The following is a 212305-nucleotide window of genomic DNA, read 5'->3' on the forward strand; positions in this document are numbered from 1 at the left end:
ATGCTTAAGAAATCTATTTAGATTAATGAGATTTCAAAGTAAAATATCAGACTACTGTCAATCAAACCACTATGGATCAAAATACAATTATTGGTTTATTTTTGGCAGATAATGTTCTGATGTTTGAGAAGTGTGATTTTAGAGATGTTTGATTTATTTTTATTGCCTATTATTTTGAGCCTTCATTGGGGGGTCTACATATTTTTAAAAACATTTTAAAAGATGAAATGTTTAAATGTTCTGGGTGGCCAACAAAGAGTTAAAAACCAAATCATTCTAATCCCTTTCAATCACAATGTCAGCCATGTGAAAGTTCATACCCATATTGGGATTGTAGACTCGTATGCTTGGACTAAATCCAGTTTTCAGCACTTGCCAAAATTAGTTTTGCTGGCTTACATTCCCAGTATTACTTTGGACACCTCCCAGAAACCAGCTGGCTATAGTTTCTGCTCAGTGCGAACTGCCAGAACCATGTCAAAGCATTCTTAATTGTTTTGTAAATATACAAGCAGATGGTATCCAGATGCAAGTAAGATATAACCATTTGATATACTGTTTGCAAAAATAAGCTATTATACACACACCATGTACAGTACATGCAAAGTTATTTTTTGCATGAACTCTCTGCATTACACGTAGAAGGAATGTGTGATGTGGTTGCGTGTCCCTACAGTGCTGTGAGATAGCCAACTGTCTTGAAAAATTAGGTTGATTAATGCTGCATGCTCCAGAGAAAGGGGTAAGTGTGATAATTTTGCAATGCTTTCTGCTGAGCTATATAGGATAGGATAACTTCCTATTGGTGTGAACTTCCGCCTACCTCCAGAAACTAAGATGCCCAGTGTCCTAGCTTCTTCCTTCTTGCCTGTTTTTCTGCCAAATGTAGGGAAGGTTTTGCTGCTTTTGTTATGAAAAATGAAGATTAGGGCTGTGAATAAGGACTGACTGATTTCTTTTCTTGGAATTGCTCTTCCGTTGGCTCGCTAGAGGAATTGTGGGCCACCGGAGGGAGTGCTGGAGTGTGCGGAGGCAAAGGGGAGGATAATTGCTGGACACAAAAGATGATGTGTGTGTGGGGGGGGGGGGAGAGAGAGAGAAAGAGAGAGTGAGTAGATAAGTGGAAGTGCGTAAGTATTAACTCAGATTAATGCAAGTTTATTCCACTCTCTCTTTTAAAACCAAGCAGGATAGATAGGATCAGGAACAAGGGTGGGTCCCTGCCACCATTACTACTGGTTCGCCTCTCTAAAAATTTTGTGTGCGTGCTCATTACGCTCGTCCACAAACACACCCTCCGTGCGCATGGACATTTGCGCACATTAAAAAGAATAAAAATTACATTTTTTTTCAGTGAAGATTGTTCTGTGCATGTGCAGAACAGAAAATCAAGATCCCGCCGCCGAGAATAGAACCAGTACAGTCATGTATCCGCCAGTTACTACTTATTCAGCCGAACCATACCATACCGGTAGGAACCCACCTCTGGTCAGGAATGATTGTTCTTTAACACTTACCAAGAATTGTTGACGCTCAAATTTAAAAACTGAAGCAAGCACTGTAATTGCCTGTATTCATACTTTCTGCACGCTATACGGTGTAGGCAGAAGGCTGAGCCACAAAAGGGTTTGGAGCAGCCCTGAACATTATGCTTTGAAAGCTCTCACTGTGTACAGTGACAACTTTTGTTTGCGGATGTGTCATAGCTGATGCTGTGAGTGACAAGGCTACAGGGAGTGGGTGCTACTTCAAAATGGGCAGAGTGATCCTGAGTCTAGTCCAGCCCAGAGTTTTCAGGATTTTTCCACTGTTGTTTTTGGAGGAATATTGGGGAAATGGTATTTTCTCAAAACTATATTAAGCCCATTTAAGATTAGTGTGACTTTTGCTTCAAAATGTCCCAAAATGGTCATAAACTGGATTTTGGAATTTCAATTCATGACTGGCATATAAGAGACACCCCAGAAATATAATACAATAGACCTCAACTTAGAACCTTTTGTTTAGTGACTATTCAAACTTACAACAGCTCATGACTTATGACCGGTTGCAGCATCCCCATTGTCATGTGATCAAACTTTGAACATTTGGAAACTGGCATGTATTTATTACAATTGCACTGTCCTGGAGACATGTGACCATCGTTTGTGACCTTCCTAGCTAGCTTCTGAGAAACAAAGTCAGTGGGGAAAGCCGGATTCACTTAATTCACTTACTAATTTAATAACTTCAGTGACTCGCTTAACTGTGGCACAAAGGTTGTAAAATCTCACTTAACAACAGTTTTGCTTAGCAACTCACTGAACAATAGCTTTGCTTAGCAACAGAAATGTTGGGCTCCATTTTGGTCGTAAGTCAAGGACTATCTATATGGGCCAAAGAACATCAGTTCACAGGGCCAACTCAGTTTGCAGTATTGAGGGGAACGGAGTTGTGATAGATTCAGGGTTTGCAGTTATTGAAACCTCATAAACATTTTTCTTAAATTATTTGAAAACCTTTGACAATAAGGGACATGAATGAATTCTCTTTATGAGGGTGAATAAGCAATATGGATACACTGCTTATAACTTTGCCTGTGGTGTTGTTCAGAAGTGGGTCCTACCGGTTTGGCCCGGTTTGGCTGAGTAGGTAGTAAGGTAGGTAGTAGGGAGTAGACTACACATCCGAACAGGTTCTATAGTTGGTGGCGCCATCTTTATTTTTGGTTCTGCGCATGCGCAGAACAATCTCCATTGCAGAAATGTTATTTTTACCCTTTTCTAATGTTCTGTGCATGCAGAACATTAGAAAAGTGTTTCTAAGTGTTTCTTACACTTACACTTAAGTGTAAAAGTGAATGCGCGCGCACAAAAATTGCCGAACCAGCAATAATACTGGCAGCAACCCACCCCTAGTGCTGTTTATGTTTTTTTGTGAAGGTTTCAGAGCTTTCATGGTCAACCTTACAATTTAAGGCCTCGTTTCAAATATTTTCAGGGTTTGCCAAGGGATTTGTTGGGTTTTTTAAAACTCATTCTATCATTTGCGAAGCCCTTTGTCCAATATGTACATAATTATGATGGCATGAGAAATGGGGCTGAATAAATACAAAGAAAACAATGGTTTCCTGCTGTAGTGAATGCCATTCAATATTTGTTGTAAACATTACTGTAACATATCATTTGTCAAGACATCCTTTTGTTCCAGAAGGAGGTTCTTATTGTTTTTTTGCAGCCTTTAAATTTGTAACAAGAATTGGCAGCATATTTGCAATGGTGTAATATTTATTATTATATTATAATACTATATTATAATGTTATGGGACACGGTGGCTCAGTGGCTAAGATGGTGAGTTTGTCGATCAGAAAGGTTGGCAGTTTGGCAGTTTGAAACCCTAGCAGCACGTACCCGTGTGAGCTCCCGTTACTTGTCCCAGCTTCTGTCAATCTAGGAGTTTGAAAGCATGCAAAAATGTAAGTAGAATAATAGGAACCACCTTTGGTGAGAAGATAACAGTGCTCCATGCACCTTCAGCATTTATTCATGCCGGCCACATGACCATGGAGACGTCTTCAGACAATGCTAGCTCTTTGGCTTTGAAACAGAGATGAGCACCGTCCCCTAGAGTCGGGAACGACTAGCACATATGTGCAAGGGGAACCTTTACCTTTACCTAATATTTATATTCCGTACGAATATTTTGTAAACAATAGGTGTTCAAAGCCGGTAAAATTATTAGAGTGATATTACAGTATTTCTATTATTATTCAGCTATTCTATGGGTTAATTCTTTGGTAAAAGATTGATTGCAGAGTAACATCATGTTGAGGTAGTTGGACCTTAATGTAATAAATAATCTTATCTCTCCATTCATGCCTCTTTTGTTTTGCTCTGACAATACTAATTTATTTTCATTAGAATCTGATTTAACCACTGAAGTGTATCATTCCGTTCTGTGCTGTGTACTATTACTGATAAGCTGCTCATTCTCATCTTATTATCTATTCAGATTTGTCCCCCCCCCTTCTTGTTCATTATGGTTGTTGATTAAGTTTTGTTTGCGACCATGGAGTCAGAACTATTATGAGGGATATAATGATCGTCTTAAACAAATTTTGCTAGTACAAAGATAGGCAAATATTTGGGACCATGGGCTGTTGTTGAAAGATTATTGTGGGTAGTGACGAAATAGGTCATTCGTGATGGAGGCTTATAATTACTCACAAAGTATCTGCCATGGTGAGCCCAGATAGTCTTATAGAGCAAGAAAATAGATCATATGGCCTCCCATCATTCCTTACCAGCATAGATTACTTTTACATGTTTTTCCGACATGACTGAGCAGGTTTCCAAATGAAGAATAGGGAGCAGTACAGAGTCTGTAGATTATTCTCTACTGCAGGGATGTCAAACTCAAGGCCCACAGGATGGATCCAGTCAGAAGGGTGCTTAGATCTAGCTCATGGGGCCAGCCTGGAAACAGTAAAGGACAGCAAAGTGCCTCCGCTAGTAAAATTGGAGCTGGAGGGCTACCTTACACCACGACAGCCTCCTACAGCCCTCTGCCAGCGAAAATAGAGCTCCATTTTCATTGGCAGATGGCTACAGGAGGCCATCCAAGCCGAAAATTGGGCACGGAGGTTCACATGCCCCCCCCCCCCGGCTCCATTTTCGCTGGTAGAGGGCTATCAAAATAAACTAAAAATAAAACAAAAGGAGAAATGTTTCCCCTTTTGCATTTGAGCATGCAAGAAGGGACAGGAAAGGAGAAAGGGAAATAGGAAAGGCAAAGAAAAAGAAGGGAAGATGGGAAGAGAGCAAGGAAGGCAAAATAAGGAAAGAGGGGAAGGAAGAAGAAAGGAGAATGAAGAGGGAAGGAAAAAGAAGAAAGGGAAGGAAGGAGATTATAATGAGAGTGTGGGAGGGTCTCATGGAAGTCCAGCCTTAGCATTTGGCCACCACATGTGCCCCCAACATGAGTCCCATGTCACATCCATCATGGCCACGCCCCAGTCATGCTCACCATGGCCATGACCACCCTTTGCCCCCCCTCCCTCCAAGGTCAAACACAACCCTGTTGTGGCCCTCAATGAAATAGAATTTGACACCACTGTTCTACTATGTATCTGTTATTGTTTAATTAGCAGAATGTATGGTATTAAAACCATGTGGGGGCAGGAAGGCGGACAGAAGGCAATAGAAATGTATAAGGCCAGCACTGTGTCTTCTGGCACCATGTTACCTATCCCTATTACAGGATGTTGCATTGATTTCTTATTCCATATTTGTAGATTGCCTGCAAGAGGACGGTTGGTCAAAAATAGCAAATGCACAATTGCTTTGGAGACTGATGATGGTTAGTCTCATTTAGTTCTTTGGTTTTGTGCCCATCTTCTCTATATTTATTATCAACTGTAAAACATGAACCAGTAATTGTGTTTCCATGTTACTACACAGTTTTTTCCCCGCAGTGAATGAACATTTCATTTTAAGAGGATTTTTAGTCCATCAACAAGTTCCAGGAAACTGAAAGCAGGGTTAGTGACAGAAACATGCTTTTGGTCATTTACGAAGAATCTTAAATGGGTTCTTCATAATTTCTCCCAGGCATTTATCCTCTTAATTACAGTATATAAATAATTTAATTAGCCCTTTGAGAGAAGAATGTGTATTCATGGCAAACATATATAGCAATTAGAAGGATTATAAAGGTAGCACTGTCCTAGTAGCAAATACGTTGCGTATCTTGCTAACTGCTTTGCGTGTTGCCAGGTATCAACCAGTGTTTGTGACAATCTCACAATAGATCTTTTTACTCTTTACAATCAAAATTTAGTCTTCAATTAAAGACTTTTCTCTTCATGCAAGATGGGATATTGTAAACCTAAGAAACTAACAAATTCAATCAATAGAGAAAAGAAGGACTAGGGGGTGACATGATGGCAGTATTCCACTATTTGAGGGGCTGCCATAATGAAGAGGAGGTCAAATTATTTTCCAGAGCACCAGAGGGCAGGACATGAAACAATGGATGGAAACTAACCAAGGAGAAAAGCAACCTGTAATTAAGGATAAACTTCCTAAAAGTGAGGACAATTAACCAAAGGAATAGCTTGCCTTCATCAGGTTTTTAAGAAAAGGCTGGACAGTCTGAAATGGTATAGGGTCTCCTGCTTGAACAGGGGATTGGACTAGAAGACCTCCAAAGACTCTTCCAGCTCTATTCTGATCGAAATTTTGATTAGCTGTCCATTATAATGGAGAAGTTTATAGATAGCATGAACTGTCGGCAGGAAGAAGTTTCAAAGAGGGATAAAAACATTTTTTTTTGTCTGCATTTGGCAAATGGCTCTACAAGAAAGTGATTTATATATTCTGAATTAGATTTCAGTGACCAAATTCATATTACACTAGGCCATAAGGCAATTTGTTTATTTTGAACATAGGATACTGTGTAAATCCAAGTGTTGCGGTTTCTAAGTTGTGGTTTATGTTTTAATACTTATATGAACTTAGCCACTTTTGATTTTAAAAAAATGACTTAATGCAATGTATAAGCCAGCTGAAAACTCAGTTTCAATTTGTCAATGCTGATATGGATCTTTCAGCACGCCTTATAATATGGGATAGACTTTATTTCAATAGTATTTACAATATAGTGTGTAGCTTAACAGATCAGTTGTTATGGAACCTTCTATTACTCATTGCATTCTTTTAAAATGTCACATCAATTGTTTAACTTTGTTTTGTTAATAGTTTCAAAGAATAAAAGGGCTTTAAAATGCAAGATCATATGTAACATATTTTTCCTCTTTGATGGAAACAACACTCTATCAAGATATTTCACTAAATATTTAGACTATGAGTTCCTTGTTGGCTGAGCCAAACATTTTACATTAGAAACTTTGTATAAAGTTTCATAATTCAATTAACAAGAGGTTGTGGTTGTAAAAAGACTGTCCTGCCATAAGAAGCAGCTAAATAAGCTCGTGAGAGCCAAATTAAAATAAGCTACAAATGGTAGGTTTTGTATGAAATGTTTTAAGCAGTGGTGAAATTAATCTGGTTCCAACCAGTCAGTGGTGGGATTCAGCCAGTTCGCACCTATTCGGGAGAACCGGTTGGTAACTTTCTAAGCAGTTCGGAGAACTGGTTGTTGGAAGAAATCTCATTTTGTTTTTTTCCACTTTACAGGGCTAATCCTGTAAGGAAGGCAGGAAGGAAACATTCTGGTGTTGTTTCTAGCCTCATCTTTATTGCCCTGCTTAGAGAAACTGCCTCTGGTTAACCCTTATTACATTGTAACAGCTAAGGTGAAGCGCCCATCAACGTGAGTGATGTTGAGTTGGCTACACCCACATGGTCACATGACCACCAAGCCCCACCTACCCTGCTGGTCATTAGGGCAGAGAACCGGTTGTTAAATTATTTGAATCCCACCACTACAACCGGTTCAGGCGAACTAGTAGCGGTGGCGGTGGGAGGCTCCGTCCACCTGCCTGGACGTCATCATGTCCTGTTTTTGACACACTGCACATGCGCTCACATTTGTGAACCAGTAGTGAAGGTAAGTTTATTTCACCCCTGGTTTTAATGCAAATATCCATTTATGATAATGTATCACACTAAATACAGAATATACCTGTTTTCAATGCCTGGAATTAAAACCTAAAAGTTTCTTGACAACTGTCTGAACAAGTCTCTGCAGTTTTTGTAGCAAGGTTTATCAGAAGTAGTTTGCCATTGCGTCCTTCCGAGGGTTGAGAGAAAGTGACTGGCCAAAGCTCAGTCTAGAACTCACAGTCTCCTGGCTTCCAGCCTGAAGCCTTAACCACTATATCAAATGGACTCTCAATTATTGTATCATCATCATTTTAGCCATTGTCTATCCACTGCAGGATGAAGGCCTCTTCTGCCATCTTGTTTCTCTTTCTTGGATGCTTTTTATCAAGTTGGATTCATTCTATGACTCCCTTGGTCCACCTGCCATCAGTTCTTCTTGCTATGTGAGACCAGCTTTGGTCTCAATTCTTTTACTCTCTTGATGATATTGTGTACTTTTGTTTGTTCTCTAATCCATGTGCAGGCTTTTCTATCTTGTCTTGTAATGCCGAGCATGTATCTTTGCGCCACTCGTAGCTTTTGTATCTATTGTGAGGTTAGCATCCATGTTTCACCGGCATATGTTAGAGCAGGTAGCACACACTGATCGAAAACTTTTCAGGCATAGAGGGAGATTGTTCTTCAAAATTATGCTTAGCTTGCCGAATGCCTGCCAATCACATTTAGTTTAGAGCCGTGGTGGTGCAGTGGTTACAATGCGGTACTGCAGGCTACTTCTGCTGACTGCCGGCTGCCAGATGTTTGGCAGTTCAAATCTCACTGACTCAAGGTTGAGTCAGCTTTCCATCCTTCCAAGGTTGGTAAAATGAGGACCCAGATTGTTGGGGGCATTATGCTGACTCTGTAAACCACTTAGAGAAGGATGTAAAGCACTGTGAAGCGGTATATAAGTCTAAGTACTATTGTTATTTAACACACTATTCAATTTCCTTTATTATGTCACCTTCCATTGAGATCCATTGGCCAAGGTATATGAAGTAGTCTGCCATGTTTAGTACTTCTCCAGATATATACCTACTAGTAAATGAATACCACTAAGAAGAGATCATGGCATATGGTCATGTAAGATAAGAAGTGGCAATTTAAAATCCCCATGCATGGCGTGTTTTTGTTTGTGTCTGTTTATGCATCTGAATTTTATACAGTTTTGAGTTCTAAGAAAAATGTGTGTATGTGTGTGTGTGTGTGTGTGTGTGGGTGGGTGGGTGTAGATGAGTATTTTTTGGTAGATATAATTTAGAATAGAAGTCTTTATTGGTCAAGTGTATTTGGATACACAAGGAATTTGTCTTTGGTAGAGAAGCTCTCATTGTACATAAAAGCTACATAAAAGATAAATCATGACCATAATCATCATAAAAATACATTCATCATAAATAATAAGATACAATACTTAGTGATAGAAGCAATGTAAATCATACTAGGAAACTAAATAAAACAATATAAATCATAAAGATACAGGTAACAAAGTTACAGTCATGAGTAGACAAGGAGATAGGTAATAGGAAAGGAGAAGAATAATATTAATACAGTCTTACTAAATAGTTTGACAGTGTTGGGGGAATTAATTGTTTAGCAACTAGTTGTTGGGGGTGGGGGTGGAGTTGTCCTTGTGTCTAGTTGTTCTGGTGTGTAGTGCCCTATCATTTTGAGGCTAGAAATTGAAACTATTTATATCCAGGATATGAGGGGTCTGTAGACATTTTCACAGCCCTCTTTTTGACTCGTGCAGTATACGGGCCCTCAATGGCAGCTTAATATGGCAGTTTAAACTCAGATCCTCCCTTACAGGGTTATATACTAGGCAAGTCGTTTCATTTTATGCATCCTGCAACTGGTAATAACCTGAATCAGGCCCATTCCATGTGAAATGGAGGAAGTCCAAGCTCCCAAGACAGCGAAAACGCCAACTGTCTCATGCATGAGAGCTTTGTTTGTCTCTATTGAAGGAGAACGAATTGTTTTCAGACAATGGAGGGGAGAGTGGGGGGAAAAAGAGCTCCCTCATATACCCAGTTCCATATACTTGCAAAGAGTAAATAAATTCCAGATCTGGAACAGAATCAAATACATTAAGTCCTATTGGTGGATGAATTACTTATTTCCAAGCCCTGCCAGTTGTGTCCTGCTAACTGAAAGCTGAAACCCAAAGCTGGGTCGAAATGAATATGTAGTGCTTTGCAGTTAGGAATCTACCTCTATCGCCTTAGATTGTTGAGCAAATTCCTTTCAGGTAATCTCTCCTCTCGCCCCAGGTATATTCATTTAAAAAAAAATCACTCTGGCATCAACTTGTTTGGCAACAACTTGTTAATATGTGTGATTTGAGATCTTTCCTCCAGTTGGGTGTAGCTATTAGCATTAAAAAAAAGTCAAATTAGAAAATATAAAGATTTAAAGGCCGCCTTAGAAACTCCCTGCAGGAGAAGGTTGAAAAAGAGGAAAAATGTGAAAAGAAACTGTGGACCAAAGAGCTTTCTACTTGGTGTTCTGCAAAAAATATATTTAGGAGGTTTTGTAGGCGTAGAAAGTTAGTACGCACCTCTCTTAGAAGAATGAAATATTTTAGGAACTATTAAAAAGGCAGAATATTATATTTTTTCCTAAAGGACAAACATGTTTCTAAATACAGAAATTCAGCCCCAGCTCCCTGCCCTGGGCAGATATTTGGTGCCCATTGAGAAGGACTGGACCAGCCTATCTACAAAACAAAAGACCTTCAGCTCCAGGGTGATGGGATTAAGATCCCTCAAGACATAATAGGATTACCCCATCTAGCAGCAGGGCTCACTCCATTGCAAAACCTCCTAAGGACATTACATCAGCCCAGGCTCCAACCAAACTTGATTCAGACAAACATGACCCCACATGGCCCTATGGGAGTCTGACAGTCACCAATAGAATAGATGCCCTTGCCACAGGAACAGGAAGCTCGAGGGAAAGGCCCAAGAGAAGGTATAAATAACCCTCCACTCCATGTGGTCAGCTGCACCAAGACCATTTGCTAAATGGTTCTGCTCTATTAGACCAGCTTTCCAGTCAGCCTCCATGTTTCCAGTGTCTTCCAATATCCAGATGGATATTTCTTCCGACAGCAGGAATAGAAAAGGAGTGCCAGATCTCGATACAAGTAGAGAGAAAAGCAGCAGAAAGCCAAGTGGCAAGTGGAGAATTTTGGAGAGCTGTGAGGGGAAGCGAAGTAAGTGGCTGGCATGCAGAGGAGAAAAGGGAAGAGAAGGTGAGAGAAGAAGAGAAAGGCAGAGCAGTTCCAAAGAGAGAAAGAAGAGGAAGAAAGCAGAAAGGATGGGTAGAAAGGTGGTGTAGGACAATAGCTGGTTTTAGCCACAGAAATCCAATTTTGTTGAAAAACCTTCATGTTGCTTTTAGGCATCTCATTCTTGGCTCAGATCCTTGCCCTAAAACTCCTAGAAGGTCACACGATAGCCTTATCAAAGAACACGTATCACTCTGGACGAGGACAACATGGAAAAAGGGCTGTCTCCCTCTTCCTGTTCTAAACAGATTACTTAGAATGTGCTACCTCCTCTCTTCCTATTGCAGATACATTAGCTAGAAAGTTTTGCATACTTGATTATCAGCCTTATCTATTAGGGACAGAAGGGCGAGGGCTGTAATATTTTAGCAAAGAACTGATCTTCTGGCAGGGCCTCCTTTACCAGGGGTGAGAATATTTTATTGCTTATTGCCGATTGCTTGCTAATGATCATGCAGGTTGGTTTTTCCAAAAGAGAATAGAAAGTGTACTACTCCATGTATTGGGGGTTCTAGATTTATGATTTAATCCAGAGACAGAAAAAAAAAACCCAACTATGCTAGACCACAAAAGAAATAAATGGCAAAATCTATAATCTATCAATGCCTTTATTATGACCAACGAAAGCGACCAGTGGTGAAATTCAATTTTTTTAGTACCGGTACTGTGGGCGTGGCTTGGTGGACATGGTGTGGCTTGGTGGGTGTGGCTTGATGGATGTGGCAGGGGAAGGATACCGCAAAATCTCCATTCTCACCTCATTCCAGGGAAATGATACTGCAAAATCTCCATTCCCCCCCCCCACTCTGGGGCCAGCCAGAGGTGGCATTTGCCGGTTCTCCGAACTACTCCAAATTTCCACTACCGGTTCTCCAGAACCTGTCAGGATCTGCTGGAATTCACCCCCGGAAGCGACACAGAAATGGTGCAAACATATTGCTTTTATTGTTTCATTCCTACATTCATTCAATTTATAAGATGCCTAATCATAAAACAATTCAAGGTGGCATACAGGTTTTCTTTTAAATTCAAACCATTTATCATCCTAAAAGAGAAGAACCAGTTATAAAAATGGAAGGATAGTGCAGCACCTCAAGGAAATTATCTAAACTTCAAATATCTGATTTGGGGACAAAGTCAAAGTAGGGTTGACCTAACAAGAGTATTGTCCCAAGAATGGATTTGACAAAGAAAGTTCAGACAAGTTTGAGATATGTCATCAAATCTGTTCCAGGCAATTTTGGTGGCATGTTAGCTACAAACATAGCAAAAAGCAATCTCATTTGTTTAATAATGGTTAGCTAAAATGCAATAGGTACAAGTCTACTATTCAAAAAGGATTATAATTGATTCCATTTATTATTGCAACATAACACAATTAACATTTCCATTTGTTTGACACAATAGGACATTTCCATCTAAGATTCAAGATTTCATGTTTGCTTTTTCATTGAATTTGGCCAAATGGCAATCTTGCATACTGTGGAAAGATGGATGGGTCTCTGCAATGGTGATGGGGAGGATCAACTGCCCTTAATAGCTTATCAAAAGCATTTTTCCACAGCAACTTATAAATTAAATAGCTTTCCATATGTGTTTACCAATGTAATTTATTATAAATGTTTTCAGCACAGACTAAATGGTTGTATAGTATTAATTGAGATGCTATTAAAACTGCACAAGACTGCAAAAGAGACTGTGAGATAGGTTAAATTTGTAGTTTTAAAACAGCAAAACGGAGCGAATGCTGAAAGAAAAAAAAGAGGAGGATTAACACATTTGCACAGTCTCTGTAGCAATAGCTAATGTACACTAATCAATCAATCAAATATATATAGCTGCCCATCTCACAAAAAGCAACACTAGATTATTATGTAACAATAGTTTATACAATCATAAAAACAACAGATATAAAAATATAAAAATCCATACTAAAAGATAAATATAAAAAAGAATATTTATCAAATTTGTATAGCCACCCAGCTTCCCAAAAGTGACTCTGAGCAGCAAGCAACAATCAAATGTAACAACAGTTATAAAAACAACAGTTGTAAAAATCCACATTAAAATATAAATATTATAAAAATGAATATTTATTTATTTAATCAAATTTGTATAAAAACACAAAAAGTTACTCTAGGCAGTGTACAACAATTTGTACAATAATAAGAACAATTTCCATTGATTCTATTTTTTATTTGTATAATTTGACCAAAGCCAATCTTGACATTTCCAAAGTATGTGGAAATTCATGTTCTTTGGGCTGGAAAGTGACGTTGATCTCTTGATCAAAAACATGTGTGTTCTAGAGGTGGTATTCAGCCGGTTTGGACCGATTCTCGCGAACTGGTAGCAGAAATCTTGAGTAGTTCAGAGAACCAGCAAATATCACCCTTGGTTGTCCCTACCCTCCCGCCCCCACCGTTACCTACCACTACTTTTTTTGCTCAGCTGATTTGCGCGGCAGAGCGGATTGCTGCACCTCAGCTGAGCTAAACAACAGTTCAGCTCACCAGCGCTGACACCAAGGGCGGTCTTTGAGTGCTGCGCGCCTGCGAAGCACGCTCTCATAGAACCGGTAGGAAAAGATTTGGAATCCCAATGCTGGTGTGTTCAAATTCCTACAGAACTTCCTTCTGAGGTTCACAGGGTATCATGGGATCCCTGGTGTTTTCTGAGCTTGGTGGGTTTTTTTTGCAGATGTTACATTACCAAGCTAGATAATATAATCAGAGCTAGTACTGATGATGGCACCTAGTTTGGTAATAAAACGTCTGCAAGAAAATTTTCAAACTCAGAGAGCACCAAGGACTGTACTGTTCAACCTGTTCTATAAATATTCTCTTCCATAGGTATGACAGGTTATCCTTGTGACATCACTACTTCTTAGCCTCATGTACTTTAGAGATCAGTTATAATGATGAAACTGTATCAGCATGAAATCTTTAGAAGATAGATCTGACAAAATAAGAGAAATAAAATGTGACAGCCTATAAAGGGCCAACACAATCATACCTTTTTCCAGAAAGTAAAAGCTCAAATCCTTCACTGATCTTCTCAAAAGGCAATACATGAGTTATCAATGGATCTGTATTAAATTTATGTTTCATATAATCCAAAACAAGTTGAGGGAGAGCATCTTTTAATTTCCAACCTGGGTTTTAAAAGAAAACAAACAGGGATACTCATTGAGCTATTCATTTCTTGGCATAAAAGAACTGAAAAAAAGTTCTGATTTGCAGGATCACCAACTTTGGTGTACTTATAATAAATTTGTCCTTCAAAATATTGAAATGATGCAATTGAATAACATTAGGCTGGTGAAAGGTGAACTGTAAGCATATTCTCCAATTATATCACAATACTTACAATGATAAATGCTGTTATACTAGAAAGGAGTTTAGCGTTTATTATTCATTTTTCATTATAATGTCATTTCTTAAGAAAAATGTAGCTAATCTCAAGGTTTGTCACAAAGAAGAGCGTGTCAAGCTATTCTGCAAAGCACTCTAGGGCAGTATAAGGAGCAATGAATGGAAACTAATCAAGGAGAGAAGCAACCCAGAACTAAGAAGGAATTTCTTGAAACTTAGAACAATTAATCAGTGGAACAACTTACTTCCAGAAGTTGTGAATGCTCCAACACTGGAAGTTTTTAAGAAGAGATTGGACAACCATTTGTCTGAAATGGTACAGGGTTTTCTTCCTGAGCAGGGGGTTGGACTAGAAGACCTCCAAGGTCCCTTCCAACATTCTATTCTATTCTATTCTATTCCATTCCATTCCATTCCATTCCATTCTCCTTCTATTCTATTCTATTCTATTCCATTCCATTCTATTTTATTCCATTCCATTCCATTCTCCTTCATTCTATTCCATTCCATTCCATTCCTAAGATATTGAGAATCTTGACCAAAACAGCATTCCTAACCAAAGCCTCCTACTCTCTGCTTAAATTCAGCAATGGAAAATGGAGACAATTCAGAGGCTGAAACGAAGCAGATAGTAGACTTTTTACAAGAGTCAAGACAACTTTATATAATTTTATAACAAGCTGCACCAATCTGAAATTATATACAGCAGAGGTGGGTTCCTACCGGTTCGGCCAGGTTCGGCCGAGTAGATAGTAACTCGGCCTGCCTTGCTTGCGAACTGGTTCTATCATCGCCACTGCCATCTTTATTTTCTGTTCTGTGCATGCGCAGAACAATCTTCATTGCAAAAATTTACACCCCCCCCCACTTTTTAACATTGTGCGCACGTGCAGAGCTTTTTAGGTGCAAATGTGCACCTAACCAACAGTGCTACTAGTAGTAACCCACCCGATATACAGTATCTTCATTTGAAAAATGAATCACTTATACATACTGGTTAGAAGTATCTTATGACCCACATTAGCCAATGCGTACCTCCAATCAGGCAGCCTACTAGTTTCCTTCCGGTGAGCAGGAGAGCAGGGTCAAAAGAGAGCTGTGATTTTGAAGGAGGTGCCCCCACCAGCACACACATCCCATGGCCCAGGTGGGAAGATGCAAGGGCGCTGACCTGTTTCAGACGAAAAGAAAAACAAGCTAAAGATTTCAAGTGAACAGACTGTTGTCTAAGTTTTCCATGTACATAATCCTAGAGGTGTTGCTTATATAAAAAAGAGAATACAGCTATATCCAAGAGTGAGCAGGAGATCCTTAGTGCATCTGACTCAGCATTTGGAAACAAGAATTAAAGATGGACAGTAGATTCATTCAGATAATGGGGTTTGGTTGTTTGGGTGGGTTAGCTGTCTTCCTTGCTAGAACAGGGTACCTCTTTCTCCTCACTTCTGATCTAGGCTTCCCCAAAGAGCACAAGGCAAAGTCCTGGTCCCAACCAAACCCTTTTTATTAAACAAATGTAAATTCCTCTCATTCAGCATTCAGCAAGGCCTGGCAAACAGTCTTTCAAAGGGGTTCCACCACAAAACCGCGTTCGACTAAACCGCGCTCGACTAAACCGCGTAGCACGGAGACAGAAGCACGCTGTAAACGCTAAACCTAAAATTAATCCCTAAACCTAAACCTAACCCCCCTAAACCTAATCCTAAACCTAACCCTTAACCTAACCCTAAACCTAACCCTAAACCTAACCCTAAACCTAACCTTAAACCTAATCCTTAACCTAACCCTAAACCTAATCCTAACCCTTAACCTAACCCTAAACCTAACCCTAACCCTTAATCTAACCCTAAACCTAACCCTAACCCTAAACCTAACCCTTACCTTAAGTTGAATCGGCTTGCTTTCAAAGCGCTATTTAAAGTGCCCTTCTTTCTCCGCGCTCGCTGTTGTCGCCCTGTTGATGACGTCAGCGACACGGTTTAATCGGGCGCGGCTTAGTCGAGCGCGGTTTTGTCATGCCACGTTTCAAAGGAGTAATTATGACTACAGATCTTATCTATCTTGGAAAGCTGCCATGTAAATGAAAGACTGGGCCCAGAGTCTCTGAGATTCATGGACAGATCTTCACAGTCGAAACGAATCTGAACGACTGAACGGTTTCCTACAAAAGCCCACTCCCCTTTCGCTCCTCTTTTATAGTCTATGGAGGGGCCAATCATTTCCACCTGTGACTTTAATCCCACGTCAACCCTAATTTCTGAGTTGTTCTTTTCTTCTGGCATGCACATACTGGGAACAGGCTCCAGCTGTTCCTCTGCCTCACTGCTGTCTAGCTCAGTAAGCACCTGATCACTGCCAGACGGCCTCGGCCCCATCTCTGCCTCCAATGCAGAGCCCTTGTCCGAGCCTTCCCCAGCCTCCAAGACTGGCCCATGGTCCTCCCCAACCTCCTCATTGTCTGACTCTGGCAGGCCACAGCAACTTCTTTCTTTTACCTAGTGTCAAAATATGGGCAGTACAGGTAGTCCTTGACTTACAACAGTTCAACAGCACTGAAAAAAGTGACTCATGACCATTTTTTTACACTTATGACTGTTGCAGCATCCCCTTGGTCACATGATCAAAAGTCAGATGCTTGGCAACTGACTCACTTTCATGACAGTTGCAATGTCCCGGACTCATGTAATCCACTTTTGCGACCTTCTGACAAGCAAAGTCAATGTGGAATCCAGATTCACTTAGCAACCATGTTACTAACTTAACAAATGCAATGATTCACTTAACAACTGCGGCAAGAAAAGTTGTAAAATGGGGCAAACTCATTTAACAAATGTTTCACTTAGCACCATGAATTTTGGGCTCACTTGTGGTCGTAACTTGAGGAACACTTGTATATACTTGTAATTGGAAAGACCAACCAATACATAAGTTTGCTCATTTGTCCTCTGGGTAACAGAAGAAGAGGAGGAGGAGAATGTGATTATTTATAATCATAATCTCAGATGTGACTCACAGACACTACTACAAAGATACCAAAGTATGCATGTGTTGGACATATATTTAATGTTCACATTTTTTCCTAGAAAATGGAAAAACATTCCCCCCAAAAATAGAATATGTGACCCCAAGACACTAGAATATTTTCTGCTTGAATGTTAATCCTAATATCTGAAGGTGTTTTCTGCTACAGAATGGAAATTTGAACCTAAGAGATTATTGCTAACACAAATTACATACTTCTGTGTCAATGCGTCCAATCACTTCAAATGTATAATCCACACCAAGACCAGTCTTCTGCACAAGCACCTCGTGAATCGGCTTCTCAAAATCTCGGGGGCAGAAGCATTCAGTGGCTCCTAATTCTTTGGCCTTCATAAATTTATCCTTGTTGATGTCAATCCCAAAAATCCGGGATGCTCCAGCTGCTTTACAACCTATGATCACAGACAAGCCAACACCTCCCAAGCCAAAGACGGCACAGGAAGAACCAGGCTCAACCTGAAAATTAATCACACAAAGAAGAATCTTGTGTTGGAAGACACTCAAACAAAACCAGGAGCTGGATGGATGAAGATGGCATGAGAACTAAGAAAACTTAGATTCTAGTCTTTAGAACAAAAAGGCAAACATGGACACAAAACTCAGAGTCACCTCAAACCACAAGATGCATCTAAATTTAATAAATAAAATAACTAAAACTGAGCAGAATGCAATAAAAGTCATTTTAGTTAAATAAAAAAAGAGCAATGGCATAAAATCAACCAAACTATAACAAGAAGGTTGGAATACATATGTAAGAAAAGGTATAAACTAGGACTGGAAAGAGTACAGAAAATATAATTTATTGCATGATGTGCAATAAATTGACAAGGATGTTTGACATTACTTCTCTGTGTCCAAACTAGCAGCATGATATCCTTGCAACACTTGTGTGTTTAGACCCATGATTGAGTTTCCATGTTACAATAAGCCATTGTTTGCCACTCTGTTGTACTAAGCCACGAACCATGATTTACAAATGTTAATAATTGGATTCACAAGATATATCAAGCCAAAATCAAACAAGCCAGAGACTGACATCCAGTTAACCCATGGTTTACAGGTTAACACCATATTTACAACGTGAATCAATCACAATAGATCAGGATTACTCAAATCATAGTAGTTGTATTTATACCACAAGTTACAACAAAAGCCAAACAAATCAAGGTTCATTTCTAGAAGATATGGAACAAACTCGTCTCCCAATCTATGCAGGAAGTATGAAGTTCTTCTTACCTTGGCACAATTGATGGCAGCCCCATAGCCAGTTGAGAAGCCACAGCCAAAGAGACAAACTTTATCCAGAGGCGCATCGTCGTCAATTCTTACAATAGATACCTCAGGCATCACCGTGTACTCGGAGAAGGTGCTTATCCACAGGAAGTGATGAATCTGTTTACCCCGGCAGGTAAACCTGCTGGTTCCATCTGGCATCACACTTTGAAAAGCCTTATAAATGCTGTTTGAGGAGATTCAAGTCAGTGTTTTGTCAATAAACTGGATTGGTCAGAAATGGTCTCTGTAACTCAGGGGTGTCAAACTCGATTTCATTGAGGGCTGCATCAGGGTTATGTTTGACCTCAGGGGCAGGGGTGGGCGTGGCCAGCTTGACGTCACTTGTGTCGGGGGCGACTGTGGCGGCCTGAGCATCCTGCCAGCGAAAAAGGGATTCCTAAGCTCCATTTTCAGCCATGACGGCTTCCTGCAACTCTCTGCCAGCAAAAACAGAGCTTGGGTGGGCCACGCATGCCCCCCCCCCAGCCATGTTTTTGCTGTCAGAGATGCTGCGGGCTGGTCCTTCGCTGTTTCCAGGGTGGCCCCATGGGCCTTGAGTTTGACACCCCTGCTCTAACTGGAAAACCCAAATAAGTAATATGTACAACAATAACCAATTTTGTTGTATTTAAGTACAATGACAATAAAGATTATACTATAATCTCAAACTTACTGGGATTTGAGACAGCAGTTTGCTTTTGGGCTCAAGCAGCAGTCGCATTGTCCGCACTGAGGAACACAGAGAGGAATGACTTTGTCACCTTGCAGGGAATAAAAATCAAGTCTTAATGTGAACTTTTGGGGATTAAAAATCTCACAGCATATTAATAATAGTTCAGGGAACCAATATTTAATCTATACACACAGATAATAATTCCTAAGGTGTATTTCAGATCTTAGGTCATCACCGCTTTGCTACTCTTTAAAACAGCTTATATATTTTTTTCCAAGTCAACAGAGGGGGATTCCTACCAGTTCGGACTGGTTCGGCCGAGTAGATAGCAACTTGGCCTACCACGCCCCCGAACCAGTTCTATCGGCAGCACCTTAGGCAGCACCAGCTTGTTTTTTGTTTCTGCGCATGCACAGAAGCTTTTCTTTACTACTGCACATGCGCACAAAGCGCCCCTCCTGAAGCGCATCCCTGAGCAATAGCAGAAGCCGGAACCCACCCGTGGAAGTCAACTGTTAACAAAGTTTTTAAGGAGCTGCATCTCCCCCCTCCCCCCCAGCCCCTGAAAAGGCTCAGAAAAAAATGGGATGACTTCTTATTCATTTACAGTTTTCACAGCCTACCCATTAGAAGAGTTTGGATGAAATCAGAGGTGGTATTCAGCCAGTTCTGACAGGCTCTGGAGAACTGGTAGCAGAAATTTTGAGTAGTTCGGAGAACCGGCAAATTGGCTGGCCCTGCCCCCACTGCCTCCCTTACTCCCAGCTGATCTTTTTTTGCCCTGAACAGGAGAATGGAGCTGGAAAGCAGGTTAATGGGGTGAAGAGGGAATGGGGATTTTGCAGTATCCTTCCCCTGCCACGCCCACCAAGCCATGCCAACCAAGGCATACCAGGCCACACCCACCAAACCATGCCCACAGAATTGGTAGTAAACCTGTTTGAATCCCACCACTGGATGAGATACAACAAATTAAAAATATAAAATAGCAATAGCAGTAGACTTATATACCGCTTCATAGGGCTTTCAGCCCTCTCTAAGCAGTTTACAGAGAGTCAGCATATTGCCCCAAACAATCTGGGTCCTCATTTTACCCACCTCGGAAGGATGGAAGGCTGAGTCAACCCTGAGCCAGTGAGATTTGAACCGCTGAACTGCTGATCTAGCAGTAGCCTGCAGTGCTGCATTTAACCACTGCGCCACCTTGGTTCAGAACAATATTGGAACTCTTAAAAAAAGCTTGGTAATGCATGGGCATTTTGGAGTAGAGAATTCTATTGTGTATGAGCTGCAGCAGATAAGGCATCCGTGGTTCATGACTCTAACCACTAAGGCAGGGGTCTCCATCAATACACATCAAGTTCTTCCGAATAACCAACAATGTTGGAATACATACAGTGCAGTATATGTGTGCATTCAGGGCGTGTGGCCTTTTGTAATTATTATCAAAAGAGAGTAAGGAACCTGATCCTTTTTGTATATTTCAAAATACAGATGCATCTTCAAAATTGCCTGAAATTCCTAGTACTGTACTATTCCAATGTGAATAATGTATCTATCTTATTCTTACCTGGTTTTACACAAGTGACTTCTGGCCCAATACTTTCAACGATGCCTGCGCCTTCATGGCCCCCAATAACAGGGTAGTCTATATTTGGAAAAAACCCTTTCCATACATGATCATCAGTCCGGCAGATCCCCGTGGCTACCATCTGTATGAATAAGAGTATGTCATCTCAACGCTTAGGTCCAACTCATATTTTTACCTAAAAAGCTTCACCAGACCCAAAGCCTATCTAATCCAGCATTCTCTTTGTACAGTGAATCCAGCAGATGTTTTGTGGAAGCCTTCAAAGAGGACATTCCCCCCCAATCATAACACACAACAGTTATGCAGTTAAAGGAAAGAAGACTAAGGATTTTTAGTTTGCCTGGAGATCCCAAGAAAGAACACCAAATGTCTCTATGTTGCACTTTTCAAAATGATTTGCTTTGGGTGTTATCAAAATTTGAACTGTGGTCTCTAGATCTATCAAGTAGATACTAGTTGTCGTCTTCATTCTGGATGCAGAATATTCATTGATGCATAATCTGTCGTTGACAGGTAAGATGTTGTAGCAGACAAATTTGTGTACTGGGCTTAGATCATACTGCAGTTCCAGATTGTCCAAGCTAAAAATTTCAAATCTGGTGGCATAGGGAATTTTATTGTGGGTAGAGGAGTGGAGTACTCTTCTCGTGAAGTACCTCTGGACCCACTCAATCGTATTAATGCATAATGCACAGTGTGGATTCCAGGCAGATGAGCTGTATTCGAGAATTGGCCTGGCAAAGGTTTTGTATGGCCTAGTTAGCAATACAATGTTACCGGCGAAGAAGCTTTGCAAAATTAGGTTAACAACTCTTAATGCCTTTTTGGCAATGCTGTTACAGGGGGCTCTGGGGCTTAGATCGTTTGAGATGAGTACTCCAAGGTCCTTGACAAAATGGGGGTCGTCTATGAGGTCGTTTCAGTCCAACTTGCATTTGGTGTTCTGATTTTTTTTTTTTTTTTTGCCAGTGTGTAGGACAGAGCATTTATTAGTCGAGATTTGGAGTTGCCAATTGCGCGACCATTCAGATACATGGTTAAGGTTGCTTTGTAGAGTAGTGGTATTGTCAGTGGCTGGTCTTGTGGTATTTGGGTCTTTTCCCATGTGAGATTGAGATTGAGATCTTACACGGGAAAAGACCTGAATACAAGACCAGCATACCTACACCCGTGAAAATCTACAAATACATACACACACACACACACACACACACACACACACACACACACACACTGTTGCCTTTGTTACATTTGTGTTGCATTACACAATACACAAATGTAACAAAGGCAACAGTAAAAATAATGGCTTTCTGTTGTGATGGTCTCTTGTGATCAGCCGATAGAGAGAGAAAGGAAGCAGTATGCTTCCTCCCATATTTGGGCATACCAGGGGTTGTGACACAATACATACCTATTTCCCTGGCCTAGCTGATAAAGGAAGAGAGCCTGTGGCTTAGTAGCTAATATAACTACCTGATATGTAATACAGCCCAAGTTCGATTCCCAGTAAGTGTATGGCTAGCTGATGAGAGCTAAATAGCTTGAAATAGATCTATACTAGTCTCTCTTTATTTATTTATCAGCACAAATGCAACACAAATGTAACAAAGGCAACAGTAAAAATAATGGCTTTCTGTCGTGATGGTCTCTTGTGATGAGCCGATAGACAGAGAAAGGAAGCAGTATGCTTCCTCCCATATTTGGGCATACCAGGGGTTGTGACACACAGACAGACAGACAGACAGGGTGGGTGTCTGTCTGTCTGTCTATGGACCACCAATAATGTGATATAGTCAAGAACCTATTTCACAAACAGGTACCCAAGCACAAAAGGGAGGTCAAGAAACTGTGCAGCAATACAAAACATTTATTCCAAAATGATTCTGAAGGGAAACCCCTTTGGAAAAAAAAAAGCTAACAAGAAGTGGATGATTGATAGAGCAACCATCAACAGGAACATTCCGGATAGCAGCATGTTAGTTCACATCTTGTTTGTTATTTATGTTTTCCTAAGCATTAGCCTTTCCAGCAAGTCTCAATAGTTTTAGGTATTAAGATAACGGCCAATTTTTATTACAACAATAACTGATTCACTGCATTACCTTCACTCGAATTTCATGACTCTTTGGTGGTGCTACTTCTATCTCTTCAATCGAAAATGCTTTGCCTGGTTCCCAGATGATTGCAGCTTTACATTTAATCACCTGTGTATACACGGACCATCAAAAGAAGTCAGAGGAATGAGCAAATACATCCTCAGAATACACCTTGTAAGCCAAAGGAGGGACAAGAACTGTTAACCCAGGAAATGAAGGAAGTTAAACCTGGCAGAGGGTTGGAGGAGGCTGTTGCAGCTGAAAATGGAGCTCAGAAGTCTGTTTTCTCTGGCAGAGCGCTCAGGCATAGGCGCCCCGACACAAGTGACATCAAGATAACCATGCCCACCCTGGCCATGGCCACTCCAGACCCCCAAGGTCAAACACAACCCTGATGTGGCCCTCAATGAAATCGAGTTCGACACCCCTGAATTACACTAATATTGGAGCAGATGGTTTGCTGGTGACCCTGAGAAGTCAGAAAATTGAAGACAGCTTTTCTGGCATGGGGCATGAGGACACTATTGCTGATCTGCAAGCCAAAAGGAAGACAACTCAAATGGCAATCAAGACTGCAAAATCTATGCTAGTTTAGTTTTCTGCAGGGCTATAGATGGGTGAACACTTTAAGCAGTGGGAGGAGGGATGTCTCCTACTCATATTTATGCAGAATATTAACTGGGCTTTACTTTCAGCTAACTGTGTATACAATTGCAGCTTAATATTTGTAATCTGTAATGGGTTCACCAAAGGAAAAAAAGTGTTTATCAGAGAAGGTCTTGCCTTATGTTAGGAGATATGCTTGCAAATACAATATGCAGAACTGCAACTAAACTTCCATGGAAAGATGTTCATAGAAACATGTTCACATACCAAGTAACTGAACTTGCAAAAATCAGAAATCAAGAAAATGTTTTTTAGAAAAAGAAAACTGTACCCATTCCTATCTGGAAATACTACAGAACTTCCACCTGTTGCCCAAAATTAGTTTGTAAATTTTAACTATGTAATTAATTATAGAGCAGATCAGAGGTGGGTTGCTGCCGGTTTGGCTGAACCGGTAGCAGCCTGGAGCAGCTGAGAGTGAACCAGTATGGTAGCTTGTTTGGCCCACCCTGTTTTTTTGGCAAAAGGCAAATTGTACACGTGCGCACAGCGTGCGGCACCTGTGTGAGCCTAAACAGTCAGCTGGTTGTCGCAAGGGTGGTGGATTGCACATGCACGCACAGCGGGAGTCAGGCATGTGCACGAACAATGTGCTTGTGCATGATCAGCGAACCGGTTGTGAAAGTAAGTGTAACCCACCACTGGACCAGATAGATAGACAGACGGAAGTAGGTTGGTCAGTACGTAAGTAAGTAGGTAAGTAATAACAGAGGTTCATTTACTTATAAACCAGTTTGTGTAGTGGTTAAGGTTCCAGGCTAGTTACCAGGAGTCAAAAACAAATTTGAAGGCAACTGACACCAAATAATCCATAGCATAAAGAGTAAAGGAATGTGTAACATGTACAGATATGTATGCATAGCAACTATTCCCAGCTTTCATTTCTGGTCTGGTTTTAATTGTACAATCTCTGTTCACATGTAAGAAATGGGTTTCCCTCACTCTGAGCACACATACATTGAGTTTGTCTCAAAATAGTTCTCTTTTAAGTTTTACCAGAGTTTGCAAGTCATAATATTTTACATTTTTATAATTTATTACTAAGTAAAAAAAAGCTACTGGAGAGTCTCGTACCATAAATGCAAAACAAACGAAAGTGGAAAAGTTTTCCCCATATTTAGATGAGCTTGTAAAGCCACAAAAAGAGATTCTAAGAGGGAGAAGTATTAGCTAAATACTGAATCCAAAGACTTTTGGCTGAAAACCCTGCTCTGAACATTACTCTGGAAATAACACACACATGCACATATACAGACACTATTTTTGTTTACTCTTGGCACATTTCTCTTAAACGGCAGTGAGATTCAATTAGTTTTCTGCATGGAAGAAAAAAAAATAAGATTTTATTATTTTTATAAATAACTCAAAGCTCAAGGTGGCAAACATACTTAGATTTCTTCTCCTGCCTATTTTCCATACAACAACAGCCCTGTGAAGTGAGGTGAGAGTGACTGGTCCAAAGCAGAGGTGGGTTCCTACCGGTTCGAATTGGTTCGGCTGAACAGGTAGTAACTTGGCGGCCTGAATTGCTGGAAGTGGCAGCACCCCAGGCCTGCCACGCCCCTGAACTAGTTCTTTCAGTTCATCTTGTTTTTGGCTTCTGCGCATGCACAGAAGCATTTTTTTAGTACTGCATGCATAGCATTCATCAAGCACGTCCGTGCATGAAGGGTCCCTGAGCGAACCGGCAGTAGCAGCCACCACAACCCACCCCTGGCCCAAAGACACTCAGTTAGCTTTCAAGCCTAAAGTGGGATTAAAGCTCAGAGTCTCCTGGTTTTTAGACCCGTGTCTTTCCCATTAGACCAAACTGGCTCTCAATAATGTTGGTCTTCTGCATGGTGAAGAACAAAGGCTTGTCCACATTCACATCACCAAACTCTTTGAATGAAAATACTATCCACTTAAATGCAAACATGGTACAATATTTAAAGCCCTCCAAGGCGAAACTGCCCAATAACATATTTGGGAACTAATACTTGTCCACAGGGCTTATTAGATGCTGCTGCTCCTGCTGTCATCCTGGAAATTCCTCAACAGAGCAAAATAGCAGGAAACACAAGAATATAGTTTTCTACCCCGTTCCAATACTATAAATTAGATTGTGATTCCATGGTCACTAACCAACATCTCCAATGCAATCTTAAAATGACTCGAGAAAATCCAATATGTAGGAAGAAGATATCGTGAGTGTATTAAATACTCCATAGACAGTACTAAGTCTTAGTACCGTAAGCACAAGACCGATTGGGTCAGCATTTTCCTGCCTAGAGTTCAGGTGAAAGCTAAGAATACTATACTCTAATAAAGCAACCAAATGACTATACGTTTTCTTACCCACGGCAGAATTTTAGCAGTCATTTTAACAATGCTCCAGAATGCTTAATTTTGTACTTGTCAGGCAGCTTTGCTTTTTGAATTCACAAGTGTTGAATGGTTCTTCAAGGCTGACCTTTGCAGAGTATATAGAACAAATCAGCACTAGTGAAATTCACACAAGGCTCCATACGTTTTTATGGAGCACTTAATGCTTCCATTTTAGAAGTGGTCTAATAATCCTGTACATTAAGCTGCCCGGGCAGGTTTTGATTAAGAGTCTTCCTTACCTTCCCAGCAGTCGCCATGTATGCCAAGATCCCTGCTTAGAAACTGTCCAAGCTCTTCTATAAATGACTTCTCTCCTTGATTGCTTTGGCTGTGAGAGATACATGAGCAACTTTTCTCCACCCTGTGCAACACAAAATGTTTAATCTATGATAGGTCGGCTCAGGAAGGGGAGGGTTCGTTTGCAACTGTACTAAAAAGTTCAATGTTTTTCCAAGAGTTTTGCTTAAAACAATCCCAGAAGAAGCCATCCAAAGATAACTGCCATCTAGACCCGGAAGATAGATTCTAAAAGCGTACAGACCTCAGGGCTTAGTTCCAAAGAAGTTTCTGATTAAGAACTACTCTGTACCAGCAAAATAAAAATAAAAATAAACCAGAACAAAACACAAACATCTTTGATTGATGTTCTCTTGCTTAAATTACTTACATAAAGGATAAATGCAGAGTACATGATGCATTTGGGCAACCGTATTAATCCCACAGGTTTGGTGTCCGCTAGGATCATAACTGAGAAATATTAGTCCTTGTGGAATAGCTATTAGACTTGCATTGTACATATAACACGTTTGCCAAGGCGAAGATTTGTTAAAACAAGTGACAGTTCATATGACAAAATAATATAAATGGAAAAGCAGCGCTTCTTTTTGATGGACCTTTAGCAAAATTCACAGCCTGTGCAATGCTAATTAGCCCCAAAAGTATAGCTGTAAATTTCTCACATTGCCTTGGGAATGTGAAACATTAAACATTAAATGACTCTTCCCAGAAGATAGCCACACAAAAGCTGAAACTGCATGCCGTGTTTAACCATAATTGACTTATTTTATTCATTCATCCATGGCTTTTTAAGATTGATTCAATTATTCCATTTTTATTATAGCTTATTATAGCTTAAAATAATTGTCAAATTCTACTCCTGTGTTTCTGGAATGCAAGGCTACAATGTATTCTCTATTGACCCAATACACTGAACTATAAACTAACTCTTCCGGTTACGTTTGCACAATATTCTAGACTAGATGTATCAAACTCAATTTCATTGAGGGCGGCATCAGGGCTGTGTTTGACCTTGAAGGGAGGGGTCTGGGAGCATGGCCAGGGTGGGTGTGGCCAGTTTGACATCATTCGTGTCGGGGGCGCCTGTGGTGACCCAAGCGCTTTGCCAGCGAAAACGGGCTCCTGAGCTCCATTTTCAGCTGTGACAGCCTTCTGCAACCCTCTGCCAGCAAAAACGGAGCTCGGGAGGACTGTGTAGAGGCCGGTCCTTCACTGTTTCCAGGCTGGCCATGTGGGCCAGATCTAAGCACCCCGCGAGCCAGATCCGGCCCCTGGGCCTTAAGTTTGACACCCCTGTTCTACACTGAAATATATTTGACTATTTTGTGTGTCAGTATACCACACACAAGCACAGCTAGTGCAGGATGTTCTAGGCAAAATTGAGCCAAATAAAACAGCCTAAAAGTAAATGCCGCTGCAATCAGTGAATAGAATTGATGCATAAACAACAACTGTAGCAATCACACTTGAATATGAAATTACTTCAGCAGTTTGCTCTTAGAAACGTACTTGGCTGGCACAATACAGAAGAGAAATTTTCAAAAACAAAACAGAGAAAGGGGCGGGGGGGATCATTAAAAAAACTAAAATGGTTTAAATAAAGAAAAGCCTTAAATCATGGATCATGTTATAATAAAATATATATTTTTAACCAGGAGGAAGGGAGATAGATACCGTAGATAGATGGATGGATGGATGGATGGATGGATGGATGGATGAGATGATAGGCAGGCAGGCAGGCAGGCAGGCAGGCAGGCAGGCAGGCAGGCAGGCAGGCAGGCAGGCAGGCAGGCAGGCAGATTTAAAGATAGCACAATGTCTAGGACATTCGGCTCCTGTTGGAAAACCAGTTGGAACTTATGCTCAGCTTCAGTTGGTGCACCAGTTGTATGCCCATTTCTGGAACAGGGGATGTTGTAATCATCATCATGCCCTCATCACTTTACATTTGGACCATTAATTCACTGTCCACAAGTCTGCCTTTCAACACCATCGAGAAACTGCAGCTAGCCAAAATGTCCACAACCCGGTATTGCTTTGTAACACCAATGATACAGGAGTTGAACATAATTTTATATTCTTTAAAGCCTTATGTGGCTTAAGAACTGATTATTTGTCATTGAGGGGCACTGTGACGGAAGCATTTTCTCTTGTAGGTTCCTCCTGTGAAATGTTTTGCCAACAAGAACTGTATTATCACTCCTGATATTTAGAAAGTATATTTTTCAAATATATTTAGGTTGTAAATACTAGGAATTATTATTTTGAATTTGTTATATGATTTAACGGTATATGGTTATGAGGGTTTTTTGGTGACTACTATATATTGATGTTACTGTATTTTTGCTCGGGATTAGTTTAGAGGCAAAATGATTTAAGTTGCAAAAAATCATTTGTGATAAATAAGACAAATGGTTTATTGCTAAGCATGGCATCTACTGTAAATTACCTAATTGTGACTTGTTCAACAGCCCAATAAACATGATGTAATATCATGCATAAATTGAATCTTTGTCTGATCTGAATAAATCACTGGGTCATGAATCAAAGATTGTACAATGTGAACACTGGCCATGTCATTTTTTTTTCAATTCTGTTATGTCTTTCAATGGTTACTAAACATGGATGTAAGTTGAGGACTACCTGAATATTTTAAAAAATAGTTCTCTAAGGCTGCTTTTCATGAGAATTTCTAAAACAACTTCTCTCATATCAGCATTTTTTTACTAGCTGTGCATAATTTTTTAAAAATAGCATCCAACTCTACTTAAATGAAAGAGTTTTTAAAACTGCCTTTGATATTCAATCTTCTTCGAGTCCCGAGATTTACTCTAACTGATGGATAACCTTTTTGCCACAACCCCGTGCTTCCCCCACCTGCGCATGCGACCCCCCATGCATGTGCACATGTCTCGTGCATGCGCCCTTCCTCCCGTGCATGCGTGGCAGAGACCCAAAAATCAGCTGGCCATTGGGAGGGCACATGCACGATGGACTTGAGCTGGTGATGGCTTGCATGCCTTCAGAGAGGATGATAGGTTCACCATCATGGCTCTAACTTGTTCAAGGCTTCTAATATCTGACTGGGTAACACAAACGGTAACATAAAACATTCCTATTTTTGTCCATCAGCACAAAAGCCCGCACAACACAAATGGTTTTACTTCATATAAAGCCAAACAAAATGGCTGGTATCATTTTAAAAGGATTTCCCTCCCCCCCCCCAATCTTTTCTCTTTTCAAAATAAGATCAAATCTTTTCATCTCTTTTCTACTCCAAAGCATAACCCAAATTAAGCTTTCAGTAATTTTCAATTCAATAGTCTCTGAACTCTTAGCCAGCAATTTATTATAAATGTCATATCCTGTCTTAATGTTGAAGCCAAGAAAGGTATTTTATTCATTCATTTATGATAGAAATCACCCTTTTCCTTCTCAGAGGGACCCTGGATGGTGTACAAATAAAATATTAACATGTAAAATGTTGAAACAGGATAAACAAATGTAAAAATTTAGAACAGGCCAAGAATAGTTAAACTATAACTTTAAAAGTTAATTATTGGCAAACAGTTCTTAATGTCCAGTTTCATCAAGCTTTTCCAAGATGGGTGCTCTGTAATTGTTGGAGTTCAATTTGTATAATCCCCAACTGGGTAATCTGGAATTTGAAGACCACACATTTGACAGGCACTCAATACAGGAAGTATATCAAAGAGGCTGACAGTTGATTTATGCTACGGACCCTGTAACAGCATGGTTTAATCCAGCGGTGGGATTCACTTACCTTCCCCACGGATTTGCAAATAGGAGCACATGTGCTGCATCTGTGCACATGCATTGCCTTCTGCACATGAGCAGTGCTCATGCATTATGTTGGGGCAGATGGGCGGAGCCTCCCACAGCCGCCACTACTGGTCTGCCCGAACCGGAGAGAACTGTCTGAATTCCACCTCTGGTTTAGTCTTGTCCTCATGATTGCTGGTTCTAGGTATCAGTATGGCTTTGAGATCAATGGCTTTACGTTATAGAGGCAGATCTTCAGTATTTAAAATCTATTTGGTAAATTTGGGAAGGGTGGGGAAATAGCAACAGTACTTAGACATATATAGTCTAAGTAGTACTTTACAGCACTCTCTGAGCGGTGTACAGTGCCAGAATATTGACCCCAATAATCCAGGTCCCCATTTTATTGACCTTGGAAGAATGGAAGGCTGAGTCACCCTCGAGCCATGTCAGGATCAAACTCCTGACTGTGGGTAGAGTAAGCCTACAATACTGCATTCTAATCATTCTACCACCAGGGAAATGGATGTTGGCTAAAAGAACTGTAAAATACTGCAATGGAAAACGTGAACATGATTTATGAGTAAAGATTTTTTTTACGGCTATGTGTTGCCAAATTTAAATTAATCCCTTTCAACCAAAAGACAAGGAAGAAAACTTTAAAGCAATGTAATCAAAAAGTTGTATTTATTTACTTTATATCCCAACTTTACTATTTTTATTAACAAAAGTGTCAAACATAATTAATACTTGTTTGCCTGCAGGAACGCTCCTTCTGTCACGCTAATGGCCACGGCAAAAGGAGTGGCAGGTTCAGCAATGCGCAACATAGCAACAGCCATGAGGTGACCATGCTCGTCGCTTCCTGCACCTCAAAGCTGATAAGACCTTCCCGAAAATAAGGCCCAACACTTATTTTGGGGCTCAAAAGAAAATAAGACCCTGTCTTATTGTCAGGGAAACATGGTACATTTTATATACCATATTTTTCAGAGTATAAGACGCACAGGAGTATAAGACACACCAAGATTTCAAAGAGGCAAATAAAAAAAAGTGTGTGCACTCTGCAGACCTCCCAAAAATAGTCTATTTTGTGTGAATACGGGTCTGTTTTTTTTTAAAAAGGGCATGAATAGCCTTTAGGAGGTTTATAGAGTGCTCCTGGGAGATGGGGGGGGGGCAAAATTGAGCAAAAATCAGTCCGTTTTTCGCTAATTTCTGCCCTCCCTAGGAGCACCCTGAAAGCTTCCTAGAGGCTATGCATGGCCATTTTGGTGAAGGGGGCGGGGTTTCAGGCCAAAAATGTTGTATTCAGTGTGGAAGATGCACCCAGATTTTCAGCCTCTTTTTTGAGGGAAAAAGGTGCATCTTATACTCCAAAAAATACAGTAGATACAATTGATCTCCCCCCCCCTCACTTTGGAGCCTTAAAATTGGATTATGCTAATTATCTGTGATAATTAAAACTAAGATCATGATTTGGATTGATTTTTTTTCCCCATCTGGGGCCAAGTAAAATCAACTTTCCATCGTGTAAATCATGTCGTTTATGCTATGGTCTAAACATAAACACGCCGAGAAACAAAATAGGAATGTCTTTTTCCAGTATTTTCAGAACAAACATAGGGCCAAGGAAATGGGTAATCTTCGTGGTTCCCATGCTAAAGACTTCCAGACCGATTCAGCAAGCTGAGCCACTTAAAACATCAAGACGGTACGAATGCTGAAAAATAAAACACAGGCTTCACTTTCCACATCCTCTCGTAAAGGAACATGATCAAAACACAAGTATTTTTAAATTCGGGGCCTGTGACTGATTTCCTATTTTCAAAGCTTGCTGACAGATATTGTTGTTAATCTTGGAATATGGGAAAGGCAGGCTGTGCAGTTGGGAAATGGGACAGTTGCACTTGTTTGTGGCAATGTCAGGACAACAGCATTTGCCATTCGTAAGAAATCAGTGCTGTGGAAAACCCATCTAGTCAAGTAGCTATGGGCCACAGAGAATGGCACGTAATGTGTGTATTGTGTAGATCAGCGGCCACTAACTGGTGATCTGTGAACCACTGGTGGTCCGCAGAAAAATTATTTGCCTTTTTTTATATTAGACTAAATCAGGGGTCCTCAAACTTCTCCCCCTGGGATGGATACATGCAATGAACATCCATGTTGCTGCAGAGAGTCTCCCCTTTCAGGGTCTTTTTGTGTTGGTCAGAGGGAGGCAGAGATTCCAACTTGGGGTCTGCTTCAGCCTCCTGGTGTGGGGCTCTGGGTGAAGGCTGGAGGGAAGTGCCGCAGGTGGCAAAAAGCTGGAGAACCTTGTTCCAGTGGGACTGCATCATGGCCTGGAACTGGCTAGCCATCTCAGCCCGCTGAGCCTCCAAGTGCCAGTACCTGGCCTTGCACTCTCACAGGTCTTCCCTCTGCTTGGAAAGCCTATGCTTGTAGTCCTCAGAGAGGTGCTTCTACTGAGCCTCCTTCTCTGGTGAGATCCAATTTGAACTGAGCTGTTTTGCCAACTCTTTCTCGTGGTGGCTGCTTAGCTCCAACAACTGCTTCCTGTTGGGGCCCTAAGTAGCCCAGGCGAGGAGGCTAGGAGCGGCTGGGAGGCAAGGGGCGAGTAGGGCTGGCGAGGTGCCTCTCGATGTGAGTGACATTGAGTTGGCCACGCCCAGCCAGTAACATGATCCCCTAGCCACATCCACCCAGCCAATCATTAGGCAGATCATATTAGTGGTCCGCGGGATTTAAAAGTATGAATTTAGTGGTCCCTGAGGTCCGAAAGGTTGGTGACCCCTGGTGTAGATTCACTCCTGAGGTAACTCACCACACAATGGAGGAATCTGGGAAATCAGCCCCAAAAGCTGAATGCAGATCTGAGCAGATCTCCTGAACTTTATTGCCTCATAGAACTGTGCTCCAACCACTTATCAATTGCTTCAACAGCCTTGCTTCAATATTAGAAGAAAGCCAGAAACAGAGCCCCACACAAGGCAAAAAAAAAATGCAAAGAAATTTTACAGTGTTATCTCACTTGGTAGCCCCTTGTTAAAAACACTGTCTGTATGTATAGAAGTGAAACTGCCTTGGTCAGCTTCATGGATGATGAACAGAAACAAAGGGAATATGAATTCTGACTTTCTTAGTTTTCCTAACAGTCCTCATCTCAATGGCCATGGTATCTTTCTTGATAACTTTGCAGCCTTGGAAATTTATTTTTATTTTATTATTAAATTTACTTGCCACCCATCTTGTGTCAAATGACTGTGGGCAGCTTACAGCATAAAAGCATTAAAACCATCAGATATAAAATGACCCAGCAGTTAAAATAAAACCACTTAACATAAGATGGAGAAGGAGGGAGGTACATACATGGGGGGGATGGATGAGGTGGGATTACCCCAAACAAGTGCAGCGGCCACATTTCCCAGCTGCACAGGCTGCCTCTCCCATATTCCAACCTTAACAATAATATATGTCAGTAGATATTAGTCAAGCATCTCCAGTGGGAAGTCCCTCTCCCCCCAGTTGGGTCCCCAAGTCATCTAGCAGAACCAGATCTTGAAACTCTTATGAAAAGTCAAGAGGTTGGGAAGCAAACACACCTCGGGTGGCAAGATATTCCAAAGGGCAGAAGCGGGGCCTTGCTTTGAGTGGTTCCCTTCCTATCTGGCAAGATAGTCCCAGATGGTATTGCTTGAGGCCTACTGTTCCATAAATGATGAAGTCCTTCAAGGCTGCTTTGAATCTACAGTGCTTTTCAAATGAACCCATCAACTGTTGGGACGGGACCAGTGGTGAGTTGTGGATCCCAATGCAACCAGTACATTGCAATGGGGCGTGGCGTCTCCGACATGCACGTGCGCACATGTGTGCGCATGCATCATTACCTCTGGGACGCCTCCGGGACGTTCCGGCTGCTTGGTGGAGCGTCGTGGCCATATGCTCTGTGCGCAGAAGTGCCAAAGAGCTCAAATACAGGTAAGGAGCTCGGGCAGGCGGGTAGTCCCTCCGGAGCACCGTATGAGAACGGTACCTTGTGCTCCCAACAAGCACCGGTACGCCTGTATTGGGGCGTACCGCCTGACACCCACCACTGGATGGGACCTTGAAATGCAATTATCTAGATAACACTATCAGGCAATGGTGTAGCTCCCTTGAAGGTTTGCCTAAGGATAGTGATGGGCTGAATGAAGGAAAACAAATTAAAACCAAATCCACATAAGACAAAAATATTCATTGTGAAAGGTCATCACTCTAGATTTTGCATGGAGCTATTCTTGATGAAATCACTCTCTCCCAAAAAGAGTGGGCATGCAATTTAGGAGTGACTCTGGATTAGGTCAGGATCTAATTATAACTTCCAGGCTTGTCTTATGCATTATATAAGGTTGTTCATGTGTGCAACTTCAGAGCTTTAATTGGGACAAACTGCTACAGCCAGGTCGATGTTTGGCTTATCCCCTAGAGCCCACATCATGCTAAGGTTAAGTCAGGTGCCAAATTGCATTCAGGTGCAATAGAAGTTATAGCTTATTGTTTAAAGTGGCTTAGACCTGGGATACCTAAAACTATGTCATCTCTTCCTCCGAGACTCTTAGTTAGATCTGCTGAGTATAGCTGGTTGATCTGGCTGCCAGCTGGGACTACTTTTTTCAGGGGAGGGAGAGAGGAGGACTTTGTGTATACAGAGTCCATGAGAACAATGACTTAGTAGAATTAAACCTTTACAAGGCTTTAATATGCACTCTTTCAATTAACATTTAACTTTATCTAGAGAACTCTTAGACTCAGCCTAGCTGCTCTGTGAAATAAACATCTAAGAAAAGTGCAGTAAATACTTCGGTTTCCTGGCAAGCCCTTTTGGTCTTTACAGAGCTTCAAAATTAATATTTGCTCTATGTGTAGATGAAACAGAATTTATTTGTTATTTAAATCCTGTATTTATTATGTTGATAAATAACTCAAGGCAGAAAATATACCTAATACTCTTTCTTCCTCCTATTTACCCCACGTCAACTTCCTTGTGTGGTAGGGTTGGACTGAGAGAGAGCGATTGGCTCAAAGTCACCCAACTGGTTTTCATGTATAAGGTGGGAGTAGAACTCATGGGTCCCCTGGTTTCTAGCCTTGTGCCTTAACCACTAAACCAGGGGTCAGCAATCTGCGGCTCTGGAGCCGCATGCGGCTCTTTTATCCCTCTACTACATCTCCCTGTTGCCAGTCGGCTCCACAATTGATAGGGCTTTCGGTTAGGACAGGTAGAGGAAAAAGGATGCCACATTAGGAGGAGACTCTATGGTGGTGGAACCGGATTTCTGGTCGGCTCCAGAAATGAACGGGGGGCTTCTGGTTAGGACTTTTGTGACTCTTTCGAGTGTTTAAGGTTGCTGACCCCTGCACTACACCAATCTGGCTTTTGGAATTCAAACTGAAGTCTGAGCTGAAACTATTTCTGTTAGAAGTAGGTAACGATGGCGAAGAAATCTCACCTCTTTCCAGCACGAAGCAAGTCAAATCCTTTCCCAATATCACTGAACGGTAAAATGTGGGTGATCAGAACATCTGGTTTAAATTTTCCTTCCATGTAACTGGAGACCAGTTGAGGAATTGAATCTTTCATCTTCCAGCCTAGAAGAAACGAAAACAAATGTAACTTACTAGATGTTGGCTCTGCTTCCCATGAACATTTTTGCAATTTGTCAAACTTTTTTTTTTTTTTGGCAAATTGCAAAAGCGCTCATAACAAAACTTGTAACATTACTTTTTTGTCGTTGTAAAATCAAATGTAGAATAATAAAGTAAAACTGGGAGCACATGAATTGCTAAATGCTTACTCTTAACTGCTGCCTCGTTCTCTGGAGGAAAGATGGCAGCTTTTTCGTCATTCCATACGAAAAAAAAGACAAAGAAAATATCTGCTTATGGGTGCGTTCCCTTATCTTTCATCTGTCAACATACCTCCAATGAAACTCCCTTTTATGGTGCGCCCTGTAAGAAGCAGCATAGGATCCAATGGGAATTTAGCACCTAGGGGGGGCATCCCAATCACCACACAGATCCCACAGCCCATGTGACAAGAGGCCAAAGCAGCTGCCTGGTTGGAAATAAGGGAAGAAAGTAAGAAAGTTTTTGCTGTGCAAAGAAAAAAGGGACAATGGATGAACATTAAAAATACTGGTATTTGACCCTGGAAATAGTAAAGATAAATAACAGCTGGTTTAGTATAAAGCAGGGGTGTCAAACTGGATTTCTCAGCATTGTAGTTCTTCGCTGCGGGCTGACTGTAGGGGAGTGGGTAGCGGGGGGGGGGGGGGGGGGGAGAGACAGGACACCTCTTGCAGCAACTTGCCAGGCAAAACGGGTGCAGGGGCCTTGTCCCATTTTCAGCCTGGACGGCCTCCTGCAGCACATTGCCGGCCAAAATGGGGCACAGGAGACAACAACGTGTGCAATCCTTCCGTGCTCCATTTTGGCTGCCAGAGGCACCGCGGGCTGCTCCTTTGCTATTTCCAGGCCAGCCCCATGGGCCAAATTTAAGCACCCCTTGGGCTGGATGCAGCCCATGGGCCTTGAGTTTGACACCCCTGGTATAAAGCAAATGTATACTGAATGTTCTGCAACCGTTATACAGCCACTACCGATGCTCATGCCTCACAATAATTATTGAGCTCCCTACTTCCCAAAATGATTTTTTTTTTACCAACAATTCTCTGAAGTTACACCTGAAACTGCTGATAGCATTCCAAAGGTTCTCTGATCTTTCTGGAAAGTTGATCAGTGACTTTTTTCAGGACTGACAGTTGAGTATCCTTAAATAGCACCTGTCCATTTCCTCCTTAAGAAGCTCAATACAATTACAATTCTTGTTTTTTATATTTGCTGTGTTTTATCTGGTTGTTGAACACTGTCCAGGGTGCCTGTTGTGAGATAAGCAGCTGCATGAATTTTTTTTAAGATAGGTAAATAAGTAAAAACAGATTTGATCTTCCAACTATCTTAACTGAACAATATACAGGCTCTAGCTACTAACACTCAAGAGTTTAATCTCAAACAAGAGGACTTCCTTGGCAGTCTGCCTGAAGGGCAGGATATTTGAAATAAAAAGAGATCAATTTTTAGACCGTGTACCAAGGGTGGGTTGCTGTCAGTTTTACTACCGGTTTGCAACCACAATGCGCACCAAACACGCATTGCATGTGTGTGTGCTGTTCAATGTAAATTGTTCTGCGCACATGCACAGAACAATTTACAGTGAACTGCGCACATGTAGTCACTAAAATCCAGCATGGCAGCGATATCAGCGGTGGCAAGGGAATCGGTTCAGGGGCGTGTCGGGCCCAGGTCGCTGCCAGTTCCTGAATTCCACTACTAGTTCAGTCGAACTAGACCGAATGGCAGCAATCCACCTTTGCAGTGTACTATAAACTCATTGTCTTGAAAAATAGTGATGGCTACTAAATTAGGTTGTTCAAAAGAGAAAACTAGTGAGTTTTTGTGGTTAACAATGGACTCTCTTCCCAACCCTGATTGAAGATCTTTAACCACTATACCCCAACAACTGATCCATAGAGGGATGAACTATCGATTGTTGTCTTGATGACCATTTACTTTCTCTTTGAACCTCAGCTGTCAAGAAGCAGGAAGGGAAGAGGACTCATATCCCTACTCTATTTCAGACACTGTAGAATAGGGGTGTCAAACTCAAGGCTCAAACTCAAGGTGCTTAGATCTGGACCGCAGGGTGCCCTGAAAACAGTAGCGGACCAGCCCGCAGTGCTCCGTTTTCGCTGGCAGAGGGTTTGCAGGAGGCCATTGCAGCCAAAAATGGACCTCACGAGGGCCTCGTATGGCCCTCCTGAGCTCTGCTTTTGATGGCAGAGGGTTGCAGGAAGCCGTCACAGCCAAAAACAGAGCTCGGGAGCCCGTTTTCACTGGCAGAGCACTCGGGCCACCATAGGCGTCCCCGACATGATTGACATTGAGCTGGCCACGCCCATCCTGGTCCCCCAAGGCCAAATACCACCCTGATGCGGCCCTCAATATAATCAAGTTTGACACTCCTGCTATAGAAAGACAGCCATGTTAGTCGAAGGAAGCCAAAAATCAGAAAGATTTTAAGATGAACCAATATTTATTTTGAGCTTTCATAAGTTGCAGATTGCTTTCTAAAATGCAGAAGGGCTTGATTGATGTGAGATTATAAATATAAGGATTGATGTGAGGTTAGATAAACCTTGATAAATGATTAAGTGCTTAAAATGCTTTTCTGGACAACTTTCTTCTATATTACTATTCTGCCATCTCCTCTTTTCCTCCCTTGTGCCTTCTAGCTGTATATTTCAAACTCACTCAAGTCACTGATCAAGTGACTTGCAGCTCATAAAAGTTTAAAATAAACACTGGTTAAACTTACAAGATGCTACCAGGCTCATCCCATTTGACAGTTTTCCAAATCAACCTATTAGGTTACTGGGAAATAGAGAACACTGAATCAGAGGATCCTTTGGGCTGATTTTTATGAAATAACCATTTTACTGCAGCGACAAATATTTCACAAAAATATCAATACAGCAAACCTGGAGAAAACATACATATAGTAGCATCCAGACTTAATGGATTTTCAAACTTTGGATACAGTGGACAAAATCTGTGTTCCAGTATCTCTCCAAAATATCAGACTAAGTCCATTATATCCAAAGTAATTCAAACAATTCATTTAAATTTAGATTAATGATTTAAATTGTATTATCACTTGCATATTGATGCTATTTATATCACTTGCATAAGAATGGATTTATGCAAATAAAGTAAAACGTAGATTGTTTACACAAATGAGGTATATTCAGATGGCTGGTAGTAGCAGATGTTGTCTTAGCCTGAACGTTCTTTTAAATCAAAATTTCACCATAGTGCTTTCACTGAATCTAGCATCAAATGGCAAAAGAGCCAGTACATTTTGATTAAATACATACCAGTGTTTCCAAACTTCCAGCAACCTCAAAGGCATAATCTACACCATGCCCAGTCATTTCCAGCACTACTTCTTGAATGGGTTTCTTGTAATCTTGAGGGTTGATACATTCTGTGGCTCCCAGTTCTTTTGCCTTTCCAAATTTGTCGCTGTTAATGTCAATCCCAATGATACGGGACGCTCCAGCTGTTTTGCATCCCATGATCACAGAGAGACCAACTCCTCCCAAACCAAAAACGGCACAGGTGGATCCAGGTGTAACCTATGGAGTCAGGGAGAAAGATAGCTGAGATACATTCAAGCTACCCCCAGCAGTGTAACGAATTGATGGAGAAGGCCTTAAATAAAATTTGAGAGCCAATCAGAACTTATAAATAGTCCCAAGGGTGCTTTGTTTTAGAAGCAACTGGACTTTCTGGTTTTTTCTTTGAAGATGTTTCGTTTCTCATCCAAGAAGCTTCTTCAGCTCTGACTGGATGGTGGGAAATGGAAGGATTTATACTCCTTGCAGACAGCTGGACATTTGCATTCTTTTAGTGGGCCGTTAAGGTCACCTGGGATGGGGTGGCTCAGTGGCTAAGATGCTGAGCTTGTTGATCAGAAAGGTCGGCAATTCAGTGGTTCAAATCCCTAGCGGCACATAATGGAGTGAGCTCCCATTACTTGCCCCAGCTTCTACCAACCTAGCAGTTCAAAACCACGTAAAAATGCAAGTAGAAAAATAGGGACCACTTTGGTGGGTGGGAAGATAACAACACTCCGTGCGCCTACAGTTTTTAGTCATGCCGGCCACATGACCACAGAGATGGCGGACAGACAGCACTGGCTCTTCAACTTAGAAATGGAGGAGAGCACTGCCCCCTAGAGCCAGAAACAGCTAGCACGCATGTGCCAGGGAACCTTTACCTTTAGGTCACCTGGAGGCTTATCTGTGTCCTCAGGGTCACCTGAGTGGTGCAAATGGGTGTGGAGCCTTCTTGGAACTGTTGAAAGGACTGTGTTGTAGACTGGAGATAGAGAATGTCGTATCCCTCCCTTTCTGTTGAGAGAGGGCTGCTCAGTTTTGACACAGATGGCCTCTTTGACCCCTCTTTCAAACCAGCCATCCTCTCTGTCCAAAATATGGACTTTGTTGTCTTCAAAAGCATGACCTGTGTCTTTTAAATGCAGATGGACTGCTGAATCTAGTCCTGAAGCTTCTTGGATGAGAAGCAAGACATCTTCAAGTAAAAACCAGAAAGTCCAGTTGCCTCTTGGGGGAAAAAAGCACCTTTGGGACCACCATGACCTGGATGATTGAGACTCTCCATAGACAACTTATAAATAGGTTTTCTCACCTGGGCTGTATTGAGGGCGGCTCCATAACCAGTAGAGAACCCACAGCCAAAAAGACAGACTTTATCCAGAGGTGCAGCAGCATCAATTTTAACAACGGTAGAATCAGGCATGACTGTATATTCAGAGAAAGTGCTAATCCAAAGGAAGTGATGGATTTGCTTCCCTTTGCAGCTGAATCTACTGGTTTTGTCAGGCATCAGATTTTGTGGTTCGGAGATGCTGTTTCAGAGATAAACAGACTTGTCAGGAAGAAAAGAAACTTTATGTGCAATGCCCTGAATCCAAAAATATGCAAAAAAAAAAAAGTTTTTAAAGGAACTCACTGGGTTTTCAGGCAACAGTTGGTGTTTGATTTTAAACATGAGTTGCATTCTCCACACTGGGGCACACAGAGAGGAATAACTTTGTCTCCTTCAAATACAAAGGAAAAAACATGAAACCTCCGGATCAAAAGATCATGTTTATTACCCACATTGTTATAAATCAAGATTTATAAAGCAGACTTTTCCTGATATATTTGCCATAGTTTGAAACAGCCTTCTGAATGCACTCATTAAAATTCAGATTGTAATTCATTTGTGAATTGGGGAGGGGAAGCAATACTAAATCACATGTCTTAGAAGCAGTTCATTTCATTTAACCATAAACATTCTTCATTCACACTACACCACAGCTTAGCATATTGGATGAACCTAGCCTCTGTGGTTTTAAAGTAGAAACTTAAAGTCTACAGCTTTGCAATCTATGGTTCGTGGCAAGTCCATGTACCATCATTGCATAAGTTTGCATAGATCAAAGGTTACTTCATCAGGTGTGCAAAGTACAGGTCTGAGCGAGAAAAAATTACTTTATAAAACATACAGCTTTGTTGGAAAGAGGAAGATTGAAGGGGTGAAGGGACACTAAGAGTCACAATTGCTCTAGATGTGTCTAAATCGAGTTAAAAAGAGGGCCGTGAAAATATTTACAAACCCCTCACATCCTGGACTTAAATTGTTTCAACTCCTACCCCCAAAACGACGCTATAGAGCATTGCACACCAAGACAACTAGACACAAGAACAGTTTTTCCCCGAACGCCATCACTCTGCTAAACAAATAATTCCCTCACCACTGTCAAACCATTCACTAAGGCTGCATTACTATTAGTCTTCTCATCGTTCCTATCACCCATCTCCTCCCACTTATGACTACAGCACTGCAACTTTGTTGCTTGTATCCTTACGATTGATATTAATATTTTTTTCTGATTGCTTATTTGTATCCTACGGCTATCATTAAGTGTTGTACCTTATGATTCTTGACGGATGTATCTTGTGTTTTTATGTACATTGAGCGCATATATACCAAAGATTTGTGTGTCCAATCACTCTTGGCCAATAAAAAATTCTATTCTATTCTAAATATGAAGTCATATGACAGAGAAATTTGTGCAATGAATAGCAAATTCAGTTATGTAGTGTGACAAGATCTACCGGACCTCTGGTGTAGTCTAGGAAAAATAGTGTTATTATAAACACAGTCTATATAGGTAGTTCTCAACTTATGATCACAATTAGGACCAGGATTTCTCTTGCTAAACAAGGCTGTTAAGTGAGTCACACCCAATCCTTTGAGCTTTTCCTCCCACAGTTAAGCGGATCACTGCGATTGTTATGTGAATCATGGGATCATTAAGGGAATCCAGATTTTCCCATTAACTTCGCTTGTCAGAAGGCGTCTGGGAAAATTGCCAAGAGTGGTCACATGACCCCAAGAAGTTGCAACCAATGTAAATACACACCAGTTGTCAAGCACCCAGATTTTGGTCAAGTCATTATGGGGATGCTGAGAAGGTCATAAGTGTGATGGTAAGTCTTTTTTTCAGGGCCCGGAGAAGGGTGGTCTCTAAACAAGTGGTTTTAAGTCGAGGACAGCGGTGGGTTCCTACCAGTTTGCACCTATTAGGTAGAACCGGTTCGTCAAATCTACCAAACTGGTTAGAAGAGGTTCCACCAGTGGACCCGGAAAGCAGGCCACACCTACAGAAGAGGTTCCAAAAATTTTTGAAACCCACCACTGGCAACGATCTTGTAACTTGACAGCTTTAAGACTTGATGCTTCAATGCCAGAGTTTCTGAATAGTTACTTGGACCAACCTAAGTACTAATTCATAATTTCATATCCAATCACATGGGCAGCAAGCCACTCCCATCCAGCCACTCCCACAAAGGAGGCCACACCCACAGAGTAGGTTCCAACAATTTTTGAAACCCACCACTGGTCGAGGATTACCTCCAGTTAAAGAAATCATGGACTGTAATATCTGAACTCAGTTCTGTACAATGCAGACTCTATGCAACAGCGTATGGCAAATACAGTACGCTGGATACCCATTGTATTTTGACTATATTAAAATGTACATGAAAAAGCCAGAGGAGTTTCTTCTCTGTACCTGGTTTTACACATGTCACCCCTGGCCCAACACTCTCTACTATTCCGGCTCCTTCATGGCCAGGAATGACCGGAAACTCTACTTTGGGGAAAGAACCTTCCAGAACATGGTCATCTGTCCCACATATTCCAGTGGCTATTATCTATAGTAGAGAACAAAGAGAAATAGAGAACAAAGAGTTATATCCAACCATCATGGGCATTTACTAGGGGCTTCCAATTGCCTATGCATAATAATCTCGTATGAATATGGACAAGCCAATGGATTCTCAACAGTGGAGGAAAACGCAATGTAAAAATGCTAATTACTCTGATGCCACAGACCATGGGGCAGAATGCTGTTTATTTTTACCAGTTGAATGCATGCTATTCACTCCACTCATCCATCTTCACCATTCTCCTAAAGGCAGAAAAAAGATTAATAACATTTTGGCAGTGGTTTGCTCTCCAAGCTTGTTTTAATTTAGTTTCTGGATGTTTTGTTACCAGACTGGGTAACATCAGCAGCAGGATTGTCTAGTCCTATTCTCCCTAGTTTAGAAATGTCTTGTATGCCAGCGTGGTCATTTGATTGGTTGTTCATTTGGAGCCATATATAAATTCTGAGCTCCAAATGAACAACCAACCAAATGACCACACTGGCACACAAGACACTTATAAGCTAAGGAGAATAGGACAAGATAATTCTACTGATGATGTTACCTAGTCTGGTAACAAAACATTCAGAAACTAAACTGAAACAAGCTTGGAGAGCAAACCACTGCCAAAATCTAAAACCAGAGCTACAAGTATTTTCTATTACTTCAAAATGAATAATATTTATTGTATGTCTTGGCTTCTAAGTATAATTCTTCATAAGTGTGCAGTTATTTTGTAAACAGGGCAAAATATTTTTCAGCAGTGTCTTAAGTAAGCCATGCTGCATGTAAGCCGTGAAAACCTTGTTTGCCTATTGCAATTTCTGTGCAAGATAGAAATTGTCAATTCCAATTTGTCTTTCCCTGATATCAAAGCAGTGCTCATCAATGTCATCAGCGACTTGATAACTCTTCTCGTGCCATTTTGGATTTCTGATTCAAACTGTCACATTGCAAGAGGTACACGTGCAAAATTTTCTTATGTTTGTTAAAATCCTCCTCCTTAATTGGATCAAAGTGTTCCAATTCACATTTCTTCACACTATCCTGCACAATTTATCTTTTGTGTGTGCCTTAATTTATCTTTCCTTCTAACTGCACTGGAAAAGGCTGCTCTAATTTATCAGCAGTCTTCTTTATACAGCAGTTATGTAAACTATAACATTTAGTACCGAATTTCATATGGAGTATGAAAGATAAATATTCCATAATTTTTATGGCAAATGAATCACTGAAGTAAGATAATTGCAAAATGATGCCACGTAGTTTCTTGGACTAGGAAGCACTCATGCCTCAATTGCATGATCATTTGGGAAAATGGGATGGGAAGTTATGCCAAAACTAATAGCAGCGAACTCGAACTCAGAAGGAGTCTTCGCATCCCTGTCCACCCCACTAATTTTATTCAGATCTATGGAGCAGACCTGAGCACTGTGTTGGATTGGAAGGTGAAAGGTGCTTTGAAAACACGGGAGCCCACACATAGAATCTATTTACAACTCTTTAAAATAGCTGTGTCATTTCTTGGGATCAGAAAAGACCCACAATTTTCAAAACCTCTGGGATCCATTTTGCACCTTTAAGCCTGTTCTTATCCAGTATGATATAGTGGTTGATTTGGTGGTCTAGGAATTGGGAAATCATAGCTTTATTTTATCCTCAGACCAGTGGTGAAAATCAAATTTCTTTACTACCGGTTCTGTGGCCGTGCTTGGTGGGCGTGGAAGGATACTGCAAAATCTCCATTCCTCCCCACTCTGGGGCCAGCCAGAGGTGGTAATTGCCGATTCTCTGAACTACTCAAAATTTCCGCTACCGATTCTCCAGAACCTGTCAGCACCTGCTGAATTTCACCCCCCGCCTCAGACCCAGAAGCTCATTGAGTAAATAAGCCAGTCACAGTTTCTCTCTCTCTCTTTGCTCACACTACTTCATAGGGTTGTTGTTTTGTGACTCCCAAATAAAAGTTGGAATATAAATCTAATACTGAAAAATGAGTGTAAGAGGTCACAAATGGGGTGCCAGAAAAATTGCACGTAAACTAGAGATTACAAATGACAATTCAATGAAAGCAAGGCTGCATTCACAGGACACATTTAGTAAACCCAAGCAGACCACACTGTGGTCTGCGAATGAAACATAATTCCCACTTACTTTTCTCTTAGCCTTTCAAGAGTTGCCAATGTACAAGTATTTATTTAGCAAACTGCTTTGCAAATGTTTGAAAAACAGATTAATGAAAGTGACAAGTTGAAGCTTTCCTTCAAGAACAAAACAGTGCTTTCCAAAATAGAGGACCGTGGAACATTACTCATAAAAATGGAACTACCTTAACACGAACTTCATGAGACCTTGGTGGAGCCACTTCTACCTCTTCAATAGAAAGTGGTTTGCCGACTTCCCAAGCCACAGCTGCTCTACATTTGATAACCTAGGAAAGTCAAACCAAAAACAAATATGTTTAGCATCGTCGTATGCAAAGCACGAAGCAGATGAAATCAAGAGAAGCCTAAAACCCTTCTCAATGTAGCATCTCATAGTGAGGGTCATAGAGAAAACCTGTTATGCTGTTCCAGTAGGAGTAATCAGCTCCTTTGAGATATAGCACCAGAGGCCTCCACAGGAGGCTCAAATGAGAAACCTAATGTCCCATAGTTGCACCACAAGCTCTACTCCCTTTGGACATGCATCAAGAGGATGTACATGTGTATAAAAGGAGCAGAACTTGCATTGAAAGGATGTAATGCTGCTCTAGTCGTTTCAATGAAAGCCTCCATCCTGTGGACACTTCCATATAACACATTTTTTTGCAATAAAGGAGCACAATAGGCCACATGTGAAGAGGGGGATTTTTTTGCCATTTGGGAAAAATGGAAATTAATCCACCATGTTATCTACTGTACATCTGAGAGTGATAATCTTTCTCATCCCTTTCTCATCCTCATCTCAGCCCCTCTGACTAGAGGGGCTGAAAACTGTTGGTGCTTTTCTACTTTTTGAGACAACTGTAAGAGCAAGCTGGAAACAAACTGGGCATACATGTTAAGTGTGTGTGTGTGTGTGTGTGTGTGTGTGTGTGTGTGTGTGTCCGTCCCCGCCCCCTCTTGACAGACTCCCTCTCCCATCAGAAATTCTATCGTGTCTGCAGCATAACATGAATTCACTTTCCCAAAATGCTAATTCTGGCTTCAAGCCACCTAAAAAAATGTCAATTTTTAATTTACTTTGAAACTTGGACAAAGTAGTAAATGAAATCTACAACAGCTCTACAACTGAGCTATGACCCTAAGTCTAGTGGTGCAACAGGGTGCCCTTTCCTCTTTGGGCAATTATATATTAACAGTGTTATCTTAACAAATCACTTGGTTTTTAACCTGAGGTTTTTAATCCCCCCCCCCAGTGCAATCAGTGACTTATAATATAGTCTAATACATTTTCCAGAAATCATATACACACTAGATAATGTACTATAGAGTGCTGTATTGAACTATTATATGTTCTAAGTAAGGGATGAATGCAGCCATGTATGCACTTAGAACTTCCTGCAACTTAAATCCCTAGTTATATATGCTTCAGATGTCAATGTAGCTGCAATAGCATGAAAATTAGATTGCAATTGTAACCATTTTGGGTGGTAGAACACCTTCAAGGCAATCTTGATTCTTGGTGACTGCCTAGACAGCTCCCTGAGGTTTTCTTGGCAAGATTTCCAAAATGGTTTGCCACTGCCTGCTTTCGAGGGCTAGGAGAGAGTGACTGGCTCAAAGTCACCCAGTTGGCTTTTGTGTTGTAGGAAGTTAGGATCCACCCCTCTCCTAAAAAAATGAAATATCCTAGGAAACTCACAATTTCCCAGTTTCTTGCCTGACTCCTTAACTCCTACCTCAATCTGGTCTCTCTATTTAAACATATTTAAATAGAAATTGATCGCACTGAACATACTGTTTGGATTTATAGTGAACAACAAAGAAGCCAACCGCATTATAGTCTAGCATATTTCAAGAACGCCGCCCATCTGAGTTGCGTTAGGCTTACTAAATGAAGCATAGTGCAATAACTACAGCTACAGTCTTGCAAGCAAAGCCATTAAGATATATTTACTTAGGATGTCTCAGTTTAAGGGCAAACCGTGATCCAACAAGCAAGACAAATTAATTGCTCATTGTCTATGCATTGGGCCAACTGGGGGAGGTTGTAGGCCAGTGTAGTTCATTATATATTTGAATACAATTAAATAAAAATTGGATTTCTAGCTATATAATTCTTGCACATTGTTCCATTCAATCTTACTGTTGCCATTTAGTCACAGAAAAGCATGCAAGAAGGTACGCCGTCTTAAACTATGCATTAAGCCCTGGTTTTGCTTAACTGGTTTACTGTATGTAAACTATACGTTCTTCTATTAGTTTTTCGCAGAAGAGGGAAGCCCCAGCAATCATTTACATATCCTAACAGGGGGACTCGCACCAAACATTAACCACAAATTAGCAGACGCATTTCCCGTTTAAATAAGTTTACAGCTTAGATTAGTTTACTTCTTCCCTAAGAAGAATAAGCCGTTTCTTACTTTCCCAGAAGTGTCCATGTCTGCAAACTACCTACTGCAACGAAGATCTTTTCACTCCGCTTTCGGAGAACCCTGGTCTACCGCTATGGAAAATTGGGTGGGGCAGAAAATAGAAGCGACTTCAGTAAATCAATATCGCCAACAATATTGGCTCCCAGCATCGACATCCCTTTTAGGGTCAAAGAGCGGTCCAAAGGCAACCTTTCTTTCAGTTGAACTCTTCGCTTGCCGTAGGCGCGCCGCGGAGGACTCTGGGGAATGCAGTCAAATCTGCCTACAATATTGCCTATGGAAGCGCTAGCTAGCCTATTCTCTCAAGGAGGCATCCGCATGTGATAATATGCTGTAACCGTCACAAGAATACTCCTCACCTGGCAGTTTGAATAAAGGGATTGTGTAAATTCGTTTCCCATATATACACTGACTTTTTCGTATGCAAAGGACATTATTAGATTTACCAGATGAAGGGGAAGAAGATTACACCTCTGCAATATTGTGCATAGGACAATGATCCTTTCCCCCCTTTTTTTGTTATAGGTGATTTGGAGAGAAGCAGAAGCACTTTCGTCCTTAAAAGACTTTGAAAATAGCTTTTGATGTTGGACTGGGACCAGAGAAACCAGCAACCAAAGTTCTCTGGGAGATTTGGGTCTCTTTCTCAACCCAATTTGTACTTGCTGTGGGGGGAAATGGAAGGAGGAACTTTTGTGTGTGCCACTGTTCTTGGTGCTGCTGGAGAAAAAGCAGTTAAACTAGGAGGTAATAACAGGATGATAGTTTCCCTTGAAAAATGGGGGACTATCTTCAATTCTTCAGTAATTTCTAATCCATCTGGCAGCTGGTTACTACTATTGTAGGAAGTTATCACCCAGCCCTCTCCCAGAAAAATGAAATATCCTAGGAAATATTGAAAGGGCAGAATATTTCTCTGGATGTGAAAAGAAAGAAACATGTTTTAAAAGACAGAATAGCTGCCTGCAGCTTCCTGCCCATCCCCCTTTGTCAATGAGCCATTAAAGCCTGAACTAGTCCACTTTACATAATAAAGAGTTCTCCCCTTCAGCTTCATAGTGATGGGATTAAGGCATGATAATATTGGCCCTTTATCCAACTCACCACATGGCATCTGAGAACTCAACCAAACCTGGATTCAAAACGCAGCCTAGAGAGTTGCCCCTGCATGGCTCCATGGGAGTCTGACAACCAATCAGAATATAAGATCAAGATCAAAGGCCAGAGAGGGCATAAAACCAGGGACTCAGTTTCTCTTCTCTTCTTCACCAACATTGAAGCATGTGATCACCTTTTCTGTTCAAGACTCAAGCCATGTGGTTCTGTCCACCATTAATACCATCTTTCCAAGCAGCCTCTATGTCTCCAGTGTCTTTTTCCCCACTTGGAGCCGAACCCAGAAGGACATTTCTTCCAACACTACCATTTATATTATTGCATTTACATCCTGCATTCCTATTTAAAGAAACACTTGAGTTGGGTTAAAGGTATAACCAACTAGGCTAATTTCTGCATGGTTTTTTTTTGCAAAGAAAGGATTTGCCTTTGTCTCCTTCCTACGGGTGAGAGAGAATGACTATCCCTCACTGAATGTAAATGCAATGTAAAATCAGTGTAAATGCTGATTTTAAGACTACAGTGAGACTAAAATTCATGTGTCCTTAATCGCTATACCAAACTGCCTTTCTTGATATAACAGTTACAAAGCCAAAATAAAACAATGACATTGGGTGTTATGTGAGCTAAGACTTGTACAAATGAGGCTCAGTATAATGGCACATTGCCCAATTACCCTGAATTCACATTGCATTTTGAAGATATTAAAATGCTTGTCATAAAAGCCAGGGAGGGATCTTCCCTGACCTGGTTTTACACATGTGTCTCCTGCTCTCTATCATTCTGGCTTGGAATTAATGGATATTTTATTTTGGAAAAGAATTTCCAGAATGTAGTGATCCATCCAACATATTCCTGTGGCTATGAGCTATGCTAGAGAATGACCTCACTCATAGAGGAATTTATGCGGGTACTTATTAGGAGCTTCCAGTGACTTCTTTTTTGTATCATAAACTAGCTGATGATGGGGTGTAGCCCAGGTATGTATTTATCCCAATGCTGTATTAGAGGGAGCCCCCTTGTGGAGTACTGTGAATCTGTTACCATGGCAACATCACTGTGCCGTACAGTAGAATCCATTTTAAGGCACAACAGGCTGTATCTTAACAGAACTTGAATCCAAAATGCACACTATCACTTTCAAAAGTACTGTGACTTGACACTATAGATATAATTCACTCCTTTTCATTTCAGTGGCCCAGGCATTCTGGAGATATGCTGGAACACACACAGACACATACGTACACGCACACATATATGTATATACAGTAGTTAGTGTTAAGTAATTGAGAAATTTTGCCTGAAAGAAACATCTGTTTTTCAAATTTCTGTATGGTCTGATTTGATTACTCAAAAGAAAACTGTTTATATTCTGAAAATAAATCTTTGAATTATAACATCTGTACTATGAGTCAGTATTATAATTTTCTAGTTAACATAGGTGGCTGCAGCTAAATACTCAAACAAGTATGACAGTTCATAAGAAACATCATTTTTTTTATAAAAAGCAAATCTATTCCAAATAATTCCAAATTCAGCTTAGTCATTGATTAAAAATGCAACAGTATAAATATTCCTGGTAAATCAAACTAGGTTTTTAAAAATATTTTCTGCCAGAAGCTGGGTTATGTTTTTTTTAAAGGGACATAATTCATATATATATACACAGAATGTGATAGCTAGAATTGTATTTGCACAATATTGGAAATGTGAAGAGATTCCAACTGAAGAGAAGGTGATTAGGAAAACATTAGAATGTGCAGAAATGCATAGACTAACATTGGCAATTAAGAAGAAAGAACAAACTGATTATTATATGATAATAGAAGTGTTTTATCAATGGTTAGAGAATAAAAAGGAAATTGGAAATAAAAGAAGGCAAAAAGAAGAATACAAAATATATCAAGATAGAGATAAGAATAAAATGACAATTGTTAGTATTAGTGTGATGAGAATAACTATGTTTAATATTATTATATTTTTACTAGAAGATACAGAAATATTTGTACCCAGGCGACACATTGCTTAAGGAAAGATGAAATATTTATATATTTTTTAATTGAGAAATAAATAAAAAAACTGTGTGTATGTGTATATATGTATGTGTATACGTCTATGTGTGTATACATATATATGTACATATACATACGTACACACACACATGAACATATATGTATATATATGTTTACATGTATGTGTAAAAAAAGAAGAAAAGACAGAATATGGTAAAGGAAAAAAAAACACTCCGAAATGATTTTAGTTGCTACTATTTCATCCACGAATCTCTTTTCTCCAACATACAGAAGCCACACAATTGAGATCATGATCCATGAGGTAAAATTCTAATCTGCAACTGACGTTCTCTACTTTCTGTATTGCTCATAATTCCTAGATCCTAGATCATTATGGATCCTAGATCATTATGGATTAGTTAGGGTGTCTTTTCTGACATGGGTTTCAGCCAAGTTGCAGAGAAAGACATGTGATATGAACAAAGACCAGAAATGAAAATGGAGCCAGACCCTTTGACTTCTGCTCTTGTACTTGTTTGGTTCCTTGGAATTTGATTTTCAGAGTTTTCTGAGGTCTTTGCCAATATACCTTGATAGATAGATCAACATTTCTCTTTGATTCTTTCAGTGCCTGAACTTCCTGAGATGGAATTTCTCTTTGAACAGCTATGGTAGTGAAAATAAATGTTTTGAAGCGTGATATTATGTCAGTAGATAATCTCTTCATTCCTTGCTTGTGGGTTTTCTGAAGGCACCCATATAAGCATTGAGGAAGAAAATAAACAAGTCATCTAATCCAAGAAGTTTATTATTTTACAATAAAATTGGTAGATATTCTCCTGAAGTAACGCCAGGAGACTAATGTAACAATAACTGTTTATTAATGAACGAACAACAAACTTAACTGACAGCCTTTTATATGCTGGCTGTCAAACTGTTAACCAATAGGAAGCCTGCCCGGCTTCCACAAGCCTGCACCCGCGCCGGAGTCAACCTCTCTGTTTCTTGTTCCTGTGTAAGAAATGTATTCTGATTGGTTGTCAGACTCCCATGGGGCCATGCAGGGGCAACTCTCTAGGCTGTGTTTTGAATCCAGGTTTGGTTGCGTTCTCAGATGCCATGTGGTGAGTTGGGGCCAATATTATCATGCTTTAATCCCATCCCCTGGAGATGAAGTGGAGAAGTCTTTATCATGTAAAGGGACTAGCTTGGCCTTCGTAATGGTCCATTGACAAAGTGGGGATGGGCAGGAAGCTACAGGCAGCTATTCTGTCTTTTAAAACATGTTTCTTTCTTTTCACATCCAAAGAAATACTCTGCCTTTTCAATATTTCCTAGGATATTTCATTTTCCTGGGAGAGGGCTGGATGATAACTTCCTACACTAATTTGGTGCCTTAACTTTTAGATCAAACTGGCTCTCTTTATTTTATTTACTTATACTTGAAAAAAATATTCTAATCCCAGAAGAACTTTGACAAGCTGTTAATATTTATACCAAATAAAAAGCCGTGTACCATTTCCCATCTTAAATTTGTAAAAATATAAATTCCATCCTGCCACTCAAAAAAGTGGGGGAATAAATAAAAGCACAGAAATTGTGATAAAATAAATCTATGTTTCTAGAACTGGCAGTAGTTAGACTTGTAGATCATTACTGCTGTTGAATTATCTAGTTTTTGGTATATTTGATATATTTAACTCTTTGTTTACTTGTTGCATTAAACCAAGATGATGAGTATTTCCCCAAGGACATTTATCTGTAAATGGAAGGGATAGGAAGGAAACGTGAGGTCATTGAGTTATCAGATAGACAATATAACTAGAAGCCTTGAGTATATTTAAATGGTACCTATTAATGAGACTTACTGAAGTGTAAATGTGCAGGGTTTTCCTTGGACATGAAGCCCAACAAAACATCTTTCTGAACTTATTTCATCCTTGCAAACCGACTGAAAAATAAAGCGTAATACTCTGATAATCTTCTTCCTAGTTTTTACCCCAGTTTAGGGAGAATGAGGATGAGTTACAACTTTAACAACGCACAGACTACATGTCAGCTCCTCTCCATTAATTAACTAGGAAAGAAAGGCCACGAGACTCCATATGTGGAAATCAAATGTACTTTTACTAATTAAGAATGGTTAAAAGGCAAAGCGTAGCGAAGTCTGATTAATTAGGCGCGAAAGCAATTGATATATAGAATAGCCCATTCCCCACCCCTTGGCATCATAGTCCCAGTCCAATCATAAGTCTTCCAAGTGTCAGGTGCAAGATAACTTCAAAAGGCATCACAAAGATGGAATGTCGGTGCCGTTAGACCTGGGGGGAAACACCCACGCATGCGTAGTCCGATCAGTCGGTGAACTCCAGAACCTTCCACCAGCACAATGAGTAACCCCTCCCAAATACCATGCCCTCCCTCCCCGTTTCATGGCAGCTGAAGCGATAGCAAAGCAGAAGCTGACATCCGGCCGTCCCCTGGAAAAAGGCGATCAGGCCTGTAAAATGAAAAAATACAAACAAACAGAGGAACAACAAAACACAGAAGAGAAACGGGGGGGGGGGGGAAGAGAAAATTAAGGCTTGTCAGGATAGGCAGCATAAAACTTCCGAAGCAGCCGGGGAGCGCAAACATGGGACTTGTCAACCCATTCCGTATGGGAGGGAGGAAAATGTTTCCAAGCCACTAAGTACTGGACGCGATTACGCCGCCTGCGGGAGTCCAGAATTTCGCGGACTTCAAAGTGTTGTTCACCATCAATCAACAAAGGAGCAGGTGGAGGGTTATCAGGCGGACGTAAAGATGAAACACGAACAGGCTTAATGAGGTTAACGTGGAACACGGGATGAACATGGTTGAGATGCTTAGGCAGCTGCAAATGAACGGAAATAGGATTGATGATCTTGATGATGGGGAAAGGACCAACATACTTAGGTCTCAATTTTTTGGATTTCTGTGTGGTCTAAAGGAACTTTGTGGACAAGTAGACCAGGTCACCAATGTTCCCTCTAATTTTTTTTCAGTGTGAGCGGAAAAGTATAGTGTTTGAGCGGCACATTTTCATGCCTGAGCACCTGAATTTTTTTCACAGATGTCACCTAAGACAACAACGAAATCAGTATTATTTGAAACTCAAAGTTATGTTTATTCAAGGTACCCGCTTAATTAAAAGTGTTATATAATATCAGTATCACTTAACAACGGTCCTGCTTAGCAACCAAAATGTTGGCTCAGAAACTCTGGCATTGAAGCGTGCAAGTCTTAAAGCTGTCAAGTTACAAGACCCTCGCACCCCTAACCCTTTAGGAAAAAAACCCCAGGGGTCTTCAAACCTGACAGCTTTAAGCCTTGTGGACTTCAACTCCCAGAATTCCTCCTCCAGTCATGTTGCAGCAACGTCATCTGCGTGGATCTGCTCCATCTTCGGTTTTTTCACAGGAGGCAGGGCTGCTGCTGAAGATGCCAACGAGCTCCCGCCGCCACTAGAATATGCATTTGTTTAGCATGACATAGAATAGTCTTTCAACCAGAAGTATGGAATAAAAGAGAGACTGATAAATATTAAAAAAAATAAAACCAAAAAGCAGCTATTTATTTGAGTTCTAGATAAACATTTAGTTCAGAAGAGATTAGAATAGAACAGAGAAAGAATAGAATATAGAGAATACAATAGAAATAGAATTGGAAGGGACCTTGGAGGTCTTCTAGTCCAACCCCCTGCCTAGGCAGGAAACCCTACACTACTTAAGACAAACGGTTATCCAAAATCTTCTTTAAAACTTCCAGTGTTGGAGCATTCCCAACTTCTGGAGGCAAGTTGGTCCATTGGTTAATTGTTCTAACTGTCAGGAAATTTATCCTTAGTTCTAGGTTGCTTCTCTCCTTGATTAGTTTCCATCCATTGCTTCTTGTCCAGCCTTCAGGTGCCTTGGAGAATAGTTTGACTCCCTCTTCTTTGGAGCAACCCTGGGCCCTGAGATATTGGAAGACTGCTATCATGTCTCCCCTAGTCCTTCTTTTCATCAAACTGGACATACCCAGTTCCTACAACCGTTCTTTATATGTCAATATCATTTAGACAAAGTTGATCCCCTTATTCTCCACTCCAGAACCTTGGAGTTTGAAGTTCTTTGGTTCTCTTCTCCCACCCTCTGTGTTCCCACGAGGGGATTAGCATCATAGCTCAACTGCCCCCCTCCCACCCATAAAGACCAGGAGAGCATCGCTGCGCATAGCCAAATGCTACCATAGCAACTATGGCGTTGTCTGATGTCTTTCTTGCACGCTAAGATGGACTGACGGGGTGAAGCATAGCTTGCATTGTCCCTAGTGCGGATTCTTTTCCCAGCCTTGGTCACTTTACGAGGGGTGGACTTCAGTTCCCAGAATTCTTCAGCCCTCCCTTATTCCTGTTTCCTTTTCCTTCATTATATTCAATTGTTTCAATATTAAGTGTAATTCTTCCTTCCTAACATTTTTCCATTTTTTCCCTTATATTCTTTTCCATTTCAACATTGTCTTTGTTCCTTCCATTCTTTCTTCCTTCTTTCAATCCTTCCAATATTTTTTCCTTCATTCCCTTGTCTGTTTCAATATTAAGTACATTTCTTCCTTTCTTCCTATACTTTTTTCCATTTTCTTCCTTATATTCTTTTCCATTTCAACATTGTCTTCCTTTTTTCCTTCCTTCCTTCCTATACGTCTTTCCATTTTCTTCCTTATATTATCTTTTCTGTTTCAACAGTCTTTGTTTCTTTCTTTCTTCCTTCCTTCCCTTCCTATACTTCTTCTTTCATTCATTATATTTTCTTTTCCATTTCAATATTAAGTGTAATTCTTTGTTCCTCCTTCCTTCTTTCAATCCTTCCAATACTTTTTCCTTCATTCTCTTTTCCTTCAATATTAAGTGCAATTCCTTCCTTCCTTCCTTCCTTCCTTCCTAAGTTATTTCCATTTTCTTCCTTATATAATATTTTCTGTTTCAACATAAAGTGCCTTCCTTCCTTCCCTCCCTCCCATCCCTTTCTTTATGTTTTCTTCATGCTTTCTTTTCTTTTTCCTCTGCTCTTTTTAAATCCCCCCCCTTCTTCTCCTCCTCTACATTTAGGTTGGATTAGTTTGTACAACGGTCATCAAACTTCTGAAGTAAAAATAAATAAATAAATCATATTTAAGAAGAAGAAGAAAAAGGAAGACGTTTTTAGTTAAGTCAAACGTTTTAATAAAAGTTTCATCTTTTAAGATTTGTCCAACACATCCAATTGTAACCTTAACAGTAAAGAATATCACCCCAGCTGCTAAAGGTTCAACCAGTCTGAGAACCATTGAAAAGACAACAGTGCAAAATCCAAAAGACACAACTTCCTCACCGCCATTGCTTTGGTACCAAATCTTTGAGGAAGGGGCTCCAGAAAGAAGGAGGAGGAGGAGGAGGAGGAGGAGGAGGAGGAGGAGGAGGAGGGAACTAAAGAGAGCTTTTACCGAGTCTGCGCCCCACAGCCAGGACTGTCCTGGCGCCCCTCAAGCCGCGTTTCTTCCCCGCAAAGCCCTTCGGGCAACCTGAGAGTTCCTTTTGGCGCCAGAAGGGCTTTGCAGGAAGAAACGCCGCGTTTCTTCCTGCAAAGCCCTTCTGGCGTCAAGCGGAACTCTCGGGTTGCCCGAAGGGCTTTGCAGGAAGAAACGCGGCTTGAGGGGCGCAAGGACAGTCCTGGCTGTGGGGCGCAGACTCGGTAAAAGCTCTCTTTAGTTCCCTCCTCCTCCCCCTCCTTCCACAGTCTGAGTGACGCTGCCGCCAGGCTGAGAGCTGCCGCTGAAACAAGTTTGGGAAGGTCCTTTGCGGGCGGCCAGTTCTAGCCGCCTGCAAAGGACTCCCCCACGTTTGCTTTGAAAGAAACCTCTGCGCGGGAGTTAGAAACCTCTGCGCGGGGGTTTCTTGCCATGTGCGCGGCCGCGCGGCCGCGCACCTTAGAGGGAACAGTGCAGGTCACCCTCCTTGTACTGATAAGGATGCATACGCTTCTTATCAGCTTGTTTCTTATGAGCGCGATGAGCAGCATCTAACGTAGCAAGAGTCAAAGGCCAAACACGGCTGAGACGCTCACTCCAGTCAGCAACGGAAGAAACTTGCGGCTGGTCACGAGGCAACTCAGGAATAGGAACAAAGTCCTGACCAAAAACAACCCGGAAAGGGGTAAAACCAGTGCTGGTATGAACAGAATTGTTGTAGGCCACTTCAGCGTGCGGCAACAAGTCCACCCAATCATCCTGCTGATAATTGATGAAACAACGTAAGTACTGTTCTAGAACAGCACTACACCTGACACTACACCTAGTTCCCTACCCATAAGCCACCGAATCTTGTGCATTGGCCTTGCATTTATCTATTTCTCTATGTTGTGAAAATAATTTGTGAGAAAAAGATTGTTAGCACACATGCACACAATTTTATAAACCCCCTGTCCTTTAGGGGCACGTAATTAACCAAAAATGAGAGAGGGGTGGGTGGGAAGGTGAGAGATGATGAAATAGGGAAAGTGTACAAAACACAGGAATGTTAAGCATGTTTATAACTATATTTTGCCTAATCTTTGTTTTCCTGTGGGACTGCCTTAATTTCAGGGTTGTCTTCCTTGTGGGTAAATTCAGCAGTAATAATAACATATGAACCAGATCGGGGAGATAGAAAGAAAAGAAATAATTCTCTTTCTGTTGACTGGCTTATTGAAGTATATATGCTGCCTAATGCATTTCTGGTGGATTTCAGAGTCAAGACAAAAATGATGGTTTTCTATTTTTCTTCCGAACCAGGGAGCTTTAAAATGTCAGGATGCAACGGATGCTGAAACATCAGAAAAAAAGTTAAATGTGGTTATTTCTTTTCTTAGCAAATTCAAGAAATGTTATTTATACTTCAAACAATCCCAGTGATAATAAATATTCATGACTATTTTTATCAATAGATTAATATTGTAAGAACTTCCAAGGCAGATTAAGGGAGGGGGGGGGGTGAAAATAAACACAGGAAAATGGACTAATTCTGCCAAAATTAAACCTTCCTAACATTCCATTATTTTTGTGGAAAAATTAATAACACACATAAACCTGTATTCTCTTTTGCAAACAAGGCACTCCACTACTGTACTTTTTGTACAGCATAAAAGACAGTTCCAATAACATCAGTAGCCTTCTGATAGAAAGTATGAGGAAGAAATAATTTGGTGGCACAAATCTTCACACAAATATGGGGAAGCTTATTTCCTGTGACATTTCTTAATCTTTTAGATGATTATCAGCATTGATTTCAGTTGATTATCACCTTATTGGTGCCTTTATTCATTAATAATGAACTGAAATACATAGTATTTATTGATTTGTCACCTTTAGCCAAAATTGTCAGCATAGCTAATATAATTAAAATGGCAACAAAATCAATTTCTCAGTATAAAATGGCAAGTATTTGAAAACTTTAGCTTTAATCTAGTTTCTATAAGAAATGGGGGGGTCTCTGGAATGGAATTAAAAATTCAAGATACAGCCACAACAACATGATCACCTGTGTTACCTCATCCCAACTGTACAACTAAGCAAAGTAAGTAATGTTTTCTCCAAATTCCTTTTTTTAAAAGGAAGTCTTACCATTTTCCTGAGTGAAGCAAATCAAAACCTTCGTTGATTTTATCAAACGGTAAAGTGTGAGTAATTAATGGATCTAGGCTAAACCTTTTGTTCATGAAATCCGAAACCAACTTAGGAACTGTATCTTTACTTTTCCAGTCTGAAAGTAAAAAAGAGTATAAAGATACTGCATTAATTTTACAAGGTCATTTCAAATGCACTTCTACAGCTTTTCTTGAGCCAGTAATTCTTAATAAGATTGGACTAGGTGTCATCAGAGGTGGGATTCTACTGGTTTGGTGAACCGGTACCTCCAACTACCAGCTGGGAGCGAACCAGTTAGCTCCAACTTTAAAGTGGGCCTGCCCGTCCGCCCCAGTGCTATACTCACCTATATTTCCTTTTTCGAAGCCCAGCCAATCAGTGATAATGCGGAAGGTAAGTTTTCTATAAACTGCATGCGCGCACAGCGCATGTCATGCGCATGTGCAATTGAAGCATGTGTTCAGCGAACCAGTTGTTAAACCAGTAGGATCCCACCCCTGGGTGTCATGTGTTATCAGATGATCTGCTGATTCCAAAGCTGAGGAGTTTACTATCAATTGAATTTACGGTATATTTTTTTCCTGTATTGGATAACCTATGGACTCTGTTCAAATTTCCATTATCCTATCTATTCCTCATTCTTGAAATCCTGGTTCTCAAGGAGTAGGAACCATCCTATTCTAAAATTCTTGCTTCAATATTTGTTTCTATGCATTAGGAACAGTGACGTGTAGTCAGGTGAGGCAAGAGAGGCACAGCCTCACGCCTGTCATGAAAAGAAAAAAAAATGTAAAAGGAAAAAGGCGAGAACTGATGTCAGGCTGAACTAGTTGCTGCCTCACTGTGGATAACTCTGCTTAACTGTTTAAAAAAGCCTCTAAAAAGCACCCTCTACTATGAGGCAGGAGAAGTGTGTGCCTCATCTAGTCTTTTTATGCGTTTTATGATCACTCGAGCAGAGTTAAGCAAGGGTTAAAAGCCTAAAAATTCCTGATGTAGGTGAGGCACTCACTTCTCCTGCCTCATAGTAGAGGGCATTCATTTGGGCAGGGCTTCTTCAGAGGACCCCAAGGCAAGAGTTTAAGTCCTCTTTGAAGCAGCTGGAAAAGGTACGTGTGGGTCGGAGGGAGGGGGAGGAATTCAAACTTCATCCTCCTGGTGTGGGACTTTGGGCAAAGTCTGGAAGGAAGGACCCTGGCTCGCTTGTGCTCTCCCTCCCCAAGTGTAGTTTGATTGCAGGCAGAGCCACGTTGCCTTTTGAAACCTGTAACCAGTAAAGCTGGGCTGGATCCTTCCGGGGCTGGGGGAAAGTGTGTGCACCCCAGTATGGCTCTTTGACTGGCTTCCTGCCTCCTCCTGTGGTCTCCTCACTGGTGCTCTCCCTCCAATCCAACTTTGTGTGTGTGTTTGTTTGTTTATTTGAGATAGAGTGAGTGAGAGAGGGAAGTGGGTAGGAGAGATAGTCCAATCTAATTCTGTGTGTGTGTGTGTGTGTGTCTGTGTCTGTGTGTGTGTGTTTGAGAGAGGAGGGAGAGAGGGAGAGAGGAAGGAAGGAGGGGAAGGGAGAAGAAAAAGAAAGAAGGAAACTTCTTTCACAAAGGAGAAAAACAAATGCTGTCGCTTTAAATCGGAACTGAGCATGCCTGGCTGTGGAATTCTGGGAGTTGAAGTCCACAAGTCTAAAATTTTTTTGAAACCCACCACTGTGTCAGTGCCTCACCAGCCATAAACCTCACTGCACGTCACTGATTAGGAAAGTATTAGAGAATCTTATCACATCTGTCCTTTGTAAAGATTACTGGACCATCATTGTACAGCAACCTTCCTTGACCTTGTGTTTTCCATAAGTGTTGGCCTTTAAAGATTACATTGTCTGAGAAATGCTGATATTCAAGTCTAGCATTTCTGGAGAATATTAAATTGGGGAAGCTCGATATGAATAACTAAATAGTAGTACAACTAGAACAACCATGTGGCTTCATAAGGAGTTTGAGAATTCTAATTTTATTTCATGGATTTTTCTCTGCCTCTCAGTACAATTTGCATTTATATAATGCAGGAGATGAATCATTGGTGCTCTGAATTTTTTAATAAAATAATTAGAGCTATGAAAGGGGAAATTGGGATATTCCCCAAACTCAGTTCTCACTTCCTCTGCAACTAATATTACTTTCGTTTTGGGGGAAAAAATCTTTCGTTTTGGGAAATAAAAAACAGATTAATGTTGTTTGCCTGCAACAATAATATCCTGAAAGAGAGCAATTTTCAGAAAATCAAAAAAAAATCTACTGCAAAATGTTTAAACTCTTTTTCCAGCAACTCTGCTACTTGACTTCTTCTCCCTGCTACTCCTGCTTTTAGGTTTTTAAAAACATCCCTTGAAGTAGTCAGATATTCCAATTTATATCAAGACATATTGAAATTCTGTTAAGTTTGTGGATCCTGTTTTACTTAAACATCATCATTTACGAAACTTGCTGTTGTGTTTGAAAGGACTTTGGTGGTCCTTTTAGTAACTTGTTGCAGGAGTAGCAGCAGTCTGCTGGTTGTTGGATGTCCTTCAGCTGTTCATCGAACTATGTAAGAGAAATGATGAGAGTTCTCCTCTCACTTGAAGGGCAATTGGGCCTGTGAGTAACAGCAGAACTACATCTGATTTTATGATTTGGTGACAGAAGATCAAGTAAAGTGTGGGACAACCTTTGGTGGCAGGAGGCTACTGTTGTGGCCCACCAGCTGCCAGCAGAGCTGGCGGTAGACTCAGATGATGAGGAGTTTGGGGAAGAACTTGGGCCAGTCCTGGAGTCTGGGGAAGGCTCTGATGGAGATTCTGCATCCTGTCCAACATTCCCTAGTTGCCTTCAGAGTCAGCTAAGTGGGGAAGAGGAACAGCTGGGGCCTGTTCCAGATGCACGTATGCATACAGCTGTCAGGAGAGGCGAACAACTGAATACCAGGAGCCAACTCGTGAGAAAAGGCACATGTGAACGCTGAATGGCCCCTCCCTAGGGGATAAATAGAAGCAAAAGGGGAGTGGTGTTATAGGAGACAACTGTTTGGATTTGTTCTAAAAGATTTGTTCCTTGTGATTCGTGCCTCAGAGACTGTGTGGGAGAGTTTAATTTACAGCTTTGGGGCTGGCAGCTCCCAGCCTGGCAATTATCCAAGGAGCTAATAAGATCTGTACTTCAGTTAACTCTTGGAAGGATTATTGCCTGGACTTTTCTGTGTGTGAATGCTATGAATTCACAGTAGCTAAATAAAGAGAGGGAGTTTTCAGGACAAGGAGTCTGTTTCTTGGTTCTGCTAAGGCTGGGTCAGAACAGCTACATCTAATAGGGTATGGGGTGATGATTGCTGTGATGGGTCAATGATGCATTATGGATGGATGGATGGAATGTTTAATACAGGTTGACAAAGATGGGGTTTTCATTCCCCCCCCTTCCACATTTATTTCCGGGTGGAGTTTAATAACTATTTCTTAAAGTATGTGAAATCTATTAAAATTAACAGTTTTTGTGTCTCTCTTGTCTCAAAGTAATAGGAAACCATATCATTGTCTTTAAACAAGAGTGGTCTGTTAAGATTCCAGTGACTGCAAACAAAATGTTAAGAACAAACCAGAGTATCTTGTTCCAATATACTGATAACAGAACATTAGATGCAATGAGCATCTTCCTCACCTGGTGCTTTCCAACTATGTTGCAATACAGCTACTGTTACTGCAAATGAAACCATAGGCAATACCACTTGGGGATGATAGAAACAGAAGACTAAGTGATTGGGGAAAGATGGTACACAGGATTTCAGCTGTTTAGGCGTTGAGATGACTGACAGTCTGTAAGCTAAGTTGGTTTTGAACCCCATCACCTATGTATTATATAATGAGCCATGGTGGTGCAGTACTGCAGGCTACCTCTGCTGCCTGCAATTTGGCATTTTAAATCTCAACAGGCACAAGGTTGACTCAGCCTTCCATCCTTCTGAGGTGGGTAAAATGTGAACCCAGGTTGTTGGGGGCAATAGGCTGACTCTGTAAAGCACTTAAAGAGGGCTGCAAACAATGACGTGCAGTCAGGGGAGGCAGGGCCTCACCACTGTCATCATGAAAAGAAAAAAAAAATGTAAAATGAAAAAGGCAAGAGCTGAGGTCAGGCTGAGCTAGTCGCTGCCAGAGTCACAGTGGATGACTCTGCTTAGTGCTTAACTGTTTAAAAAAGCCTCTAAAAAGTACCCTTTACAGAAGGAGGCAGGAGAACCACGTGCCTCATTTAGTCTATCTTTATGATCACTCGAGCAGAGTTAAGCAAGGGTTAAAAGCTGAAAAATTCCTTATGTAGATGAGGCACTTGGTTCTCTTGCCTCCTCCTGTAGAGGGTGTTTTTTTAGAGGCTTTTTTAAACAGTTAAGCAGAGTTATCCATTGGGGGCTCCGGCAGCAGCTCTTGACCTCAGCAGCTCTTGCCTTTTTCCTTTTACATTTTTACATTTTCATCATGGCAGACAAGAGCAGAGTTGAAATAAGAAATGATACTAAATTATGTCTGGGTTGGCGGAAATACCATCCCAAGGAAACATAAACTGAGATTTAAAATAGACACACCAACAACAATAGAAAAAGAAAGGGAGAGAGGAGGAGAGAATGAAAGGAAGACGGGGGAAAGAAGAAAGAGGTAAGGAGAGGAGGATGGAAAGGAGAGAAAGAGGAGGAGAGAGGGTAGAAAGGGGAAGAGGAAGAGCAGGAGTAGGAGAAAGGTACGGGAAGAAGGAAGGGGAAGGAGAGGAGGAAGGAGGAAAGTAGAGAAGGGAGGGAGGGAGAAAGGAAAGGGAAAGGAAAGGAGGATGGAAGGGAGAGAAAAGGAAGGAGAGAGGGTAGGAAGGAAAAGAGGAAGAGCAGGAGCAAAGGAGAGGTAAGGGAAGAAGGAAGGGGAAGGAGAGGCGCCGGGGTGGCAGGACGGCTTTGCGGGCAAAAGGCGCTAGAGGCAAAAGCCGCCCTGCCGCTATGTCCGACATAGTGGCATCCCACCTCTATGTTGGACACAGCACCGGGCGTCCAAAAGCCCTGCCACTGTGTCCCACATAGAGGCATCCCGCCTCTGTGGCAGACACACCGCCAGGACATCCAGAAGCCCTGCTACTGTGTCCGACATAGAGGCGTCCCGCCTCTATGGTGGACACAGCACCAGGGCGGCTTTTGCCTCTAGCGCCGGGGCAGCAGGGCGGCTTTGCGGGCAAAAGGTGCTAGAGGCAAAAGCCGCCCTGCCACTGTGTCTGACATAGAGGCGTCCCACCTCTATGGCGGACACAGCGCCGGGGCATCCAAAAGCCCTGCCGCTGTGTCTGACATAGGGCGGCTTTTGCCCGCTTGCCTCACCAGCCATAAACCTCACCGCACGTCACTGGCTGCAAAGCACTATAAAGCGGTATATAAGTGACATTGCTATATTATACTGGTAATACCGAGCTTCCCATAGTATGCAAAAAAGAGAGAGAATGTATTAATAGCCAAAAAGGAGCCTACCTCCAAATAGAGTTCCTTTCCAAGTGCGGCCTGTGAAGAGAAGTCCTGAAGAAAAGGTAATCATAGAATCCGTAGGCGGTACTCCCACAATGATGCATTTTCCATAATTCATTTGGCAGGAATTCAAGGCAGCCAGCTAAAGTCAACCCAAAGACATATATGTGAATCAAGCCAAAGTCCATGTTTACCACTCCAACCACAATTCTTCTATTGACCTTTTGCATAGGATTTTATTGTTCAAAATGTATCAATAATCACATCTCCACAAATGGTCTGTTGTGGCACTGCCTTCCTATGCTAAGCTACTATAAAGTAATTTGCAGAAAGAAAGTTTTCTATTTCTCTATTTCATGGTCTCCTATATCTACTGTGGTGACTTAATCACTATACCAAACTGGCCAGGAGTGGGATTCAAATAATTTAACAACTGGTTCTCTGCCCTAATGACCTGTTGGGTGGGCATGGCCCAGTGGTGGGTTTCAAATATTTTTAGAACCTATTCTGTCGGTGTAGCCTACTTTGTGGGAGTGGCTTGCCAGCCATGTGGCCGAGTGGGAGCGGCTTGGCAGCCATGTGACTGGGTGGGTGTGGCCAACTTGTTAAATGTGGTGAAACTCACTTAACAATGCTCTTGCTTAGCAACCAAAATGTTGGCTCAGGAACTCTGGCATTGAAGTGTGCAAGTCTTAAAGCTGTCAAGTTACAAGATCCTTGCACTCCTAACCCTTTACAAAAAAAAAAAAAGAACCCAAGAGTGTTCAAACTTGACAGCTTTAAGACTTGTGGACTTCAACTCCCAGAATTCCTCCTCCAGTCATATTGGCTCAGGAACGCTGGCATTGAAGTGTGCAAGTCTTAAAGCTATCAAGTTACGAGACCCTTGCACCCCTAACCCTTTAGAAACCCCCCCCCCAGGGGTGTTCAAACTTGACAGCTTTAAGACTTTAAGGTAAGCAAGCATGGCGCAGACGGGTGGGGGGAGGGAGCTGGAAACGGTTCTAAACGACATGGTAGATTTATGGAACCTCTTCCATAGAAGAGGTTAGAACGGGCAGGAACCCACCCCTGGCATAGTCAAATTGATTAGTCTCACCCTTAGGAAATTTCTCCTTAGTTCAACTCACAATAAAATAGCACAATAAAATAGCACTGTTCCAATATTTAGAATAGAAATAGAATAACAGAGTTGGAAGGAACCTTGGAGGTTTTCTAGTCCAACCCCCTGCTTAGGAAGGAAACCCTACACCACTTTAGACAATTGGTTATCCAATCTCTTCTTTAAAACTTCCAGTGTTGGAGCATTTACAACTTCTGGAGATAAGTTGTTCCACAGTTCTGTCAGGAAATTTGAGTGGTTCCTATGAAAATGAAGTGGTCAAACTATTTTCCAAAGCACCAAAAGGCATGACAAGAAACATGGATGGAAACTAACCAAAGAGAGAAGCAATCTAGACTAAGAAGAAATTTCCTAAGGGTGAGACCAATCTATGGAATAGCTTGCCTTCAAAAGTTGTGAATGCTCCATCACACAAAAGCAACAGAGTTACAAGATAATTTGAAATCTTTACAGTCTAATACTGTAAGGTAACTCTTAAATGCTGAAAATGCAAAATCAAAATACATAAACATTGTTGGGAATATACTCCTAGTGTTGGGTAGGCAATATCTATCTATCTACAACAACAAATGGTCGTTGTTGCTTTAAATGAGTGGATGTACTTAATAGCTGTAATTAACTTTACTATAAGAAAGAATCAAGAGAGCTCACTCTCTCTCTCTGCTTGTCCTATGCTTGATGACTTGATGACTGGAATGTGAATTGCGACTGTAAGGTATTGTTTGTTCTTTGAATTGTGTTATTGTGTGACTAATATCTATTATCTACTATCACTGCTTGTGAAGCAATTATCAGTAGTAAAGCTACTTGTTTTTACTAGCAGTGTCTGAAACTCTATTCATGTGTTTCTACTAGCAACATTCTTTCTCTCTAGCTGTACATTCCACTGCACTGCTTTCTGTCTCCCAACGGAGCTACCCCTAACAAACATAGAAACAGCATTGCAACCCTATACCAAATTAATAAATCAATTCTGCTAATTAGAATGTGTATTTAAGAAGACACAAGAACTCTCACGAGAAACTCCTGCTCTGTATTAACATTTTTAAAACGCCTTCCCTGGCCTTATCCTGTCCAGAGCAAGAAAAGATTCAACCTAGAAATAAGGAGGAATATCCTGACAGTGCGAATAATCAACCAAGGGAACAGCTTGCCTTCGGAGGTTGTGGGAGTATCATAACCGGAGGCTTTCACGAAGAGATTGGACTGCCATTTGTCAGAAATGGTGGTAGGGTCTCCTGATTGAGCAGGAGACTAGATGACTTACGAGGTCCTTTTCCACTCTCTTAATCTATATAATCTGTAAATTTCTATTGTTTCTAAGCTGACTTCATTCCTGCAGTTTTGTTATCACAACTAAGTATTCGCCTGTTAAGTGGTTCTTGGCTGTCTTTCCCTGAGCCAGAGCTATTAATTGAAGGGAGAGAGAAAGGGGGGGGGGGGGAATCTCTTGTACTTTAAGCCTGAGTTTTAAAGGGGGTGGAATTTTTCTGCTGAGGAAATGGCTATGTGATTATTTCTTCTTTTTCTTTTCCCTTCCTTTGATTTGAGCCGCTGAACTGCTGACCTTCTGATCGACAAGCTCAGCATCTTAGCCACTGACCCGCTGCGCCCCTTTGTTACTTAGCACCCTACAATTACTGCAATGATTATTTCAATAAAGCCCACAGAAATGTTGGCTTTTAGTAAAAGATCTTCCTCATGTCCCTTTTAGTTCTTCCGTTCTGGTACTACCTTAATGCACATACCATGGTTTCAGGTTTTCCAATGGCTTCAAAGGAATATTCTACACCGTCACCGCCAGTCAAGTCAAAGATCACTTCATTGATGGGTTTTTGGTAATCCTTGGGATTGACACAGTCCGTGACACCAATTTCTTTAGCCTTAGGGAATTTGTCCTTGTTGATATCGATTCCAATGATTCGGGAAGCTCCAGCTTCCTTGCAGCCCATGACTGCTGAGAGACCAACTCCTCCGAGTCCAAAAACGGCACAGGTGGAACCAGGCCGCACCTTGGTTAGCATTAAAAAAATGGGGCATTATGGTTATCTACTAACAGGGTTAATGAATCTCTTTTAGTCCAAAGGTATGAAGCAATATGGAATTTTGAGAGCATCTTATGTGTATGATCACAAAATGGACACCACGGAAAGAATTGCACATTCATCGAATGGCTGCTATAAAATGTGACCAGTCACAAATATCTACTTTCTACAAGGCTAACTAGACAAATAGCTTTCCATCAATATCTCTAATCTCCTCAAAATGATCTCTTCTACCTTTCAACTTTGCCTTTTAAAGTGTACGCTGGCCTGCAGCCAACCAACATTTTTACTTAGAGAAATGTCTAATTCCATCATGGAATTAAAATGAAGTCAAGCCATTATGAGCAGGTAATATATGGCACGATAGTGTTCTGATCTAGGTTTCCCAAGAGCATGAAGCAAACTCCTTATTCCGACAAAAAACCCTTTTATAAACTTATTGTGAATTCTGCTCATTCAGATCCATCAAAGTCTTTCAAGGGTGGATTTACAGTCACAGACCTTATCTGGCTTGGAAGCTGACAGGCCGATATCTGCAAAACCTGGCAAGGAGTCTCAAAGAGTCACAAACCAATTAAGCGAACTAATTGTCTCCTGCAAATTCCACTCCCCTTTTGCTCCTCTTTTATTTCCTCTGGGAGGGGCCATTCATCATCCACCTGTAGCCTTACTCCCAATTCAACCCCTGTTCTTTAGCTGTTCCCTTTGTCTGGCAACTCTGCACATGCGCACACTAGAAACAGGCTCCAGCTGTTCATCTGCCTCATTGATGTCTGACTGTGAAAGCAGCTGATTACTGGCATACAACTCTGTCCCCCTCTCTGCCTCCAACACAGAGTCCTCATCAGAGCCTTCCCCATACTCCAGGACTGCCCATGTTCCCCCCAACCTCTTCACTGTCCAAATATGCTGCCAGCTCCACTGACTGCTGGTGAGCCACAACACATAACTGCATGTGACATGTCCTAGAACAGTAGTTCTCCACCTGTGGTCTGCAGATCTCTGGGGGCATGCAGTGTCATCATAGGGCATCTGTGAAGGCTTGCAGAAATGTTATGATTTAAATCTTGAGTTAGGTTTTGGAGGTCCGTGGCCCTGGTCTGTGACCACAAAAGGTACTTAAAGTGGGTCCGTGGTGAAGAAAAGGTTCAGAACCACCATCCTGACCTTGAACATGGAGCTATCATGAGCTTACCTTTGCAGCATTTATGGCAGCACCATAGCCAGTAGAAAACCCACAGCTAATAAGACACACTTTTTCAGGAGGTGCTGCAGCATCGATTTTGACAACTGAATCCTCGTGCACTACAGTATATTCAGTAAAAGTGCTGGTACCAACAAAGTTGTGCAGTGGTATTCCTTTGTGAGTGAATCTACTGGTGCCATCCTCCATGAATCCAGGGTCTCTGTGAAAAACATGGCAGGGGAAATCAGAATTATCGATCATGGGGCTATTGGGCAGAACAAGAAAGTACAGTAGTGCCAGGAGAGAAACTCACTGATCCTTCTTGCACAAGTTGCCTGTAGGATGCATACAAGTACTGCATTTGCCACATTGGGGGAGAAAAATCGGAATGACTTGGTCTCCTGAGAATGAGAAAAAGATCATTATCTATGGGCTTGAAACTTCCAGACAGCCTAGTGGCAATATTTTACCAGTACTATAGTTGGCAGGATTTTACCAGCAAAACAGTCAATTCCAATCTATTCAATATTGCTACAATAGGTCTTTATTCTGTTTGATTATCATTTCCAGCCAGTTTTGTATTTTTTCCCAATATTCTTTTCTTTTATTTCACGTCCACCACATGTGGTAAGAGGTACCTGGGGTCTAATTTTACATAGGATTTGAAAATTCTGTTACTTAAGCCAGAGGTCCCTAATCCCTGGTCTGTGGATTGACACCGGTCCACGGGCCAATACTGGTCCATGACCCATCAGGAACTGGTCTGCACAAGCAAGGGATGCCCCATCTGCACATGTGCAGGCAGTGTGTGAAACCACGCCCCCTGGTCCATCACTCTCCATGGAAATGCTCCCTGGTGCCCAAAAGGTTGGGGGCCGCTGATTTAAACAATGCAGATGATGAACATGTGGCAGACATGTTAAAATTTAGCTGCTTCTTGTTGAAACGGAATTAATAGCAAAAAGATATTTATTATTATTATTAAACTAATCTTCTTCGTTCTGGAGAGAACAATAATGCTTGTGGTTTATTGTAGGATATAGTTGAGGAGATGCTACTAACCCACTGCTAGTATTTTCATTCAGAATTCCAGTAGTACTGCTAACTTTCTGAACTCAAAATACCAACAAGTAGTCCTTAACTTATGACCACAATGGAGCCCAAAATGTATGTTGCTAAGTGAGATATTTGTTAAATGAGTTTTGTCTCGTTTTATGACCTTTCTTGCCACAGTTGTTAAGTCAATCACTGCAGTTGTTAATTTAGTAACCTGGTTAAGTGAACCTGGCTTCCCCATTGACTTTGCTTGTCAGAAGATCACAAAAGGTGATTACATGATCCCGGAACATGGCAACTGTCATGAATACATGCCAGTTGCCAAGCATCTGAATTTTGATCATGTGGTCATGGGGATGCTGCAACAGTCATAAGTATGAAAAACAGTCATTTGTTGGGTCACTGAACCAATGGTTGTAAGTCGAGGCCTTCCTGTATGTAATTTTTAATTTCCTTATTGATTTCATTCTTACTGGGAAAGGTTTTGCACTCAATTTCCATACCTGGTTTCATACTGGTAATACCTTCCCCCACACTCTCAACCACGCCAACTGCTTCATGTCCAAGAATAATAGGTAACTTGGTCTTTACTGCACCCCTTACAACGTGGGAATCTGAGCCACAGATTCCACTGGCCACAATCTAGAACAAAGGCAGAAGATAACTCATTGGAGTATATTATTTTAGGCTTAACTTACAATAATGTGATTTCTCTGTTAAATCCTTCAACCGCAATTTTCAGGAAGAGCTATAAGTACAATGATTACAATTGGTAACTTCCCATAGAAAAGTGCAGTTAATTTTTTTTTTTAAGTATTGGAATTATTTAAAGATTACAAGAATCACTTCTAAAAGAATCACTTCTCATTCATTTTAAAAAGTGAGATAACAAAAATAGAGAGAGAGATTGGTCTAGTGCAGTGATGGGTTTCAAAAATTGTTCGAGCCTACTCTGTGGGTGTGGCCTCCTTTGTGGGAGTGGCTTGCCACCCATGTGACCGGATGGGTGTGGCTTGCCGCCCATGTGACCGGATATGAAGATGCCGACGACACTTATCAGAACCACCTTAAATTACCTCACACACAGCACTGGCATGCATAAGAATATGGTGCAAACTTGTTTTTTAAAGGGCATCTTTGGTTTGCATTAAAACAACTTCAATGTTCTGATTGCACCCCAAGCGCAGTAGTCATCTTTACCTTTCACAGAGGCACTGAGTTTTATAAATATGAGCATGATAGTGTAGAATAATCATATCCAAGGACCAGTGGTGAGTTTCAAAAAATTTTGGAACCTCTTCTGTAGGTGTGGCCTGCTTTCTGGGTCCACTGATGGAACCTCCTCCTCTAGATTTGACGAATAGGTGCAAACTGGTAGGAACCCACCTCTGGTCTAGTGGTTAAAACTCCTCTGCTCACAGTAGAATCCCTTATGCCACCAGGCTCGAAATTTTGGGTTTGGACAACCTGGAACTATGCCGCCTACGGTCTAACCTAAGCACAGTACGCAAAATTATCTGCTACAATGTCCTGCCTGTCAACAACTTCTTCAGCTTCAACCTCAATAATACATGGGCAAACAATAGATACAAACTCAAGGTGAACACCTCCAAACTCGATTGCAGAAAATACAACTTCAGCAACAGAGTGGCCAATGACTGGAATGCCCTACCTGACTCTGTTGTTACATCCTCAAACTCACACAGCTTCAAACAGTCTACCGTGGATCTCACCCCATTCCTTAAAGGTCCGTAATGGGGGCGTGCATAAGCGTACCAGCGTGCCTTCCGTCCCTGTCCTACTGTCCCCATTTATTTCTACTCATTTTCCTTGTTCAGGTCCATGTTTATACTTATACCTGTTACCTTGTACATGTTTGAATAAACAAACAAACAAATAAATAAAGCAAGCAAGCAAGCTCCAGGCTGGAGACCAGAAGACTGTAAGTAATATTCCCGCCTTAGGCATGACAGCTGACTTTGGGCCACTTATGTCATGTTATAATATAAGGTTTAGTTGATGAGCTAGTCAGTCAATTCCGTTGAAACTAACAGATCAATATTTGATTGATCTCAAAAAACAGGCAGCCTGCACTTGTGAACAAATGCTAGGAAAGAAAAAAAACATTTTAATAAAAGAAAATAGTCTTACATGGCATCTTTGCCTAGCACGGAAAAATATTGATTAGCCTTTGTGAACTTTCTTGATGACAAATTTCCAGGGGTGTGATACCATGTATGTTCTGTCACATAAATATCAACTCATACAACAGAAACACCTGGAAGAAGACATCAGCAGGTGTCTATAGTATAGGCCCAAGCACGTGTTGGAGAAGTCAGTATTTATGAAGTGACTGACATCCAGGAGATTTAAGATATTGCAAATATCCTGGCACCTTAAACTGCATTAAGCAGAAAGTTGAGCCTTTGAATAAGAAGACAACCTTTTCTCAATAACTGGTATCAGTTCATATTCCAGGTGCTGCCTTATCTACTAAATGTTCTGCTATCAAGAAAGCCCACTGGTAAGCTAGTTGAGATACTTGGTGACATGATGTTAAATTCCTAGCTGCCACAAAAATCATACCCAAAGAGTATTTCTAATCAAAATGGATCAGTGCAGATAGTCAGGGAATTAGAAACTAAATCTTATGAGACAGTGGCGGGTTGCAGGTGGTACGCCCGGAGCACTGGGTACTGTTCCGGTACAGTGCTCCAGAGGGAACACCCGCTCACCCGCATTCCTTACCTGTCTTTAAAGTCTTCGGCACAGTGCGTACAGCTGGAGCATCGCGGAGGCTTGCGGAGATGTCGCAGGACAGTAAGACGCATGCGTGTGGTGCGCACATGTGCAAGCCCCACGCATGTTCGTGAAGAGGACGCCGGGCCCCGTTGCAACCGTACCGGTTGCAACGGGATCCGGAACCCACCACTGCTATGAAAAGAAGTTACAACAACTAAAAATATTTAACTTTGAGAAGAAAAGTGATAGAAGCACATTTATTTCCTTTACCTTGATGCGAATTTCACGTGCTTTTGGTGGAGCCACTTCTATTTCCACAATACTAAGTGGTTCTTTAGGTTTCCAGAGTACTGCTGCCTTGCATTTGATTACCTGAGAAAATGGAAGCAAGAGATGGTTTATTCTAAGAGAAGACACCCATTAATTCATTGATTAATCAGGTATTTATAGGAAAGCCTACTCTTCTGGCATCTGAAATTCCTTCCTTCCTAGCTGTCAATTGAGCTTAATTTTGACCAACCAAGTTCTCTCTCTGACAACCCCTTTCCCTACAATCAGACATGCTACAGAGTAATCCATGTTAACATTTTGTAGTTCCTCAACTTCTTTCCTGTTCCATGTATTGGCAAGCCATTGAAATGTTCCTTGTTTAATTAATTTGAATGGGATTGATTTACTTTAAAAAGAAAAACCAGGAACCAAAAGACTCAGCTTGAGTCCACCAAATATAAATGGGCATGTGAGATTTGTATTTGTTGAACGGACTCTCACCTCCAACACCACCTCTGTGCTACAGACGGAATAAACTTTGGGAATTACAGATTTACAGATTAACAGAGTTGGAAGGGGCCTCGGATGTCATCTCCCCCCAAGCAAAAGACTCTACACCACTTCTGACAAATGGCAGTCCAATCTCTTCTTGAAAGTCTCAAGTGATGAAGTTCCCGCAACTTTCGAAGGAAAGCTGTTCCATTGGTTGATTGTTCTCACTGTCAGAAAATTCCTCCTTATTTCTAGGTTGAATCTCTCCTTGATCAGTTTCCATCCATTATTCCTTGTCTGGTCTTCAGATGCTTTGGAGAATAGCTTGACCCCTTCAAGAGATGGGTTCCTGCCAGTTCTAACTGATTCGGTAGAAGAGGTTCGTCAAATCTACTGTATCGGTTAGAAGAGGTTCCACCGATGGACCCAGAAGTAAGTTCCGGAATGCCTGCCCCGGCCCTGTTGCTCGCTCACCCTGCCCATTCCATTGCAGCTCACTTGCTCCCCTGCCCGTCTGCACTAAACTAGCCCAGCCCACCACTCACTGATTGGCTGGAATCCAGCCAAGCGGGCTGGAGTTGATCTGCCCACCTCCAACACTTGTTTAAAAGCGGGGCGCCAATGGCCAACATCCCGAGCAGCTGTCACATCACATCATGCTTGCTGATCAGGTTCTTCCTTCGCTTCGCCTTCCAGCAGCTTGCTGCTTCCCTCAGGTAAGCAACTAAGTGTGAGGAGTGGCGGCAGTGGGAGGCTAGTGTACGCCAGCTCACGGCTTTTGCGAGGGAAGGCCTGAAGGCCTTCCCACGCAAAAGCTGCGGGCTGGCGTACGCTGCATGGCCGAAAGGGGGTGGGCGGTGGCAGTGGTGGGAGGTTGGACTACGCCATGTGGCCAAAAGGGGGTTTCCTGCAGGGACGTGCACTCACTAGAGGCAGGGGAGGCGAGGCCTCACCAGTCTCCTCAGGAAAAGGAAGGAGTTTTAAAGATTTTTTCTAAAATAATTAAGGCCAAACTAGTTGCTACCAGACTTCAACTCACAGTGATTTGAAGTGTACATAGTGTTTAAGTATAGGAGGAGGCCAGAGAACTCGGGGCCTCCTTTGAATAAGGATTTTTTTGCCTTTTAAGGGTTAACCAAGGGTTAAAAAGCAAAAAAAATAGTATGCAAATGAGGCCCATAGTTCTCGGGCCTCTTCCTGCAGAGGGCACGTGGTGGCTCTAGGAGCCACTATCCTAGCCTGCCTGGCCCTGGAGCCTATCTAGACCGAATCTGGAATTTTGGCGTAGCTGGAAGGTATGTTGATCAGAGGGAGGGGGCAGGGGGGAGGAATTCAATTTATTTGTAATTTAAGTAAATGTAATATGTGTGTTTCTTTCTTAACGTCACTCAAACAAACTCTCTCTCAATTTGAGAGAGAGTTTGCTTGAGAAGAGAGGGAAGGAGCAGACGCAGGGAGGGGAGCCTTGTTTGTTTGAGAAGAGAGGGGCAGCCCTCTCCCCCCCATCCGGCTCCCCTCTTCCTTTCCTCCTCCTCCTCTCCCCTTTCTTCGCCGGCTGCCACCTCGCCCCCCTCCGCCTCCTCTGTCCCCCTTGCTGTGTCCGCCAGGCATCTCACGTTTATGGCGGGCATAAACGCGAGATGCCTGGCAGACACAGACTTGAGGATGGAGGAGGTGGGGGGTGAGGAGGAACCCCGGAGGCGAAAGGCGAAGAGGGGTGGGGAGGATGTTTGCAGCCCTGGTTCTGTCTCCCAGCCAGCAGCCCCAGGAGGAAACGGCGAAGAGGGGTGGGGGTGGGTGTTCCAAGAAGCCCCCTTCCCCTTTGGCACTCCGCAAGGCCTGCCGGAGCTCTGGGAGAAAGCGGTGGGAGAGGAATGCTGTCATCTATTGCCAGAAAGTCCGGCGAGGGAAGCGGGGCTCATGGAGACTCGCTCGCAGCCGGCTTCTCTGGAGCGGAGGGGGGGGGCGATAGAAGCGGAACAGATCGCAGCGGCAAGAGCATCCGCTCCGCTTCTATCGCCCCCTCCTCCGCTCCAGAGAAGCCGGCTGGAGCAGAGGGGGGGGGCGATAGAAGCGGAGTGGATCACAGCGGCAAGAGGTGGCATTGGGGGGGGCAGCTCCCCCCAAATACCGACGCCAGGCCCAGTTGCTGGCTTCCAGTTCGTTTTGTAACCTGCGGCCGGGAGGCGAGGCCGAGGCGGCCTCCTCCTGCTCTCCCTTCGGTCTCACTTCGCCCAAGGCCCTGCTTCCACCGCCGGCTCCTCTGCCCAAACCCAGGCCTTTGTGGGCTGGCCCTGCTTCCTGGCCCCAGGACAGCTCGGAAGTTTAGAGAGGGAGGCACGGCTCGGATGTTGGGAGAAGGGAACGTTGGTTCCACGGCTTTAAAGTGGTGGCAGGGCTCCGGCAGCAGGGCTTTAAAGTCCCGGCGCCGCATCCGCTCTATGGCAGATGTGGCAGTAGGGTTTTAAAGTGGCGGCAGGGCCCCGGCGGCAGGGCTTTAAAGTCGCCATAGAGCGGACGTGACGGTGGGGCTTCGGCGGGGCTTTCAGAAAGCCGCACTGGGGCTTTCGTGCGGCTTTCCGAAAGCCCCGCCAAAGCCCCAGCGCTGGCAGACATAGGGTGGCTTTTGCCCGCTTGCCTCACCAGTCATGAATCTCACTGCACCTCACTGTGACTAAATGTGTGTGAAGCAAAATGTCTTCAAAGGAAAACCAGAAAGTGCAGTTGCCTCTTAAACTCTAGGAAAAGTGCAGAGAAGAGCAACCAGGATGATGAATGGTTTTAAATGCAGTAAGAGTTTTTCAGAGTGCTACCCTGTCAAAAAAAGTGCCAAGGATGAGTGGGGAATACAGGAAAACTTCGGATTAGTTTCTGGCAATTTGCCAACCACAGTGGAAACAATTCTATACCGTAGCATACCTGAGAAATGAATAATCACCATTAAAAGAAATAATAGTTTACTTACCTTCCCTAGAGTGCTCATGGTCCTTGACTTTGTAATACACTTCACCTCGTCTAGACTATTCTACTTGGTGCGAAACAGTTTGCTTTCAAAATATGGATTGCAAAAAGCTTACTTCTCTTTTACCTAACTATAGTACTTCCCCAGCTCCACCCAACAAACTTAACCACTCCTTTACTTCGACTACTTTAATCAGGGTGTTTTGTAACATCAAACAATTAGGCAATTAAGTTAATCGATTGCCAGGAATCTTTGGCTTCAATGTAGTTATTATTAACCAGAGAAGTAATGCCTCAAGAGTTGTGTCACATAAGACCAAGAAACAGCAATTCACATGGGCACTTGTGAAAAATGCAAATACATTGGCAAGCTCAAGAAAAAGCATGGAAAACAAGCCACCAGTCTGGTGTGATTACAGATGAAATAATGTACTTTCTGGTTCTTGACTTTAAAAAAAAATGGTGGAATTGTAAAAAATGGTGATTGGAGAGCTCTAGCAACTTTGTTTTGAGAATATGACAATGAGATTTTCAGATTAGAAGAAATGGTGATTATTGATTATTATGCATGGTGTCGAGCAGGAGTGTCAACCTCGATTTCATTGAGGACCGCATCAGGGTTGTGTTTGACCTCAGGGCCTGGATGTGGGGGGGGGGGCGGGGTGAGCGTGGCCAGCTCAACATCACTTGTGTCAGGGACATCCCCCCCCTAGGCTCCGTTTTTGGCTACGACAGCCTCTTGCAGTGCTCTGCCTACAAAAACGGAGCTCTGTTTTCACTGGCAGAGCGCTGCAGGAAGCCATCGTGGGCAGAAACAGAGCTCAGGAGGGACACACAAGGCCCTGCCAAGCTCCATTGTTGCTGGCAGAGGCACTGTGGGCCAATCCTTCGCTGTTTCCAGGGTGGCCCCACGGGTCAGATCTAAGCACCCTGCAGGCCAGATCTGCCCCCCGGGCCTTGAGTTTGACACCTCTGGTGTGGAGTGACAGTGACTGAGAGGATACAAAGCAAAGAAACCCCTCCCCCTTTCCTTCATATTAATAGAACTCGGAGTCATTTGATGAAATTAAATCCTGGGAGTATAATTACACTCTGGAATGACTCCAAAAATAGTGATTGCCATAAAATGGAAGACCTGAAAGCAATATTATGGTTCATGGACCTACAAAGAGAATTTAGACTTTGCATTGTTGTTTTATAGAGCCGAACACTATTCTCCGTACTTCTTTTTAAATGGCAATTGCTGATAGACAGGAGACTGCTGGATGAGTTTCAGATTATACCTTTGAACCTTTGCTCTTAAATAAGAGGATAAAAGGTAGAAATTGTAAATAGGTGCTTAAAAGCAACGTTTATATCCAATATACAACACATCAATCATATTGAAATGGCTTATATGGTTGCAGGGCAGAAGTGGGTTGCTCCTGATTTGGCCCAGATCGGGAGAATTGGTAGTAGCGGTGAAGGGAGGTTCCTCCCACCTGCCTGGACACTTCTGCACATGTGAACTGGTAGTAAAAAAATTGGCAACCCACCACTGTTGCAGGGTAAGTGAAATCTGTAAAGAGGCCATAAAATGCAATGTTCCTCCTTTGATAAAGGAAAGGAGAGTGACGTCACAACTGCACCACCTTCCAATGTTGTTGTTTTATTTTATCTTTTACAGATGCACTTATATTTCAAATGTTTCCAGCCTCAGTTTAAAACCCTGCCCCCCCCCCCTGCTTTTAAGCCTCAACCTATTTGCGATTAGAAAATCATCTCTAACTTCCATAATTTTATTTTTACCTTCAGGTGATGGGGAATGGCTTTTTTTGCATGTTGACTCATCTTGTGAAAGTGGCAGAAATGTTTGAATTTTAATTAGCTTTTTTGTTCTTCGACATTCTATAGACAACAAAAGATTTGCTGGATGACCGAGACAACAGAGGGAAGAACCTTTAATGCATTGTTCCTATTACTACAGTGTTTCCTTTTGTTTTCACTCTGGTTTAAATAAAAGACATGGATAGAAAGAAAATAGGCTATTTTTGAGCCTCCACAGAGAGCCCATTGAGAAATGATGACTAAGAAGCAAGTTGTGTCATCCTGATAATATTTCAACATTTCTGGAAATTAGACAAACATTATTAACTGAAGACCTTTGGCTACCTTGTATAACTTATTGACTTTAGAGTAAAATTGATAATTAAGCCAGGCCAGCTGACATTACTAGTAGGTTACTTATGAATGGTCTATCCAGATTCCATGTGCAGTTAGTATATAATTATACATTTCTCTTCATTGTTGATCAAGTAAGGAGAATCTATTGAAAAGACTTTGATAGTAATATGCTATTTGGAAATGATCCACTGTCAATGTAGCACTTTTTTCATCTCCTGTGAGTTCTTAGGGATGTCACTTCTTTAAAACAAAGATGGGGGCCCCCAAAGTCTTGTCTCACAAATAATATGGAATGGGTGTGGGAAGGAATATCTGCAACAGTTTGAAACTGAATATTCATCTAAGTTCTTTTTTAACAGGCAACCAAGAAGCATTTGTGATTTATGAGAATCTTCAATTATTTCTTGGTGGTAGAATGGAATGGAATGGAATGGAATGGAATAGAATAGAATAGAATAGAATAGAATAGAATTCTTTATTGGCCAAGGGTGATTGGACACACAAGGAATTTGTCTTTGGTGCAGAAGGTCTCGGTGTACATAAAAAGATACATTTGTCAAGAATCGTAAGGTACAAAACTTAATGATAGTCATAGGGTACAAATAAGCAATCAGGAAACAATCAATTCAATATAAATCGTAAGGATACAAACAACAGAGTTACAGTCCTGCAGTCATAAGTGGAGGAGATGGATGATAGGAATGATGAGAAGACTAATATTAATACTAATGCAGCCTTAGTGAATGGTTTGACAGTGGTGAGGGAATTATTTGTTTAGCAGAGTGATGGTGTTTGGGAAAAAACTGTTCTTGTCTCTAGTTGTCTTGGTGTGCAGTGCTCTGTAGCGTCATTTTGAGGGTAGGAATTGAAACAATTTATATCCAGGATGTGAGAGGTCTGTAGATACTGTATTTTCACAGCCCTCTTTTTGACTCATGCAGTGTATAGGCTCTCAATGGAAGGCAGCTTGGCAGTCATTGTTTTTTCTACAGTTCTAATTATCCATTGAAGTCTGTGTCAGTCTTGTTCAGTTGCAGAACAAAACCAGACAGTTATAGAGGTGCAGATGACAGACTCAATGGTAAACCCCATATATAGTGTTACTAAAAGGGGAAGAATTCAGAAAAGAAATAGGATGTGTGGGGAGAAGAAGCATGAAGGAGTTCCTAAGAACATACTAGTGTGAGCACAGCTAGAACTGAATGAAAGTCATAATTCCAACCTGATGGCCAACAGCTATTAGGAATCCTCATCATGGTCATTTCAACAGCTACTGGGAATACATCTCCCTAGATTCACACACAGCCCGTCTGTGTTGAAAAAGCTGAACTAGTTGAAAGCCTGGCTATACATTTTCTTTTAAGAAAATAATAACGGATATCCCTTCTACACAGTGGTGGGATTCAATTTTTTTTACTACTGGTTCTGTGGGCGTGACTTGGTGGGCATGGCAAGGCTTAGTGGGCATGGCTTGGTGCAGCAGGGGAAGGATACTGTTAAATCCTCATTCCCTTCTCACTCCAGGGGAAGGTTACTACAAAATCCCCGTTTTCTCTTGATCAGCTGGAACTTGGGAGGCAGGGGATGGGGGCGGGGCCAGTCAGAGGTGGTATTTGCCGGTTCTCCGAACTACTCAAAATTTCTGCTACTGGTTCTCCAGAACTGGTCAGAACCTGCTGCATACCCACCTCTGCTTCTACAGAACTAATTTGTGCTAATCCAGAATTGGACCTGTGACTCTGCTCTGTAGCTACAAGTTGGCTCAACTTCTCTCCTGCAGCTGAATTGAGTAAAAGCTCATTTCACATGGATGGGAATTGCTGATTCACCCTGTTTCCCAGGATTTGTTCTCTATCTGCAGGTAACGTGCAGTGATCAGGCTTGTATTCTTTTTGCAAAAACAAATGTAGCAAGATAATGTCAAGGATGGGCAAGTTGTGATCTAGAGCCAATTTCAATCTCTGCCATTACAGTAGTCAGTTGAAAGAAATCCTGATTGGTTCCTGGGGAATTCTGAGCACTGCTTTTTTTTTTTGTACATAATTTTTATTTTAAAAATAATTAAACCAGAAGATGAAAACTAACCCCAAACAGAGGTGGTATTCATGCAGTTCTGATGGGTTCTGGCGAACCAGTAGTGGAATTTTTGAGTAATTCAGAGAACTGGCAAATGTCACCTCTGGCTGGCCCTGGCCTCATCTATTTGCTGCCTCCTGAGTCCCAGCTGATCGGCTGGGTCTTCTTCTGTTGTCCTGCACAGGAGAATGGAGCTGGAAAGCAGGTTAGTGGGGTGGGGAGGGACCCAGGATTTTGCAGTATCTTTGCCCTACCATGCCCACCAAGCCCCGCCCACCAAGCCCCGTCCTGGCCACAGAACCAGTAGTAAAAAAAAAATGAACCCCACCACTGCCCGAAACTAATATAAAAGAAGAAAAAAAAATCAAAGAAAAAGCAAAAAGTACATAAAAAGAAAAAAGTTAAGAAAAACAAAAGGAAAGGAAACAAAATGAATATAAAGAAATGGCTTATGCTATTCCAGTGTTAAGTACAAATATATTTTATTTCTCTCTAAAGTTAGATCACTGTTCTTTCGATAATATATCCTGTCTAACCATCAAAACAATAAATCACAAGTTCATTTTGTTTTTCATTTTTAGGCAAAAATTCCATAAGAGACTTCCAGTCACCAATAAACATAGGCAATATATTTTTTCTAATCAAACAAGGCAATTTATTCATTTGAGTAACCACTATCAACTTGACTTTGCATTGGAAACACTGAGCATTGTAAGAATGTTAAGTGGTTAAAAATGGCATTTGAAGGGAAGAAACCTGTAACTGGGTAAAAGTCTATTTCTAAGGAATGAAAGCAACATTGAAACCCCCTTTAAAAAAAAAAGAAAAAAGAAACCTTTTAAGTCCTATTATATCATAGATTTATAGAAGAACATCTTGCACAATGCTTTCAGAAGACTGTATTACATACGATATATATTTGCTTCTTTACTTAACTGTTGTACAAATCCAGATTATGTTGAAATATTCATGGGATCTTGCCAGCCTTTCAATAAATGTCTATATAGATTCTCAGTCGTCTATGACATTGTTGTCCCAAAGTCTTTTTTCAAGAGACAACTGGACTTTCTGGTTTTTGTTTGAAGATGTTTCACTTCTCATCCAAGAACAGATTAACAGAGTTGGAAGGGACCTTATAGGTCATCTATCCAACCCCCCGCTCAAGCAGGACACCCTAAACCATTTCTGACAAATGGCCACTCAATCTCTTCTTGAAAGCCTCCAGTGATGAAGCTCCCAAAATTTCCAAAGGCAACTTCTGTTCCATTGGTTGATTGTTCTCACTGTCAGAAAGTTACTCCTTATTTGTAGGTTGAATCTCTCCTTGGTCAGTTTCCATCCGTTATTCCTTGTCCGGCCTTCAGGTGTTTTGGAAAATAGCTTGACCCCCTCCTCTCCGTGGTAGGCCCTCAAATATTGGAACACTGCTGTCATGTCTCCCCTGGTCCTTCTCTTCACTAGACTAGCCATGCCCAGTTCCTGCAACCTTTCTTCATATGTTTTACCCTCCAGTCTCCTACTCATCCTGGTTGCTCTTCTCTGCACTTTTTCTGGAGTCTCAACATCTTTTTTATAGTGTGGTGACTAAATGTGTGTGAAGCGAAAGTCCAGTTGCCTCTTGAAAAAAAGCACCTCTGGGATAGCCCTTCAGTACTTGGCAGATGGAGGTGAACTTATCTTGATTCTTTGTCTATCTGGTGCATGTATTCTTTTCTATTCCCATTCAACACTATTCACAAATCTGGACCTGAGAGGCTTTCGTTTTTGCTTGCCAAGTGCTTCCCAGAAGTTTGATCTCTTTTGCTTTGCACTGATTTATTTGAAACATGAGACAAGTGGTTTTTTTGAAGCTCTGTGGCTCTGCAGACTTTGTGGGCAGTTCTGTTTCCCATTGATGGGAACTCTTAGCTCACCCTATTTCTTAGTGCAGGAAAACCTAACAACAATTACTCACAGAGCTTGTTGTTACTTGGTTGAGCTATTGCAATATACTTTCCGATGCAGGAAAATCTAGCAACACTTACTCATGCTGTTGTTATTACTTGGTTGGGTTATTGCAATATACTCTACAATGCGGATGACTTTGAAGATCATAGAGAAGGCAGTGGTCTCTGTGTTAAATGGTGCCTGGTTTTGAAAGCAACAGCTGTGCTTTAAGCTCTGCATTTGCTTTCTAAAGTCTTCTGGCTGGAATCTAAAGTACTAGTTCTTACTTATAATACCGTTCATGGCTTGACATTTTGCCAGGACATGGATTGTACACTTTAATGGGAATCAGATCAACCAGAGGGCCATGGGAGAAGAAACAGTTAATAGTCCATCACTTCCAGGAAGTAAAAGGGGTCAAGCTAGGAGATACTTATCTTTCAGGAACAACATTAGTTTTCTAGGCAGTCTTCCAAATGAAATTAATTTCATTTAGGAAAATTTAAAAAACTGAGCTCCTTAGTAGAGGATTTATAGCTTAGAATAGGCCAGTGATGGCTAACCTTTTTGTTGTTGCAAGCTAAAAGCATGCACGAGCGCATGAAAGTGCATGCGTGCCCATACCCATAATGCAATGCACGTGTAACACTCCCCTGCATACCCTGCTCCCCTGGGCATGTGTATGCAACCCCTGTGAACCCCCCATGCTCCCCCGCCCCTGTCCATGCATGTGTGACCTCCTGCAGCTCATTTTCGGTCTAGCAGGCCTCCCTGAAGCCTCCTGGGACCAAAAATGAGATGTGGGGGTGAGCGTGTCATACCTCCCCAACCCATTTTGGGCCTGGCACGTGCATCTCCCTTATGCACCCTGCCCCTACGCATGCGTGGCAGAGACCCGAAAATCAGCTGGCTGGCAGGAGGCACACACACATGCACAGTGGAGCTGGGCTGGGGCAATTGTTTGTATGACTGCAGAGAGGGCTCCATGTGCCACTTGTGGCACATGTTCCATAGGTTCACCATCACGGGAATAGGCCATCAATAAGTATCTGATTCGCTTTGTGCCTTTATGGGTTTTATAAATTTGTTTCAGTTTTATCAGGAAGATTCATCTATCCACCCGCCCATCCATTCATCATCATCATCATCTCATATGAACTGAGAACATACACTAGTTAACACAATTGAGCCTAAAATTTCCATGGCTAAGCAGGGTAGTTGTTAAGTGAGTTTTGCTCCATTATATGACCTTTGTTGCCATATTTGTTAAGCGAATATTACAATTGTTAATTGATTCATGTGATCATTAAGCAACTCTGGCTTCCCCCATTGACTTTGCTTGTCCGAAACCAGGTGGGAAGGTTACAAATGGTGCTCCCATGATTCGGGGATGATGGAACTGTCATAAATACATGCTAGTTGCCAAGTGCCAGAATTTAGATCATGTGACTGTGGATCCTGCAATGGCTGTAAGTGTGAAAACTGGTCATGTCCCCCCTTTTTTTAGTGCTATTGCAACTTTGAACAGCTATTAAACCAGAGGTGGGTTTCTGTCAGTACGGACTGGTACGGCCAAATAGGTAGTAGAAATCGGCCGTACCTTAGTGCAGTGGTCCCCAACCCCCGGTCCGTGGACCGGTGCCGGGCTGTGGAGTACCTGGCACCGGGCCGCGCAGCGGCCGGGGGCCATGATCGCTGCAGCGACCTGGGGCCATGATCGCTGCAGCAGCCGGGGGCCATGATCGCTGCAGCGGCCGGGGGCCATGATCGCTGCAGCGGCCTGGGGCCATGATCGCTGCAGCAGCCGGGGGCCATGATTGCTGCAGCGGCCGGGGGCCATGATCGCTGCAGTGGCCTGGGGCCATGATCGCTGCAGCGGCCGGGGGCCATGATCGCTGCAGCGGCCGGGGGACATGATCGCTGCAGCGGCCGGGGGACATGATCGCTGCAGCGGCCGGGGGACATGATCGCTGCAGCGCAAAGGCTCCTGGGCCGTGCGCAATGCCCCCCCACCCCTGCGCGCGCTCAGCGGGCCACGGTAAAATTATCAAAGGCTGACTGGTCCGCGGCGATAAAAAGGTTGGGGACCACTGCCTTAGTGTACCATTGCCATGGCAGCCTGGCCATGCCTCCGCACTAGTGCGGTCACCTGGCCTGGGCCCGCTCACTCCCCCTGCCCGCACGGTCACTGCTCTCTTGCCCCGCCCATCCACACCATGCCTGCCCTGCCCACCCACTTCCTTTGTCCGCCCAGCCAGCAGGACGGCAACAGCACTGCAGAGATCGCGGTGGCTGGAAAGGAGCCATTTGGCTTTCGGGACTGCCACTCAGCTCGGCTTCCAGGAGGACTTAGGCGGTGGCGGCTCCTCACATTGCTGGGGAGTGAAGTCATCATGGTAGAGTTTGAGACACCTCAGACTAAACAAATGGTTGAAAGTTGAGGACTACCTGTATAGCAGTTAATTCTATTTGTCCCTAACCTAATTTATGTTGATAGCTATCCAGAAGACTTATAACCAATACCAATGGAAATTTCAAATTTAATAGCCTACAAGTGTAGTTGGTTTTGGGATTTTTTTGGTAATTTATTATATTTTGATGATTAGAAATATATTTCAGAGAATTTATTTAACTAATAATTCTAATGTGTCTTTCCTCTGTGAACATTCAAATCTATACCTAATATATAATTCAAAATTTCTTTATTTGAAAAAGTGCCTACATAACAAAGAAAATTTTAAAGATCTAAAACCAGCATTGATTTATTTAGAGGACAGAAAGATCCATGATTAGAAAATAAGACAGCAGTATTTCTACACCCGGGGAAAGTAATCTAGTTAGCCACATAGGAATATAGGTTTTTAAAAATTGTACTCATAACACCCTAAAATGAGTTTCTTCCACATCCATTTGGTCCACGAAGATAAAGTCAAAGGACAAAATAACAGCACATGTTGTCATTATAAAAATTGCAGATAGGGTACATCAGCAATTTAAGAAAATATTCTGTAATTGGTTTTCTTCGCCTCAACTTAAAATGTTAAGACAGTCCGGATGCTGAAACAGAGAAATAAGATAAATATGAGTTTTGTTCTTAACATTAAAGAGTACCACTAGTGTTTCATGAACTCCTGTGGTGATCCAACCTGTTCTAGACATGGTTTCATTTGTGTATTTAACCATACAGTCATTCTGGGAATGAGATGGGCAAATTGCTTAGGTTCCATGGAAATTTCTCCAGATATCTCCAAGTATTTTCTTTTTTTAGTAATCACCTTTACTAGATTACACAATTTATTCACCTACGCTTTGTTCATCCTTCCTTGACAGATATTATTCATGGTATCATTTCCTTCCCGAACACATTTTATTTAATGTGAAGATTAAATCTAAGATTCTATGTGCAAATCTCACTCCTGAATTTAGGGTGTGTCCAGTCACTAATTACCTAATTGTTTCCTTTTTACCACTCTCCACATAACTTCCCTTCTTGCAAAGGGAGAGATTGCTTAAACAAACTACCTCTTCCTAAATTGTTTTTTCATGCAGGGCAATGCTTCCCCTAAAGTCCCCTGTGACCTTAATTAGTTAATTAGCACCTTCCAGCAAATATCTATGGAGATTCTCAGTCACGCAGATCACGGTTGTCTCAAAAATGTTTTTCCCCAAAAGGCAACTGGATTAATGTCTTTTCTTTGAAGAAGAAGACGTTTCCCTTCTCATCCAAGAAGCTCCATTATTTCTGACTAGATGGTGATGGGGAGAGAAGGATTAGTTCTGTCCTTCAAAACTACCGTATTTTTTGGATTCTAAGATGCACCGGTGTAAAGACACACCAGGAGTTCGAAGAGGTAAGTAAGAAAAAAAAGTGTTTGTCCTCCTCGGCCCCCAGAAGCACTCTGCAGGCTTCAGCAGGGCTGGGAGAAGGCAAAAATGCCCCAATTTTTGTGAAGAACAGGTGGAAAATGGGCCATTTTTTGCAAAAAAAACAAAGGTGTTTTTGCCTTCCTCCAGCTGTGCTAAAGCCTGCAGAGTGCTGTTAGTGACTGGGGGAAGGCAAAAACACCCCCATTTTTGCGAAAAACAGCTCGTTTTTCACCCTTTTTTTTGCAAAAATGGAATGCGGGGTTGGGGCTTCGGGAGGCCGAAAATGGCTGCATCCCGTGTCCGGGGGGAGGGGGGAAGGTGCATCTTATGCTCTGAAAAATACGGTACACCTTTTATCCCCCTCCCTCACCATCCAGTCAGAACTAATGAAGCTTATTGGATGAGAAGTGAAACATCTTCTTCTTCCACAATATAGTCCAGTTGCCTTTTGAAAGAGTATCTTTGAGACATCTTCCAGCAACTTGCGTCAGCTTGGTGTCAGAAACTGCCAATTTCACTCTAACGTCTTTCTATTGCCAAGGCATTCCTTTCAAAGTGTACAGGTAAGAGGGCAATTGAGACTGGAATTTCCCTCACTAAGCAACTGTGATGTGGTCAAATGCAACCTCACTTGGCCACATCACTTAGTGATATCAATCTCCGCAGCCGTCACTGCTGTCATTAAGCAAGATTTTCAGGTGATGAAGTGAGAACCTCCTTGCAATTTCCTGCCAGCATCCAATAACAAAAGTCAGTGGGGAAACTGTCAAGAAATTACAAGTGGTTCCAGGCGGCTTGCAAGCAGGTGGGCAGCCTGGTCAGTGTCTTTTGAAGAGTGTGGGAGGATACACCAGATGCACGAACAGTGAAATGTGAGCAGTGTTGGGCAACAGTGGCTGCCGGCAAGTGCAGGAGACTTACCAAAGCAACTTGCTCTCACTGCCAAAAGTGGGAGTTAGTTGTCCCCACTAGCAATAGGAATTGCACTCAAGACTTATATACCACTTTACAATGCATTACAGCCCTCTCTTAAGAGGTTTATAGGGTCAGCCTATTGCCCCCAACAATCTGGGTCCTCATTTTACCCACCTTGGAAGGATGGAAGGCTGAGTCAACCTTGAGCCTGGTGAGACTCGAACTGCCAAGCTGCAGGCAGCCAGCAGTCAGCAGAAGTAGCCTGCAGTGCTGCACTCTAACCACTGTGCCACCGTGGCTCAAACCACAAGTTGGTTTGCTTAGGATGTCTTGAAGGGCTTTAGTTAGCTTGTGTGCTAAGGTGATTCTATGTGTTTGTAATAGCCTGTTGGTGGTTTCTAATTTCCTAATTTCCTTTCAAACCCTTTGCTATTTCCTCAAATGCCTCGCTAGTTATGCTCAAACCAAGGCGAGAAATCCAAAGGTTGGGGAAGTGGGGAAAGGAGGCTTTTATCCCTTTTGCTCAGCTTCTCCCCTGCCATTGGCTGTTTGGGGTTGTGTCCTTCTGATGCTGCCTGTTCAGGGACAATTTCTTAATCAATCTTTTTCAAGATCTATTTACAATCCTGGCATCTGACTGAAGCCTGGGAAACAGGGTCCCTTGTCAATCAATAGGAGTGCTGATTTACTACCATCTTATCATGTATTTAGGAGCCAAGGGTGCAGCACCACAAGGAAACAACAATTCATGACCTAACAGCAGGCCATCAACACCCCAATGAACAACTAAACACCACACACAGCCAGGCACCTTATAAATACAATATTTAGAACATTCCAGTGCATACATTCTAGAGAGAGAAGTTCCCCGAGGATGGGCCCCAGCACAAGCCTGAAATCTTGGAAGAATAAAACTCTGGTCCCAGTCACCAACTCAAATTGAATCATTCAGTCCTGGCTAGGAGTGACATGATAGCAGTGTTTCAATATACCCAAAGAATTTCCACAAAGAACACGGGGGCCAACCTACTCTCCAAAGCACCTGAAAGCAGGAAAAGCAATGGATGGAAACTAATCAAGGAGAGGAGCAACCTAGAACTAAGGCAAACTTTCCTGATGGTTAGAACAATTAATCAGTGGAATGACTTGTCTCCAGAAGTTGTGGGCGGTGTAACACTGGAGGTTTTAAAAAAGAGATTGGACAACCATTTGTCTGAAATAGTATAGGATCTCCTGCTCGAGCAGGAGTTGGACTAAAAGACCTCCAAGGCAGAGGTGGGTTCCAAATCCTGGTGTTACCATTTTGCTTGTGCTTGCGCACGCGCAGAAGCTTCTACACATGCACAGAAGCATCCGGGCGGGTGGGTGGAGCCTCCCGCCACCGCTATTACCGGTTCACTCGAACCGGGAACAACCCACTTCTGCTCCAAGGTCCCTTCCAACTCTGTTATTCTCTCCTTGTTCTTTAGTATCCATCCTGCAGCAAGTAGGAGTAATTGTAGATGACAGAGATAATGACCTGGAGGAAGAGCTGTTGCTAAGGAAACTGTCAGATAAAAGAAACTATAGAGTCCAAGCCAGGAATGTAACACAGATAAATGTTTTAGGCAAGTGAATTCCTGATTCACATGAAAATAAAAGGAAGGAAGCACGTTTAGACTTGCAAGATTCTGTCAGCATTCTCCTTCATGACTTTGATGTTCTAATCTGGTCTAGTTTGAAGAGCTGATAGTAATAAATAGCAAATGCAGGGCAAAAAGAGAGAGAAAGAAACAGAAGAGCATTATTACCTTTTTCCTGCCCGGAGCAGATCCAGCCCTTCATTGATTTTCTCAAAAGGCATGGTATGAGTGATCAATGGATCCAAAACGAATTTCTTCTGCATGAAATCTGAAACCAACTTGGGGACAGCATCTTTGCTCTTCCACCCTGGAAAAAAAGATTGATCAGAATGCATTATTGAAAGAAGTCCAGTAAAAATCCTGAAAAGATGGATGAGAGTTTAGTCTCTCTGCAGATTTATAAACTGATGCAAAATGGGATCCATCCTAAGTCACTTCTTCATAGGTTGTAGTTTTTGTTGTCATGGAAAGAGGCTTTTACTTTGGAAGGGAAGATACCGGTAGTAACCGGAGGGAGAAAATTAGAATAACACTTTGCTTTACATTTCAGTAATGTGATTGGGCTTAGGGTGTCCAAACTTGGGAACTTTAAGACTTGTGGACTTCAACTCCCAAAATTCCCCAGCCAACATGGCTGGGTGGGTAATTCTGGGAGTTGAAGTCCACAAGTCTTAAAGTTCCCAAGTTTGGACATCCCTGGGCTTAGACATCACACCAAGTGAGAGACTGGCAACCCTTTACCGCCAGGTGCCGCACTGTGGCTAGAGTGATGATTCAAAGTAGGTGGAATACCTCATAAACTTAATTGGGGCCTAGGATTTTCTCCCCCACTGCTCTCCACCTTGGTAAGACTTTCCTTGGTTTTTTTTGTAATTACATTAAGCCCTCTCAGAATTTATTCAATAGCTGTTTTAACTCCCTAATGTCTGATTGTATAGCATTTTTTTTGTGTTTCTAGTTTCTAAATGGCAGAAAACCTTTACAATTTATTATTTTGTGGACTTGGGGGGGATGAGACCATCATTTTGGGGGTCTGCTTGTAAATTGGCAAATGCCAATTTGTTTAAGCCATGCCTTGCTTATTCAGCCCATATGCTAAACTATTAAAAAAAACTTGAATCAGTAATGAGATGGATTATTTTAATAACTTTGATATCTGACAATCTTTTGTAAGTTTTTGTATTGTGTGAATCAGTTCCATTTTGTTCCTGCTTTGTGTTACTTTTTTTCCCCATCAAGTTTTTTTTATTTTATACTATTTATACATATCAATGCATGAATGGTGGGATATCTGGGTATCATACATTTCAATACAAATAGGCATAATATTATTATTCATAGTTATTACATTTGATTTTCATTATTTTATATTGTTTACACATACCTTTTACTACCGCCCTTTAGTTTCTAAATCTCCCTCTTGTTCTTTCTCTCTCTGTTTTAACTCCCCCACCCCATATCACTGTGATATTCAAAGATGTTACTTTTCTATTTCCCATCTTTCACCTGTTTTATAATTCATATTTCCCTTACTTTGTGTTACCTTTTATGTGTCAGTTTGCTCACGACTGGTTTGGAATTCAGTAACACCAAAGTCCAAATAAATAAATATATCTATAGTTCCCTGAATTTGAGTTACATATTATTGTCTGGAAATATATCCACAGAAATCATTCATATTCCCGAATGCACAATGAAAATAACTAAGTCTTGAATTGTCATGGGGGAATGTCCTCATACGATAAATTGTGTAATGGGAGATAAATTTTTTTTACACTTGTTCTTCACACTTTTTGCCGTACCTCCAAAGACACATCCTTTCCAGGTGCGGCCAGTGAAAAGCATCAGTGGATTATAAGTGATCATAGATGCATTTGGGGGAACCCCTACAACGACGCTGGTCCCCAAATTCTGATGGCAGGAAGCGAAGGCAGATATCTGAGAGCAAAGAAACAAACCAAAGATACACATTTTTATCTATTCATTCATATTTTTACATTTATAATTGTTCTTCAACATCCTCCACTTTTTATACAGGTTACAACTAAATGAAGGATAGAGAAATTACTTGTAGGCAATTACACTCTCATTTACTTCCTTTTCATTTGTGGTACTTGACATGTGAGAGCCAATTTGGTGTAGTGGTCAAGGCTTTAGAAACCAGGAGAGTGTGAGTTTTAGTCCTATCTTCGGCACAAAACCAGCTGGGTGACCTTGGGCCAGTCACTCTCTCTCACCCCTAGGAAGCAGGCAATGGCAAACCACTTCTGAAAAACTTGTCATGAAAACTGCAGGGGAGTGGCCAGGCAATCTCCAAGTATCAAACCAGTGGTGGGTTGCAGGTGGTACGCCCCGGTACGGGCATACCGGAGCCTACCCGGAGCACTGGATACCGTTCTGGTATGGTGCTCTGGAGGGCCCACCCACCTGAGTGCCTTACTGTGTTTTAAAGCTTTCAATGCTTTCATGCATGTGCATTGTGCATACAGTGTCTGCACGATGCTCCGCCGAACAGCTGGAACATCGCGGAGACTTGCAGAAGTGTCGTTTGCAGCTAGAACGCATGCGTGTGCCGCGCATCCATGTGGCCTGTTCCAACTGTACCGGTTGGAATGGGATCAGGAACCCACCACTGGATCAGACACAATTGATTGGAAGAAAAAGAATCTAAGCATAACGACAGCCTTTTACAGCGCACCTAAAAGATGCCATGGTTGATGCTTCCCAGAAGAGAGGCACTTTTACAGAGAAGGTGCTGACTGAATGAGCCTTCTAAGAACACCTGAGATGCTTGGAGATACTGGTGTGAACAATCCTTTCCGCCCAAACTATTTCTTCTGTATGGGGGAGGTAATAGTTCTAGAGCAGGGGTGTCAAACCTGCAGGGTTCTTAGATCTGGCCCACGGGGCTGCCCTGGAAACAGCAAAGTGCTGGTCCACGGTGCCTCTGCCAGTGAAAACAGAGCTTGGGAAACAGGCTTCCAAGCTCCATTTTTGCTGGCAGAAGGTTGCAGGAGGCCATCACAGCCGAAAACGGAACTTGGGAGCCTGTTTTTGCTGGCAGAGCGCTCGGGCCACAACAAGTGCCCCCAACATGAGTGACATTGAGCTGGCCATGTCTATTCCAGCTCCCCAGGTCAAACACAACCCTGATGCAGCCCTCAATAAAATTGAGTTTGACACCCCTGATCTAGAGCCATACTGGTTGCTTTGCTCAGGTTCTGGCTGGAACACATACACAATGTTAGTTGTAGGATGCCAGAACTAACAATTGTTTGTTGCTATATGTGGTTGGAATACATAGCAGCAATATACCTTATTGAACTTTGACAGTGTGTTCCTTCGGATAATTCAAGGTAATACATATGATTGTCCCCCCACAACCTTCAATCTAACATGAACTTTACAATATCCTTTGGTAATTTATTGGGATTGACCCAAGTTCATTTACTCGATCTTGTAATCACTATGCAACATTAGGAAAAAATGGTCTACCACAATTTACAGAAAGCATTACACATATGAGGCTTTACATTGCTACACCCAAACTCTGTCTTAAGACGTTTCACACCCAACATGACTACCCAATGGGCTATGAAGAGCCGAGGTGGCGCAGTGGTTAGGGTGCAGTACTGCAGGCCACTTCAACTGACTGTTATCTGCAGTTCAGCGGTTCAAATCTCACCGGCTCAAGGTTGACTCAGCCTTCCATCCTTCCGAGGTGGGTGAAATGAGGACCCAGACTGTGGGGGCAATATGCTGACTCTGTAAACTGCTTAGAGAGGGCTGAAAGCCCTATGAAGCGGTATATAAGCCTAACTGCTATTGCTATTTTACTTTTATGTCATTGGAATCATTTGTTATGACAATTTTCACCTACCATGGTTTCAGTGCGTCCAATGACTTCAAAAGAATAGTCTACTCCTTCACCCCCAGTCAAGTCAAAGAGCACTTCATTGACGGGCTTCTTGAAATCCAGGGGGTTGATACATTCAGTGGCTCCCATTTCTTTAGCCTTAGCAAATTTATCCTTGTTGATGTCAACTCCAATGATTCGGGAAGCTCCAGCTGCTTTACAGCCCATGACCACCGAGAGACCAACTCCACCCAAGCCAAAAACAGCACAGACAGTGCCAGGCTCTACCTAGAAAATCATAAGGTCAATACACATGGAACAGTTTTTTAAAACAATTATCTTAACCAGACTTACAAAAGTAGAAAAAATACTAATGCAAAAAGGGAAATAAATACAATAGAAATATAATAGAAAACTTCAGCTTGGTTTGGGTTTCAAAAGTTATCTATGCAGGACAAATTACCCTGACATGGGAAAAGATCTTAAGCACTTTATTGTATTCAATTAACAATAGGTATGCATTGGCTTAGTGGCTAAGACGCTGAGCTTGTCGATCAGAATGTTTGGCAGTTCGGCGGTTCAAAACCCTAGCGCCATGTAACAGAGTGAGCTCCATTACTTGTCCCAGCTTCTGCCAACCTAGCAGCTCGAAAACATGTAAAATGCAAGTAGAAAAATAGGGACCACCTTTGTGGGGAAGGTAACAGCGTTCCGTGAGCCTTCATCATTAAGTCATGCCAGCCACATGACCACGGAGACGTCTTTGGACAGCGCTGGCTCTTCAGCTTTGAAACGGACATGAGCACCACCCCCTAGAGTCGGGAACGACTAGCACATGTGTGCGAGGGGAACCTTTACCTTTACCTAACAACTGAAAACAGGATTTGTCTGAGGTTTATTTTTAAATGACTTGGTTCATTCTCTTAGATGAAAGTTGCCCAGATATAACATCATCTACAGAGCTGTAGCTTATCTAATATGGGCCTTCTATTATATATGATTCAATATTTTTGAATTTTTAAGTCATGAGCATTCCACATCTGTTTCATCTGCCACTTGTTTCCAAAGTGCTTTAAATCCAATCTGCAATTGTTTTACTTTCCCCTCGCTATCCATGAAATCCAAATTAATCTAGGATAGTGTTCAGCTTGCATGGCCTCTGGTCTCAGTACATCCTAATCAGGGTGGGTTTCTCGCCCCGTTCCAACTGGTTCGGTTGGAACGGGGCCGGCAGCGTCCTCGTGCACGCGCGCAGTGCACGCATGCGTACTAGCGCCTGTGCGATGCTCCAGCTGCTCCTGGAAGCGCAGAACTCGTCAAAACCGGGTAAGAAACACGGGTGGGTGGATGGATCCTTCGGCGTTCCCGGAAGTTACTTACTTCCGGGTTTGCCGACCAACCGGTTCGCGGGGACCGCCGCGAACCGCCTGAAACCCACCCCTGATCCTAATACATAATACAAAATACCCAAATATTTTAGGGATCTGTTAAAGATAGCTTTTTAGGCTAAGGCTTTCACTGCTGAGCTAAGTTCCATTAATATGTCTTTTAATTTTTGGCCTATGTGTAGTTAAAGTAATTTACTTATTTATTTATTACATATTTATATTGGCCATCTTCCAATATAAGCAGGGTTGTCAAACTCAAAGCTCTTTAGGCTGGATCCGGCCCATGGGGCCGCCTTGGAAACAGCAGAGGACCAACCTGCAGTGCCTCCGCCAGTGGAAACGGAGGTCCGGAGGGCCGTGTGCGGCCCTTGCAAGCTCTGTTTTTGCTGGCAGAGGATTGCAAGAGGCTATTGCAGCCAGAATGGAGCTCGGAAGGGCCATGCACAATCCTTGCGAGCTGTATATTAGTTGACAGAGGGTTGCAGGAGGCTATCGCAGCCGGAAACGGAGCTTGAGAGCCCTTTTTTGCTGGTAGAGCAGTTGGGCCACCATAGGCGCCCCTGACACGAGAGGCGTTGAACTGGCCATGCCCACCCTGGCCTGCCGAGGTCAAACCCAGCCCTGATTTGACCCCCAATGAAATCGAGTTTGTCACCCCTGCTCTAAAATGACTCTTGGCGGCTTACAGCCAGGTTACAATAATGTTTTACAGATAATTGCTTTAAATGCATTGGCAATCATATAATGAAAAGCTGTCTAAAATATTTCAAGGCTAGCTAAAGTGGCAGCATTCAGTCTGTTGTTGTTGTTGTTGTAGTTTATTTATAGGCCGCCCTTTTCCCTGAGGGGACTCAGGGCGGCTTACAATCAAAAAAGGAAGGGGAGTGTAGGACAATACAAAAAAAAGAAATGTGCACAAAGTAAATTAAACTATAAAACTCAACATTCACTCAGCATTCGGGAGGGGCAAAATAAGATTATCCCCAGGCCTGACGGGTTAGCCAGTTCTTGAGGGCTGTACGGAAGGCCTGGACGGTGGTGAGGGTACGAATCTCCACGGGGAGATTGTTCCATAGTGTCGGAGCCGCAACAGAGAAGGCTCTCCTCCGAGTAGTCGCCAGTCGGCACTGACTGGCGGATGGAATACGGAGGAGGCCAACTCTATGCGATCTGATGGGACGCAGGGAGGTAATTGGCAGAAGGCGGTCTCTCAAATAGCCAGATGGATAGTCTTTGCTATAGGTGCAGTTTTTGGATTCCACTGATGAGTTAATTAGCATAAACAGAGGTTTCTTCTATATGACCTCCTCCCTCTTTCCCCCCCCCCCTTTAACAGGTTTTTCAACAGGTTTTTTCCCATGGCAGCAAAAATCTTCTATCAACTGGCCTCAAACTCTTGGAAGTTTCCGTGTTTGATATTTGAGACACGGAACTTCTCTATAGATAAAATGGTTTTCCTTTGGAGAAAATTCCTCTCAATCCGAGCTTTATGAGTTCTTGGTACAAGTGGACCTCAAAGAGAATTTCAAAGGGCAGCACAACATGTGCTCTGGGAAGCCAAAATCCTAGCTAACCAGGCTAAATGCTGTTGACCTTGGACTACATGGAAGCGTTATAGCAAATGTCGACTGGCGACTACACGGAGGAGAGCCTTTTCTGTTGCAACGACCTCCCCGTCGAGATACGCACCCTCACCACCGTCCAGGCCTTCCGCACAGCCCTTAAGACCTGGCTATCCCAACAGGCCTGGGGATAAGCTTCTAATTTGCCCCACCCGAGTGTTGAGTGTTGAATGCAAGTTGTGTTTTTATTATTTTACTTTGTTCACATATTGTTTATTTTTGAATTGCACCCCCTCCCTAATGATTGTAAGCCGCCCTGAGTCCCCTCAGGGAAAAGGGCGGCCTATAAATCCTAATAAATACAAATACAAATACAAATACAAATATCATTGGAACAAAGAATGCTGGGTGATGAGCAGGACAAAGGCACCCTGAATCTAATCCCAAAAATAAGTGGCAAGCAGATATGCTGTCCACTGAAACACGCATAATTGTGGCTGGATTTAAATAAAGTATACTGTATGTCAGTGGTGGGATTCAAATAATTTAACAACCGGTTCTCTGCCCTAATGACCATCTGGGTAGGTGGGGCTCGGTGGTCATGTGACTGGGTGGGCTTGGCCAACTCAACGTCACTCACGTCGATGGGCGCTTTGCCTTAGCTGTTACAATGTAATAAGGGTTAACCGGAGAGGCAGTTTCTGTGTGCAGGGCAATAAAGATTAAGTTAGAAACAACACCAGAATGTTTCCTTCCGCCTTCCTTACAGGATTAGCCCTGTAAAGTGGAAAAAAACCAAAAGGAGATTTCTTCCAACAATTGGTTCTTTGAACTTCTTAGAAAGTTACCAACCGGTTCTCCCAAATAGGTGCGAACTGGCTGAATCCCACCACTGCTGTATGTTCTTGAAAGCAATGCTCTAGGACAGGGGTATGAAATTCAAGGCCAGGGGGCTGGATCCAGCCCATGGAGTGCTTAGATCTGGCCTGCAGTGCTTCTCCCAGTGAAAACGAAGCTTTTGACCCTCTTTTGCAAGCGGCACTCCCAAGCTCTGTTTTCACTGGCCGAGTGTTCGGGTCACCACAGGTACCCCCAACATGAATGATGTTGTGCTGGCCACACCCCTGGCTCCCCCAAAGTAAAACACAACCCTGATGCGGCTCTCAATAAAATCGAGTTTGACATCCCTGCTCTAGGACTTACCTTAGCTGTCTGTATGGCTGCCCCATAACCAGTCGAAAACCCACAGCCAATCAAACAAACTTTTTCCACGGGGGCCGAAGGATCAATTTTCACCACTGAATTCTCATGTACCACAGTGTATTCAGTGAAGGTGCTGGTGCTAATGAAATGATGGAGACTCTTTCCTTTGCATGTGAATCGACTGGTGCCATCTGGCATTAAGCCACTGCCTGAATTAAGGCTGTAAAAAAACACAACACACACACAGAGAAAAGGTTATAGTTGACAAAGAGGGACTTTGCTAAGATTGAAGGTCAAAGTCTGCCTGCAATTAAATGTTCTTTGCATTTCGCATTTGGGGTTTTCTAAGTGCACGTTGATGAGGGAGGGAGAGCATGAGTGGCTCTGCAGAGCATGCTAGGCTAAAACCAGATTAAATGATTTGTGGCCTAGTGCAGGGGTCTCCAAACTTTAAGACTTGTGGACTTCAGCTCCCAGAATTCTTCAACAAGTTGGCTGAGGAATTCTGGGAGTTGAAGTTCACACGTCTTAAAGTTGCACGGTTGGAGACCCCTGGTCTAGTATAACGTGAGAAAGGAACCAAACTGCAGCCATAGTATGCGGTGTAATTTAGGCCTTGGGGCTGAGCCAAAAATTGCACATTATAGAATATACATTTTGATAAGCTGGGTCTAAGGTAAAACTCATCCAGATCATCAGCAGGGAGAAAATTAAACCCCTTTCTCCTTTGCTGAATCTGCCAGTAAACTATCCTTTTTTATTGGAATTTTTTTGGGGGGATACAGCATAACGAGGACAATGTTTTTCTAATTCAAATATAAACTTCAGGGAAAGAGTTTTCTAATTGCCTCTGCCAGAGGTGGGTTGCTCCTAGTTCGGCCTGGATCGGGAGAACCAGTAGTACTGGCAGCGGGAGCCTCCACCCACCTGCCTGGATGATTCTGCGCATGAGCAGAAGCATCGCAGCAATGGTGTGTGTGCGCACACACAAGCGAACCGGTAGTAATAAAAAATGGTAACCTACCACTGGCCACTGCCCAGACTTTACAACCATATTTTCACATGCACATCCATCCAAATAGAGTCCTAGTTGGATCAAAGGTGCTTTTTAAAAAGGCAACTGGACTATATTATTTTTTTCTCTTTTCCCTTCAGGAAGAAGACGTTTCACTTCTCATCCAAGAAGCTTCATCAGTTCGTCTGGGCAATTGGCTGTTGGGGGGAGAGGTACTCCCTAAGTACTCTCTCAGAGAGAGTGATAACAACCAGGTGACTGCAAGAAATATAATCCTTTCAGCCCCACTCCCCTCAACATCCTGTCAAAATTAATCCTTTCCTACTCCCTCCCATCTAGCCAGAACTGATGAAGCTTCGTGGATGAGAAGCAAAACGTCTTTCTCAAGAGAAAAGAACGAAGAGGGGGCGGGGAGTTCAATGGCCTTTTGGAAAAGCATCTTTGAGACAACCATGATCTGGATATTTTAGAATCTCTATAAACAGACAGTCCTAGTTGAAGTTAAATATTGTTTGTTTGCTTGTTTTCCATTACTTGTACACTATCACAACTGCTCATGTGGTTCCCAGACAGTAAAAGGGATTGATTTCCGAAAAATCATTGGAACAGCTACATTTTATCCGTTTTCCAGAAAACAACTAAAGTACAGTCCATCTGGATTTCAGAGTTAGGGCAGCAAACGAGAAACTTCTATGTCATCTTTGTTTCCCAGTGTGTGGGATACACAGGGCATCCTCCTGTGAGAAGTCTAAGTACAATCAGCTTGGAGGAAACATTTCTGAAGATATTCTACTCTAAGCACATTGGTATTTACAGGTTACATCCATGTACTTGGATATCTATTGGAAACCACTGCAGTGCCCACAATATGGGTGCCATTCTTCTTAACTGGCTCAAAGTACGGACTCTGTACCAGCTGTAGTTTTTAGGTTTCTCTTCAAATATGGCCTCAATGCACTGTCATAATCCAACCTGGCTTTAATGAAGGTCTGAGTAACTGGGTTATAATCCATCTTGCCTCATTGCATCTGGATCCCTATAGCTTCTAGAAATTAGAGGCTTCACAGATTTCAGTTTTGTTCTAAGTATAAGCTAGATGTAAGCTAGATAAGTGGCACAGTGGTTAGAATGCAGTACTGCAGGCTACTTCTGCTGACTGACTGCATACTGCAATTTGGCAGCTTGAATCTCACCAGGCTCAAGGTTGTCTCAGCCTTCCATCCTTCCGAGGTGGGTATAATGAGGACCCAGATTGTTGGGGGAAATGTGCTGATTGTGTAAACAGCTTAGAGAGGGCTGTAAAGCACTGTGAAGCAGTATATAATTCTAAGCGCTATTGCTATACAGTGCTTGTTGATGATGGTTTTTTTTATATTGAACCAAAGGAATGAGCAGCTTCATATTGACCCATGAGGGCGAACCTATGACATGTGTGCCACCCGTGGCACACAGAGCCATATCTGCCGGCACGTGAGACGTCAGCTCTAGTGCACATGCATGCGTAGGCCAGCTGATTTTCAGCCTTCTGAGGCTCCGGGAGAGGCCAGATTGTTTCTGGACTTCCAGCAGGCCCGTTGGGCCCATTTTTCACCCTCCCCAGGCTCCGGAGGCTTTCCTGGAGCCTGGGGAGGGCGAAAACGGCCTCTCCCCACCTCCCGGAGGAAATACCAAGCTCAGCATGGAGGCAAGCAACATGATGTGCATGCGAGGGGGGAGCATGGGGGGGTTGTCCATCCATGCGCATGGGGGCACTTTGCATTATGGGTGCCGGCACGCAGGTGTGCTATTGCGCGCATGCACTCGCATTTTTGGCACCCAACAACAAAAAGGTTAGCCATCACTGATATAAACTTTATACAGCATGGGACAGAATGCCAATTTAGGTAATACGCCTAATAAAAGAGGTAGCAGGCCTACCTGCTCATCCCTCTTCTTTACTGAATTCTATTCGGAAAGGAATGCAAACAGTACAAATACAATGTTCCCAATTCCCAGTCCTTAGAGGTACCCTAGTAGGCATGGGATACTCTAATCTTTGCTAGCGGTTTGGAACTGGGACTGACCTGGGAAGGATGGAAGGCTGAGTCAACCTTGAGCCTGGTGAGATTTGAACTGCCAAATTTCAGTCAGCCGGCAGTCAGCAGAAGTAGCCTGCAGTACTGCACGCTAACCACCACGCCACCCTGGCTCTTAGTTTACCTCTAAGTAAAATTTCTGAAGCTGCCGGTTTATCATTGCATATGATTAGAACTCCACCTTTCCATTAAGATTAATACAGCACTGAAACCCTGGAGGGCAGATATCAGAGAAGGGGACACTCCCATTTTTGTCCACCTAAGTTTCATGATAGGTACCAGATTTTGTATACTAAATGCAGAGAGATGCTATTCAATGTTGAGAGTGGCTGGGCCTACAGAATGGTAGAGGGAAGAATGCTGCTTTTTAGTGGGGAAACCAAGTTCAGAGCTCAAAAATTTTAGCCAGCTGGTATTCTTCAGCCTCTCCTCAGGAGATTAATTCTCCAGGACTCTAAGTGAAATTAGAGGAATGTTACGCAACAGATCAGAGTTATGAAAGTTAGCAAACAAGTTCTTGTTTGTGGAGATTTTGCAACACTCATTTTAATCATTGGCCTGTTGTACACCATCCTGTTGTTGAAAAGCTTAATTTACCTGTACAGTATGTTCATTGCTCCTATTTCCTTTTGTATATTCAGAGTATGTGTTGGAGAAGAGACAAAGGAAAGACAATTTGGGTAATATTCTAGAACAATTTGAGGATTGCCCTGGACTTATTCAGAAGCCACAGTTGATTTGCTGTTGTTGAAAGTCACAAGTCCTCCCTTAAATCTGTCATGTAGTACTGAAAGCAATTGAGCTATCATATTAATCTTGTTCAAAGTTCAGTTAGAGATATATGAAAAATGTATCCATGTAACAATGATTAAATCTAGATTTAGATTAGACCAGTAATGGTTTCCTCTTACCTTCGCTACCAGTTCGGAAATGGGAATTCACGCACGGCGCTTCTGCGCATGCACAGAACCTTCCGTGCACGCACAGAGAATCTGTGATAATGTCTGGGCAGGTGGACGAAGCCTCCTGCCGCCGCAATCAGTTTGCCTAAACACCACCTCTGGATTAGACCCACCAAAGTCACTGATGCCTGATGTAAATGAGTAATTAATAACTAAAGCTCCATTGATTATGATGAATCTTTCCAATACATTTACTCGGGAGCCAACCCAAAGTCAAAATATTGATTCCATTTAAAGTTATTCTGAAGTGGACCCTTTAATGTCATTTCAATCATAATAAAAAAAGAATATATTAAAATACTGGTTTTAATAGAGAAAGAAAAAGAGAAGTAATTGAAGCTCACTCATTTGAAGAACACAAGTTGCCTTTGGAACTCTCACAAGCTCTGCATTTTCCACACTGTGGAACAAAAAGTGGAATTACTTTATCTCCTAGAAACAAAAGCAAATAGTTAGAGTTAGTATGATTCAAACCCACTGCAAGCAAGCTCAGAGCTATGTAAATGAGACAAAATACTCCTGAATGGTAGTCGTGTTTTCAGTTGATTTGGCATCCATGTACAAAATACTTTGAAAATAAAATAATTGATTTTGATTGTCTATATTCTGTGGTTACGCTTTTATGCATTTTTAAGTACAGATATACACAGTATGTCCTCTAGTTAGAGATGGATACTAAGCATCAGGAGATAAATTAAATGGTTATTTATTTTACAAGCAATGCTAGGATTAGCATAATAAAAACTTTAAGATCCCATGACTTATATTCAGATCCACTGATTTTTAAATTCAAATAAAGTTTCTGTCATTCCTGGAACTAAGAGGCCTGATTCAGATTTAAACTAGAAAATGTCTTATATTTAGGACCTTCCATATGTTGATCCCAAGGATATACCTGTTTTGAATCAAGCTTGCTTGCTAATGACTTCATAAAACATTCATGTAATTTTTCTTGACAATAGCACAGAATAGTTTGTCATTGTCTTGGTCCAGTATATTTCCCCCCAAGTTTAGCTTAGAGCTGTGGCATTCCTTAAAAAGGTAAAGGTAAAGATTCCTCTCGCACATATATGCCAGCCCTTCCTGACTCTAGGGAGCGGAGCTCATCTCTGTTTCCAAGCCGAAGAGACAGCGCTGTCCGAGGATGTCTCCATGGTTATGTGGTGGGCATGACTAAATGCCAAAGGCAGACGGAACGCTGTTACCTTCCCACCAAAGATGGTCCCTATTTTTCTATTTGCATTTTTACATGCTTTCGAACTGCTAGCTTAGCAGAAGATAGAACAAGTTACGGGAGCTCACTCCATTATGCAGAACTAGGGATTCAAACCGCTGAACTGCCAACCTTCTGATCGACAAGCTCAGCGTCCTAGCCACTGAGCCACCGCATTCCTTACAGCATTATAAACCAGATTACTTTCTAAATTTATTATAGATACAGTCCTTTCATGTTGTGTTAGTCCTTGCATTGCTTCAGGCTCCGTAAGTACAGGTAGTCCTTGACTTAAAACCATTCATTTAGTGACTGTTTGAAATTACGATGACACTGAAAAAATGGGATTTTTTGCCATTTTTTCATACTTAACAACCATTGCAGCATCTCGGTGGTCACATACGGTAATCATCATTTGGACACTTGACAACTGGTTCATAATTTATGAGGGTTGCAGTGTCCCGGAGTCATTCGATCCCCTTTTGTGACCTTCTGACAATCAAAATCAATAAGGAAGTCAGATTTACTTAACTTCACAACTGCAGTAACTCACCTAATAACTGTGGCAAGAAAGGTCATAAAATGAAGCAAAATTCACTTGGCAATTGTCTCATTTAGCATCACAAAGTTTGGACTCAATGGTGGAAATTAGTTGAGGATCACCTGTGTAGCAAGCTGCAAATCCTGTCGGTCAAGGAATTATGGCTGACCAGGTTCAGGAAAAGAGCTTTCTCTGCCATGGCTTCACTGTTTGGAAGGTCTTGCGCCTTCCTCCCCCCCCCCCCATGTGAAATCTGCTTCCCCCCTCCAACCTTTTATAAAGGCCTGAAGACCTGACTCGGCCAGTTGGCCTGGGGCCACAATCGAGAAGTATCACACTTGGGGTGGTTTATGGACCAGTAGCAGATCCCACCTTCCCCACCATATCCTGTTCCCTCCTCTCCATCTTTTAATCATAATTTGTAGTTTTTTATTATATGTGTGGGCATAGTTTTACTGTTTTTAATGTTATAAGCTGCCCAGAATCACCTCATGGTGAGATGGGTGGTAAATAAATGGAAGAAATAAATAAAAATAAACATAGACTGGAGTTAAAAACTAGATTGCAATGCAATAACTACCACCATATAGAAATCAAACGAAAGAAATGCATCATCAATGCAAAAGCAGCTTATTTGATATATAGACTGTAAGGAAAGCTAATCGTATTTCCACTTTAGGGCAAAACATTTATGAAGTTCTTTTGTCTCATAAAACAGATTTATATAATAATTCTGGATACTATATTAATTTTTCAGAACATGGAATGTTCAGAACAGGGTGTTCTACTAAGAAGGCAGTGAGATCATGCAATGTGTGAGGTCTGGGCCAGATTTTAGTGTCCTTGTATAACTCTTCCCTTCTTGGGCCCCAATTTTTCTCATACCCGGTTTCACACAAGTTACTCCTTCTCCAACACTCTCCACAACCCCAGCGGCTTCATGGCCCAGCACCATTGGCAAAGGCATCGCAAAAGCGCCACTGATCACATGTTCATCGGAGCGGCAGATCCCTGTGGCCAAAATCTACAAAATAAAACAAAACAAAACACAAAACAAAAAGCCATGAATTCAAATTTCTAGATCAGGGGTGTCAAACTAGATTTCTCCAAGGGCTGGATCAGCATTGTAGATCTCCTCCGCGGGCCGGCCAGGTGGGGGGTGGAGAGATGGGATGGACACCTCCTGCAGCACCTTGGGACGTAGAGGGGGGGCACGTGAGGCCCCCTGTGCCGTGTTTTTGGTCTGGATGATCTCCTGTAGCACCCTATCAGCCAAAACAGCATGTGGGGGGGGGCACATGATCCCCCCTGCGCTCCAATTTAGCTACCAGAGGCACAGCGGGCTGGTCCTTTGCTATTTTCAGGCTAGCTCCATGGGCTAGATTTAAGCACTCCTGTTCTAGATAGTGGAGAAGTGCCCTTGATTGCATGTTTAGCTTGCATCTCATACCACATACTGAAAAGCCAAGATATTATGACTCATCGTGATGCTCATTATTTTTTTGAAGTTTTTCAGCACAGCTTTTTACAGTTGTTTAATCCAAATATTGTATGCTTAATAGAATAAGGGAATTGAGAAATGAAGATATAAAAAGAGATTATAAATCTTGAAATGAAAACCTGATAATGAGCAATAAAACTCTGCTTGGTACTATTTCTATAGTTGAAAATATTCATCTGGCGAAAAAATAGGTTGTGTTTGTGTGTGTGTGTATCTATGTCTATGTCTATGTCTATATCTATATCTATATCTATATCTATATCTATATCTATATCTATATCTATATCTATATCTATATCTATATCTATATCTATATCTATATCTATATCTATATCTATATCTATATCTATATCTATATCTATATCTATATCTATATCTATATCATCTATATCTATCTATCTTTCTATCTATCTATATAGATTAGATGTATAGATATAGATATAGATATAGATATAGATGATATATAGATATATAGATATAGATATAGATATAGATATAGATATAGATATAGATATAGATATAGATATAGATATAGATATAGATATAGATATAGATATAGATATAGATATAGATATAGATATAGATATAGATATAGATATAGATATAGATATAGATATAGATATAGATATGCATGCTGGTCTTGTTGTATTCGGGTCTTTTCCCGTGTAAGATTGAGATTGTCTTGGCAATGTTTCGGCAAGGTCCCACTCGCCATCTTCAGGCTGCTGTGTTCGGCTTCGTGCTTGTGTGAGTAAGGCGTGGTCGGAGTTGTCGTCTTTCTATAAATCTTGGTGGGGGGTGTATGGAGTGCTGGATTTGTTGCTGTAAGTGGGTTGATTGAGTGTGTAGTTAAATCCTGATTGGTAGATGGAGTTGATGTTTGTAGACTGGTCGACTGTTTCGTATCATCTTGTGTGGGTGAGGTGCTGGCTGTGTGTCCGTTGTTCTTTTGTGCTGTAACGACCTGGTTGGTGGGTGGGGTTCGCTTGTTGACTAGGGCTGGTTTCCAGATGTCTGGTAGGCAGGAGGTATTGTCACATTTATTCATGTTGTGGCGTGACAAACATCAACTCCATCTACCAATGTTAAATGATGAAGGAGGAGGAAACTGTGAGGCTAGCATCCATACAGTAGTGCTATTCTTTTGCTTTACCTTAATGCGGACTTCATGTGCTTTTGGAGGTGCTACTTCAATCTCCTCAATGCTCAGAGGTTTCTTCAGCTCCCAAGCAATAGCTGCTTTGCACTTTATTACCTGTAAAAAATATACCCAGAGGTATGAAAGGAATGGCACTGTATCATTTGACCAAGCTTTTGGATTTCCTTCATTGCATTAATCACTGATATCAGAATTACAACTGCCTGCCCCTTATAATTTCTAGCCAAAATGGCCATTAAGATAAATTAACATGCAAGCTTTGCCAGTTGTCATCCAATTTGTTAGACTAGAAGCCTGCTTCTAAATTTAACTTGTATTTATCCATTCTTGATATACAGTCTTTTTTTGCTTGGTATTTATACTTTTATACTGTATAGTTCAAATAAAATGACTATGGGATTTCATTTTCATTTGAGCATTTGTTTAAACATGCTGCTTTAAAAGATGTGTGTGTGTGTGTGTGTGTGTGCGTGTGTGTATCTTCAATTCCTTGATTCCTGGTGAATACTTGGTCAAATCCCTGCAGTTTTCTTGGCAAGGTTTTTCAGAAATGGTTTGCCATTGCCTTCTTCCTAGGGCTGAGAGTGACTGTCTGGCCCACAATCACCTAGATGGTTTTGTGCCTAAGGCAGGACAAGACCTCATGGTCTCCTGATTTCTAGCCTGATGCCTTAACTACTACACATAAATGGCTCTCAAAAGGCCCTATGAGATTATTTTAATACGTCACTTTTCAGTTTATGCATTTAGCAAGCCTCAACATACAATCATCTCTCCCTATGCACTGATGAAAAAATACTGCAAAAAATATTTTAAAATACAATAGCAGAGTTGGAAGGGACCTTGGAGGTCTTCTAGTCCAACCCACTGCCTAGGCAGGCTATCCTATACCGTTTCAGACAAATGGTAAACATCTTCTTAAAGACTTGCAGTGTTGGGGCATTCACAACTTCTGGAGGCAAGCTGTTCCACTGATTAATTGTTCTAATTGTCAGGAAATTTCTCCTCAGTTCTAAGTTGCTTCTCTCCTTGATTAGTTTCCACTCATTGCTTCTTGTTCTACCCTCAGGTGCCTTGGAAAATAGTTTGACTCCCTCTTCTTTGTGGCAACCCCTGAGATATTAGAACACTGCTATCATGTCTCCCCTAGTCCTTCTTTCTATTAAACTAGACATACCCAGTTACTGCAACTGTTCTTCATATGTTTTAGTCTCCAGTCCCCTAATCATCTTTGTTGCTCTTTTCTACACTTTTTCTAGAGTCTCCACATCTTTTCTACATCGTGGTGACCAAAACTGAATGCAGTATTCCAAGTGTGGCCTTACCAAGCATTATAAAGTGGAATTAACACTTCACGTGATCTTGATTCTATCCCTCTGTTTATGCAGCCTAGAACTATGTTGACTTTTTTGGCAGCTGCTGCACACTGCTGGCTCAAATTTAAATGGTTGTCCACTAGGACTCCAAGATCCCTTTCACAGTTACTACTGTTGAGCAAGGTACCACCTATATTGTACCTGTGCATTTCATTTTTGTTGCCTAAATGTAGAAGCTTACTCTTTTCACCATTGAATTTCATTTTATTAAATAGTGCCCAATGTTCAAGTTTGTCAAGATCCTTCTGTATCTTAAGCCTATCTTCTGGAGTGTTGGCTATTCCTGCCAGCTTGGTGTCATCTGCAAATTTGATGACTTCCCCATTTATTCCCTCATCCAAATATTGATGATTTTGAAGCTGTATGTAACCGGTAGTTCTACAATAATTAGACTTTTAAAACACAAATTACAGGAAACAAAAGTTAGCTTTCAGAGGTGGATTCCTTTCACCCCACATCCATTAGGAAAAGTTTACCACTGCAGTAAAATTATTGCAAATGTTAGCTGGATTACTGCCTATTATTTTTGAACTTTCACCCTGAAAGGGTTTGGCTTTATTAGAACAAAACTTAAATACTAAATGTTATAATCTTCTTGCAAATAAACTTTTTATTGCAGTACTGCATTGAATTTAAATTTCACAATTCAGCAAGCTTTTTCTATCTCTTGCAATATGCAAAACACATATTTCTCTTCCAATAATCATATATTACATTCAGTTAGCTCTTTTTCAGAATTCCATTTCAATTTATCATTTTGGTTTTGATACAAAAGTTATAATTAGGTATCTGCAGATATGTTACATGCTTATTTTCACGCATTTTATAAACCACATATATAATTGCAGTTGAAGAGACCACCAAAGCTAACAGAATACAGTACAATAAATCAAATGGTGTCTTTCACCCTAACGAAAAACTGTGAACGAATCAACACAAACTTCTCCTTACTTACTTTGCCAGCGGTACTCATTATGCTTTTTCTCAAGTTTTGTAGTTGCGGCTGTTCTCTGCCTTCTGGCTGTAAAAGATCAAAAATGAGCACCAGGGGTGTTGGAGAGCTTGCTTTTCATTTATATAGTAAGCTTCGGCTTTATAGAGGGTGTAGCTTTTCAATCAAGCTCACTAGTTCCCAAGGTCCACCCCTGAGCTAAAAAAGGAGTTACTCTTCAACGTTCCTTCTCGTGGTCTCTGTTCCAACTCAGAAGCTGAGTTGCCTGAAAATATTTGATAGCCTTGTCCGTACCCACATTTATAAATGCTGAAATTGCTACTACTAAGTCACCTCTTGATTTTGTTAGCTTCATATCTGCCTTTCCTTCCGGTGCATGGCAGCTGAATGCTGACTCCTTCAGTGATGGGTGGGTTTAGTCTGAGGAAAGGCTTTTGTGATAGTATAAGTAAGTGCCTCTTGGAGAGTAGGTCTAAAAGAAAAATAAGAAACCTTCCACACAATCAAGTGTGAAAATAATATGGACTTTGATCTGTCAGCCTTCCCTGGTAGACCAGATAGAAAAGAATATCAGATGGGCTAATAATTCTTATTATAAGGCTACCCGAACATAATCTTGCAAGTCTGAAAGTAGAGATCTTTTGCTTTCTTCTTTACCTGAAAAATTATAAAGAGGACTGTATCTTCTACTGCTTGATTCTCTTTGCTCCGCTTTTTCGAGATCTTTCTCACATACCATTACAATCTGAGTCTTTTTATTCAATCCTTTAATTACTAATAGTGACATCACACAGATTAAGCATCATTTTCACCATCATCATCAGCAAGTTTGGTGGAGATGGGTAGCTTTTTTATATACATTTCATGTTTTACATTACTGTGCAGGTTGTAAATGAGAGTTTCTTATATTTTATGGATAGCATAGATTGCCTGTAAGTTACAGGAATTTATTCCTCTTCTCTCTGATTGTGATAGTTATGCAATAGATAGCTAGATGACAGCTAGTTAGCTAGATAAATAGACAGACAGACATACAGATACACAAATGGGAGAGAGAATGTATGTATATATGTATCAGAGGTGGGTTCCTACCAGTTCGCACCTATTCGATAGAACCGGTTCATCAAATCTACTGAACCGGTTAGAAGAGGTTCCACCAGTGGACCCGGAAAGCAGGCCATACCTACAGAAGAGGTTCCAAATTTTTTTGAAACCCACCACTGGTCCTTGGATATGATTATTCTACACTGTCATGCTCATATTTATAAAACTCAGTGCCTCTGTGAAAGGTAAGGATGACTACTGCGTTTGTGGTGCAATCAGAACATTGCGTGTGTTGAAGTTGTTTTAATGCAAACCAAAGATGCCTTTTAAAAAAGAAGTTTACATCATATTCTTATGCATGCCAGTGCTGTGTGTGAGGTAATTTAAGGTGGTTCTGACAAGTGTCGTCGGCGTCTTCATATCCGGTCACATGGGTGGCAAGCCACTCCCACAAAGGAGGCCACACCCACAGAGTAGGTTCAAACAATTTTTGAAACCCACCACTGATATGTATGTATGTATGTATGTATGTATGTATGTATGTATGTATATATGTATGAATGAATGAATGAATGAATGAATGAATGAATGAATGAGGGAAGGAGGGAAGGAGGGAAGGAGGGAATGAATGAATGAATCTGAAACTTCAAACTATTTATGCCAAAAAAGAAGCATGAAATAATGCAACTTTTGCTGACCTAACCGTTTCAGTGAGATAGAATAGAATAGAATAACAGATTTGGAAAACGCCTTAGAGGTCTTCTAGTCCAACTCCCTGATTAGGCAGGAAACCCTATGCCTTTTCAGGCAAATGGTTATCCAACATCTTCTTTAAAACTTCCAGAGTTGGAGCATTCACAACTTCTGGAGGCAAGTTATTCCACTGATTAATTGTTCTGTCAGGAAATTTCTCCTTGGTTCTAAATTGCTTCTCTCCTTGATTAGCTTCCACCCATTGCTTCTTGTCCTGCCTTCAGGTGCTTTGCAGAATAGCTTGAATCCCTCTTTTTTGTGGCAGCCCCTGAGATATTGGAACACTGCTATCATGTCACCCCTAGTCAGTGGTGGGTTGCTGCCGGTCCGCCCCGGTTCTTGCGAACCGGTTGGGTACTGGACCCGGAAGTAAGTTCCGGAACGCCTGCCCCGGTCCTGTATACCCAGATGGTATTTTGTCCCTTCTGTCTCCCCATGCTCAGAAAAGCAACTTCGGGAAGGTCCTTTGCTAGCGGGCAGGTTCTAGGACGCCTGTCGCCACCAAAGGACCTTCCCGGAGTTGCTTTTCTGAACATGGGGAAACGGACGGTATTTTGTCCCTTCTGTCTCCCCGTGCCACCCGCTCGTCTGCATTCAAACCAGCCCACCCCCTTTTGTCTCCTGGCATGGGCTCTCTGGAGGGGGAGGTTCTTTCCAAAGATCAGCTTCTTTCCGGCATGGCGATGGCTAGCAAAGCTTTTAGCGAAGGCAAGAATCCTGCCGCTGCGCCAGATTCAGCAAACCATGAGGCTGTCAGAGAAGAGGACAGTGCATGCCCATGGGCTTGTGCAACAGCTGAATCCTCGCCTCCTATTCTTCAGCTGCTGTACAAGCCCACGTGGCGTGCGCTTAACTCTTATCTCTTGAAAGCAGCCTGGTTAAAAAGAAGGACGACGCTCTGCTGGTCCGAAGCCCATCCACAGGGGGAGGGATCTCCCTCATATTCCTCCGGAATCATCGCCAGCCTCGCCGCGGCTCCACGCCATAGAAATCATAGGCACGTGCGCACACCCCATAAAGTACAGCCACTGGGAAGCCTTTGCTGGTTCGACGCCAGCGGTAGCTCTGACATTGCTTTCCTTTCCACTGAAGCAACAGATGTTTCTCTTGCTTAACATCAGGAAGACTTGACTGGCAGGCTCTGCTGGCCCCTCCGGCGTTTCAAACGGTAACCGACAAAAGCCACTTTCCTGGAGAGTGGTCTGTTAGAAGAGGGAAGTGGCTGTCATTCACTGCTTGCCGCTTTCAGAGTTGTTTTGAGGCTGGCCTCTGCACACAGAAGCCAGGAAAGGGCACAACAAATGTGCCCTTGCCACAAAGTGTCATTGAAATGGCAATACTTTCTGTGTCGTCGTCCCCCAATACCGAAGGCAATTTAAACAGATCGATGTAAAGAGGAGACAGCTCTTAAAGCCCTTTAGTCATTTATCAGCGAAGTGCAATTAGAAAAGGGGGAGGAGAGGGGGGAAGATTTGATAAAATTGTCTCTAGCCCTGTGGCACATGGAGGTCAGCCTTTTTCTATCAGACTTGAGTTTTATACCCCTTTTTGTCATATAAGAGAAGTTAGGTGGGGAGAGGGGAGACGGCCTGGGAACGAAAGGAAAACCTTATATTTTTAAAAGAAAACTTTCATTACAAGGAGCTCTGAATGGAGGTAGAAAAGTCTTGCTTGAAAAACATAGCAATTAAAGAATAGTCTGTTATTCCCTTTGTCTAATGATAAACGGGAGGAGATAACTTTAAATGATGTGTTATCAGTGGAAGCCAAGATAAATTAAAAGCTCTCCTCAGCTGGATCTGCTTCCTGGCTTGACAAAGCTCCACAAACACAAATGAAAGCAGAGAAATAAATCCCTAAGAATTTAAGTATTTATGGTGATAAAGTTTTGTAATGTAGGAGTTTAAAAGGACAACGAAGAGAAGATTGGAAATTTAATTTCATGTTCACGTGGCAAGAATGCACAGGTCACCCTTTGGGGGCAATTTTTGCATTTTTCCTTTGAAGGGAATAGTAATACAAGTAATAAGTATTATCTCATTGAAGTAGAAACTTGTTATTCTAGGTATCTGTTCTGTTGTAATATATAGATAAGATAAGTTAGGATATATGACTGGAGTTTTACAATATTGTTAGATTATATGACTGGAGTAATTTAGAATAATTAGAATATGAAGAACAAAGACTTTTTGGGGTATAAGAAAGGACACAGTATCATTGATTGTTTTTAGTACTTTCCTCCCATGTCTCTTGTGCATGGGTTTGGAACTTCTTACCCAGAACTTTAACTTTGATCAAAGAATAAAGTCTGTTTTCTCTGTTTTTCAAGCTTCCGTTTTAAGTCTTCATTTTGATTCATTTTTGGCTGAAGTGTATTACCAAACCTTACACCTTCCTCTGCATGGATCCCCCCCTCCATTGGAAATGAGGCGGCTGTCAAAGAGAAGGGGGCACACGCCACATTGGCTTGTCCAACAGCCAAAGAAAGAAAGAAAGAAAGAAAGAAAGAAAGAAAGAAAGAAAGAAAGAAAGAAAGAAAGAAAGAAAGAAAGAAAGAAAGAAAGAGAGAGAGAGAGACATAAGAAAGAAAGAAGGAAGGAAGAAAAAGGAAGGAAAGAAAAAGAAAGAGAACTTATTATCACAATTGAGCCCAAAATTTTGGTTGCTAAGAAAGAGCGTTGTTAAGTGAGTTTCACCACATTTTCCAAGGTGGCCACGCCCACCCAGTCACATGACTACCAAGCCACTCCCACCTGATCACATGACTGCCAAGCCAATACCAAAAAACAGGCCACACCTACAAAATAGGTTCTAAAAAAAATTGAAACCCACCACTGCCCCTAGTCCTTCTTTTCATTAAGCTGGACATAGCCAATTCCAGCAACCGTTCTTCATATGTCTTAGCTGAGACAGTAAATCCCAGAAATCTCAATTGACACAGCTGAACAACTTTATAAAACATAACAATCATTTGCCTTCATTGTGGGAAGGAGATAAAATTTAAGATGTCTCATTTTAAAAAGCATATTATTTTGATTTATCTGATTTAGCGTACACTCCACCTGTAAACCCTGAGGACTTTCTGGCTGGCTACTTCTTACACATTTCTCTCCACACTAGTGGAATAAGAATGTGCTGAAAGGAAAGGAGGAGGTAGATGAAGAAGGTGAAATGAGATGAATGTTTAACCTGTAGCTAGAGATAAACTTCAGAAGCCATAAAAACTGCTTTCTGTGAGGGTTCCTGTAGTTCAGTCTATAAAAGAGACCAGAGGAGGAAAGAAGGTGAAAAGTTATATTGTTCAGAAAGGGCATCAACATTGCAAACTGTAATGAAATCCAGGTTTATTAGAGGCATGTATTTGAATTTAACAGAGGCAACTTTTCATGCCGATAGGAGCAGCCAGGAAAAATATACTGCATTCTGCCTTTCCTAAGAATAAGGAGGGTTCTTACAGATGTTTCCTATAAAAGAGAGATGCCTATGATTAGTTAACCTGCACATACAGAGCATTTTGACAATTGCTATCATTTGAAAAGAAGCGGTTTACATTTTCATCACAATGGGCAAGTCTATGATCAAATGACCTGAAAAGACAGCCTCTTTTTGACCTTCAGATAAGGTGATCAGATGATGCTTTCAGACAGGTGACTAGTCTTTTGTGAGGAAGGATACATCAACAGGTGCCTAATGATCTGTCTCTTCCAACTTTTTCTCTTTCATTGCCAATCTAGCAAGGGTAAGGTGAGAGTTCTTTAAAATAGTTTTTCTTGGACATCATGCCATCTATTGTTTGACAAGCATTTGAAATTAGAACTTCAACTTAATATAGAGGGGGTAGTAACAGCTCTTCCTGAAAAGGATGAGATCTCAAGTCTGAGCTTTAGCATATTCTTCATACTTCTTAATATTTATTGCTTCTAGCCTCCAAGACCTGAAATCTCACCATGAAGCAGACAGGCAGAAGATTTTTAGAGACACATGTTATTCTAATCTTATGATGATGTTCATCCATCATGTTCGAAAAGGACCTTGACATCTAACAGGTTGTGGGCTGGCCACAATGGGTCCGTAGGTGGCTGGTAAGACCTATATGGGCACAAAATGTTCTGCCACATGTTGGGCAGACATGTGTGGGCACCATTGTTGCAGCATTTGCCACTCTGGCTTTGTGGAGTGCTCGCTTCTCTTGTGCTATGGTTGTTCTTCTGCCCTCAGATGTCTGGCAGCCTTAGCGGATCAGCGTACACCATGTTGATCGATTTTGTGCCAGGGTTTTCCAGGAAGTGATGCCAATATCCAGGACCTTGAAGGAGGATCTGGTAGCAGGACAAGGTGCCAGACACAGAAGTCCTATCCAGAGCAGGACTGCTATCAGTTCACACCCTGCTGATGAAAGCCCAGACACACTGGGTAGGCCATGTTGCAAGGCTGCCAGACCATTGCATCCCCAAACAGCTCCTCTATGGTGAGTTGTCTCAAGGAAAGTGATCACACGGGGGGACAAAGGAAGTGATACAAAGACACATTGAAAGCTTCCTTTTCTAATCATAGTTTTTGTCTGAATATCGGGAGCAAACCTCCATGTAAGTATTAAGTACCTATGCTTAGATATACTGTACATGTTATTGAGTTGAAGGTTTTCCCTAGAAGACTATGCTGGGGTGAAGTCCTAGTCCTACCTGATACACAATCAAGATAATGAATCTTTCCACAGCTCTATTTTGTGTCACCTGTTTGATTGTGTTTTCCCTATGTGGTTCAATTGAATGGCCGAAGACTGAGGTTAATCTGGGGAGTCACCAGGAGGAACAGAGGGAGTGTCCTCGGATTTACCTCAGTCTCCAGGCAATTGGGCCGTAACAATACCCATCCAGTGACTCCTCCCACACCCCTTGGAGACCAGAAACCCATTTTATGCCACCTCTCTTCCATAGTCACCATCCCACACACTATGTGACCTCTTGAGTCGTTGATCAAATGAGGTTGAGGGGCAGGCATTACATGGTTTTCTGAGAAGCTCTGGACGATGGGATAGTGCTGCTGGAGTGAATCTGACTAAACACATGCAAGCCCCTATATTGGGATGGGTAGGAATGGTTAAGTCAACTCCTGAAATAAACTGAAATATGTCCCTAATTTTCTAGTAGAGTATTTATATGGTTAGGAAATATCAGAAAGATTACAGCTAAAGAAGCTAATATTAACATGACATTGAGAATAACACTGATGGCGTATCCGCTTGTTCAGCAAATGCCTCTTTACTAAATGGTATCAAAGTATAACCAAATAAATGATTAAACCTGAAATATTTCCCTCCCTCTGTAATGAGACTTTGGCAGCCATACACCCAATATCACTATCTAGATATTGCAGTAGACTTTTGCAAAGATCGTTCACTTTTTCCTTATTTGGACTGACATTGACTGCTGGCCTAATTTGTGTCTTAAACTGTATTTAGTTCTTTTTTTATATATGATTCTTTCTTTAAAAGTTTCCTTTAAAAATAGGAAAAAAGGAAAGAAAAAGCAAGAAATGCAAGAAAAAAATGTACAATAGAAGAGAAAGGAGAAAGAAAAAAATATAGAAAGGCTTCCAATATTCTTCACATAATTATAAATACAATTATATTTGAATCTCTCTCTGCAAAATTGCATCATAACCCTCTTCTTCCTACAATCTTCTCCTATCGGTTTCGGTCGGAGTTGGACTCCGATTCTGCAGATCCAGCCGAGGCACAAGGGGATAATCTGGTAGACCACCCCTGGGTTGAGTTTCAGGATGTTGCCCCTGGGGACGTGGACAAGGCCATGAGAGCTGTGAGTGCCTCCACATGTGTACTGGACCCGTGCCCCTCCTGGCTGGTTGCTAACAGCAGGGAGGTGACACGGGGCTGGATCCAGGCGGTTGTTACCGCCTCCCTTTGGGAGGGGGTCTTTCCCCCCGCACTTAAAGCGGCGGTGGTGAGACCCCTCCTGAAGAAACCATCCTTGGATCCAGCCGTTCTTAACAATTATCGTCCAGTCTCCAACCTCCCCTTTGTGGGGAAGGTTGTTGAGAAGGTGGTGGCCTTTCAGCTCCAGCGGTCCTTGGAGGAAGCTAGCTATCTTGACCCATTCCAGTCCGGCTTCAGGCCTGGCTACAGCACAGAAACCGCTTTGGTCGCATTGACGGATGACCTCTGGAGAGCCAGGGACGGAGGCTTCGCCTCCATCCTGGTTCTCCTTGACCTCTCAGCGGCTTTCGATACCATCGACCATGGTATCCTTCTGCGACGACTGCGGGAGGTGGGGGTGGGAGGCACTGTTTTGCAGTGGTTCTCCTCTTACCTCTCAAACAGGTCGCAGTCGGTGTTAGTTGGAGGGCAGAGATCGACCCCTAGGCCCCTAACATATGGGGTGCCGCAGGGTTCGGTCTTGTCCCGACTCTCACAAGTCACTCGTGCCCTTGTGACCTCTAGGCTGGAATACTGCAATGTGCTCTACATGGGGCTGCCCTTGAAGAGTATTCGGTGACTTCAGCTAGTCCAGAATGCGGCCGCGCGAGCGATTGTGGGTGCACCTCGCTTCACCCACATAACACCTATCCTCCGCGAGCTGCACTGGCTACCTGTCGATCTCCGGGTGCGCTTCAAGGTGCTACTTGTCACCCATAAAGCCCTACATGGTAGTGGATCTGGGTACTTGAGAGACCGCCTACTGCCAATTACCTCCACGCGACCTATTAGATCTCATCGATTAGGCCTCCTCCGAGTTCCATCTGCCGGTCAGTGCCGACTGGCAACTACGCGGAGGAGAGCCTTCTCGGTGGCAGCTCCGACCCTATGGAACGATCTCCCCATGGAGATTCGTACCCTCACCACCCTCCAGACCTTCCGCACAGCCCTCAGAATCTGGCTATCCCGTCAGGCCTGGGGCTAAGACTGTAACCCGCCCGAATGGTATGAATGTTGTGTTTTTAATTATGTATTGTCTTATATGTTAAAAGTTTGTCTCCCCTTCCCCCTTGGGTTGTGAGCCACCCTGAGTCCCCCCAGGGAAAAGGACGGCATATAAATAAACTTCTACAATCTACAATTCTACAATCTACAATCTATCTAATTATTAAAGCCATAAATCACAAGTCCTTTTTTCTTTAATAGAAAAAAGCCCATAAGAGGATTCTGGTCACTAATAAATGTAAATAGCGCTTACTTTACTCAAAGAATTTCCAGGTATTTTAATTTATCCATCTTAGCAAGATCTGTCCATTTCACCAACCATTCTTTAATAGTGAGTAACAGATAATCTTTCCATCTGTGTGTATGAAATGTCTTGAATTATTCATTCTATTCTACAATAGCTTATTTAACATGGTGCTTTTAAGGTTAGAGTTGTGCAATCCTAGAAAAAGACAGCTTCTTTAAAGGTGAACCTTATGCATGCTGCAAAATACTTTTGGGGAATCAAATCCAAAGCAGAATCCGACTCCTTAAATGTTGGGATTTCAGTCCTTGGAAATTGCAGCCCTCTGCTTGGAATAATCTGGCATTTGCCTAGATTCTCCTAACTACATCTGGAGACCATTTTATTTAATTCATTTTGAATGTGAATACTAGAACCAATACAGACACATTTTTTGAAATAATAGCCAAACAAAAAGCACTCATTTAAAAAAGAACAAGGAGAGTCTGTAAAAAAATAATACACGCATTCAGAAAAAATGCAGGACTGTATTCTCCTACGACTTTTGATCAGTCCATGTTTGTCTGAGACTCTGCTTCTAGTTCTCCACTTTTTTGTAGTGATGGGGTTATAAGACTAAGTGTTGGGAGACCTACCCTAGTAGACTTTCCAGCTCTAAGAACTCCCATGCTTTGGGCTTTAAGTGATCAGACATTGAGCTGTTTCAGCAAAACTTTTGGATGAGAATTAATGCTATTGGTTATTGCCTGAATTTATGTGTAGATTATTTAGATCTTTTTATTTGTTCCTTTTTATGGGTATGCCATGGGTATTTATATTCTTTTATGGATACACTGTAAACTGCTGAACATCTTTTCAAATTTTAAATCCAAAAAAGAAAGGAGGGAGGGAGGGAGGGAGGGAGGGAAGAAAGAATCTGCAAAAATATCACTGTAAGACAAATTTCAAACTTTAGAGAAATACAGATAAAACTGGGTATTTGTATGCACACACCAGAGGTGGGTTACTAATCTTTTTACTATTGATTCGGGCGCATTCCTGCATGCACTCCTGCGCTCATACCACACTTCTGCACATGGGCAGAAGCATGTGGGTGGGCGGAGCCTCCTGCCGCCGCTATTACTGGTTTGGCCAATCTGGTCTGAATCAGCAACAACCCATCTCTGGCACACACCCAGAACACAAATATGTATATATATAGGATGATTCTACCTGCTAGGAATATAATTCTAACGGTTGGGTTGGCAATATATAAATCATGTAACAATGTTGTACCTGTTTCTTTAAACCATACTGTAAAATGTGATTGGTTGCTGTTTTCCTCAATCGGCCATAAGAGGGAGGCAGAATGACTGTTAGTTCTCTGTTCATTAGATGCTGGGCTGATCTGAACTGAGTGTTTTGGAAGCTGGCTGTTAGAAAGTGCTGTGAGCTATTGTAAGTTTTGCAACTGCTAGCAAACTTTGAGTACTGAACTGATTATATGATACTGGATTATGTTATTTGGATTATCCCTTAACTGAAAGACATTGATGACTGATTGTCTTATCCGTGTATGACTTGGACTGTTTGATGGACTCTGATACCTCTATTTCCACGAAAGTAAAAGCCTATTTAAACTGCAGTGTCTCTGTATGCTGGTTTGTGTGTTCTCCAACACAACTCTCACAACACTTTGCTGAACGTACTCGCCAGGGGTGGGTTTCTCACCCCGTTCCAACCAGTTCGGCGGCGTCCTCGTGCGTGCATGCGGTGCGTGCACGTGTGCGGCGCACGCATGCGTACTAGCTTCTGTGCGATGCTCCAGCTGCTCCTGGAGGATCGCGCAGGCACTGTATGCATCCTGTGCATGCATGGAAGCACAGAACTCGTCAAAACCGGGTAAGGAGCGCGGGCGGGCGAGTGGGCCCTTCGCCGTTCCCGGAAGTTACTTACTTCCGGGTTCGCCGACCAACCGGTTCGCAGGGACCGCCGCGAACCGGTTGAAACCCACCCCTGGTACTCGCTCTCCCAACAGGGAGCTTACCTAACACTACCAACTTCCCTTTTTATGACCCTGAATCAGCAAAAGAAAACAGAAAGCTTCTGATTTCTTATCCTTCATCCTAATACATCTAAAAGACTTCTATTGGGGAGCATCTTCTTAACATTCCTTTTTTCTTTCTTTCTTTCTTTCTTTCTTTCTTTCTTTCTTTCTTTCTTTCTTTCTTTCTTTCTTTCTAAAATCTGAAATGCTGGCCTCTGTATATAACTTTAAGAAATGGTAGGTACTGCTTATGCAATAACTTATGCAGTAAACCAACTTGTAAATAAAAGTCTCTTCTCCTTTGCACTAAAGTTTATAGAACTATAGGCAAATATTACTTAAGCTACAGTCCCCAGCACTTAGTACTAGCAATTTTTCTCCTGATCTGCTCATGCAATAATTTTTATTTGTTTTTTTTCCTTGTGTAAATGCTTTCTTAACTTGAAACAGCCTGCAATATTGACAGTCCTTGTTGCTTGCATAATGCTTACTCAATGAAAATATCTATATGTAAATGGCAAGCAGAAAGAAAACCATAAAGGAAAGATTCTTGTCCTGACCAGTTGCAACATGCTTTATTAGATCAGTTGCAGATGGAGATATTAAAACCCAATTTTTATGCTCACAATTCAAAAGACAAGCCTGATTCACAATTCAAAAGTTTTTATTGCAAAGAAATTGAAAAAGCGGTTGCAAGCATGGCCTCCCAGACTCTTCCCAATGGCTTGAGTACAGGGAGCACAAGGACAGACTCCAAGTAATACAATTTATACCTTTCTAATCATTACGCGTGATGCCTAAGAAGAACCCCTCCCCATTTCCAAAATTGTTCTTTGAGGTTAATTCACATTCAAGAGGACAGCATGGCTTTTCCTGCAGGCCCCTTTATCTTATCTGTGCCACTTTGATATTTCATTCTAGATGGCGGATGTTATCATCTCACCAATTTAAATATTATATTTAAATAGTAAAGGAATTTTAGCAAGTCCTCCAGTATTGACTTTAATGCTTTGTGCTTAATTTACAATCAAGAAAAACAGCACCAAGAGTCTTACACCTCCGTGTTACATGTTACACTTTATATGAAAGAGTAACTTATTTATTTCCTTCACAGCTACAGGGAATTGAAGAAATACCAAGTAAAGGGCAATCGACAGTCAGCTATTCAGTCTAATCTAAGAGGTTAGATTTAGCTCAAGGTAAATCCATTGTTGTATTGGATTAAACCGAATCAATTCAGTGCTCATTGCACATCAACACTCAATTAATGTGTGACCTGACAAATCAGCAATCGTCAAAATAGTGCCGACAAAATAGCACCGACAACAACGTGACATCATAAGCGCGCCCACAACTTCGCGTCGATATAAGCGCGCCGACAAAACCGCGATGAAGGAAAGGTTTATTTTGTTGCAAAAAGGTTTATTTTGTTGCAAAAAGGTTTATTTTGTTGCAAAAAAGTTTATTTTGTTGCAAAAAGGTTTATTTTGTTGCAAAAAGACAACTTTGCTAGCTTTGCTGTTTGTGTATGGAATCTTTAAAACCCTTCAGTTTTGTTGACTATGTCAAGCGGCGGTATATTGAAGCTTTTGAGTGCTAGTATTGAAGAAGGCTCTTGAGAATACCATGGATAGTCAAGAAAATTAATAAATAGATCCTCGAACAAATTAACCAGATATTTCATTTCAGGAACATATGACTATATTTTGGGCATAATCTTTGAAGGCCATAGTACTGGGTAAAGTTAAAAAGTCAGCAATAAAATGCAGATGTGTCGGCGTTTTAACATTTTAACGAGTGTTGATGATTAGTCAGGATTAGAAGAAGAAGAGAGTTTTGATGCAATAAGAGGGAAGTTTATTATACAGGTTTTTTTCTTTCTTTTCTACTTTGATAAGCCATCAAGGTTTATACCGGGGTCACAAAGGCAAAAGAGCCAAGAATTGTGTCTCCTTAAATTCATCTGTTTTAACGAGTGTTGACTGCGTTTTGATTTTAAAGGCGCAGCGCTTTCTTTTCTACTTTCCACAGTGCGCGATTGTGTCCATGACTGTGAGGTTTGTGTGTGCTTGTGACAAGCCATCAAGGTTTATAATGGCGTCCCTCTGGAATGATCTCCCCATGGAGATTCAGACCCTCACCACCCTTCAGGCTTTCCGCAAAGCCGTCAAGACCTGGCTGTTCCGGCAGGCCTGGGGCTGATGAGTTCCCAGCCCCACTCGAATTGTGTGGCTGTTGAGAGTTTTTTTTAAATCCGTTTTCTGTATTTTGTTTTTTGTCTTACTTTGTTCTCTTTGTATTGTCCCCATTCCCTTTTGGTTTGTTAGCCGCCCTGAGTCCCTCTGGGAATAGAGTGGCATACAAGTTTAATAAACAAAAACAAAACAAAAAACAAAACAAAGGCAAAAGAGTCAAGAATTGTGTCTCCTTAAGTTCATCTGTTTTAACGAGTGTTGACTTTAAAGGCACAGCGCGATTGTGTCGGTGCGCACATGTCGGCGCGCTACTGTCGCATAACGATTAGCGGTTAAGATGGCATGGATTTGTCCCCCGCGGTTCTGTCAGCGCGGAAAAGTCTTTCGCGCATTTGTCGGTGAACCCAATTAATGTGATCCACTACAACATAAAAATATGCTAGTTTAAGGACATGCTAACCACTCTTTCACACCCTGCCTTAATTGACAGTAAAGCAGAAAAGAGGCCGAGGTGGGAGGGAAGGAGGGAGGGAGAGAAGTAGGTGGGGAATCTTCTTATAGTTGCATCAAAAGATTCACTAGTCTCTTGCTGTCAGTTCTCCAGTCCCACAGAGTGGTCACTTTATGGCCTTGGAAAACTGGGGCAAAAGAAAATCTATCTCACCTATTTCTTCCTCCATGGAAGCAAAATACCTGATCTGTCCCCCCCCCCCCCCCGGTGTGGTTGTTCATTCCTCTGTCTGCAGAGAATGCCAGCTGAGGAACCTCTTTCTTTGCTTCCCTTCATTCCCTCAGCAAAATGATGGCCTTCCCACCCATCCCCAGTGTTTTAATATCTTTAGCACCTGGTGGGGGGGGGGGGTTGGTTCATTATGCCTTGAAAAGTGTGCCCACGTAGCTTGCTGATCATGTTCTGCTGTGCTTGGCCTTCTAGGACCACATGGCGGGCAGAGATATTGGGGGTAGCAGCTACAGATCATCCCTTCCCCTAAGAACATTCCAAAGCCAAAATATCTCTATGCCAGGCCTGGAAGCCATCTTTTGCATTGGGCCTTCAGGCCTGCCACATTCACTGCTGTGGGAAAATGGGAAGGAGGATTATATGGCATATGGGAGAGATATAGTCAAAATAACATTCCTTTCTCAGAGAGTTAAGGACATCTTGACCTGCACCTGGAAGGGTGTGACTGGGAAGCATCTCCAATTGGGATGGTACCTGATTGGACCATGTGACGGACATGTGGGTGCTGGGCAGGGACTTGGACTTTCACTTGGGTGGGAAAAACCTGGAAGCTTTCAGATTCAGGTTTCCCCAGATGTGCCAACAGGACATCTCTAATAAAATGGAACTTTGAGGAATTTCAAGCCTCAGAGTCTTCTTTCATTGGGGGTGTTACTTGGAACCCTGGCACTCTCTGTGGCGCAGGCAAACTGATGGTTAAAGAGTCTCTTCTCCTTGTGATACAGATACTTCTCTTATCATTCTTCCAAGCCCTGCCTGCCTGCCTGCCCAGGAATCGTATGCCAGGATTTGGGAGGTTTGGCAAGAAATGAAAGAGATGACTGCTCGCCTGGATTCTTCCTGCCCAAAGGTGGAAGCCCTGAAAATCAATGACCAGTGATATTTTTTAAATATAACAGTGGCATAACTAAAAATTAGAAAGAGGATAAACAATGGAAGATTATAATTTAATATAAATTATATTTATATATTTATAATATAAATTGTATTACTATTAGCACTATATAAGTCTGTTAAACACAACTAATATGATTATTAAAACTCGTAGTAAAAGGAGCAACATTTAGAATATGGAAATTGGCATAAAAATAACATACTGAAATATCGAATAACCCAAAGAATGAAAGATTATTATAATTATAATTATAATTATAATATGTGCATTATTACACATAAGTTTGTCAACTGTATTAAATATAAAGAATATTGTTTTATTTATACTAAAATGTAAGACCCTCCAATATTACACTGTTCACACAATGATATGTTTGTAAAAAAAAACTTGGGGAGTGGGGAGATCAGTGACCAGTGATGAGGAGAAGGCATGCCTGCAGCATCCAAGAGCAGGGTAGATCCCCATTCCTAAACTTTCCTAGGTACAAAGAGTCATAGTCAAACCTCATGGCAAATAAGTAAAGCAAGAATGTAAGCTTAAAGGTTGTCTCCTTGGGAAACGATTGGCCAAAGGCAACATTATCCATTCATCTCTTTTAAGTCCATTTGCTGAAGCATCACTGATCCGCGTTTAATGGTTGCCTAAAAGAGTGCTTAGGTAGCCACAACATATTATAGAATATCCAAACCCAGTCATTTTTTCTCCTCCAAAACAAGATTTGGAAAGAATGGCATTGAAAAAGCAAGTTAGGTATGAAATAACTCATTGACACAGCTAGGTGGCATTGATTCATGATAGCAGCAAAACCAACTACTGGTATATTGTAGCCCATTGGTCAATGGTAAAAGGCTAATGAGCTGAGAATGTTGCATTCAAAAGTCAGGGAAGCAAAATATGTTTTGCTAAGCAAGAAACTATCTCACTCCTTTCATTTGAAAGAAGCTTTTCAAAAGCTTCTGCCAACCAAAACCTAGGTAGCATTGTTAATAAACACTCAACACACCTTTATCTTGAAATATCTCCAGTGTTACCAGGGTGTTTGCTTGAATAACCTGATCTGGGCATGATTCATGTTTAATATATGGATTCGGTCCAGTTAGAACCTGGCATATCCATGGCAATACATTAGGATATTTTTTGCAGGATATAGAATATTGCGACACTCAGTCCTTGTAATAATAAGGTCTTTGAATTTTGAATATGTAGAGTGTGTGTGTTCATTGATTTGGCACAAAGTATTAGCTGAAAAACAAACTTGCTGCATAGATAAAAGGAAATCCATGGGCAAGTTAAATCCGTTTTGCGTATGAGGACTTTGGTCAGAGATTAAGATTCTACTGGAAAATATTAGGGTTATCTATGATAATATATACAGAGGAATTATTGAGTCTGTCAACTGCACTTCCATAACTGTCTGGTTTGGCTGTGCAATCAAACAAGATAGACACAGACTTCAATGGATAATGAGAACTGTAGAAAAAACAATTGCTACCAACCTGTCTTCCATCGAAGACCTGTATACTGCACGAGGCAAAAGGAGGGCCATGAAAATAAATATAAACCCCTCACATCCTGGACATAAATTGTTTCAGCTTCTACCCTCAAAACAACACTATAGTGTTGTAGAAAACCAGGAGATTTGGACTGCGGGATCAAAAAATAGCTTTATTTGGCCAAATGGTTCAGATAGAGATAACAATTTCTAACATCTGAACAGCATTCTAATCCAAACACACATTTTTATATTGTCAAAAACACAGAAATATTTTAAAGCATTCTTATGGGCTAAATTCTTTAATTCTAAGCAGAAAAGCATACAGGAAGCACTAGCTTCATTCTGACATATGTGGTTAAGCTTTGACTTGTAATAAATTTATATGCCACCCAATCCCGTAGGACTCCTACGGGATTGGGCGGCATATACTGATCTACTAAGAGCCGAAGTGGCGCAGTGGTTAGGGTGCAGTACTGCAAGCCACTTCAGCTGACTGTTATCTGCAGTTCAGCAATTCAAATCTCACCGGCTCAAGGTTGACTCAGCCTTCCATCCTTCCGAGGTGGGTGAAATGAGGACCCAGACTGTGGGGGCAATTTGCTGACTCAATTTGCTAAAAATCTGTAAACCGCTTAGAGAGGGCTGAAAGCCTTATGAAGCGGTATATAAGTTAAATAAATAAATAAATAAATAAATAAATAAATAAATAAATAAATAAATAAATAAATAAATAAATAAATAAATAAATACAAGCAGGTGCTGAGATTTGACATTTACATTTCCCGAGTTCAAGTTTTCTGTGTTCAACCTTCCTGTCTCAAAGATTTTTTTTTTTTATCTTACAAAGTGCAAAGATAAAAATGACTAAAGATAATCTAGTCTGGCTCCAAACCATCTTACTTTATGTCCAAATCTCACTTTACATCCTGCCTTAATAGGGCACTGCACACCAGAACAACTAGACACAAGGACAGTTTTTTCCCCGAATGCCATTACTCTGCTAAACAACTAATTTCCACAACACTGTCATATTACCTACTAAGATTATATTACTATTCTTCTTCTCTTCCTTTCTAGTACCTACCTCTTCCCATTTATGATTCTAACCGTGTTGCTTGTATCTTTTAATTTTATATTCTTTTATTTGTTTCCTAGCATAATTTGATTGCTTATTAGTAACCTATGACTATTAATAAGTGTTTATCTTATGATTCTTGATGAATGTATTCTATTTTATTCTTCTTGTGTACAATGAGAGCATATGCACCAAAGACAATTTCCTTATATGTCCAACTATACTTGGCCAATAAAGAATTCTATTCTATTCTATTCTATTCTATTCTATTCTATTCTACTCTACTCTACTCTACTCTACTCTATTCTATTCTATATATCATTAATGTATCCTCTTTCATCAGCTGGGACCTCGTAAGTTTTTGACAGGGAAAATTGTGGAGAATTAGCAGATAATTGATTGCAGTGTTCAGTGGAAAATGCACTGTCAGTGAGTCATAAAAATGATGACCAGATCACCTCTGGAGTATTTGCAAAATATGAAATTGCACCATCTAGTGGCAGACTAGTTTACAGCATCGCCATGGGCTTCCTACACCAAGCAATAGAATTTTCTTTACCCCTGCAAAGAGATACTAAATGAACGTTTCTTTGAATTTTAGACGAAGAGATTTGTGACATCTTCTGGGAATTCTTAAATAAGGAAGAACACATAAAGATCAAATATGTATTTCTGCCTGCCTTCCAGCCCTGGACCAAATGCTGTTTATCTACAAACAATATTGAATTAACGGAAAGGATACCTAGAACAAGTTACACTGAATTATAATCTTAAAGAGATTGGTTTAAATGATGTACATGACATCATTGGTACACAAGACCAGATAAATTGTCAAAATTGTGAAAAGAAGTATTAATTGGAAATATAATGAAACCGAGGGAATATTTTTTCATCTTTGGTGGATATGCAATAAAGCCAGAAAATATTGGGATCATGTATGTATTTTGATGCAGAAGATTTTTAAAGATAAATGTACAACTGAAACTAGTGGCTGTGCAAGAGCAGGTGAAATATTGTGATCTGGTAGGATTTTGTCCAGGATTGTTATCTGTCATATTGAAGAGTTCCAGTATATGTTCAGCATTCTATGTAAATCCCACCCCCCAAGAAATGGGGTAGACTATGTACAATTTGAAAAATAACTAAAAAGAAGTGCCTTGGGCCTGGCACAAGATTTCCAAAAGATCACCAAAGATGCTGCTTCTTTAAAAGTCAGTTTAAGAGTGGTTTCCTTAAAGCAGCAGCATCTCTGTTCCAGGTTCACAGAGAAGTGGGGCTGAAAAGTATGGAACTACTTTAATGAATGAGAGAGAATCTCTTTTTTTCTGAATCAGTCTGTCAACGTGCCTCCATATGGCTTAATTCACTAACCCTACATATGTAATTTCGATGTTCTAATTCTGCAGCACACTTGCTAATTTATAGTTTAGCACAGTGTATCAAAACAGGAGATTTATTCGAAAATATTTAGTCTATTACCCGCATAAGCAAAAATAATGTATTGTTCTGAAATGCTATAGGGGTGAAATGTTTGGCCGGTTCGCCTGAACCATTAGTAAAAATGCTTTTAAGAAGTAAAAAAAAAAATTCTAACAATCGAGAAGCACAGCTGATCATCGGAACCTTTTTCACTTTTTTTAAAGCATTTGTTTTACTACAAATTGATAATAAAAAAATGTTTTAAAATGTTTTTAAAAAGATTCCGATGATCAGCTGTGACAATCGGTTGTGCCACGTGATTGTTGGGACATTTTGCCTGAACCAGTAATTTAAAAAAATGCTTTTAAAAAGTAAAAAAAAAAAGGTTCCAGCGATCTGATTGTCACAGCTGATCGTGTGTGAGATCGTGTGTGAGTCAGTTGTGTAGCTTTTGTGTTATTTTTGTGTAAAGTGTGATGGTTTGTTTTTGAACTCTCTGTGATTCTGTGAGGTTCCTGCTTGTTGCACCAAGCCACCCCCGCCCAGTCACATGACCACCAAGCCACGCCACCAAGCCACGCCCACAGAACCGGTAGAGAAAGTTTTTGAATTTCACTACTGCCCCAAGGTGATTAATGAATTTATATGAGCTCTAACCCCAGGTGTATCAGACCTAAGAAAAGTGACAGGGTTATGTTTGGAAAAGCAGGATGTGGAACAAAGCCCAGAGTAAATTTTGAGGGCCTTCCAGTTTTCTCTCTGCTAATCTGGACAAGGTTAAAAGAAAATTGTAATCCCTATCTAAGTTACTGACAACTTCCTGGGGAGTCTCAAGCTCTATACGAGGTCCATGGCAGTGAGTTTGAATGATTCTTAGTACTGGGCCATATCAAATTATGAATACTCATAATTTAGCAAGTCAGGATTTCGCTTGATGACCATCCTATCCCCAGCTTCACTCCTTATTTGGAAAAGGGTTCTGGCAGCTTTATTTCTGGCATCTATGTTTATTGTTAAGTGAAGCTGATTAACTGAATAAATAATTTATGCTTCCAGGAGGAAGCCCTGCATTTTACCACATTTTCTGCTTACAGTACAGTGTCCAAGAAACCATGGGGTTACCTATGTCTGTATATGGTAGCAAGATGTCATAAAAGAAGTGATGTGCACAGAATGCTGGGGTTAAAACAATTCTTGGGTTCCAGTCCAAAGCTGCTGTGTCTCTACTGTTGGTCAGGGAGGTCAAGAACAAAGAAAGCAAAAGATAGATTGAAAATCGTATCCAATTGCTTGAGACAAGGCCTTCAATGTATTGCAAAGGTTGCTTCACCTCTTCGGAGAAGAGTAGTTCAGAATCAGAAAAGGAAACCATTTGACTCAGCTGAAGAAGTGCAAGCAGCAGTAGAATAACTACTGAGACTTCATAAGCCCCGCATTCCGCTAGATATATGCGAGGTATTTTGCTTATATTATATAATTTGGTGAGGACTTCTAATTTCCAATATTGCTTCAGCTCGGCGTTTAAGTACAGTGAAGATGGTTACCATAATACTATGATATCTTGATGCATATGATCAGCGGTGGGTTCTGGATCCTGTCGCAACTGGTATGCTGCGATGGGGCCAGGTGTCCACCACATGCACACATCCTGTGTACGCATGCGCACCACTGCCCTGCGATGCTCCAGCTGCTCAGCGGAGCATCGCGCAGATGCGGTACGCTGTGTGCGCGTGCGCAAATACCCCAGTCGTCTCAAATAGAGGTAAGGAGAGCGGGCGGGTCCTCCGCAGCACTATACCGGAATGGTGCCTGTGGCTCCCAGCAGGCACCGGTACGCCCATACCGGGGCGTACCGGCCAGAACCCACCACTGATATGAAAGTTTATTAGCTTGATGTACCATATATGACGCTTTATTCCTGTCTATGTCCAGCATTAAAGATCTCTCCAGAAGATGCCGCAGCTACTCCATGCCCCATGAATTACTGCATGGAGAAAAGCAGAGCCTTAAGATGAATATCAATTTCCGACAACAGCCTGAGCTTCAACTGAACTACAAAGGAACCGCCAAGCAAAATTCAAATGAGCCCTTGCAAAGAGGAGGAACTTATTTTGTTTGTAGACACTCCCCACACCCTAAAAATGTATGTCACATTAAAGGTAAGGCTCCTTTGTGCCCCATGTTCCATGTGGCTAATTGTATCCTAACTCCATTCTCATTTATGTTTTCTTGAATGGAGACATTGTCTGAGTTTATCCATCTGTTTGATGTGTTAACTTTATATGGCTATACATCTCATAATAAACTGTGTGGCATATAACAATGTGGTAAAAATTGACTATGTAAAAGACAATTATTTTTTTAAAAAAATAAAAACTCACAACCTAAAAACTCATGAGGCACAATGACGCAGTGGTTAGAGTGCAGTACTGCAGGCTACTTCTGCTGACTGCAATTTGGCAGTTCGAATCTCACCAGGCTCAAGGATGACTCAGCCTTCCCTCCTTCCGAGGTGAGTAAAATGAGGACCCAAATTGTAAGAAAATAAAAATAGATAATAATTCTTTTGCCTTGTTTTTCTGTAGCTTTTTTGGTAGCTTTTTCTGTTTGTTTGTTTTTCTCCAGGAAAATTGCAGTCAAGTTAGACTAGTAAAATTATCTTGGCAGAGGCGGGAAGGGATGGCGGGGGACAATCTCACTAGTTTGCATTCTAATAATTTAATATTTGCATTGTGAGTATTAAGCATCCATGAAGGGTTTGGGAGAACGTGCCATGAGCAGCTCACTGTGGTCAACTCACCGTGGCCAATTTGCCATGGAACAACTCACTGCAGGATAACATTTATACCAATAAGAAGAAATGGTGGAATAGAATCATTAAAGAAAGGATGCAAAAAGAGGGAGGAAGTGAAATGTGAATGACCAAAATTAAAACATTTTGAAATTATATTAAATAATTAAACAGAGTTGTTGAATTGTCCCATGGCAAGTTGGCTGTGGCGAGATGGCTGTGGGGTCCATCCTCTCAGAGGTGGGTTGCAAATCCCAGTGCTACCGGTTCGCTTGTGCTTGCGCACACGCATGCGCAGAAGTGTCAGGGAGGGTGGGCGGAGTCTCCCGCTGCTGCTGCTACCAGTTTGCCCAATCCGGGGTGAACCGGGAGCAACCCACCTCTGCATCCTCTCCATCAACTATGACAGCAGCCACGGCATATTCTTAAAATTCCTAATATGCTCAGTGCCCCTAAAAGATTGTCTGTCCTTTGTGCCAAACTCAATTAGGAGTCTGAGAAAATATTAAAGGCTCCTTTTCTTACTCAGGATTAAATGATGCCCCTGTCTGCTTTGTACGAGACCGAGGGTACAATGAAGGGCATTTCGTCATGCCAGGCCCAGCATACAACCAGCCTCATAGGCATCTTGGAAACACAGCAGATAAGATTTTTCCTAATAATACTTTGCCAGCATTGGTAACAGAGGGAGTTGGAGTAACTCTTCCACGTAAGTAATGTGTATGACTGCAAAATCCTTCCGTACAAGATTGAAATCTGAGTTTTTCCTATTTCATCTTATATTTTGACATCGGTATAAATTTTTTTCCATGCTTTCAATAGAAATAAATGTCTGAAGAGTATCTAGATAAGATCTAGTTGGAATGAGGTCTCTGCTACTCGTTGGTGGATTATAACTGGAGATCTTAAGGATATAAGAGACAGAGAAGCAACCAGAAGGCCAGCTTAAAAACAGCTCAGTGGCTAAGACGCTGAGTTGTCAATTAGAAAGGTTGACAGTTGGGCGGTTTGACTCCCTAGCGCCGTGTAACAGAGTGAGCTCCAGTTACTTGTCCCAGCTTCTGCCAACCTAGCAGTTTGAAAGCATATAAAAATGCAAGTAGAAAAATAGGGACCACTTTGATGGGAAGGTAACAGCGTTCCATGCACCTTCGGCATTTAGTCATGCCAGCCACATGACCACAGAGATGTCTTCAGATGGCACTGGCTCTTCGGCTTTGAAACAGAGTTGAGCACCGCCCCCTAGAGTCCGGAATGTCTAGCACATATGTGCGAGGGGAACCTTTACTTTACCACCTTTTACTTTGTGTTTCAACTAGTTTATGTTGTGGTGAATTACAGCAGAGGTCTATGAATGATTTACAAAAAGGTGTATTCACTAGCATATATGTGTTACTGTCAGTACAATATTGCCCATTTGAATTCGGGCATCTATTTCCCTATCCCAAATTAATAAAAATACAACATATTGTTGAATTTCTCAATAGAAGTATAGTTAACTGTTCATTCTTTTGAACTCCAACTTCAGTGTTTTAGGAACTTTCATTATATTCCAGATCTTACTAAAGATGAAGGTGCTGAGCTGAAAAGTCAAGGAAGAAACACTCCTCTCTTAAGGAAAAAGGTGAAGAGTAATGGCTCCCCAGGAAACTGTTTACCAGTAAATTGGTTTAATTATAACAGTGTTTCTCAACCTTGGCGACTTTTAAGTCCTGTGGACTTCAACTCCCAGAATCCCCCAGCCAACTATGCTGGCTGGGGGATTCTGGGAGTTGAAGTCCACAGGACTTAAAAGTCGCCAAGGTTGAGAAACACTGAATTATAATTAAGCTAATCAGGACTTCTTGTCTTGTGTTGCATACAATTATTAGTGCTTGATGATCAGGTCACCCAAATAGTCTAATTTCAGCAATGCTATGCTATAGAAACAATTGAGGAAAGAGATTATTTTTAAAAAGCTTTGTTTTCACTGGCAGAGTGCTGCAGGAGGCATATCATATATGAGCTCCTTTTCTGCTGCATCGCAGGCCCATCCTTTGCTGTTCCAGGGCAGCCCCACGGGCAAGATATAAGCACTCTACAGGCCAGATCCAGCCCACAGGCCTTGAGTTTGACACCCCTGGGCTAGAAACTCAGACATCATGAGTTCTAATCCCACTTTAGGGATGAAACTAGCTGGGTGACTCTCTCAGCTGTAGAACGTAAACAATGGCAAATCACTTCTGAAATCTTTCTAAGAAAACTGGAGGGACTTGTCCAAGAAGCCACCAAGTGTTCACACTAACTCAAAAGCATGGAAGTGCATACACATGCACCCCTCCGCCCAAGATCTGTGGAGATCGTATAATTGCAGAAATGAGAGTGTACTTATAGACTTCTCTAGTAATTAGTGCATTTAGTAGAATTAATTTCATCAAGGAGCATGGAGGGAATTTCTTGGTCTCCAAGACAAACCTGTCAAGTAGCTGTGAAGTTGCAGCCACACCTTCCCAGGATGGAAGAAGGGAACAAGTGGATCAGTGGTGGGATTCAAAAAATTTTATTACGGGTTCTGTGGGCGTGGCATTGCTTGGTGGGCGTTCCTTGCTTGGCATGGCAGGGGAAGGATATTGCAAAATCCCCATTCCCTTTCCACCCCACCACAGGGCAAGGATACTGTAAAATCTCCATTCCCTCCTCACCCCACTAACCTGCTTTCCAGCTCCGTTCTCCTGTGCAGGGCAACAGAAGACCCAGTTGATCAGCTGGGACTCAGGAGGCAGTGAATAGATAGGGGTGGAGCAGTGGTGGGTTCTGGATCCCGTTGCAATTGGTACGGTTGCAACGGGCCCCAGCGTCCTCCACATAAATGCATGCAGTGCATGCATACACACGCGCAGTGCACACATACGTCTTACCATCCAGCAATGCCTCAATGAGCCTCTGTGATGCTCCAGCTGTTTGGCGAAGCATCGTGCAGGCACTGTACGCGCTGTGCATGGAAGCGCCAAAGAGCTTAAAGTCAGGTAAGGAGCGCAGGTGGGCGGGTGGGCCCTCCGGAGCACCATACTGGAATGGTGCCCGGTGCTCCGGGCAGGCTCCAGTATGTACGTACCGGGGCATACCACCTGCAACCCACCATTGGGGTGGAGCCAGCCAAGGTGGTATTTGCCAGTTCTCCAAACTACTAAAAATTTCCGCTACAGGTTCGTCAGAACCAGTCAGAACTGGCTGGTTCTGAAGTGGGTCAAATTCTCCAGCTTGACTGGTAGGCTTGAACTTTGGTAAGATCTCCCCTCAGTGTTCTTCTTTTCCCATACAATACCACACCAGAACAGAAGCATACCAAATTCTCAGGTGCCTTTCTTTTTGCTTTCACCTACAGTATATTTGCTGTCTCTCTTTGTATAATCAGGATGAGCCTCTGACAAAATACTTAGAAGACCGTTCACAAAGTAGGGCTTCTCAGGATCTCCACCTTTTGCCTCTTCAGAGAACGCCCTATAAAGAAAACTTCAAGGAAAATATGAATTATGCCCCAAGCTATCTGGATCAAGAAATAAAAGTAAGATACGATCAGTAAGTGGTCCTTCTATATATTACAAGTTAAGATGAGTTAAAATATGTTTTGGCAGAAAGGAATGATGTTTAAAAGATAAGATTGAAGGAATATTCCTGTGAAACAGTGGATTATACAATAATCAGTCATCCAGGTCATGGTTGTCCCAAAGGTGTTTTTTCAAGAGGCAACTGGACTTCCTGATTTTTCTTTGAAGACGTTTCGCCTCTCATTCGAGAAGCTTCTTTAGCTCTGTGAGATCTAATCTTTCCTTAGGTACAAAACCAGTCACTCTCTCTCAGTCTTAGGAAGCAGGCAGTGGCAAAATACTTCTGAAATTTTGTCAAGAAACTACAGGGTCTTGTCCGGGTAATTTCCAAGGGTAAAAAAAAAAATGACTCAAGGGTGCTTGCGTGTACACACACACTTATTAAAAATGGTTGGCTAGATATTTTCAGGCTGAGGGTCCCTATTCTTTCCTTCAGACTCCACATGCAATTTTTAAAAAATTCAGAATCCACTAGAAACTGCCTTTTGCAGTTTTGCCTGGATGCATGAAAATATTGTATTGCCTTTGGTCAAACTCAAACGCATTGCATTCCCTATTCTCAGTGACAACATTAAAGTTTGTTTAAAGTTCTATGTAAAATATAAATTTTATTTGTACTGTTATGTCTTTCTCCAAAACACCTGCTTTTTTTCTACCGTTTTAGTTATCTGAAATCTTAGAAAATTGAAGTATTGCAAGCGTGGTGTTATGTGTTACACATTTTGAAGGTTAAATCACCTTACGTTTTACATACAGCATTTGTAAATAATTTGAACTCAGGTCTGGCTCAGTAGATACCCAATCAGGGATAAAATCAATAGAGTTCTAAAAAGAAAAATATTGATATATATTTTGGCAATACTGGAACACTGAACTGGAACATTAAAAAGATAAACAGAGTTGTACATAAGACAATCAAAACTACTACCTGATAGTTAATGTTCCATCTTGATTCTAGATCCTAGAAAAACTCTGTGACATTTTACAGACAGACACCATTGGAGGGATTCAAAAGTGGCTATCCAAGGCAAGTGTGAGAGGTAAGAGAACACACGTTATAACCAGTGGTAGGATTCAATTTTTTTTACTACCGGTTCTATGAGCGTGGCTTGGTGGACATGGTTTGGTGGGCATGGCAGGGGAAGGATACTGTAAAATCTCCATTCCCTCCCCACTCCAGGGGGAGGTTTCTGCAAAATCCCCATTTCCTCCGGATCAGCTGGAACTCAGGAGGAAGAGAATAGATGGGGGCGGGGCCAGTCAGAGTCGGTATTTACGTGTTCTCCAAACTACTCAAAATTTCAGCTACTGCTTCTCCAGAACTGGACAGAACCTGCTGAATACCACCTCTGGTTATAGTTGCACACAATGTTTTGTTTTGATTATTGTATCAATTATCAAGCTTGTTTTAAGTGCACAATACACTTTGAAAAGTATTTGGAAGAAGTCCTTTTGAAGGCTTTGCTATTCCTTAAAGCCACACACCACTTTTCAAGCTTTTACATGAACCTAAATATGCTGCTACTGCTAACTGCTGCTTTAATGAGCAGGCTCATTCAAGTCAATGTGACTATCAAAGCAGCTGTTTCTTTTATTTTCAGTCTACTAAATGAGAAGAATCAGCATATCTTGTTTAGAGAGAAGGATGATTATCACTCTTACATCCTTTTAAGTCATATCAACTAGATATAGAAACAGATCTGATTTAATAGACCAGGGGTGTCAAACTCAATTTCATTAAAAGAGCCAAGGTGGCGCAGTGGTTAAATGCAGCACTGCAGGCTACTGCTAGATCAGCAGTTCAGCGGTTCAAATCTCACCGGCTCAGGGTTGACTCAGCCTTCCATCCTTCCAAGGTGGGTAAAATGAGGACCCAGATTGTTGGGGGCAATATGCTGACTCTCTGTAAACCGCTTAGAGAAAGCCCTATGAAGCGGTATATAAGTCTACTGCTATTGCTATTGAGGGCCACATCAGGGTTGTGTTTGACCTTGGGTGACCAGGGTGGGCGTGACCAGCTCAACTTCACTTGTGTTGGGGTGCCTGTGGTGGCCAGAGTGCTCTGCCAGTGAAAATGGGCTCCTGAACTCTGTTTTTGGCTGCAATATGGCCTCCTGCAACCCTCTGCCAGTGAAAATGGAGCTTGGGAGGGACACATGCAGTCCCCCCAAAGCGCCATTTTTGCTGGCTGAAGCACTGCAGGCCAGTCCTTCCCTGTTTCCAGGGTGGCCCCATGGGCCTGATCTAAGCACCCTGTGGGCCAGACCTGACCCCCGGGCCTTGAGTTTGACACCCCTGTAATAGACAAACTACATAGTGAAGCACAATGGTGTGCAGGTAGAGGAAGAGCCTTCTACGAAAATTCTCTAGTTTACATATGTCTGGAATACTCTCTAATTTTGAAAGAGAATGAAAGAAGTGTCCTTCAGCTACAAAGAGAGGGAAACAGAGTTTGCCCCACTGGCTGTGGGTATTAATCAACCCCTTTCATGTACCCACCACACTCTCAGTCACAAAGCATACATGAGCGAAATTTAAACATGAGCAAATTGCTCACTGTTGAGCAGCGGTGAAATTCAAAATTTTAAACTACCGGTTCTGTGGGTGTGGTTTGATGGGCATGGTGTGGCTTGGTGGGCATGGCTTGGTGGGTGTGGCAGGGGAAGGATACTGCAAAATCTCCATTCCCACCCCACTCTGGGGCCAGCCAGAGGTGGCATTTGCTGGTTCTCTGAACTACTCAACATTTCCGCTACCGGTTCTCCAGAACCTGTCAGAAACTGCTGGATTTCACCCCTGCTGCTGAGCCAAAAAAGCCAGTTGCAAAGCTTACTTTTTAAAGTGCCCCGATATCTTTTGCATTTCAGATAAAGAGTTTGTCTCCAATTTCATACGCTCCGATATGACCAGCCGCGACCTTTTGTATTTTAAGCCAATAGTCCAGCCTGAAAGTGAACTTCCAAACATTCAGGCTTTGCTGAGAGGGCAAAAAGGAACACCTAATGAAGGTAGCCGTGTCAGGTAAACTCGAAAAAAGTGCACAAGGAAATGGAGTTTGCACCAAGGAAGCATCTATTGTAGCCTGTTTATTTGAATGTCTATGGAGATGCTCAATCATCCAGGTCATGGTTGTCCCAAAGGTGCTTTTTCAAGAGACAAATTGATTTTCTGTTTGTTTGTTTTTTGAAGACATTCGGAACTGAAGAAGCTTCTTGGATGAGAAGCAAAATGTCTTCAAAGTAAAACCAAAAAGTCCAGTTGTCACTTGAAAAAGCACCTTTGGGACTGTTTATCTGAAGCTTGTGAGGACTCTTGCAAATAAAATTTAATGGCTGACCATCTTAATAGCTTCTCTATTTTAAGAGAAAAGCAATAGCCAATAGAAAGGAATGGGAAGGTCTAAGTTCCAATCTTCCCTTAGGCTGGACCTGGCTGGGTGACTTTGGGCCAGTGATTCCCTCTGAAGAATGACTTGAGAGTTTCAAGTCTTTTCCCTAGACTGGAAAGTCAAAGACCACCTATCTCTAGTATCCTGCATTGGATGAGTGCTAGATCATAGTCCTTAACTTTCAATGAAAAGGCCTTCATCCTACAATGGATTGATTTGGGTTGATAATATTTCAAGGCAAGTCATTTCGACACCATCAGTGGTTTTACTGCAATCTTACAGTAATTACCTACCATGGGTAAACTCATGATTCATTCTCCAAGAGGTGTGCACAAACAAAAAGAAAACATATTGTGACTTTTCCAAATGTGTATGATGCCACCTTGCTGCCCTCCATGTTCTGCCCCCTTTATAATCTATCACCGTGATGGCGAACCGATGGCACGCATGCCACATCTGGCACACAGAGCCCTCTCTGCGGACACCCCAGCCATCACCCCAGCCCAGCTCCACCGCACATTTGTGTGTACCTCCCACTGGCCACTGGGTCTTTGTTGAGCATTCACCGGGGGGGCAGGGCACATGCGGGGGATGCATACATGCATGGGGGGGATGCATGGGGGATGCTCGCATTGCATTTCGGGGCTTTGTGTGCCCCCCAACACTCTGGTTTGACTTCCAGTTGGTGCAGGAGGCTTTCCAGGCACAAAACAGGGTGCGGGGGGGGGGGGGGAATCATTGATCTATCATGATATCACATGCATGTCCTAAAGGGGTGATGTGATCCTGTTTTTGTCATGTTTGTATTCAAAAAGCAGCTGGAATTGGATTGTCCCTGAAAAATGTAAATAATATTTTTTGGGCAGTGTAGTAGTGTTCTTATTTCGTATGTGCTTAATCAAGTTTAATACAACTACTTTTCAGGATGAGAGTTATGTAATTTACAGTGCATGGGTCAACTCATCATGTAGATATTATCAGCTCTACATACCTACAACTGCTTTCAAGCTTCTCTATATATTTTAAATACAGCATTGCAATACTGTATTATCAGTTTGATGATGTAGTTCAATGTGAGGGGACACCTTATTTATATTAGTAAGAAATACTATTTGGAAATTTTCTGTAGGCAGGGTGAGGTGGATTAAAAGGCACCAAATCCAGTTTGCTGGTAAAACCAGTTTCTGAAATCAAATAGCAAATGGGGAAATTAACAAGAGGACAATCTCTCATCAGTGAATATCTAAGAGAAGACTACTTTACACGTTAAAAGAATACAGATCTTTCTGCTCAACTTGCATCTGTTTATTTATATTAATCCCCCCCCCCGTAGAATCCTTTTTTTATTAAAGTCACACTAAATTTAATGTTAGATTTGTACAGAATGGTTAAAACAATCTTACTTCCACTTAGGACTTCAAGCCAAGCATCGCTAGTCAGTAGAGGATCAAGACCAGGTAGGTATATATTTTGGTTCTAAAAAATTAACTCGTACATATTTTAAATTTTGAATACTGAAGAAAACAAAGGCAGACTGTTATTTAGAGTCTACATAACAACCAGTGGTGGGATTCAGCCAGTTCGCACCTATCCGGGAGAACCGGTTGTTAACTTTCTAAGCAGTTCGGAGAACTGGTTGTTGGAAGAAATCTCCTGTTGTTTTTTTCCACTTTACAGAGCTAATCCTATAAGGAAGGCAGGAAGGAAACATTCTGGTGTTGTTTCTAGCCTCATCTTTATTGCCCTGCTTACAGAAACTGCCTCTCCGGTTAACCCTTGTTACATTGTAACAGCTAAGGCAAAGCACCCATCGACATGAGTTATGTTGAGTTGGCCATGCCCACCCACATGATCATCGAGCCCCACCTACCCTGCTGGTCATCAGCACGGAGAACCTGTTGTTAAATTATTTAAATCCCACCACTGATAATGACATATGTATAACTGCTTATGCAAGATGTGCAGACAAGAAAATCCCAGTTTTTAAACTAGCATTTTCTGAAAATTTCTTTCAGATACAGAAATAAGTCATTTATTTGCAAAGAGAGGGAAAATAGATGAAAATGAGGAGGATCTTCCCAGCAGTTCTGCAAATCCCTCAAGTAGCACTCAGTCTGCTTTCTCCGCCCAAAATAACAACCTTTTGTTATACCACAAGACTCGCCTTAAAAAAACTTAATTCAGGAGGAATTCTTCACACCTGTTCCTGTCCTGAGAATCTTTGAAAATGACCATGGTATTTTCTTGGAAGGTAGCGTGCAATGAATCTCTGACAGTGACCTCCTGATCTAAGGCCAAATCTTGAACATTAATACAGTGAACTAGTAATGAAAATGCTAAATACATTTTATTTGTCTTTGTAAGAGCTCACACTGATGTTTGAAGTTTGTAGAAGACATAACTGACATTTCCATCATGTCAGGATACAAATAATGAAGTAATTCATTTACTTATAACTCTCAGAATTTTAAGTACCCTTTTCATTGAGAATTAACTCCAAAAAAGATACTAGTCTGGATTTAACAACTTAAATTATCTTCTGTTTTGACCATTTACAATTGGTAATTTGGTTTCTATTAATCCAAGAAATATTTTACTTCATCTAATGTTGTTTTAACTTTTAGATCTTATATTTTCAACAAAAGTAAGTCAACAGTTGCATGCTTATTCATTTCTCCTTTCCAGAATTCCATGGAAGGATATTGGTGCTACCTTAAAGCTATCTTAATAAATGATAGGTTTCCATAGGCCCATAATAGCATATCATCAACCCCAAAATGGAATATAGAGATGTGGCCTGAACATCTCTACCATTTTTCTGGAGGGGCTAGGTGGATCTCAAGAATTGTATGCTGCGCACATCTTTAGGGGATGAAAGGTAGCTTAGGAGAGAGAATGAGAACAGTTGTACTATCTTTGGACAGAAAGAATTTTAAGAGTCTTATTACTAAAATCAGATTGCATATATATGTTTGTGGAGAAATCTGAATCAACACTGCAAAAGCAGTGGTGGGTTCTGGCGGTACGGCCCGGTATGGCCGTACTGGTGGCAGCTGGAAACAGAGGCCGCCATACCAGAAATGGGCCAATTGTGCATGTGCGCACAGCGTACGGTACCTGTGCAAACACGCCGAGCAGTTGGGACATTGCAGGGCGTTGGTATGCACCAACAGCATGCACGCATGCCCGAGGTAGACGCCCAGCCCCGTCGCAGCGTACCGGTTAAGGTACACCCACCACTGTGCAGAAGCTTCAGACTTCAAGGGATTATGGCTTCTGAAAAAGCATACCATGGGCTAGGGAGAATAATTGTTACTTTCAAATTCTAGCTAAGCTCCTTGTATCCCAAAGCATCATTCTGAATCCTTATTTGTGTAAGAGGAGTATCAGTGCAATACTGGAATATAAAAAGAGCTTTAGGCAGTCAATAATAACATCTTCAAACTCATTTTGACATTGTCTTCAGGGACTCACCCATGTAGTTTGCTTGGCAGTGATGCAGAAGGTGCCCATGTGCATATATAGTCATGCATAATTTTGTATTTATTCAGCCATGTTTATGTAGTGTATATTAGAGGTTGAGACCCTTTGATAGCTGAATGCAACAAAATTTCATTTTAACATATGCCGATTAGTGTACATCCAAAAGGACAATAAAGCTATTCTAAGTCTAGTCTAAAGTGGGAAACCACAAGTTCTAATCCTGCCTTAGCCACGAAAGCCATGGCTGGGCGACCTTGGAGCAAATCACTCACTCTCAGCCCCGCACATCTCAAAGGGTTGTTGTTGTGGAGGAAGATGATGTGTTGCAGAGGTGGGTTTCTACCGATTTGCACTGGTTCGGTCAAACTGGTAGTGGTCATTTGGCCTCGATCGCAGAACCAGCAGTGATCCAGGCTAGCCATGCCCCCAAACCAGTTCCCCGGTCTCTTCAGCCATGGTTGGCATGTTTCTGTGCATGCACAGAACAATTGACAGTCAACTGCGCATGCTCGAATGTGTGGCTGACATGCATGCAACTAAAGCATGCATGAAGCGAACCAGTACCAATAGGAACACTCTCCAATGTGTTGGATATGTTTGCTACCTTATTTGTAAAAATAACAAAGGCAGGATAGAAATAAATGGTTTGGGGTTGCTTTGCTGCATAAGGGCCCGGCAGCCCACTATTACAAACTGCCCTATGAATTCTTCATTGTACCAGAGAGTACTTGAAGATAGTATGAGGCCATGTGAAAAGACTGAAGCTCAATTAACAGTGGAGCTTACAACATGACATTGACCCTATCTCAACTCTGAAATTGGCCTGGCTGAAGCCATCTTGGAGCTTCAGCTTTAGAATTCTGACACCCTAAATGTTCTAGTATCTTCACAAGAAATAGCTAAGGGAGAAAAGTAATTCTGGAATGGACAAGTCAGAGCATCACACAATTAGGAAAAAAAATCTGCAGAGGGAAGAGTTGAGAATATTTATAAAATGACATGAAATTTGAGGATGGAATTCAAAAAATTGAAGAAAAATATGAACAAAGTGATAAGAAAATTGTTGATATTGTTAGCAAATTGAGTATGGTTGGAAACGACAGGAGTGGAATGTTGAAAGGAGAGATTAACGAACTGAAACCCTATCCCAAACCTCAAAACATGGAAGAAGAAAAGGGAGAAAATTTGGCAGAAACAATGAGAAAAATTCTGGCAGCAGCACTGGTGATAACTAAAGGCAAGCGGATGGAAGGAAAGATGGAGGGTTTCGAGTCCTTACAAGATATGCAAGGAGCAACAAGGTGCCAAGAAAAGTCCACATAAGATTTATCAAGAAAACAATTAGAATACAAATACAAATGGCAAGAGATATAGGACTGCACTACTACTGGAAGGATACAGGATGATGAAATGAAATGTTAGAATAAAAATGAAGTTAAACTTAGTTAAATTTAGAGTATTATGTATAAAATAAAGTAATAATAGTTACAGCTAAATAAATGATTAATAATGATAGTAATGCATATATATATATATATATATATATATATATATATATATATATATATATATATACACATACATACATACATACATATATATACATATATATATACATACATACACACACACACACACACATACATACATTGATAATATGAAATTTTATATAAATTGTGAGGATTATGGAGAGGATGTTGAAAAGCTTTGTTATAAAAGATAAATAATTCTATATAGAATAAAATATAAAGATGTAATACTTTTGGATGATTTCAGGATGATGTAATGAAATGTCATAATATAATTTATTTTAAATTTAGAATATTTTACATAAAAAGGATGTAATAATAGCTATAGTCAAATGAATGTTTAATAACCACAATTGTATACATATATATTAGAATGATGATATGAGTTTTTATGTAAATTGCAAATGAATACGATTGTGAGAAAGCACAAAAGCTTTGTAACCAATTGACACACTGTAAGTAATTGGAGAAGGGTTTTTATTTTGTGTGTGTCTATGTCTGTTTGTCTTATGTTTGTCTAAAAATAAAAAACTTTTTTTATAATTAAAAAAAGAAAAAAAAATCTGCAGGGAGGAATGGAAAAATTTACTCCCAGTTGATATCAAAGACCTCTGTCCCAAGTAATACACAGTGATTTATTAATTCTAGCCTAACGCTGGATGAAGAAAATTAAGGCCCGTGTCCTCCAGTTCCCCTTCCACCCAATATGCATGGACACCTGCTCCTTTGCTTACTTTAGTTCGCCACCAAAAGTAGCAGAACCAAAACAAGCTGTGGGATAGAAATGAGACCTATACCCAAGTCTATTCTAGTGGGGTGGTTATGTTTCACTGTACTATAATAAAGCGTTACGGTTCTCCTCCAAACTTTCCCCAGACATTAACAGCTGAGGCTGCAGTCTTCAGGATCCTGTATGTCTCGGTCTACTGAAAAGGAGGCAAATAGGCTACTTTAAACAGTCATATATCCATGTCAAACACTTCATAAAAGTCTTAAGACAGCTACCAAATATTCCCAGGCAGGTATATTTATACGATTTATTCTAGGGGACTACTAAAAATGTCACTGGAGATTAGTTGGTGTGAAAGATAGCAAACTTTCACAGTATTATGAGAGAAATATCTGATAAAATTGTTTCCCCAAAAGACAAATTATTCACAAAATAGAATTGTAGTATTTTAATCTAATGACAACCATTAATGGATACCCCTAATAAAGGTAAATTTAAAACAGAAAACACAACACATGGCACCTGGAAAAGGGACAAAATTGGAAAATGGCTCATTTTGCCAATTCTTTGGAGCGCCAAAATAAATGTATTGGTAATAAACTTTCAGCACCATTTTTTTTAAAGAAAGGAAGATGTTCATTCTTGTTCTTCCAGAAAAAGTCTAGCTTATGGTGTCCAAAATGTCTGATTTTATCTATTTCCCACTTTATTAGTTTTATATATAACTCAAGACAGGGAACATACCTAATATCAACATCCTCCCATTTTCCCACAATTCTGCAACATGGTTTAGGATGAGAAAGAGTGACTGATCCAAAGTCACCCAGCTGCCTTTCATGCCTAAGACAGGACTATAACTCATGGTCTTCCAGTTTCTAGTTTTTTCAGATTGGAACCCTTCCTGTGTGACAGGAATAGTGGTGACCTTTTGATAATCAATTTAAATTTAAAAAGCTTTTTCAAGGTTTAGCGCATCCAAGCACAGATTTTGCATACCTTATTTCCATTTCACTTTCTTTCCTTCTTATTTTTTCTAGAGCAGGGGTGACAAAGTCAAGGCCTGTGGGCCAGATTCGGCCAGCTATGTGGTCGGATCTGGCTTGTGAGACCATCCTGGAAAATAGCTATCGCTATTGCTAATGTAAGGGGCCGGCCCCACATTGCTTCGGCCAGGTCTACCTGCATTGCTTCAGCCCGGTCTATCCAATGCGAAAAGCATGCCAGCATTAAGCTGGCCACACCCATCCAGTTGGCTACACCCATTGAGTGACATCAAGCTGGCCAGGCCCACTCAGTCAGCCAGCCCCCCCCCCCCCCCCCGAGGTCAACCACAGCCCTGATGCGGCTCTCAATGAAATTGAGTTTGACACCCCAGTTCTACAGGAAAGCCATTCGATTTTAGAATTTAGATTTGTTTATATATACCAAGGGGCATTTGAGTTAAATGAACACTAAATAAAATAAAAATACTAAAGGAATCCACTATTATATATAACATTTTTCTGCTAAAGTCTATTATTCAAGCAGGCACATTTAGTTTTATAAACCACCAGTCATTTCACTTCAGTAAAATAACAACTTAATTAACAACTTTGAACACTGTTTTATTTACTGGTAGTGTGTGTGTGTGTGTGTGTGTGTGTGTGTGTGTGTAAAGAAAGTACATTTGTTATTATTTTAAATTTCACATAAAGTTGACTAAGATGAGCAAAAAGGAATCAAAAGTTTAAAAGCATATTATACCATTCACACAATTTGGTCAGCTTTTTGAAATGAGTCCCCCAGAATAAAACTTAATTCTAATTAGCATCTAATTTTGATATTTGCTTAACTTCTTCAACCATATGAAAGTTCTTTACTTTGTCTAAAACACTTCAAGCTTTTGGAAGATAACTGAATTTCATAGTGATTTTGAACTTCTGAAAACTAACTTTGAAGCAGATGACTTGTTTTTTCATCATGCCATGTAACATTATAGCACATAGGAAACACGCCTTTCTGGACATTCAATAATTTTAATGTTGTCAATAAAGTATAATATTGTCAATGTAACTATTAAAAACTATTTCAGTGAACCTGGGGCGGAGTCTATTCTTGTATTCATTCGCAGCACAGAAGTTGTGAAAGCCTAGCTTTTTTGTATCTGAACCTTGGGGGAGAAAGATATACAATGGTAACTCCTTACATTTAGACAATGTCAGATGTCTTATGAAAAGCTGCTGTATAGGTTTATGTTTCTGATGATGCACCTTCATTTTCATTCTTACTGCAGAAATTACTAACTAGGTCCACGATGTAAACTGTAGTTGGGTTGCATCAGTAAAGCTGAAATGTAAAATAAATTTCTCTCCTGTTTCTACAAGCACAGGAATAAGAGGATTTAGATTAAAACCATGATGCGTGCCACAGGTGGCACATGGAGCTGTATCAGTGGGCACGCAAGCCGTTGCCCTAGCTCGGCTCCAGTGTACATGCATGTGCTGGCCAGCTGATTTTCAGCTGGCCCGCCCACGCTGCTCTTCCCAGGAGTCTCCACGTGATGCCTCAGGAAAGCCTCTGGATGGTGAAAAATGGACCTACTGGACCCACTGGAAGTTATGAAATTGACATTTCAGCCCTCTGGAAGGCTTCGGGGGCAGGGAGGCTGTTTTCGCCCTCCCCATGCTCTACAAAAGCCCTGCGTGCATGTGCGGGGTAGCGGGGAGTGTCACACGTGCATGCATAGGGGGCACAGTGATTAAATTATTGGTGTGGGCATGCATGTGCGCTGGATAGCGCACATCCGTGTGCTTTTGGCACCCGAGGCGAAAAAGGTTCACCATCACTGGATTAAAACAAAAAGTCTTAATGAAATGCAAAATTACTCTTCCTAATCTACAATTCTAGTTGCAGTTGGATCATGTCATGGCTCGCCTTTACTAAGATCTCAAATATTACAAACATGAAACCAAGGAAATGATAAACAAGAAAACATACTTAACATGAGTTTCAATAGATATTTCAGCCAAGTGAATGTTTACTGTATTATGATTAGAATTCTGTTGTGAGATTCAGAATAAAAAAAAATACTTTCCAGTAAATATTAAATAAAAGATTAAGAAGGAAAATAAATATTGGCATCCTTGGAAACTTAAAGCTCTTTCAACATTCTTTTTGCATATTTAAATGCTATTAAATATTTTATGAGTAAATATGCAGCTTAAACTTGGTAACAAAAATCTAGTGCTTGAAACCAAGAAAGGAGGTATAGCATATCTCAAAAATCCAAAGTGGAAAGTTTTCTGTCTTATGTCATGAATAGCAGTTTCAATGACATTTAGCTCCTTTCGGAGATTTCATCTTGAGTAATTCCTGACTCTTGCTGCTTGCATGAGGAGGCAACAGTCACCTCAGTTGCCTCATGCAGCAGTTTGGCCCCTTTTCGTTGTGGCAAGATAGAAAAAAAAGCTTCTTCCCAGTTCTTCTTTTCCAGATAGGCCAAGATGATTTCAAATACTATTGAGAAAAAGAAAACCACTTTTTTTTAAAAAAGGGAAATATTTGATCAGGTAAGAAAATTAGATAATAAAGATAATAAAACAAATTATTAGAAGCTTCTGCAGTAACCACAAAATTATCTTATTCTGAACATATTTGACATATATTGTTATTAATAATGATTAATTGGAAAAGAAGTCAGCATGCTATTGTTCTTAAGTGGAGAAGTAACTATTTTTAATGTTTTTCTTCCTAGGTTCTGTAATATGGCAAACATTTTAAATCATACATCTATAAAGAGGATTGATGTTTAAAACCTATTTCTAAATGGGATATACTGCATTAATCTAGACTGCAGATAAGAAAAATAGACTCATCAAAATCAATTGCATTTTTAACATCTAACTGAACTTGTAGCCTGTATGTTATGGGGAATTGAGAAAACAGGTTACTTTGGAGATCTGTTTGCGATATGATCACTATAGCTCTGTGATGGCAAACCTATGGCACGTGTGGTGGAAGTGGCACACCGCGCCATCTCCCCAGGCACGCAAGCCATCGCCCCTTGCTCTTCTGGGTTCCAGACCACATGGACTTCTCGTGTGCAGGAGAGCCGGAAACTGAAGAGCAGCTCCCTAGAGAGCGTGTGCATGCTGGGAAGCTGAACCTGTACGCGCCAGGCAGTTGCCCTTCGCGTGTGCATGCGGCATGCATGCCAGAAACTGGAAGACCAGGTGACCGGCGCACATGTGTACACCAAAAAACCAGAAGCTCAGCTTTCTGGGTGTGCCCATGTGCACCGGGAAACTACTCTTCTGGTTTCCAGCACTCCCCGGCATGTTCTCCTGTTTTGGCACTTGATGCCGAAAAAGTTCACCAACACTGCTATAGCTGAGGGCAGGGTGGAAACCCACTGCATTATTTCTGAGGGTATGTAAATAAAAATAAGATCATAACCACTTCATACTGTATATACCCAAGCAGTTTCCTGATTTCTACTGTCAGCAAAATATCTGTAGCATCAAAACTTTCTTCTGGTACGTTGTACTGCATTTTTTCCTGGTTGGGAAGTACTTCTGTAGCTTCTCTGCCCCTGTGATTTACTTTACTGTGATTTGAATTGTTTACTGACAGTTGCACTAAACAATGTGAAGGAGCAACTAGGAAAATATGTTAAACAGGTGTGTATTGTGAATAAAATTCATTCATTCATTAAGTAATTCAGTGATGCACAGTGGCTATTTAATATATTACAGTGATAATACACAAATATTACTGGTAGATTAACTGTTCTCCGGGATTTTGAGAACTAGACAACTGTGTGCTGTAGTAATTAAGTGCTTGTCAAAATATTCAGCATTTATCAGAAATCACAACTAGAAATAGTAATTGCTTCTGACATTATAAAGCATAAAAATTTCATTTACAAAACGTAGAATCAATAATAAAGGAGAAAAAAATTCTTACCATGATTGACTGCCAGAACTTTCCTGCTGTTCATTTTCACAAAGTTTCCTAGGGGGAGCTGTGCAGGCCTTATACCTTGTTCTTTTGCTCTTTTGTATGTAATTCCCTGTAAGCAAAATAGAGAAAATGACTATTTGTTATTAATTTACATTGCCTGAGATTATCACGTAATTTATTTATAGTGAATTCACCTTATTTTTGCATAATAAAATGCATCACACAGCTTTACAGCATGATTTACAGATGTTTCATATAGAACATTCATATAGATGTTTCATATATTTTATAGAGCATTAATTTATAAAAGATACCAATTATTAAGCTATTATATATATAACCTAAAATGCTGAGAAACGACTTCACTTTTATTTTCATGGCTTATATACAAAGTTTATTCACCAAAATAAATAGTTTCTTTATGAACTGAACCAGAGCTGATATGGAGAGAAACACCTCAAAAGATTACTGGCTTTTTTTCTTAAATTGTGCACAAATTTTTGTTTGTCAAATCCATTCTATGCTATAACCTCACTTCCACAAATATTGGACTCACATTTTCAATAATGTCCCAAAACTACCCATATTAACCAATAACAGCTGGTGAAGCTAAAAAAAATATCCCTAGACTATGACTTGAAGGCAGATCATCAGAAACCCATAAAAATTATACAAGCTTTTTAAAGAAACAGTAAGAGGATGACAAATGATAATGGACATACCAACCATTCAACAGCTTGCCGTATTTACACATCCTACAGATTTTCCTGTAAACGTATGCCTATGTATGCTATAAACAGTGTTATTAGACACTTTTATTAGACACTAAATTCCTTTGGCATTTATTTTTAATACTAGCAATACAATAAACATGATTAAAATAACAGAATGTGTACTGGATGAAATACTAACCGCACAAATGCACCGCTGACATGCTGTTATTTGTGTTACGGAGCATAGCTGTGTTGTGATAATATGCTGTCCTGTGACCATAATAAAGATCTGTAGTGTGACAGTATCTACAGAAATTTCATTTACTTATGGAATGGTATGGATCCTCTTACTTGAATGAATAGTTCCTGCTGGTGAACTTGGGAGGTCAGCACTTGAGCCCCTGAGAAGTCAGTGCAGGTGCCTCAGGGCTCAGTGGTCTCCTCCATATTACCATATTTTTCGGAGTATAAGACGCACCAAGATTTTGAAGAGGCAATTTTTAAAAAAAAGTTTTTGCACTCTACAGACCTCCCAAAAATAGCCTGTTTTTCACGAAAACAGGCCTATTTTTTGTCAAAAAAAAAAGTTATGCATAGCCTTTAGGAGGCTTGTAGAGTGCTCCTGGGGGCTGGAGGAAGGGGTCATAAAGAGCAAAAAATGACCTGTTTTTTGCAAAAATGGGCCCCGTTTTTGTCAAAATAATTGCACACATAGCCTTTAGGAGGCTTATAGAGTGCTCCTGGGGGCTGGGGGGGAAAACGAGCAAAACACAGCCTGTTTTTCACTCATTTTTGCCCTCCCCAGCTCCCAGGAGCACTCTGGAAGCCTCCCAAACCCTCTGCATGGCCATTTTTGCAAAGGGGGCAAGGTTTTGGGAGGCCAAAAATGCTGTATTCAGTGTATAAGATGCACCCAGATTTTCACCCTCTTTTTTGGGGGGGGGGGAGGTGCATCTTATACACCGCAAAATACGTTATTTAAAGGTGCATGAAAACCCCTAGGGGAAATTGTTCAGAAGTTTGGGCTGAGATATCACTTTATATGCTCCTGACAGGAGTTTGCCGTGACTTCAGGATTTACGGCATCTCCAGGACAAAAGGGTGGAAACCATGGTCAGAAAGTCTTCACCCAGCTCCATCTGATATGCCAGTGTAATCCTACTTGAACCAAAATGTCTCTTGATGATAGGAACTGATGCTCTGATTTGGTCAGCCTATTGTAATGCGCCCCGTACGAGGTCGTCTTTGAAAATGATCCAAGAAATTACAGTTAGTACATAATGTAGTGGCTCCTAACAGGTTTGGATAGCATCCATTTTGAACTCATACTGGTTATGTGTAGGTTTTCAGGCCCAATTCAAAATACTTTTAAATCTTTTTATAATTATTAATGCAGCTCCAGGATATATCGGGCATGTGAAAGAACTGACCCCATCTATTTTGCCTGTAAATAAAAGAGGGTCTACCACTTCTTAGGTGCATGGGACATGTTCTAAATAGGCCTCCTCAATGGTAACCTCAGGTTTACTCTTCCCCAGAAGCGCGAATGGCCCCCAATTCTGCTGGCATATTGTGAATACATTAAAAGTTGTTTAATTCTAATGAATGGTTAGCCCTTAGATCAGTTTCAAAAACATCTATGAGATTTATTGACAGCTGTCCAACATATAATATATAAAAGTCCAACTTATCCAATTATGTTTTTGATTTTTACATTTGACTTTGTTATACCTAAACTGTGGTGCAGGATATAAATGAAGAAAAATACTGTACATTCCAATGACTCTCACCATGATCAGTACTGAGGGATGTTTTAGTTTAATAATACGTGGACAGTCACAAATTCTCCAAACTGAATTACATTCATATAAATCCCATTTAATTTTCCATTAATTTTTACCATGTTTCCCCCACTCCAAAAGACGCATTAGGGCTTATTTTCAGGGAAACGTGATATCAGGGTGATTATCCCAGCTGGCGTCCCCCCACTCCCCCAGTACGCATAGTCTAGAGTTGTGCAGCCCATGCAAGTTGATTATCTCTCCAAGCACCACAGGGAGGCAGAGATGCAGGGGGGAAGCAGGCAATTTGGAGGCGGCGTGCAGGCCACGGAAAAACAGAGCCGGTGGGCTGGAGCGGGCAGTTGGCCTTAGGAGGCTCATCTTTGTGCAGTGGCACCAACACGGGGGGGTTGGGGAGGGAGGGAAGACTAGCAATCCTGGGCCAGAGGCAAGCCAAGAGATGCAAAGATGAGCCTCTCGGAGCCACCTGTCCACTTTGTCCCACTATCTCTCGGCTTGCCTGCGGGGCACACCAGGATCACCTGCCTCTTCCTCTGGACAGGTAATCAACTTACCTGTGCTGTGTGGGCTGTGGCTACTGCTGGACACCATCAGCCCATTGTCCCACACATATTAGGACCATGCTAGAAATTAGGCTAGGGCTTATTTTCTGGTTAGGTCTTATTTTTGGGAAAACATGGTAGACATCAATAATATTTTTTTCAAGTATGTGTGCACATTATAATTAATCATCTACCTTGTGATGATTGTGATCAACCAAGCCTCCAATAACATAGGCTTTTGATTCATCTAATTCACTCAAGACATCTGGAGAATCTGAGGTGAGGTAAACAAGATCTTCTTTTTTTACCAACTCACTATAATGAGCTGATTTAATTTGAATATCCTTCAAGACATAAACACAAAGACATAAATTATTTTAAAACTACAGATTTTTCACTACTTTGAATATGTGTGTGTGTGTGTGTGTGTGTATGTAACTCTAAATAGATACCTTTCACCCTGGCTTGGCTGATAAGGAGTCGAACTCTGTGGCTTAGTGGTTAACACATCTGCCTAAGATGCAATACAACACAGGTTCGATTCCCAGTAAGGGTATGACTAGCTGATGAGAGCTAAATAGCTTGAAATAGATCTATACTAGTCTCCCTTTATTTATTTATCAGCACAAATACAACAAATGTAACAAAAAGGCAACAGTAAAAATATTGGGTTTCTGTCTGGATGGTCTCTTGTGACGAGCCGAAGGACAGAGAATGGAAGTAGTGATCTTCCTCCCATATTTGGGCATACCGGGGGTTGTAACTCTAGATAGATTAGATTAGATTAGATTAGATTAGATAGATAGATAGATAGATAGATAGATAGATAGATAGATAGATAGATAAAGATAGATAGATAGATAGATAGATAGATAGATAGATAGATAGATAGATAGATAGATAGATAGATACACACACACACATACATATAATGTTAAATGAGCCGAGGTGGTGCAGTGGTTAGGGTGCAGTACTGCAGGCCACTTCAGCTGACTGTTATCTGCAGTTCAGCAGTTCAAATCTCACCGGCTCAAGGTTGACTCAGCCTTCCATCCTTCCGAGGGGGGTGAAATGAGGACCCAGACTGTGGGGGCAATATGCTGACTCTGTAAACCGCTTAGAGAGGGCTGAAAGCCCTATGAAGCGGTATATAAGTCTAACTGCTATTGTTTTATGATGTATGTATGTATGTATGTATGTATGTATGTATGTATGTATGTATGTATGTATGTATGTTCGTTCCTTCATTCATTCATTCATTCATTCATTCTATGCCTGTACTAAGAAAACTATACCAGTGATGGCTAACCCTTTTGTTGTTGGGTGCCAAAAATGCAAATGCGCAATAGCACACACATGTGCTGGCACCCATAATGCAAAGCCTCCCCCGGCCCCCCTCTGAAAGCAGGAAACAGATCATTTCTGAACTTCTGGTAGGCCCATTGGATCCATTTTTCACCCTCCTCAGGCTCCGGAGGCTTTCCTGAAGCTTGGGGAGGACGAAAATCCGCTGTCTGGAATGTGCACTGGAGCTGACGGCTCATGTGCCAGCAGATATGGCTCTGTGTGCCACCTGTGGTGTGTGTGCCATAGGTTCACCATCACAGATCTATACTATAAATAGAATATTGGAAAGATTATAGCTAAAATGAAGAAGGCACTTATTTGTAAGTCACTCAGTCATCATAAAATAGAGGCAATCTTTGACTTATGACCATAATTGAGCCCAAAATTTCTGTGGCTAAGCAAGACAGTGAAGTACGTTTTGCCTCATTTTATGACCTTTCTTACCACCGCTGTTGTGAATCACAGCAGTTATTAAGTTAGCAACATGGTTGTTAAATGAATCTGATTTCCCTGCTGACTCTGTCTGTCAGGTATCAAAGGGTGATTACATGACCTTGGGACACTGCAACTTCACCAACACATGTCAGTTGCTCAACATTTGAATTCTGATTGTACCATCATAGGGAAGCTGGAAATGGTCATGCAGGTGATGAAGAGTCATAAGTTACTATTTTCAGTGGCATTGTAACTTCAAATGTTCACTAAATGAACTGTTGTAACTAAAATGAAATCAGTAGTTTCATTTTACTGAAGGCAAAGTTCATAGTCCAGCAATCTGACAATTGATAATGTTGAGACAGTACCCGTCAAATTCAAATCAAAGAAATTGATCCATTTTTAAAAAATTGTAATAGTTAATTAAAATTATATACTTAAATTGCTAGCACCTTCCAATTTATCCATCCCTTGTCTGTTTCATTCATATTGTCCTTCAGCTGTCCTCCGTGACTAGTCAAGTAAAACTAGGGAATAAAAATGCATGCAACATTTATTGATAATTTTTAGGAGCATACAGCCAAATACTCTTTTCCACCATTTCATATTTTACACATTTTAGTTTCACCTCAAACAGGACAATAACTTAAAGAGCTGGAAGTCCAAAGGGGTGTTTTTTGTACACACTTTAGGTGATTCTGCGATGTTACATAAAGACCCAAATAATGTTTGGCAAACGTTAGACAGACTATAGATGAAATAAGAAGTATGGAACCATATAACCCTACCAAGAATTAGTTTATAAAGTTTTTATAACCATCCTGGCATTCACTAATGTCATGTGCAATACAAGTTGTCAAGTACAACTTGGTAGAAAAAACCTCCCAAGCTGCTCAGTGGAATGCCTTTTCCATGAAATCTGCAGTGTATCTGTATGAGGTATCACATCATTTATGTGGCTAGATATGGCCTGTGCCTTGCTCCGCAGTTGCTATATTAAAGTTCATACAGTGGTTAGGTATGGTTTAGTACAGTGGTTCCCAAAGTGGGCCCTGGGGGGCAGTGGGATGACTTAGGGGGGCGCTAAGAGGCAAGGGGGCGGCAGGGGGGCGCTAAGAGGCAAGGGGGGCGGCAGGGGGGCACTAAGAGGCAAGGAAGGTGGCAGAGGAGCACTGGAAGTGGCCCCCTCGCAGGACGCAAGACTCTACTTGGAATGACAGGGCCATAGAAGGGGTTATAGTGTGTTGTGTGTAAATAACAAGCCCCAGAAAGGCCATCCAGCCTCCAGCGAGAGCCTTATACCAGCGATAGGGAAGAAAACGGAGAAACGCACACCTATGGGTGCATTTAAAAGCAAAGCAGAGAAGCCAACTCGTTTCTTTCCCAAGGCTCCTTCTCCCCACTTGGGAGCTCCTCTTGAAATCCTGACCCACAAAGCAAGGGCTTTGCCTGGCTATTCCGTTTTGTGCCCCTCCTCCGATTTATTTACTTTTTAAAAAGCCGGATTGAAAAAAGCGATACAGGGTCGCCGTAGGAGCCGAGCCGAGGAGAGTGAGAGAGAGTGAGACAGAGAGAGAGAGAGAGCTGCTGAGTCTCTTTGCAAGAGGAGGCAGAGGAGGGGGCTGCCTCTCTTTCTCTGCCGGCCTGCGCTGGAGCAGCGGCCCTTGCCAGCCAGCAGCGCGGAAGGAGGTGGGTGGGAAATACATGGGGGGGGGGGAAGGAATCCATCGTACCCACAAGGGAGATTTGTATGACAGTAAATGGAATGGTTTCATTGGAAGTCGGGAATAAATGGGCCATTTCAACATTTAAGATTTAAATCTAGAAATCAGGGGTTCTAGTTTTGGGTACCACAAGTTCCCCCTGTGGCTTGTGCAGTCAAAGAGAGGATCAGAGTCTTGAGCTCTTCCTCTGCCTGTAACCAGGTTTTTAAAAACGGGGATCCTCCGTGTCCCACATTCTGGAGTTCTGCCTACAGTTTGGGAAATAGCTGATTGCCACTTCCTTTGAAAAGACATTCACTTCATCAAGCCCATCCATCACATTAAGAATTTACTGAACAGTGAAGTAGTTACTGGATGCAGCTGACAAGGACCTGAGAGAGATCTTTAAAGAACAAAAGGCAATGTCTGAGTTGGTTTAAGGATGTGGTGGAGGTTTGCAAGGATCACTTGCAAGCAGTAGAAAGATATGGAGAGATCTATTGAATGAATTACTATAAACTATCTTTAGCCACATTTTATATTTTACTTGTCTCAATGGATACTACTTCTTGCTCCTTTTCTCTGTATGTGTGCATTGTTACCTAAGACATTTTGTAGCATGAAAAAAACCCATGGCAATCAGTACTTTAAATTATCCACAGCATTGTGTAAACTCATGATAGGTATGGCAACTGTATTTTGACACGTGGACATTTGTACTGCCACATATCTAGAAATCTTTATAAATTAAAATATGCTAAAAATGCAAGTATAATAATAATGTTATGTTAAAAATATCTTTCATATGTATTGCATAACACTAAGAAAGTCATCAAAGAAGGATATTTGGAGGTTACTTGGACTGACATACCTGAACAGGATGAAGTGCTTTACGATTTTCTGCATAACACCTCTGAATTTGCTTGTGAAGTTTCTTGACATCCTGTATATAATACAATTTGTTTTTATACTGTTCTTCAGAGAAAGCATCACAAAATGCTTTAACCAAGAGAGTCAGAGAGACGCTAAATAGAAAGAAAGGAAGCTTTTAACCAACAGAAATTACTTCTAAAACATACCTGGAGAAAGCATACTAGAAGTATAGAGATTTTCTGAGCTCGCTCACTTTCTTTTCACTAGCTCATCACTCTAAAAATCATCTAGATAAAGCCAACAATCTGATTAAAGATATCTGGGCAGCAATGCTGTACACATGGCCAAGTATATTATGGCTTCAAAATGATGCCTAACTGATGCATAATTCTTTCTGGGACTTGTCTAATTTTAAATTCAATTTATTAGTAAAATATTAGTAAAATATAATAAAATTATGCAATGAAAAATGACAATATTTCTAAAATTAAACTATACAAGCAATTTATAATTTACACAATTTTTTCTAAACCTATTGAGAATATTGGTAGTTTTGTCATGTAACACTAACATACATATGACAGCCAGTCTGGTGACATGGTTAAGGAACCAGGCTGGAAAACAGAAGATCGTGGGTTCTAGTTGGGCAAGACATTTCCAAAAATCCTGTTAAAGTAACTGCAGGGAGTAGTCCAGGCAGTTGTGAAGAGTTAATGCTGATTCAAAGGCATACACACAAAAATGAATCATACATTTTGTACTAGGTTAAACCTTACTTCTTCGGTCCTGTTCCTTCATTAATTATACATTAATTCCTCAAGTTTTTAACATTTTTCCAAAAATTCTTTTGAATGAATTTAGTTCAAATATTAATTTCCATTGCTAAACAATGTGGTCAACAAAGTGCAATGTCACATGACTGCATCTCTTAGCAACAGCAATCCTAGCAGGCCTTATTACCATTGTTAAGTGAGGGTCATGGGTTATTTAAATGAGAACATCTCATTCACATTCTCACATTCTCATGATTGCAACGAGCCTGCCCCAAAATCAGTGTGGAAGTCGGCAGGAAGTCTCAAGTCCCCAGGGGCTTGCAGGAAGGAGGGCGAGTATTACAGAGTGAGGCAAGATGGAAGGATACTGCAATAAGTGCTTATGGGATGGGGATGAGATGCTGCTGTGAGGCATGAGTGTACATGGGCTTGGAATTGGCTGCTGTAGCAAGCTGTGAGTGCATGTTGAGTGGGGAGGAGAGCTGCTGTGATTGTGTGCAGGTTGGAAAGAGTGTGCTGTTGCAAGGTGTGAATGTATGGGAGCTAAAGAGAGATTGCTGATGCAAAGAATAAATGTGGGTAAGCTGGAGGGGATGCTGGTGTAAGGTCCAAGTACCTGAGGGTGGGGAAAGAGGGCTGCTGCAAGGCGCAAGTGTGTTTGGATGGGGGAAGGGTTGAGGCCTGACCTCATACCAGGGGTGGGTTTCTCGCCCCGTTCCAACTGGTTTGGTTGGAACGGGGCCGGTGGCATCCTCGTGCACGCGTGCGGTGCACGCATGCGTACTAGCGTCTGTGCGATACTCCAGCTGCTCCTGGAGGATCACGCAGGCGCTGTATGCGTCCTGCGCATGCGTGGAAGCACAGAACTAATCAAAACCGGGTAAGGAGCGCGGGCGGGTGGGTGGGCCCTTCACCGTTCCCGGAAGTTACTTACTTCCGGGTTTGCCGACCAACTGGTTCGCAGGGACCGCCGCGAACCGGTTGAAACCCACCCCTGCCTCATACTAACAGAGCACTGTAATTTCGAACAGTCACAGTCTGTTGTCATTAACTCCAGATTACCTATATTTTGGGAATTTTGGAAAATAACTTCAAAATCTAAATGATTGCAATGAGTTGACAATGACTTGATATAATATTTTAATCCATCCATCAGTTAAGACACTTGGAATTTGTTCTTAAATATCATTTCCATTTACCTTTAATTCCATTAAATTGTCAAAACTGCAGTCTATTATAAGCCGAAGTGGACTTGGAACAATATCCCTACGCATACGTTTCCTGACACTCCCTTCACTGTTTGATTCCAGCTGAGACTGGCGCTCCATTTTTCTCTTCAAGCGTTTTTCTTTACGTTTTTGCCTGAAATGGAAACAAAACTTTACTATATTACTCACTAATGAATCATGAGTCTATAATAATGAGTCACGAAGACAAAAAGCATATTTGAAATGTGGAAAGGAAGGCCAGAAGAAAACAAAAAGATTTGTAGGTATTTATATATAACCTATTATTTCATTTGTCCAGTAAGACAACCACTTATACAGTGTGAAATCAGATAGGTCATAAGAGTTTCCTAGAAGTCTTTCATCACACAGGATGAGAGAGAGTACACATTTGTTCACTCCTCTCCAATGTAAAGGAAGCAGAGAAAAGGACAGGATGACATCATATAATCCGCAGGCTTAGTTCTGAACTTTTTCATGGAAGAAACTGGGGAGCAATAAAATAAATCAGTCCAGAAATGCCTAATAATAAAATCCATCCTTTTTATAAGAAACCATACTTGCGCAAGACTCTTTGTTCTTCCCATTGTTTCTGCTTTATTAGCTTCTTTCTTTGTCTTTTTGACATAGTTTCAATATTCTCCATCTTTTCCAGTGGCAATTCTTTAATTTCTACCTCATCAACGTTACATTTCACCTTTTCCTCTGTATCAGTAACGGTGGTTGTTTTAAAGTTTTCTGGTGTCATTCTTGAAGACATGAGCTTCAAAGAAAACAACAACAATAATTTGATTATTAGAAAGCTGAAGCCTGAAAGCTGAACAGAATATATTTATTATTTAAAAATTGTACCTAAAATATATATTTAAAACTTGTCTAAAGCAGTTGAATATAAGGATTCTCTGCCTAACATACAAATTATGAAGGGGGGAAAATCATTATTTTATAATTTGTATTAAAATGCATACACAAACACATAGAATGCCAATAAACAAGAAATAGTAAACATTCAAGACATTTGTGATTGAAATAAACAAATAGATGGCCCAAAGATGATACAGAATTTTGTGGATTGTAATAAAACAGGAACATTCAGAGATATTAGTTACCCTGATATATCATACATTCTATTTTGCAACCATATAATAGCCATTGTATTATTTTCAGTTTAAATATTATCTGGAGTACGTCTCTATTTTATTACTTTTACTAGAGAAATCACAAACCATTTGATGAAATATCAGTAAAGAAAATAATAATGAAGAGTTTATATGGTTGCAAAATATAGCCTTGACACTTGACACAATGAAATGGAAAAATCCCCAAATCCTAAGAAACAAAACAGAATTGTACACTGAAAAATTGAAAAGAATTACCTCTCCTGGATCGTGACCCGTCAAAACCGCGCTCGACTAAACCACGCCTGACTAAACCGCGTCGCTGACATCATCAACAGGGCGACAAAGCCAGCGCGGAGAAAGAAGGGCGCTTTAAATAGCGCTTTGAAAGCAAGCTGATTCAACTTAAGGTAAGGGTTAGGTTTAGGGTTAGCTTTAGGGTTAGGTTAAGGGTTAGGGTTAGGTTAAGGGTTAGGATTAGGTTAAGGGTTAGGTTTAGGGGTTAATTTTAGGTTTAGGGGTTAATTTTAGGTTTAGGGTTTACAGCGTGCTTCTGTCTCCGCGCTGTTGTCACCCTGTTGATGACGTCAGCGACGCGGTTTAGTCGGGCGCGGTTTAGTCGGTGAACCCTCCTGGATGGCTACACAAGCATGCAGACAAACCAGGGGCAGCTTTCAAAGATTGTGTGCAAACCTGCACTGCAAAGAACCTCTTTCAAATGCTTTGTGTCAAACTGACAATAATAGGATATAAAATATCCATACTTTATTCCATTACTTTAAGAGAATGTATTTTCCTGAAACAATTTAAATTGCAAGAAATGATGACTTTCAATTTTCTCCAGCAGTGTCTGGGAGTCAATCCTGTAGGTCTAGCAGAAGCATTGAGCCCCACCCTTCTACATGGAGGGGGGGGGCAGGGAAAGGTAGGGAAGATGGTAAAACGTGATAAAATACTAGTTATGTCATTTCAATAAAAGCAACAGCAGCCCAAGGATGCTCACAATTTTATCCTTTTTTTAAAATTAGGAAGCCTGGACCTTCTAATTCTAACATATATTGAAAAGATGAAGTTTGGAAGGACAGATGCTTTATATCCTTTTGTTTCCATTTCAAATTATGAACTTTACCCATAGAATTCTGAAAGTTTCAAAAGTTTTTAGTGGTTAAAGGCAGGATGTTTTATGTCTCGAAAGATCAATTGAAATTAATTTGAACTGTGAATGCCAATACATATGTCCAGGCTCCACTCCTATGAGTTATTATTAAGTTAGAATATGAAGAGAGGAATGGAACCCTCAAAAGATTAAAATAATAAGAGAGACAGAAATGAAGTAAGGTGTCCTGGTACTATTATTTTAAATATTGGTTTCAAAATATGCTTTCATGTACTGTTATTAGGTAAAGATTCCCCTTGCACACATGGGCTAATCGTTCCCAACTCTAGGGGGAGGTGCTCATCTCCATTTCAAAGCTGAAGAGTCAGCGCTGTCCAAAAACGTCTCTGGGTCATGTGGCCGGCATGACTAAATGCCGAAGGTGCATGGAACACTGTTACCTTCCCACCAAAGGTGGCCCCTATTTTTCTACTTCCATTTTTTTGTGTGTTTTCGAACTGATAGGTTGGCAGAAGCTGAGACAAGCAACGGGAGCTCACTCCATTGCGCAGTGCTAGGAACTCGAACCACCAACATTTCTGATCGACAAGCTCAGTGTCTTAGCCACTGAGCCACCGCGTCCCTCGGTTATTACTGTTATTATTACCGTTATGTCAGTTATTACACCCTGAAAATTACCCTGAAAAACAAACCACAATAATAATTCATAAAGTGGTGTAAAGTGACAGAGAAGAAAGGGAGAATTGCAAGGATAAGGAGAACAGAATAATTTAGAGATGCGTTTGTTGGAATAAAAGTCCCAGAATTCTGTCAGAAATGAATCTTGGAAAAGAGGATTTATCTGCTAGTTCTTTCTTTTGCCAGCTATTTTTTAAAAAAAATTTCCACCTTGGGCTGATCTCAATGCTCTTAATTCAGATTTTCCAGGCCCCACTGTTTGCTGGGAGAGTACAGGCCAGGGGTCCCCGAACTTGGCAACTTTAAGACTTGTGGACTTCAATTCCCAGAATTCACCAGCTGGCTGGAGAATTCTGGGAGTTGAAGTCCACAAGTCTTAAAGTTGTCAAGTTTGAGGACCTCTGGTATAAGGCTCCTTTCAGCTCAAGCTTTCTAGCATCTGAGCGCGCACATTTTGGCCTAAGAGTCTCGTCACGTCACAGGAGGGACGATGTTTGAGGTGCCAGATGGCGCCTCTTTTGCCCAGCGTTTTTTTTTCTTTTAGGCCCTTCGTAACAGACGATCAAAGGGCGGTGGGCCGGGAGTCGCCTCGGGGAGAATAAGGAGCCGAGCGGTTCAGCCAGGCCCTGGACGGAGTCTTTGGCAGCAGGGCGGGACTACAACTCCCGTCGTGCCCCAGCCAACATGGCTGCCAGGCAGCGCTAGCTGGACAAAATCGGACTCGACTGCTGAAACTGTTGGGGAGGAAGGCTGAGAAGAAACGTGACTTCGCCACCGACCGAGCTAGGAAGAAGGATTTGTCTTTCTCTCTCTCCCTCTCTCTTACCTCGCAACCCAGCGCACGAACCAGGAGCAACGGCCACCGCCGAAGGACCAGGAAGCCGGGCTAGCCCTTCCCTCCACGCCCCTGACGCCCAAGACCGCAGTGGCGCCGTTCGACGCGGACTAATGACGCACTATCTCAGTCTCGTGACGTAGTAGGCGGGGTTGTGGTGGAAAAGCTCCTCCCCGGCTCCCCGCTTTTGCGTTTTTTTAATACTGTCGTTTGTTGTTTGGGAGGGTGTTAAATCAATTTTATTTTTTATTTTACATTTAAAAAGAAGACCCTACTGCCTTTTTAAATGTATTGACCTACAAACGCTTGTCTGAAGAAGTATTTCACATCTGGTTAATAATCCAGATGTAATTTAGTGCACGTGCTTTTGCTGTGCATAATTGATAAGACACTTAAGATAGTTCAGCGGGTTTCAAAAAATGCCCTTGGCTTTTGAATCTGCAGCATTAATGCCTGATTAGGAAGCCTACGTTACACAAGATATCTTTCCCATTCAAATATTTTCAACTGAGGATTTAGCGAAGAGGATTTAACTGTGAGAGGGATCTTGGAGTCCTAGTGGACAACCATTTAAATATGAGCCAACAGTTCTAGGCTGCATAAACAGAGGGATAGAATCAAGATTAGGTGAAGTGTTAATTCCACTTTATAATGCCTTGGTAAGGCCACACTTTGAATACTGCATGCAGTTTTGGTGGACACGAGGTAAAAAAAATGTGGAGACTCTAGAAAGAGTGCAGAGAAGAGCAACAAAGATGATTAGGGGACTAAAACTTATGAAGAACGGTTGCAGGAACTGGGTATGTCTAGTTTAATGAAAAGAAGGACTAGGGAAGATATGATAGCAGTGTTCCAATATATCAGGGGTTGCCACAAAGAAGAGGGAGTCAAACTATTTCCCAAACCACTTGAGGGTAGAACAAGCAATGGGTGGAAACTAATCAGAGAGAAGCAACTTAGAACTGAGGAGAAATTTTCGGACAGACCAATTAATCAGTGGAACAACTTGTTTCCAGAAGTTGTGAATGCTCCACCATTTGTCTGAAATGGTGTAGGGTTTCCTGCCTAAGCAGGAGGTTGGACTAGAAGACCTCCAAGGTCCCTTCCAACTCTGTTATTCTATTCTAGCTTATTTCATAGGTTGCAGAAGCAGATTTAAAATGAAAATTAATATATAAAATATACCTTCACAGAAAATATTGCTACATAGTGAGCTAATATATGGATAGGTTTCTTATAGAACTCAGCATGGCACATCACATTTTTTATCATTGGATGTTTGGGGATTGGTGGATATATTATTGTAAAAAAATACATTGCAATCACCAGATTACTACAAATGGTCATGACCGCTTACTGATCGTTGGAATCAAAAGGATGCATCTTAAATTGGATTAATCAATGGCCTGTGGCCATGCAGAGGCTTCAGTCACAAACATGTGCTCTCTGGAGCTCTGACTTTTAGTGGGTGACCGATGAAAATGCTAATGCTATTTATAGCAGGAAATTAAACAAGGTGGTTTCTGCCAATGGACAGCAATGATTGGCATAGGGTCACTGGGACAGAAGCAAAAGGGCAAAGAAGAGAAATGTGTGAGAGTATGTTTGAAAAGATCCATGCCTGTTTGCATGTCCATAATGATATTATCCACACTCTTATTACTGTAATGCATAGTGATTTTCTCTTTGGCACTAGGGTTTTCTTGCTTGTCTGGAAGCTAGTTGCCAAACTATTTGTATTGATGGTAATATATACAGAACAAATTTATAAATGACATTTCCCCCACTAAGCATTCAAATGAGGCCTGTGAGAAGTGCAGAATAAGACTGTTGGGTTTTCTTTTCTTTTTTAAAAAATCAGTTTGGTCAAAGAAACAGTAATTATCTTCATTTCATGATAATGGAAGGAGTTTTATGGTTTGGACTCTGGAAATTTATGACGGCGATAGGACTTTAACCCTGGAACGCTGGCCAGCAAGACTAAAATGAAATGTATAGAAAGGAAATGCTTGTTTAGGTCAAAGAGAACAGTACCATTTATATGAATAGCAATCCTGGAAATGGGAATCTGTTTGTTCTCAAAAGGCACTTTGATGTTCCTTGGAATAATGCATTCCAATTTACCTTTGAATTAATAGAAGCTACAATATCTTCCAACTCATAATTAAATTTAGATGTGTCCTGGAAAATCTAAAAATGGCATTTGTTGTGCCTCTGGATATGAGTTGTTGGAAACAATTGGATGGGGAAAACCAGTCTCTCAATCCTACCTTCTCACCATATCATATTTTGAATTTTCTTTTAGCTATTGATCAATGTGGAAAGCCTGATTGTGGACTAGAAAGGGGTTTGGCTTGAGTAATGCTAGATCAAACCAGAGGATTTTCTACTTCAGTAGGCAGCTTTACTTGGAAGAATTCTGTGACAATACCTCTAACACCATAATACATCAACACGTGCCTATCCCAGGTCCTTGGGAAGGACTCAATAGATGGATAAAAATGTCAGATCCAGTCTGTACATCCGGCTGACTCTGCAGTGAACCATAATGCAGATAGTCCTCGACTTGCAACCATTTGTTTAGTGATCAAAGTAACAACAAAGTTACAAAAGTGACTTATGAATAGTTTTCATACTTATGACCATTGCAGCATCGCTATGATCCTGTGATTAAAATTAGGATGATTGGCAACTTGTTCATATTTATGATGGTTGCAGTGCCCTGGGATCATGCGATCACTGTTTGCAACCTTCTGACAAGCAAAGTCACTAGGGAGGCCAGATTCGCTTTACATCTGCAGTACTAACTTAACAACTGCAGTGAGTCACTTAATTGTGGCAAGAAAGGTTGTAAAATGGAGCAAAACTCACTTAACTATCTTGCTTAGCAATAAAAATGTAGAGTTTAATTGTGATTTTAAATCAAGGACTACCTATAATCCTAAATTCTTGGGAAGAACTCAGTACCAACACCAGCTAAAAATCTGGCAGCTGTGACTTCACAATGTTGTGAACAAATAATAATGCAGTTTACTTGAAACAGCCTTACATCCTGCTGCAATACCTTTAATACCACCAAACAACAATGTCTGCCTATCCAAGATCCTTGGGAAAGACAAGGATCAAAAATGCCAAAACTAGTCTAAACATCTGGCTGATGAAGTGACCAACCATAATGATAAAATGTTTATGCTTCCTAACTCATAGCAACTTTGTGCAGTTGTTAGGTTTAAACAGAGAGTGTACTCTGGCTATAATTTCATTCCAGGAATGCTGCAAACAAGTGAAAATAGTTTTTCAAAATCCCTTTGCCACAACAAGGCAATAATCCATGAAGGGGTTTCAAAGTGTCTGTTTTCTGTTATAAATTAGGAATAAGACAGTGGCACAATAAAAGCATTTAGGGCAAAGGCATAGGAAGGACAAAATATGTTTTAAAGTTCTTAAAGACATAATGCCACACAGTGCAAAGATTTAAAAGAGTATTTTTTCATGAGGTTTATCAATCATATGTCTTTTGCAATAATTCCCATTGCATTTACAAAATATAAAAGAAGTTGAGCAAATGTACATATAATACGCTGGCTAACATTTGTACATCTTTTAGCATGTAATGAAAGCTTAAGAAAAGAATAAAATATTTAAACCCACATTATCTCAGTTTTCAATAATTAACTAGAAAGCCCTTTAATGAACTTAGTACCCAAGTGTGGAATTTGGAATCTGACTCTTACTACATCTAGATAAACACCATTGTGGCAGATAGAACTTCTTTGTAGATTTCATTTCAATCAAAGCAGTTACTTCACAATTTCCTTACATTAGTTCCAATATGATAATTTGTATTTTATGTAAGCCAGCCATGGTTCTTCTTACGGTGCTTTTCCCATGCATCATTTCCACATATTCAGCATCAGTCAAAGGTAAGTTGCTTTAATCTTTTGACTTGCATTAATAGATGTGTTTCTGTCTTTTAATGAGAGAAGTGAAGATACATTGTAGATTTTACTTATGTGAATCTCTTCTATCTAGATCATTTTGAATTAATTGGGAGGTGGGGGTTGAGGTGGGGCAGATTATGTTAAATGGATTGGTTTGTGAGACATCAATAGTTTGGAGCAAGTTAGGTCTTTATTCTTTTGGATTTCTGCTTTAACACTGAAACTATTCACAGGAATCTACTTAAAAAGGTTTAAGAATATAGTATTTCTAATCTGGGCCAGATTTTTTTAAACCAATGGGAATTATTTCTGAACAGTTTCCGCTGCCAATTATTAACATTTTATGTAGACATGCCCAATAGTTGACATGTATTTGCTTTTCAGGGCATGGAATATTTGTTGGTTTTGCAAAAATTGGTTGAGGGTGTCATTATCTGAATAAAGAAGAGAACTTTATTCCCACTAATATAGTTTTTGTGTGAATTAACTATATGTACATTTGCACATGCACACATTTAAACAATAATGTAAATATAATATATCTCATCAAAGACTTCACCTGCTATCCAGCCATTTTTTTCAATCTGTCTTTTTATATTTTTTTCATATTGGTCTGAAGTGATTCAGAATTAGAATATAATACCAGTGCAGCTTTTCAACAGAGATCTGTTTGATCTAATGTATGACAACTATTTACAGCAACGTTGTTTAGCACACAGTGCAGTGCATCAACTTCTTTAACTCTCCATGTTCTTAAGTATCTTGGAATGTCCTGTTAAAACAATGACAGATAATCTGCCTGTAAAATGTTAATGGTAAACCATAAACTGTTTAGATACTGGGTCTATCAATGAGAAAGAAAGGTAGCTAGCTATATTTGGAAGGAAGGGGTAGTTAAGCCTATCAGTCTACAGGAGTATAAGATAAACAGCTGCATAATGCAAGAGATCAAGATAGAATTTCTAGGTTTCAAGATGTATGTCTTTATAAACAGAACTATGTTCTTTTGACTTTGGAAGTAGGATATTTAGCAAGCATTAACTACAACTACAACAAGAGATTTAAAAAAATATGCTAGTATGGAGAGCCAATTTATAGGACTGCCTCTGTTCAGTGATCAAATTGAAAATGAGCTTAGTTGATAATTTAAATAGTAGGGTAGAAGAAATGATTCAATGTTTCATTCCAACTACTTTATTACAATCTGTGTGACAAGAGGTGATGGTTATATTCCATTGAGAAGCAAATACAGAAGAAACCACAAGCAAGAATGATAGAATGACAGAATAATAGAGTTGGAAGGGACCTTGGAGGTCTTCTAGTCCAAACCCCTGCTTAGGCAGGAAACCCTACACCACTTCAAACAAATGGTTATCCAACAGCTTCTTAAAAATTTCTAGTGTTGGAGCATTCACAACTTCTGGAGGCAAGTGGTTCCACTGATTAATTATTCTAACTGTCAGGAAATTTCTCCTTAGTTCTAAGTTGCTTCTCTCCTTGATTAGTTTCCACCCATTGCTTCTTGTCCTACCCTCAGGTGCTTTGGAGAATAGCTTGACTCTCTCTTCTTTGTGGCAACCCCTGAGATATTGGAACACTGCTATCATGTCACCCCTAGTCCTTCTTTCTATTAAACTAGACAGACCCAGTTCCTGCAACCATTCTTCATATGTTTTAGCCTCCAGTCCCCTAATCATCTTTGTTGCTCTTCTCTTAACTCTTTCTAGAGTCTCAACATATTATGAAATTATCTAGCTTACTCTGTGCAGAGATTGTAGCAAGGGACTACATACTCACAGTTTCATTTGGCAGAGTTTCTCCATGTTTTTCCCCCCAAAGTTGCTTAACAAAAATATAGTGGAATATCTGGCAGCACACCAGGCTACATTTGCAAGAGGTTTTAAGGACAAGGCTTTTCATAATTACTGGGTATTGCAATGAAAGTAGATTAGTCAATTTTAAAAATCCAGAGCGCTCTATATTTTAAAAAATATTTTATTTAATCACATTGTCATTTAACTGATTAAATTTTAGGTCTAAAGGTGGATGTGAACAAGAGGGTATGTCATTAATCACAATGGCTCCTTTCTTACTACACCCAGCAAGAAATAATAGGTGGAGTCTTGTCCTCATTGACAAAGATTTAGTTCCAGTTCATTAAAAGAGGTGATAAGGAAGGCATATTGAACTCTGTTCTGAGCAAGAATATCAGGTAACTTGGCTGCTAACCAAGTGTGGATACTCTCAGGTGAAATTCATTTTCTAGATCATCTTTGAATGGACTTTGGCACCTGCTTGCAGGGAAACTTGAGAGAGTACCTTGATCGTCATTGTCTTTTAAGCAACTTTTAGGTCCACTTGAAGATGCTGGTATATAGTATGATTTCAGGAGACAAATTGAAACAGTGGGCAATATATTTGGGGAGTTGAGTGCCCCACCTTTAAATTACAACCTGCTTAAGCTTATTTGCTTCAAGATATGATCAGCAAACCCTGCTGTGTGGGGTGTCCATCCTTTTCACACAACTGAGTGACAACTGAGCTTTCTGCTTAAGTCTTAAAGTTCAGTCCTTTCAAAACCTTTCATAGTGTGAGGATTTACTGAAGAATTGCTTCTGGATACATGCTCCTACTCAAATGCTGGCATAATCTTCCATTGACCTTTTCTGAGTGTCCCTGCTGAGTGACAGCAACGTGAGGGGCTCCTCGCTGTGGATGTCCTCTTTAAAAACACCCTAATCATTTTTTTAAAAAAAATCCTAAAGCCAATTTATCTTGGACCTTGCTTCAAAGGTGTGCCTAGTTGTCTCTGTTTTTAAATGTGGCTGCTTCTCTCTTATATGTCTTCTTTAATGTTTATTTTGACATACAGTTAATTTTTTTTGACGTGTTTGCATTTTAATGTCGTTTCATTGAAACATGAGTTGTTTTTTATTCTATCCTACATATTTCTGGGTGAACGCATTTCAGTGGGTACCATAGTTAGAAATCAGCTGAATAATTAAAAAAAATTAGGAGGGAGATGCAATTTATATAATTTCAGTGAGGAATGGATGGTGGCTCTTGGGGGGCAGGGAGGTGTGACAAGTAAAAAAAAAAGTGTCCATGGCTGAAACGCTGAGCCTTTTTTTGCACATTAAAAAGGTTGGGGATTCATTCGTGCCCTCATAACTGCCATATGCCCCTGGAAATGAATTCTGTTCAGCCTGTATTAATATACTAGATTCCTATTGAAGGCAGCTTTGAAAATGTGTCACATTTCATTTATGCTAGTAAAAGAATTATGAATAATACACTGAAAATACTCCCCCATATTTTTTTTGAGTTTCTGTTGGAGCCATTTGTTGCTTACAGAGGGAGGAAAAACATAAGCGATCATATTCTAAGCAATGTGTTCCTTAATTTCCTGCCCCAGATGAGAAGTGTAGGGTGGCCTTTTGCTTTTTTAAGATGTACCTCTATGTCAGTGTTTTTCTTCAGCTGGAGGCAGCCCAATTTAAACTTAAACAAATACAGGATAAGCAGTGATGCTAAAATAGAAGCCAGTGTCTGGAGATCAGATCATCTAGTCACAGAGTACCTCATAGTGATGAAATGCTATTATGGTGCTGTAGATCTAGGATGGACAACTTTGGGAAAAATAATGTGTTCATTGTGTAGAACTAGTTGTGATATGTGGTGTTCAATGCTTCCCTCCCCCCTCTGCTTTTAAGTAAAATAAAGTGCTTTCTGTTCCCTTGAAATAACAGCATAATGGAGTTGTAAGGGACCTTGTAGGTCATCTAGTCCAACCCTCCACCCAAACAAGAGACCCTACACAATTTCTTATTTTTAATATTTTATTACATCTACTTTCTTTAGTTTTTGACCAAAAGTGGACAGAAAAATATGTGAGATATACGCACATATGTATTTTTTTTCAGTTCTTCAAAAGTTTTATTTCTTTTAAAACACAAATATTTCAACATTCCTCAATCAATAAAACATTGAAGTACAATTTTTTTGTATGTCCCTCCCTCCCTCCATACCCCCAACCCCCCTCCTCCTTCCCCCCCCCCCCCCCCGACTTCCCAGAACCCGTACACGGTATGGATTTTTAACAAACACAGTCTAAAATCTATTGAGAAAAAAGAAACAAAGAAATTAATGACATTCTGCATTGACCTTAGCTTCTTCTTGCTGAGCTAACTTTAAACAATTTAAATCATTTCTGATCTTAAGCATAGGTTAACTGGAATTTCTTGGTCCCGTATTTATTTTGTATATAGTCAATCCATTTTTTCCAGTCTCGTTTATATCTCTCATTTGAATGATCTTTAAGATATGCCGATATTTTAGCCATCTCGGCTAAATTTGTGACTTTCAATGTCCATTCTTGAGTTGTAGGCAAGTCTTCCTTCTTCCAGTATTGCGCCACTAACAGTCTTGCTGCCGTTATTAGGTGCACATATGTATTTCTGACATACTTTTCTCTACATGTCTATACTGTCCTGAGTGTGTGCGTGTGTGTCACAGAAATTACTAATATCCTATCCTTGCTATGTAGGGTAATTTGTACATTAGCCAAGGGGAACTGCAGAAAAGCTAAAGGGCAAATAGCAGGTGGGAAAGTGGATTTTGAGTGGCAAACTGATGTGGGCTCTGATCCAAAACTGGATTACAGCAACAGATTGGGGTTCTAAACAGCCGCATTTCTTTTTAAAGAGCAGCGTTAAGCATTTTCAAAAATGTCATGTATAATGTTTAATTCAGCAATATGCAATTATATGGAAGCATGAAGAAGTCTCCATTTTTTTTTCCTATTAATCTGCCTTGAATGGTATTCTCTTAATTATACTTACATTATCTGTGCAATTATAACATCAGTTGTACAATTGTGACCTTTGGACTAGAGCAGGACTTAAAGTATGCCTTCATGGAAGATTTTTTTAAAGACTCTGTGATCTGATAACGATAAATGTAGAACATTAAATTAGCCTGAATATATAGATACCTAATGTTGCCTTCCCTCCATCTTAATAATTTATTATAAAAGAATATGTTTGTGCATTAGAATGATCGGATAATTGGGCAAAAGTGAAACCAAATTTATCATGACCACTTGGAGTTATAAGATGGAGTGCTTTCTATGACAATATTGGAGTTGTGTTAAATTTATTTTGATAGTATTGATATTTTGTTGCAACAGCGTAGAATCATAATTAAAATTACACAGATCCTTTTGTAATAAAATAGACTTTAATTAGGGAACGTGGTGGCTCAGTAGCTAAGGCACTAAGCGTATCGATCAAAAGGTTGGCAGTTCAATGTTTCCAATCCCTAGTGCCACGTAATGGGGTGAGCTCCATTTTTAAATATTTTTAAATTACTACCTGAAATATCTACCCTATTTCTTACGTCTAATATATTTGTTTATTGTCTACTATGTCTATAAGGGACATGGTGGCACAGTGGCTAAGATGCTGAGCTTGTTGATCAGAAAGGTTGGCAGTTCGGCGGTTCGGATCCCTAGAGCCATATAATGGAATGAGCTCCCGTTACTTGTTCCAGTTTCTTCCAACCTAGCAGTTCAAAAGCATGTACAAAATGCAAGTAGAAAAATAGGGACCACTTTGGTGGGAAGGTAACAGCGTTCTATGCGCCTTCAGCATTTAGTTATGCTGGCCACATGACCACGGAGACGTCTTCGCTGGCTCTTCAGCTTTGAAATGGAGATGAGCACCGCCCCCTAGAGTCGGGAACGAGTAGCACATACTGTATGTGTAAGGGGAATCTTTACCTTTAGACTTTAATTATCATTGATTTCTTATGTGTGTAAAATATTTCTATATTAAAAGTATATTTCTACTACTTTTCAGAGGGATTTAGTGAAATTACAGCAGAAAATACATCTGTAATGCTATAGTTTAATATTTTCTCCAAACTGCTTGCTGTTCTTTTAGTATAAATAGTGAACTAATGCTGTAAGACACAGCAAGTGTAAACTTAGAGCCAGCTAATGGTTAAAACCGCATGTGTTGTCTATGCCAAGAGTACTAATAAAAGGTACAGTCCCTGACAGCTGTCTCAGCTCGGGCAGCATAACTTTCTCTATTATACAGCACCATGAGTTAATTATAGAAAGTTGTAATGACAGACACTAAAATAGTTTATTCAAGTTGCATGTACTCATTTCTCTCTGCAACATGTTTAGATAACAGAGGGACTCTCTGCCTTACGTGAGAATCTCAACACACTGCATTAAAATGTATATCTAGTACTATTTAGGGAAATCTACATTTACATGAATAAACTCTGCAAATGTAACAGAAGGAGAATAATATTAATGTAGATTAATGTAAAGTTTTGCAGATGAAAACAGATACATATTAATTAAACCGGCAGGTTTAATTGTGAATTAGCATTAAAATGAATATTTGTCAGAGTTTTATAATCAAGTAAAATATATCAAATTATTGTAAGCTACTCTAAACCAGTAGATCAGATACAGCAAACACAAAATTATAAAAAAAGATAAATCAAATTTAAAAATACATTAACAGGCTAAAGATATTAGAATTTTTCTAACACAATCTGTGTTGTTCCCAAAGATGTATTAAGATCCCCTCCCCCCGCCAGTCTGTGTTTTATTTATTATTTCTGTGATCTTTACAAGGTCTATTTCTATGGTGTATATTTTGGCCTCTGCCAAAATACCCAAGGTAGTTTCAAATTTAGAGTACTATCATATTATTTAATACACGAATAAAAAAATAAAAAGCATGGGAAGTAGAGAGGAAAATAAGCACATTTAGATATATACATACATTTCTAACAAATGAAATACATAGCTGGCAAGCAATTATGAGGAGGCATCTTAATGCAAAGTTTCTAGTAAATGAGTGAAAAGATGAAGGTCAAATTGAATGATACACCTAGTGTGGGAGTGCAGTTCAGCTGCTATACCATTCAACCCAATAGCTACAACTGAGAGACCGCCTGCTGCCAATTACCTCCCACATACCCATTAGATCTCACAGGGTTGGCCTCCTCCGGGTTCCATCTACCAGCCAATGCCATCTGGCTATTACCCGGGGGAGGGCCTTCTCTGTGGCAGCTCCGGCCCTCTGGAATGAACTCCCCGCAGGGATTCGGACCCTCACCTCTCTCCAGGCCTTCCGAAAAGCCGTCAAAACCTGGCTTTGCCGGCAGGCCTGGGGGTGATGAGTTCCCTCCCCTCTCGACATGTATGGCTGTGCGACTGTTGCTTATTTTTATTATTTGTATTTCGTTTTTTATGTTCCCCTTTTTCCCCTTTTGAATTGTTCGCCGCCCTGAGTCCTCCCGGAGAAGGGCGGCATATAAATAATAAAATTCAATTCCATTCCAACCTCAGCCAACAGCCTTGCTACGTCTAATAGTAGAGATGGCCTTGAAATGGATGGATGTGATACAGGGGCATATTATTTCCTTTATAAACCCTGCCGCTGCAAAGTCATCTGTTGAAAGTTTTGTTGAAAGAATAGTATTGAAATGTTATTTACAGTGCAGCAGGTTATTTTAGAATGCTACCAGTAGGAAAGATTCTTTTAGCAATGGATAAAACTAGGCTCAGCCCAAAGATGCTGGACAATCCATGACCCATGGGTCATTATTGCAAAGATATTTCCTTTCCTAAACAGACAAAGAGAATGACCACAACCAATGGGAGCAGGAGCCACTTCTCAGCTTCCCCATTGAGTTTCCTTGTAGGAAGGTGAAGTGGTTGTCAGAAACCTTCCTTCCTTCCTTCCTTCCTTCCTTCCTTCCTTCCTTCCTTCCTTCTTCCCCCATCTCTCCCTCCCTCCCTCCTTTATATATGTGTGTGTGTGTATGTATATGTATATGCATATATAATATTTATTTTTATTTATATATTTTTTTCTATATTTGCGTAGGGCTTTCCTATATAAGACTGTTCCCATTTTTAATCCTGGAATGATGGTTTGGGTATGCTACTCCGTTACTCTTTCAATAAAAGTGACTAGTTTTAAGTAGAGTTTTAGTGCAAATATGATTCACAAAAGTTTGTTAAAAAGCATCTAGAAAGACTCTTAAGATTCAATATGAGGAACCTTGATGGTGAATTTGATCAGAGGTAAGTTTAAGAGTTGACTTAAATCTCTCATATTTAAGCCATGCTTTGGAGATAGGAATATAATATGGAGGCCTCTTTGTACTTTAGCTTATCACTGATGCAACACTTTCCACATTTTCTTTTCTTCATATATAGGCCACAATACTGGTCCTCGAATAAACAATGACAAATTATACAAATTTGCCTATTCCACCCAAGTTCTTTTCGACAGGGTGAGAGGTTTACCCCATGAGAGTGTGGGCTATCGAATTTCCTCTGGAGTGGATGTCAACTTAGTTTGGAGAAATCCCAATAATGACGATGACCAGTTGATCAAAATTGCGGTAGGCAATTATTGCAACATGATGTTATAAAAGCACTTTCTTATAATTTGGATAATGCAAGTTTAGTTAATGTAAGTCAGGATGTAAAATGTGATTAAATTCTACTTATAGAAAATATAGGACGCGTTTTGAAATGGAAGGCATTTAATATTGCACTGTTTACTTAGAAAGTATAGTTCGCGATGTTCCATGGTACATGCTGGGATACAGGTTTCAACATAAGGAGCTATCAGGCTCTAAGTTAGCAACTTAGTGAATTGAAGCCAAATGAGAAATATAGAGATTCTACTTAGAATTTTCCAATGTTTAAGGCTCATTGGGGAAGACCTGTCAATTATACTGTGTAGGGTTTAATCATTTCAGGTGCTTATGTAAACTCTCATTTAACAGAACAAAGGCCAGATTTGTAAAATCACATTATAGTAAATCAAAAACAAATAAATCACATTATGACTTAGTGTGCTGTGTGAATTCATTAATGTCTTTGGCCAATCTGTATAAGACTGATTGGTTTGCAATAATTACAATAGAAATCGCAGGTTACACATTGGTTTTGAAAAGCCACTTTGAAGTATACAATCAGTATACAGATAAAATACAAAATACATTTTGAAGAAAAGGGAAAGTAAGTCTGAGGAAATAAACTCCCACTGCAAATTAGTTGATTTTGTCCTATTTTATTTTATTGGGTTTTTTGCCTTTCCAGATTACAGATGTATCACTTGAAAATGTGAATGAGCGTCCTGTAGGAAAAGGCATTTTTCAGCAGAAAGACACCAATAAACTATATGAAAAAGAGCATCTTGCTGCTTTAAAAAGGCCTGTATTTCTGCATTGGATTCGTGGAAAGGTAAGAGAATAAGTAGAAAGGTTCGTTTTAAAGATTTTATATTCTCTGTCTCTCTCTTTCTCTCTTTCTCTCTCTCCCTCCCTCCCCCCTCTCTCTCTGCTGATTTGGCCTGGTTCAGATGAACCGGCAGTGGCAGGAGGCTTTTACCACCCGCCTGGATGCTTCTGTGCATGCGCAAAAGCATTGCGCAAGTGCATGCGTGCACTTGAGCATAAGCAAATCGGTAGTAAACTGGTTAGCAACCACTGGTGTGTATATGCCTTGAATTAGGGTCATGATATTTGTAAAAGGCTAAATGAGATGTACCCCAGTCATCATGTATTATATGGCCAGCACATGCTCAGAAGCTGTCTTGTCAGTTCCATGCAAACGATAGCAGGAGACGATTTAGTAAATCTCTGATAGCTAATATCGCTGGGCAAAGATCCACATTCAAAGCATACACCGCGATTAAGAACTTTCAATGGCATTGAGTGTCAGGGGGAGGGCAAAGAGCACAACAGTTTGCACAATCAAAAGTTCAGGTCTTTCTTTCTGCCTGCCACGACACATGTAGAAAGGGGTGGGGCATTAATGGCTGCCATCCTCATTTTAGAGCTCCTCTCCCACCAGTGGTTGCCCTTGAAGGTACACATGTAGCAACTGTGGGGAACTCTATACAACCAACGTGTCTTTTCCAGGATTGTGTGTCAGCTGCAGCTGCTTTAAGGTGAGCCCAACAAGCGTTACATGCACACCCACATGTTCATTGAATCACTTGAAATCCAGATCTCGGCCCAGCTCTGATAGAATCTACCTGGTCAATGTACTAAATCCCAGCATTTAAAATAAAAAAAACTACATCATCATGACTGCTTTGAGCATATTCTGTTAGCTGTGGAGTGGACAGATTGGCTTTTTACCTTCACTCTCTGCTAGAGCGAAGAAAATAAAATGTCAGGGTGGACAGTGTTTTTGGATGGAGAAGCTGCATTAGATCACATGAAAGGGGTTTCATGAGTGGAACTAGCTTGTGGGTAATCCATCCCCACATATCCACTCATGTCTTGGATTCTCCTTTCCAGTCTAATGCCACGGAGAGTCAGAATGCATCATAGAAAAGCAATTTGAATTGTGTGGGCTACACTAAACCTCCTGGGCCTTTTTTCATATTTAACAAAGAGCACAGGATCAAAGGCTGGTGAGCCCACTCTATATCAGATCCCGTGCTATGATCCCACTGATGAAAGCTTTATGATCTGAAGATGGAAAAATGGCATTTCGAGGGTGAATGAGAAGGACTTCAAATAAGGTTCACCTACGCGGCTTGAAAACACGTGTCCCCTCCTGGAAATAGAATACTGCTCTCAAAGGGATGCCAAAATGTATCAATGGAGTGCCATTAAGAGACAATGTATTTATTGTAGCCCTTATAAAGTACAGAATGGGTGGGAGCTCAGCAAGTTATAACTGCTCGAGTGCTAGCTGAAAGGACAAAGTCTTGTGGTTTAAATTCAGATGCAGCAGCCAGTGCAAAGATCACTCTGCATCGGACACGTCCCTGTGTTATTAATTTCGCTATAGTTCGTTTTTGACTGATTGCATAGCTTAGATTAAGGGCCAAGATATATGTTATCTCAAAATTTCTGCTGGGGTAGCAAAAAGGGGGTTACTATGAAATGTGAGCATATTAAGTAAATTTCATGCCATATCTTGATGACTAATCCGTGTACATGACTATTTTGAAATAGAACTAACATTAGTAGTGTCAGCCTGCCATCCTGTAGGGATATGGTGGCTCAGTGGTTAAGACGCTGAGCTTGTTGATCAGAAAGTTCAGCAGTTTGGTGGTTTGAATCGCTAGCACTGCATAATGGCGTGAGCTCCCGTTACTTGTCACAACTTCTGCCAACCTAGCAGTTCAAAAGCATGTAAAAATGCAAGTAGAAAAATAGGGATCACCTTTGGTGAGAAGGTAACGGCATTCTGTGTGCCTTTGGCATGTAGTCATGCCCGCCACATGACCACGGAGATGTCTTTGGACAACGTTGGCTCTTTGGCTTTGAAACAGAGATGAGCACCGCCCCCTGGAGTTGGAAACGACTAGCACATATGTGCAAGGGAAACCTTTACCTTTACCTGCCATCCCAGAGAGAGAGAGAGAGACTCATTTATTTTCACTTAATTAGGGGAGGCCATCATTTTGGGACACTTTTTCTTGGTTTCTGAGAATAGATGGTGGTATTAGGATTGGTCCCAGTCCACGACACCAACATCACCAGCATTATTGAGGAAGCATCTTGTGCAATCTCTATGGCAAAAATTGTATTAAGAGAAATTGTGTTAAGAGCTGAAGAAGCTTCTTGGATGAGAAGTGAAATGTCTTCAAAGACAAACCAGAAAGTCCAGGTGACTCTTGAAAAAGCACCTTTGGGACAACCATGAGCTGGATAACTGAGAATCTCCATAGAGTAAACGTTAAGAGAAACAGTAAATATTATTTTAAAACGGTTATGGGCTGAGGATGATAAAGAAATCATCATGAGAACATCATTGTCATCATCATCTTCATCATTTTAGCCATTGTCTATGCACTGCAGAATGAAGGCTTAAAAATATTTATTCTATTCTTTGAGGAATATGAAAGAAATCTATAGATTGTTTAGATTATGAGTTCTCAGAAAAACACACCATGCACCCCCTGAAGGCATTCACATCATCTAGAAGATTTCTGATGTGGCTCAAAATTCAATATCTTCTCCGTCTCTTCCAAAGATGCTTTTCCAAAGAGCTTCTTCAGTTCTTGGGTGAGAAGCAAAATGTTTTCAAGGAAAAAAGCATGAAAGTGTCAGTTGCCTTTTGGAAAAAATACTTTTGGAATAACCATGATCTAGATGATTGAGAATCTCCATAGACATCTCTCCCAATATTTTAGTGTGCTGTTGTCCAATTTCAACAAAGGATCTTGTATTTAAAAGAAATAGGATATATAATGTAACTTTTAACCATCAGTGATCTAGTCTGGTAGTGATTCTCCAGAACTTTGAGTAGCTAGGGTTTTGCCTTCTGATCTTTTTTAAAATTGAAAAAGTCCAGAACTCACTTTAGGGTGTGAAGATATGAGGAATTCTGAAAATTAATTTACAATAATCTGGAGGTTGCCAGATTGTGAAAATCTGGATAAAACCTTCTGCATTTAGTTAGTGTTAGTGTTCTATATCAGAGCTGGAAAGGGGTGCAATAGCTCAGTGATTAAAGACGTTGAGCTGACACCCAAATGCCGCATGATGGGGTGAGCTCCTATTGCTTGTCCAAGCTCCTGCCAACCTAGCAGTTTGAAAGCATGCAAATGCAAGTAGATAAATAAGTACCCTTTTGGTGGGAAGATAACGATGTTCTGTTTGCATCAGTATACAGTCTTGTTGGCCACATGGCCATGGAAGAAGCATCTTCGGATAAGAGTTGGATACCACTGGAAAGGGGAAATCTTTACCAAAGTTGGATACTCACCCCAAGAAAATAAAATCCATCCATCACTTTTTGTACTAAGGATTCTAAATCATTTGGTTGTTGTTGATAAATAATGACTGGAATTTTGGAGGACAGTTTTAAAATTAATTTTTTTCTTATTACAAATTCTCTCTCTCTCCCTTCACCACACTTTCTAGGTTAAAAATTTCTACTGTTATGAAGATGAACCTTCTATTATCAAGAACGTTAAGAGAGGCCTGGTTAGCTTATTTCAAATACAGCTAAATTCTGGATCTACAAGCGAGGTACTCTATTCTGTCATGCCTGCTAAATGTATTTATTTGTCTTGATTTTTAATAGGAGAATACTTAACATATTACATTTATTTAATTGAGGCACCATGCAATTCTAAATTGACTCTGGGTTGTGTACATCGTAATCAAACAGCATAGAAAAATGCAATAAAATTATAAAAACAAAGGAGTAAAGAGAATAAAGAACATGAACAGATAGGATATTACTCTGGGAAACAAGATAGATTTTTGTAAAAATTATAGAAGCCCTTTCTAGGTATATGTTTACATTTGGGCAGAAATTAATGCAGTGAATGCCACCTTCTCAAGGTTGACTCAGCCTTCCATCCTTCCGAGGTGGGTAAAATGAGGACCCGGATTGTTGTTGGGGGCGATATGCTGACTCTGTAAACTGCTTAGAGAGGGCTGAAAGCCCTATGAAGCGGTATATAAGTCAAACTATTGCTATTGCTGCTAAGATAGGAATATAATTTTGTTTGGTTCTACTCAACTATAATTTATTTGTTGAAATCATAGTTGACAAACCATGACTCATTGGGATACAAATACAGCTAATATTAGGTGCTTGGTTTGTAGAGTTTCTACACAAATGTCAGTTCTAAATTAAACAGAACTATCTGATTTACTTTAGTGTTTAAATAAGGCCTCTTGATGGCCAAGTACCTCTAAGATCCCAATGTCAACACATATGTCCTGATGTCATTGTGTCCAATGCCATTATAGTACATGTGACATCATTTGCCCTGCCTCTCCTCCTTGTGCAGACATCCTTGCTACAATTTATTTGGAAATCCAGAGTAAAGGTTAGATTAAGACAGTATAACAATAAAGGCTTATAGAGAAAATTTGGACCTCTTCCTGTCTCCTCTTTGATGTCAGAAAGAAACATGAATAGTCAAATCCTTAGCAAATATTTACAGTTGTAATGTTAGCATTGAAGAACGTTGACACAAATTAGTCAGTTTTGTTTCTTGTGAACAAATTCATGGCATCGTGTACTTTATGAACACATGTCCAATTGTAGCTTAATGAACAGAACGTAGTTAAGCAAACAATGCCTTAATATTATACATTAACTAGGGTTTAATTAATATTAAGCACTTCTTTGAAATTATCCTACAGGTTTTAAAAATGCAAACAGTATCACTCTAGTGGGAGCTAGAACTATTGGGGTTGCAGATCTTTCCTTCACCAGTTATAGTCTTAAATAAAATTCCTTATCTGAGGTGAAATTTGCCTTAGGTAGAAACCGAGTTGCTTTATTGCTAAAGTTGCATGATTATATTAGCTTGCTATTACTTTGGGGATATTTATAATGAAAAAAAGAGACTGTTTTGTATATATAAAAAAGTTGGTCAGCAAGTCTTTGATACACCAACATGTTTATTTCATCTGTTCTCTAGATTGATATCTGTGGAAAATGCAATGTGACTTATCAAACTCGACAGAATCAGATCACTAAAGTGAAAGCCCTGAACTCTTGCCAATTAAAACAGCCAAGTGTAACTAACCACAATCAGGTACAGTAGGGTACACAACTTTTCTACAATGTGGTTAATTCTTGGGTTTTAATTTTGTGGTCCCAATCCTGCAGAAAAACGCAAGTCAGTTTAGAACCTTTAGAACTATGACAATTAAAATTACATTTTTTGTCTGTTAGGCAAAAAATCCCCAAAGGTTCGAATAATACTGAATAAAGAAAACATGGGTTTAGGGACAATGAAAGCTAGTATGGTTCAATAAATACTTTTTCAAATTTCTTAATCATTTATTGATTTTAAAAAAAATCATATACACCAGAGGTTATCCTAAATTTTGGCCACTGATTCTACTTGATTTGTGTTCTTTTGTTTACCGTAAAACTATGTTAATTGATTTGATTCCATGTTATAATTTAGAACAAGATACATTCAAATAATTTTATATCCGTCAAATAGCATTAGAAAAAGAGATTGATGTAATTTGGAAAATTAGCTTCTAATTTTATTTATTTATGTATTTGTATTTATATAAAATCATTTTTCAGCTCTTCGACGTAAAGAAAAAATCCACTTCCGCTGTAATTTATATACTGGAGGACACCTTCATTAAATCTGTGCGGGCTGAAGAAAACCATATTTTTAATTTGAAATCTCTGCAACTTATTGATGCCAAAGTTATTTCAAAGTAAGGTGATTTCTTTGTCTATTTTTCAGAAAATTTCCAATGGTCAACTCCAATTATGAATGCTTTTAACTTTTACCTTTATTGATATTCCAAGTACTATAATTTAAAAGCAATGGGAAAACATTTTGAAACCAATATTTTTGTATATAATTCAAGAAGCTTAACGTGTTTATTATTGCAACCATTGTTTTTGTATTAATTGGGCTTGGAAGAAGCGCTTTGCAAACATATAAGCAAAGCATATATCCTCAACACATTAAAACAGATGATCATTAAAATACTTGAGTGGCTACCTAGAAATTTCTCCCTAATCGGGGTGAATGCATATAGAGATATACTTTAGCCCCAGCCACTCATGTAGACAGCCAAGGATGGCTTTCAAAACAGCCAAACAAATTCTGCAAATGATACAGCTGCTTTAATAATCCAAAGAGAGGTACTTTGTCATTCTCAATTGCAAGACTCTTCATCTGAATGCTTGATAGAGCCTGACTTTCTCCTGTTGTTCTCAGGAATATCAAAATCCACGGATAATCTGTCAAATCTAAACAAATATTTTTTTCTGTTCTGTTTTTTTAAAAATGCTGCAGCTCTACATAATATCTGATTCCTCATTTGCATGAATTTTGCCACAAATAAATATACCCTTGCTGATAACCATTACTCAACTTTATATCTCTTGTGGCCCTTGCCCACACATTTTAAGCTGTTTGTGTTAAAGGAGGCATACTTGTTGAACTGCTTGCTTATATGTATATATACAGGCAGAAACTGGAACTGAAGTCAACTGAAGCTGGTCCAAGAATGAAGGTTGGGAAGCAAGTTGCCAGCATTATAAAGGCTCTGGATTCAAATTATGTGGCAATTTCTTTGATGGCAGACCCTGTCTCTTATGAATGCAAACATTGTCCATCAGTAAGTCATAAAGAAATACATGAAAAAATATAACAGTTATGTGCTATTGAAATGGTCATAGCTGGAAAAAGGTACCTGAAGAAATTAGAGAATTTGTGATTACTTTATTTGGGAAATACATTCACTGCTACTGTAGTTATGCTTCTGAGCCTAATTCCAAGATTTTGAACTATATGTGAATAGTTTTGAAGGCCTTGCCCCATGGTGCCCTATTCTTCTCCAGCAATCGAACAACTGACAATTCTATCATGCAACATTGCTTGACCCATCTCAGGGAAACCTCACAAAGAATGTTCATTTATAATTCATCTATCCTTCCTCAGTATAATTGTAGAGACTAAATTTCCAATAATTCAGGAGGAGGAAACTTCTGGGGTTAAGGTCACACTTGGCTTTTAAATGGCACATTGGGGACAGACTCCCAAAATTGGAGGTTTAACACAAACATTTTAACTTTACTTTTAAATTTTAAAATGAAAATATATTTAATAATTAACATAATCATACCTCATATATTTACAATATTTTTCCTTGCTAAGTATTTCATTCAACACAACTTTCAGAGGAGCTATAAGCGTCACATACAAGATTTTGAAAATGTGGGTCACATGCAATCCCAAGGCCTTGGGTCATACATTCTTGGCTATAAAGCAATATTTAGCATAGGATATATAGGGATGCTCAGCTAAAGTTTATAATCTCCAGCTGTGTCCTGAGCTATTAGTACTCCCTTGCCATTCATTAAGGCTCCAGAAATAGCTTCTATCTCAGTCATCATCATTGCTTCTGTATGTTTAATTACAATTCAGGTAAGGTGAACTTGTACTGCTGAAATTATACTAGCGCTATTTGGAATTAGCATCTGCTACTATTGCTTAATAACCCTGGCCCAATAAGAGAGAGGGTATTTCAGCAAAGGCTGAGCTGAGCTCCTAATTTCCTAGTTAGGAGAGCTGCAATAAACATTGCTGGAAGGAACAGCTGAGCTTTCTCTAAAGAATGCTGGAGATAATACTGGATAACAGAAATGGCTGTATATGGTAGCACTGGTCAAAATATTCACTCAGTTCTATACTGGAAGTTGTTTGAACATTCAAACTTTTTTTTCACTTGGCAGACGAAACTTCACAAGATGTTTCAAAGATAAAAAACAGATTTTTGAAATTAGACATCTGAAGATTTAAAATAATACCAGCACCAATATTGTGGGTTTATTTAATAGAAGATTTTATGGAATGTTACGGGATTAATTCTTAGTGAAGTGTGTAGCATTTATTTATTTTTATCCAGAAGAGTGTGAATATGTAATATGCTTGATAATCAAATGGTGTCAAGTGGAAAGATAGTTCCTCAAATCAAGAGTTATTTTACAGTTCCATTCTCTCTCCAATGTGGATATATGAATTCAGTACACATATGAAATAGATGGAGCATTTCATCACAGGGTTTTGAGCAGGATGCTATCAGAATACTTATATGTGAAGGTCTTGCTCTCCTTCAGTCAATATTGGGTTGAATGAGCTACAGTAAATTAAAGCTGAATCCAAATGAAGCAGGTGTGCTTGTGGAATGGGGAGAAGAGTGCCATTCTTGAAAGTTTGGGAATGATTCTGGATCTTCCGTGATTGATTACTCTAAGGCAGTAATGGCTAACTTTTTTGTCCTCACATGTCGAAATTGTGTGCATACGGATGACAGCGCATCCGTGGTCACACCCACAATGCAATGCGCCGTGTTCTCCTGCTCATGCGTGCATGGCCCCCTGTGCTCCCCCCTCCCCTGTGCATATGCATGACCTCGCCATGTGCATGCGCACGACACCCCCCCCATGCCTTGTTTTGGGCCTCCCTGAAGCCTCCTGGGACCAGAAACGGGCCGCAGGGAGGTGCCACTCCCTCCGTGCTCCCCCCATGCATGCACGGGCAACCCCACACACCTCCCACATGCACACAGAGACTTGAAAATCAGCTGGCCAGCGGGAGACATGCACACATTTGTGGTGGACCTGAGCTTGGCAACAGCTCGCATGCTCACAGAGAGGGCTCCGCATGCCACCTGTGGCATGCATACCATAGGTTTGCCATCACGGCCCTAAGGTAACAGCCAGGTCTGTTATAAGCTTTAGCTAGTATGCTAAACCTAGAACTCACAATCCACAAAACCCCCTAGAAGATCAATGACGCCTCTGCTACTAACATTATTGTCAGCCCTTGAGGAAAACCAACTCAGATTTCTTATGAAATATTGAAACTCTGCTTTGTTAATAACTCAGTCTTCGAAGACTGACAGTATTTCCCTTTCATTTGCTCCTATACCAAAGAAAGTCAAGGCAAGTCAACGTTAAGCTTCTTTCTCATACTACCTGGTCTTCCTGAGCTTAATTGGCTGTTAATTTGGTTAACAACCTTGGCATTTGCAGAGCCAACTTTGTGGTTTGGCATGGGGTCTCAGTTTCTTTTTGCATGACATATCAAGTATTACTTATTACCTTTAAAATTTTGTAAAGGTTTGAACCAGGTTAGCTATTTTATAAAATCCGTTGGTCAACATATTTCATTTCTCTCACAAATGTTTTTTCTGATCACCTCAGGTTTACTTTCTCATTCCCTCCTTCTGATTTCTCGGGGGGGGGGGGGAATGAAAAAGCCTGATTGCATCAAAAGGTCAGGCCCTCTTTAGAAAACCAGGCTAAAGCTGGAGAAGCTTTGGCCTTTCAGCATTTATCAGAAGAGAGTAGGTAATTTACCAGGCCAGTTTCAAGCAACACACAGAGGACAAACTTTTTAAGGGGCAAAGGTTCAAATTGTGTTTCTTTCTGGCAGCTGTTTCAGCAGTGGATGGTCATTCGAAAACAGCTTGAACCAGATAATCTTTCAAAAGCCGATGCCGCAAAAGGATTTTTGGCATTTATCGAGAGCCTGAAGAAAGCAACAAAAGAAGAAATCTTACAGCTACTGAGAAATGAAAATAATACAGAAATACTGTGAGTTACTGGCAATGGGTTTCACGTTTTCTGCAGTAACATCTCCATTCTAAGTTTCAGTAAGCTTTGGAAAAAGATTTATTCTATTTTGTAAAGTTATATAAGATTAGACTTATAAGTCTTATATAAGATTATTATGGTCAACATGAATAAAATACCAAAGCACTGTTGTGGTTCTTGCTTGTTAGCACAATGTGCACTGTTTTCAAGCCTCTATGAACTAGATCAGAGGTTCCTGTGTCTTTTTCTGGCTAAGCCATAAACAAATCACTAACAAGCCAGCTAATATTATTATCATTATCACCAAATAATTTCCTTGTTACTCAGGCCTTATTATCCTGGTTTCAGATCTAACTTTGAATTGCAAAAAATATGCAAAATCAATAGATGGCAGAAAAGAGATATAGAACAATGCTAACATTTTGCTGGCAGCTAACGTCTGGAATTTTTTTTAATGCACAAACCTGTTGTGTAGCTGCTCAAACTGAACAGTTAGTAACATGAAACATTCTCCAGGTAGTCCTGGCATAAAAATAGCAATTGGGACTGACAACTCTATCAGTCAGCCATGTGGATTTCACATAATCACTATTTGCAACTCCTGCCAGCTTTGCTTGACCGAAGCCGGCGGGAAGGTTAGAAATGACAATTGTGACAGTGGTGCACAGCAACCATTGTAATTACCAGATAGTTGCCAAGCATCTGAATTGGGATCCCATAATGGTGGGTGGGGGGAGTGGGGACGAAAGCTATGACAAGCACAACCACAAGGACCAATTTCCTTATTTAATGCTATTGTCAGTAAGAAAGGACTACCTGTAATCCAATACATGTATTAAAAGGAAGACACAGCAACAGCAATGTGTTTTAAAATAAATAATTATCGACTTTTTATTTCTCTGCTTGGCCTCCATACAGACCCCAACTAGTTGATGCAGTGGCCTCCACACATACTTCATCCTCTCTGGAAGCAATGTTGGATTTTCTGGATTTCAAGAACAAGAGTGAATCTCTCCTTCAGGAACGATTCCTCTATGCTTCTGGTTTCACTTCTCATCCCAATGAGTTATTACTCAGATCTTTAATTGTAAGTTACCTATGACAGTCAAGGAAATATGACTATAGCATGTTTTTAAGACCATGGTTGCCCCCCCCCCCCGAAACACCCTTTTTTGGAGAACTGAACATGAGCTTTTGAAAGTCACCTGGAAGTGAGGTTCTTTGAATCAAATGAGACTAGCTTTTGACACAGCCTTTGGTTTCAGTTGCAACATGGTAAAAATAATAAAGTAAAAATAAAGGCCTTATGAATAAAGCTAAATACCAGTAAGTGCATTTGAATTTTTTTAAAAAATCGGTACTATTAGGAAAAATGCACATAAAAAAGTAGCTAAAATTCCTCTTCTTCCTGGCATGCAATTATCACTAAGAAAAATACTTCAGGGATGCTACTTAATGGGATTTTTCTCCCCTCTAATGCTAATATTAATGTGGAAAGAAAGAGATGCTTATCCGAAGTTATGAGTGGAAAGGGTGTTTAAATTTCCCCACCTTTCATACATCAGCATACATCTCTCCTGATTTTTAATTAAAAACCTCATTTTAAATGATAGCCAAAAGCTGCTCTATGGAATAGCAGATCTGGTGGTTTCCTCGGGATGAGATGGATATCAATCCATCATTGATCCTTTTCCATTCAGCAGAACTGCTCCAATTCTTCCTGAGAATATTTTGTTCCCAAATCACTGACTATTTTATATTTTATAAAAGACTATCTGTTGCACAGCACATTGGTAGGTAGGCTGATCCTTCTTGAATAAGAAGCATTATTCCCTCCAGTCATAAAACAGGACTTGGAACAGTTCCTTGAGACGATTGGTATTTATTTATTTATTTATTTATTTATTTATTTATTTATTTATTTATTTATTTATTTATTATTTAATTCAATTTACGTGAACACCCATCCCAGATATGTCTCTTGGTGGCTTCTAGGAAATCAAAACAAAATCAAAAGATAACAAATAAGAAATGATATAACAACTTAGATAAAACCAAGCAAACAGCATGAATATGGGCTCAACCACGTACTTAGGTCCCAAGTTTGGCAAATTTGGCAGAACCAAATCTTTAAAGCCTCAGAGAAAACCAGTAGGGTTAGGTCATGCTAGCTTTGTATAAGCCAAATTTCAGAAAAAACATTTGTGCGAAATCCCACAAAGGGATCGTAGATATTTTTAATTCTTAGATTTAAGGGGCCAATGCTAACATTGTTGACTTTTTTTTGTAATACAACAGAATAAATACAGGAGTCCAATTGGTAACAATGAAATCAGAGAAATGGTTATTATTATTGCCGGCGCACTCATCAGAAAACTGTGCAACGTGGGAGGCTGCAAACTGCCTGTAAGTGTTTTCTAGTTTCCTACAAGAGTTTAGGTATCCTGCTACAATCTCAACTATTTTACAACGGTTGTGCTAAAAACCAGCATTTACCTCCAGTTTTTGGCAAAAATATGCCCATAGTAAAGCATTGGTTTGTTTAAAGACTGCCACAAAAAAAGATAATAAAATTTTATGATTGGCGTGACTTACAACCTAAAGGAGCAGATTCCATTATGGGTATAAGTTGAAGACTTATGCTACCTGTATGCACTTAATGCAAATATGAAACTTCATTTAAGTTCCTCTGACTATTACTGACTCCAATTATTAAGTTCCTGTTTGCTTGGAAAAAAGACCTTGCTTTCTCCGTCCTCTGACAATTTCCCTTTCCTTTATTCAATTTATGCCCCTTGAGAACTTATCTTCCAAATAATTCTTAAGTTGTTTTCCCGACTCCTTTATTATCTCTCATCCTTAGTTTCTTCTACTTGTGTCAGCCTCTTTCTGCTTTCTGTTTTCTTTGCTTGACTACTGCTGTAATATTATCCATCCAGGAAAGGATAGCATGGTCACTGGGTGAGGGAGCGTGTCACTTCCATATACTGCAGAGTACAATGGTATGCTATCTGGGCTATATATAAAAGGCCCATGGTAGCAGCCACAATAGTTTTTTGCTCTTAAAATAGCTCACAGATGCTTGCTTCACCTCCCCTACTCCCATCCCAAATTAGATGTAGACAATCTGCAAGCCACATGTGGCTCTTGGACTAATTTCCAAAGCCCACTGCACAAAATCACTTCAACCTCTGCAAAGAGATTTTTGCCCTTTTTCCATTGGTTGCTACTTGGGAAAGAGAAGGGGTTGTTAGAAAGAGAATAAAAGGAAGATATGAAGCTCTTTCCCTGTCTCCTAATGGCATTTCCACATACTATTATACCTCCCCATTATGTAGGTCCTTACCAAAGACTCTTGAGGAAATACAGTCCTTAACAGAAAAAGATTTGCCCATCAAGACCTGAAGAATAGACCAATATGTTGCTTTCCAGTGAACTCCTGCCCAAAGACTTAAATCAAAATGAATTTTATATACATAATATTTTGATTGAATACTTTATTACAGGAGTGTCAAACTGAAGGCCTGCAGGCCACATCCGGCCTGCGGGGTGCTTAGATCTGGCCCGTGGGGTCACTCTAGAAACAGCAGAGGATTGGCCCATGGTGCCTCTGCCAGCAAAAACAGAACTCAGGGAGGCCATACATAGCCCACCCAGGCTCCATTTTCGGCCTTGATGGCCTTCTGCAGCACTCTGCCGGCAAAAACAGAGCATGGGGAGACCACATGTACCCCCGGGCTCCATTTTCACTGGCAGAGGACTGCAGGAGGCTGTCGTGATTGAAAATGGAGCCTTGACAAGTGACGTCAAGCTGGACACACCCACCCTGGAGGCACCACCCTCCCCCTAGTCCCCTGATGTCAAGCACAACCCTGATGTGGCCCTCAATGAAATCGAGTTTGACGGCCCTGATTTATTAGAGCCATCAAATCTAAGAAGAAAGCCCGATGGAGGACTTGTAATAAAGTGTAATATGGGTAGTCCTTGACTTACAACCATTCCTTTAGTGACCATTCAAAATGAAAGTGACACTGAAAAAAGTGGCACAACTGTTTTTCACACATACGGCTGCCGTAGTGTCCCCACGGTCACATGATCAAAATTCGGATCCTTGGCAACTGGCATGTATTTATGACGGTTGCAGTGTCCCGGGGTCACATAATCCCCTTCTGACAAGCAACGTCAATGGGGAATCCCGATTCACTTAACAATTGGGGCAAGAAAAGTTGTAAAATGGGGAACAACTCACTTAACAACTGTCCTGCTTAGCAACAAATTTCGGGCTCAATTGTGGTCATACGTCGAGGACTACTTATATATTGTTTTTGAGTCATAGTTTTCTTTAAAAATTTCTCTTCATTTTACTACAGTAGGTTCCCCTAAGTTCTCTTTGGTGCACTATTAATATAGTGGGGTGGATTCTTTCCAGGCTGTTGTGGAAGCCAAGAAACTGATATTCCAAGGCTTGAATAAAGCAGATAAAGCTGATGATGTGAAGATGTTCCTTTTGGCACTGAAAAATGCCCTTTTGCCAGAAGCTGTTCCTGTGCTGCTAAAATTCGCTGAGTCAGGAGAAGGACCTATCAGCAACATTGCTGTTACTGCGCTACAGAGATATGATCATTCATCCATCACTACTGAGGTAAATAAAAAGCACACAAGGTTTTTTAGGAGTATTGGATAATGTTGGTCCTTCATTTAGAGAGAGAAGTTGTAAATACATATATGTATTTTACCAAAGAACCCACAAAGATTATGGAGTTCTCGTGCAAAATTCAAGAGACTGATGAGTCTCTTGAACTCTTTACGGGTTTTTTTTTTTAATATCAGCAACCATTTTAAGCACCAGTTGTCATTCTGCCTTTCCAGAAAATTACCCCAAGTTTGGCTAGAATAGATCATCAAATCTTCAAAATGTTGAAATCTTGAGCTATGAAACCTTATGGAATTTTGGTGATTCTCATGTTAGAGTTAAAAATTCTTACAATTAAAAATGTAATTTTAATGGAACTTGAGCAATTTACATACACTGTCTGGATTATTGCAAGCCCCATGTTGCCAACTCTTGTTTTAAAATTTTCTATATCTAAATTTGGAAAAGCTGCAGGCAAGATAATCCTTGGACAGCCTCCTTACTTTCAGATTTTCCTTCTTGTAATCTTGATGGAAATGTTTTATCCAAAGACTAAAAATGAAAAATCTCTGATAATTCTCCCTATTAGAAGGAAGGTAAACATTTATTGAACAGAAGGTGAAAAGTTAAAAGAAGCATTTATCAGAAGAAGAAAAATAGGATTCGAGTGATGATTATGAAAAATCTATATATAGATTTTAAATCTATATATAGCCAAATTTAAATTATTCAATTCTTGTCCATTTCCACATTTTCTGTGAAAAGGTTTGGATGCCTTCCTCTTTTGTGACAAAAGAGTAGTTTCTATATATTCACTGTTTTTATAACTGAAACCACTTTTATCAGGATGGGATCAATGGTGGGTCCCAGCAGCTGCTACTGCCAGCTCGCTCAGGGATGCGCCTCATGCACGCTTGCACAGTACAACAGAAATTGCTCTGCACATGCGTAGAAGCCAAAAACAAGATGGCAGCGCCAGAAGAACTGGTTTAGGGGCATGGCAGGCCTGGGTCACTGCCAGTTACAGCAACCCACATCGCCAAGCTACTATCAGTTCTGTTTGATCGGGTAAAGGAGGCACAAAAGGCTTCAGTAAACAACAGCTCTTTATTGCAAGTCAAGTAAACATCTGGCTGGAGAATGGTTGAGCAGCATCCCCTTTTAAATTTCCAATTTCCAATTTTAATAGATTTGTATGCCACCCAATCCCGAAGGACTCCGGGTGGCTTACATAAAAACAGTTTAAAAGTATTTAAAAAAAGTTTAAAATACAAGACAGAAATGAATTAAAAGAAGGACACAACATGCACTCGATCTTAATGGGGCTGAAGCTCAGTCAAGATCAACAGACCCAGGCCTGCCGGAACAGCCAGGTCTTAACAGACTTACGGAAGGCTGAGAGAGTGGTCCTTAAAGGGATCTGTCAGACCTCTTGACCAATGAGATTCAATCTCTGTTCCCGCCGGAACAGAGGATCTTGGTGGAAACCTCTTGCAATCTGACAGTGGTGGGGAATATCTAACAGGTTCAGCCAAACCAGTCCGAACTGGTAGGAACCCACCACTGGGTGGGAAGTAACTCTCATATACATTCTAGATGTGTTGAGTTATAACTTGCATTAGCTTGAACATAGTGGGAGTTGTTATCCAATAAATCTTTAAGGTTAGAAAAGGGTGTCTCATTGATTGCTCCGGATATGGGCAGAAATATATTTAACATTTTGGGAGAAGAACCATGATTTGGTCTTTCCGTGTATCTGTCACAAGAACTATGAACATGTTGTATGATCCAAGGTGAAGTTCAGTATGCAGAAAGATGAAAAAGAAATGAGATCAGGGACTCATATTACTAGGTTGTCTAACAATTAACCTCACAGCTTTCAAGTTTGATGCTTGATCAATATTTTGATATTTCAATATATTTCAATATATCAATATTTTGATATTTTCTACTGCCACCTAGTAAGATACATGTCAACCAAAATTCACTAATTTTTTCATCCAATTTGAGAGAACTGGGGGGTAATAGGTTAAATTCCTCGATAGTTATTGATCCTGACACAATTATTTGAATTTTGATGCTATCCCAGTACACAGAAGCTATAGCATCTGAAGTTTCTTTTGAAAAAAATCTATCTGGTCTCATTTATGAGTAAATACATAGACTTTCTTTCTTTTCTTCTCTTCTTCTATCAGCTATTCAGTGGAATTGACCAGATTATATTTCCACCAGGTGAAAAAAACCATGAACAGGATTTACCACCAGAATTATAAAGTTCATGAGAAGACCGTAAGAACCACAGCTGCTGCTATTATCTTCAACAGCAATCCGTCCTTCATGGAAGTTAAAAACCTCCTCCTCTCTATTGGAGAGCTGCCACTGGAGATGAATAAGTACATGCTTTCACTAGTCCAGGACATACTACGTTTTGAAATGCCTGCCAGGTATATCAAGTATCATTGTTATTTGTGTAACCATGCTGCGATAGAACTGCTCCACAAATATTACTCTTGTACAATTCACACAACCTCCTCCATATTCATACTGGGATAAAAAGCATAGTTTTTTTTAAAGATCACAGTGAGAGCTTAAATTTCCTGTTTCTTTCTTAACAGAATAACAGAGTTGGAAGGGATCTTGGAGATCTTCTAGTCCAACCCCCTGCTCAAGCAGGATATATTTATCTTATCTTGGAATGATTTAAAACTTTAAAAATTGTTTTGATGTAGGAGTAGTAGTAGGGGTGGGAGGTAAATGACTATTCAAAAGTTAAGATAGCTTTACTGATCAGAATTTTTTAAAAAATCAGGACATCCACGTTAAGGCTTGCAAAATGCTAACTCAGTTCTCTGTTTGATGGAATGATTGTGTTAGCACAGTATGCTTACTATGATGGGTTTAAAAAATTAACCAATTTTGGGGGGTTACATGATAGTAACAAAATAGGATACATTTGACAATACATTAGTCTAAATGTGGTTGGCAAGTTTCATGGTGGCTATATGCATTTGTGTAACAGAGAAAACAGATTTATGCTACAGAAGAATTACTCAATGTAAATACAATTCTCATATAGGCTGAACTATAGAATTTGAACCAGCAATTGGTAACATAATGATGTATGTAGAAAAGTAGAAGTTGGTAAGAATGAGATTATTGTACTGTAACTTTCAGCAAATAACCATACCCCTATAATCAGATTTTCTTAAATAAATTAGTGTCTTTATCTCAAAGGAAGGTTCTTAGTATGGATTTCAGGTGAGGTCATAATGTACGAAATGCTATTACTAAAATGCATCTTTTTAGTATTTAATTGTAGTGGGAAAATGTTTTCTTCTCCAATAGAAATAAAATGTTTGTTTTTCAGCAAAATGATCCGTAAAGTCCTGAAGGACATATTGATTCATAATTATGACCGATTTTCCAAAATGGGTTCTTCTTCGGCCTTCTCTGGTTATCTAACACGTACGTGATGGTCAAAATTAATATGAGATTATATTTGCATTTTTTGATTGTTTTTGCCAAAATTGTAACATGTAACTCTGTTTAATTAAGGTGGCCAAATTCTATCATCTACATATAGCCTTGATATACTGTACTCTGGTTCTGGTATCTTAAGAAGAAGCAACATGAATATCTTTCTTTTCAATAAATTTGCTCAACTTCATGCCAGCCAGGTATGTCTCATGCACTATTAAAATAAAAACATCAGAAGAGAGCCTAGCATGCAGCTTGAGTCATTACAACTTGATCGTGGAATCAAGTTAAATCAGATCAAACTATTGTTTAGGACCATGCTTTTTTGTGCATATGGTTCAGAATTGCTTTAAACATTATGCACGAACAAGTGTAATACCTCTCTTCTAATCATGAAAGGGGTTTGGAAGATGAACTGCTTACTATTGTCCTCTTAATTCATTACATGGTAAAAAGGTCCTGCTCATTCTCCAGATGTTTGAGTGGTGATGTTTCAGATTGAACCTGAATTTGTGTGTTCTAAGCTTCCTTTGATGGCATGGCTTAGAGTTTGTTGTAACAGCATCTCCATCATTTTCTATTCCCTACTTTTTAAATTTAAAATGCTGTTCATTGGCCAGATAAAAAACAGTGTTTCCGCATCTTTCATAATTATGAGAAGTTGAGTAGCTGCAGTTTTTATTACCTTGACTGCCCAACTATGTCAAACTTTGATAGGCTCATAGAATGAGAAAGGATCTGGAGCAGTGGTGGGATTCAATTTTGCCAGAACTTGATCCGTACTCATCCTGGAGAGGAAACGCAGTCTCCCATTCTAAGGGGCCATTTAAATCCTTTAAATCCTTTTAATCTCACTCAGGTTAAGGTCTTGAAAGTTGTCCAGGTTTATAGTTCCACTTCTTGGAATAGGGTCTTGCTTGCAGCGAAAGACAAACTTTAGAAGGTTGATACTTAATAAGAATAAAATGACATATGTTGATCAAGATGTCACCCAGATAGCTACAGGATACTTTTTCTTCCAGGCAGGCTCTTAGGCTCATAAATGTATTGACTGTGATGTGTAATGTTTAGGATTTCTTAAACAGAGAGAATAATCCAAATAAAGTTATTTATCACTAATAATTTCTGAACTATATATCAGATTGAGAATGAGACAAATGAGACAGTGAAGTACCACCATATTAATGTAATTGTGATTATTTATAATCCAGGTAAAGATTTATCATTGCTTGCTATTATTCATGGAATGGAAGTCTGCAGCAAGTAGTTGTTTGTGCACTTTAAACAATGTACCATGATTGAAATTTTCCAGTAATAGAAGTATAGTAGCTCTTGATTTACAACCACAACTGGGACCAGAATTTCCATCAGTAAACAATGTGATCATAAAGCGATATATTGTGTAACCCAGTGGTGGGATTCAATTCTTTTTACTACTGGTTCTGTGGGCTTGGCTTGGTGGGTGTAGCTTGGTGGGCGTGGCAGGGGAAGGATACTGTAAAATCTCCATTCCCTCCCCACTTCAGGGGGAGGATACTGCAAAATCCCCATTTCCTCCCAATCAGCTGGGACTCGAAAGGCAGAGAATAGATGAGGGTGGAGCCAGTCAGAGGTGGTATTTACCAGTTCTCCAAACTACTCAAAATTTCTGGTGCCATTTCTCCAGAACTGGTCAGAACCTGCTGAATACCACCTCTGATCTGGAGATCATTTACTTCCAACCCTTTTCATTATAAACTCTGTAGTACTTTATGTATGATTAAAAGAATTTGCATAAATCCCTCCAATGGATTTATAGGACATCTAAGAAAGTGCACTTCCTTGTCAAACAAGAGCTTCCATAAAATTTATCTACATTGATTAAAATCTGCCCTTCTGTAGCTTTCACCTATCCTCCCTTCAGTCCTGCTCTTTGATGGTAGTTGCCATATGTCCTTTCCTTTTCAATGTAACATTATCTTAGAAGAGCCTTGTGCTGCTTCTCAGTTGTAAGAAGGGATGGATAAGAGTTGAATAATATAACAATCTTGTTGAATTTAGAACAAAATGTCCTTGCATGCACATGTTCATTTTCCCGTGTGCTATATGTTGCTTTCTTTTAGGTGATAATTGAAGCTCAAGGTCTGGAATCTATTATAGCTGCATCTGCAGATGAAGGAGAAGAAAATCTTGACTCCTTTGCTGGTTTGTCAGCAATCATGTTTGATGTTCAACTCCGGCCAGTTACTTTTTTCCAAGGATATAGTGATTTAATGTCTAAAATGTTCTCAGCCACTGGAGACCCCATTAATGTAGTGAAAGGGCTCATCCTTCTGTTTGATTTCTCACAGGTATGTACTGTGAAATGTATGTACTGGAAACCTAATATTCTACTGTATTTTTCGGAGTATAAAATGCACCGGATTATAAGGCGCACCAAGATTTTGAAAGGCAAATTAAAAAAAGGTTTTTGCACTCTGCAGACCTCCCAAAAATGGCCCGTTTTTCATGAAAACTGGCCCATTTTTTTGAAAAAAAAAAGGCATTCCTAACCTTTAGGAGGCTTGTAGAGTGCTCCTGGGGCTTGGGGAGAGGGCAAAACTAGCAGAAATGGACCATTTTACCTTCATTTTTGTCCTCCCCAGCCTTCAGGAGCATGCTGGAGGCCTTCTAAAACTTATGCACAGCAAACGGGGTGGGGTTTCATGGGGGGGGGGGAATGCTGTATTCAGTGTATAAAATGCACCCAGATTTTCACCCTCTTTTTTGAGGGAAAAAGGTGCGTCTTATACTCCCAAAAATACGGTAGTTATATATGACATTTTTACTCCAAATTTATGCTCTTAGTAATAATGTTTTTGAAGCATGGAGGCTGATAATGCCAGTTTGCATAGCCTTGTTGTATGAAAAACCTATAGTTCAGTAATAAGTAGATGATTAGTTAGATGGTTGCACAGTATTTATACACACACACACACACGCACACACATATAGTATATTATACATGGAACTCATAAATTATACAAATAAATGACTAGCATTACCCTTAGCAATGTTCAAAAATAAAATTAATACATTGACTGGATGAAGTGTTTTATGGATTTTTTTTAAATGCTTCCCCCCACCCTCTTTGAAAATTCAATTTTTATTTTTATTGTGTCCATTTTCACTTTTGTTCTTCAGTCTGAGTCTTTGAACTAAATAGAATAGAATAGAATAGAATTTTTTATTGGCCAAGTGTGATTGGACATACAAGGAATTTATCTTTGGTGCATATGCTCTCAGTGTACATAAGGAGAATAAAATACATTCATCAAGAATAAAAAGATATAACAGTGATAGTCAAGGTTACTAATAAGCTATCAAATCGTACTAGTAAAGAAATAATATAAATTAAAATATACAAGCAACATAGTTATAGTCATAAATGGGAAGAGATAGATACTAGGAAGGAAGAGACAAATAATAATAATACAGTAAATTATATAAAATAGTAAATTATTTGACAGTGTTGTGGAAATTAGTTGTTATGCAGAGTGATGGCATTGGGGAAAAACTGTTCTTGTGCATCAGTTGTTCTGATGTGCAGTGCCCTATAGTGTCATTTTGAGGGCAGAAGTTGAAGCAATTTATGTCCAGGACGTAAGGGGTCTGTTGATATTTTCACAGCCCTCTTTTTGATTCCTGCAGTATACAGGTCCTCAATAGAAGACCGATTGGAAGCAATTGTTTTTTCTGCAGATCTAATTATCCGTTGAAATCTGTGTTTGTCTTGTTTGGTTGCAGAGCCAAACCAGACGGTTATGGAGGTGCAGATGACAAACTCATAATAATAAATAACCTATTACAAGTTTTTTTTTTTAAATGGCAACTACCAAGTGTATGTGACAAGACAGGAATAGGCTTGTTTAATAATTATCCCAGCCCAGCTCATTATTAAGATAAATTCTTACTCTCTTCCAAGTATGTTTGTATGTTTATTTCATTTGTATGCCGCCCTTTCCCCCCGAGGGGGACTGTTGACCAATTTGGTGGGGTATCATACATCATGTTTGTTTCTAGCAATAAAAGGCATGGTCATAGATAATCATCACAATTTTCAGAAGAGGACTGAAATTTTGTGAAACCATACTGTTGTTTGGTTCTTCAGAGTTCTTGATCTCAGTAGTGACTAGCTGTCTTGACAGAGTAATAGGAAACAAGGCTCAGTTATAATGACATTTAGTGTCTATGGATATTTCTTTCAAAAAAGAACATTGCAGGTTTGCCGTTTCCTATTTCCCTATTTTTTTCAATGTTTTTCTTGGGTATAGTCAGAAAAAAAACCAATGGGCTTACTTACATTGCTTAAGTGGATTGAAAACAGAGGGGATTATTAATAACCATACACCAGCTGAATCCCTCTGCACAATGTGCAGGATACTCTGCAGGATGGACCTCTGAATAAATATGCACCTACCAGAAGCTGCATCATACTTTGTTTTATGCACTGTAGGAAGACTATAAACATATTTAATATGGTTTCCAAGCCACGTGAACCTTAAAATGTTGACTGTTGGTCAGCATGCAACTGAAATGACTTGCTGTGACCCTGAATTGCTTTCTGTTTTGACTGTTTCCAAATGGTCTCTATGCAATGCATTCCCAATCCAGCTGTAAGTTTTTGACAGCTGGGAGGGGCAGCCTTGGTAGGAAGGTTCTTTATCCATAAAGCTATGTCTCTCGCTGAATTATATGGAAAACCATTTGTCCCTTTATTCAACAGCTTTATTATACTATTACTTTTATAGTAGTGTAAGGCTTTTTTATTTCTAACCAGTTTAGTAGTTTGGAGATCACATATGAAACGAGCTTAGTGACCCTAATTTTAAATATTATGTAGGCTTTTTTCATAGGTATTGTCTAGACCAGAACTTCTCAAACATTTTGATCATAGGACCTTTTTACAATCTTAAAAATGATCAAGAACCCTAAATATCTTTGGTTTATGTGGATGATATCTATTGATATTTACTACGTTACAAATTAAATCTGTGACATTTTAAAATCTTTATTATTTAAATATTGATTTGATTTAGTGGACCTGCTGAAGACGCTTTAAGAACCATTGGTCTATACCAAAAATATCAAAGAGAAACGTGCTTGAATAGTGCTGAGGAGATAGATGTTTCGTTTCTGTGCAACATGAAACAACTGTCTCAAGAACAGTTTTTGTTATTAAAAAATGTACTTTGAAGTGTCTCGCTGTGTAGCTGTGCTACACTGTAAGCTTCATTTATGGATCTTCTGTTCTCAGCTGATTGAGTAGCCCAGTTGCATGGAGTGGAGAGATGTTTCTTTACACCAAAGGGGAAACTCAAAAAGGGAGACAGGGAAGTAGAGACAGAAAGTATTTGTGTCTTTCTAAAATATTACTATAGGCTCAGTGGCTAAGACGCTGAACTTGTTGATCAGAAATGTCAGCAGTTCAGCAATTTGAATCTCTAGCACCACGTAACGGAGTGAGCTTCCATTTCTAGTCACAGCTTCTGCCAACCTAGGAGTTCAAAAGCATGTAAAAATGCTAGTAGAAAAATAGGTACCACCTTTGGTGGGAAGGCAACAGTGTTTTGTGCGCCTTCAGCGTTTAGTCATGCTGGCCACATGACCATGGAGACATCTTTGAACAGCGCTGGCTCTTTGACTTTGAAACGTAGATGAGCACCACCCCCTAGAATCAGGAACGACTAACACACATGTGCGAGGGGAACCTTTACCTTAAAACATTACTAATCTGAACATATACTAGATAAGCAAGAAATATTATGTGTTCTTTTTTTTTGTACTTAGGCTATCCAGCTGCAATCTGGGCTGATTTGCAATGCTGAATTCAAAGGAGGTATGACAATTGATGTATCAGGAGGAATGGAGTTCAGCCTTTGGTACAGAGAATCCAAAACAAAAGTTAAAAATCGGTGAGACATCTAAGTTAGTTCTTGATGGAGATATTAGATTTCATAATCAACAAGAGGGATTTTAAATTTAGTTAGTGTGTACAATTCTTAAACATTTTAAGAACTCAGATCCTTAGTTGAAAGAATAGTTGTATGAAAACATGTGGAAAATAGAGAAAATGTAACTTTACTATTTCTGCAGAAGATTCTTTTTCTACCCGATTCTGAAAACCATAGTCGAAACATCTGGTACAAACTGATAGTAAAAACATGGTCTATTGCAACAACATGATACATACCCTGCATTGTATACTTGCATCCCAACATCAGTTGCAAGTTGATAGTCATGTGAAGGTGAAGTCAAAATTTCCTCCATATGATTGTCAACTCGCAACTGATGTTTATATGGTTTGTATGGCAATATTCCATCATTTGCTCTCCATGGATCAGTTGAACCACAAAATAGTAAAAACTGTTACTTATACCTTTGGTAGCTCAAAGCTTGTGTATTGTCTTTATCAGGTTGCTCTAACCTTGGCTTCCCAAGAGCATTCAGCAAACTCCTTGTCCCGACAAAAAACCCTTTTATTAATTTACTGTGAATTATGCTCATTCACATCCAACAAAGTCTTTCCAAGGAGGATTGGAGACCTGACAGACTGATATCTGCAAAATTTGGCAAGGAGTCTCAGAGAGTCACGAATCAATTAAGCGAACGAATTATCTCCTGCAAATTCCACTCCCCTTTGTTCCTCTTTTATTTCCTCAGGAAGGGACCATTCATTGTCCACCTTACTCCCGGTTCTTTAGCTGTTCCTTTTATCTTGCAACTATGTGCATGCGCACAGTGGGAACAGGTTCCAATTGTTCGTCTGCCTCACTGATGCCTGATTCTGAAGGCAGCTGATAACTGGCATACAGCTCTGGCCCGCTCTCTGCCTCTGACACAGAACCCTCATCAGAGCCTTCCCCAGACTCTAGGATGGCCCATGTTCTCCCCAATCTCCTCACTGTCAAATCTACTACCAGCTCCTCTGGTGGATCACAATATAGGTGTTGGTTAAAACTTGTTTATTGCCTTTATCACGTAATGAATAAAACTTGTGTATTGCCCTTATCAGCTTTGAGTAAAATAATTAGTGGAACAATACTTTAGAACTTTTGTGGTGAGCCCATATTGTTTCAGTTGTCAGATTACTATGTTCAGTGATCACAACCAGAAAGCTAGAATGAAAGTGTGAATTCCTGAAACATCAGGAATTAATGTTTGAACTGCATAGCCACTTTTCTTTTTCTCCTCCTATCCTTATCAATATCAATGTTTGACCGCTAGGAAGAGTCAGTAATGTACGGGTGCCGACAGGAAAGCCAATGTGAAATGAGATTTTTATACAGAACAGTTTGTCTAAAAGTTATCAGTTGGAGGAGATATTATTCCAATATAATATTCAATTTTTGACCACTCGTTTTTTCCCCCACTTCTGTTTTGTTCAGGGGAGCTGTGGCCATGGTTGGTAACTTTGTTGTGGATGCTATGTTTGTGAAGGCTGGCCTGGAAACCACTTCTGAAATCGAAGCAATGTTGGATTTTGTCACCACAGTGAAATTTTCACAATACCCGTTTTTGGTCTGCATGCAGATGGATAAAACCGAAAGTCCATTTAGGTAGGAAGCAACTAGAAATGTTTATTGATCTGCCTAGCATTTTAATGCAGCTTTCTGATTTCTGATTCTGGAGAAGACCATTATGTGTTAAGTAAATAAGAAATTAGAGTGCAATTTGCATGGGAGATTGCATGGCCCTTAAATTAGTCCCTAATCAAGAGTTGTTGATTGTCCTAATTTCATTACCAATCCAACTTTCCCAACATTCTGTCAGATAGACTTATCACAGTATTCTAATAGTGTATGATCAGGGATAGCTACTCTATACCACAGTGCCAATTTTTACAACCCCTTCAGCATTGCAAAGGAGGTTGCAATTTTTTTCTCTCCAAGTCAAAGTGAGGGGAAAAGCAAACATGGTATGATCAAGATTGGCGCCATGATAGGCAGGCTTAGAGAAAGATCTCAGTCTTCCACCAATCTTCACCACCACCCTTGGTGTGACTTCTGAGAATTCCTAGAGGTATAGTCTAGAGCAGGGGTGTCAAAATCAAGGCCCAGGGGCTGGATCTGGCCCACGGGGTACTTGGTTCCACCACAAAACCGCGGTCGACTAAACTGCGCTCGACAAAACCGCGTACCTGACGTCATCACAGTGCGACGAAAAAAGCACGCTGTGAGCGGTAAAGCTAAAATTAACGCGTAAACCTAAACCTAACCCCCCGAAACCTAACCCTAAACCTAACCCTTAACCTAACCCTAAACCTAACCCTTAACCTAACGCTAAACCTAACGCTAACCCTTAACCTAACCCTAAACCTAACCCTAACCCTAACCCTAACCCTCACCTTAACGTGAATCGGCTTGCTTTAAAAGCGCTTTTTAAAGCGCCCTTTTTTCTCTGCGGTCGTATTTGTCGCGCTGCTGATGACGTCAGGTACGCGCTTTAATCGGGCGCGCTTTAGTGGACCGCGGTTTTGTCGTGCCACGGGGGTACTTAGATATGGCCCACAGGGCCGCCCTAGAAATATCAAATGACCAGCCCACAGTGCTTCTGCCAATGAAAACAGGCTCCCGAGCTCTGTTTTCAGCTGCCACCGCCTCCTGCAACCCTCTGCCAGTGAAAACAGAGCTCAGGAGGGCCCTGTGCTGCTTGCAAAGCATCTGACATTGTGTTCAAGTGCCATTGACCTCAAATGTGTATATCTATACATCAGTCCAGGACCCAGATTATTGAGTCTCAAAGCCATAAGGTGTGTTGTATTTGTTTTTATTCAACTTTGCTCTGGAAAATTATGGATAAGGAAAAGTTAAAACACGATCCCTTTCAATTGTGTATGCCATTAAGAATTATTCCTAGGATTATAACATGCTGTGGCTCAAGTAGTACAGTATAATCATATCACTACTATTTTTTTTGCAGGCAACACCTAACAAAATATGAAAGTCTTCCTTCTGGAAAGCCGTACATCTCTCGGAAAAGAAAAGTGAGCTTGGTGGCAGGTTCTGAATATCCCCTTCACCAAGAAAATTCCCACATGTGCAGGAAAGTCTTCAGTGACCAAGACGATTTTTCTGACGCTTGGTTTTGAAATAGGCACCTGATCTTGAATTTTACCAAAAAAAAACCTAGCTGATTCCGGCTTCACATCCTGCTACCTTCGTTTAGGGCCTAAACCTGTAATTTACAAGTCTGTGAGAACTTTGTTGTATCGAACTTTAAGGGGCCCAGGATTGAGTCTTGTGCACTGTGTTTACATATTTACATATATTTAAAAGATTTATTTTGGGTTTTGTTTGTAACATGTTAGGAATACAACTTATTTCAAATCCAGATATTCATTGAAGACCATTAGAGGTGATAGGACATAATTCTGCTTGGATCTCTTAAGAACATTTTCTGTTGTTTAAGAGGAAAAAATAACCTGGGGGTGAGATATTTGATGGAACTGAAGTTTTAATCAGTTCCTCACTGTCTTCTGTAATTTAAAATCACTCCCTACACCCCATTCAAAATAGTTAGCCTTGGACAGAAAAAAACAAATAATACTGTATGTGTTGTTTTACCTCTCTGTACCTTACAGCAATTTCAACAGGCATTTCAGTGACTTAACAGCAGTAATTTTAGAGCTGCTAGTATATTATATATATATATATATATATATATATATACTTAAAGTCACAACCCCTGGTATGCCCAAGTGTGGGAGGAAGGTCACACTTCCACTCTCTGTCATTAGGCTCGTCACAAGAGTCCATCCAGACAGAAACCCAATATTTTTACTGTTGCCTTTGTTATATTTGTGTTTTTTTTTTTTTTTATTTGTGCTGATAAATAAATAAAGGAAGACTAGTATAGATCTATTTCAAGCTATTTAGCTCTCATCAGCTAGCCATATCCTTACTGGGATTCGAATCCCAGTAAGGATATGGCTAGCTGATGAGAGCTAAATAGCTTGAAATAGATCTATACTAGTCTTCCTTTATTTATTTATCAGCACAAATAAAAAAAAAAAAAAAAACACATATATATATATATATATATATATATATATATATATATATATATATATATATATATATATATATATATATATATATATATATATATACACACACACACACACACACACACACACACATACATACATACATACACACACATGGTGGCTCAGTGGCTAAGATGCTGAGCTTGTCAATCAGAAAGATCAGCAGTTTGGCGGTTCGAATCCCTAGTGCCACGTAACAGAGTGAGCTCCTGTTCCTTGTTCCAGCTTCTGCCAACCTAGCAGTTCAAAAGCATGTAAAAATGCAAGTAGAAGAACAGGAACCACCTTTGGCGTTCCATGCATGTTTGGCATTTAGTCATGCCGGCCACATAACCATGGAGATGTCTTTGGACAACACTGACTCTTCAGCTTTGAAACAGAGATAAGTACCGCCCCCTAGAGTCAGGAACAACTAGCACATATGTGCGAGGAAAACCTTTACTTTTACCTTTAGTGTATTTTCTCTTAGGGTCATAGGGTTCACTGCGGAGCTTATATAATTCTTGACTGCAAACTTGTAATTTTCCACGCTAGGGAAATTCCATCAGAAAGCTTTGCATTTTAGGCAAGATGACAAAGAAATATGTCCCGGGAAATTTGCACTACAAATTAAAATGCAAATTTTAGTGTAAAATTTTAAAAATCACTTTATTAACTTTGATAACAGAAACTGGAAAAAAAATGCTAACAGACTTTTACCATGAGAAAGAAACTGAAATTTGAAACATTTAAACAACAAAAGAAAAAACCTGCAATAAATCCAATCAGAACTGTTTCCTTTTCTCATATTTATTTTCTTTAAGGATTAATATCATTTGATGTTCCAAGTCAAAACACAGAAAATATGTATTGTTTTTTAAACCATGCAAAATCCATGTTCATTGTGAGAGTTCTTGAAAATGACTCAATAAAGCAAACACTATTTAAACATATATTTAGGTTGCCATTCTCAGCTATTTTACACAGTGTTGAGAAATCGTAACTTTAATAGAAGCATTAAAAAGTGGCTGCTGATACAAAATATATATATATATAAACCATCTTTGCTAAAATTGCTTGAAGAATTATTAGCACAATCCAACCAAGATGTGTTCTTTTTGCCAGTCTTAATACAGTGTGTAAGATATGTTTCTAGAAGTCTCATTCATCTTAATGGTTTCAGCAGATGGTTTGTTAACTGGAATATGTTCTAGATACTATTTACCTGTTAAAGAATAATTATCATGCATAATTTATCAGAAGTATTCCGCTAATCTTGCTCATTAGTAAATACATTTTAAGATTGCAGCTACAATTTAAGTTAACAACTCATGTGTTCATAATTTATCTTTATTTTAACTTTTATATGCATATGTTAGTTCTATTTGAAAAGAGGGTGGGAAGACAGTAGAGTTGAGAACATTATTTTTCCTCCCTGTAAGTCAAAACCTGACTCCAGTGTAAACAAACATAGTCCAAGATGGTGCTTTGTCAATATCTTATATGCTCCAAATAACAATGTGATAGTCATTCATCACAAAACTGGAACAGAAACCAGGAGAAAAGCAGAAATCAAGAACAGATTGTTTTTATTTCTCTTTTTCAGTTTATTATGGCTTTATAATAATCTTTCCATATGCTAGATTGGAAATTGATGCCTATACCACTGTATGATGTAAGGACGTAATTATTTGACTTGACTTGAAAATGTCCCCTCCCTCATTTGAGAAGTACAAAATATAATTAACTTTAAATTAATCCATCTATGTAATAGAAAAATTGTTGTGGCTTCCTTCCTCCACCCATTTGCTAATAAAAGTACCTTATATGGAATTGCCCTCAAATACTCATTTCAAAACTGATAGTGTAATGAGTAAAAAAAGAGTCTCTGAATTGAGGAGTGCTTAGACATCCAGGCAGTATATAAAGATGACTATACCCTACTAACAATGCAGTTTCCTCTCAAATGAGACCGTACAGTGTACATATTGTCTTAGTACAGAATTTCTGTTTTACTATTTTAGTTTGCTTGTATTAAAAAAAAAGTGATCCAGTACTGTTATTGTTTTTCTGCCAAAGTCTTGAATGGTTTTGAAAGTTTTTAACTGAGTTTATACAACAAGCCATGTTCTAGATGTACTGTAGATTAACAAAAGAATGGTTTATATAATGCCTCTGCAAATTAAATCATATTATGGCTGGTCAGGCTCATACAACATATTAAGTCACTGATGAGTTTCTTATAACATGCAGAGGTGGGTTCCTACCGGTTTGGACCGGTACAGCTGAACCGGTAATAACTTGGTGGCCTGGGTTGGTGGAACTGACAACGACCCAGGCCTGCCACGCCCCTGAATTGGTTCTCTCGGTGCCACCATAGGTGCTGCCATCTTGTTTTTGCCTTCCACGCATGTGCAAAGCATTTTTTTTTGCACTATGCATATGCGCACAGCATGCATCAAGCACTCATACGCACATGCACGTCCCTTAGCAAACCAGCAATAGTGGCAGCCAGAACCCACCCGATGCAGACCTACAAACTATCACACCTTTTTAGTCTAAATTAGCACGCTGAGCAAATCCAGCCTATAAAGACTAAACTGCCCATTATAACAGGTGCAGTCAAACTTTCATAGGTAGCAAAGGAGGGATTTTGATAGATAGGACTGCAATGAGCGGAGAACATCATGTAAATCACTAGGACTAGATTTTTAAGGGGGGAGAAGGTAGATTTTTTTAATATAGTAGACTTTACGACATAATAAAAGTCTTAAACTGTAAGCAGTAATTTTAATCTGTTTCCTACCTATACAAAGAATTATGCCAGTTTCAGTTGCAAACTGCCAAATTTTCATCTCAGAGTTCAGGTGCTCAGAAAAGAAGGGTTTAGGGCTATACACTGTAGACCATACACTGCTTCCTCCTACTGTATTTTAAATCCCTGTTCTGCTATGAAGGTCAGTTTAAGTTGGTGCGGAGGGCATGGGAAATGGCCTTCCATATATGTAACGGCAAAGCCAGTAATACATAGTCATAACCACTATTAAGCATTTCAGTTCAGTGTTTTTGCTTGCCGGTAGTTGGCATACCTTATCAGAGTATTGGCCATTTCTTCCTACTAGGTCTGTTCCATTTTAGCCATTAAAACCATATGATCAGTGTTGTAGTTATTGTAAAGATTCTAGAGAAAACATTCTTAAGCATACTGTATATATAGCCTCTTCTCTGCAGGTGCTGTGTTTACCTATTTGGTAAACAGTAAATAAAGAATATTGAAATAATAGAAGCAGATCTACACTCTGTTTACATATGCATTTGGTGGATTTAGTTAAAGTTGTAGGATTGCATCTTATGTCTTGCTTTCTTGAAAACAAATTTCTCACAAAGTAGGTATTAGGAAAGCTTAGAATTTGTTCTTAGCAAACTTAGATATTTTCTTCCCACGTAATTATCAAACACTCCACTGGTCAATTTATTCAGAAGTAACTAAATGTTTTTATTGCTACTGTGTAATAATAATAATAAATCTATATCTGATCCACCCAAAATATTGAAGCTTTTATTAAGTGTGATTTATGTTATTTATATTAGATATATATGTTGGCCACAAGATTTCAGATTATTTAAGAATAAGAGCACTGGACTTTGATCAGTGAGATGGGTTTGATCTCTGCATAGTGACAAAGTTCACTAAGTGTTATAGAATAATATTACAGAGTTCTTATGAGGAGGACCACAGAAGTTAAGAGCAACAGTATTATGTATAAACTTTTCATTAGTTACATGAGCAACACATTATCTCTTGATGGATCATCTAAATATTACTGTGATTTTAGAGGCATCAAACTGATTCATGTGCTTTACTGCATTTCCTTGAATATAAAGCAGTGAAATAAATGAATGAAACCATTCTCAATATATGGCTTAATGCTACTGGTAACACTGGCCTGCATGGCGTTGTTAAATTTGAGCATTGGCATTAATTATACCTAAAGGTCAGTTGAACAGGTTGATGATTTTATGCTTTTTGATAGCTGTTTCAAGGTATTCTATTCATTTGGAACCTATGAAATAAATAGGAAAAATGTTACCCTTTTGTTTTTCATTATTTTGTCAGGTTTTGTTTTATGTTGTGTTTGTTTTTCAGTAAGTGTACTAGGAAAGGATAATCTGGAAATCAGAGACAAGACTACCGTTTTCCCGAAAATAAAACCTCCCTGGATAATAAGCCCAATTGGGCTTTTGAGCGCATGTGCTAAAATAAACCATCCCCTGAAAATAAGCCCTCCCAGAAAATATTGCAGCACAGCAGCAACCATGCGGTGACCACACTTGCCACTTCCTGCACCTCAAAAATAAGACCACCTCGAAAATTATGCCAAGTGCTTATTTTGGGCTCAAAAGAAACCCCTGTCTTATTATCAGGGAAACACGTATCTACCACTTAAAAAGAAAGAAAAGTTTGTGGCTAATTCATTGCTAGTGATACAGAAAATGAATTTGACAACTCCAATTTTGAGTGTAAAATGCCCGTTTAACATGAAAAATACTTTTTGTAAATGCAAAATAGCTGTGGGGCATTTTTAAGTATAGAATATAGAATAACAGAATTGGAAGGCACCTTGAAGGTCTTCTAGTCCAACCCCCTGCTTAGGCAGGAAACCTACATCATTTCAGACAAATGTGTTTGGAAGAGTAACATTTGATCATTTTTTTGAGCTCAAGTATTTCCAAGATGCTCAAAAAGAGCCTGCTCTAAATTTGAGGCAAGTGGTCAATCTTTGCAGCTAGTTTTCTGCTCAAAAGAGAGCCTTTGCAAATCTTTGTTTATCCATAAGCCATTTCACCTTCTGCATTATTGCAACATATATATTTCAATGACCTGTAAAAGATCTTAAAACCTTTGGAGGTTCAAGAGAACCTCACTAGGCTAATGCAACTGCCCTTTGGAAGGATAGCACAAGCAACAACTATGTGTTCTTTTCAGAAAACAGAGAAAATTACAATTCATAATTACACAATCCATTCCTTGGCACTTATTTCTCACTTTTTTAGTTTATCTATTCTGCCTTCATTAAGGGCATGGCAGTATAAAACTTATAGATGGCATTGTGTTAACAAATAGTCAATATTTTAAGAAATGGAGAATAATCTTTTTAGTTCCCCTTGGTGAAGAGATAGTGAATCTTAATTGATTTGTATACGAGTCTATTCTTTATTTTACATAACAATATTTGCTATTTTTCTCTGCATTACAAATTAATAAATTTCTAATTCAATATTTTTAAATAATCCAGGCAGAATACTGAGAGGTTGTTTATAATATTGTTTACTGAAAAATACATTTTATTTGTTATAACATTCAAAAAATATACAAATCCTTGCTTATTTGCTTAAAAAGGTTGCTTCTTAAAGGACAGTTTATTATATATTCTTGCAATCCTCGTACAATTATATCTTTGCTATGTGCAATACATATGTAGTGCAATTCCCAGACTGTCTTAGCTAGGTTTGCTGTCTTTCAATTCCAGCAGTCTGTAAGAGGATCACTTCAGATTTCAGCCAAGAACTTGCTATAGGGTCATCTGTGTTGAAAGCAGCATAGTCATTTTCTTCCAGATAGTTTTCCTTAGACATTGCACAAGTAGTACTATTTTATTAAAACAATCTTTAAATGCATTCTGCCCTTCCCATTTTATTCAACTGCATTCATTTCAGACATTCAACCAACCATCTCTTCCATCACCATTGTTCTTTCTTTATCTTACTATTCTTAAATTCCTTTACACTGATCCTCTTTTTATCCAGAAATAGGAGGAAAACCACACCACCATCCTCATTCAGTTTGAAAAAGCATTTTAGAGTTACTAAGTTCTAATAAGCTAATTTACCTCTTGGACAGCCAAAATGTTGGTGCCACTGCGATGGAAAAAAGGAGTAATACCTCGGCAAACCAATTCATACAGCAAAGGCATTTTTCGGTCTAAACAAAAACACAGCTCTCCGAAGTAATTATCAAAGGAGAATTTAATATTGAAGAAGTAACGCTGGAAAAGTCAATCTCGAGTAGAAATGTTCAACAAAACATTTCAGGTCTGAAACTACAATAAAGGTAGTCTTCAACTTACAACTATATGTTTACTCACTGTTCAAAGTTACAGTGGTACTAAAAAAATAATTTATGACCTTTTTTCACATGACCGTTTCAGCATTTGCACCTGATAAAAATTTGGACGCTTGGCAACGGACATGCATTTATGATGGTCGCAGTGTCCTGAAGTCATGTGATCACATTTTGCGACCTTCTGCAAGCAAAGTCACTTAACAACTGTGTTACCAATTTAACAACTCCAGTGATTCATTTAACAACTGTGGCAAGAAAGGTCATAAAATGGGACAATACCCACCTAACTATTTTGCATAGCAACAGAAATTTTTCACCTCAGTTCTGGTCGTAAGTTGGGGACTACCTGACTATACGGAAGCCAGTGAAATTGATAGAACTTCTTTTTAGACTGCATTGTGAAAAAGATCCTAACACTTAATTGATGCCTGATTGAGATTTTGTGTTTCTGTAATAACAAACAATGTGAAATACTTGTTATACAAAAAAGTCAGTTTCTTAATCCTACAAACAGTTAAAGACAGAACTGTACCCTAATTTGATTTATTTATAAGCTCAAATCCAAAATGGATTATCTATTTATGAAAATATTGCTTTATGTGATGTTGATGCAAAGACATTGTTTTAAGAAAAATAAGATTTTTAAATTTGGTTGTATTTATGACCTAGGTTAAACAAGAGGATACCTACGAATTGCTACAAAGCCTACATATAATAACACCAAGCAAATATAAATATTTGCAGAATTGCTTTGGTGACTAATTACTTTCTCACAGTTCTTTTCATCCAATTTACAGGTTGGATACAAAATACAGTTAATACATCTGAATTATTAATTTATCCTATAGTATATGAAATTACATTCTGTACCTTAATAGTATCTTATTTACAAACAGGTCAATCCGAAGTCAATTTTTCCCAGATTTTTAAAGCTGCATATAAATAAATAATGGGAGAATGAAGTTTCCTTCAGATAAAAAGTTGGAACTATCCTTCACTGAAAAGGGTGGAAACTTGTGAATGAAAAATCTGACACTAAAAATCTGTTTCTTCTCAGATGAATGCCATCTCAATGGTCTTATGGTTTTAACATAAGATAAGGCCACACTCCAGGGAAGAAATGGTGCACTACAGATGTTTCCGCAAAAAGAGGAGCTGATGACTGCAGAGGAATGAAGACCAAGTCTCTGAAACCTCTTTGGCTGAGGAAAGGCTTCAAATTGCCCCTAAGTATTCCAGACAGCTGCTGCAGAGGTGGGTTGCTACCGGTTCACACCGGTTCAGGCGAACTGGTAGTGGAAATAGCAACTGGGTCACCGAACCGGTAGGGACAGCAGGCTCGCCATGACCCCGAACCGGTTCCCCGATCGCCATGCCATGTTTTTTTTTGACATTTGTAATGTAGACCTATTTAAAGGCAACTGCAATTTGCACACAAATCGTGTGTGCAAATTGTGCGTGCAAATCACATGTGCACTGAACCAGCAGTAACGCCGGCCGAAACCCACCCCTGAGCTACTCATCACAAGGAGTCCATAAGATAGTGATCTTCTATGGGTTTAGAGCTTTGGAGACAAGGGAATAGCCATCTTACTCAAACCATGGTGGTGCCCTTGAAACATTATTGGAAATTGCTTCTTAATCTTAAATGCTATTCACTTATTAAAAACCTTTAGATTGACAGATTTTACTGCAACAGATGAGTTTCTGTCAATTCTTAGTGAAAGAATTTAATTACAAGTTTAAGAACTTAAATGAATTTTTAAAAATAAACATCAAAAGGATGATAAAAACCATGGTTTTAGAAAGTTACAACTGGGCTAAATTTGAAATAAGACTGTGTTGAAAAGATATTATATAAGAGTTCTAGTTAATAAAGTGAAGACTGAGATGAAAGTGGACTTTAAAATGATAGGCTACAAGAATGACATGGAAAACATGCTACATTGGGCATACAAAAGAAACCAGCTGATGTCCTAATAACTAAAAGAGACATACAAGCAACAAACCAAGAGAATGACCTGGATAATTTTCTGTATCAAAACAAGCTTGCTAAAGTTTTGAAGAATTTTGTGAAAAGGGACAAAGAAAAATAATAATAAAAAGAAGTCAACTTCCAGTACATCATTGAAGAGACTCTAGATTAAGATTATTAGAAGTAAAAGGAATATAAAGTTGGTTTATTTGATCAATTTTGGTCAAATTAAAACAGATGTATTATTATCTCTGATAACCCTTAATGGACTTTTGCTGACATCAAGACTGTAATGATAAGGCTTTAACAATTTGTCTATAGAAAATTAATGGGATTGGGAAGAATAAATAATTGGTGGTATTCTAAAAGAAAGTTATAAATTATTAAATTATTACGTTGTTATTAGGGTGGTAAGCAATTTCCTCATATATTTCTTTTTCTTTCCTATACTCATTTCTTCCTTTTTCTTTCTTTTTAGCACCTTCTACTCTTTCTTTTTCCTTTTCTATTTTTCAGTTTATGTTAGTTTTTACTATTGCAATGATAAGCTTTAATAAAATTGTTAAATTAGTAAAAGTTAATAGAATTAATTCTCTCTGAAATCATGAAAATATTTGTTTTTAATAATAATTAAGTGATGCAAATAACTACTGATTTTACAATTGATGAATAAGTAATTCATTTGCATATTAGGTAACATAAGCTGAAATGTATTTGAAATGCTGGAGCACTTTTTCTTTGGCACTGTTCCGAAGAGTTTTGCCCTGAGAAAAGATTTTTATAGATATTTCTTCAAAATTTAAAAATAGTGTATACCTTTTCATCATTTTTAGTAGACATAAATTCATGTTACAAAAAGCACTTATTTGATTATTGAGTCCTGTTATCATACTGATTCCACAATGCTGCCTGTTACAGTGAAAGATGAGAAAAAAATGCACCATGTGAAACATGAGGTAAATGTGAATGACAAATTATGGAGAAAGGAAAGGTTGCCTGACACACATTGCTCTTTTGGTGATGGCCCTCTTTTCAAATAAAATGTAATTTCACTCTGATTTTCAAGTACCCTGGATAAAAATATAACCCTGAGCATCAATACAATTGGAGCTCTAACCATTCACTGTACTAAAATGTTTCTGTTAAGATATACAGGTGGATGAAAAGTTACATCTTGTAAACTACAGATTGAAACTTCATTGAGAGCACCAAGATGAAAAAAATTATGCTATTATTACTTGTGTTTCTATGTGGATATAACTGAGATAATTTTGCGCACGTACTGCCTGGCAGTCTGAAAATAATACATGAAGTTGCTTACACAAATCTTTTATGAAACACATACCTTTCGGGAGAATCCAAAGCAGAGCAGTTGGGCAGTACTATGAAAACGATATTGTATATTCATTTTTCCTTAAAAAGCAATTAATTTCAAAACAAAATACAAACCAGAAAAATAAACATGTGAATCTCAAAACAATTGTCTTATTTTCACATTACAGTATTTCATTTTTCAGATAATTTTTTTTCATATAAAGCTACTACAAATTGAAATAGCTCATGTTAAATCACTTCTAAGGAGATCTGAATAAGCATCATATTTAATAACCCTGTAGATACTTAGAGCTTTTTCATACATTCCACCGAAAGTACCGTATATGCATTAAAACGACAATAACTATAAGGAACTTCCTGTGCATGAATCCAATTTTTAAGCTGGATTCCATGTTTAATTTTTATGTAGTTGGAAAATACTGTAACTGGTCTTTCATTTACCATCACTTCTTTAAGCAAACAGCTTACATCAGCGTGGAGAAGATTTAAGTCATAATATGGATGAAGGAATTACAAATGAATCAGAACTATGGGAATGACTTAAGTGGTTTTGTGTCTGTAAAAGCTTTAATAGAAATGTGTTTTAAAAAATAGGATGGTCCATCTAGCCTTCCGTTTTCAAAATGTTAAGCTCATTGCTTTAAAACAGGGCTAGAATCAAGACTATTACTATATGTGATTAAGTCCCACTGTACTGAATTCTGGCCCAAAACCACAAAGAACTTTCAGTAAAATAGTATGGGCAAAAAAAATAAGACTTGTTCTTAGGATACCATGGCTTATTTATTCTGGCTCTAGAGTTTAGCTATTGACTATCCGTATTTTTCAGAATATAAGACGCACCTTTTTCACTCAAAAAAAGAGGCTGAAAATCTGGGTGCGTCTTATACACTGAATACAGCATTTGTTTGCCTACTGAAAACCCGCCCCCTTCACCAAAATGGCTCTGCAGACCCTTTAGGAGCCTTGCAGAGTGCTCCTGGGGCTGGGGAGGCCAAAAATGAGTGAAAAATGGGCTGTTTTTTGCTCAATTTTGCCCCCCCCACACTCCCCAGGAGCACTCTATAAGCCTCCTAAAGGCTATGCATGCCCTTTTTTTGACAAAAAATGGGACAGTTTTTGCAAAAAACAGGCAGTTTTTTGCTCGTTTGGGGGGGTCACCGCCCAAGAGCACTCTACAAGCCTTCTAAAGGCTATTCATGCCTTTAAAAAAACAGGCCTGTTTTTGTGAAAAGCAGTCTGTTATTGGGAGGTCTGCAGAGTGCAAAAACTTTTTTTAAAATTTGCCCCTTCAAAATCTTGGTGTGTCTTATACTCTGTTGTGTCTTATACTCTGAAAAATACAGTATTTAGTCTGGTCTACTAATCTATGGCACTATACTGATGAACTGCCAGCCACAGGAAACTGTAAGCTAACTGGAATCTGTATACTATGTGGATTATGTGCCACATAACATCCACTGGTATCGTTGTGGGTAGCAGCAGGGTTTGCGACATACCTAGCCAGAAACAGAATACTGAAAGGGAATCATCACTGCTTGGCCAAGGATCTCTTAAAATTGATGCAACTAATACATTTTCCATTTGATTGTAAAATTTAAAATTCCTGCTTCACTGATGGCATCTAAAAATTCTTTACAGCTGTAATCAGATGTAGAATGTAAGATTCAATACTGTGATCTCAGGGCCTTCTGGGGACACACCCAAGATTTAGAGACAATATGTGACTTTGAGTTGTACACCCCATGTTTCATTTTGTACCAGATATATTTTGGTAGTTGTACCTTTTGTATTTAAACATCATTCTGAGTTTGTTCAGGATTTTCTAATTGTAATTAAGATTGTCATACCTGCACCAAATAAATCTCCTATGAGAATTCTCCTTTTTAAAAACTCATTAAAGTGTTCATTCTTTTCCCTTCAACGTTTCAAGGTATATATTTTAAATTATAACATGCTGCCAAATATTCATTAGTGGATTAGAATACTAACTGGAAATAGCTACGTTACAATCTCAAAGTACTTTCTAAAATAACTTTTTGAAATTCACATATTTGTAAAAAACAAAACTAACCTTCCCTCCCTAAAACTAATTCCTCATATAAAGAAGAAGAAAAAATTGTCTTCTTTGAAAAAATAACGAAACCCAAGACACATACATAAAA

General features: G+C 40.4%; 7 protein-coding genes across 11 annotated transcripts; 2 read left to right on the top strand and 5 right to left on the bottom strand.

Moving 5' to 3' along the window:
• The first annotated feature begins 597 nt into the window (after positions 1-597).
• Positions 598-137989, top strand: CUNH4orf17 (chromosome unknown C4orf17 homolog). 2 transcript variants are annotated; one of them, XM_087724132.1, is made up of 9 exons: positions 598-742; positions 127815-128041; positions 129203-129382; positions 130230-130297; positions 132068-132217; positions 133219-133300; positions 135128-135281; positions 137062-137105; positions 137664-137989. In XM_087724132.1, exons 1-9 carry the CDS (start codon positions 726-728, stop codon positions 137825-137827), a joined length of 1086 nt encoding a protein of 361 aa, XP_087580258.1. In that variant the 5' UTR covers positions 598-725; the 3' UTR covers positions 137828-137989. The 2 variants fall into 2 exon arrangements, with proteins under 2 accessions (XP_087580258.1, XP_087580259.1); XM_087724133.1 differs by lacking the exon at positions 598-742 and adding an exon at positions 125365-127337 and having other exon boundaries at positions 132038-132217.
• On the bottom strand, positions 11803-26338 carry LOC106540717 (alcohol dehydrogenase 1). 2 transcript variants are annotated; one of them, XM_087724128.1, is made up of 9 exons: positions 26203-26338; positions 22937-23038; positions 20814-20955; positions 19244-19331; positions 18532-18754; positions 17491-17751; positions 15289-15424; positions 13895-14033; positions 11803-12626 (listed from the first exon to the last, which is right to left on the bottom strand). In XM_087724128.1, exons 1-9 carry the CDS (start codon positions 26218-26220, stop codon positions 12602-12604), a joined length of 1134 nt encoding a protein of 377 aa, XP_087580254.1. In that variant the 5' UTR covers positions 26221-26338; the 3' UTR covers positions 11803-12601. The 2 variants fall into 2 exon arrangements, with proteins under 2 accessions (XP_087580254.1, XP_087580255.1); XM_087724129.1 differs by lacking the exon at positions 26203-26338 and adding an exon at positions 24985-25128.
• Positions 30709-47611, bottom strand: LOC106540716 (alcohol dehydrogenase 1). Its single transcript, XM_087724130.1, has 9 exons — positions 47492-47611; positions 45254-45355; positions 42789-42930; positions 40679-40766; positions 40355-40574; positions 39019-39279; positions 36005-36140; positions 35536-35674; positions 30709-31766 (listed from the first exon to the last, which is right to left on the bottom strand). The coding sequence occupies exons 1-9, from the start codon at positions 47507-47509 to the stop codon at positions 31742-31744; spliced, it is 1131 nt and encodes a 376-aa protein (XP_087580256.1). The 5' UTR covers positions 47510-47611; the 3' UTR covers positions 30709-31741.
• Positions 56962-73209, bottom strand: LOC106540718 (alcohol dehydrogenase 1B). Its single transcript, XM_087723815.1, has 9 exons — positions 73196-73209; positions 72230-72362; positions 69721-69859; positions 68475-68562; positions 68171-68381; positions 66679-66942; positions 63814-63949; positions 58270-58408; positions 56962-57472 (listed from the first exon to the last, which is right to left on the bottom strand). The coding sequence occupies exons 1-9, from the start codon at positions 73207-73209 to the stop codon at positions 57448-57450; spliced, it is 1149 nt and encodes a 382-aa protein (XP_087579941.1). The 3' UTR covers positions 56962-57447.
• Positions 84583-107179, bottom strand: LOC106549700 (alcohol dehydrogenase 1). Its single transcript, XM_087724131.1, has 9 exons — positions 107058-107179; positions 104721-104822; positions 102952-103090; positions 100657-100744; positions 96261-96480; positions 92132-92395; positions 90054-90189; positions 88420-88558; positions 84583-84904 (listed from the first exon to the last, which is right to left on the bottom strand). The coding sequence occupies exons 1-9, from the start codon at positions 107073-107075 to the stop codon at positions 84880-84882; spliced, it is 1131 nt and encodes a 376-aa protein (XP_087580257.1). The 5' UTR covers positions 107076-107179; the 3' UTR covers positions 84583-84879.
• Positions 137990-143937: 5948 nt separating the features above from the next.
• Positions 143938-159606, bottom strand: TRMT10A (tRNA methyltransferase 10A). Of its 3 annotated transcripts, none has more exons than XM_087724135.1 (8): positions 159485-159606; positions 156306-156508; positions 155719-155881; positions 153745-153816; positions 151623-151697; positions 149583-149732; positions 146335-146440; positions 143938-144885 (listed from the first exon to the last, which is right to left on the bottom strand). In XM_087724135.1, the coding sequence occupies exons 2-8, from the start codon at positions 156503-156505 to the stop codon at positions 144707-144709; spliced, it is 945 nt and encodes a 314-aa protein (XP_087580261.1). In that variant the 5' UTR covers positions 156506-156508; positions 159485-159606; the 3' UTR covers positions 143938-144706. The 3 variants fall into 3 exon arrangements, with proteins under 3 accessions (XP_087580261.1, XP_087580262.1, XP_087580263.1); XM_087724136.1 differs by having other exon boundaries at positions 159438-159569; XM_087724137.1 differs by lacking the exon at positions 149583-149732.
• Positions 159607-163252: 3646 nt separating this feature from the next.
• MTTP (microsomal triglyceride transfer protein) lies at positions 163253-199808 on the top strand. Its single transcript, XM_087724138.1, has 18 exons — positions 163253-163416; positions 171686-171873; positions 172580-172723; positions 176371-176478; positions 177891-178007; positions 178514-178653; positions 179418-179568; positions 182391-182551; positions 183470-183638; positions 184850-184957; positions 186981-187193; positions 189417-189628; positions 190552-190649; positions 190740-190861; positions 192764-192991; positions 196470-196594; positions 198068-198238; positions 199602-199808. The coding sequence occupies exons 1-18, from the start codon at positions 163326-163328 to the stop codon at positions 199768-199770; spliced, it is 2715 nt and encodes a 904-aa protein (XP_087580264.1). The 5' UTR covers positions 163253-163325; the 3' UTR covers positions 199771-199808.
• Positions 199809-212305: the final 12497 nt, after the last annotated feature.

Source organism: Thamnophis sirtalis, unplaced genomic scaffold (assembly GCF_051295495.1).
Source record: "Thamnophis sirtalis isolate CommonGarterSnake01/CBP01778 unplaced genomic scaffold, rThaSir2_p1.2 scaffold_10, whole genome shotgun sequence".
In the NCBI taxonomy this organism is placed as follows: Eukaryota; Metazoa; Chordata; class Lepidosauria; order Squamata; family Natricidae; genus Thamnophis; species Thamnophis sirtalis.

Bases quoted from the DNA above. Each gene is read 5' to 3' on its own strand.
- CUNH4orf17 (XM_087724132.1), top strand. The intron at 128,042-129,202 runs GTAAGGCTCCTT...TTTCTTACTCAG, and splicing joins AAATGTATGTCACATTAAAG to GATTAAATGATGCCCCTGTC. The intron at 132,218-133,218 runs GTAAGATACGAT...TCTTGATTCTAG, and splicing joins ATCTGGATCAAGAAATAAAA to ATCCTAGAAAAACTCTGTGA.
- LOC106540717 (XM_087724128.1), bottom strand. The intron at 17,752-18,531 runs GTAAGAAGAACT...ATTAATTTTCAG, and splicing joins CTGCCATCAATTGTGCCAAG to GTTGAGCCTGGTTCTTCCTG. The intron at 15,425-17,490 runs GTATGTAATTTG...CGTCTGAAACAG, and splicing joins TTGGACGCATTGACACAGAA to GTCAGCGCCCTTGCATCTTC.
- LOC106540716 (XM_087724130.1), bottom strand. The intron at 42,931-45,253 runs GTAGTTCCATTT...TCTCTACTATAG, and splicing joins CTCATGAAGTTCGTGTTAAG to ATAATAGCCACTGGAATATG. The intron at 40,767-42,788 runs GTACAGAGAAGA...TTGTATTTGAAG, and splicing joins GGTGACATGTGTAAAACCAG to GAGACAAAGTTATTCCTCTC.
- LOC106540718 (XM_087723815.1), bottom strand. The intron at 69,860-72,229 runs GTAAAGGAAATA...CCTTTGTTCTAG, and splicing joins CACGTGAAATTCGCATCAAG to ATTGTGGCCAGTGGAATCTG. The intron at 63,950-66,678 runs GTATGTGCATTA...GGTTGACTTTAG, and splicing joins TTGGAAAACCTGAAACCATG to CTGGCTGCCTTGAATTCCTG.
- LOC106549700 (XM_087724131.1), bottom strand. The intron at 96,481-100,656 runs GTGAGCTTCAAT...GTTTTTTTACAG, and splicing joins AACTTGTGTTCTTCAAATGA to CCTTAATTCAGGCAGTGGCT. The intron at 84,905-88,419 runs GTAATAATGCTC...TCTCTGTTTCAG, and splicing joins CTGCTCCGGGCAGGAAAAAG to CATCCGGACTGTCTTAACAT.
- TRMT10A (XM_087724135.1), bottom strand. From the start codon at position 156,505: ATGTCTTCAAGAATGACACCAGAAAACTTTAAAACAACCACCGTTACT. The intron at 153,817-155,718 runs GTAAATGGAAAT...TATTATATACAG, and splicing joins ACAATTTAATGGAATTAAAG to GATGTCAAGAAACTTCACAA. The intron at 151,698-153,744 runs GTATGTCAGTCC...TTTATTCCCTAG, and splicing joins AAGCACTTCATCCTGTTCAG to TTTTACTTGACTAGTCACGG.
- MTTP (XM_087724138.1), top strand. From the start codon at position 163,326: ATGATAATTTGTATTTTATGTAAGCCAGCCATGGTTCTTCTTACGGTG. The intron at 172,724-176,370 runs GTAAGAGAATAA...CACACTTTCTAG, and splicing joins TGCATTGGATTCGTGGAAAG to GTTAAAAATTTCTACTGTTA. The intron at 178,654-179,417 runs GTAAGGTGATTT...GTATATATACAG, and splicing joins GATGCCAAAGTTATTTCAAA to GCAGAAACTGGAACTGAAGT.